We start from the raw sequence: 288,358 nt of genomic DNA on the forward strand, positions 1-288,358 counted from the left end.
TATGTCTCTAGGCACCTTCACATACCAACAATCCCCACTACCCATCACCACATGTAAGCCCACCCGAGCCTCAGCCACAACCCACCCACACCATGACTACTAGAGCCAAAAACAATATTCGCAAACCCATCACCAAAATGAATTTTCACACTCAATTAACCAAACGTGATCATCATGAACCAACCACCTTGACCCAAGCTCTCAAAGATCATAAATGGCGTCGAGCCATGTCTAAAGAGTATGATGCTTTAGTAAAGAATGGCACATGGGCTCTAGTTCCACAGGATAACAGTCAAAATTTGGTTGGCTATAAATGGATTTTTAGAACTAAATGCAAACCTGATGGTTCTATTGATAGGTTCAAGGCTCGATTGGTTGCAAAAGGCTTCCACCAACGTCCTGGAATAGACTACCAAGACACATTCAGTCTTGTTGTAAAACCGAATACTGTGTGCATTGTTCTCACTATAGCAGTCAGTCGTGGCTGGTCCTTAAGGCAACTTGATGTAAATAATGCTTTTCTTTAAGGACATCTATCAAAGAATGTATATATGTCACAACCATCGGGATTTGTTGATAATGACAACCCCTCTTATGCCTGCAAACTCAATAAAGCAATATATGGCCTGAAACAAGCCTCTCGGGCGTGGTACCATGAACTCAAAAAATTCCTTCTACAGTTCGACTTTTAGAATTCATATGTTGATACATCACTCTTTGTCTTTTATGATGATGGCCACACTATGTAGCTCCTTGTTTATGTTGATGATTTAATTCTCACAGGAGACAATGATACCAAAGTTAATAACTTCATTACCATTCTTGCTCAGCGATTTTCCATCAAAGACCTTGGTTTACTAACTTACTTTCTAGGTGTGGAAGTACAAATAACAAGACCAGACATCACCTTTATTGTCAACAAATTGTCCCAATATATGCACTGCCCAACAAGTTTTCATTGGTCCTTTGTCAAACGGCTACTACGTTATCTTGTTGGCACTGTTGATGATGGTTTACAACTCTACAAAGACTCTAATCTCAATTTGCATGCGTTCTCAAACACTTCTCTCAGTTTACAAGCCTTTTCTAACGTTGATTGGGTAGGGGACAAGGACATTTTTTGCTCAACCAGTGCTTACGTTGTTTATCTTGGTAAAAATCCGATTTCTTGGAGTTCTAAAAATCAACAGACTATTACTAGATCCTCCATTGAGGCAGAGTATCGCTTAGTTGCAAATACAACTTTTGAACTTAATTTCATTTGTTATCTCTTGAATGATCTTGGTATATCGCTTCCTTACTGCCCTGTCATTTACTATGATAATATAGGAGCCACTCAACTTTGTTCCAATCCAATTTTTCATTCCCGTATCAAGCATGTTGCAATAGATTTTCATTTTATCAAGGATCAAGTTCAAAATAGAGCTCTTTGTGTAGCTCATGTCTCTTTTGAAGATCAGCTTGCACATGCTCTTACCAAGCCACTTCCACGACAACATTTTCTTCAACTTAAACACAAGATTGGACTTCTTTCTCGAGCTCCATCTTGAGGGGGCATAATAGAGATAATCAGTTGCTTGACTTAGTCTTACATATAAGCTTGTATTATTCAAATACATTTAATTGTATTTAGCTGTCATCCATAGATATACGATTCAATTGTAACCTTCTTAGTTTGTAGGATCTTCAACCATTCTCGGTTATGTATTTATACGTTGTTTAATTAATGAGAAGAATTTAGCTTTTGCAATCTATTACTAACAAAGACAGAGTTCCTGCTTTTATACTGCCTCTAGAAACCCCTATAAAACAAGTCGATGATCATTCCTCACGTGACCTCACTCCCTCCACCCAATGCCATCATCATGAAGCTCATAACTATTGCCCTATATTCTTAACCAAATAGGCCTTAGATGAAACTAACAATCCTGCCCTCTTACTATCTCAAAATTTAAAATACAAGCTCAAAAATATAGTAGTGGTGAAGTCTTTAGCCAAACTTCTAGTGACCAAGAAGAATGTGTTAAGGGTAATTGTAATTGCCGTCCCAAAACCATAAATGTCATAAGCCAAGACCAAGAACTTGTCCTAGATATTTTAAGGAAAATTGAAGATGACAAGACTAAGCAAGATCTTTATGAAGTGTTTAAAAAGTTTGTTGTTAAGCCGAAAGTTAAGAAGACTATAAATCCTTATAACCTTAATGAAATCTTAAACAGGCTTGATCAGCAGTCTCCCAAACAAATAAGCATTAAGGAACTCTATGATGAAGTAAGATAGTATAGGAAGGAAATTAAGGATTTAAGACAATTCACAAGTTTAGGTTTCTCAGACCTCCAAGGACAAATCAATAAGATTGTTAATAACCAGGAAAATCTTGTGGATGTTCCTGAATCCTCACAAGTTAATGATGATGAGACATATGCTTTTTTGAATACTGTTTGTAGGGTTATCTTCTAGAGGTGGGAAGTCTTCCTTACAATAGTAGTCAAGGATAAATTTGTCTTTGACATTGTTGCTTTGATTGATTCAGGTGCAACAGAGAATTGCCTTCAAGAAGGTCTTTTACTTATTCAATTATGTGAGGAGACTAGTTAGTCTCTATTTGGAGCCAATGGCAAAAGACTTGCCATTAAGTATAAATTAACAGATGTTCATATCCGTAACCATGACACCTGTATTAAGCAAACTTTCATTCTTATTAAGGACCTTAAGGAAAAAGCCCTCCTAGGTATCCACTTCTGAAGCTCTATCTATTCCATATGGATAGATAACCAATGTATAAGAACAAAACTCTTTGATAAGGAATTTCTTTTTGAATTTGCCAATCCACCTGTTATAAACAACACTCTTTGTGATCAATAAATTAATCTTGTTGGAATAAATGTTCCATTTAAGATAATAGATACCCAACTCATTCATAATCTCATTAAAAAGGATATTTTAATCATTTCTTTATGCATTTCAAAATTTTAAATTGATATTTTGAACCAAGGGTTTTTATTAAGAGTTGTTTCCACATTTGCAAAAACAATTAGGTATATAGCTTTTAAGCATGATTTAACTAATTGGCAGATTATTTTAAACCTTAATTTTCAAATTAAGTTTATTAAAGGAGAAAATTCCATTCCTAATTACTTAACTCGTGAAATTTGCAGGGTTCACGAGACCATGACCCTTAAAAAGAATACCCAAGCTCTTAACCCACAAAAATCCCAATCCAATCAAGCTTTTTCTCCCCAAAAAATGCTTTGGAGTCAACAAGTTGAACTTGAAGAAAAAGCAAGGCTTCATTCTTCTAACCTTATGCCCAACAAGATGATGACCTTGTACTATGATCCTTCGGATCCATCAATCTAGTCAAGGCTACCTAATACCCAACTATTTCAAGGTCTCAGACCTTTAAGCAGGTTACTAAAGCTAACCTCTCCCAAAATGAATTAGCATCAAGCTCTTCTTTTTCAAATAATCAAATTGTGGTGGCTGCCAACCCCACACCTATTTTAGTAAAATCAAGATATTGTCAAAAAGATTTAAATCAACCTCTTTTGGTTATTAAAAGAGAGTTTTTCGCTGAAAATCCTAGAGATATTGTAGCAAAAGCTTTTCATGAAAATTTTCATTATCCCTCTGGTGACATTTTAAAAACAAGAGATTTTTATGAGGCAATCCTTGTAGAAACTGGTTCTGTTAAAATTAAACATAACGTTAATAAATACAGCAATTTGGATTTGACATTTTCTACCTACCATATCCATAAGATTCTTACTATTAAGCAATTGGGGGGGAGGAAATCCCAATTTCTCAAGGGAATTCTCTGAACCTTCAAAACCAAGAATTTTCAAATATTGGGATTATCAGAGAGCATGGTTCAATGCTTTTCTGATCCAAAATAGGGACTTCCATCATTCATGGATGTTCTATTTTTCATCTAAGCATCAACTTTCTTCCTTCCCATTTTGGATCTACAATTGGTGGACTTATTTTGGTCCATCCATTAAGATTCTTCCTAAGACCATCTTGGATGGATTTGAGCTATTCGACAGTTCTTTTGTTATTCCCAGAGAACTTTCAGTTTTTCCCCTTTTATTATTCTTTTTCAGTAAATTTGGCCTTGCTTGGATAGTCCAGTAAGACTACATTATCATTGCGGATGAATCAGCAGCCTTTCCAACTATTGGAAGAACTTTTAAGACTAAGTGGTGGGATGCTTTGAAAAATGATGCATTCCTGGAAGCAGTTAAGCAATGTTTCCTCAAGCATCCCACATAAGTTTCAACTAGTGATGATATGTCACAGTATCTTTTCAAGAAACAACAACTCCAAGCCATGCTCGCAGCAGCAAAAACTTCTCAAGAATTCCAGAAAATCCTTGATGAAAGAAGTTCAAGCTTTTCCCAAGAAAACTCTTATGCAGAATCTGATGATTCAACAAGCTACCTTCCCGATAATGGTGATGACTGTGAAGGTATTCTTCCTCCGATAAGAAAATCAAAGTAATCTTTAGCTTCATGACTGCAAGATTATTCTTTCCAATAAGCTCATTTTAGCGCCAAAAGTAGTTTTGTCTTTAAGCATGTGCGTTTACAGCTCATGAAATGGCTTGCCAACTATTTTTCCTACCGAAAATAAGATTCCTTGCTGAAAAAGTCTAAAAGTGCTATAGTAAAATGTTATTGTTCACTTTTACTATTCATGCACATGTTAACTATTCACAACAGTTGGTCAAAAAGCAAATAGTGCTTTGTCTCCTGATTGGTACTGTTTATTTATTTATTTTTTTGGCTATTTAAAGAGGCTTGATCCTCATTTGTAAGCATTTCTCATTTTTTTCACTTCCAGCTTATGCTCTCCTTTTTCTCTTCTTTCTCTCTCATCATGTAAGCTTTCCAACCCAAAACTTTCTTCAAAGCTTTCCTACCTTCTCCCATTGTAAGATATTCATCTCCTTATATAAGTATGTTTTATGTTATACCTCCTATTATGGATGACTTTCAAGCTATGTAATTATACAAGTATGTTTTATGTTTTCATTATACCTCATATTATGGATGATTTTCAATTTATGTAATTAAAAGTTTGTGGTTCATTCTCTTTAAATTTCTTGTTAAATATCTTGTGTATTTTCTGATTTCTCTTCTTTGTTTTGAATTTTGGCATAATTCATGTTTTCATTGCATATAACCTTGTCCTGGGTGTCTATGGTATTAGAGCCACCGGAAGGGAAGTCGGGTTTGTTTTGGGTGTTTTGACCCTAAACTTGTGAATTGTCTTAAATCCTTAATTTTCTTCCTATACTGTCTTACTTCATCATAGAGTTCCTTAATGCTTATTTCTTTGGGAGACTACTGATCAAACCTGTTTAAGATTTCATTAAGGTTATAAGGATTTATAGTCTTCTTAACTTCCGGCTTAATAACAGACTTTTTAAACACTTCATAAAGATCTTGCTTAGTCTTTTCATCTTCAATTTTCCTTAAAATATCTAGGACAAGTTCTTGGCCTTTGCTTATGAAATTTATGGTTTTGGGACGGCAATTACAATTACCCTTAACACATTCTTCTTGGTTACTAGAAGTTTGGCTAGAGACTTCACCACTACTATCTAGTTGATTAATATCATCTTCATTATTTGAATCAGTCTTTGACTCATATTATGAGGTTTTTAACAAGACTTCGCATAGCATATTTTTTAAATCTTCTGAGACATTAAGATTATTAATCTTTTGTCTAACCTTACAATCTTTTTTATAGTGGCCAACCTTGCTACACTTAAAGCAAATAATTGGCTTGGAATCTAAAGGGGCTTCTACCTTTTTATGGGCTTCTTTGTTTATCCTTTTTTGAACGTGTCTTGAATGCTTGGTTTCATTCATCCTATAATTTCCATAAGTACCTCTCTTGCTATGGTAAAATTTATTTTTGCTAGGCTTCCTGTTTGTTCGTTGCTTAGAGGGAGGCTTAGTTTCTTTTTGGCTGAAACCAAATTGGCTACAAAATGACCCAAATTCATTCTTGTAGATCCTTTGTTCATTCTTCATTTGTTGCTTAAGCTTGAAGTCATTACACAACTTGATCCCTTCAGCTGTGGCAATGCTTATAATCTCACCATAGGTTAGCTTATCATAAGGGATTTGACCATTATAATGTTCCCTTATCTTAATCCTAATTCTTTCAGAGAAAAGTCTAGGTAGACCTAAGATGAATTTTTCTTTCTGAAAAGACTGGTTATAGTCTGATCTTAGCATGAATTTGGTTAGGAAGACTTCCTTATACCATCTAAATTCATGAAGCTTGGGACACTTAAGGTTGGTTAAGAGATTTGCAATCTTATCCTTAATTTTTGTAGGATCTCCAATGAAGTGCTTGGATATTGAATAGATTAGAGTAGCCACTGCATTCTCTATATCTTGACCATCTTCGTCCTTAACAACTTCATTATTTTCATTAATCAAATAGGCTTTTAGGATACTATTTCTGTCATCAAAAGTGAGATAGTTATCCCACCAACCCTTAAGTTGTCCTATAAACCCAACTACAATTGTCTGAGCAACAGCATGGTCGGGTAGTCTATTGTTTAACTCATAGGTTATACTAACCATGGTCATTTCTTGAAGCTTAGTGAGTATGTTATACTCGGTCATACCATCTATGTTCCATTCATAGATAGTACCACTAGCGTATGAAGCTTGAGTATACTGATTTCTTTCCTCAAATTGCATATTAGGAAAGGTAGGTCTAGGGTAGTAATTCTTAGTCTTAAAAGCTTCTAGATTGTTGATATTTTTTGAAACAGTTTGATTATGAGGTTCCTCAAACATCTTAATTAGTTCATCAACTTCTTCTTCTGAACTAATATCACCCTTAACCATATTGATTCTCATATGAGAAGGCTGAGTTGTCAAAGGGACCATAGGGTTATCCTTAATCTTTTGGTTAATCCTATCAACAAAATCTTGATTGATTTAAGGATTTTCCTAGAATTCCTTAGAGAATTCATATGGTTTAATTTCTTTCTTATCAGTGATGTCATTGGTAAACCATATCTTGGTGTTGTTAATACACTTACAAAGATAGTTTGGATATTCTTCTTGTTTGAAGAGTTCAAACCAGATCCAAAACTTAATGTTTTTCTTTTCTTGTCTTAAGTAAGCATAGAATTCTTCTTGGTAGAGGGTTCTAATGTCTTTAGGGATAGTGCTAAAGAACCAATCTTTTATTTCCTTATTGGCTTCAGAATAAAAGTCATTTCTTAAAAGATCTTTGTTGATCTCAAAATCCTTATCATCAAAGCTTATTGTGTTAATCATCTGGGAATACGTAGGAGACATAACAGGAGATTCATCCTGATTTGATCCTTGAGTAGACTCCTGATCCTCAGTGTAAAAGGGTCTGGCCACGTTGGTGTGACTTTTAACACTTGTTAACTTAATATTCTTAAGATTTGTTGAACCAAAACCTTCTTCTTCCTTAGTGGTTCTAACTGGGATAGAAGAGCTTGAAGCTCTAGAGGGCTCAAAATTTGAAATTCTAGGGCTACTAAAATGACGGAAAGAGTTAGAGAAAATCAGATTTCCTCCTTCATCAAGATATTGAACAATCTGTTCAATATTTTCAAATCTTTGTTCTATAGCTGGAACGACATTAGTAAAATGCCAATTTTCAGGAAACTCAACCTCATTCCACTTGATTTTCATGGGGACTATGAAATTAGACTTGTTTATCACATCTGAGTGGAAGAGAGTGGTCTCACCCTTGGGACTGGTGCACAGTGCTCCAGATCCAACGCTTGTGGTCATGCTCTTATAGGCAAACCTAGTTATGATGGAAACATGATTGTTTCCTTTCTTGAACTTAAAGCCATGGATCTTAACATGAAGGACAATCGAATCTAAGATATCGACTTCTCTTAGTCTAACTGTGAAGTTAGGGAAACACTGGAAATAGACAGGGCCATCATTCAGTCCAGCTTGGACTGCACCTATAATAGAATCTCGATAATCGAGATGTCTATTATCTCTTAGACACATGACAATAGAGGTGTTTAAACCTAATCTTGTCAAAGGCTTAGCTGCAACTTAAATCATACCAAAATGTATGAAGTTGTAGTGGTCTTTCTTATGTTTTTCAACTGACTTACTATCCAAGAGTCTTATGACTTGATTGTCTTGTTCTAAACTTACTGACATTTCAGAGGTTCTAATGTGTAGTCTGTGAAGAACTTAAAGGTTCATTTCTTATAAATTTCTTGATTAGATACCTTGGGTAACTTCCAATCATCTAAATCATTTTGGATCTTAGGATAATTGATCTCTTCACTATTTACAACAGTATCTTGAGAATTAGTGGATTTCCTAGACATGGTTCTGAAAATCAAACTCATTTTAGGGTTTTAATCTAGAGCCTAATAGCAGATTAACAGACTTAATGAGACATCTCCCCAGCCCCTTACAGCCCTAACAAACGCCTATCCACGGCTAACAATGGGCTCAACTCGATAGGGATCACACTCCTCGACACACTACTACTTATCCTAGGATAGCTTAAAACACCCAAAACAAACCCGACTTCCCTTCCCGTGGCTCTGATACCATAGACTTTTGTCCATTCCTCTTATTCTTCGTACCCTTCCCATTCTCTACTTCTTTGAATTTTTAAAATAATTTTGGGACTTCGCATGGTGATTCGTGCCCACTTGGTGTATCAGCTGATTCATGTTCAACTGGTGCTCCTTGATTGAGGGAGTAATCAACAAATTTTATAACCTATTACACCATGTACTAGAGTAGCAAAGACAAAAATACTATAGCATAGTGGCTCTAGGATCGTTCACTGAGATGGGTTTTCACTCCACAATTGATATTAATTCAAAGATGAATTGGTGCCTTTTCATTTCAAGGTTAGCTTTAAAAGAAAACATAAACTTTAGTTGAAAAGGTTGGTTTTAAGCTAACCAAAAATAGTAACTGATTTTAATTACAAAGAAAAATGTTTCTTGGAGTTTAGATCACTAGGCTTAGGTTCCTTGTACAAAAAGGAGAGTTCTGGTCACTTGTTTACTTTCCTTGCATTGGGGATTTAACATATAGTTATTTCCCGAACCGGTTTTGTACAGATGCTTCCCATTAATGGCTTCAAACACTAAATCCCTCTCACTGATGCATCTTGCAATCGCTCATACCTCTCACCTAGCACTTGCCATTCAAGGTGATCTTTAACCTTGGATTACCCGTCAAAAGCTCGCAAGAGATAACTAATGGATGTCTCCTTAGAGTCCAAAAGCTTACCAAGTGTTGGCTATTCTAGAAAATCCTACCTTCAAACCACCTCCCAAAGGCTCGCAAGAGATAAACTAGTGCATCTCAATGGATGGAGATCACTTGCCTTACCAAGTGTTGGCCCAGGTGATATAAAGACATTTTAAGTTAACTAAAAAGATAAAAACCATTAATGGGTCACACTTTCTCTTCATTAAAAACTAAAACAACAAAACTTCCAATTTATGCATTTGGAAACTTACCCGGTTTTCTTCATTCCAAGAGACGAAGAGCCTAGCCTCTCATCCTCTAAGGAAAAATCCTCAGAGTTTGATTGGCTAGAAAGAAAAATAACAAGAAAACAAAAATATATATGAAAAGCAGAGCAAGTGCTCTGTATTTTACTTCCTTCCCAAAACTGTACAAAGGATGCGTCTCTGAGAACAAGCTCCCGAGATTACATTCTGATATATGATCGATCTGTCATCGATATCTTCTGTAAAGGAAATTACAAACTATTTATAAGAGGTTATTCACCCTTTGTTTTTAGTTAAAGACTAAGGAATCCTATGATAGGTGGGTTACAAGGAGACTTTGGGGATTTAGACATCAAATATCTAAAGAAAATATCTCAAAATATCTAAAGAAAAATATCTCAAAATGTCGGTTGCACATATCGGGAAGCTTCCGGAGAAAACCGCGGCACTGTGTAAAATGGCTACGAAACTCTCCGAGTGAGCGCTATCAGAGGATCCAGATATGTCTGTCCGGGGAAGTTGAAACGCCCTCCTCTTCCATCCGGCGTCAGGCGCCGGATGTGAAATATCCGGAGAAGGTGGAACAAGAAAGTCAGCCGAACAGAATTCCGGATGTGGTATCCGGAGAAGATGGAACGTCGCAAGGGTGACCGTTTGCGTGTGCATGGTGTAAGGACCCATCCGGATTCCCCAAGAGGACACGCGACGCGCTCCCCTATCCGGACTCCCTTAAGGAGAAGCACCCGACACTTGCGATCATCACACCCGGACGATAGCATATCCTATCCGGATATGTTATCCGGATCATTGACTAAAGTGCACAAGCCTTGCTACATCATTCTGACAACTTGCCCATACTCCTTGCATTCCGGATTTGCTTATGGCATGGATTTCAAAGAACTCTCCTCAATTTCGGATTTGCTTTGGTGATAAAAAAGCTATCAAAACGCCAAAACTTAACACAATTTGATTAGAATTGATTGCAAGGGTCCTTAATATGTTAATTGGGTTAAAAGGTGATAACTACTACTCAAAAGTGTTTAAAAAAGTTAATTACAAGCTATCAAATAGCACTTTTTGAGTAGTAATCACATGACTTGGATATTGTTGAAATAGATTCATTACACTTAGTAGGTGTTCAATTGATGCCCTAAAAAATAAAACTCTAAAAATACTAAAAAATTAGAAAGAGTACGAAGAATGTGAGGAATCCTCACATTTTTCGTACCCTCCTCATTCTCCACTTCTTTGATGTTTTAAAAAATTTCTGGGACTTCATATGCCTTTGATATTATTTAAATAGGTTCATTACACTTAGTAGGTGTTCAGATGATGTCCGAATAAACCAAACTCCAAATATACTTAAAAATTATAAAATGTCTGAAGAATGTGAAGAATCCTCACATTCTTTGTACCCTTCCCATTCTCCACTTCTTTGATGCTTTAAAAATGTTTAGGGACTTCACATGGCTTAGATATTGTTTAAATAGGTTCATTATACTTAGTGGGTGTTCAAATGATGTCTGAAAAAAAAATCAAATTCCAAAAATACTTAAAAATTAGAAAAGGTACGAAGAATGTGAGAAATCCTCACATTCTTCATATCCTCCCCATTGTTCACTTCTTTGATGTTTTAAAAATTTTTTGGGACTTCATATGGCTTAGATATTGTTTAAATAGGTTCATTATACTTAGTGGGTGTTCAAATGATGCCTGGAAAAATCAAACTCCAAAATACTTAAAAATTAGAAAGGGTATGAAGAATGTGAGAAATCTTCACATTCTTCGTATCCTCCCCATTCTACACTTTTTTGAATTTTTAAAATAATTTTGAGAATTCGTATGGCTTGAATATTGTTTAAATAAGTTCATTACACTTAGTGGGTATTCAAATGATACACGAAAAAATAAAACTCCAAAAATAGTAAAAAATTAGAAATCCTCACATTCTTCGTACCCTCCCCATTTTCCACTTCTTTGATGTTTTAAATTTTTTTTTTTTTTTTTGTGATTTCATATGCCTTTGATATTATTTAAATAGGTTCATTACACTTAGTGGGTGTTCAAATGATGCAAATTAGAAAGGGTACGAAGAATGTGAGGAATTTTCACATTCTTCGTATCCTCCTCATTCTCCACTTCTTTGAATTTTCAAAATAATTTTAGGACTTTGTATGACTTGGATATTGTTTAAATAGGTTCATTACACTTAGTGGGTGTTCAAATGATGCAAATTAGAAATGGTACGAAGAATGTGCTAATTCCTCATATTCTTTGTGCCCTCCCCATTCTTCACTTCTTTGATGTTTTAAAAATGTTTAGGGACTTCATAAGGCTTAGATATTGTTTAAATAAGTTCATTACACTTAGTGGGTGTTCAAATGATGTTTGAAAAAATCAAACTCGAAAAATACTTAAAAATTAGAAAGGTTACAAAGAATGTGAGGAATATTCACATTCTTCGTACTCTCTTTATTCTCCACTTCTTTGAATTTTAAAATAATTTAGGGATTTTTTTATGGCTTGGATATTGTTTAAATAGGTTCATTAGACTTAGTAGGTGTTCAAACGATGTCCAAAAAAATCAAAATCCAAAAATACTAAAAAATTAGCAAGGGTACAAAAAATTAGCTTGGTTCATTATCCACTTATTTGAATTTAAAAAAAAATTGGGACTTCATATGGCTTAGATTTTGTTTAAATAAGTTCATTACGCTTAGTGGATTTTCAAATGATGTTCAAAAAAATCAAACTAGAAAAATATTTAAAAATTAGAAAGGGTACGAAGAATGTGAGGAATTTTTACATTCTTCGTACCCTCCCCATTCTTCACTTTTTTGAATTTTAAAAATAATTTTGGGACTTCGTATGACTTGAATATTGTTTAAATAGGTTCATTACACTTAATGTGTGTTCAAATTATGACAAAAAAAAAATATCAAAATCTAGAAATACTAAAATACTAGCGAGGGTACAAAGAATGTGAGGAATCCTCACATTCTTCATACATTCCCATTATCCACTGATTTGAATTTTTTTATTTAAAAAATGGAACTTTATATGACATTGATATTGTTTAAATAGGTTCGTTATACTTTGGCGGTGTTCAATTGATTTCCGAAAAAATAAAAATACAAAAATAGAAAAAAATTAGCAAGGCTCACATCCTTCGTGTCCTCCCTATTCCATGCTTATTTGATTTTTAAAAAATTTTTGTGACTTGATATGACTTGAATATTATTTAGATAAGTTTATTACATTTGGAGGGTGTTAAATGATCCCCTTCAAAATCGAAATTTACTAAAAAATAAAAAAGGAGTATGAATTTCCATATTATTACTAATTTACCTTTTTCGTATTTTCAATATTTCAACCAATTTTTTGTGTAATTCAATTTAAACATTAAGAAATAATTTATTTATATATTTCTCCATTAATAATTAGTACACAATTAATTTAATTTTAAATTAATATATTTTTTAAAATTTTATTTATGTTTTTTTCCCATTTTTTTTCACTTCATAAACCAATTATATTGCTTTTCACACTTCAAATATTCATCCAATTTTTTCAACAAATAATTTGAAGTTAAAATAAATTAAATTTACTTTACCTTAATTTATAAATTATATCACCAAATTAATTTTTTTTTTTAAAAATTAATTTATTTTAAATTTAATTTTCATCTTTATCACTTTATATTACAAAAATAAATAAATTGCAATTTCATTTTACAAAATTTTCTTTATTTTTCCGCTTCACAAAAAAAAATTCCAAAAGGAAATAATTGGTCATTGTAGTAGAAGTTAACAATATGAGCTGTATGGGATTAATTCCCATGGGAGGGTAACGTAAAAGAATTTGTTTTCTTTTATTTTGTATTTATCTTGCATGTCATGTCTTAATCTATTAGACTAAAAAGGTAGGTATGGTATGATTTGACACTAAGTTGATTATACTTAGTGGGTGTTCAAATGATGTCCGAAAAAATCAAACTTGAAAAATACTTAAAAATTAGAAAGGTTACAAAGAATGTAAGGAATGCTCACATTCTTCGTACTTTCTTTATTCTCCACTTCTTTAAAATTTTAAAATAATTTCGGGATTTTTTATGGATTGGATGTTGTTTAAATAGGTTCATTAGATTTAGTGGGTGTTCAAATGATGTAAAAAAAAAAATCAAAATCCAAAAATACTAAAAAATTAGCAAGGGTAAAAAAAAAAATTAGCTTGGTTCATTATCCACTTATTTGAATTAAAAAAAATAAAATTGGGACTTCATATAACTTAGATATTGTTTAAATAAATTCATTACGCTTAGTGGGTATTCAAATGATGTTCGAAAAAATCAAACTAGAAAAATACTTAAAAATTAGAAAGAGTATGAAGAATGTGAGGAATCTTCACATTCTTCGTACCCTCCCCATTCTCCATTTCTTTGAATTTTAAAAATAATTTTGGGACTTCGTATGACTTGAATATTGTTTAAATAGGTTCATTACATTTAGTGTATGTTCAAATTATGCCAAAAAAAATCAAAATCCAGAAATACTAAAATACTAGCTAGGGTACAAAGAATGTGAGAAATCCTCATGTTCTTCGTACATTCCCATTATCCACTTATTTGATTTTTTTAATAAAAAAAATGGAACTTCATATGGCCTTGATATTGTTTAAATAAGTTCGTTATACTTTGACGGTATTCAATTGATTCCCGAAAAAATAAAAATACAAAAATACAAAAAAATTAGCAAGGCTCACATTCTTCGTGTTCTTCGTATTCTCCGCTTCTTTGATTTTTAAAAAATTTTTGTGACTTGATATGACTTGAATATTGTTTAGATAAGTTTATTACATTTAAAGGGTGTTAAATGATCCCTGAAAAAAAATTCTAAATTGAAATTTACTAAAAAATCAACAAGGAGTATGGATTTCCATATTATTACTAATTTACCTTTTTCGTAATTTTAATATTTCAACCAATTTTTTTGTGTAATTCAATTTAAACGCTAAGAAATAATTTATTCATATATTTCTCCATTAATAATTAGTACACAATTAATTTAATTTTAAATTAATATATTTTTTAAAAATCTATTTCGGTTTTTTCCCATTTTTTTCACTTCATAAACCAATTATATTACTTTTCACACTTTAAATATTCATCTAATTTTTTCAACAGATAATTTGAAGTTAAAATAAATTAAATTTACTTTATCTTAATTTATAAATTATATCACCAAATTATTTTTTTTAAAAAAAATTAGTTTATTTTAAATTTAATTTTCATCTTTATCACTTTATATTAAAAAAATAAATAAATTGCAAATTCGTTTTCCAAAATTTTCTTCATAAAAAAAAATTCCAAAAGGAAATAATTGGTCATTGTAGTAGAAGTTAACAATATGAGCTGTATGGGATTAGTTCCCACGGAGGGTAACCAAAAAGAATTTGATTTCTTTTATTTTGTATTTATCTTGCATGTCATGTAATAAAAAGGTTGGTATGGTGTGATTATCCTATTAGCTTAAAAAGGTATGTATGGTATGATTTTGGTAACGTGGCATAACCCTTCTCTATGTCCATCTTCCATCTTCTGCGTTGGAATCAACGTGGCCCATTCAGGTAAGAACTCTCATCTCCTTCCGTGTTTACCGTTCCACACTACAACAGACGAATTGGGATCAGTTACGGCTCTCCCTTTGGGCGATACCCACCATCTCCTTCCGATCTTCTCTTTTTCTTTCTTTCTCATCGTTCCCTTCTCTTCTTCACTCCCAAACGGACACTATGCCTTCCTCTCTATCTTCATCTCCCTCTCCGGACCTTCATCTCCAAACCCTCTTGGCCTCCGCTCGTCCCTTCCTCCGGGGCGAGCTTGAAGCCGTCCACCCAAAGCTGCCTTCTCTCATCTCTGTTCTCCGATCAGTGGGCGCAGGCGAGTGCTGGCACAAGCATGGAAGTTTCCTTGAACATCTATTCGACATGTACAAGATTCTCAAGCTCTGGAAGGCCCAAGAATCGGTATGTCTCTGCGGCCTCTTCCACTCTGCATACTCCAATTCCTATGTCAACCTCGCCATCTTCGACCCCTCCACCGGCCGCGACACCGTCCGCGCCCACGTGGGCGATGCGGCCGAGGAGCTCATATATTTGTTTTGTGTCGTCCCGCGGCAGCCCCTCATCCACGATGATCTCCTCTTCCGGTATAGTGACGATGAGCTGGTGGAGCACCTCAAGGCTTCGGAGGTTTCGGTGAGGAATGCTAAGGAGGGCGGTGTGTTTAATGGAGATGAGGCTTGGAGGAAGAAGGTGAATTCCCTTGTTCCTCCTGGTGGGGTTACGGTGAAGCACATCAAGACTGGTGAAGATGTGTTGGTGTCGAGAAGGGTTGTGGCCATTTTCGTGATGATGACAATGGCTGATTTCAGTGACCAGCTTTACGGGTTTCAGGACGCCTTGTTTGACAATTCTAATGGCCAACTTGAGTTTTCTGGCAACAGCTTTGGAGCTTTGTGGCCTGGGGATGGCAAGCCTGGTCTGTGGTTGAATTCAATATCAAGAATGGGTGCGGTTTACTCATTGCTAGTGAGGGAGGAGGAGATTTTCATCGAAGAGAGGAAAAGAGTTGGTGGGGATCAAGTGGTGAAAGGCCGAGATGAGGAGTTAGAGCTTGTGATACCACCGGTTTTGGAGAACTGCACGAGGGTTTTGGGCGCAGAGGAGCAAATAGAAGCAACAGATCTGTATTGGGAAGCTGTTTGTGAAGGGTCAAAGAGAGGGTTGGATTGGGCTGAGAAGTTGTTGGGGAGGTGTGTCGAGAAGAACCCATTTGTGGGGGAGCCACATGTGGTGTTGGCTCAGATTTACTTGACAAATGGGAGGTTTGAGGAGGCCGAGAGAGAGGCTGAGAAGGGGCTGAAGCTCATGCTGGAGTGGGGGAATCCATGGGACAAGAGGATGACTTGGGAAGGATGGATTGCTTGGAACAGGGTTTTGCTGATGAAGGCTAAGGAGAGGTCATGGCCAAACACTTCTTGGGGCATCCTCAACTTAGGGCTTGTCAAGTAAATCATTGATGCATACAACACATTTAGAAGACCATCTTCCTCTTCCATCTGATTTATGAATCTACCGTGAATAAATGCTTTTAATTTTATTAAACTATGAATTGTGAAGCAATCAAAAGATGATGGTTGTGTTTGAGTGCAGGTCATTTTCTATGAATAAATTAATGGTTGTGTCAAGAATTAGGCATGTCTTCTACTAAAATATTGGAAGTGATGCACTATTTGCCCGTTTCCTAGTTTGGTTGCTTTGTGAATGGTGGGTGGGGAACCTCAATGGTAAATCCAAATGCAAGAAAGAACGGGACATGTATGGCCCATAGATCCTCAAAATCCGTCATTGTCTGCGTGTTAGTGCTCTTTTACAGCATGTGCAGTGTATGGTTGCCTCTCCATGGAAGTTATGACCCACTTTCCTTTCTATAAGCATTCCCTTCCAAAAACATCTAAGGATCTTGGTTTTTCTTCGCACAGAACAAAATAAAAAGAAAATCATATGAGATTGAAGATAAATGAAATAAAATAAAAGATTATGTAATTCACAAGTTAGTAAGGTAATCACATGCATATTTAAAGTTAAAACAATACACGCAATTTTCTAATAAATAAGTAAATAAATAAATAATTAAACAAAACAAATATAATTATTAAATGAGTAAATAAATAAATCAAAACAATTCAAACATTTTTTTATTAAGTCAATAAATAAATAAATAAAACAAAATAGATATAATTATTACACACATGCAATAGAAAAAACTAAATGTTAAAATGATGCGATAATCAAATATAAAAAATCAAACTCACATAATTAAATATTGAAAACTCACCTCAAGCAATCAAAATCAAGCCATATACTCACTCAAACCCGAAAACCAAGCAATCAAAATGAGAAATGAAACCTAAGTGAATTGAGCCTAGTGAAGTTTCTAAGTAATCCCATCCTAGAAAATGTAACCAAGTGCCCTTAGTGGAAAGTGTCTAAGTAATCTAAGTGGAAAATGTCTGAGTAAGCTAAGCTTGAAATTTAACCTAAGGTCCACCTAAGTGAGTTAAGTGGAAACACAACTAAGTGAAACTTAATGTAAGCTTGAAAGGCAGCCAAGGTCATGACAATGAGGGTTCAAATGAGCCCTTCAATGAAGGATTCCTAAAGATGGGCCAGAAAAAATAGGTCATATGAGTGTCAATATGTCACCAAGGGACGACTACAAGTTAAGAGAGAAGCAAAGGAAAGCACCTAGTATCACATGTGCTAAGATAACAAAATGGATGATCTATAACAATATTGTACCATTTTCCTTTTCAACTAGGGATGGTAATGTTGCCCAAACTATGTGCCAACATTTGGAGACAAAAAAAAAAAAAAAAAAAATCGCCTCCCAATGCATAAAGAATCCTTTAAAGACAAAATAATTTCGTCTTCTAATGAATTCTTACATCTCCAAATAATTAACCATCATTTTTTAATTCATTTCACGACAAAAGTTACGAATTTGCGTCACAAAAATTTTCGTTGAAAAATATATTTGGTTATAATTTTATTTTTTGTAACAAGATAAATAATTTTAGAGATGAAATAGTTTGTCTCTAAGAGTTCATTTCATATTTGGAATATGAATGAAAGTAAGAACATAAATAAAGGTGAATTACAATAATACATAAGAGAGGGAATTTTTTAAACATATTATCATAGCATTGGGGTATTTCCTACACTCAACATAAAAAATCTTTCATACCACAACATCTATCACTTTGGTCTTTTTTTTTTTTTTTTTTTTTTTTTTTTCATTTTTGAGAAATCAAAAGTTGTTTTTTAGACTCAATAAGAACTTATATGTTTGTTTGTCTAATAAACGATCATTAATACCACAAAACTTGACACTTCAGGCCTTACTTGGATTGACTTTTAAGAAGTAAAAAGCTTTATTTTAAGCTTAATAAGAACTTTTATATCTATTTGACTAATTTTATTTAAAGAGCTTATGACTTACAAAAAATATTAACATTAAAGTTAGCAAAATATTACTTTTTGTAAAAACTTTATTTTAACTTCTACAAGAAGTTTTTCATGTTTGATAAAACTTTTACACTACTAATATCACTGTTTAAAAATTATGACTTTGATTTTAGTTTTAGTTTTTTGTTAAAACCTAAAATAAAATAAAAAATTATGCCCTTTATCTTTATGTGGAGTAGGATTAAGTGTCTAGGAACTAAACTAGGCTTAGCACAATATAGTAAGCATAACCTACTTGTCATTAATGATAGAAGAAACAATAATACATATATTAAAGTTGTTTTATTGAAAAATTTTATTATATATACAAATTTTAAAACTCATTACTATTAAAAATGATGATACATCTGTTAGGATAGAACTCTTAAAAGCATGACATGATGTAATAAACTTTTGGTTTTTATTATTTATTTAATAAAATTCTAGTTCACCTTTATCTATCATATTTCCACGCCTTATATCTTGTAAGCATTCTAGTTTGTATCTTTTGCATTGTACATGACTTGGGTGCATTAGGAGTAGCACGGAAGATCTAAGTCATGGGTTCTTTGTAAATATATGACTTGTTCATAATCGGTTCATGGGTCTAGGTAACCCATTAGAAGATGTAGTGCATCACCTCCTAATTAGAGGGAGGACTGGTCTTGGCTATTGGGGTGAGTCTCTTATGGTAAGTGCACTGGTGTGTATGGTCGCACATTGGATAAGACCTATGGTGAGTTATGACTTAAGACTATCAAGTAGTTATGATATCACCAAGTTGCTTCATTGTGTTGTCTCTCAACCTTGAGAGAATATTGAGATTGTACTGAAGTTAGTAGTGACTTTGACTTACGGATAAGATCGTAAACTGATCATGTATTCCTTATGGATTAGGTCACTATTAATAGAAGTTGGTAGCAATAGATATTCTCAATAAATGCACTATGATATCTCTTGGGATTGAGACAATGTGACCCAATGGGTGATCTTAAGGAGATGTGTTCATGGAAACTATGGTAATAGTAGTTTCTTAAGTGAAACTTGACATAAGCTCTTTGAAAGCTAAAATATGTCAATTGAGCACACAATAGAAGGATTTGTAATTCAAGGATGGTAGAGGTAGTCTTGAAAGGCCGATAGTTTTCACCTTGTTAAACTACGAACACTAGTTCATAGGGAGACTGAACACAATGGATAGCATGTCACAAACCCGAGCACTTGGCGTCTCGTTGTTATTTACATAGAATACTAGAGTTCAGTTGATTCTATGTGGTGGGATGTTGAATCAACTTCAAAATTGGATTTTGAGGAAGTCGATATTACTATGAGCTCATATACCTTGTTGGCACGGGTTATGAAAGTTGAATTGACTCTACGTTCACTTTTGTGCATAAGGGCATTTTGATAATTATGCAAGGTTGCACAAGATTAAGTGAACAAGGTCTCTAGATTATGCTAATTGATTAATTAGTAGGTCTTGTCAAGTTAATTAATTAATTAGGAACCGTTTTGGGTTAGATTAAGTGACTCAAACCCTTAGTGGGCTCAAGTCACCTAAGCCCAATAAGAAGCCCTATAAATATCGCCTTAGGGGTTAGGGTTCTCATAACCTTTTCTAGAGAGTTGTCTTCCATTTCCAGAGAGAGAGAGAGGCATTGCCTCCACTCTCTTTTCCATCCTCACCAAAAGTGTGTCAAGATCAAGATTCGAGTCATCGAGCGAAAAACTTCAGGTTTACGAGACTTCTGCGATTTCATTCTTCATCTTCAACATGTGAATTTGATTCGGGAACACCTAAATTTGAGGTATGGTTTTCATTAATACTTTTCGAATCCCTTTAAAGTTTAAAAATTCTTTTTTGTTCGCTGAGCATAGGATTTAAAAAAAGCCTAGGATAATTATGCATGTTCTTGACCTAATTCGGGTTTGGGAAACTAAAATATCTGGGGTCTTCCCATCAATATTTAGTTTGAATATATTGGAGGAAAAAAAATAATGATATTTAGACAACTATTTTTTATATAAAAATATTAATAATTTTATTTATAAATTTATATTTTTCTTCTACTTAATTAGTATACAAAATATATGATAAGATAATTAAAATTAACTTTTTACTTTTATTGAATAAGGGTTCGTTTAATTTTTATTTATTTTACTTCTAACTCATTGAAAAGACAAAATTCAAAATAATTTTATTGGTAAAGGTGAAATTAACTTAATTACTTCTAGAGGTGGTATGCTCGACCTATTTTTAAATACAATTTTTAATTAGTATATTTATTTATGCAACATAAATTATTTTACTATTGGTTTCCAACACCATTAATAAAAAAAATGTCACCAATTAATTTTTAAAAAAAATACAAGAAAGGAAAAAAAATTACCATTAGGTTTTTGACCTATTTGAACATTCTTATCTACTAGTAAGAACATTTTGAAGGAAATAAAGAAAACATGAAGGCTCCAAGTACTTTAGAAAAATTCCAAGTTTCAAACAAAATAACACTATTATTGATATTTTTCTCTTAAAATCAAGAGATTGATGCTTTTATTTTTTATTCACTAATCTCTTTTTGATGATCATTTTCTTCACCAATGTCATAAGCACAATTTTTTTTATAACCAAATTAAGGTTTATAATTTTTGTACATATCATACTCGTAACCATCATAAGGCATCACTCTCTACTTTCTTGCCAAACCAAAAGATACATATGAAAAATATGTAAATACTTTCCACTTTTTCTTTTACTAACTCGATGGTTGAAATGAAATCTAATAATTTGATACAATATATCTATGAGATACAAATTTATCAAAACCCATAAATATTGAGAAAACTCCATAAAATGATAGAAGAAACAACAATACATATATTGAAACTATTTTATCGAAAAGTTTACTATATATACAAATTTAAAAACACATCACTATTAAAAACGATAATATATTTGATTTGAATATATTGAAGAATAAAAAAAATTATGATATTTAAATAAGTATTTTTTATATGAAAATATTGATAGTTTTATTTATAAATTTATATTTTTTTGTATTTAATTAGTATAAAAAATATATAATAAGATAATTAAAATTAACATATTTATAGTAAGTTTATTTCAATTAATTAATAATATAATATATAAAAGATATTATAATGTACTACCGCAATGTCACATGGGCAAGCGGAAGAAAAATAAAGGGAGAATTACCCTTAAGGGTAGGCTGGGGAAAAAAATGACTGAAAAGGGTGGGTAAGTTTGATAATTCCTTTGAAGGCCTTATATTTTCATTAGACTAATTTACCCTTGCTCCATTTGGATCTGCCTCGATTTTTCCTTTCATTTCTTCCATTCTTTCCCAAACTTACACCCCCCCTTCTTTCCAAATCCTCAATTCGAAACAAACCCTAAATTCCTCGAAACAAGCATAGAAACACATAAAACCCAAAACACACAAAATTTCACCTCGAATCGACGGCCTCCGACTGCACAGTCTTCTCCACTTCATCCACAGCCGAATCAGCCCCTGCGTGATTCCTCCTCAACCACTGCTGCTGATTCTGCTGCTGAAACTGCTGGTAACTTTGCCCTACATTCCTTTGAAAATCGACGGCCTCCGACTGCACAGTCTTCTCCACTTCATCCACAGCCGAATCAGCCCCTGCGTGATTCCTCCTCAACCACTGCTGCTGATTCTGCTGCTGAAACTGCTGGTAACTCTGCCCTACATTCCTTTGAACGTATTGTTGCTGGTTAGGGTTCCGATATTGAAAATTAGGATTGGGGCCGCTAGGGTTTGCGGTCCCCATTCCGTACTGTTGATGGGAGGTTTTCTGTAAATTTTTTGGTGTTTTAATGTTCGTGTTTTTGCAAATATTAAATATTAAAATATTAATTTTAATATTAAAATAGCTTAGATTTTATTTTAATTTTTCTAGCATGACTTTGTATAATCTATTAGTCTATAATTTTAATTTCATTTCATTTTCTTAGTATATCTTTATTCTTTAATTTTTCAAAATTGTTGAGGAATGTGTTTTCTTAAACTTAGAAAAAATCAAATTAAAATAGAATACGAATAGTGAAAAGAAAAAAAGATCCCTGAGAAGAACTTGTGGAAAAAAGATTTAGGCAAGAAAATGAGAAAATTGGAGAAAGAAATGAACTTTCCCTTCAATTTTTTTTTACCTATATCAAATATCAAATTTGATAATCAATTCATATTAAAAATCATATGGTAACGGTGAAAGGTTATCGAAATTTTTTTCATACAATTAATTGATAAGGTTAATTTTATTGATCTTTTATGAGATTTTGATGAAATACATCTAACTTTCATTAATTTGAAATATCAATAAATATTTTTTTTAATTCAAAATAAGAAAGATATTTCTTAAATTTTCAAATTATTGAGAATCAATTGTATTTAATTAAAACATTCGAAGAAGAATGACAACGAAAATTAACCTTTTCAAGTATCACAATTTTACCTGAATACTATGAGGCAAAAGAAATCGGGCACTGTTGCTTGTGATCTTTGACACATTCCGTGTGATGAGGTGCGAGAGGCAATCTCCAAATAAAGCCTATTTCTATTTTCTACCCATTTGCTATTTCTACAAGGAATTTGGTGAAAAAGGAAAGTTGTTGTCAGCACCCCCACCACAATTATTAAAGGTTTTTATTATTTTTTTGGGTAAGCATTGAGCAACAATCACGAAATTATATTTAATACAAAGAAAATATTAAATATTAAAATAGCTTAGTTTTAGATTTTATTTTAATTTTTCTAGCATGACTTTGTATAATCTATTAGTCTATAATTTTAATTTCATTTCATTTTCTTAGTATATCTTTATTCTTTAATTTTTCAAAATTGTTGAGGAATGTGTTTTCTTAAACTTAGAAAAAATCAAATTAAAATAGAATACAAATTTGATGGGTTTGATGTGTCATTGTTTAACGTGAAATCATTATGTAATTATTTTTGGTTTTTTTTAATGGTTGGAATTTGGGGTTTGGCGTAGGTTTTCGATTATGCTGGGATTTTGAGATGGCATTTTCATGTTTGGGCTGAGATTAATTTTGGTTTTTGAAGTTATCAAATAGTGAGGTTTTGCTCAATATCCACTGGGGTGTTTTGATTTGAACACTTTTGGGCATGTGCATAATGGCTTAGAAAATGTTGGATTGAAACATTAGTCACTGAGTTTAATTTATTTCCTTTGATCTTTGGAGGAATATGTTTGTATTCCATAGATTTGGGAAACTTGTATTTTTGCATTTAATATATTAGAGAATTTTGAGGTGGTGTTGGTGCTTTTCTTGAAAATGGCATTGTAACCATCTACCCAATCTGAATAGAGTAGGACTAATTTTTGGTTTCACTACGGTTACTTTGATTTTTTTCATGGGCTGTTTGGGCATGTGTTTCTTGGTTTCAAAAGCTCAGTTTGAACTGAAGATGTGATAGGTATCAAACATTGGGAATTTGATGTTGACAATTTCAGTTGGTCCAAGGAATATGCTTTTGTTGAATAGATTGGTGGAATTGAGCTAATGTTGATTCTCTTGTTGAAAATGATGTTGACAATTTCAATGGCTCTGTGTGTTTTTAGTAGCATGTATGTAACTGTATTTGGGATCACTAATAGTAGTTAAACCAAAATAAATAATAGTACAATACAAATGCCCTACATTTACAATACAAGTGCACTAGAAGTACAATATATTACAACATTACTTGATTCATTATACATTTAATTATGACAATTGATTATTTGATATAAATTCCATAGTGCAGTGTGGAGTATAATACATGGATAAAAGGAAAAAAACAATACAATACAACCAGGTTTGAACATTATTTTAATTAGTATTCTTTTATTTTGACTATATTAATGTTTGACATTGTTGTTTAATTTGACCGTTTTAATTTTAATATTATATTATCATTTATTTACTTTTACAGGAGATCAAAATAAATAGTCGATGCTCCAGCAAAAAACTTAGACATCTACTTGATGAGCTAAGTGATGAAAAGAAGAGTATAATTCAACATATTGGCTTTGGTGGATTACTTCAGCTCTCTTCCACAGAGATAAGGCATAGCTTATGTAGATGGATAATAACTCATTTCAATATAGCCCACTGTAGGTTAGACATAGGACAAGAAAGACAATTTCCAATAACTTGTTCTGATGTAGGTGAAATTCTGGGTATTCCATATATTGGTAGGAGGCTCCTACTTTCACCTACCAATAGGAATAATAGGATGGAAAACCTATCAGATCTTAGAGAGAGGCTGATTTTAATGGAAGACATGGTCGAGTTCAAAAAATTGTTTATCTTCTTCTCATGTGCTACATTACTTGCTCCAACATCAAAGTTGGATGGTAGTCATGAGTTGTGGTGTACTTTGATGGCTGGAGACTTTGACATCAATGTTAATTGGGGTCAATTTGTACTTGACACACTGGTTGCTGGAATTAGACATTTTCGATTGGGTAAAGGCTCATGGTTTACAGGTTGCCTTATTTTTTTACAGGTAGATACCTTTTTTTATTAAATGCTGAAGGTTTCCATATCATTTTCTATGTTTTAACAAGTCTTTTCTAAATAACGTATTGATGTGTGGAATATTTGTGTTTCAGCTTTTTTATGTAAATAAATTTTACATTCCAACCATGTTGGTGCCACGTACCATCCCAATATGTGCAGCGTGGACTGATGACTTGATGAAGAAAAGGGTGCATGCCGAATTGCATGATTATGGTGATTATGGACTAGCTGATGTAAAAGACAATTTTCTTTCAACATTTTCGTTTATTTTCATATTTGAAAATTAAATTTATAAAAATTATATATTCTTCTTTTTATTATTGTAGGTTCAAGAAGATGAAAGGGAAGAAGATGCACATGAAGACCCTGGTAATCCAATAAATGAAGTTGAAGAAGAGACTACTGATGTGAGAACCTTCTACATCTATTCTTTTATTTAAAGAGAAAACCAAACATGTTATGCATAATAATATAAATCTTTGACACTTTGTACCATTTTGTAGGAAATTATAGCAGAATATAATGCAGCGGAGAGACAAATTCACCAATTGCTGCGAACAATGAGAGGAGCAATTGATAAACTAGCAAAGCGGCAGAATACAAATAAAACCCCATCATCTTCTCATCAAAGTAGAAGTCATAATCAACCTGATATCAATGATTCTTTCCCATCACCACCACATGGTAGTACGATTTTTATAGCACTCGTCATTATAATTTTGTATAACTTTTAATTTAATTGCAAATGTTGTATAATTTTTTTTTTGGGAAAATTAATTTTGGTTATTATGCATTCTGAAATTAGCTTATGGATCGCCACTGAATGATCGTTTTGCTGATGGTGAAGATAATGTAGGCCCATCAACCTCACAGCCAGCAGCGCAGCATAGCAGTATACTTTCTGCTTCTTTATGGTTTAATATCAAAATAATAACGAGTATATAATAATGGATAGTATTTCCTGTGCGTGTTATTTTCATTAATGAATTTTATTTTCCTTTATTTTCTATACATATAGTTGAGGATGAAGTTCAGATGAATGCTATTATTCCTTACGAGACTGGACATCCTCCAATACGTTCATATCGGCTACGTCGACATGCTACTGCCCTTCAATCACCATACGTGGTACAACCGTCAATCAAATTTTCAGCTTCTTCATCTGTAGCAAAGCAAGTTTTGGCATATGCATTGGACGATACACGTGATGAAAGGTAAGGTTGAACTTAATTTAGTATAAACAAATACAATTAAGATAGACAATTGAAATAATTAGTTTTAATTTCTAACATCATAATTATTTATGTGTAGCCAAATATTATGTTCCATGCACAATTTCTTCTTGACAAGGTTTGACTTGAAATGCTTGGGACCCGACAAATTGGTTGACAATAAGGTATTCATATTTAGTTATGTAAAGTTAGGATAAAATTACTCTAAAATTATATATCTAATTTTCATTAATTTACATGAAGGTTGTAACCATGCATTGTCGAATTTTGAATGGTATGGATAAAGAAAATAGGAAGCATTTCTTATCTCCAAACTTTGTGGTAAGATATGTTGTAAGAATTATAGATTGGTTTTCTTGTTTTACGTAGATTGTTTTAATCTAATGTATGGTTTATAATTTTTTTATTACAGTCTGATGTGGAAAAGAAGAGGGGTTTCTTATCTCCAAAATACATATGTGACAATTTATGGAAATATTTCAAAAATACTCGGTTGTGCACATATGAACAGGTTTTATTTAGTTTAATAAAAGTACTTTGTAGTTGGATATTTTTAAGTATTGTGCAGAAAATACATGAACACAACTAATTTGATAAAATCATTGTTTTTCTTTTTTTTTGTTCCTTGTAGTTGTTCATACCAATATGCAGGAAAAATCATTGGTATTTAATAATTTTGAATATTCATGCGAAAAGAATCGAGTTATTGGATTCATTAATATAGTTATAGTCCAATTACTTATGTGAATCGTTGTCATTATTTTTTAAAGATGTCCATATTTATAATTGTATATTGTGTTAAGGTGAACGTTTTGTCAACTGTCATTGGGATTCAAGAAAGAAGACCATCAGTGGACATGACAGAATTTGAATTTGTTGTTCCAGAATTTGTTGTTCCAGAAGTTGTCCAACAATTGAATCCGTAAGTTGCAAGATTTGTATTCCTCTTTAACTATGGAAAGCAAATCAGGTTATAAATTTACTAATTTGATACCCAATTGACTTAAAATTTCCTTAATTACTATTTGCAGAACGGATTGTGGCATATTTGTAATGAAGTTTATGCAATTATGGAGTAACGGTGGAATTTCTCGTGCAATTGCAAATGTATTATATTGTGGTGAATAATATATATATATATATATATATATATATATATTTATCGTTAATTTTTCTTAATATTATATTATATACTATTTTGTACAGGACAAGGTCATCAAGTACAGGGAAAAACTCCTAACACAACTGATAATGTCTCCAGAAAATGAAGTCAGGGAAAATGTCTACCAGGCTATGGATCAGTGATGTTGTAATTTTTTTGGTTTATAGTTGTTGATATTTTTTTGGTTTAAATATGATATCACTAATATTTAAATTATATTCCAGTTTAGGCATGTAATCTGTGAAACCCTTTTTGGGTTGACTAATGGAAACTATGGAGTACGTTCTTGCAGGTTATACAGGGCTAAGAAATTCCCTGTTATCCTGATAACACTGCATGGCAAGTGGAGAAGCCCCACTGCCAGTAATTATTGTATGGTATATGTGCTGCTGCAGTTTTAATCTGTATATAGAGTTACTAAAGGATGAACATAAGATGTTTTGTTATATGATCCAGCTTAAATAGATCCATTGTGTACTAACTGCCCTCATGAGATGGACAATATTCTTGTCAATATTATCTACATGCAAATGCATATTCTTATGTAGCTGATTTTTGCTTCAATTATTTCAATTTGTGAACAATATACTTTATTGTTTTATGAACAACTAATAATGTCTCCAGAAAATTTCTCTGAATTGCTGTAGGCATCATTCATCAACGCCATCACTCACTTACTCACTTGTTTTGATGGGTCTTTTAATTATCTTAGTAGAGGAAAAATAATTTAAGCTCAGTTTGGTTAATATTTTTTAAACTAATTTTTATTCTCTTGAAAATATATATATATCTGAAATTAAGATAATAGGAAAAAAATTAAAAGGAAAAAATAAAGTATTTTTAAAATTTATTTTTTAATTAATTTTTACTTACTCTTGTCATAATTGTTTTAAAAAATAATTATACAAATATAAAAAAAATCAAAAATAAAACATAACATATACAAATTATTTTTAAAATACATTCAAAAACAAAGAAACAAACAAATATTTGTTTTATAAAATAATAGATAATAGTTTTCAAAAAATTATTATAAAAAATTGTTTTTAAAAATTATTTTCAAAAATAAATATCAAATAAGGTCTTAAACTTTGTTTGATAACTATTTTAAAAAATAATTTTATGTTTTTTAAAAATATATTTCAAATAACTAAAAAAAGGTTTTTTTTTTTGTTCTTAAAAAGGAAAAATATATATTCTTGAAAAATAATGGTATAAATATAAAGAATAATTAAAAGTAAATCATTATATATAAAAGTTATTTTTAAAATCCATTTAAAAATATAGAAAATAAGTTTAAAATATTTTAAGTTTCAAAGTGATTTTTATTTTATAAAACATAATGATTTTTCAAAAATTACTTTTAAAAACTGTTTTATAAAATCAAAACAAAATCTTATCCCTTTTTTCGGAGATCTCTATATTTTCTTTCCCCAGCAGTCCCAAAATTATACCTATGCACCTGCATTTTTATACTATGCTTGTTCCCAAAAATTAAGCCCATAAATTAGTTCTAGCTATACCCATCAATGAAATGACAAATCAACAATAAAAATGGCTCCACGAGAGCTGGACAAAGTGGAGTTCACAGCAATACATTGATAACTGTAGGCATTGCACTGTCAACTCATCATTTCCCAAACTAATTTGAGGTTACAAAAAAAAAAAAAAATTATTGAACCATTATATATAAGAAATTGGTAATCAACCCAAGAAATTGGACTTTATTTAGTCAAAAGATTGCATTGTTAGTTTATGTTGTAATTTATCATACAGTTAGTGTTTTTTTATCGTAATGTTAGTGAATTTATGTTGTAAATGTAATTAAAAATGTAGGCAAAACTGTGAACTATTATAATTAAAAATCTAATACAAGTCCACATAATGGAGATAAATAACCTATTACAAATAACTCCAAATACAAATACATCAAAGTACAATACAATTAAGCATTACATATATAATCCAAAACTTAATAGACATGAAGTAAGTGTATGATTAAGCAATTTTCAAACATAGAACAAAAAATAAAAGTAGTCCTACTACAATTACTTTCTACATGAACTCAATTCTTGTTAAAATATGTTTAAAATCTTCATCCACGCCATACATTCTTCTTTGAACAACCTCTTCTGGTTCTTGGTAGGTGTTGTCATCACCATTTCCTTCCGGGAATGCCCATTTAAAGAAATGACAGTCATCTCTAGTATTTGCATATTGACAACAATAATATAACCTATTTGGGTTATCCTTTGATTCAGAGATTCTAACAGTCGCCCTCTGTCTGGGTGAACATTTACACATACAGTTATGATAAAGTAGATATTCACCATTTCTAGTATTACCTCTTATATTTCTAAATGAAGCACTTGAAGATGCCATGATGTAACCTGTATTTCAATGGAAAACAAGTTAAACAAATGTAATGAACATGTACAAAGTCAATAATGATCTTCAAAATAACATTAAAAACATGGTTATAAACCACCCTAAATAATGATAAGATCATAAGTCTAAAATAGTGACATATTTAATACAAACATCTTTGTCATGACAATCAAGTAAATAAGTAAGTTCCAAAACAAATTCTTACAGATTTTCATTTCATAAACCACACATATCATCACAATCAAAATAAGATAAAAAGTAGCATGTCACCAAACAAGCATAACATTAGAATCATGGAGCGGGTAATGGATTTTTGCATGAAGCTCGATTATGGCCTGCAACTTGACATCGTGAACAGAAGATAAGCCTTTTTGAACTAAATTGAGACTCTATTCGACGGTGTCGAGGCCTTCCAGGTGGTCGTTTTGAGCATGGAGGTTTAAGTGAAGGATATAAGCGACCTTGAGCATCACGAACACATCCATCAGCATCAACTATAGGCATGTTGTGATTTGGAATTGAATTGAAGTGTCCAGAATATATCAACTGTTGCACTGGAAGCTTGAAATATGAGTCAACATATTCATAAACATCTTGTTTCATCTGGCGTATTGCTGCACATGCATTCTCACAAGGTATTCCGGCCATTTGCCAAGCCTTACAAGTACATGTACGCTCTCTCAAATTCACGTCTACATATACTTTCATATTGAATACCTTAAACACACCACCAACATAGGGATATACAGGCAATGATCCACTCTTTATAATGTTTTCCAACAGCTTTTCCTCGGTCTTTGGGCCAATTGCAGCTTTCCAATTTTTTGTAGAACCCATATGATCACATGCTAGATGAGCAAACTTATCCATATGTGTCATTACTAAGTTGAAAATTGTGTAATGACGTTCCTCCTTCAGCCAAGCATTGAATGATTCAGCAAGATTAGTTGTCATCTTATCCCATCGTTTTTTGGCAAACTTTGACATTGCCCAATGTTGTGGATTGTTCTCTTCAACCCACTTCGCTAGGTCACTGTTATATGTCTTTAATTTTTCCATGGCTACAACATAATCATCATCCAACCTAGCATACGCAACATTATCAAGTAGCAACAATGCATCCATTTTACATTTTTTTCCTTTCATTCTATGTTTCGTCACATAGCTACTAAAATTCTCTTTCACATGATGATAACAATATGCATGATTTTCTACTCCAAAAAGTTGAGAAACACTATGAAGGATTGCTTGATGCCTATCTGATATTATGACTACCTCTTTATCTTGAAGTATGCCCTTCAATTTCTGCAAAAACCATAGCCAATCCTCATAGTTTTTTGAACTTACCACACCAAATGCAATTGGGAACATGCCATCATCAGCATCATAAGCTGTTGCAGAAAATAAAGAGCCCCTATACGGTCCACTCAAATGAGTTGAGTCAATTGCAATAACAGGTCGACAACCCATTAAAAACCCTTGAATTGAAAAAGAATGTGCAATGAACAATTGCCAAAAATGCCCATCTTGTCTGCTATATTCAGCAATCGTCCCTGGATTAATGTCTACCAATCTCTGACATAACCATGGCAACAACATATATGAGTTTTCTGGAAGACCATATATTCTCTCTTTTGCCATTTCTTTGTATGTCCAAGCTTGCTTTTAACTCAATGAAACACCATACCGACTCCTGAAGTCTTTGCAAATTTGACGGGGCAAATACTCAGGGGTTGGCCTTATTACTTGCTCTATGATACGAGCACCTCTCCTTCCCCGCATTGAAGGTTGGCTTGAACACTCAACATCTGCACAATGATTGTGTACATCAATGAAGATGTTAACCTTCAAAATTTTGGTAGTGCCTACTGAAATAGCAGTGATTTTCCAAGGGCACCCATTCACTAAACAGCACACAGATATTCGCTTTGGAGAGTTCTTTTTGAATTTGTATTGAAATCTACCAACTAATGACATCGTATATAATGCATTTCTAAATTCATCTGCATTAGGAAAACTATGCCCACTCCTAATAATAGGTTGAGGACAAAGACTTAAATCATGTGGCATAACTTCAGTTTCTGCACATCTGGACATGAAGCCTTGAGAAAGTCCTAAATTAGACTCATTGTTTGCTTGACATGATGCAACTGAATTGTGTGTTTCCTCCGTACTATTGTGACTGCATATTATAGCACACTTAGTTAATTAATATTAAAACCACTTTGCATTATGGAATTAATGACAACTAATACAAGATATATCACTTACCAATAATCATTTTGCACATTAACTATACCTCCTTCAACTTCTACTCTTCGAGTCCGTTTTAATACATAAATACGAGCATAATCATAACTATGGGATAACATCATATGCATGTCCTCATCATCATCCAACTGTTGAAGTGCAGATGGATCAAACTCAAGGGTGTAATGAAATGTATATCCATTTGAATTAATATCCAACCGTTCACATGCCTTTGAAACAAATTCAACATATGACATCCTTTGTCCAATGTACATGCCTTTTTGTTGTCCACCCTTGTATTGTATTTGTTTATCCTCCTTAGGTACAATCTCCCCTCTTTCATGAAGGTAGCCATAAATGGAATTTTCCAAGTCCATTTACCAATTCAGAAGTACGTCTTCTTTCACCGACAATCAAATCAATCTATTTCACAATATTACAATCAATGAAAATTGAACAACAAATACAAAATAAACAAATGAAAATTATAATCAATTGAGAGACATATTTTATATAATAAATAACAATATTTGTTGTATATTATACATGTTAGGGATATGCCAAAGAACCCATAATTGCCCAGTTTCATAAGAAATTTGACATTTTCAAAATTTTACCTTATCGTAATGTTATTGTATTTGTATTGTAATTGTACTGTATTTTTATTATACCTCTATATTTTTATATAAAAAAAATTAATTTTATAGATTTTTTTTTATCCATCATTGGATTATCATCAACAACTATTTCACAATATTACAATCAATGAAAATTGAACAACGGATACAAAATAAACAAATGAAAATTATAATAAATTGAGAGACATATTTTATATAATAAATAACAATATTTGTTGTATATTATACATGTTAGGGATATGCCAAAGAACCCATAATTGCCCAGTTTCATAAGAAATTTGACATTTTCAAAATTTTACCTTATCGTAATGTATCGTAATGTTATTGTATTTGTATTGTAATTGTACTGTATTTTTATTATACCTCTATATTTTTATATAAAAAAAATTAATTTTATAGATTTTTTTTTATCCATCATTGGATTATCATCAACAACTATTTCACAATATTACAATCAATGAAAATTGAACAACGAATACAAAATAAAAAAATGAAAATTATAATAAATTCATAATAAAAAACAAAGTGGTCTCGTACAAAGGGGATTTCGGTTTTCAATGACAATCCAAATATGTTTATAAATACACAAACAAAGTGGTCCCAAACAAGCATGAAACAACTGAGAACATTTTTTCTTCAATCATGTCAAAAAGTCTTAACAACAAAACTAAAGTGCAAACCTTTTCAATGGAAATCAATAATAATCATATCAAACAACCCACCAAGCAAATAAATTAAAAATAAAAACACATCTTCAATATGACCTAAATAATATAAAAAAATTCAAAATAATAAATTTAAATAACATTTAAAAAAAAATGTAATTTCTTTCTGAAAACCTCATTCAATATTTCAGATCTAATATCTTACAACTATATTGTTAAAATTATTAACTTTTCCTTCATTCAATTCGATTTTTAAATTATTTATTTATTTTTCCATAAACTGACATTTTTTTTATTAAAAAAAAAACTCACCTTTAATGGATTTCTTACTAGATTCACGAAAAAAAAAAAACAAGTTTTGTGTATCGGTTGCAGAGAATGACCTGAAGTGCGCACCTTTTTCCTTTCCCCTTTTTCTTCTACAACTCAGCTCCAGATAGGTTAAAGAAAGGGAGAATAAACTCTTTTCCAGATAGGTTAAAGAAAGGGAGAATAAACACTTTTTCACTTTCCGTTGTTTTTCACTTTCCTTGCTTTTCACTTAAGGGTAGTATTGGCATTAAAATAAAATAAGTCATTTGGAGGAATTATCATCATTTGACCTTACCCTTTACAAGACTTATCAAAGTTACCTACCCTCATTGGTCATTTATTCCCCCAGCCTACCCTTAAGGGTAATTCCCCCAATAAAGGGAGAATAAACTCAATTTAATAGTTGGTGGATGCTGTTTTTACGTCATGGAGAACGTGGTGGCACATGCTCTGTGAGTAAAAAGTCTGGCATTTGAAATATATAAAAAAGCAATCCCTATTCTCTATATCAGTGTATCCATCCATGTAAAAAAATATTTTGCGTTGTAATCAACGTGGCCTATTCAGACAAGGACCATATCTCATTTGGGATCAGTTGCGTCTCTCCTATAACGACCATCACCTTCCGCTCTTCTCTTTTTCTTTCTTTCTCTCTTCTCCTTCTCCTCCATCGTTCCCTTCTCTCCCTCACTCCCAAACGGACACTATGCCTTCCTCTCTATCTTCATCTCCCTCTCCGGACCTTCATCTCCAAACCCTCTTGGCCTCCGCTCGTCCCTTCCTTCGGGGCGAGCTTGAAGCCGTCCACCCAAAGCTGCCTTCTATCATCTCTGTTCTCCGATCGGTGGGCGCAGGCGAGTGTTGGCACAAGCATGGAAGTTTCCTTGAACATCTAGTCGACATGTACAAGATTCTCAAGCTCTGGAAGGCCCAAGAATCTAATTCATCTTAAAGACTCTGAAAAAGTATGGGAGGAATGTGGGCCTACAAATATTTATAGACCGCAATCAACGTAACCTAATTCATCAATCATCAATATTCCTCACACCTTAAAGAAAAAAAAAAAGAACCCTAATACAAACAAACACCTCCTATCATCATCTCCATGTTTTTTGAGAAGAATAAAAAGAACCACCACCACAGTTGGATTTCCACTATCATTTTCTTCCATTCCCCCCTTCGGTAGCGCGTAAAATTCAACAATTACTCAAAAACCCAAAAAAAGAAAATAAAATTCCATTTCCAATCATAATTTTGATTTTGACCATACTCAATGTGGCAACAACATATCATTACTCTTTTTTCATGCTATTCTATATCGACCCTTTTTAGGTCGGGTCATTTTCTCGTTTTCAAAAATATAGATAAAAAAATATATATGATTAATTAACAATAATTTTATAATAAAAATAAAATTTATGTAATTATACAAGTATGTTTTATGTTTTCATTATACCTCATATTATGGATGATTTTCAATTTATGTAATTAAAAGTTTGTGGTTCCTTCTCTTTAAATTTCTTGTTAAATATCTTGTGTATTTTCTGATTTCTCTTCTTTGTTTTGAATTTTGGCATAATTCATGTTTTCATTGCATATAACCTTGTCTTGGGTGTCTATGGTATTAGAGCCACGGGAAGGGAAGTCGGGTTTGTTTTGGGTGTTTTGACCCTAAACTTGTGAATTGTCTTAAATCCTTAATTTTCTTCCTATACTGTCTTACTTCATCATAGAGTTCCTTAATGCTTATTTCTTTGGGAGACTACTGATCAAACCTGTTTAAGATTTCATTAAGGTTATAAGGATTTATAGTCTTCTTAACTTCTGGCTTAATAACAAACTTTTTAAACACTTCATAAAGATCTTGCTTAGTCTTTTCATCTTCAATTTTCCTTAAAATATCTAGGACAAGTTCTTGGTCTTTGCTTATGACATTTATGGTTTTGGGACGACAATTACAATTACCCTTAACACATTCTTCTTGGTTACTAGAAGTTTGGCTAGAGACTTCACCACTACTGTCTAGTTGATTAATATCATCTTCATTATTTGAATCAATCTTTGACTCAGATTATGAGGTTTTTAACAAGACTTCGCAGAGCATATTTTTTAAATCTTCTGAGACATTAAGATTATTAATCTTTTGTCTAACCTTACAATCTTTTTTATAGTGGCCAACCTTGCTATACTTAAAGCAAATAATTGGCTTGGAATCTAAAGGGGCTTCTACCTTTTTATGGGCTTCTTTGTTTATCCTTTTTTGGACGTGTCTTGAATGCTTGGTTTCATTCATCCTATAATTTCCATAAGTATCTCTCTTGCTATGGTAAAATTTATTTTTGCTAGGCTTCCTAATTGTTTGTTGCTTAGAGGGAGGCTTAGTTTCTTTTTAGCTGAAACCAAATTGGCTACAAAATAACCCAAATTCATTCTTGTAGATCCTTTGTTCATTCTTCATTTGTTGCTTAAGCTTGAAGTCATTACACAACTTGATCCCTTTAGCTGTGGCAATGCTTATAATCTCACCATAGGTTAGCTTATCATAAGGGATTTGACCATTATAATGTTCCCTTATATTAATCCTAATTCTTTCAGAGAAAAGTCTAGGTAGACCTAAGATGAATTTTTCTTTCTGAAAAGATTGGTTACAGTCTGATCTTAGCATGACTTTGGTTGGGAAGACTTCCTTATACCATCTAAAGTCATGAAGCTTGGGACACTTAAGGTTGGTTAAGAGATCTGCAATCTTATCCTTAATTTTTGTAGGATCTCCAATGAAGTGCTTGGATATTGAATAGATTAGAGTAGCCACTACATCCTCTATATCTTGACCATCTTCGTCCTTAACAACTTCATTATTTTCATTAATCCTATAGGCTTTTAGGATACTATTTCTGTCATCAAAAGTGAGATAGTTATCCCACCAACCCTTAAGTTGTCCTATAAACCCAACTACAATTGTCTGAGCAACAGCATGGTCGGGTAGTCTATTGTTTAACTTATAGGTTGTACTAACCATGGTCATTTCTTGAAGCTTAGTGAGTATGTTATACTCGGTCATACCATCTATGTTCCATTCATAGATAGTACCATTAGTGTATGAAGCTTGAGTATACTGATTTCTTTCCTCAAATTGCATATTAGGAAAGGTAGGTCTAGGGTAGTAATTCTTAGTCTTAAAGGCTTCCAGATTGTTGATATTTTTTGAAACATTTTGATTAGAGGTTCCTCAAACATCTTAATTAGTTCATCAACTTCTTCTTCTGAACTAATATCACCCTTAACCATATTGATTCTCATATGAGAAGGCTGAGTTGTCAAAGGGACCACAGGGTTATCCTTAATCTTTTGGTTAATCCTATCAATAAAATCTTGATTGATTTAGGGATTTTCCTAGAATTCCTTAGAGAATTCATATGGTTTAATTTCTTTCTTATTAGTGATGTCACTAGTAAACCATATCTTGGTGTTGTTAATACACTTACAAGGATAGTCTGGATATTCCTCTTGTTTGAAGAGTTTAAACCAGATCCAAAACTTAATGTTTTTCTTTTCTTGTCTTAAGTAAGCATAGAATTCTTCTTAGTAGAGGGTTCTAATGTCTTTAGGGACAGTGCTAAAGAACCAATCTTTTATTTCCTTATTGGCTTCAGAATAAAAGTCCTTTCTTAAAAGATCTTTGTTGATCTCAAAATCCTTATCATCAAAGCTTATTGTGTTAATCATCTAGGAATACGTAGGAGACATAATAGGAGATTCATCCTGATTTGATCCTTGAGTAGACTCTTGATCCTCAGTGTAAAAGGGTCTGGCCATGTTGGTGTGACTTTTAACACCTGTTAACTTAATATTCTTAGGATTTGTTGAACCGGAACCTTCTTCTTCCTTAGTGGTTCTAACTGGGATAGAAGAGCTTGAAGCTCTAGAGGGCTCAAAATTTAAAATTCTAGGGCTACTAGAATGACGGAAAGAGTTAGAGAAAATCAGATCTCCTCCTCCATCAAGATATTGAACAATCTGTTCAATGCTTTCAAATCTCTGTTCTATAGCTGGAACGACATTAGTAAAATGCCAATTTTCAGGAAACTCAACCTCATTCCACTTGATTTTCATGGGGACTATGAAATTAGACTTGTTTATCACATCTGAGTGGAAGAGAGTGCTCTTACCCTTGGGATTGGTGCACAATGCTCCAAATCCAACACTTGTGGTCATGCTCTTATAGGCAAACCTGGTTATGATGGAAACATGATTGTTTCCTTTCTTGAACTTAAAGCCATGGGTCTTAACATGAAGGACAATCGAATCTAAGATATCGACATCTCTTAGTCTAACTGTGAAGTTAGGGAAACACTGGAAATAGACAGGGCCATCATTCAGTCCAGCTTGGACTGCACCTATAATAGAATCTCGATAATCGAGATGTCTATTATCTCTTAGACACATGACAATAGAGGTGTTTAAACCTAATCTTGTCAAAGGCTTAGCTGCAACTTAAATCATACCAAAGTGTATGAAGTTGTAGTGGTCTTTCTTATGTTTTTCAACTGACTTACTATCCAAGAGTCTTATGACTTGATCGTCTTGTTCTAAACTTACTGACATTTCAGAGGTTCTAATGTGTAGTCTGTGAAGAACTTAAAGGTTCATTTCTTATAAATTTCTTGATTAGATACCTTGGGTAACTTCCAATCATCTAAATCATTTTGGATCTTAGGATAATTGATCCCTTCACTGTTTACAACAGTATCTTGAGAATTAATGGATTTCCTAGACATGGTTCTGATAATCAAACTCATTTTAGGGTTTTAATCTAGAGCCTAATAGCATATTGACAGACTTAATGAGACATCTCCCTAGCCCCTTATAGCCCTAACAAACGCCTATCCACGGCTAACAATGGGCTCAACCAGATAGGGATCGCACTCCTCGGCACACTACTACTTATCCTAGGATAGCTTAAAACACCCAAAACAAACCCGACTTCCCTTCCCGTGGCTCTGATACCATAGAATTTTATCCATTCCTCTCATTCTTCGTACCCTTCCCATTCTCTACTTCTTTGAATTTTTAAAATAATTTTGGGACTTCGCATGGCTTGGATATTGTTGAAATAGATTCATTACACTTAGTAGGTGTTCAATTGATGCCCTAAAAAATAAAACTCCAAAAATACTAAAAAATTAGAAAGAGTAGGTGTTTTAAAAATCCATTCCTCCTTCTCCACTTCTTTGATGTTTTAAAAAATTTCTGAGACTTCATATGCCTTTGATATTATTTAAATAGGTTCATTACACTTAGTAGGTGTTCAAATGATGTCCGAATAAACCAAACTCCAAATATACTTAAAAATTAGAAAATGTATGAAGAATGTGAAGAATCCTCACATTCTTCGTACGCTCCCCATTCTCCACTTCTTTGATGCTTTAAAAATGTTTAGGGACTTCATATGGCTTAGATATTGTTTAAATAAGTTCATTATACTTAGTGGGTGTTCAAATGATGCCTGAAAAAAAAAATCAAATTCCAAAAATACTTAAAAATTAGAAAAGGTACGAAGAATGTGAGAAATCCTCACATTCTTCATATCCTCCCCATTGTTCACTTCTTTGATGTTTTAAAAATTTTTTGGGACTTCATATGGCTTAGGTATTGTTTAAATAGGTATACTTAGTGGGTGTTCAAATGATGCTTGGAAAAATCAAACTCCAAAATACTTAAAAATTAGAAAGGGTATGAAGAATGTGAGGATTCCTCACATTCTTTGTATCCTCCCCATTCTACACTTCTTTGAATTTTTAAAATAATTTTGAGAATTCGTATGACTTGAATATTGTTTAAATAAGTTCATTACACTTAGTGGGTATTCAAATGATACACGAAAAAATAAAACTCCAAAAATAGTAAAAAATTAGAAATCCTCACATTCTTCGTACCCTCCCCATTTTCCACTTCTTTGATGTTTTAAATTTTTTTTTTTTTTGTGATTTCATATGCCTTTGATATTATTTAAATAGGTTCATTACACTTAGTGGGTGTTCAAATGATGCAAATTAGAAAGGGTACGAAGAATGTGAGGATTCCTCACATTCTTCGTACCCTCATTCTCCACTTCTTTGAATTTTCAAAATAATTTTAGGACTTTGTATGACTTGGATATTGTTTAAATATGTTCATTACACTTAGTGGGTGTTCAAATGATGCAAATTAGAAATGGTACGAAGAATGTGCGGATTCCTCATATTCTTTGTACCCTCCCCATTCTTCACTTCTTTGATGTTTTAAAAATGTTTAGGGACTTCATAAGGCTTAGATATTGTTTAAATAAGTTCATTACACTTAGTGGGTGTTCAAATGATGTCCGAAAAAATCAAACTCGAAAAATTAGAAAGGTTATGAAGAATGTGAGGAATGTTCACATTCTTCATACTCTCTTTATTCTCCACTTCTTTGAATTTTAAAATAATTTAGGTATTTTTTTATGGCTTGGATATTGTTTAAATAGGTTCATTAGACTTAGTAGGTGTTCAAACGATGTCCAAAAAAAGCAAAATCCAAAAATACTAAAAAATTAGCAAGAGTACAAAAAATTAGCTTGGTTCATTATCCACTTATTTGAATTTTAAAAAAAAATTGGAACTTCATATGGCTTAGATTTTGTTTAAATAAGTTCATTACGCTTAGTGGATTTTCAAATGATGTTTGAAAAAATCAAACTAGAAAAATACTTAAAAATTAGAAAGGGTACGAAGAATATGAGGAATCTTCACATTCTACGTACCCTCCCCATTTTTCACTTCTTTGAATTTTAAAAATAATTTTGGGACTTCGTATGACTTGAATATTGTTTAAATAAGTTCATTACACTTAATGTGTGTTCAAATTATGCCAAAAAAAAATCAAAATCTTGAAATACAAAAATACTAGCTAGGGTACAAAGAATGTGAGGAATCCTCACATTCTTCATACATTCCCATTATCCACTGATTTGAATTTTTTTTATTTAAAAAATGGAACTTCATATGGCATTGATATTGTTTAAATAGGTTCGTTATACTTTGGCGGTGTTCAATTGATTTCCGAAAAAATAAAAATACAAAAAAAGAAAAAAATTAGCAAGGCTCACATTCTTTGTGTCCTCCCTATTCTATGTTTATTTGATTTTTAAAAAAAAATTTGTGACTTGATATGACTTGAATATTGTTTAGATAAGTTTATTACATTTGGAGGGTGTTAAATGATCCCTTCAAAATCGAAATTTACTAAAAAATCAACGAGGAGTATGAATTTCCATATTATTACTAATTTACCTTTTTCCTATTTTCAATATTTCAACCAATTTTTTGTGTAATTCAATTTAAACATTAAGAAATAATTTATTTATATATTTCTCCATTAATAATTAGTACACAATTAATTTAATTTTAAATTAATATATTTTTTAAAAATTTATTTCTGTTTTTTTCCCTTTTTTTTCACTTCATAAACCAATTATATTATTTTTCACACTTCAAATATTCATCCAATTTTTTCAATAAATAATTTGAAGTTAAAATAAATTAAATTTACTTTACCCTAATTTATAAATTATATCACCAAATTATTTTTTTTTTTAAAAATTAGTTTATTTTAAATTTAATTTTCATCTTTATCACTTTATATTACAAAAATAAATAAATTGCAATTTTGTTTTCCAAAATTTTCTTTATTTTTCTGCTTCATAAAAAAAAATTCCAAAAGGAAATAATTGGTCATTGTAGTAGAAGTTAACAATATGAGCTGTATGGGATTAGTTCCCATGGAGGGTAACCAAAAAGAATTTGTTTTCTTTTATTTTGTATTTATCTTGCATGTCATGTCTTAATCTATTAGACTAAAAAGATTGGTATGGTGTGATTATCCAATTAGCTTAAAAAGGTAGGTATGGTATGATTTTGGTAACGTGGCATAACCCTTCTCTATATCCATCTTCCATCTTCCATCTTCTGCGTTGGAATCAACGTGGCCTATTCAGATAAGGACTCTTATCTCCTTCCGTGTTTACCGTTCCACACTACAACAGACGAATTGGGATCGGTTACGTCTCTCCCTTTGGGCGATACCCACCATCTCCTTCCGATCTTCTCTTTTTCTTTCTTTCTCTCTTCCCCTTCTCTTCCTCACACCCAAACGGACACTATGCCTTCCTCTCTATCTTCATCTCCCTCTCCGGACCTTCATCTCCAAACCCTCTTGGCCTCCGCTCGTCCCTTCCTCCGGGGCGAGCTTGAAGCCGTCCACCCAAAGCTGCCTTCTCTCATCTCTGTTCTCCGATCAGTGGGCGCAGGCGAGTGCTGGCACAAGCATGGAAGTTTCCTTGAACATCTAGTCGACATGTACAAGATTCTCAAGCTGTGGAAGGCCCAAGAATCGGTATGTCTCTGCGGCCTCTTCCACTCTGCATACTCCAATTCCTATGTCAACCTCGCCATCTTCGAACCCTCCACCGGCCGCGACACCGTCCGCGCCCACGTGGGCGATGCGGCCGAGGAGCTCATATATTTGTTTTGTGTCGTCCCGCGGCAGCCCCTCATCCACGATGATCTCCTCTTCCGGTATAGTGACGATGAGCTGGTGGAGCACCTCAAGGCTTCGGAGGTTTCGGTGAGGAATGCCAAGGAGGGCGGTGTGTTTAATGGAGATGAGGCTTGGAGGAAGAAGGTGAATTCCCTTGTTCCTCCTGGTGGGGTTACGGTGAAGCACATCAAGACTGGTGAAGATGTGTTGGTATCGAGAAGGGTTGTGGCCATTTTCGTGATGATGACAATGGCTGATTTCAGTGACCAGCATTACGGGTTTCAGGACGCCTTGTTTGACAATTCTAATGGCCGCCTTGAGTTTTCTGGCAACAGCTATGGAGCTTTGTGGCCTGGGGATGGCAAGCCTGGGCTGTGGTTGAATTCAATATCAAGAATGGGTGCGGTTTACTCATTGCTAGTGAGGGAGGAGGAGATTTTCATCGAAGAGAGGAAAAGAGTTGGTGGGGATCAAGTGGTGAAAGGCCGAGATGAGGAGTTAGAGCTTGTGATACCACCGGTTTTGGAGAACTGCACGAGGGTTTTGGGCGCAGAGGAGCAAATAGAAGCAACAGATCTGTATTGGGAAGCTGTTTGTGAAGGGTCAAAGAGAGGGTTGGATTGGGCTGAGAAGTTGTTGGGGAGGTGTGTCGAGAAGAACCCATTTGTGGGGGAGCCACATGTGGTGTTGGCTCAGATTTACTTGACAAATGGGAGGTTTGAGGAGGCCGAGAGAGAGGCTGAGAAGGGGCTGAAGCTCATGCTGGAGTGGGGGAATCCATGGGACAAGAGGATGACTTGGGAAGGATGGATCGCCTGGAACAGGGTTTTGCTGATGAAGGCTAAGGAGAGGTCATGGCCAAACACTTCTTGGGGGATCCTCAACTTAGGGCTTGTCAAGTAAATCATTGATGCATACAACACATTTAGAAGACCATCTTCCTCTTCCATCTGATTTATGAATCTACTGTGAATAAATGCTTTTAATTTTATTAAACTATGAATTGTGAAGCAATCAAAAGATAATGGTTGTGTTTGAGTGCAGATCATTTTCTATGAATAAATTAATGGTTGTGTCAAGAACTAGGCATGTCTTCTACTGAAATTAATCTTGGAAGTGATGCACTATTTGCCCTTTTCCTAGTTTGGTTGCTTTGTGAATGGTGGGTGGGGAACCTCAATGGTAAATCCAAATGCAAGAAAGAACGGGACATGTATGGCCCATAAATCCTCAAAATTCGTCATTGTCTGCGTGTTAGTGCTCTTTTATAGCATGTGCATTGTATGGTTGCCTCTCTATGGAAGTTATGACCCACTTTCCTTTCTATAAGCATTCCCTTCCTAAAACATCTAAGGATCTTGGCTTTTCTTCACACAGAACAAAATAAATAAAAAAGAAAAAATTAAGTAAAAAAAATCATATGAGATTGAAGAAAAATGAAATAAAATAAAATAAAAGATTATGTAATTCACAAGTTAGTAAGGTAATCACATGCATATTTAAAGTCAAAATAATTCAAGCAATTTTCTAATAAATAAGCAAATAAATAAATAATTAAACAAAACAAATATAATTATTAAATGAGTAAATAAATAAATCACAACAATTCAAACATTTTTTTATTAAGTCAATAAATAAATAAATAAAACAAAATAGATATAATTATTACACACATGCAATAGAAAAAACTAAATGTTAAAATGATGCGATAATCAAATATAAAAAATCGAAACATCGAACTCACATAATTAAATATTGAAAACTCACCTCAAGCAATCAAAATCAAGCCATATACTCACTCAAACCCAAAAACCAAGCAATCAAAATGAGAAATCAAACCTAAGTGAATTGAGCCTAGTGAAGTGTCTAAGTAATCCCATCCTAGAAAATGTAACCAAGTGCCCTTAGTGGAAAGTGTCTAAGTAATCTAAGTGGAAAATGTTTGAGTAAGCTAAGCTTGAAATCTAACCTAAGGTCCACCTAAGTGAGTTAAGTGGAAACACAACTAAGTGAAACTTAACGTAAGCTTGAAAGGCAGCCAAGGTCATGACAATGAGGGTCCAAATGAGCCCTTCAATGAAGGATTCCTAAAGATGGGCCAGAAAAAATAGGTCATATGAGTGTCAATGAGTCACCAAGGGACGACTACGAGTTAAGAGAGAAGCAAAGGAAAGCACCTAGTATCACATGTGCTAAGATAACAAAATGGATGATCTATAACAATATTGTACCATTTTCCTTTTCAACTAGGGATGGTAATGTTGCCTAAACTATGTGCCAACATTTGGAGACAAAAAAAAAAAAAATCACCTCCCAATGCATAAAGAATCCTTTAAAGACAAAATAATTTCATCTTCTAATGAATTCTTACATCTCCAAATAATTAACCATGATTTTTTAATTCATTTCATGACGAAAGTTACGAATTTGCGTCACAAAAATTTTCTTTGAAAAATATATTTGGTTATAATTTTATTTTTTGTAACAAGGTAAATAATTTTAGAGATGAAATAGTTTGTCTCTAAGAGTTCATTTCATATTTGGAATATGAATGAAAGTAAGAACATAAATAAAGGTGAATTACAATAATGCATAAGAGAGGGAGTTTTTTAAGCATATTATCATAGCATTGGGGTATTTCCTACACTCAACATCAAAAATCTTTCATACCACAACATCTATCACTTTGGTCTTTTTTTTTTTTTTTTTCATTTTTGAGACATTAAAAGTTGTTTTTTAGACTCAATAAGAACTTATATGTTTGTTTGTCTAATTAACGATCATTAATACCACAAAACTTGACACTTCATGCCTTACTTGGATTGACTTTTAAGAAGTAAAAAGCTTTATTTCAAGCTTAATAAGAACTTTTATGTCTATTTGACTAATTTTATTTAAAGAGCTTATGACTTACAAAAAATATTAATATTAAAGTTAGCAAAATATTACTTTTTGTAAAAGCTTTATTTTAACTTCTACAAGAAGTTTTTCATGTTTGATAAAACTTTTACACTACTAATATAACTGTTTAAAAATTATGACTTTGATTTTAGTTTTAGTTTTTTGTTAAAACCTAAAATAAATAAAAAATTATGCCCTTTATCTTTATGTGGAGTAGGATTAAGTGTCTAGGAACTAAACCAGGCTTAGCACAATATAGTAAGCATAACCTACTTGTCATTAATGATAGAAGAAACAATAATACATATATTAAAGTTGTTTTATTGAAAAATTTTATTATATATACAAATTTTAAAACTCATTACTATTAAAAATGATGATACATATGTTAGGATAGAACCCTTAAAAGCATGACATTATGTAATAAACTTTTGGTTTTTATTATTTATTTAATAAAGTTCTAGTTCACTTTTATCTATCATATTTCCACGTCTTATATCTTGTAAGCATTCTAGTTTGCATCTTTTGCATTGTACATGACTTGGGTGCATTAGGAGTAACATGAAAGATCTAAGTCATGGGTTCTTTGTAAATAGATGACTTGTTCATAATCGGTTCATGGGTCTAGGTAACCCATTAGAAGATGTAGTGCATCACCTCCTAATTAGAGGGAGGACTGGTCTTGGCTATTGGGGTGAGTCTCTTATGGTAAGTGCACTGGTGTGTATGGTCGCACATTGGATAAGACCTATGGTGAGTTATGACTTCAGGCTATCAAGTAGTCATGACATCACCAAGTTGCTTCATTGTGTTGTCTCTCAACCTTGAGAGAATATTGAGATTGTACTGAAGTTAGTAGTGACTTTGACCTACGGATAAGATCGTAAACTGATCATGTATTCCTTATGGATTAGGTCACTATTAATGGAAGTTGGTAGCAATATATATTCTCAATAAAGGCACTATGATATCTCTTGGGATTGAGACAGTGTGACCCAATGGGTGATCCTAAGGAGATGTGTTCATGGAAACTATGGTAATAGTAGTTTCTTAAGTGAAACTTGACATAAGCTCTTTGAAAACTAAAATATGTTAATTGAACACACAATCGAAGGATTTGTAATTCAAGGATGGTAGAGGTAGTCTTGAAAGGGCGATAGTTTTCACCTTGTTAAACTACGAATACTAGTTCATGGGGAGACTGAACACAATGGATAGCATGTCACAAACCCGAGCACTTGGCATCTCGTTGTTATTTACATAGAATACTAGAGTTCAATTGATTCTATGTGGTGGGATGTTGAATCAACTTCAAAATTGGATTTTGAGGAAGTCGATATTACTATGAGTCCCAATGGTCCCCGCTCTGAGCTCATATACCTTGTTGGCATAGGTTATGAAAGTTGAATTGACTCTACGTTCACTTTTGTGCATAAGGGCGTTTTGATAATTATACAAGGTTGCACAAGATTAAGTGAACAAGGTCTCTAGATTATGCTAATTGATTAATTAGTAGGTCTTGTTAAGTTATTAATTAATTAGGAACCGTTTTGGGTTAGATTAAGTGACTCAAACCCTTAGTGGGCTCAAGTCACCTAAGCCCAATAAGAAGCCCTATAAATATCGCCTTAGGGGTTAGGGTTCTCATAACCTTTTCTAGAGAGTTGTCTTCCATTTCCAGAGAGAGAGAGAGCCATTGCCTCCACTCTCTTTTCCATCCTCACCAAAAGTGTGTCAAGATCAAGATTCGAGTCATCGAGCGAAAAACTTCAGGTTTACGAGACTTCTGCGATTTCATTCTTCATCTTCAACATGTGAATTTGATTCGGGAACACCTAAATCTGAGGTATGGTTTTCATTAATACTTTTCGAATCCCTTTAAAGTTTAAAAATTCTTTTTTGTTCGCTGAGCATAGGATTTAAAAAAAGCCTAGGATAATTATGCATGCTCCTGACCTAATTCGGGTTTGGGAAACTAAAATATCTGAGGTCTTCCCATCAATATTTAGTTTGAATATATTGGAGGAAAAAAAATGATACTTAGACAAATATTTTTTATATAAAAATATTAATAATTTTATTTATAAATTTATATTTTTCTTCTACTTAATTAGTATACAAAATATATGATAAGATAATTAAAATCAACTTTTTGCTTTTATTGAATAAGGGTTCGTTTAATTTTTATTTATTTTTCTTCTAACTCATTGAAAAGACAAAATTCAAAATAATTTTATTGGTAAAGGTGGAATTAACTTAATTACTTCTAGAGGTGGTATGCTCGACCTATTTTTAAATACAATTTTTAATTAGTATATTTATTTATGCAACATAAGTTATTTTACTATTGGTTTCCAGCACCATTAATAAAAAAAATGTCACCGATTAATTTTTAAAAAAAATCCAAGAAAGGGAAAAAAATTACCATTAGGTTTTTGACCTATTTTAACATTCTTAACTACTAGTAAGAACATGATTTTGAAGGAAACAAAGAAAACATGAAGGCTCCAAGTACTTTAGAAAAATTCCAAGTTGCAAACAAAAGAAGAACACTATTATTGATATTTTTCTCTTAAAATCAATAGATTGATGCTTTTATTTTTTATTCACTAATCTCTTTTTTATGATCATTTTCTTCACCAATGTCATAAGCACAATTTTTTTTTTTTACCAAATTAAGGTTTATAATTTTTGTACATATCATACTCGTAACCATCATAAGGCATAACTCTCTACTTTCTTGCCAAACCAAAAGATACACATGAAAAATATGTAAATATTTTCCACTTTTTCTTTTACTAACTCGATGGTTGAAATGAAATCTAATAATTTGATACAATATATCGATGAGATACAAATTTATCAAAACCCATAAATATTGAGAAAACTCCATAAAATGATAGAAGAAACAACAATACATATATTGAAACTATTTTATCGAAAAGTTTACTATATATACAAATTTAAAAACACATCACTATTAAAAACGATAATATATTTGATTTGAATATATTAAAGAATAAAAAAAATGATGATATTTAAATAAGTATTTTTTATATGAAAATATTGATAGTTTTATTTATAAATTTATATTTTCTTGTGTTTAATTAGTATAAAAAATATGTAATAAGATAATTAAAATTAACATATTTATAGTAATTTTATTTCAATTAATTAATAATATAATATATAAAAGATATTATAATGTACTACCGCAATGTCATATGGGCAAGTGGAAGAACAATAAACTCAATTTAATAGCTGGTGGGTGCTGTTTTTACGTCATGGAGAACGTGGTGGCACATGCTCTCTGAGCATTTGAAATATATAAAAAAGCAATCCCTATTCTCTATATCAGTGTATCCATCCATGTAAAAAAATATTTTGCGTTGTAATCAACGTGGCCTATTCAGACAAGGACCATATCTCCTTTGGGATCAGTTGCGTCTCTCCTATAACGACCATCACCTTCCGCTCTTCTCTTTTTCTTTCTTTCTCTCTTCTCCTTCTCCTCCATCGTTCCCTTCTCCCCCTCACTCCCAAACGGACACTATGCCTTCCTCTCTATCTTCATCTCCCTCTCCGGACCTTCATCTCCAAACCCTCTTGGCCTCCGCTCGTCCCTTCCTTCGGGGCGAGCTTGAAGCCGTCCACCCAAAGCTGCCTTCTATCATCTCTGTTCTCCGATCGGTGGGCGCAGGCGAGTGCTGGCACAAGCATGGAAGTTTCCTTGAACATCTAGTCGACATGTACAAGATTCTCAAGCTCTGGAAGGCCCAAGAATCGGTATGTCTCTGCGGCCTCTTCCACTCTGCATACTCCAATTCCTATGTCAACCTCGCCATCTTCGACCCCTCCACCGGCCGCGACACCGTCCGCGCCCACGTGGGCGATGCGGCCGAGAAGCTCATACATTTGTTTTGTGTCGTCCCGCGGCAGCCCCTCGTCCACGATGATCTCATCTTCCGGTGCAGTGACGATGAGCTGGTGGAGCACCTCAAGGCTTCGGAGGTTTCGGTGAGGAATGCCAAGGAGGGCGGTGTGGTTAATGGAGATGAGGCTTGGAGGAAGAAGGTGAATTCCCTTGTTCCTCCTGATGGGGTTACGGTGAAGCACATCAAGACTGGTGAAGATGTGTTGGTGTCGAGAAGGGTTGTGGCCATTTTCGTGATGATGACAATGGCTGATTCCAGTGACAAGCATTACGGGTTTCAGGACGCCTTGAGTTTTCTGGCAACAGCTATGGAGCTTTGTGGCCTGGGGATGGCAAGCCTGGGCTGTGGTTGAATTCAATATCAAGAATGGGTGCGGTTTACTCATTGCTAGTGAGGGAGGAGGAGATTTTCATCGAAGAGAGGAAAAGAATTGGTGGGGATCAAGTGGTGGAAGGCCGAGATGAGGAGTTAGAGCTTGTGATACCACCGGTTTTGGAGAACTGCACGAGGGTTTTGGGCGCAGAGGAGCAAATAGAAGCAACAGATCTGTATTGGGAAGCTGTTTGTGAAGGGTCAAAGAGAGGGTTGGATTGGGCTGAGGAGTTGTTGGGGAGGTGTGTCGAGAAGAACCCATTTGTGGGGGAGCCACATGTGGTGTTGGCTCAGATTTACTTGACAAATGGGAGGTTTGAGGAGGCCGAGAGAGAGGCTGAGAAGGGGCTGAAGCTCATGCTGGAGTGGGGGAGTCCATGGGACAAGAGGATGACTTGGGAAGGATGGATTGCTTGGAACAGGGTTTTGCTGATGAAGGCTAAGGAGAGGTCATGGCCAAACACTTCTTGGGGCATCATCAACTTAGGGCTTGTCAAGTAAATCATTGATGCATACAACACATTTAGAAGACCATCTTCCTCTTCCATCTGATTTATGAATCTACCGTGAATAAATGCTTTTAATTTTATTAAACTATGAATTGTATGGTTGTGTTTGAGTGCAGATCATTTTCTATGAATAAATTAATGGTTGTGTCAAGAATTAGGCATGTCTTCTACTATTGGAAGTGATGCACTATTTGCCCTTTTTCTAGTTTGATTGCTTTGTGAATGGTGGGTGGGGTATCATACTAAACCCAATGGTAAATCCAAATGCATGAAAGAACGGGACCATCTGTATGGCCCATGAATCCTCAAAATCCGTCAATGTATGCGTGTTAGTGAATTGAGCCATATACTCACTCAAACCCGAAAAGCAAGCAATCAAAACAAGAAATTAAACCTAAGTGAATTGAGCCTAGTGAAGTGTCTAAGTGATCCCACCCTAGAAAATGTAACCAAGTACCCTAAGTGGAAAGTGTCTAGCTAAGTGACCTAAGTGGAAAATATATGAGTAAACTAAGCCTGAAATCTAAGCTAAGGTACACCTAAGTGAGTTAAGTGAAAACACAACTAAGTGAAACTTAATATAAGCGAAAAATGTCTGAGTAAACTAAGTCTAAAATTTAACCTAAGGTGCACCTAAGTGAGTTGAGTGGAAACACAACTAAGTGAAATTTAACGTAAGCTCGAAAAAACAGGTCACAATGAGGGTCCAAATGAGCCCCTCAACGAAGGGTTCCTGAAGATGGGTCAGAAAAAATAGGTTATATAAGTGTCAATGTGCCACCAAGGGATGACTATGAGTTAAGAGAAAAGTAAAGGGAAACACCTAGTATCACATGTACTAAAAATACAAAATGGAGGATCTATAATAATATTGTACCATTTTCCTTTTCAACTAGGACCGGTAATGTTGCTCAAATTATGTGCCAACATTTGGAGACAAATATATATATATATATATATATATCGCCTCCTAATGTGTAAAGAATCCTTTAAAGACAAAATAATTTCGTCTTTTAATGTATTATTACATCTCCAAATAATCAACCACCATTTTCTAATTCATTTCACAATGAAAGTTATGAATTTGCATCAGAAAAATTTTCCTTGAAAAATATATTTGGTTATAATTTTATTTTTTGTCACAAGGTAAATAATTTTGGAGATGAAATAGTTAGTCCCTAAGAGTTCATTTCATATTTGGAATATGAATGAAAGTAAGAACATAAATAAAGGTGAATTACAATAATGCATAAGAGAGAGAGTTTTTTAAGCATATTATCATAGCACTGGGTATTTCCTACACTCAACATAAAAAATCCTTCATACCACAACATCTATCACTTTGGTCATTTTTTTATTGATTTTTGAGAAATCAAAAGTTGTTTTTTAGACTCAATAACAACTTATATGTTTGTTTGTCTAATTAACAATCATTAATACCACAAAACTTGACACTTTAGGTCTTATTTGGATTGACTTTTAAGAAGTCAAAAGTTTTATTTCAAGCTTAATAAGAACTTTTATATCTATTTGACTAATTTTTTTTAAAGAGCTTATGACTTACCAAAAATATTAATATTAAAGTTAGCAAAATATTACTTTTCGTAAAAGCTTTATTTTAACTTCTATAAGAAGTTTTTCATGTTTAATAAAACTTTTACACTACAAATATCACTGTTTAAAAATTATGACTTTGATTTTAGTTTAGTTTTTTGTTAAAACCTAAATAAAAAAAATTATGCCTTTTATCTTTATGTAGAGTAGGATTAAGTGTCTAGGAACTAAACTAGGCTAAGCATAACCTACTTGTCATTAATGATAAAAAGTGTCTAGGACAAAAATTGATCAAAACTGATAGATATTAAGAAAACTCCAAAAAATAATAGAAGAAATAATAATACATATATTAAAGTTGTTTTATTGAAAAATTTTATTATATATACAAATTTAAAACTCATTATTATTAAAAATGATGATACCTCTGTTAAGATAGAATCCTTGAAACCATAACATGATATAATAAACTCTTGGTTTTTATTATTTATTTAATAAAGTTTTAGTTTACTTTTATCTATCATTTTTCTACGCATTATATCTTGTAAGGTTAATACAATTATGAACAAACAAGGTTTAGAATAGTCTTATTACCAAAAGGCTTGATGCATACGGTTAACTTCGGATTAACTAATTGATTAGATGGCACTCACCCCAAGCTCGATAACTTGATTTTGGTTCACTTCAATCTCTTTTGCTATTGTCAAAAGCTTCAAAGGCCTTCTAAGAATGTACCCCTTATTAGGGTTTCCCTCTCTCAATAGCCCATGGGCCTCAGTGGTCTCATAACTACCCAAAAAACCAAAGTCAAAGCCCAAGTTGAAAAATGAGTTAACCCACTAATAAAGTTGAAAAAATGAGCCCCCGATTTCTAAAGGTGCTAGGGTGGTCAGAATTCACTCCTCAATCTACGCCTTGTGAGTGGGTTTGGTTGAATCCCACCTCAATCTCCTTTAGATTTGAAGATTTTCAACACAAATGACTTTTTATTCAATTTTCTTAATAAGCTAATGTAGTTTACATTCATTAGCACATTAATTATATTATTAATTGATTAATTATATGTCAAATTATGTTTTGAAAATAACAAAACCTTGTCTCACAATTTAAATATTTGTAAAAGTTATCCAAACAAGCCCATAATGCTTTCAATTGAGGTAAATAAAAAAAGGAAAAAAGAAAAAACAGTTACCACCTTTATAATAAAAAGAAAATAAATGTTATTTGAAGTGAATCAAATCTAAAAGTAGTTTGTCAATTCAAAGTAAAAGGTTATTCGATGTGCAAAAACCAACTAATGACTTCAGAGTTAAAAGCAAAAAAACCACCATGTAAAAAATCGAAGTAAATGTTATTCATAGATCAAGTATAAAGTATATATAGATATTGATAAGTATAAAGAAGTGACATAAGCATATACCAAATTGCTTTGTATGATCGATTAGAATGAATGCAGTTGTCTCCATGATTATACCACAAATCATCTATTCCACAAATACAAATCAAAATCATTGATTTATTTTTATTTCGTCTTTCAGTAAGTAGTTTAAATTTAATAAATTAGAATAATTCAAAACATAATTTATCATCGTCCAATTGTATTAATCTTGAAAATGATATTCGAATTCAAATTTTAGAATGTTGGTTCTCATACATTAATGTTTGGAGGAATAGAAATTAATTTCACCCCATAGGATCCAAATTCTCCATCAATCTACATGCACCCGAAGAAATCCAATGAGTGGAATAATCAAAAATTTAATTCACCCACCATATTAATCATCATTTCTTTATCTAGAAGCAAGGTACTAATTCCAACAAACCATGTGTGAAGTTTGTTATACTATGAATGGGGATACAAATTGACTAATGTTAACTTGCTCCTAATCACAAACCAAATATACTTACATAAGATATGAACAACCTTGATGAAGTGGGCACCAATCATTACCATTTAAAATGGTGAGGAACCATGCACACGAATGAGTGGAACCCCTAAAACCCTAGTAGCCTCCAAACTTGGAGTCCCATTTGGTGAGATCATAAGTATAGGGCAGCTAAGTCGGGGGGCCTATGGTTTATGGTACATTAAATAGAAGGGTATGCCCCAGTCATTTCCTCCAATGCCTTGGAATATGATTGGGTTGAAGTTTTGCCTTTTTGGTCTTCCTCCACAAGTTCCACCACATTTTACTATTTTACTATCATTGCTTAATCTTTTTGGTTTCCATCAAATTTGTCAATTCAAGCATGCTCTAAAGTTTTAATGGTATTTGGAAATCAATTTGGTATATAATATTTGGTGGTTGAAAGTGTTTTTGAAAAATATACATAAAACAAAAAAATAAAGAAAAGGGTAACATTAAAACATGTTTGGAATTAAAAAAAATAGAAAAAGGAAATTTATTTCAATTTCAATACATTATCATGTTTTCTTATCAAAATCAAAATCCACATACCAAACCTACCCTACCTTACCTGATTTCACTTTCCCTTTAATTATGTACCTTGCTTGAAGCTTTTATAAAACTAATTTATTAGCCTCTTTTTGTGACAACTCTATGAAACTAATTTATTCAATGGGACCATCTCACCATCTCTACTATTTCAGGCATAAATGTTGAAATTATCACAATTAATAAATAAATGAGTTATAATTTTATAATATTTATAGGATAATATAATATTCTTATTCTTACGAATTAAAAATATCATTTATACAACCAACTCATCAACCTTTTTATTGAAATTATTATAATAATAATTATTTTTTTAAATAAGAGTGCATTTAATAGCATTTTTATTCAAAGTGTTTTCAGTAAAAACATTTTCTCTAAAAATGTTTTTAGGATAATTATCTTTCTAATGTTTCTTCAAAAAAATATTATAAGTGATTTTTCAAAAATTTAAAAGTATTTTCTAATTTTATTTTTTTAGGTTAAAAACGTTTCTTTAAGTAATTGACAAATTTTAGAAAACACTTATGAAAATATGAAAAACCACTTATAATTTTGAAAAATCATTTATAATATTTTTTTAAAAAAAACACTCATTAAGTAATTCTCTTAAAAATACTTTCAAAGAAAACATATTCACTAAAAATACTTCAACTAAACTTTTTCCATTATATGATTTTTTACAAAAATAATAATAATAATTAATAACCTAGGTTTTAAATTATAACTATTAAAATTGATATTCAAATGTTTGACCTTCTAATTAATAAATAAAGGTTTTGATATCAAAATCTTAACTCAGTAATTAAGATTAATTTTTAAACATTAAATATAAATTTATTTACGTATATTACGAATCAAAATTTAAATATGGAATATGAATTTGTTTAAATATATAAAAGTTATGTTGATTTTCAAACATTGGATGGAAAGAGATGTTGTAATGAAATGTGGAGGGCATCCATGTGTTGATAATAAAAGATAATGGGACCCTCCAAATGGCTACTTTGTACAATAATGCACCCTTTACATACAAAATAGGGACCATGCCCCAAACTTCAACTTAAAGACTCTGTAAAAGTATGGGAGGAATGTGGGCCTACAAATATTTATAGACCGCAATCAACGTAACCTAATTCATCAATCATCAATATTCCTCACACCTTAAAGAAGAAAAAAGAACCCTAATACAAACAAACACCCCCTATCATCATCTCCATGTTTTTTGAGAAGAATAAAGAACCACCACCACAGTTGGATTTCCACTATCATTTTCTTCCATTCTTCCCTACACCCCTTTCCCCCCTTCGGTAGCGCGTTCAATTCAACCATTACTCAAAAACCCAAAAAAAGAAAATAAAATTCCATTTCCAATCATAATTTTGATTTTGACCACACTCAACGTGGCAACAACATATCATTACTCTTTTTTCATGCTATTCTATATCGACCCTTTTTAGGTCGGGTCATTTTCTCGTTTTAAAAAATATAGATATATATATATATATATATATATATATATATATATATATATATATATATATATGATCAATTAACAATAATTTTATAATAAAAATAATATCATTATAATAATTCAGACTCAATTATATAAATATTATTCTTTCTAAATTTAAAAGAGCTCTTATCACTTTAAAATATATCTACGAGATTAAAAAAAATTTATACATATATAACTTCAATAACTTTCTCATTTATCTGATATATGATATCACAAACACCTTATATATAAATACAACGTACTAATTGTATTTTACAAGATTATAAGGTCAAATAAGCATCCTTTTGCAGGGTCAAACAAACCTCTACATCGAAATTGAGATTAACTCCAATGTCATTTATAATGACACATATCTAATCATGTAAAAAAATAATTTCCTTCTCTTTAATAATATTTTTCTAAAGTGTTTAAATTTTATTTTTCTTCTCTTATTTTCATCTTCTTTGTGAAAAATAAGGGATTGTAAAGTGTAAATTTGTAAGTAGTTTTTATAATATTTAATTTTTTTATGATAAATCTAACAAGAGAAATTTGATTTGTTTTTGCTTCCAAATTTGGATTACTAAATATTTCAAAACCAATATCAACTATTAAAATTCAGCATAAAAAAAAAAATTGATTTTGAATATTTTATGATATAGAAAATGAAGTATGGAAAAAGACAAAGCTTAACTTTTTAATATTTGAGAGTTTTGGCTGCCACGCGCTTTAAGTGAGAGTGGGGATGGTGAGAAGAGACAGCTTTATGTTGACTGAGATAACTGTAAAGAGCCAGCTCACCACCCCCAAAAAAGCAAATCAGGACCGTTGAGAAATTGACCAATCATAATCCAAGCCCTTTAAAAGGTGGACCCACAGTACTTTGACCCCCATTGCTTAACGGTGAAATTTGGATACGTGATTAGACTATCTAACTTGTTATTAAGAAGTCATTAGCACTTTAACAAAATTGAAAAATTCTTACTCTCATATTCCATTCACTTCACCCACCAACAATATAATCTAACTTGTAAAATACCACAATCGTTTGCGCAATTTTCGAATCCACATATATATTCTCGTAATCTTCTTAATCAAGTGTTTACTTTGTATTTTTTGGGACTAGTTCATTTGGGACAAATTTGTTTGTTTAAATCTTTAGGTAGAAGCTAAAAATTAAAGGAAAAAATATAATTTCAAATGGGTAAAATTGATATTTGCTTTCTGTTTTACTAGATTTTATCAATTTTATGTTATTGTGATATTGTTTTTATATGTAATTGGGAATTGTCATTGAATTCTAAAGCTATTTGAAATCGATAAACTTATAATTAACATCTTCTTTAGGTAGTCGTATATCATGAGAAAAAGTTTTATGATAGAACTAGATTGAGGGAGAGAGCAATGTGGAACAAATAGCAAATGATATAGTTTCGTTGAACTTATGAGGCAAAAAAAAGAAATCCGCATTATTAATTGAGATAACGAAGTTGCAAACAAAAGAAGAAAAGATCGTAAGAAAGGTAGGAGAACAAGAAAGTTGCTTTCAAAGAAGATTAGTTGAATGAGATTATTGAAGTTACATTAAACATAAATATGTCAACAAAGAGTTTCCATCGTGCCAAAACCAATATATATATATATATAGATATATATGTAATAAAAAGAAAAAACGAATGTATGATTATAGAACATTTAAAAAATAAAATTCATAAATGATTTTTTACAACGGTTTTTTAAAATAGTTCTCTAATATTTTATATATAAAAATCTATTTAGAAACTTGGAAATTCTCAATCTAATTTTTAATATCTTTTAAAAACAACTTTTATTTGTAATAATTTATTTTCAATTATTTTTTATTTTGTTATAATTATGCTTTAAACAAATCCCAAAAAAAAATGAAAACAATCAAAATATGTTCTTAAAAACACATTTTTTTTAAAAATAAGTTATTAAAAAACTACTTTTTATCAAAAAGTTACTCACTATTTTGAACATGGGAAACAATTTTAAAAAAAAACAGCTTTCAAATAAGCTCAAAATTATTCTTTCTTTTTTATTAAACCTGTTTTAAAACCATTTTTTTTTTTTAAAATAAAATTACCCCAAATTAGTAAATAAATCATGGAAGTTAGTTTTAAAAAGTACATCAATTTTACCACAAAATAAGCCTAAACAAAACCTAAGTATACTTACCACATAATTAAACAATACCCATTTAGCTCATAGCATCTAACCACCCTAGTTCCACCATTCTCAAAGTAGTTGAAGTATATATTAAATTTATCATGCCATCAATTCAATCCAAAGAAAATGACAAATAGATTGACTTCTTATTCCAAATTATGCCCTCTCCGAATCTTCCATCTAAAATATATTTTAGAATTTGTTAGTCAATTATTTTAAAAAACATTTCTAATCTTTGTAATACTTGAAAATTTTCGTCATTCAAATATTAGAGAGTCCAAAAACATTTTCTAAAATAAATATCAAACACACTCTTAATGTGTTAATTGTTATATAAAAAAAAATGATCTATGTTGATAAAGGAATGTTTTGGACAAATTTGGGAATTGTTCCTAAAAATAGTTTTCTACTTTTAAAATTTATAAATAAATAAAAAAAATATTTTTACCCAAAAAATATGTTTTAAATTTTTTTTTATTGAGAATTGTTTTTAAGTATTTTCAAGTGTCTTTAACAATGATCGTAGGAAGTATCTCTAATATTTGTAACACTTAAAAATTTTAATCTTTTAAGTATCAGAAAAATCAAAAACACTTTTAAAATCACTGTTAAACATATTTTTCATATGGTTTATAAAGTATTTTAATAAATAACAAAAAATATAAATAATACATAATACCTTAAACTGCTTTTAATATTTGGGTTATTAAACATAATATTATTCTTTAAAATGTTTTAAAAATTATTCTCATAAATTATTTTTAAAAACGTTTTATAATCAAACACAACCTCAAAAATTTAAAACTAATTTAATATACTAATTAAATTAATATTTTTCCAAAATACAACAACTCTAGTTATGAAAAATTTGAAAAGAAAAATAAATAATATACCAAAAGAAAAGTGGAAATTAAAGAAAATACTAATTCTAGTATTTCCTAAAGAGATGGAATCTAACCACCCATAGGGCCAAGAATAGGCTTCTTTACCTTTTTAACCAAAAAGTGGGGCAAAGTTTATTTTAAGGATTATAATCTCTAAAAACATAAGATTGTTGATTATATAGAATATAGTACCAAAAAAGTGACTATTCTTTAACAAGTAAATGCAAAAAAAACAAAGCCCATTATAGCAATGGAGTATAGATCTTTATCAACTCCTAGAGAAGTCAATTTGGGTATTTGACAAAGCACATTTGCTTCCTTTCTTAGAAGGGTTTATGTTGTTACTCATTAGAATTACTTCACTTTATCACAAATTAGGTAATGGTAAAAATAAATAAAAGAATAAATTATTTTATTAAAAAATTTCAAAATTTATAACTCTATTACTTAAGATTTACTTTTAATTAGTTTTAAATTCAAATAACTTTACCTTTTTCTTTTTACTTATTTTTAAACTTTAAGATTATTGGAGTTGAGTGGATGTCCAAGTTAAGTTAACCCAATTCGGTCTAATCAAATAAAAAATTGAGGAATAATATAAATAAATAAATAAATAAAATATTTCTATCACACTATATATTTTTCTCTAGAAAAAGAAAGATCGAGGGAGCTCGAAAAAGGGTTTTGTGCTGTAAAACAAAGTGATTCTCAATTTTAATGTGATTTCATTTACAGCTTGGGACAAATAATTGAACAGTGTAACAATTATTCTTTTAAATTTTAGATATTTAAAAAAGATAATATGAAGTTTTCCCATAGAGATGGTTGTGGTATTAAAATTAAAATTTTATTTTAATAATATTTTTCTATTTTAATCATTTTATTAGGGTGTGATCAACATAAACTCACATGTAACAATGTCTTATCAACACATGAGTGATAGTATTAAATAAAGATTTCACATTTTTATTATTTATTATAAAATAAAATAAAAGGTAAAATTTTACTAAAAATGTTGGTCATGATAGGATTTAATGAGAGAGATTGGGGTGAAAAAATATGGGAGTAGTTGGGACTTGGCAGGTTGCAGAACAGAGGGGTGAGTGTAGTACAGCCCATCAATCCAAACCACAACTTTTCTCATCACTTTTCTCAACATTATCTCTTTCATTTCTTCCAAACATTAAAAAGCTAAATCAACATTTGTGGAGTTTCTATCCATTATCCTCTAATTTGATCTTCTTTCAATTATGGTAAACAATGTTTTTAAAAAAAAATTACATGATGTTTTAGAGAGCAAGGGAAGAAGGCTATCATTTGGGATAGTTTCGTATTTTTTTTATTTTAGCCCGAAGTTAAAAAATAAAAGTCAAATTCATAATTTTTAAAAAATAATATTAATATTATAAAAGTTTTGTTAAATATATAAAATAAAATAAAAACTTTTTAAAAAAATGACAATTTTGTAGTCTCATATTAAACTCTTTTTTAAAGTTATGATTTTTTAAATAAAATTGGTAAGTATAATAACTCTTATTGATATTTTAAAAAAAGTCTTTAGCTTTTAATAAATGGATTCGAATAGGTTGAAGTTGTCCAAAAAAAAAAATAGAAGTAGTTTAAATTATATTTAAAAAAAAGTTAGTATTAAAATTATGGATAATTTTAAAATTTTAAAAGTATTAATTAAATAAAAAATTATTTTTAGCACAATATTTGAGAAAAAACAATTTTTTTTTTATAATTAAAATAAATATTGCTGAAAGGGGAAAATCTTACATTTGATAGCTTGCATTTGACTCTTAAAGGTGGAGATATTTTTACTTTCCATAAACCATTTTGCTTTACAAGAAAAGTTATCTCGTATTTATTAAAGATGTTACATAACTTAATACTTATACCCTCACTATAAAATTTTCATAATTTTAATTAAAAATAAAAAGAAAAAGAAAAAGAAAATGACCTTTAAATAAAAATATTAAAATTATTAATTTGGCTCAAAAGCTTTTACTTGCATTTGTATCATTTGTTTCACACAAAATCTTTTCTTGTACCCATTAATGAATATAATTTCGTATTATGTTGAATGAGGAATTTAATCTAAAAATTTAAATACCTAAATATTTGAAAAACAAATAAGTTTGCTTAGGAAAAACAATGGCACATGGGAGGTTTACATTTCTCAGAGACCATGCAAAACACAGAAGATATGGACTATGATGAAAAAATGGGGGTTGATTTTGAAAAAAGGTTGGAGCTAGGAATTTGAATCTTGTGGCGCTCCAACGTTCAAATGGAATTCAGTTTCTCGTGATACATCAAACGGTCACAAATTTCCATGTGAATGAAATTAAACTGCCTCATGAGAGAAAATGTTTTCCCTAGAAAAGAAAAGAAAAGAAAAGAAAAGGGAAAACCCCTTTTTCTCACACTGTCCCTATAAATAAGAGACATTGTTGTTCAGAGTCTTCCAACCACATTATAGTTTCTGAGTCACAGACTTCTATTTTAAACTCTCTTTTTCATCATTAAACCTTCATGCCTACGTGAAGGAATAAACCAAAGCCCCATGCCTCTCTGCTTTTCAATCTTTGTTTCTTCATTAAAATAATAGGTATACATTGTCAGATCCCCAGTTTTCCTGGGAAAACCCCCTATGTTTTTCCAAACAGACCAACACCCACTTCCCAAAATGCAGAATCTGAGATGGGTTTGCAAGCATCTGCTGATTCTTTCACTCTGTCATATGGTCTCAGGAGGGCTAGCTCAGAGTCAGACCACCCCAATTTGCTATGAGGCTGATAGGGCTGCTCTTCTTGGGTTCAAGGCCAGAATTTTGAAGGACACCACTGAGGCTCTCTCTTCATGGACTGGTAGGGACTGCTGTGGTGGAGGTTGGGAGGGTGTTGAGTGTAATCCAGCTACAGGGAGGGTTGTTGGGTTGATGTTGCAGAGGCCTGCGGATAGGGACAGTGGGATCTACATGAAGGGCACTCTGTCTTCTTCTTTGGGGGCTTTACAGTTCTTGGAGGTGATGGTGATAAGTGGGATGAAGCACATCACAGGAAGTATTCCAGAGAGCTTTTCAAATCTAACCCACCTCAAACAGCTTGTCCTAGAGGACAATTCACTTGGAGGGGCCATTCCTTCAAGTCTGGGCCACTTGCCTTTACTCAAGGCCATCTCACTCAGTGGCAACCAATTGAGAGGTCAGATTCCTCCAAGCTTTGGCAATTTCAGAGGGCTTGAGCAGTTTAATTTGGGAAGGAACCTCCTCACAGGTCCCATCCCACCCACCTTCAAAAACCTCCATAGTTTGCAGTACTTTGATCTCAGCTCCAATCTCATATCTGGGCTCATTCCAGATTTTGTAGGGCAGTTTCACAATCTCACCTTTATAGACTTCTCCCACAACCAATTCTCCGGGCAGATACCCAACTCCATCTGCAGCTTGCCCAGCCTTTTGGACATCTCCTTGAGCCATAACAAGCTCACTGGAAGAATTCCAGACCAAATTGGGAGCCTAAAATCCCTTACCACTCTTTCACTGAGTAACAATCTGCTTACAGGTCAACTTCCAGAATCCATCGCAAGAATGCAGAACCTTTGGCAGCTCAATTTATCTAGAAATGGGCTCTCGGATCCTTTGCCCGGTGGCCTTCCCAAGGGTCTTCCTTCTCTATTGTCAATAGACCTCTCTTACAACAATTTCAATTTAGGCACCATTCCTCAGTGGATCACAGGCAGAGTACTTGCAGATGTCAATCTGGCCGGCTGTAAACTGAGGGGAACCCTCCCAATCTTTTCAAGACCTGATTCCTTGACCTCCATAGACCTCTCCAATAACTACTTCACTGCTGGGATTTCGAATTTCTTCAGAAACATGTCCAGTCTGCAGAAGGTTAACCTCTCACACAACCAATTGAAATCTGATATTTCAGTACTCAGATGGCCACAGGGGCTCTCTTCTCTGGACCTCCACTCGAATCAGCTTTATGGGTCTCTGTACACAATCTTAAATAACACAAGCAGCTTTCTGGAGGCTATAGATGTATCGGGCAATCAGATTTCAGGTGGAATTCCCGAGTTCAGTGAAGGTTCGAGTTTGAAATCTCTCAACATAGCAGCAAACAAGATTGCAGGACACATCCCAAATTCAATCTCAGACCTGATTGAACTGGAAAAATTAGACATCTCCAGGAACCAAATAACTGGCACCATCCCTACAAGTTTGGGGCTGCTGCTGAAAATCCAATGGCTTGATGTGTCCATCAATAGGCTCACAGGAAAAATCCCAGAAACTTTGCTGGGAATTGAAGGCCTGAGACATGCTAACTTCAGAGCAAACAGACTTTGTGGTGAGATCCCACAGGGAAGACCATTTAACATCTTCCCGGCGGTTGCTTATGCACACAATCTCTGCTTATGCGGCAAGCCAATGCCACCATGTAGGGGGAAGCAGCAATAGAGGATCATGCTCATGCCCACATGAGCACTGTCATGCTCATGCCCACATGAGCACTGTCATGTAGCAGAGACTAGCAAGTAGGTTTGGTTTTCTGCAACAGAAAAAATCCATTTTTCTTGTTACAGGAGAATAAATTTCTTTGTTCAATTTCATCACCCCACTTTCAATAGTGAAGAGACCTTGTTTCTATAAGTTGAAATACAATTTTACTCTTCTGTTTGAAGTTGTTCTTCGCACTCTACTTGATTTTCATTGAACATGTATCAGAAAATATCAAATCAATATTATAGAGAGTGAACAAGAGACTGTTGGAAGCAAATGTGAGAGCTCAATGGCTAACAAGAATATACTTCTTTCAGAACATTTTAGAAACTCCAAGCATCTATGAGCTAAATAGAATTCAAAATTTACAAGGGTTCAGAACCCAGTTCAGCAAAAATAGTACATTTTAGCTGAGAGCATCCCATCTTAAACTACTCATCATCTATTAATTCCAGATCAGCTTCCTTGCCTGAGCCTCCCTCTTCCTGAACAACCACACAAAACCCAATTAGTCTTTTCAATAAAAACACAAGGAAACCCAAACATCAATGGGGAACAAGACTGAGAATTCAAAAGACCTCTCCATTCTCAGCATTGTAAGTCTCCATTGCCTTGTCATACTCAGCCTTCAGCTCAGCAGCTTTATCCACGTAAGGCTTCTTCTCCTAAACACCAAATGAGATTCAGGGGTCAAAAATCATGTATTCAGAACTCTTTTAAGTGTATTCCAAAACATCTGATCAGAACTCACTTCATCAGTCATAGACTTCCATTTTTCACCACCTTCCTTTGCAACCTGGATTAGCCAAAAAACAAAAAAAGTGCTCTTAAATCAACCATGAATCAAAACACCATAAATAACAAAAAATAGAGGATATAAGTTCAATTTCAACTGTTGAAATGCTGGATTTATTTGAACAAAAAACAATACATTTTAAATTTACTGTACAAATACAATTAATTTTCAAACAAGCTTTCTTAAGAACCATGTCAAGGGCCTGATTCATACCACAGAAACATTCTTAGAGTCTGGATTTGATTCCTTATATTCCTTTCTGAAATCATCCCTGAAACATAAAATATGAATCAGTACAAAGTAAACCATGTTAATCAACAGAGAGACCACCAACACCACAAAAAGAGAGGCTCACATGAAGAGAAAGAAAGCTGTGGGAGGCCTCTTGGGCATGTTTGGATCCTTCACCTTCCTCAATCTCCTGGACTTCTTTGGCTTTGGTTCTGTTGTTGTGGCATTCTTTCTGTATCAAATAACAAACCAAATCATCAGCATTTCTTTGCACATCCAAGTGTTTTGACAATCGAGTATAGAACTATATATTACTTTTCTGCTGGCTTCTTTTTCACATCTGTGACCTTCTCCACAACCTGGGCCTCTGCAACAAGAAAAGAAGAATACACAAAATCAACGTCTCTTTCTCTGAGGAATTTTCAACCAAATCAGATAGGGGACTGACAAAAACACACCTAAATTTAACTTGATTTTAGCCTCAAGACTGCAACTGTGCATGTCTATAAGCACCACTGGGACATCCTTCTTGCATTCTTCACTGCACAATCAAAAAACATTCCCAAATTTTAAACTAAAATCGGTAGAGTGTCAGCATAAATCCCCACTTTTGTTTACAGGGAAAATGAAAATACACTATTTACGTAAATATAAGACCATAAAATTGCAATTTCCCATTATGGGACTCATCCTTCCCAGCAGCCAAGCAGAAGGGCACAAAAATCCCCTCAGCAAAAAGACCACACATAATGAAAAAAAAGGGAAACAGAAGGGCAATGGAAATCATCAACCTGGTTGCAGAGAAAACGAAAATGAAAAAGAAACTGAAAAATAAAAATAAATAACCACTGATTTCTCAGTTTTCTCCTAATCTTTCCCAGCAACCAAACAGATGAATGCACACCATCTATTTCGCAGCGTTTACACCATAGTAACAAGACTTCCACATTTCAAAATAGACCCAGTAAAGTATCAACAGAAAACCCCTGTCGGTTGCCCAAAAAGCTAAGAGAACTCTAAATTTTCTAATTATTTTCCTCATCTTCCCAGCAGCCAATCAGACGAATATACACCATTTGGCATCTTCTTGCAATTTTCACTCCACAATTTCCCACAGTTCATATCAAAATCAGTAATCAATCAACAAAAACCCTTCGCTTAGTTGCCCAGAGAAAAAAAAAACAAACAAACAAAGAGAGAGAGAGAACTCCAGCTTCCCGTTACCCCTATATTTCATGGCAACAGAACACAAGCGAATAACAACGACAAGGGTAAACAGAAAACGAAAAGAACTTCAAATCCCCAAAATCATACTCGACTTTCCCATGAAGAAACAGGGAGAAAACGCATACCATCTGATAAAAGCACTACCGTCTCTGGCGCGTTTGAGAGAACTGGTCTCAGCTTCAACCCTTTTCCTCTGCTTAGGTCCAGCCATCTTCAGAGCTCTAGAGAGAGGGTGGAAAAGAGATCGAGAAAGGAGATGGAGAGACAGGGAGATTGCTTTGATTTTTAATAAGACAACATTGGAGGGAAATTCAGAAATGCTTTTGTTTTCGATTTGCCGCCTGTCAGTCCCCGCCATTGTTTTTTTTATTTGACTCGGATTGATGACTTGGCTTCGTCATCTGCCGTTGGTTTTGGCTCTCATTACATGGACCGTTGTAATTGAATGTAGAGTCGAAGTGATTTTTGGGTTGAGGGTTGGGCTCCAACTCGGCGAATTGGGAAGGGTTGGCTCATATTGGGGCCCAACCCAAATTGAAACACTCATTCCCATCTTACTTACACACCCACGTGGGATTTAAGCACTGTACCAAAAATACCCATTTCCTCTTTTACCCTTCTGATTCTTCCAAACAATCAGACGGAATCAGTCCCCAGGCTCGAGCTATTTTTGTGGGTAAAATAAGTGCAGGCAATCCTTTTACAATGAAAATTGTGAAAAATAGCAATAATTTAGGGCTGTTTGGTAACTGTATTTTAAAATAATTATGAAAATATTTTTTAAAATAGATTTTAAAAATTGTTTTGTGATTTTTTGTAAAACAAAAATATATTTGAAAGCCTAAAATATTTATAATCTATTTTTAATATTTTTAAATATGTTTTAAAAATAATTTCTATATTTAATGTTTTATTTTTAATTATTTTACATATTTATATAATTATTTATTAAAATATTTCTTAAAAAATAAATAAAATAATAGAAAATAACTAAAAATGTTCTTTAAAAACATCATCTTTTTTGCTCTTTAAGAACGTAAAACAGTTTTTTATTATCAAATATGTTTTTTATATTTTTATTTTGAAAAACAAAAAAATGTTCTCAAAAACGATTTTCAAACAAACCCTTTTATTCTCAAAAACTTTATTAAAACAAAACATTATGCAGTTAACTAGTAAGTTAACAATATTAGGACAAATGAGAATCTATTAAATAAAAATTAATGAATTAATAATTTGTTTATTTATTGATTAATTAATAAATTATTAATTTATCATATTACTTCTTATTTTTTTCAAGAGATTATATCTAATATCATTTTATTTTAATTAAGTGGATTAAATGTTTCTTTCTACAAATTAACTATTTTCCATGCATTTTATTTAAACAAGTAAAATTCATGAATGGACTTATTTTTTCAAAAAGTTATTTAATTATTCAAAAAATAGAGCACTACATTGTTCAATATATCACATCATTTTATTTTATGAACATTTAATCAAGCAAAACTCTATTTAAGTAAACAAAAAACATAACACAACGCATCATACAATAATGGCTTCTATGGGAGCCTTCCTCCACGTGTTTTCCATGTGGCACACCCCTAGAGCTGCCTAGATAATTGCCAGAGTGCCCGAAGCCTTCTCTCCGGACCATTCAGACATGCAGCAAATGACACTGGACTCCTTAGGTGGGCGAAGTCTTCTAGCCAGCCTTCAAGTCCTCCTTACTATATGAAATGATTTTACATCCGACATAAGAATGACAAATGGGACCTTTTCCCATTTCCACGTCTACATCAGTGGATTGTCATACACTGTCTCATACCTTCAACAAGTTGAAACGATGCCCAGTTGCATCATGACGCACACCTATCAGCTGCCTTAAGCTACAATGATTGCTTTGTCACCTACAGGATAGTCATCATTGCAGTAAAAGTCAAAATGTCAGCTCAGCACTATAGTGTCCCCCCCCCTTCCTCCCTCCCTCCTGAGCACTATAAAAAGCCCTCCTAAAGCATAACCCAGGTACATATATCGAAGCTTTCATTCTCTTCCAAAAAAGGTTCCAACCCATTTATGCTTGACTTAAGCTTCAGAAGGGTGTGACCGAACAACTTGTTTGGACCTCCTTTGTGCAAGGAAGAAGCTTGCTCAACCTCTCAACGTTGGGTAGAGACTCTTAGTAGCACAACAAAGGGAGGATCTAACTCCAATTGACCTCGCATCAACATTGGCGCCATCTGTGAGAAAGCTTTAAGGATGTCAACGCCCTCAAGGAGCTGATCGTCAACCATGGGTAACGAAGGCTACTTTGACTGGCGTGAAAACATGGAGAGACACCAACAAGAGAGTGAACAACAAGTGCAAACCCTGCTTCGCGAGACAAGGAGACTTCAAGAAGAGAATGACGTGTTGCGTATCCAAGTATCTTCATCAAGCCCCTCTCGTAGTCGACAACCTAAAAGCCAGCGAACGAACTCCAAACAAAACGAAGAGGTGTCATTTCCTAGAAATGCAAAGTTCCCCTATGATAGTCAGGAGGTACAACTTGAAGAGAAGTTTCCACTAACTTGTCCAACGTTGTTAGATGAAAGCTCCGACTCCACTCGTATCTTAACGAAAATGAGACGCGATAGGAAGTCGCAACTATCTGATACAATGCGTGCACGGTTAGGGCCTCAAACACCTGACATGGAGGGAATACCACGTGTAGAAACGACCCAGAGGTCTGCCCTAATCCCTCGGCTGCAGCGGTCATGCCAGACTACCCTCCCCATCCACTAGCACAACCACATGTAGGGCCTCTGACTAAGTGAGATATGTTTGGCTCTGTCAGCAGACGGTTGGATGACATGCTCTCCACGCCTTTCAACCCTTACATCATCAACTATGAGCCCCCGAGAGGATTCATGGTGTCAAAATTAATGACATATGACAGAACAAGTGATCCGTTTGATCACATCATGTATTACAGGCAGGTCATGACCCTCGACATAGGGAATGACGCGCTGTTATGCAAGGTCTTTCCAGCCAGCCAGCACGATCAGGCACTATCATGGTTCCACTGCCTCCCAAAGAACTCCGTGAGTAATTTTCGGAATCTATCGAAAGCCTTCGTAGGACATTACCTATGTTCAACACAACATAAGTAGAGTACCCTGCAAAACATAAAAATACAGGAAAATGAATCATTGAGAGAATTCGTGAAACGGTTCGGACAATTTTTTATATATTTTGTGTATAAAAAATAAGAACATGGTATTAGACTATTTGTATTATACCTCTGATACTTGACATTTTCCCATTTTCCCTAAATTTTATACAAATAGGGAGACCTTGAATTTACTTGGTTTCTTCTCCCTCGATGTACGTGTTTTCATGACATGATCGAGAAGACCACATAGTGTTCGTAGTGGTTCCTAATATGGAAAATGTCATTAATATACATATATTTACTGTGTAATGGTTAAGTAGTTGTAACAAAAATAATTTTTTTTTATATTATATATACCTTTCCATAATCTTTTGTAATTCTTTTGATTCGAAGTGGTAAAATATCTACATTTTCATCGAGAATGATATGCACTTCAATTGATGTAGCACATGCATCTTCATTCTTTCCATTCATGTTCTCAATGCATAACTTGTCAATTGACAAAGTGTTAACATAATGTTCATTTCCTTTTTTATTGTCATTCTCTTCCAAACTTCTCTCGCATGAAAGAATGTCACTCTCCGTTTCATTCTCGTGTTCTCTTAAAGGTTTTTCTCTTGACCCAAGGAAGAGTCCTTTCAATGTTCTATATTTCTCCTCAAATTCAGTAAAAACTTTTTCACGACTACTACAACTTGCAACATGACACAAATCAATTACTTGTGTCTTTAATTGTTGAAATGTTTGGTCCATTTTCATTAAGCTCCCATCATCAACCTAGTGATATATAGGAGCTTAATTAATAACATCATAATACAAGGATTAACCATTGATATTTATACTCACGATGGTTATTGTAAAACTTACTCGTTTAATAACATCTTTGTGTGGATGGATTTTGAATTTCTCATCCTCCCCATTCTCCCCCTCCATTGTCATCTCATTTTGGTCAACTTGATCCCTTCTCTTGTTTTGTATCACCCATATTCACTTATAATATGTTCATCAATATATCACACATATCCTATTTAAAATCACTAAAAACAAAAACAAATATTAAACGAGTTTTGAAACTATAACTTACATTGTCATTTGCATATCCACCAAGTTTTTTCAATCTTCATTTCATCTCTAGTACTATCATCTTCTCAAGCACTAATCCAAGGAGAAGGTCGAGTACATAGTGGTGAAATTTTATGTTGGAATGATATACGCTCGTAGTAGAATAACTGCAATTATATTTTACATGGGTATATAGTTAGTTTACAAAATCTTTTATAGAGAATTCTAAATTCACTATGATGTAAATTATGTACAAGGACATTACCATAAAAAACAATAGGCAATTGTAAACCCCACTTTGTTGTTTCTTCTTAAACTCTTCGATCCAGTGCACAAGATAAAACAACATAAATTTAGCCCAATTCATTTTTTTTATTGAATCAATGTCTTCCATAAGATATAAGAAAGAACGTTTTATAAAAAGCTGCATTGTTAGACACAATAATGCACCTAACACAAATAATACAAAATGAACTTTGAAATCGTTTCCACCTTCTCTATCCTCCTTAATTTGATTTTTTAACACCACTAATGACAATCACCCCTAATGGCAATCACCCTTTTTATCACAATATTTTTTTTACATAAATCATTCTTATTACTAACATCTTTGTTCATGTCAATCTTCAACCCTTTTTCCCTCAATCCCATAATAAATTCAACATCAAATGAGGACAATTTGATACAAGTATTATATACCTCTAACATATAAGTGTTTGGATTGAAACTATTTAACAATCAAAGACATAACCCATGATCAATTTTCCTACATCAAAGTTACAATAGGCTACCAAATCCAATTTCTTCTATTGCTGTCTTTTGCTTTGGTTCTAATTTTTTAATAACTCTAACCACTCGCTCATGTGAGTATCAGGTTTGAAGATATAACTGAAAAGATACACAAACATTAAACATATTTACATTAATATAATTTGTAAAAAAAAATTTTAGTAATTAAAGCTTTTATTCATTACAAAAAATTTACCTTTGGACCCATACCCTTTTGAAATGAATATTATTTTGAACTTTCCTTTAACTTTGCCATGAAATCTTATTTTTCTACTTTTGAGACCGCATTCCACTTCTTGCTCAATTTTTTCCTCAACCGCATAAATTTACCACTCACTTCAAATTCAAATTTTAAAATTTAATTATATTAGCCACAAAAGTATTACTCCTTACATCATCATTTATCTTTACTTCTTTATCATTTTCTTTGATTATGGCCAATTGATCGTTACTACAAAAAAATTTCAAACAAATATGATTATAACAACCACAAAAAAACATATTCTTTTACATATTTCTATTTTGCCTTACTAGTAATGTATGCAATCTCTCATAGGTCTCTTTGGATTTCTAAAATCTTTAACACCATCGCGTTTGCTCCTACAAATTAAATTAAATCATTTAAGTCAATTTTTATAATATGATTTCAAATACAATAAATTAACTTCCTTTTCTATTCCCATTATTCTATACTAAAAATGTTAGAGGTTTCATCATTTTTTTTTTTAAATTACACATGATAACTTATTATCATTATTTCTTTCATATTGGTTGAATGTAAAAATGAAATCAAAACAATACATAATAAATGAAATATGCTTTCACCACCACACTATTTCAATTAAAGTTTATCTCACATTTCAATATATTTTATATCTATATCTTACAACAATAACAAATACCAAATAAATTGCAAACAAAATTAACCTTCCAAAATTTCCACAAAATTTATTTCACATTTCAAAAAAATTCATGTTAGTAACTTACAATAAAATGCCAAATAAAATACAAATATCATTACCACTCCAAAATCCTCTCAAAATCTCTCTACATTTTCAATGGTGGTAAAATTCCATTATATCATTTTTAATGTTCAATGATGGATATAAACACATTATTTTTCATTAATCTCCTAACAAAAAAACACAAAATACATACGTTATAATTGAGACAATTTTGTAAAACACATTTTCAATACTCACATTTTTTTCTTAATATAGAACTACTCAAATAATTATGACATAACCGCCTTTGGATTCACAAAAAATTCAGTCAATGTTAGCTTCTTTCTTTTTCCTACTTCGAGTCTTTTTTTTTTTTTTTTCCACCTTCGTCTTCAATTCAAGTCTTCAAACAAGAGGATTTCTTACCCAAAAATGTTGCCTTATAGCTTCTAAACTAAAGACGAAATATGGGGAACAAGGAATATGAAGAGGGGGACACTTGTGCAAGTTGGATAAGGAGAAATGGTACAATTTATTACCCAAAAACACCCACAAACACCCAAAATATAGATGAAATATGGACAACAGTGAGAGATATGGAGAAAAGAGGGGGATGATGGGAAGATGTTTCTCGTGTAAGTACAATTTCTCACCCAAAACAGGTATGATCTTCCACTCAAAAAGACTCGAAAATAGCCGAAAACATACGAAAACAATCGAAACCAATCGAAAACAAGCGAAATATACCTAAAAATAACTAAAAATTGCCAAAAACACAACACTCGAAGACTAGAGAAAACACCCGAAAACAACCGATCAAATATAAAGAAGAGAGGACGACTGAAATACACAGAGAAATATAGAGAAAAATATGGAGATTAGATATGGAGAAGAGGGGAGAAGAAAATGGGAAGATGGGAAAAGGGGGAAGGGGATGGCGTACTATAGGTAACCAGTTTGAGGTGGGGAATTTTTTTATTTTTTTTTACCACTTACCATTTGGACGACTTAGATTAAATCTCTTCCATTCAATGGTTGAAATTGAAAGAAGGCATGATACCTCCAACAACACCTTAGAATTTTCCTATAGTGAATAGGGAATGTATTTTTTATTTTTTAAATGCCAAAACTTTTTACTCACAAAGCATGGGCCTAGGTTGTCTAATCATCCCTCCAACCTCAACCGGGCCACGACGTTTTTCATCACACGAAAAGAACGTCCACCATCTATTAAATTGAGCTTGTTTTTCTTTCACTTGTCCTATGTGGCATTGCGGTATTGTCATTAACCCGCACTTTAAAAATGCTCAAACCTACCTTGTACATTATAATATCTTTTATCTATCTATCTATCTATCTATCTATATATATATTGTTAATTAATTAAAATAAAATTACTATAAATATGTTAATTTTAATTATCTTATTACATATTTTTTTATACTAATTAAATACAAGAAAATATAAATTTATAAATAAAATTATCAATATTTTCATATAAAAAATACTTATTTAAATATCATCATTTTCTTTATCCTTCGATATATTCAAATTAAATATATTATTGTTTTTAATAGGAACGTGTTTTTAAATTTGTATGCATAATAAACTTTTTTTATAAAACAGTTTCAATATATGTATTGTTGCTTTTTCTATCATTTTCTAGAGTTTTCTCAACATTAATGGGTTTTGATCAATTTGTGTCTCATCGATATATTTCATCAAATTTTTAGAATTTCATTTCAACCATCGAGTTAGTAAAAGAAAAAGTGGAAAGTATTTACATATTTTTTATATGTATCTTTCGGTTTGGCCAGAATGTAGAGAGTAATGCCTTATGATGGTTACGAGTATGGTATTTACAAAAATTATAAATCTTAATTTGGTAAAAAATTTGTGCTTATGACATTGATGAATAAAATGACCATCAAAACTAGATTAGTAAATAAAAAATAAAAGCATCAATCTCTTGGTTTTAAGAGAAAAATATCAATAATAGTGTTCTTCTTTTGTTTGGAACTTGGAATTTTTCTAAAGTACTTGAAACCTTCATGTTTTGTTTGTTTCCTTCAAATTTTTTTTACTAGTAGACAAGAATTTTCAAATAGGTCAAAAACCTAATGGTAATTTTTTTTTTCCCTTTTTGGATTTTTTTTAAAATTAATTGGTGACATTTTTTTATTAATGGTGTTGGAAACCAATAGGAAAATAATTTATGTTGCATAAATAAATATATTAATTAAAAATTGTATTTAAAAATAGTTGGAGTCTGCCACCTCTAGAATTAATTAAGTTAATTCCATCTTTACCTATATAATTATTTTGAATTTTGTCTTTTCAATGAGTTAGAAGAAAAATAAATAAAAATTAAACGAACCCTTATTCAATAAAAGTAAAAAGTTGATTTTAAGCTATAAAAATTTATAAATAAAATTATTAATATTTTTATATAAAAAATACTTATCTAAATATCATTATTTTTTCCCTCCAATATATTCAAACTAAATATATTATCATTTTTAATAGTCGTGAGTTTTTAAATTCGTATATATAATAAAAATTTTCAATAAAACAACTTCAAAATATTTATTATTGTTTTTTATATTTTTTTTTTTGGAGTTTTCTTAATATCTATAAGTTTTGATCAAATTTTGTCATATCAATATTTTTATCATTAAATATTCATAAAATACAACTACCGATATATTCATGAAAACCGATATTTTAATCATTAGTGGCAAGTAGGTTATGCTTACTATATTATGCTAAGCCTAGTTTAGTTCTTAGACAATTAATCCTACTCTACATAAAGATAAAAGTGCATCATTTTTGTTTTTAGGTTTTAACAAAAAACTAAAATGTAAATCAAAGTCATAATTTTTAAAGAGTGATATTAGTAATGTAAAAGTTTTATTAAACATGAAAAACTTCTTATACAAGTTAAAATAAAGCTTTTACAAAAAGTAATATTTTCCTAACTTTAATATTAATATTTTTTGTAAATCATAATCTCTTTAAATAAAATTAGTCAAATAGATATAGAAGTTCTTATTAAGCTTGAAATAAAGTTTTTGAATTCTTTAAAGTCAATCCAAATAAGGTGTAAAGTGTCAAGTTTAGTGGTATTAAGAATTTTTAATTAGACAAACAAATATATAAGTTCTTATTGAGTCTAAAAAACAACTTTTGATTTCTCAAAAATCAATAAAAAAAAAAAAAAACCAAAGTGATAGATGTTGTGGTATGAAGGATTTTTTATGTTGAGTGTGGAATATATCCAATGCTATGATAATATGCTTAAAAAACTCTCTCCCTTATGCCTTATTGTAAATCACCTTTATTTATGGTCTTACTTTCATTCATATTCCAAATATGAAATGAACTCTTCGAGACAAATTATTTCATCTCCAAAATTATTTATCTTGTGACAAAAAATAAAATTATAACCAAATATATCTTTCAACGAAAATTTTGTGATGCAAATCCATAACTTTCATTGTGAAATGAATTAGAAAATGATGGTTAGTTATTTAGGGATGCAAGAATTCATTAGAAGACGAAATTATTGTCTTTAAAGGATTCTTTATACATTGGGAGGCGAACTTTTTTTTTTTTTGTCTCCAAATGTTGGCACATAGTTTGGGCAACATTACCATCCTTAGTTGAAAAAGAAAATGGTTAAATATTATTATAGATCCTCCATTTGGTCCTCTTAGCACATGTGATACTAGGTGTTTTCCTTTGCTTTTCTCATAACTCTTGGTCATCCCTTGGTGGCACATTGACACTCATATGACCTATTTTTTCTTACCCATCTTTAGGAACCCTTCGTTGAGGGGCTCATTTGGACTCTCATTGTGACCTTGACTGCCTTTTGAGCTTAGGTTAAGTTTCACTTAGTTGTGTTTACACTTAACTCACTTATATGCACTTTAGGTTAGACTTTAGGCTCAATTTACTCAGACATTTTCCACTTAGGTCACTTAGACACTTTCCATTTAGGGCACTTGGTTACATTTTCTAGGATGAGATCACTTAGACACTTCACTAGGCTCAGTTCACTTAGGTTTGATTTCTTGTTTTGATTGCTTGCTTTTCAAATTTGAGTGAGTATATGATTTAATTTTGATTTTTGATTGCTTGAGGTGAATTTTCAATATTTAATTATGTGAGTTTGATGTTTCATTTTTTGATATTTGGTTATTGCATCAGTTTAATATTTAGTTTTTTCTATTGCATGTGTTTAATAATTATATCTATTTTATTTTACTAATTTATTTATTGACTTAATAGAAAATTGTTTGAATTGTTTTGATTTATTTATTTACTCATTTAATAATTATATTTATTTTTTTTAATTATTTATGTGTTTACTTAATTATTTATTTATTAGAAAATTGCTTGAATTGTTTTGACTTTAAATATACATGTAATTGCCTTACTTGTGAATTACATAATCTTGTTTTTATTTTATTTTATTTATCTTCAATCTCATGATTTTCTTTACTTACTTTTTTATTTATTTTGTTTTGCATGAGGAAAAACGGAGATCCGTAGATGTTTTTAGAAGGAGAGTGCTTACAGAAAGGAAAGTGGGTCTTAATTTCCATAGAGGGGCAACCATACAACTCACATTCTATAAAAGATCACTAACATGCACAGGTTGAGGGATATTGAGGATGCATGCATATGGAAATGAGGACATGCACAACAACCTGCTTTCCATTCTATGAAAAAACTAGTTTGCATTCTTTTGAAGAAAGGGAGGTTGCAAATTTAGAAGATGAATGTCATTAGTTATGGGTAGGGGCACCATGTAGAGAAAGATTAAAAAGGTTGCATCAAGGAGGGCACAAGGGGACCACAAGATTTTAAAGTAGCACACACCATGGAAGAATTGACCAGTACACACCATTGAAAAATCGGGTAACACACATCATTGAAAAATAGGAAAACACGCACCATGAGACTTGAAAAAACCACTAATTTGGAGACTCCATAGGACATGGTAGCAACACCACCAAAACTTGGTAGCAGTCAATACATATTTTTTTATGGACTTTCACCATGCCTAATGGATACTTCTTTTATTACTAGCATGTACTCCACTAATGGAACACACACTGTTGGTTTATGACCAACAATGTAAGTAGTTGGTTAGCCTCTACATGACATAGACAACAATTGCACCAACACAAAGGAATGTCCAGATGGGTTTTCTAGGCACACCCGTTTGAAGCATAAGTTAGGCGAGGAAGACTTGAGTAAGAGATCATTGGAAAAAATGACCGTGTACTTTCTTTTAGTGAATAGTCGTTATTTATCCTTGCTTAATGGTAACATCTTCTTTGTGCTTTTATTGCTCATTTGATTGCGCATTTATCATCAATGATTGTCGACTTGTAACAACTTTTGAGCCTTGAAGTCTGGTATTTACACTTAGAAATGGTTGTGACATTTAATGCGTTTAAGGTCTTCTGTTTTTAATGCTTGATAGACGATGATGAATGTTGCCTGGACAGTGTCTATTCGTTTACATCTTAAAGTGGATTGACATACAAGGATATTTGGTGGTAGACGGATGATGATGCATGACAAGAGTAGAGTCGAAGTCATGCTGGACAGAGGTGAGCATCCCACAATGCCCCTTAATTATTGCAGCCTGGTTTGGCTAGCTTTCAAACAGCTAGGTGGAAGAATTATGCTATCATTGCAATTTAAATTTTTGGCTCTAAAGGGACACATATCTACTGCACGTGCCATGAAGGATCACATCATTAGGGTGACTTGTTTGGAGACATGTCCTTTCGGACTCCTTGATGCACACACCTATTCCTTATATAGGGATGTTTTTTTTTTTGATTTTTCTCTCATTCTTTCTTGAAGGCTATTCAACTACTACACATTCTTTGTACTCCTTCGCTACTTCTTTGCACTTTGTCACTATCGTCAATGATATTGCCCTTGCCTTTGCTCTCTGCATCATCTTCAAAAGTTCTTCTAGGTTAGTCTCTCTTTTTGTCTCATTGTTTTGTTATAGTGTCACATTTGGTCTTTCTATGTGTTTCCATGTGTTGGATTGCTTCGTTTTTGGGGATTGTATTCTTATTGTATTTGTTGTGTTTGATTCTAAATGTGTCTGGTTATTACTGTGTATTTGTTTAGATTTCTGGTGTTGAAATCATCTTAGGATTTTGGAGAACATTGTCTTTGCTATGTTTAGACAGTACTAGATAGCTTGGCTTTAACCCATTTGGGTTTGTATCTTATTTCGTTTGGGGAACGCAAAACCTCTTGGCTAGCTTTGCCGGTTAGGGTTTCACCGTATTGACTAGTTTACGCTTCTTTAACACAAGGGTTTAGACGACTTTGTTCCATCTATCATGGATAGAAGAGGAGTCGCTTCCATAAATGGTAGGTCATAGTGAGGCGGAAAAAAGGCTTCTAGATCTGGGGGCTCTAGAATGGATCGCCCTGTGGATGAGCTATTTGAACAGGTGTTTCGGCTCGTTTTCACATCCCCGACTCTATCACCATCCAATTATTAGATGGAGAAGCTTTGTAGACAGATGGACTTCCTCAAGACTTAATTTACTTCATGAAAGGACAATTCATTGTAGGACATTGGTTCCCAATCCTATCTCTTCTCAAACAATTTCTACATTGCTCTAAAATTTGGTTTGCTTTCATTCACCCTAATGTCATTCGGATCTTAATGGGATGCAATGTTTTGGACGTGTTGTACCAATTAGATCTCTCTTTCCTAGAGATTCTCTTTGTGTGTATCATAAAAATGAGCCCTAAGGAGCGATTTAGCTTATCGACTCACAACCTGTCCCTTCAATTCATAACCAACCTTCTTGACTCAAACAAATGATGGGTTAAATGGCAAGTCTTGGTATTCGACCCATAGAGTGGTTCAATAGAGGGGCCAAATCAACTGTTCAAGTCGAAGTGCTCCCTTGAATTACCAAGTATAGTTTCCATTTGTGTAGCTTGCTTTGTTATTATTGCTATGAACGACTTCTTTGAACGATAGCTAATATTTTCTCTTTCTAGGCAAAGAGAAACGCGGTCACTTAGTTTAGTGGTTGGAGAAGTCTACATGGACATCTCAACAAATTGTTCAAGATTGATCTAGCTGAACAAAAAATCTTTGTACTATTGACAAAGAAGAATTTAAAAAGTCTGTTGGAACAACCTTACTTGTTTGTGATTCTAGTGTTTCTGCGACTTTCTCCTCCTACCTTAATTCTAGGCAAGCATTTTGTATTTAAAGACTTGCCATTCTATGAGGTTGCCTGACTTTCTAATGTTGAGGTAAGACAAACCCGTTTGGCACCATTCAACATCGCCTACCAAGCATTAAAAATGAAAGACATTAAACTCATTAAATGTCACAATTGTTACTAAGCATAAACGATAGACTTCAAGGCTCAAAAGTTGTTATGAGCCGACAATCATTGGCGATAAATACACAATCGAAGGTGTGCTAAAAGCGCAAAGAAGATGTTACCATTGAGTAAGGATAAATAACCATTAATCACCAGAAAGAAAGTACGTGGTCATTTTTTTCACTGATTTTATTCTTAAGTCTTCCTCACCTAACTTAAGCTTCGGTGGGGTGTGCTCGGAAAACCCATTTGGACATTCCTTTGTGCAGGTGCAATCGTTGTCTATGTGAAGGGAAGGCTAGCCAACTACTTACATTGTTTGTCGTGCACCAAAACACACTATGTGAAGGCATTAACACATGCATATATAAAGAAGTCTCCACACTACAACAAATACATGAAAGGCATCAGTTCACACACAAACTCCATAAAAGAAGAAAAAGATTTTTTTGGAGGCTTCAAAAGAGAAAACACACATCCCACATGCATTAGTTAATTGCGATACATATTAGATTGAAAAGGTTTGAGTTTGGTTGAATTTTGATTTCGATTTATACTAGATTGCAAAGATTGAGTTTGGTTTAATTTTTATTTTTGATTTATATTAAATTGCTGTTAAGTTATGTTTTAAAAATTCATTTGATGTTAGTTTGATTAAATTCTCATATAAGTTATGTTTTAAAAATTCATTAGATGTTGGTTGAATTCTCATGTTAGTTATGTTTTAAAAATTCATTGGATATTAGTTTGGTTAAATTCTCATGTTAGTTATATTTTAAAAATTCATTGAATGTATGTTTGGTTAAATTTCATTTTGGTTGTCTTTTAAAAACTCATTGGATGTATATTTGGTTAAATTTTCATGTTAGTTAGCTTTTAAAAAATTCAATGGATACTAGTTTAGTTAAATTCTCATGCTAGTTAGGTTTTAAAAATCCATTCAATGCATGTTTGGCTAAATTTTCATGATGGTTGTCATTTAGAAATTCATTAAATGTAATATTTAGTTAAACTTTCATGTTAGTTAGATTTTAACATTTCTAGATATTTGTTTGGTTAAATTTTTCATGTTGGTTCTCTTTATCTTGATACCTATTTTGTATGCACCTTGAGGAATTCTAGAGTTTGAACATTTTTTAGTAGAAAGTTTTTCTAATTGCCTTTTTTGGTTGAGTCAAAATGAATTTTTTCCATCATGGATATGGCTCATTGGTCATAAATGAAAGGTAGCCAAAAAGGAATCCAAGTTAGTGTCTCTTTTGACTTCGTTTTTTTTTTCTTTTGGTTGTCTCTTTAAGTTGGAAATCAAAAATCCTTTTTTTTTTTTTGTGTCAATTGTTTAGGATTGCTTAGCTTTCTTTTTTCCTTAGCTTATCTTAAAATCATCTTCAAAAGATTTTGAGTTTATTACACTTTACTCCCTTAACCTATTGCGTTTTTTGCACATTGCCCCATCAAGTTTAAAATTGAGCAATGTACTCTCCATAGTTTATAATTACATGTAACATACATTTTTGGAGTGGCCGTGTTACTTGTATTGGACGAAAGGCGCATGTGTTCTCCATGTGGCTTGTTTAAGCGAGGGTAAAAGAGTCATTTTTATTTCAAACCCTAAAACCCCTCCATCTCTCCTCTTCCCTATCGTTCGTTCCTCTTTACCCACAAAGATTTTCATTTTTGAAGAAATGACAACCTAATAAGCTAAATGGTGTTGAATCTCAGGTTTTAAATAATGAAAATTAAGTTCCAAAATGGCACTTCATTTTCTTTCACCATATTTTCTCGGCGACCAAACAAGTTTGACCAAACACATTTGCAATGTCTTTGAAAATAGACAAATTCACAAAAAAAAAACATAACTAAACTGTACATTCTCTTTTTGTGATAAATTCTAATACAACTTTAATCCAAAAGTTGTTTTACCTAGAAGTTAAAGCACCAAATCAAAACACCATCACGATCCAAAACAACCAAATTCAAATTTTCAAATAAAAAAATGATTGAAAAACAATATGAAAATCCAAATGACAACCTTGCCACTTCCAACAAAATACTTCAAAAACAAAATTCTGAAAATGGAAACTTTTCTTAAGAATTTCTAATCCTTTCTCTCATTTAAATTCCCACGATAAAAAAGAAAGGAAAATTTTTTGTAATTTAAAGAATAGGAAATTTGAGATATATTTTCTCTAGTATGAGATCTGATTTTTCAATGATGTACCTATTGCTTTGGACTAATTCTGGACGAATGACATGTTTATGTGTTTTAATTTTTTTTTTTTTTGCATGACTTCTATTTTTATTATTATTATTATTATTTATGAAAACTAGACATTTTGAAAGGCTTGTGTGTATTTTTGTGTGATTTTAGGAGTCCTATGGTTATTTTTTTAAAATTGGTTGATGCATGCCATTGCTTTCTAATTAGTTCTAGTCTTTTTGGAACTTTTATAATTTTGGAATTAATATGAGCCTTGAATGATTATTTGACCACTTGGATGATAAACTAGACACATAAAAGATGTTTCCTAAAAATTCTTGTAATTAAATCCACCTTCTAGATAATTTTTTTTTTTTTGGGATTTATTTTATGAACCCTTCTATTTTGACTATATGATGAAATTTTTGTGCAACGCTTACTCTATTATTTAATCTGGAGTTTTTGGGCATACTATGACTTGACTTTGACTTTATTTTGTAATGTAGACATATTGAGGATATTGTTTGATTTTTCTCATGATAAAATAATACTATGATTTCCCTTTCTACTACAACTGTTTTGTCCCTTACTACATAGTTTGACATAAAAGTTAACTTTAGTGTTTCTAGTTCTCTTGCACATTGGTTTAGCTTTAACAATGAATTGTATATATGTTCCTTGTGAATATGCAATATTTTCTTTAGACACTTGTTATTTCTTTTATATTATACATATGTCATGCATGTTAAAATTCGGTATCTTGTTATTTGTTATTGTAACTTAGTCTAACATCCTTAACATTATGGGAGTGCATTGTAATAAACATATGCTACTCATGTATGCCCCTTATTTTTACCTTCTAAGTCTACAGATCTAAATGCCTCATGTGCAAGCATCATCATGCTTGATATGTTTTTTTTGGTTGTTTGATTATTCTTTGTTTGACTTGTTATATTTGATCCATTGATCTAAATGATAATGCATATTGAAATAACTTTGATGTCTTGTGATAGCGCTTGATTTGTAGTCCAAGTATGCACCTTATCCCTCCTTTGTACTTGTGACTTGAAATAATTGTTTTACATGCTTAATATGTTGTTAGAATTTAGGTAATCACCTTTAGCTTTCCTTGATACCTTCAATTAATCAATTAATTGTCACACTTTCTTCAATTTAGTCAGTAAAGATCTTTTTAAGGTTTAGAGGGGTGTTCTGTTTAAAGTACTTTCTCAATAGATAACCTACCTGATGCTTAGACTTACACTCAAGTTTTTCAAAGACACGCTTTTTCAAAAGTTTAAAGAGTCATTTTTTTAGAGTTTTAGTTTCTTATTTTATTTTTCCTTAAAAAAAAAAAAAAGTGGTAACTCCATTTTTCATAAAAATGCAAATTTTCACCTAAAGAGCAAGTTACACCATCAAGTGGGGACACACGTGAAAAATGCAAGTCCACAATTATATAATATCAATAATTTATGAGGGATTTGTACCATAAAAATTCAAGTATAACAATATTTATGAAAATATTTCTATATTTCATAATAAAAGTTAAAATTGTAATAAAAAAACAAGTAAAAATAATAAATATGTAAAATTATATTTTCAAAATTATTTATTTAATATTACCATTTTATTATTGTATAAGGAGAAAGATTGGATTCTACTAATAAGTTATCCAAATTAGCTAACTCTGGGATGATATATAATACATAAACATTTTTAATTTTATCATAGAAAAATCATACAACAAAACTTATTCAAAAAAATTTGTGATAACTTCAATAAAGAGGTTGATGGATTAGTTGCATAAATGATATTTTTAATTATTTAAGAATTAGAATATTATATTTCCCTATTAATGTTATAAAAATTAACATATTTATTTATTAATTGGAATAATTTCAACATTTATCCCTAAAATAGTAAACAAGATGAGATGTACCCATTTAATAAATTAGTTTGATAGAGTAGGGTTCAAGCAAGTACATGCTTAATTAAAGGGAAATTGAAATCAGGTAGGGTAGGTTTGATATGTGGTGATAGATTATGTTTTGAATTATTCTAATTTAGTAAATTTAGACTACATAATGAAAATTGAAATAAAAATAAATTAATATGGCATTTCACCTTCTCTGATCTAACTTTGATACCACATAATTGGGTATTGATAATATTTTACTAAAATAAAAAATTTATTGTGTTCTCTTTTTCAATAAAATAACAAGTCTATTTATAATAAAGGGAGAATTATGTTTTGGGGGTAGATGGGTCTCCAAATTAACAAAAGGTCCATGTAACTCTTCAAATTGAGCCCAAGACCCAATGAAAGTATGAAAATTGAGTTGAAGGATATCATCCTTCAGTATTTCCAAAAATGCCCTTTGTTGATTTTGAGAAAAAAATTAATATTTTTGAAAAATACTTTTATTTAATTTAATATTTTTGATTTAATTTAATATTTAAAAAAAATACTTTTATGTAATTTAATATTTTTTGAAATACTTTTATTTAATTTAATATTTAAAAAAATATTTAATTTAATATTTTTTTTAAATACTTTAATTTAATTTAATATTTTTGAAAAAAAAATTATTTAATTTAATATTTTTGAAAATTACTTTTATTTAATTTAGTATTTTTGAAAAAAAAATTATTTAATTTAATATTTTTGAAAAAAAAATTATTTAACTTAATTTTATAAAATATTTTATATATGTTCTTAAAGGGTATATTTATCCGTTACTATTTCATATCCTTCAACTCAATTTGAAGAGTTATATGGACCTTTTGTTAATTTGGGGGTCCATCTACCCCCAAAAGATAATTCTCCCTATAATAAACTAATCATATTTATAATAGGACTCCAATTCCTATTAGACTAAAAATACTAATTAATATAGGAAACTTATATAAATAACAATTCCTAGTATTTGTCCAATTCCTAAACTTATTGTAATTTGACTTTAAGTGGGACCATAATTTCAACAAATGGACTCCTATTCACAATGATCTCCCACTAGGTCGTACCACAAATATGGCTAATATGGCTGTTGCATCGCCTGCCCTCCATTTCAACTTGACGTGTCCTAAACTATACGTAAACACCAATTAGGTTACAGTAAGAAACTTGTTATAGGGATGGGGTTGTATCTTGAGGGCATGAAGTGCAACGGGTAATATATACTTGCTTACCACGCTCTCCGTTTGATCTTTTATGCTTAATTTGTGTAGTACTAAACAGGAATGACATATATCTCAGGTGAGGCATCCACACCCTAGTGATGCTTCAAAACCTCATAGACAATACACCAATGTGGCGAGGATCAGAAGAGACTGCACCAGATAAATACGACTCGAGAAGATGTGTCCTTCATCGTCACCGAAGTTCAGCTTCATGTGAAGAAGCACACAACTCCAAGACTATTCTCCAAAGTTTGGAATTCTTTCATAGCCCGAAAAAATTGGATGCAAGGGGCATCAGAGCTTTTTCTCGGCCATAAGCCATGCCAGAAGTAGTATGTTATATTAATAGATCTTCCTTTTATAGAAAATTAGAAGAAGGTTTAGATTAATATTTGAATTAATCATTTACATTGAAAACCTTATGTTTAGTTCCCATATTCCAATAAATTATCACAAAAACCTTCTTATTTCATAATAATATTGATAATAATTTTAAAAGTATGTAGAATCACACATTTACATTCTTCCTTTTGTTTTGTGTAGACTTTGTGCTCTCTAGGGAACTTCACCTCAACCCTATTGGCCCATGCAATTCAATTTAAAAAGTTTTCAAAATTCAACATGAAAGGCTTTTGAGAGTTTAAAAACAATGACACCATAATAACTACTCATTTTTTCTCTTATGGAAAATGTTCATCCAACATTACATTATGAAAATAATTTGCTTTCTATCAACACAAAATCCTAGACAAAAGTCAATAGAAAATTTAACAACGTAAACGCATTCTCGAGGAACACTTTAAGTGATCCCTAGGGATGCTTGAGTGTTCCTTGAAAGCTTTTGAGCCCACCCACCCTCCTCTTAATGCGTCAACCTTTAACCAATATTTAAATTGTGTGGATATTTTAAAACAAAATTATTAACATAATTTAGCTCCACTAGCACATTAAAAATTATTATTATTATTATTCAATAAAATTATTGATATTAACCACAACATTTACTTTTAAAATATATAACTGTTTCTTGATTATTACTTTTTTAAGTCTTGTTTGGAATAACTTCTTAGATTTAGCTTATAAAAGTAAAAATTTAAATAAGACAAAAAATTTGGGTATAAATTTCTCCATAAGCTGAAAGAGAGATCACATTCTCCCTACTTCCCTATTAAGCTATTTATTTGACAAGCTTATTTTAACAAAACTATCTATGAAGCTATTTATTTTATCTGCACACATCCAATGGGCTTTTGGAGCTTGACCCTGCTGTGGTTGAACTTTAGGCTTTTGAGCTTGGCCTAAGTAGAGAGAGAGAGAATAAATAAGGGGAAATCATGTAACCATACACCAATTACAAAAAATATATGAGATTTTAGAACTTTACTTTTTCCTTTTTAATTTTAGTGTAAAATGGGGAAAATTATTATCTATTCATGCACTCCAATAATGCTTTTAAATTTGTTCCACAATTACCCTCAAAAGTAAAGGACAAAGTACACACCAATTTAATATCACCCGTTAACAAGTGCATGTGTCATTTATTTTTATTATTTCTCGCATATCAATGTACCTCCTTTACCACTTGCCACGTTTCCACTTTTTTTTTTCTTTTTTTTTCCTTTCTTGCCAGCATAATCCATTGTCACCTATTATAGTTTTTATTATTATTTTTCTTTTCTTTTTTTCCTTTATATTCTTTATAATATGCTCATGCATTTTCACATAAAACTTCTTTATTTTTTTTTTACTCTCTAATTTCTCCATATTTATTGATTTTAATTATTTTTTGACATATTAAACTTAAAATGATAATATATAATAAATAGTTAATATAAAAAATTAAATAAAAACAAAATATATAATGGACAAAAATGAAACTATTATCCCACAAATAATATATTCTATGATTTTAAATATTAATTATAATAATACATTTTATAAATTAAGGTTTAAATTTAAAAATTCCATTTTATTATTTAGAAGTTTATGATATAAGATTTTTTATATTAATACTAAATAAAAGATTTATTTATTTTGTAAATTATATCATATGTAATAGTAAAAATATCTTTGTAATACTATTTTATTATTTACATTATTTTTCTTTTAATTTTCATTCTAAATTTATCATATCAAAACCACAATAAGTGATAGTGCTTTTATCATTTTTCTTATGATTTTAACTTGATTGTGTATCTAACTTTTTTTTTTGTTAAAATCTTTAATTTTTAATTAAAATAAAATATATAAAAAATATATATTTTTCATAAAAAAAATGTATGTAATCTTTTATATTAATTTCATAAAAAAAATAGGTACATCCTTAAAAGAAATAGGTAAATTCATGCTTAGGGGAACCAGAAACACTATTATACTTATCATGGTGTATATATTCCTTTAGGACCCTCGAATAAAGAAATTAAAGGTCTTCGCCCACCCCAAAAGGAACTTTGGAACCCTAAGTATATCCATTCTTAGAGGAACCAAGACCCTTATCTCCATTCTCATCGTTCATGTATTCCTTTACCCTCGAGAAGGAATTAGAGGTTGTTCCCCACCTTGAAATGGACATTGAAACCCAAGGTACATTCTAAAGATAATTCGATACATCCTTTACAAAATTTGGCACATCCTTAAAACAATTTGGTACATCCAATCCATGAGCTACCGGGACCTCTATATTATTACCCAAGGTTTGTTAATTTCTTTAGCGATCTTCAGGAAGTAATTAGAGGTCGTTCCTTACTCTGAAATGAACTTTGGAACTAGAGGTACATCCTTAAGGAATTTTGGTACATCGTTAAGTAATTTTGGTACATCCAATCCTCAGGCTATCGAGACCCCTATCTATCTTCTCATGGTCCATATTATATTTTGAAGACCCTCAAGTAGTGATTGAAGGTCATTCTCCACCTCGAAATGAATTTTGGCACTCTTGGCACATCCTTTACAAAATTTGATACATCATTGGCAAAATTTGGTACGTCCTTCAGAAAATTTGGTACATCATTCAACAAATTTGGTACATCCTTAAAAATATTTGGTATATATAATCCTTGAACTATCGAAACCTCTATCTTATTACTCATGGTCCATTTATTCCATTAGGGATCTTTGGGAAGTGATTGGAGATCGTTCCCTACTCCGAAATGGACTTTGGAACCCTAGGTACATCATTGAGAGAATTTGATAAATCCAATCCTTGAGCTAATGGGACACTTATCTCCATTTCCATAGTCCATTTCTTTCTTTGGAAAGCCTCGGTAAGTTATTGAAGGTCGTTCCACACCTCATAACGAACTTTGGCAACATTGGTAAATCCTTTACAAAATTTGGTACATCTTTTACAAAATTTGGAACATTCTTAAAAAAAATTTGGTACATTATAAAAGGTGTACCAAATTTTGTGAAAGATGTACCAAGGGTTCCAAAATTTGGTACATCTGATCCTATTGTTTCTGGAACCCTCATTTGAACATAGATGGTCCATGATTTCATTTTAGAACCCATAAGGAAGTGATTTGGGGACCGATCCCCACCTCGGAACGCACATTGGAATGCTTGGTACATCCTTCACAAAATATGGTACATCCTTCACAAAATTTGGTACATCCTTTATTAAATTTGATACATCCGATTCTATTGTTTTCAGATCCCCCATCTGAACATGGATGGTTCATGATTTCATTTTGGAACCCATAAGGAAGTGATTGGGGGTCAATCCCCCCCTTGGAACGCACTTTGGAACACTTGGTACATCCTTCACAAAATATGGTACAACCTTTACAAAATTTGGTACATTTGATCCAATTGCTTCCGAGTCTCCCATCTAAACCTGGATGGTCCATGATTTCATTTTGGAACCCATAAGGAAGTGATTGGGGGTCGATTCCCACCTTGGAACACACTTTGGAACCCTTGGTACATCCTTCACAAAATTTGGTATATCATTCATTAAAGTTGGTACATCCAATTTTATTGCTTCCGAGTCCCCCATCTGAACATGGATGGTCCATGATTTCATTTTGAAACCTATAAGAAAGTGATTGGGGACCGATCCTCACCTCGGAACGCATTTGGAACCCTTGGTACATCCTTCATTAAATTTGGTACATATAATCCTATTGTTTCCGGGACCCCCATCTGAACATGGATGGTCCATGATTTCATTTTGGAACCCATAAGGAATTGATTGGGGGTTGATCCCCACCTCGGAACGCACTTTGGAATGCTTGGTACATCATTCACAAAATTTGGTACATCCTTCACAAAATTTTGTACATCCTTCATTAAATTTTGTACATCCGATCCTATTGTTTCCAGGTCCCCCATCTGAATATGGATGGTACATGATTTCATTTTGAAACCCATAAGGAAGTGATTGGGGGTCAATCCCCACATCGGAACGTACTTTGGAACCCTTGATACATCCTTCACAAAATTTGGTACATCCTTCATAATGTACCAAAATTTTTTGAAGGATGTTTCAAATTTTGTAAAGGATGTACTAAATTTTGTTAATGATTTACCAATGTTGCCAAAGTCTGTTATGAGATGGGAAACGACCTTCAATAACTTCCCATGGGTTTCCAAATGAAGAAATGGACTATGAAAATGAAGATAAGTGTCATGTTAGCTCAAGGATTGGATGTATCAAATTTTCTCAATGATGTACCTAAGGTTCCAAAGTCCATTTCGGAGTAGGGAATGATCTCCAATCACTTCCCAAAGATCCCTTAAGGAATAAATGGACCATGGGTAATAAGATAGAGGTTTCAATAGTTCAAGGATTATATGTACCAAATATTTTTAAGGATGTACCAAATTTTGTGAAGGATGTACCAAATTTTGTGAAGGATGTACCAAATTTTGCAAATGATGTATCAAATTTTGTAAAGGATGTGCCAATAGTGCCAAAGTTTGTTTCGAGGTGGAGAATGACCTTCAATCACTACCTGAGGGTCCTCAAAGTATAATATGGACCATGAGAAGATAAAGAGAGGTCTCAATAGCCCGAAGATTGGATGTACCAAAATTTCTTAACAATGTATCAAATTTCCTTAAGGATGTACCTCTGGTTCCAAAGTTCGTTTCGGAGTAGGGAACGACCTCTAATTACTTCCTAAAGATCCCTAAGGAAATAAACAAATCATTGGTAATGATATAGAGGTCCCGGTAGCTCATGGATTGGATATACCAAATTGTTTTAAGGATGTGCCAAATTTTATGAAATATATACCAAATTTTGTAAAGGATTTACCAGATTTTCTTTAGGATGTACCTTGGGTTCCAATGTCCATTCCAAGGTGGGGAACAACCTCTAATTCCTTCTCGAGGGTCCCCAAATGAATACATGAACCATGAGAATGAAGATAGGGGTCTTGGTTCCTCTAAGAATGGATATACTTGGGGTTCCAAAGTTCCTTTTAGGGTGGGCGAGGACCTCTAATTTCTTATCGAGGGTCCTAAAGGAATATATACACTATGATAAGTATGATGGTGTTTTTGGTTCCCATAAGCATGAATTTACCTATTTCTTTTAAGGATGTACCTATTTTTTATGAAATTAAATTAAAAGGTTACATACATTTTTTTTTATGAAAAATATATTTTATTATAATTAAAAATTAAAGATTTTAACAAAAAAAAAAAAAAGTTAGATCCACAACCAAGTTAAAATCATAAGAAAAATGATAAAAGCACCATCACTTATTGTGATTTTGATATGATAAATTTAAATTGAAAATTAAAAGAAAAATAATGTAAATAATGAAATAGTATTACAAAGATATTTTTACTTTTACATGTGATATAATTTATAAAATAAATAAATCTTTTGTTTAGTATTAATATAAAAAATCTTATATCATAAACTTTTAAATAATAAAATAGAATTTTTAAATTTAAACCTTAATTTATAAAATGTATTATTATAATTGATATTTAAAATCATAGAATATATTATTTGTGGGATAATATTTTCATTTTTGTCCATTATATATTTTGTTTTTATTTAATTTGTTATATGAACTATTTATTATATATTATCATTTTAAGTTTAATATCTCAAAAAAATAATTAAAATCAATAAATATGGAGAAATTAGAGAGTAAAAAAATTAAAATTAAAGAAGTTTTATGAGAAAATGTACAAGCATATTAAAAAGAATATATATAAAAAAGACAAATAATAATAAAAACTATAATAGGTGACAATGGATTATGGTGATAGGAAAGGAAAAAAAAAAGAAAAAGGAAAAAGTGGAAATATGACAAGTGGTAAGGGAGATACATTGGTGTGAGAGAAATAATAAAAATAAATGACACATGTACTTGTTAATAGATAGTATTAAATTGATGTGTAGTTTGTCATTTACTTTTGAAGGTAATTGTGGAACAAATTTAAAAGCACTATTAGAGTGCATGAATAGACAATAATTTTCCCTATTTTACACTAAAATTAAAAAGGAAAAAGTAAAATTCTAAAATCTAATATTTTTTATAGTTGGTGTATGGTTAGATGATTTTCCCAATAAATAAATACAAAGAAGATATTAAAATAAATAATATCCATGCTGGTATGAATAAAGATATGATGGGGAATATTCCTTGGATAAACAAATAATAGTGCCAAATTCTAATTATTTGCTAGTAATTTTATAGGCTTATCATCTTTAGAATTGAAAAATGCAACACAGAAGAAGCATCTTCAAGGAGTCCTCTTTGGAAGTAAGTTCCGACCCACTAAGCTTTAAAAAATATAAAAAATAAAAAATAATTTTTTAAAATAAAATTCTGGTCTCATTGTGATCCAGAGGGCCAATAAGCCCTGGGTCATGCTTAAAAGTCCTCATCTACTCTTAACTTTTTGAATACTTTAGAGTTCTTTAATCTATTATTGCAAGTAATGTTCTATTGCAAGTAACATTAATTTTTTTTAAAATTAATTTTATATTTGATAATTATATTTTAAAATTCTTCTATTAATTTTATTTTTTTTCCTGAGAAAATGGAAGAATCTTAATATCTTTTCAAAAAATTTGGAGGATCATGTTGGAAAGAATCCCACATTGTAGAAATAAATTAAAATTAATTATGATTGATTTTTTGGTAATTTAATTTATTATTGAATTATTGACAACTTAAATCAAGCAAAATAAGCCTGAGGTTGAGTGGGGAGGTCCAAGTGGTTTAGGCCACAACCCTTTTCTTACAAAGGAGTTGTCAATTAAAAAAGAAAAAGGAAAAAGAAAAAAACATGAAAATTAGTTTGAATTTTAAACTGGCCTGCACCTCCAAATTTATGATCACTTGATAGATAGTACATTGAATGATTTGGCATGCCCCACTCCCTCAGGCTATGCTTTTCACCTACTTTTGTGTTTTGAATTTCCCTCTCTATTACTACCATAAATTGTAATTTAGGCTAAGTTTGTTTTATTTACTTTTAAAAAATAACTTAATATATAAGCAAAATAATATTATTTCACAAGCTATTTCTTGGGACACGTCAGAAATTGTTTTAATAGTTGATGAAATTTTGACTTTCTTTCTTGGCTTCTAACTAAAACCAAAATAAAATTACATCACACATGGCTCTTGAGATAGACCTTTTTATCCTTTTTTTTTTTTTTTTGTGCAAAATTGATACTGAAAAGTAAATTTGAGTGATTGAATATAATCAATATTTTTTTCACCTTTTTCTCACTTCTTTTTATCTTTTATTTTTATTTATTTTTTTATCAAAATGATTGAAAAAAGAAAAAAGAAAAAAGTCAAGAGGAAGATAAAAATTCCACCATGTTGAATGGGTATCATACCAAATATGTAATTTTACTTTTTGGGTTATTTGACACTTGTAACAAAATCTCAACCATTAAATAAATATCCAATAAAATGTTATATCCTGAATTTATCCGATATTGATTGTTGCAGAGCAATCAACATTTCGACGTCTTGGTCCCACCCATGGAGAGTCTTATGAACTAGGCCATAAAAGGTTCCTGGTTATATAAAAAAAAAATGTATATATATAAGCTAAAATACAAAAACCAAAAGATATATTAGAGAAAATCATTTCAGAAATAAATAAGCTTAAAGGCGTAATGGATGAGACTTCATATGTATTACAAATGAATGAACAGATGCAAAACGTAAGTAGAACTTCCCATCAAGGGAAGGCAATGGCATCTCTAATGACTACTTTATCATAAATGGACCTTTCTTTTTTCTTGTTCTTTTTTCAGTGTTCAGACAAGATGAAAATTGTATCACAGAATTGGTAGGACAAAAGAAAGCAGAGGACGGTGTAGTCTGCATTCAATGAAGTTTGAATTTTGGAAATGGACGGAGTGCTTTTTGTAAAAGTTACTTTCAAATGTGAGTCGGGGGGGTCTGCTTTCTCCTCACGTTTCTTGGTTCCTGTGCTGTGACGCATGAGATTTGTCTACCTTTCAATCTGGTTCAAATAATAATGCAAAGATTTCCATAAAAGTTAAGCAAAAGACACCACACTTTTCTTGGCATGAGAAACCCAAATACCTGAACAGAAACGAACTGAACAGTATGTGCACTAACCGTTTTTGTTCTTATTCAAATTCTCTTTGTTCTCCTCCTTTTTCTAATTGGTGATGTGGTTCTGCACAGATTCAGAGATTTTGTGAGGGCTACCCGCCTTGGAGAACAAGGTGGGTGTGTGAAGATTGAATTGATGTGTTTAATTGTGAATGCTGGTTTCAGTGATTTGTTGGGAACCTAGAGTTGAGTCAAAAGGCCCAGAAAATGATTTGAGTTGATGCTCATCTTCTTTGCAGTTTTGGGGAGTTTTTGTATCTGTGTTTGCATTGGTTGCATCTTTTAAGGCCTGTTTACTTGTATGATTTGTTGGGAATTTAGGGTTAAATCACAAAACCCAGAAAATATTTTGGTTTGATTGTTCCATTTTCTTTTCATTTCTGGGGGGTTATTGGAACTGTCTTTGCATTGGTTTCTCTAGAACAATTGCCCCCTTCTGTGTTGTTTGGTATTGAACTAGCTCTATGGATTTTCTGCATTCATTGTGAGAGTTTCCATGAAAACTAGTATAGTTTATGGCATATAAACCTTTTAATTTGTGGCTGTATCGGCACTTTGGCAGAGATTCAATTTTGATGAGATGGGGTGCATGTTATCAACGCTTAATGATTCCAGGGAAAAAAGGAGGAGGTCAAGAAATGTTGGGGAGATTGTTGTGTTTGTTCCCGGATTGAGAACTCCTAAAGCTATGGACTTCTCTGGACAACTTGGTGATGGGTTGTCTAGGAGTTTGGTGGAGCGCCTATCGGCTCTTAGGACTAGAATTGTGGTGATGGCTGGCGAAGAAGGATTGGTGCCTGCAAAATCAAGAAGAGTAGCCACAAGACATGGTTTGTTTAGTTGTGGAGTTGCCTGTAGGTTGTTTTTGGCTATGGTTAATAAGTTTTTTCTTCCCTATTTTCATGGTTGGTTTGTTCTGCAGGAGGCTCGGCCATGGCTGATCTTCAGCAGGCTCTTGAAGATTACCTCCCAGTTCTGCTGGGACTAGCTCAAAACGGTATGTGAAAGGGCCTGTAAGTTTGAATTCTTCTACCTAAGCCACTTTAAGTTTGTTTTCTGTTGGGCAACAAGAAATTTGAGTGTCATCCTATTTCTTATATGAAAACACAAGTCAACTAAATGAGATGGTCAAATTTGGGTGGTTGAAAACGACGAAAAATCTTTTACGTAAGTGTGATTTATCTGAGTTCAAGCTCTACTATGAGCTAAACAGGTCCTATCACTCTATTTACTTTAAGTTATTCTACAAGTCTCTAAACAGAGGTATAGCTCTCTCTTTCTTTGATGTACACTTGACATGCCTGTGGTCTCCTTAGCAGCTACGGGCAAGATGCATATTTAATAAAGGCCACTATTCCTAACAGAAGGATTGCCCATGGTCATAGTTTATTTAGGCTGACTATGAATTTGGTTCTTTCAAAAGATTGGGTAGTGAGACTGGGAATTAAACAAAATGGAACAAAGAAGAAGATATAGTCTGCAAAATTATCATAATGAATTTTCGTAGGAAAAAAGCTCAGTTTTTTTTACAGGATCAGAGCTACATTACACTCGCACGATCTTTTTATTGGTATTAGAAGTCCTTTATTTGCATTGTTATGCCTGTTTTACACTATGGTTAGGCCACCAATGCTATTCCTAAACCCCATCCTTGCTGAGAGCCAAGTAGGTATCCCCCACTTTGAGGGGAGATTTCCAAGACTTCGATTTTTTTTGGGTGTTTACGCCTGTTTAAGATGAACTCTGATTGTTTCCTCAACCACATTATTCAGCACACCAGCTACAACATAAATTGCAATTTGATTGGATAAATCAGGAAGATGACACAGAGGTAAGACACCATCACACCAGCTGGACCCCTGACTTGATCCATGTGACTACTTAAATTTCCTTGTCTGAATCAGATTGCATTTTCAGGAGACGGCCATGTCAAATTGTTGGTATGAGGTACTCTCGGTTTTGCACTTGATGGCCATGCTATCCTTATTGCAGGCTAACTTATTGCTTCTTCCCAAAACACCTGCTGATGGTTACCAGTCAACAGTATCAGAAGGTGAGGATATATTGTGAATGGTGCTCCGGTTCCTCTCTAGTTTTTGTTAGTTTTGGTAATAATGAACTGAGGAAACACACATCCTAAAATGGTATCTTCCTAGGATGAGTTTGAACGTTTTAATGAACTTACAGAATTGTCTGTTCTTCACTGTTCTACTTCATTAGGTTCATTTTTGCCATCTTAATGGGTTTTCCATGCCATTAGTGTTCTCTTAAAAAGCTTAAATTGTAAGGATTCGACTCTTATTGTATATCATGCTCTTAACACCTCCTCATGTGCAGCTTAATTCCTTAACATGAGAGGCATCCCAAATAATTAGAGACCTTTTGTTAAGTAGAGCTCTGATACCATATTGAACCTAAGAGCTTAGAATGTTAGGATTTCGACCCAATGATGTATTTGGTGCTCTAGCAGAAACCAAAATCAGAAAATTCACACTCCTAGAGAGTATTAGTTGTAAAGTGTATGTATGATCTTTCATCTTTAATGCCTTTGTTTTATTAGAAGACCAATGCTGTTGCTTTTCTGATATACAAAGTCCATGATGCTTAGCTTCCTAAGGCTCCTAAAACCGAGCTCTTTGTGTTTGGGTTGGTCGAGCTGGGGGACTCTGTAGGCTGCTCGGCTGCTCTTTTGATGTCTTGTTCCATTTTCTGCTTTTGCACTTCGTATGAAATATCATTTTTATGTCCTGTATCAGAGAGCAGACGAGCTTCCATCGATATTTTTCTCAAGGCAGCAGGATATTTAGATTTTGCTATCCAACATGTTCTCCCTCAGTTCCCACCTGAACTCAGGTTTGCTGATAGACTTCTTACTGAAAACTTTACAAACTGAAATATTCTGGAGTCATGACGTAATTTTTCCAAAAATTTTCTTTGAAGGCTCTAATTAACTTTGGAATCACTTACTGTAGGAAAGATCTACCATTGGACCTGGCAGAAGGTGTGTTACGAGCTCTTTGCCTGCAAGCACTCAGTCAGGTTGAATTTTCATTCATTTCTATTATATCTTTCTTTATGTAGTTTTCGGGTTTGGCATCTGACTGTTGCCTTTGAAACATATGAACCTATGCCATCCTTTATGATCTTTTTTATTGCAAAACTGTAACATAACATAAATATATTGCAAGCACAACTCCTAACAACTCAAACCTGTAGAAAAATTGGTTGTCCGACAAGCAACTCAAACTTAGAAAAATTGGTTGTCCTACATATTATCAAAACCTCATTTAGCAGGAGGGCCCAAAGGAGGCTGTCCGTGATTTACTTGCTTACATACCTGTCTGTCCTCCACCTGTGGCGATGAGGCCACATACATATGGGAACTTTAGACATGTAGACCCTAGAGATATCAAATAAACCTAAGTCATTTATCTCAAAATAGAACCATGAATGCTTTGCGGAACAGAATGAGTGTGAGAGGAAGAATCATTCCTAGTAAAGGTTTCTAGTATCACTTACTTTCATATGACAAAATTTTGCATTATAAAAAAGCTTTTACTCCTTTAGCTTAATGTCTTTGCTATATATGATATAGGGTGTAGATATTCAACTTGGAATGGCAATTGATAGTGTTAAAGCTACAACAGCAGTAAAGCGAAGGCTCGCATGTGAGATGGTAACATATTGGCATCAGGTAAAAGTCTAAGCTCTGAACTAAACCTCATTCCCTGCCCTTAATATCAGACACCCAAACCCAGGGGTACCATACAAATCTTGTGGAGACCTTATGGACCCATCTGTATCACATCAATGGAGTCTCCAACCCATAACCAATAAGGGTGCATTTGGTATGTGGTAATAGGAATGGAAATAGGATGCAATCAATGAAGGTGAATCATACTACCATGTAGAAGAGAGGAATCAATATCTTAGTAAGAGTAAGATTTGATTTCCAACATAATAACAAAGAAATTTTTATTTCTATTCCCATTTTAAAAAACAATACAAACACATTAATGAAAGAGAATGGAATTAATTTTCCATTCCTATTCTCTATTCCAACATTCCAAACATGGCCCAACAGATCCTAAACATTTGTTCTCTTTTGAAGATGGAATGCGATCCCTTTCTTACAAGTGAACTTCTTTAAAAAAGCTTGGTTAAAATGGGAGTTTGGGATAAATTCCTACACATTCTTCTCAAAAGTTGGTTGTTAACTTCAGTTTAAGTACTCATACATCTTGTGGGTTCTCTTGGTTCTAACCCTAAATTGAGTGATTTGAGAATATAAGTCAATCAATTCAAGCTATTTTATGCAGGCTCAACAAACCATTACCAACTTTCCACTAGCAAATGAATGGGGGGAAAAGCATAAGCTTTTTGTCACCTGGAAGTATATTGAATCCAAGGTATATCATGCTTCATTTTTACAACATATTGATGGTTTATCTCACGATATTCTTGACCATGTTACCATCACTTAGACGCTATGCTATAAACCTTTTTGAACTGTAAGCTGATTATGCTTCCTTTGTTCTACTGTACTCGGTCCATGTTATTGATAATGAATCTACAAAGTAAAGATAGAAGGCTGTTTATTTTGGGAAATGGCATAAAGTAACAGAGTGGCATAGCTCAGGAATGAGGCGAATCTACCTAGACTTATTCATGCAGTAGTTGAATAGTAGGTGAGTGACAGCATGGCAACAAGGGTGACAGTACAACTTGAGTTCTTCGAGTAGATGACATAGGCTAAACCTTGCATGATCTTAGTATTATGGTAGTTGAATAATAAGCAACATGCTTAAGCTGATCTTTTATGAATTTGTCAGTACCAATATTATGATATTTTTATAAAACACCAATATGTGTTGAAGAGAGCTAATGGTATATGAAAATTGTTTCCCACCCGTTAATGTTATATTAAGTTGTTGGATTGCAGTCAATTAGTTGTTAAACCCAGATTTGCAGTACTAGTGTGATGCATCAAATAACTCCATTCATATGTCAGGTTGCTGCATACTATTATCATGGTTTAATCCTTGAAGAGGGGAACAGTGAAAGATCTCATGCAATGGCTGCAACCGCTCTACAAGCAGCAGATGAATTTCTCAGAGAAAGCAAGAAGGCCTGTGAGGCCTTCAATGAGGCACCTCCTTTATCAAGGTGGTCTCTATTGATCATTACATGAAGATTCTACTTTGTTTACCATATATACGTCACTGTATCACCTGACTGACTGTTATTTCACTACAAACACACTCCTACTTAATTTTGTCAAGAAAAAATGGGGACATTGGGTTTCCTTTTAATTAACTACTCTATTTCCTACAGAAATCCACCAGTTTGGGGGACAATTAAATACCTCCTAGAGAAGTTCCCCAAAGATGCTTCAAGCAAGGTAAAAGAGAAGCAAGATCCATACAGTCATGAAAGGTAAGTTGGTTAGTATTGATGGATTTTTTAGTCTCTCAACACCAAGGGCTTAGGCGATAATTGCTCTTCAAAATAGAAAACAGTTTTTTGACTACAAAAATCTGTTGGGAAAATAATTTTGATTGAAAATCTTAAAATAGGATGACCTTTTTAGAAACAAATTTCAGGTGTTTTTATTTATTTTTTTCCTTTTTGTCAAACATTTGAAAATACAAAAAATACACCCAAAACATTGCATTTTGCATAAGAGCACAATGCCTTCACATAGAATAGACATAAAAAAACTGCTTTCTAAGAACTAATATCAAAAACTGATTTTTAAGAACTGTTATAAAAAAAAAATGCTGCTGAGCAAACCCTACAATTCTCCATTGATATTGATTCAAGAAGTTGGTTTAAGCCTTAATTGTGCTTCACTGCTCAATCTTTTTACAGACATTAAATAGGATATGCTACTTATAATACATGCGTTTATGCTGAATGATTTTGTTTTCAGGATCATGCAGATGGCTCCAGCATTGCCAGAATTTGCATTGTCATTGAAACCTGATGAGTATCGGTTTCCTCCGGTGGACCCATCGTGGAACAATGAGTTACAGGGATCAAACTTGCCTTCAACCAGGTGACAAGGCATACAGCAACTCAGACACGTCAAGAGAAAAGCCTAGCTGGTTGCCTTCGGCGATCAGGAGCCATTTTTTCATCCTACCCTTATAGATAACTAGTCTGGGTATATCAGCAGACCGTATGAAAAATGCCTCCTAAAAGAAATCGTTAAATGTTCATTTTCTTGGGTCCCCAATTTCTACTAATTTTCCTAGTTATCAATTCTTCTTCACTTCAGTAACTTCAAACTGGTAAGGCTTAGGGAATGAGTTTGACAATAAGAGTAACTAGAAACATGAGATAAAGCCTATTTTTGCGGTTGGTTTTCACGTCACTTCTGAGTACTTTGCCAAGAAATCGGTCACGAAGATTTTATAACTACAATCCATTTTGTAGGAATGCAGATAAAGCATGGATCTGCCCTATAACCATCATCCCCCCTGTAAACAATGTGCCGTTTGCTTGAAACTGGTTTGAAGTTACACTTCATATCATGTAATATGCAGCATGGAAGACAACACAAGCACAAAGATTTTCACTTTCATCCTCAAGTAAACAAATAATGCTACAAATTGTGATTCAATCCTAATATAGAAAGTAAAACTTGACTAAGTTCCAGAACTAAATCAGTTGTTTCATAAATTAGGAAAACGGTATTCTAGTAGTTTCATACCCTAGAGTCAAGCAGGATGTGAAAAAAAAAAGGGGATCTGTTCTACCAGTGTAACAATAGTAGGATCATCTAGTCGATTATGAAATGAATAGTAGTAGTTGTGAGAATATGTGATTGCTAATCATCCACACAGCAATAGAAACTCAAAAATGTAAAACCAAAATTACCAATTTTCTTCACCCCCATAGAATAGAGAGACTGTTAAAAAAATAAATGAGAATAACATTTACCAATAAGTTGGAAATCACCTTCTGCGTTCCCATATCTTTTGACCTTAATAAACAACTCCAGCCTTTTATGGATGCTCTTGGTTTCAACTATGAAAAACACATCCTATGCATGACCATATATATGAATTATCAAGAGTTGATTCCAGCAACAATCAGGCCTAAGCTGATGTGGTCCTGCCAAAAGAAATCCCTTCAAGGTGTAATTCCATCTCTTCTCCAAAAGTTATTTCCATCTCAGATTATTCCTGATGTAATGCACACAACACTGTGTAAGATGTTGCTGACCGCGTTTGTCAAGAGAACATTATATAATCAGCAGCATGTTCTATGACCTGATCAGCTTTGCACACGGCCAAGGGTAGGAACCATGTTTAAAGCCTTGAGTATAAAAGTATCTACGAAGGCTTCTTCTTTGAGCTTCTCAAATCTGCACCCAACAAAATTGCTTAACAAAAAGAAAATATGCAGGAAATACTTGTACTACGAAGCTCAACATAAGAAAAATCAACCCTAGGCCTCTTTCTTGTCAAAGGCAACAATCAACAGACCAACACTAGAAAGCAGCTAAGGTGGGGGTCAAGGAGCCTGGCATAATTCCACTACTTAATAACACAATATGGAAGAAGATCCAAGAACTTCAGGAAAGGGGTAAATCAGCAGAATTACAAGCAGGAGACAATATGAGAATATTATGGACAGGATTCTAGGAAGGTTGATCAGCAGGTAGTAGGTAAGTGCATTAAAAAGAGGAGCATTCAGATCTAAATGCAACCCCAACAGGAGATAAATTTAATTTCATTAGAGGAGAGCTTTCTTCATCTACAATGAAGATCATTGACAGCATCAACACGGGGACAACAGTTCAAACCCAGTGTTTCAAAAAGAAATGGGCAGTCAAAAGGTTCATGGTAGCGAGGTAGGATAATAAGTAGCTTACATAAATGGAGAATACCACTAGATTGAATGCCAATTAAGAAGATTGGGAATAATGTAGATAGAAATTGTACTCACAAATTTTGAGAGTCTAGCAAAAGAAGTAATACTATAGGAAAAATATGCGAACAGAAATTTTGTATTAAAATAATTGTGAGGTACAATCTTTGTGATAATATTCTTTACAAACGAATATTTTTCCTCTGATTCATTCACTTTGATCACAATCCAAAGGACGATCACAATTGAGGGTGTAAAATGGTTTGTTACCGAATGAATTCGTTGAATGACGAATAACACATGTATTGTGCTTCTATGATTTCTCGCACTTGTAAGGATATTTTGTGAAGTCTCTTTTTCCATGTGAAGTTGTTTTTCCCAATCCTCTCCATTGAAGGAAGTCACCATTATTTATAGATGAAATTAGAAAGTTAAATTTAGAATCCTTAAGATTTGATTACTTAATTCACGGAATTTGGCTCCTTCATCATTGTAGTAACTTGTCTACTTCATTTAGAAAATTTGTCAATAAGAGAATATTTATTTTTAATTCTCTTTTGATTTCAATCGAAAGATTTATTTCCTTTATTTATGATTTTTTTTAATAGATAAGTGAGAGAATATATTAAAAAGTGCTAGCAAAAAGGCGCATCAAAGTACACACGAAGTATACAACATACGCGCAAAGGCTAGCTAGATGAAGAGGGAAGAGAAAATACCAACCACCCTGAAAACCACCAAACCATGGCCCCCTAAGAACAATTGAACATTCTCTGGTGGGAAGGACTAGGACAAAAACACCATCAACACCGCAAAAAGACTTGTAAAGCCTAGCACAAAACAAAAAACATGCCTGAGACCTTCTGAAACCAAAAACCTGCAAACAAACTATAATAATAAAAACTAAGATCCTGCTGCCCCCCTTCCTTTTCCTCTGACTAAGAGAGGAGAACAGTTGTAATTGATTGGCCATTCCAGTTTTCGCATCTCCCTCTCCAAATGAGCAGCCAAAAACGACTTCCTCTTCCCCCCTACAACCTTAATCCCACGACCTTTTCATGACTCCATTCTCCTCATAAGGGAGTTGATTTTCTTTTCAACCCCCGCCACTGGCAAACCCAAAAAGCTATTGAGCATGACTAAGTTAATCAGGAAGGCTAACTAGCCAATCTTCAAAACACGACAAGCCTCCATTGCTTTACTGGCCTCTCACTCCTCAGCCCTAGTCATCACATCCATACACGAGGAATCCTTCTCTACGCTTCTTGTGAGATCCACCAACCGCCCATCTTGGAGCAACGAACTTAACGACTAAAGGCCATGACCTGGAAACCCTAAGGGGGGCCCCACCCTACCCTAACACACTTACCCGACACCATGAGAGGGAGACCCGTTCGAAGAAGGAGGAAGGTAGCAGGAAAACCTACCTTCTAACCTTGCCGCTTCTATCATGAGGACTTCCTCGACTCCCGAAACCCACTCCATTTGCACCATGATGCTGACCCAGCATCATGACCATGCCTAAGTGAGGGGGTCGAAAGGAGACTCCAAGGATTTATCAATCACTCCAAAGACAAGGGGGCTTAAATGCCCTGTAGGGAAACTTAACCATAGGCCGCCCACTAATGGGCCTGCACTCTAAGTCCATAAGACAAGGCCCAAACTTAGGAGGCCTCGTTTGATTCCCTTCAGACATCTTAGAGGACTAGACCAGGGAGACAAGGCTCCCTACACCCCCAGCTAAGTTTTCTGAAGCCCTAAGCCCTATCAACACAGAAGACCCAGGAGCTTATTCTCTAAGCAGTTGACCAGGTTTGAAAAAGTCCTACTTGACTTATCTTGTGGGAGATGTCTCTCCCTCACATCAACAGAACTGCTAGCCTTCACTTGCATGCTTCCTTTTAGCCCCTTCCACTCTCCCTGCAGCGTGTGAGCTTCCCTCCTAGTCTTCCCTAACCTCAGATTTTCTAAGAAACTGCTTGGAAGCCACCCTTGACAACCATGGTGAAGCTTCCCACAACAGTTGTATAGCAAAAACAATTTCTCTTCCCACAACCATCAACTGTCTTAGCTTCTCTCTCACTGGAGCGAACAAGTCATCTAGCCCATTTCAGGTGCTGTCTCTCCTCAGTCTCCACGCTTACCATCACAAAACTCCCATAAGCATCACCCAACCTCTTAAAATTTAAAAAGTTATTTTCCCTACAGACAAGCTAGTAAACCTAGCACCCTCACCCTTCACCGTCGTAAACATCTTCTCTGAGGCAACCAACATTTGGCCTCTACCAGTCCAACTGCAGCCTCTTGCCCTCAAACCAAACCCCAAAAGCAAAACCTTTTTAGCCTCCGAAACATCTTCAAACTTAAATAAGATGAGAGTACCTCCCAACGAACACAACTACAAGTCTCCTTCCAAACTCCAAGAATATCGAGCCCAAAATTTCAACGAGTCCAAAACTATCACGCAGCTTGAATGACAGTCCCACCTCCCCACCGGACACTTCTTAAGGGACTCCAGGTTACATAAAAAACCTCCTGTCTCACTCTCTATCCAGAATGCATCGCCCAAAGGCCTCTTGCCTCTGTTCAGCACCTCTGCAAAGGACACAGGCTTTAGCAGATTGCCACCACCCTTTTCCTCCTGGAGCTTAAACTGCTCTTTAAATTCCTCCACAGGCCTAGACTCAGGGATAACCCCAATGCTCCTGAGTTTAGAGGCAAGGATCTTCCAACCCCCTTGGAAAAGATTACCCTCTGGGAAAACAAGAGAGAACCTTTTCTCCTCTATACACAGTTGAACAGAATCAGAATCTTCCAGCTTTGTTGCTGCGCAACTGTATGCAGCCCCTTCCACCCTCATTCCACACCCTTCTGAAAGGCTTCTTCACCTTCCCTATAGAACAGTCTTCCATGCCCTCCAAAAGCCTAGCAAGACTCTTTTCCCTAAATCTAATCCAAGAGGACAATCCCACCCCCTCTCTACAATCTTTCCCATCGTCTTACCATTTACAAACTCCAACAAAATCTCAAAAGATTTCGAATCTACTCTAAACCAACATCTTCCACCAAGAGAAGCGAAACCTTCTTCACCTTTGCTTCTTCCATCACCTTCCTTCTTCACCACTGCCCTCATCACCTTTGCTTGGACTACCTGTTTCATAGGTTAGGTTGGATTTGAGTTGGAAACATCAAACTAATATCAATCTAAGTTTAGCTAGAGCAAATTGTTTAGGAAATTTGTTAACAAGAGAATATTTAATTCTAATTTTCTTGTTTGATTTATTTCTGTTTACAAGACTTAATTTTGTAGCCTTCCAAATTTTGTCATGTGTCAACCTTTGAAATTGCATGTCATGTGTTCAATATGCATGATTCATCACTTGCTAAGCCCAAATTTTGTTGAGCTAAGGAGTTACAATCTTGAAGAACAATATAGTGTAATTTAATCCATTAAATATTTTTTATATCTACATAAATATCTAAAACAAATAAAAAAACTGCAAACTCAAACATTTGAGAGATTGGATAAGCTTATTTAATTATGCATATATTCATCCAAAAATCATGGATTTTGATGTCTAATTGGTAGTCTATCCATCAAGTTGTGGAACATGGACCATCCAATTGGCCATATTTAGAATCCTTCATGGGGAGATATCAAACTGATTTGATAATCCTTGACCAATCAAGATTTTAGCTAATCTAGACAATTTAAAAGATAAGAAAAAAGGTGTATATATGAGTTTTGATCGCCTTGGAAATTATTAGGGAGTTCAAAAGGTAGAGGACCATCACCAACCACCCTCTTAAATAATAGTTAACTAACATTTAAAATTATGATTCAAGAATTGCCCTAGAGACGATGTTAATCACTAAATATATAAGCTGATTTTTGGGAAAGAGAGACAAACTAGCTAACTAAGAATTGGTATTAGACCAAAAATAGATGCTTAGTTTATTGACTTCATTTTTATGTCATTTTATAATTCTAGAATTTGAATAGAGGAGAATTGCATTGAAATAAAAACTTACGTAAAGTACAGTTCCTACCATGATGGCAAGTGTGTGCCTCCACATAAAATATAAAATAATATTGTTGAAATAATGCCAAAGTTAGGACTTTAATTTAGGAATAAAAAAGGAGAGATCATTTAGGATATTTCCTTATGATTTAGTTTCCTAATTTTAGGAGAGAATTAAGCTAGATTGATTGTTTCTTATTCAGTCATTTGTGTATATATATGTGTATGGTGTGTACCGATTCATGATCAATAAAGGAGTTCAGAAATTCTTCATGGTATCAGAGCCAGTTTTCTGAAACCCTAATCCCTTCTGGCCACCTCTTATTCAGGCCATCACTCATTCCGGCCAAATCTTTCTGGCCATATCTCAATCCGATCATCTCTCTCTCTCTCTCTCTCTCATTCCGGCCATCAGTCCCTGTTCTCAGAGCCAAGGGAGAAAACACTTTCCAGTCAGTCGAATCGTCGTCAGAAAACACTCACCGCCGGCAACTTTTCCGGCGAATTTTTCCGGCGAACTTTCCGGCGACGGTTTTTTCTACACCGCAAGGAGCGCCTGGAGGAGATCTCCAATTTGTCCCAAAGCACCGGAACCATAAACCCATCCACGCGCCGCCCACGCGCGTTTTTCCGGCCGGCGACTGCATCTCACGCGCCGGCGAGTGAGGGCGCGTGAGCCACTTTCCGGCGACGCGCTTCCTCCTCTAGGCTCGCCTGACGCCGACCAGCCACCCTTCCTACCTGTTTGTGCAATCCGAGCCCTGCACGTGCCTCTTTTGGGGTTCTTTTGCTTCCGCGGGCCCTCTGATCAGATTTTCCGGCGTCCTTCGGCTATTTTTTCTCAACTCCAGTCCCTGCACGTGCCTTGAAAAGTGTTCTTCTACCTTTCCGGTCCATGACAAAATACGGAATGGCATCATCACAAGTATCCAGCGTCACGTCACCAGAATCAGGGGGCAGATCTGAAATTCCAAACCTTGGTGGCAATGATTCCTCTCCTATTCTCATCACAGGACACAAATTAAATGGCCATAACTATTTACAGTGGTCACAATCTGTGTTGCTGTTCATTTGCGGTAAAGGAAAGGATGAATACCTCACTGGAGAAGCAGTCATGCCAGAAACTACAGAACCGGGTTTCAGGAAGTGGAAGATTGAAAACAGCATGATCATGTCATGGCTTATCAATTCCATGAACAATGACATAGGCGAAAATTTCTTGCTGTTTGGGACTGCAAAGGACATATGGGATGCAGCCAAAGAAACTTACTCAAGTTCTGAAAATACTTCAGAACTGTTTCAGGTTGAATCAGCTCTACATGACTTCCGCCAAGGAGAGCAGTCAGTTACTCAGTATTACAACACACTCACAAGGTATTGGCAGCAACTTGACTTATTTGAGACTCACTCATGGAAATGTTCGGATGATGCAGCAACATACAGGCAAATTGTGGAACAAAAGAGACTGTTCAAGTTCTTCCTAGGACTAAACAGGGAATTGGATGATGTTAGAGGCCGAATCATGGGCATTAAACCCCTGCCAAGTCTCAGGGAGGCTTTTTCAGAGGTTAGACGTGAAGAAAGTAGAAAGAAAGTGATGATGGGATCAAAAGAGCAACCTGCCCCAACATTGGATGCCTCTGCCCTTGCGGCTCGGTCATTTAATAGTAGTGGTGGAGATCGTCAGAAACGGGATAGGCCTTGGTGTGATTATTGTAAGAAACCAGGCCATTATAAGGAGACTTGCTGGAAGCTTCATGGCAAACCTGCTGATTGGAAACCAAAGCCACGGTTTGACAGAGATGGCAGAGCACACGTGGCTGCCAACTCTGAGAGCACCTCTGTTCCCGAGCCGAGTCCATTCAACAAAGAGCAGATGGAGATGCTACAGAAATTATTAAGCCAAGTTGGCAGTGGCAGTACTACCGGTGTAGCCTTCACTGCTAATCGAGGAGGAATGAGGCCGTGGATAGTAGACACAGGTGCTTCTGATCACATGACAGGAGATGCTGCCATTCTTCAAAATTACAAGCCAAGTAATGGTCATTCATCCGTCCATATTGCTGATGGTTCAAAGTCAAAAATTGCCGGGACAGGTTCTATAAAACTTACTAAAGACTTATATCTTGACTCTGTCCTCCATGTTCCAAACTTGGATTGCAATCTTTTGTCCATTAGCAAATTGGCTCATGATCTCCAATGTGTTACTAAATTCTATCCAAACTTGTGTGTTTTTCAGGACTTGAAATCGGGGAAGATGATTGGCAGTGCTGAACTGTGTTCCGGGCTCTACCTCCTTTCATGTGGCCAATTCTCCAACCAAGTCTCTCAAGCAAGTTGCGTACAGTCTCAGAGTATGTCAGAGTCTTTCAATTCTGTGTCAAATTCTAAGGTCAATAAAGATAGTGAGATTATAATGTTACACTATCGCCTTGGTCATCCTAGCTTTGTTTACCTTGCAAAATTGTTTCCCAGATTATTTATCAATAAAAATCCAGCATCTTATCACTGTGAAATTTGTCAGTTTGCAAAGCATACTCGAACAGTATATCCTCAAATCCCATACAAACCTTCGACTGTTTTCTCTCTAGTACATAGTGATGTGTGGGGTCCCTCCCGGATAAAAAATATTTCTGGCACTCGATGGTTTGTGACATTCGTTGATGATCATACTCGGGTAACATGGGTTTTCCTTATGAAAGAAAAGTCAGAGGTCGGGCACATTTTTCAAACCTTCAATCGTATGGTTCAAAATCAATTCAATTCCAAAATACAAGTCCTCAAGTCAGATAATGCAAAGGAATACTTTACTAGTAGTCTCAGTACTTATCTTCAAAATCATGGCATTATCCACATAAGTTCTTGCGTTGACACCCCACAACAAAATGGGGTGGCCGAACGCAAGAATAGACATCTCTTGGAGGTTGCCCGGTGCCTTATGTTTTCCTCTAATGTTCCAAACTATTTCTGGGGGGAAGCTATTCTCACAGCTACCTATTTGATTAACCGTATGCCATCCAGAGTGCTTACCTTTCAATCCCCACGTCAACTTTTCTTAAAACAGTTTCCTCACACCCATGCCGCCTCTTCTGATTTACCACTCAAAGTATTTGGTTGTACGGCATTCGTTCATGTGTATCCTCAAAATCGTAGCAAATTTGCTCCTCGAGCAAATAAGTGCATTTTTCTAGGGTATTCTCCAACCCAAAAAGGATACAAATGCTATTCTCCAACCAACAAAAGATTTTACACCACCATGGACGTCTCTTTCTTTGAACATGTCTTCTTCTATCCCAAATCTCATGTTCAGGGGGAGAGCATGAATGAACATCAAGTTTGGGAGTGGGAGTCTTTTCTTGATGGTGTACCTTCTTTTCACTCAGAGTCACCAAATCCTTCCCAATTCGCGCCCACTGAGTTGTCCACACCCATGCCGCCATCAGTTCAGCCAGCCCAGCACACAAATGTTCCTTCTCCCGTGACCATCCAGTCTCCCATGCCTATTCAACCTATAGCCCCACAACTTGCTAATGAGAACTTACAAGTTTACATCAGGAGGAGGAAAAGACAGGAATTAGAGCACGGATCACAGTCAACATGTGGCCAATATATTGACTCCAATTCAAGTCTTCCTGAAGAGAACATAGGTGAGGATAGGGCTGGAGAGGTGTTAATTCCCAGCATTGATGATTCTACTTTGCCAATTGCATTGAGGAAGGGTGTTAGGAGATGTACAGATCATCCAATTGGGAATTATGTTACGTATGAAGGGTTATCACCATCTTACAGAGCATTTGCTACTTCTCTTGATGATACTCAGGTTCCCAACACAATACAAGAGGCATTAAAAATTTCAGAATGGAAGAAGGCAGTACAAGATGAGATTGATGCACTTGAGAAGAATGGGACGTGGACTATCACAGATTTGCCGGTTGGGAAGAGGCCTGTGGGGTGCAAGTGGATTTTCACCATAAAATACAAAGCAGATGGATCAGTCGAAAGATTCAAGGCTCGTTTGGTAGCTAGAGGGTTTACACAATCCTATGGGATAGACTATCAGGAGACTTTTGCTCCTGTTGCAAAACTGAACACTATCAGGATCCTTCTCTCATTGGCTGTCAATCAAGATTGGTGCTTGCAACAACTGGACATAAAAAATGCGTTTCTAAATGGGGACCTAGAAGAGGAAGTCTACATGGAAATACCACCTGGTTTCGAAGAAAGTATGGCAAAGAATCAGGTTTGCAAACTCCAAAAATCATTGTACGGCCTTAAACAATCTCCTCGAGCCTGGTTTGATAGATTCACAAAAGCAGTCCTGAAGCTGGGCTACAAACAAGGTCAGGCTGATCATACTCTATTTGTCAAGAAATCTCATGCCGGGAAATTGGCCATATTGATAGTCTATGTCGATGATATTATTCTATCTGGAAATGATATGGGGGAGTTACAGAATTTGAAGAAGTATTTGTCAGAAGAGTTTGAAGTTAAAGACCTTGGAAATTTGAAATATTTCCTTGGTATGGAAGTGGCTAGATCAAGGAAAGGAATCGTAGTCTCTCAAAGAAAATACATACTCGATCTTCTTAAGGAGACCGGTATGCTTGGATGCAAACCAATTGATACTCCTATGGATAGTCAGAAGAAACTTGGTATCGAGAAAGAAAGTACACCGGTAGACAGGGGGAGATATCAACGGCTTGTCGGACGCTTGATTTATCTCTCACACACTCGGCCAGATATTGGCTTTGCAGTGAGTGCTGTAAGTCAATTCATGCACAGCCCCACTGAGGAACACATGGAAGCAGTCTACAGGATTCTTAGATATTTAAAAATGACACCAGGGAAAGGCCTATTCTTCAGAAAGACAGAGAACCGTGACACTGAAGTATACTCAGATGCGGATTGGGCAGGAAACATCATTGACAGGCGGTCCACTTCCGGATATTGTTCTTTTGTCTGGGGAAATCTTGTTACCTGGAGGAGTAAGAAGCAATCAGTTGTAGCCAGAAGTAGTGCAGAAGCTGAGTACAGAGCTCTTGCACAGGGAATCTGTGAAGGGATTTGGGTAAAAAGGGTTCTTAGTGAACTGGGACAAACGAGTTCATCTCCAATTCTGATGATGTGTGATAATCAGGCAGCTATAAGCATAGCAAAGAACCCCGTGCATCATGACAGGACCAAGCATGTTGAGATTGACAGACACTTTATCACAGAGAAGGTGACTAGTGAGACGGTCAAATTAAACTATGTTCCTACCAAGCACCAAACCGCAGACATCCTCACCAAAGCTTTACCTAGGCCTAACTTCGAAGACTTAACTTGCAAGCTGGGATTATATGATATATATTCTCCAGCTTGAGGGGGAGTGTTGAAATAATGCCAAAGTTAGGACTTTAATTTAGGAATAAAAAAGGAGAGATCATTTAGGATATTTCCTTATGATTTAGTTTCCTAATTTTAGGAGAGAATTAAGCTAGATTGATTGTTTCTTATTCAGTCATTTGTGTATATATATGTGTATGGTGTGTACCGATTCATGATCAATAAAGGAGTTCAGAAATTCTTCAAATATCATGTCTGATTTTTTCCAATCTTCATTTGATAAATAATTTGGAATTATTACTCTTAAAGTGAACTATTTGAACATTTTGTCTTTCCTTTTCATACAGCTTAACCCTTTTATGAGCTGCCTTCATGCTATTCCTGTCTATATTTCTAGATTTTTGAAGCCATGCAAGATCTTACTTTTTATCTCTGTAACCAATGCATTCTTATCAAAACTCTTTGAACCCACTTTCAGAAATTAAATTTATAAATTAAAATTGAATAGCAAGTTATTAGAAACTACCTTCCTGACTTTGAGAAGTGTCCAGCACCAAGTTCACATTTAAACAACAGCACATTATCATCCATCTTCATATCCCTCAGCTTTGCCACAAACTTAGCAGGTTCCGAATACATGACCCGTGGATCTGTCAAAATATGTCATTTTTCAGATTAAATACAAAGAAAGGAATACTTACATTATATAACCAGAACTAGACATGCAATCCTCCCTTCATATTCCGTGTCCAAACCATATTAGTAAAATCATAAGATAACTTGCCAATTGCAGTAATGAAATAAAATGTGTTTGGAAGTATAAAAGACTGGTGTCCAAAGTAGCATGGAGGGGAATAAAGTACATAAAGTAAAAATACTTGTTTACCTTTAACAAGATAAAAGAATAAAGAGCAAAAAGTCTCATCCAATGTGTTACCACAAGGAGAACCAACATAAATGCAAACTTACACTACTTCTGTGCTACTACAAAAATGAAAAATATTAAATAAAATAAAATTTCCATGGATTGGTTTTCCTCTCATCAGCATAAAAAATTCCTTATCTGATGCATTGTTTGTTTAAGTCAGCCAAAATAATAAATGGTTGGACTAGGTACTATAAAGTTCCACCTTAAGGGCATGGTCATTGGTGGTCCCTTTAGAAATGGGTAGAAACATCAATATAAGGGGGCTTGTAAAAGAGTATAACTTCAGAAATAATACATAAAAAAATAAAAATAAAAAACAGAAACAATATATTAACAAAAGGACAAAATGAAAAAGAAGGATGAGATGTTATTTGATCAGCCCAGCAAAAACTAATGAACAACAAGAACCCATTTATCCACATACGATATCACATTGCTCAGAGAAGAATATATTTATAGATGTTCCAGGTGGGAGCCATTTGTTATGTATGTATATTCAAGCAGCATCATGTGAAACAAAGGCAACCACAGCATTTTTCCTCACTTCACTCTACTAGGCTTCTATACTGACAGAACTACCTGCACTGATAATGAAGAAACTGAAATTGCCAAACCAAAAGTATGACTCTTTTCAATCAATAAAATTTATTTTTCTTATAAAAACAAAGTGTTAATTATGCTTACCATTCAAACCGGCTGTCACAAGAATCTTTGGGTAATTTTGAGCTTTAATCTGTGCAAATAAAGATTACAGGTCAGAACAAGAACCTTAAGAATATAAGTTTTGCAACAATAATATACATGAATCATGGTGAAAGTTGGCTATTGTAGGGTGCCTGGTTTATCTGATAGACATCACAAAAAAAATAAAAAATAAAAATAAAAATAAAAAATAAAAAATAAAAGAAAAAGAAAAAAAAGCCATCAAGTTGAAGCTGCTCACGTTATCAACAGGGGAATATGACTTCATGTAGAAGTAAAACTCCTCCTTCCGAGGGTCACCCCATTCCTGCAGCAAACAAAAATAATCATCAAGACAACATCTGACTCTAACTGCATTTATCATCATAACACAGCCACACTTTACATGGAAGAAAATATCACAAGGCCTGTATGCAGCCTCTAAAAATTGGTTAAGATATTGAAGAAGAGGCTCAATTCAGATAGTTCAGGTTGATCAGGGACAATGTAAACATCCAGTTTGGTAGAGATATGAAAGTCCAATAAAAATATTCCAGTTCCTTGAAAGATTGTAAAATCAAACCCTAAAATTTTGCTTACCTAACCATATTGAGAGGAGTAAAAACTGAATGATAATATCAACCCACTACATCCTTTTTTTAACATAAAACTGAATGATAATATCAACCCACTACGTCCTTTTTTTAACATATAACACACACATTGATAAGTTTTATGATTGTAATTAACCATTGAGCTCATTTTTGGCCCTGAAGATCAAGTGAAAACATAATCTGATATCCAATAAGCCACTAATCCTCGAATAAAAATAGGATATACCCCAAGAACACAACCATACACGCATATGAATTACATTCTGGTCATGTATATACCACATCTTAACATACACGTGTACATCAGATATGTATAATTGTCCATGTTGAAATGAAAATTTGATTTATTCACATTCTATACATACAAGAATTCCTTATTAAACACATCCAATGCGTTGAAAGAGAGAGAAAGAAAACCTTAATTCTCATTCATATATTAACTTCTTACAATAGAGAAATATATATACAAGGTTAGGTTGAACTAATTACCATATATGTGACCTATATTAAGAAAGGAAAGAAAGATTGTACACTATAAATACATTATATTCAACACTCCCCCTCAAACTGGAGCATATATGTCATATGCACCAAGCTTGTTACAAATGTATTTAATCCTAGGACCTCTGAGAGATTTAGTGAAGATGTCTGCTAGTTGATCATTTGAATTAACAAAACTTGTAGCAACACACCCTGATGTGATCTTCTCTCTAATGAAGTGACAATCAACTTCAATATGCTTAGTCCTTTCATGAAAAACTGGATTGGATGCAATATGTAATGCGGCTTGATTGTCACAGACTAGCTTTATCTGTTCATCTTTTCCAAATCTCAATTCCTGAAGGAGTTGCCTCAACCATATGAGTTCACATGTTGCCAAAGTCATAACTCAATACTCAGCTTCGGCGTTTGATCTGGCCACTACATCTTGTTTCTTACTCTTCCAGGATATTAAGTTACTTCCAATAAAAACAAAATACCTTGAGGTGGAATGCCTATCTGAGGGTGAACCAGCCTAGTCTGCATTTGTGTTACCAACAATTTGGGTATGACCCCTGTTTTCATACAACATACCTTGGTCTAGTGTTCCTTTAATATATCGAAGAATGCGGATCACAACATCCCAATGGTTGTCACATGGTGACTGTAGAAATTGACTAACCACACTCACAGGAAAAGGGATGTCTGGTTGAGTGATGGTGAGGTAGTTCAGTTTGCCTACAAGTCGTCGATATCTCCTAGGATCTCTTAGAGGCTCCCCTTGTCCTGGTACAAGTTTGACATTTGGATCCACAGGAGTGTCAACAGGTTTACATTCTAACATACCTGTTTCTTCCAAGATGTCTAAGGCATACTTCCTTTGTAACATAACCACACCTGAACTGGATTGAGCTATTTCAAGTCCCAGAAAGTACTTGAGTTTGCCCAAGTCTTTAGTTTGAAAGTGATTGAAAAGGTGTTGCTTTAGTCTTTGAATACCCTCTTGATCACTGCCTGTAATGACAATGTCATCCACAAAAACTACCAAATAGATGCACTGACTTGAAGAATTATGATGATAGAAAATTGAATGATCTGCTTCACTCCGAAGCATTCCAAACTCTTAAACAACTGAACTAAAACGGCCAAACCATGCCCAAGGAGACTGTTTCAAGCCATATAGAGAGCGGCGTAACTTGCACACTAAACTAGACTCCCCTTGAGCAACAAAACCAGGTGGTTGCTCTATATACACTTCCTCGAGAAGTTCACTATGAAGGAAAACATTCTTAATATCCAACTGATAAAGAGGCCAATGACACATAGCTGCCATGGAGAGAAATAAGAGAACATAAGCAATCTTGGCAACAGGAGAGAATGTGTCACCATAGTCACAACCATAAATTTGAGTATAACCTTTAGCAACCAAGCGGGCCTTAAGGCAATCAACCTGACCATCAGGACCAACTTTAACAGTGTAGACCCAACGACATCCAATTGTAAATTGACTAGGAGGTAAAGAAACAAGATCCCATGTGCCATTGGAGTGCAGAGTAGCCATTTCATCAACCATTGCATGTCGCCACCCAGGATGAGAAAGTGCCTCATTAGTGCTCTTAGGAAGAGAAACAGAATATAAAGTAGAGACAAAGGCAGAATAGGATGAAGATAATCGATAGTAGCTCAAAAAATTATAAATAGGATGAGGATTACTAGTAGATCGATTACCTTTCCGAAGAGCAATAGGCAAATGGTGAATAGATAACAGGGTCAAGGTAGGAGAAATCGATGGGACAGGAGGTGAGTTCAGGTACCTCAGCTAAAGAGAGAGGAGGAGCAACAACATGATGTCGACGATGATAAACCTAAAGAGGACGAGAGAGCGCATCTGAAGGGGGGAATATATAGGGAAGTGGCAATACTTCAGAAATGGGAAGAGATTCAGAGGATGAGAAGAATGGAGAGTCCTCAATGAAGGTGACATCAGCAGAGAGAAAATAACGATGAGTGTCAGGGGAATAACAACGATAGCCCTTCTGAAGTCTAGAGTATCCCAAGAAGATGCATTTCGTAGCCTTGGTGGAGAGTTTGTCCTGTCCAGGTGTGAGAGTATGAACAAAACAAGTACAACCAAAGACACGAGGAGGAAAAAAATAAAGAGGTTGCGTAGGAAAAAGGAGGGAATGAGGGATTTGGTCATGTGATATAGATGAGGGCATACGATTAATCAAGTAACAGGCTGTAAGAACAGCATCCCCCCAAAAACGAAAAGGAGCATGACTATGGAGAAGGAGGGTACGAGCTATCTCAACAAGATGTCGATTTTTACGTTCAGCAACCCCATTTTGTTGAGAAGTATGAGCACAAGATGATTGATGGAAGATCCCATGTTGGGACATAAAAGAAGTAAAGGGTGTAGAAAAATATTCCCGAGCATTGTCACTACGTAACACTCGAATAGAAACATTGAATTGTGTTTGGATTTCAGCATAAAATTTCTGGAAAATAGAGAATAACTCAACTTGATTTTTCATTAAAAATAACCAAATACATCTTGAATAATCATCAATGAAAGTGACAAAATACTGAAATCCTAAAGTAGACGCGGTCCAATACGGACCCCAAATATCAGTGTGGACAAGTTCAAAAGGAAACTTTGCCCGATTATTCAAACGCTTTGGGAACGAGATACGAGTATGTTTCCCAAGATGACACGACTCACACGCAAGCGACGACAAAGTGGAAAAACGAGGGACCATCTTCTGGAACTTGGAGAGACTAGGATGACCCAGACGATTGTGAATGAGAAGAGGAGCATCAGTGGAAATGCAAGCTGCAGGAAATGAAGGTGATGTGAGGTGATAGAGGCCTTGAGACTCACGCTCTATGCCAATCGTCTTCCCCGTACTCCGGTCCTGCAAGATCACAGATTTATCAGAAAAAGTGATAGAACAGTTAAGAGCGCGAATTGTTTTACTGATGGAAATAAGATTAAAAGGACAATCAGGGGCATAAAGGACAAAATGGAGAGGTAGGGAAGGGAGAGGATGAGCCAAACCAATACATTTAGCCATAGTTTGGGAACCATTAGCTAAAGTAACGGTAGGTAAGACAGAGGTAGTAGTAATAGAGGAGAAAAGGTGTTTATTACTAGATATATGATCAGATGTTCCAGAATCTAGAATACATGGGCCAAGAGAAGGAGACTGAGTAAAGCAAACAGAGACATTATCGGTCTGAGCAACAGAAGTAACAGAAGTTGATGTGGCTGCCTGATATCAGAGATAGGCATCATAATCACTACCAGTAAGGGTGATACTTTGAGATGTGGAGCTCGTAGCGGAGTCAGGTCGAGATAGCAAAGGATCGGATGATTGAGCAATGTGGGCAGTGCAAGGAGGCCGTCCATGTAACTGATAGCAACGATCTCGTGACCAAGCTTATTACAATAGGTGCACTGAGGATGTTGTCCTCGACCCCGATTGCCACTATGTCCTCCTCGAAAGTTAGTCTGAGAGGCTAACACAGATGAATCTGACGAACCATCAGTCGACAAGGTTTGAGTAGAGGAGAGGCGTAAGAGATGAGCGAACACATCATCCAATGATGGTATTGATGGACTAGCAAGAATCTGATCTCGGACAGACTCAAAATCTGGATGAAGGCCAATGAGGGTTAACACCATAAAGAACTTGTCAGTTTGTATTTGTTGAACTTCAGCACCATTAGTGAAGGGCATCAAAGTTAAGAACTCCTCCTTAAGAGACGCAATCCGGCCAATATAAGTAGATAGATCCATGTCCTGTTGTCTCATATGAACAACATCAGAAACCACCTTATAAAATCGTTGAATATCATTCGTGTATAATCCTTTAGCTTAAGTCCAAAATTTAAAGCAGGTTTTGTAGGCACGAAGATGATGTAAAATTTTGGGATCAACAGATTGCCATAATACGCTGCATAATTGTGCATCGATTTTCTTCCATTGCACTTTGTCAACATCAGGTATAGCATCCTCAGGTGTAACAAGATGATCCTCATAACCTTGTCCCATAAACCAGAGTTCCACGGACGCTGACCAAGAGAGATAATTCTCACTACCAATCAATTTTTCCGATGTGAAAAGTTTTCTCCCTTGGCTTTGATACCATGTTGAAAGAGAGAGAGAGAAAACTTTAATTCTCATTCATATATTAACTTCTTACAATAGAGAAATATATATACAAGGCTAGATTGAACTAACTACCATATATGTGACCTATATTAAGAAAGGAAAGAAAGATTGTACACTATAAATATATTATATTCAACACAATGGACCCTAACTCCGCCTCAGACATCACATCTATTTGGTGGGGGGAAAAAATGTGGTATCCCTATCTGCATCCAATTCCTTTATACTACCAGTAGGCAATTGCAATTGCATAGGAAAATGTTGACTTCACGTTCAATCAGACAATCAATTTCTTCAAATCCAAGAATAAAGATCAATGGATTGCAAGGATTGAAAATAATGTGAACAACTTTTGGAATCAAAAGAGTGACGATGATAAGGGTACAGTCATACTTCTTGGTATAACATCACCCTTTTCTTCAACCATTTTGGGTCACAATTCAACATACAAACCATGTCACCATATTTTTTTACTAAGCAATTGTCCACCCAGGCAGTCAAAGTACTAGAATCAAATGTAGTGAATGAAAGAAAGTTAAATTAAAAATTCCAATCAAAAAGAAAGTTAAATTGAAATCAGCATGTCTGATAAGGACCTGCAGTATTTTGGAATGAAATTTTGTTTATGCAATCCTTTTAGGGTCCTTTAACAATGGCAGGCATTTGTCCAGAAATGTGCAGAATTTTCACTGAAAATAGATGAAGAGCCTATCAACACGCAAGAGAGCGCCTACTTCAAATACATTTGTCAATCAAAATAACTTTCTCAGCCCATGAGCCAAGTTTCTAAGAGCTAAGAGTTTAAATCAGAATCTAAGAGGTGAGAATTGACTTTAACTCTGGTGATAAATATAGACTCACTAAAGCAAATGAGCAACAAGCCCACACATGTGGCGATGTACTATGAAGGAGGAAAAGTTGGGCCATCCATGAAAGAGTGGTCTCAGAAAAAAGGTCTCCTAAACCAAAGCTTGAAAAGATTAGATAATGATCAATTGAGTTGCCAATGTTTCTCTTTTGGCTGTTAATATGGGAGACAATATAGACCAACTGTACTACCCTCCAATATATCAAAGTTGGGCATCAACCTCCCTGAATTGTCAATTAGTGATTCAATTCCTTGCCCAGGTACCAAAATCCAGATCTGAACTGTTATTAGAATTAATATGTAATTTAATAATTAAAAGAAATTACTAGGTTGAAAACTGACCTCCCATTCAGAAGTTGTAAGAGGGATGCTTGGATCCAGCATTGTTGTCACCACATCGACAAAAGGTACTCTAGTAACAGCAGCCTTGAATAAATCTGGCCGCATGTTAAGAACAGCACCGATAAGCAACCCTCCTGCACTTCCTCCCTGAATGCACAATTTTTCCTTTGAACAGAACTTCATCTCTATTAGATACTCAGCACAAGCAATAAAATCTGTAAATGTATTTCTCTTCTTCAACAACTTCCCATTCTCATACCACTGCCTCCCCATTTCACCACCACCACGAATGTGTGCTATTGCAAATATAAAACCCCGATCTAATAGAGAGAGCCTTGAAGCTTTGAAACTTGGATCTATGCAAATCTGTTGGCAACACAAGATTCTGCAGCTCTAACATACTTAAAATATAAATCATGAAATACAGGTGATAAACAACCAAAAAACCACACTTAATGCCACTACACCAATTTATAGACATGCTTAACAAGGGATATTAACATGAAACAATTATGGAAATGTTTTGTCCAATTATCGCATTTACTAGTTTATCAATATATTTTCTGACAACTGAAAACCCTTTCTGATATGGCAACAGTTGTATAAGAAAGGATGGACAAAAGTGCTCAAAGAATGTGACCAAGGAAGCTGAACCCTTTTAGGTTGTTGAAGCACCCGAATAGGAGACGCACAAGAGAATGGACAGAAGCAGAGATATATTATGCCAAAAATAAGTAAAGTATTCCTCAAAAATAATAATTTAGCCATAGGTATGAGAAACCAGGGTGGAATGGTTAATTCCTTCTCTAGATAAGAAATTGCAAAAATGTGACATGCTAATGCGTACATATATATATATATATAGAAATATATATATAATCTTAAAGCAGTAATTTTGATCTTTGGAAACACTAAAACACTTGAAAATTAAAGAAACATTAGTTTCGTTTTTATTATTATTTATTTATTTATTTATTTTCTCCAAAAAATGATTTATCTCGAGGAACAGGGTAGTAAATCCTCTTGGCACAAGTAGAAGCAAGTTAATTAATCCACAAAATTACAAGTTACCTCATATGAACCATAGCCATAAAGAAGTAATGGATCAGATCCATCAAGTTTCACAAGATCCTTTCGGTAAACAATTGATAGAGGAATTTGAGTGCCATCTGAAGCATTCGCCCATTTCCTTTCAGTTATATATTTTGATGCATCAAAATCCCCCAAAACCTGAGCAAAAGAGTGGAAAGAAAAACTGAGATGAGATATACATATTTTAGCTCACAGAAAAGAAAGAAAAAATAGAACAAATTCTTGGCTAGACAAATAAAGTTAATAGAGGATTTAGAGAAGTAACTGAAACAACTGAAAAATACACTTGATTATGAACACCAAGTGTTTTTTTTTTAGTTGTGCAAGTGGAAAGCAAGAATTTCAATTATTATTATTATATCAACCCATTATTTACATAGTCATTTCTAGCCTAGAAATAAATGAAGTAAATGCATTTTTGAGATGGACATGGTCCTGTTCAATTTAAATTGGTCATTTTGTTACAAAGAACAGCAGATTCCAAACTCATCTTGAAATTAATCCTTTTTCTCTTTCAAATAATTATCATTAAGAGCGCCAAACAGGTTCCAAGCTATGGTGGCAAGAGGTTCCTATAGAGTTATTCCAAGGTTGTATTTGCCCAAAGCATTTTCCCAAAGGATTGAGAATACCTACGCCATACAAAATGAAAACACAGGAAAATCTATATGCAGCCCAATGCCACATATCCTTGATTAGGTTACCTTGCAAATTTACTGACTTCCATGTACAACTACTCATACCAAACACAGATAAACTCCTCCAAGGCCCAGCACTTTCCAATCCAACAACCCACTGGATCTGGATCAAAAAAAGTAACATCATACAGAATAAGTTGAATACATCCAGGGGTTTCCCAAACTGAAAAAATCACTTGAAAGGCCTTTTCATGGAAAAACAAGGGTTCTTTGTGGAAAAATTCTCTGGGAATTAAAAATAGATGTTTAAATGCAGAGGTGAGGATTCTGATGAAAAAATATGATTTTACACTAACTAAAGAAACAAAGTGAATGGGCTTATCTAATAAAGACAGCTGAAATTTTGAAAACCTGGATCTCTTGGATCCAGACTTATCCAAACCGAACCAAGAATACTCTTCTTGTGGGTCTGGTGCAGTTTCGACAAAAAAAAATAAAAAATTGCATTTTATACTTAACAATTTCCTGAAAACCTATCCAATAAAAACTAAGGTCTTTAAAACAATTACTGTTGAGTTGTAAATAGAATAGGAGAATTATTTTCCTATTATGTTAGTTTCCTATTTCTATAAATAGATAGTTTTATTAGTTTCCTATTTCTGTAAATAGATAGTTTTATGATTTAGGAATAAGTTAGTTTCTTATTATGTCTCTTGTTTCCTATTTCTTTTCTTGTAATCTCCTATACAAACTGTGTGTATAGTCAATCTAATAGACAAAACTTATTATTATTATTACTATTATTTTTATTTTTTTATCAGAAACGAAGAAAATTATATTAATAAAAGAACAAATACAAGAGAGAAAAAAGAGACAATAGAAAGAGAAAAAAACCAAGGGAAGGATAAGAGGTCCTTCCTACACAAATACCAAGGAAAAACACCCAACAATAGAACTCTAAAAACAAAAGAAACCCCATCAATCTTCAAACTCTTGAGACGCAAACCCCAATCCAATTGAGTTGTAGAATGCTTAGAGGAACTCCTCTAAAAGCTTCAATACAAGAAGCCCATAGAGAAGAATAAAACCGGATCAAATCCCAAACCATCTCTTCCGTTCTCCCTTTATCCTCAAAGATCCTTTTGTTTCTTTCTTGCCACACCATCCAAATCAAAGTAAGGCAAGCAATTTGCCAAAGTGTCTTGCCTCTTAATGAGTTTCCCAAGCCTTTAAAAGAAATAACCAACATGTCCTCAAGGCTCCTTGGAGGGACCCAAATCAAACCTACTAGATTGAACAACCTGTGCCAAAGTCCAATGGTAATGGGACAATGAAGAAAAAGGTGGTCAATCGACTCTCCATTTCCTTTGCAAAGAATGCATCATTGAGGATAGAGGGCTTTGTAGGGTCTTCTCAATTGCAACTTGTCATTAGTGTTTATCTTCCCATGTGCTACTAACCAAGCGAGGGCCTTAACCTTTGAAGGGACTTTTGAGCTCCATAAAAACTTGGCTGGAAGGAACATTAAAGGATTTGAAACTTTTGACAAGGCATAGAAAAAAGATTTCACTGAAAACGAGCCTGACGAAGACAAAGACCACACTCTTGAGTCTGATGAAGAAGGGGAAAGAAGCACAAAATTAAGGGAGGACATTAATCTCTGAAGGAGATCAATTTTTGAATCTGTTAGATTACGGCGAAAGTTAAAATTCCAAGACAATGGTAAGGAATTGTCAAGGACATTTGAGACAGTGAGGTTTTTCACAGAAATAACTCTGTAGAGATCAGCAAATTGAGAACACAAAGTTTGGTTTCCCCACCAAAGATCTTCCCAAAACCGAATTCTCTCCCCATTGCCCACCACTAGGCGGACAAAAGGGGAGAACTCCTGGAAAACTTGAGCAATAGCCTTCCAAGGACATCTGTGAGACCATCTAACCACCATGTTGGCGTCCCATCCATTAGGATGTGTCCCATATATACTCGCAATAACCTTATGCCAAAGATCGCTCCTTTCTCTAGGGAACCTCCAGAGCCATTTCCCTAAGAGGGCAATATTTCTCATAGAAGTCTTCCCAAAGCCCAAACCTCCCATCTCCTTTGGTCTACTAACAACCTCTCATCTGATTAGGTGATCTTTCTTCCCTTCCCCGGCCCCAAACCAAAGAAAATCCCTTTGCATCTTCTCAATCTTTGAAGCTATAGATACAGGGATTTTGAAGAGGGAGAGGAAGTAGCTAGGGATGTGAGACAGACAAGACTGAATTAAAGTAATCCTCCCTCCCAAAGACAAATAGGCCTTTTTCCACCCATCCAGCCTCCTCGAAATTCTCTCAACCACTGGATCCCAAAAGCCTATTGTCTTTGGGTTCCCTCTCAAAGGAAGGCCTAAATAAGACAAAGGCCACTCTGACACTCTACACTCCACAACCAAAGCCAAACTAGACAACACCTCCTGCCCAGTGTTAATACCTGAAATGGTGCTTTTTTCTAAGTTGATTTTTAAACCAGATACTTGCCCAAAAACCAAAAGGATAATCTTAAGGTTTTGAAGAAGGTCCAAAGAGGCTTTAGAGAAAAATATGGTATCATCAGCAAACTGTAACAAGGACACTCTAGTCCTATCCCTCCCCACAAGGAAACCCTCAGTTATCCCAGTTTCCTCAGCTCTAATCATCAACCTACTTAGAACATCTGCTACTAGAGTAAAAAGGAAAGGAGAAAGAGGATCTCCCTGTCTCAAACCTCTAAAGGCCTTAACCCAACCCTTTGCATTCCCATTAACTAGGATTGCAAAACTAGAAGAAGATAAACAGCCCCTCATCCAAGATCTCCATTTCTGGCTGAACCCCTTCCTTTGAAGCACATGATCTAAAAAGCCCCAATCCACATGATCATAGGTCTTCTCAAAATCAATTTTGAAGACTACCCCTTCCTCCCTTGACCTTTTTTTCTCATCCACCACTTCATTGGCTATCAATACAGCATCCAAAATTTGTCTCCCTTCCACAAAGGCTCCTTGAGAGCCAAAGATTGTTTCATGTAGAACTTTGCGTAAACGCCCTGATAAGACCTTAGCAATTATCTTATATAAACTTGTAACCAAACTAATAGGTCTATAATCTGAGATTTTAAAAGTTTGGCTTTTCTTAGGCACCATAGCAATGAATGTCGCATTTGTACTTTGATTTATTACCCCCTTAGTGTGGAACTCAAAAAACACCCTCATTAGATCCTCTTTTATCACATCCCAACACTCTTGATAAACTGCTATAGTAAAGCCATCAGGGCTCAGGGCCTTTTCCTTATTCAATTGGAAAACTGCCATTCGAACCTCCTCTTCAGAAAACGGTCTATCCAACCAAATTGCACTCTTTTCAGAAATAAGGGCCCAATCAATCTCTTCAATCTTCCAAGAGTCACCTTCGGGTTTGGAATAGAGATTCCCAAAGAAATTTACAATCTCCTCAGAAATAATCTCAATGTTATTTAAAGTCTCCCCCCTCTCAGAAATCAGAGACTTTATGAACTTCCTGCTTCTTCTTCCAGTGGCCACTCTGTGAAAAAACTTAGAGTTGCAATCCCCTTCTTTAATCCACTTAACCCTAGATTTTTGTCTCCATTGCACCTCTTCCTTCAATAACAAATCCTCTAGCTCCTTCCTTCTTAGGGTCCTTTCCGAAACCAGATCAAGATTTAAATTCCCTTCTTGTTCAATTCGATCAATTCTGCCTAAGTCCGTAAGAATGCGCTTTTTCCTCTCTCTTAAATCTCCAAAGACCACTATATTCCACTCTTTCAACTTTGATTTAATAAACTTTAGTTTCCTCATAAACTTGTGACCTTCCCAACCTTCAACCGTACACTCTTGCCACCAATCTCTAAACTTCTCTTTAAACTCAGGATGGAGCAACCACATATTCTCAAACCTAAAAGGAGTCGGTCCCCATTTTAAAGGATTAGTTTCCAAACAAATTAGGCTATGGTCAGAGGTCCATCTAGGAAGGGCCTCTTGAATACTTTGAGAGAAAAAAGAATCCCACTCAGAAGAGAACAAAAACCTATCTAATCTCTTGCAAATAGGATCGACTTGCATGTTTGACCATGTAAAAGCCGCATTCCTAAGAGGGGGATCCAACAAACCACTTTCCTTTATAAACTCGTCAAAACACCTCATGTTGACTGTTAACCTAGAGTCACCCATCCTCTCAGACATCCTCTTGATCACATTAAAATCCCCTCCTACGCACCACCTTGGGGAAGTCAGACCATGCAGGTCTTGAAGCTCCATCCAAAAGTCCTTTCTCCACACTGCCTTATTCGGGCCATACACTGAGGTTAACCAAAAAAACCCTTCCTCATCAGAGTTCAATTTTACAGTAACAGAGAAAGATCCTAACACCTTCTCTGAACACTTGAACTTAATTGAATCCCACAAGATCACAATCCCCCCCGACGCCCCACAAGCAGGAAGAGCAACCCAATCCAGACTTTTACCTTTCCAAACACTACTCACAAACCTCCTATCCCAAATTTCACGCTTTGTTTCCTGAAGCATCACCACATCTGGGTTTTGAGTACTTAAAAACCTTCTCACAGTCCTCCTTTTCTTCCTAGATCCTAAACCTCTTGTATTCCAACTTAAGATCTTCATGAAAACAAAAACAACCCGACACAACCCACACCCAGAACTAATCCTCTCCTCAAGTTCTAGAGTCATTTTTCTTCTTTCTTTTGGAATAAACCTTGTCCGTAGAGAGAGCACTCTTGTTCTCTCCTTCCACACCTTTTCCGTTATCCCTGACAATTCTAACCCTCAAACTCTCCAGAACCGACTGAACCTTGACCATCTTCCGAGGCGTAAGCCCCTCAACCTAAAAACCTTCCAACGGGAGGGTGGAAGGTTCTAGCACTGGGAACGAAGCCTCACCTGAGACACCACGCACCTCAGGGTTACTGAGAGTTTCCCTAAGGAGAGGCCGGTCTTTAAATTTTCAGTTAGAGGTTTCTAGGGGAACCACCACACCTTCCAAACAGGACGCACCACCACGATGGTTGTTATTCACCACAGGAGAGATAAAAATGGAACCACGCTGAACGGCGTAGCTTGACTCCGACGGAATCGAAGAAAAAGATTGACGACGAGAAGGGTGAACCAAAGAAACTGAGGTTTCGGGAATAAAATTTGGCTCAAAAGCCCCAGACAGAGGAAGATCTTGCTCAGATACAACTGAGAAAGGAGTACGCACCTCATTGATCAATTTGCATTGCAGAATCCCCTCTTCTCCCTCTGTCTCGCCGGTAGAAACTTTGGATGTTTCAAAATCAGTGGAGAGATTGCTCTTCCTGGAGTGAGATTTGCCCCGAGAAGTGTCTCGATTTGTCTCCAGTGAGCCACCTCCTTCTAAGTTTCACTTCGGGGTAGAAGACGCCTTCTCAAATCTCGGCGGCCCACTTCTTGCTCTGCGCCTTACGGAGACTGAGGATCCTTTCGGCATTGACGACACTTGAAGATGATCTTTCGGCATTTTATTCTTTGCAGTGAACCCTGGTCTTAGGAGCTTTGAAGACGAAGATGCATCTGGGCCGCCATTATAGGATCCTTTATGGGCTAGACCCACTAGGGGCCCAAAATCTTTCGCCCCAAATTGGGCCCAATCAAAACGGGCTTCAAAGGCGTCTGGTGTTGGCCCGATGTTGCTTCCCGCCGTTGGGCCCAACATCCACCTTCCCTTTCCTTTCTCCCCCTTAGCCGATTTTGAATCTGAAGAACGAAAATGGGAACGATGACGAGGCATCCAGCTATGGCACTCAATGGTCCTGTCAATAGCTCGTAGCCCCTCAATGTTCTGTGGCTTCTGAAAGACGCAACCCCTGGCTGACCTCAGCTCGTCCTTGCTGCGATTCGACTCAGGCCTAATAGAGTCTTCTCTGTCATCTTCTCCGTCATCTTCTTTGGTGACTGTAACTGCAACCATGTATGTCCAATCTCCATCTTCTACCTCTAATAGCGTTGGAAGCACAACATTTGGAAACATCTCCACCCACAATGTTACCTTCGTCAAATCAACGAGCTTCAATGATTTCCTCGCCACCTTTGTTACCCTCCCCCACTGCTGCAAAATGTGTCTCAACTGCACCTCATCCCACAGGTGGAAAGGGAGACCTCTTAGTTCCAACCACCCCCGTCTAAATTTTCCATTAACGATTGAGTTCTCTTTTGGCGACCATTTCTTCAGAGCAATAACCTCTCCTCTCGCTGTGAAGCTCCCTTGATCTTGTATCCACTGAGCTTTCCTTGCAAATTCCACAAAAAAACACCCTTTGTAAGCAGAAATGGGTGTTACAGACACCATTCCTTTCATCCCCACCCTTCTCGCTATAGCTTTTCCAACCTCACACCAGTCTCGTATTTTTCCTTTGCTTTCACAAACTACAGCTCTTGCCCATTTTCCAACTGGCATCTCTGCACCATTCCTAGTTCCTTTCTCTGCCACCACATCAGCATAGGACCTCTCACCTCTGTACATTCCTTTGCTTTCTTGAGGCTTTTTTTGCTTCTCCTTCAAATCTCTTTCAGCTTGAACAGAGAACTCTTAGACTGAAACAATCACCTTCCTAAGATTTTCCCACCCACAGCCATTAACACCTCTTGGAACAACTAAAACCAAAGGTTTTCTCTTTGCAACGTATTCTGTGATTTTCATATATCTCCCTCTACTATTAAAACATATCTCCATCAGATGAGCCCTAGTCTTGCCCCTCATTTTTCGAATGAAACCCTTGGAAGCCTCCAAATCCACAGCTTTCTCTAACTGCTCCACTAACCAACCCGTCTCCTTCTCTCCAAAACCTAAAGAAACCACAAAACCTCGACTTCTCTCTATTATTGATATCCACGTTCCTCCATTGCAATCTTCAGACTTCACCTGGAAAACCTTTCTCTCCACTACAACCGACTAATTTCGAATCATCTTTTACAAAACTTATTATTTTTCATCCCATATTTCGTGTCATGGTATCAGAGCTGTAGGTTTTTAAGACCTAGGCATCATTCTGGCCTTCATTGCCATTTTTCTGGTCTTCATAGTTGGATTTTTTTTATTTATTCACGTGTTCTTTACAAACCTACTAGAACTTGTTCAATAGTGAAGAAACGGAGAAGTTGAGAAGCTTGTTAGGATCCCTTGACAAACCTATTGGAACTTGTTCTTTGGCTCTCTTAGGTACACTTTCACTCTCTTTTTGCATAAATGTCTCACATAGGGTTTATGATGACTCTTGAATAATAGACTCCAGTGCCACAAACCATATGACCTCCAAATCTCAACTTTTCCATACTTATACCCCAAGCCCAAGTAACAAGAAAATTACAGTGGTCAATGGCTCTTTAGCTACCGTTGTAGGTTTCGGAAACATATACATCACACCTACCCTTATTCTTAAAAATGTCCTCCATGTACCAAAATTGTCGACCAACCTTATTTCCATTCAAAAGCTTACCCATGATCTTAAATGTTATGCTATTTTTTTCCCTTCTTATTGTGTTTTTCAGGAACAAGGCTCGGGGAGGAGGATTGGACTTGCTAAGGAAAGGAGCGGTCTTTACCACCTTGAATCATCTCAGAAAACTAGTAATTATTTGTCGTTGTCTTTTCTCAGTTCCTCAAATAAAGATACCATTTGGTTGTATCACCTATGTCTAGGTCATCCATCTTTTAGGGTTTTAAAGGTCATGTTTCCTCATCTGTTTCAGATTAGATATTTCTAAGTTTCATTACGAAACTTGTGAATTGGCAAAACATACTAGTGTATCTTTTCCTATTAGCAATAAAAGAAGTTCTCATCCTTTTTATTTGATTCATAGTGACATATGGGGTCCTTCGACTATACCTAATGTTTGTGGGGCTCGTTGGTTTGTATCCTTAATTGATGACTGCACTCGGGTTACATGGATCTTTCTTCTTAAACAAAAATCTGATGTTAGCATTGTTATACCTAATTTCCACTTAATGGTTCAAAACCAATTTGGGGTTAAAATAAAGAGTTTTAGGACAGACAATGCTAGAGATTACTTCAACCAGATTTTGTCACCCTATTTTCAATCACAGGGCATTCTCCATGACTTATCATGTGTTAACACACCCCAACAAAATGGGGTAGCCGAGAGGAAAAATGGGCATTTACTCAACACAACCCGAGCCTTACTCTTTCAAGGGAATGTTCCTAAGTCCTATTGGGGGGAAGTTGTTCTTACTGCCACATACATGATAAATAGAATTCCCTCACGAGTGTTAGACAACAAAAGCCCCATAAAGATACTTAAGAGTTTCTATCCACACTTTAGAACCTCAAATGAGCTCACTCCTAGGGTATTTGGGTGCACTACATTTGTTCATGTCCATAGCCAACATAGAGACAAGCTAGACCCCCGAGCCATAAAATATGTCTTCCTTGGTTACTCATCCACTAAAAAAGGATACAACTGTTACAATCCCTCAACCATAAAATTTTACATCTCTGCAGATGTCACCTTCACAGAAAATAAACCTTTTTTCCCCAAGTCCTCTCTTCAGTGGGAGATTTCAATGATGGAAGATAGTCCTTGTGAGTCTTTTGAACCTCTTGATATTCCTCATGTCTCAACCCATGGTGATGAAGAACTTGAGTCATCCTAACTTGAGTCATCCGAGTCAATCACACTTGAGTCACCCAATTTTACCACTAAACCTGTGTCATCCCCTATTCCAGCCAGTGTCACTCACAATTTTCCACAATTTCCTAAGGTGTATTTAAGGGAAAAGGCCATTCTAGAACAAAAGCAAGTCCAAGAATCCAACTCAGACCCTAGGAATGAAATCACGGTAAGATCAGACCCACCTTTATATACACAACCTAGTGAAACTTCCATTGACTCAACAGATAACCTAGAACTAGACCTTCTCATTGCTGTTAGAAAAGGCACTAGAGAATGCACTAACCGACCACTCTATCCACTATCACATTATGTGTCTCTTAAGCACCTATCACCAGCCCACAAGAATTTTATTGTGAGTCTAAACACCACTATCATCCCTAACACTGTTACTGAGGCATTGACAAAAAAGGAATGGAAGGATGCTATGAGAGAGGAGATGAGTGCATTAGATTAGAATAAAACATGGGAGATTGTTGAAAGACCGAAAGGGAAAAACATTGTTGATTGCAAGTGGATTTTCACGCTGAAATATAAGGCCGACGGATCTCTTGAGAGATATAAAGCAAGATTGGTAGCCAAAGGGTACACTCAAACTTATGGAGTTGATTATTAGGAGACTTTTGCTCCAGTTGCAAAAATGAATACTATAAGAATCCTATTGTCACTAGCTACCCACTACAATTGGCAACTCCTACAATATGATGTTAAGAATGCATTTCTTCATGGTGATTTAGATGAAGGGATTTATATGAACATCCCACCAGGATTTGAGGGAAACACAGGTAACAAGGTGTGCAAGCTGAAAAAGGCCCTTTATGGGTTAAAACAATCTCCTAGGGCTTGGTTTGGGATATTTGCAAAAGTCATGAAAGAGTTTGGGTACAAACAAAGCCAAGGTGACTACACTCTCTTCATTAAGCACTCGGCTGCAGGGGGAGTAACTACTCTTCTAGTCTATGTTGACGACATCATAGTGACTTGAAATGATGAGAGAGAAAAGCATGAAGTGAAGCAGAGATTAACAACAGAATTTGAGATAAAGGAACTAGGGAAACTGAAGTACTTCCTCGATATTGAGGTGGCATATTCCACACAAGGGATCTTCATCTCTCAACAAAAGTATGTGACTGATTTATTAGCAGAAACAGAGAAGATTGGGTATAAACCAGTCTCTACCCCATTAGATCCAAACCATAAGTTGGGAGAAGCTAAAGAAGAACCAGTGGTGGATAAAAGAATGTACCAGAGGCTGGTTGGTAGGCTCATATACCTTGCTCAGAATCGGCCAGACATCGCCTACTCGGTGAGCGTGATCAATCAATTCATGCATGATCCAAGAGAACCTCATATTCAAGCTACTTACAGGGTGCTGCATTACTTGAAAAGCAACCCCGGGAAAGGAATTTTGTTCAAGAAGAACAATACTCTTGCTCTAAAAGCATACACCGACGCTAACTATAAAGGTTCCCTAGTGGATCGAAGATCAACTAAAGGGTATTGTACTTTTTTTGGAGGTAATCTGGTAACATGGAGAAATAAAAAGCAGAATGTGGTAGCAAGGTTGACTGCAAAATCAGAGTTTAGGGTCATTGCTCAAGGGTTGTGTGAACTACTTTGGCTGAAGATTATACTAGATGATTTGAGAATCAAGTGGGATGGTCCTATGAAGCTCTATTGTGACAACAAGTCAACTATCAATATTGTTCATAACCCTGTACAACACGATAGGACAAAACATATTGAGATTGATAGACATTTCATCAAAGAAAAATTAGAGGAAGGAGTAGTGTGTATGTCCTATGTTCCATCAGAACATCAATTAACTAATATCCTAACAAAAGGGCTGAACAGTTCAATGTTTCACAATCTTGTATTCAAGTTGGGAATGGAAGACATCTATTCCTTAACTTGAGGGGGAGTGTTGAGCTGTAAATAGAATAGGAGAATCATTTTCCTATTATGTTAGTTTCCTATTTCTGTAAATAGATAGTTTTATGATTTAGGAATAAGTTAGTTTCCTATTACGTCTCTTGTTTCCTATTTCTTCTCTTGTAATCTCCTATAGAAATTGTGTGTATAGTCAATCTAATAGAAAGAACTTATTATTTTTCATCTCATATTTTGTGTCAATTACCCATCCGAAAGCGGTATGGAAGTCCTGTCATGAAATATTTTATGTGCATCAAACTCGAAAAAGTCTTTAATCTCTAAGATGATCGGATCTGATGAGCTCATCATAATACTGACTCAATAAATTCCTTGTACAAACTATTTTGCTATCCAATTTTCTAACCCATTTTAACACAACCCAACAACTCTTATTTCTTTCAGCAGTCTTGTAACATAGCATAGATAACCATTTTGATTAAGATGGTCCCCCAAAATGAATCCTAGAATGGGCTCCTATCTAAGTTGCTGCTTCCCTTTAGCAAACAGTGCCAAATGCTCTGTCAGAGGTACCTACTCCAGCACCAACCAAAAAACCAGATCTTGCCCCTAGGTAGCTAGAACCCTGTAGGTCCCACACTCCAATACTATATAGGGCTAGGTTTCAATAACATTCACTGATAAGGCCCCACCAATGAATCTCTCTCCTTAAACAACCTGTATCATCCACACTTAATCAGCATTTGATAGATTATCCAACCCCAAGCAATCTTAGTTATTAGTTATTATGAATCAATTCTTACTCTTATTTATTTCATTCCATATTGTCCACACACTGGCAAGGCCACACCCCTTAACAGGGTCCTTATTTTCTTTGACAACACCCAGACAGGCCCATCACCATCAAAAGAGAGTACCAAAACTTAAAAGCTACATTAAAATGAAGCAAATGGTAATGGACTCTTCAAAGTGCTCACACATGCAGTTACCAGTTTGTGAGAAGCAAACACTAATACATCTAAAGTGCTATCTTGAGGTATAACATTGTTCTTGATTGACCAAGAAAAATTCCACAGGAACCTTCCATTCATGTCGGTATCATAGGAAAATTGGAAAGTCAACAAATCATGTGCTCTACACTGGCAAATGAGACATGGTGCTAAAGCAGGGCATGTGGTTTTGAAAATTGACTGCTGAATCGAGACATGAATCACCATGGAGTCAAACCTCATATGTAAGAACATCTGTCTTAATTACAGAATCCATAAATCAAAAAGGAGTAAAGTAACTCCAAACATTGGATCCGCAGAGCTGTGCATTTAAAATTCTGGTCTTCTTCAATCAAGTTCTCAAACCAATCATGGAACTTTCAAAGACTCAGAAAAAATCTCAAACTCTTTCCAGTGGAACATCCAGGCTTTTTGAGAAAAACTATGAAAATTTTTGTGATATTTTGGGAATATTTCAAAGAGGCAAAAACTCCCATAAAATTCCCATGGGGAAACTCTGTTCAGAGATGCTTCTCCTCTTTTTCCTAGGGAAGCCCTCTTGGACCTCCCTGGCAGACCATCCAGATCCTTGACATAGGATTTTACTGATAACTTGCCATCATTAGCCTGATTCAGTTGAATGCATTTGAACCCTCCTCTAACCCCATAGATGATCCTAAAGACCTCCACAGACTCCGGTTCCCAGTTTGGAAACCGTCTGACAGAGCAAGGATTAGAAAAAATCAGGCCCTATATGCCCTCCCTGTAATCTGGAAACCACAACTACACTCTAGACCTATTCTATGTGAAATCCAAAAAAGATTCAAAGAAAAAAAAAAAAAAAAGGATTTCTTATTATGAACACTCTTCAGAAAAAAAAAATACAACACCATTAGAGTTTAAATAGACTTAATAAAAGGCAATAAAGACTAACTTACCCTTACTCCTAAAAAGAAAGAGAATAATTCTAATATAATAACTAAATAAGAAAGAGAAATAGTAACTAAATAAATAACTCTTAACATTCTAGGCTATGGCATAAAGGTCTAGGAAACATTGTCTAAAGGCTCTGGCCCACATCATACATCCAACCAAAACAACATTTAGTCCTGTTCACCATCACAGGACACCATGACTACAGTTAATGTACCACAACAAAACCTATTAACATCTCTAATAAAATGTGAAATCAACTTGCAAAATTGTTTCTCTAGGTCAATCCAACTAGCAAGGGGAGTTTAAACCTTGTATGGACCATATTCCAACATTTCAAAAGCCATCATGTTTGCCAAAAACAAAGGAAAATGACTGTAATGTTTTCAACAATAATGCACTTGGAGAAAACAAAAGAAGGCATGCATTCTAACAACTGAGCACTTACTTGAATGCATATAAGAAGGAAAAAAAGATCCAAGGATAGCAAGAAGAGAATATTCTCATTAACAAGAGCCAACAAAACAATTAACAACAACCTAGATTTGTTATCTTAAAACACAATGAGCAATGTAAATTTTTCAAAAGTAACCATACATATAACTTACTGTTTCAATATTTTTCAAAACAGAAATGCCCGTTCTCATATCATAATCATATACAGAGCGAGGAGTCCTCAATGAGCTATAAGAAAACCGCAAAATGCTGGAAGAGAATTGTGATTCTGATGGATCCACTGTGTATACAGGATCAAGAAAATCAATAGTCTGACCACCTTGAAGACTTGTAAGTGGTTCTCCAACTGCTGGGAGGCGATACACAGTTACCTTGGGCAGACCGTTTTCACGCTCATGCACTACAAGATGATCACTGAAAAGTTGTATCTTCTGAATCTTTACACTGGAAAAAATCCAAAAACTTAATAAGGTTTTAGTCACTAAAACACATGCCACCACCAAAGATGTTGCATGTCTATGTAATATATTCTAGAATGTGTAATTCAATTACATCAAAAGTGGTTTGACAAATGGCCACCTTGCATGCTACACAGGAGCAATGATAAAAAAGTGCATCAGTGCAACAGCCTGTTGCACAAATTTTCCTTTTTTATGGAATGATTGGACCAACATTGTAAAAGGCGAAGGAGAACTTAAGGTAATAGGAGCTTCTATTGCCTAGGACAAAAGACAAGGTGGTGATTTTGAAAATAGAGAATGATCTCTGAATATACTTGTGTATTCACAGGATATATTTATGGACTATTTATAATATTTACAATGGGAAAAAGCAAAAAATGAAAATTACTCTATTTTAGGCCTAGAATTACTCCACTAAATCAACCACTAATTATAGGAAATAAATCAGCAACTAAATTAGTCCTAATTACAAAAATCAAGTCAACAGTACAAAAGGAGAAACAGGTTCAAATCATATCCTAACCTATATATGTTGTATAATCCTTCATTAAGGAGTTGTTGCTCTTTGAATGTTAACGGTTAATCTATGACCAACTTTGTGAGAAGTAAGAAAATTTACAACTTTTTTTTATATTTTTTTTATTATTTTTTATTTTATTTTTTTATGAGAAACAACAATGTAATATATTAAATTAGGATTTAAGAAGTACAATCAAAGGATGTGGAATCATCCCACGAACAAAAGCTAAACAAATGGAACCTCCAAGGTAGTAAGAAAACCTAAACACCTGTGGTGTACCATAAATCATATGATAAATACAAATAGCAATCTCTCCTTACTAACCCACACTCTTGGAACTACATACTGATAACCAATCAAGTTGAACCACATTAAGGGGAATGCCTTTAAAAGTTGTGGTGCTAGAGGCCTAAAAGAAAGCAAGGAAATGAATGGCATCCCAAAGAACCTCTGAAGTCCTTGCTTTGTCCTAAAAAATCCTAACATTTCTTTCCCGCCATACAACCCAAATCAAAGCAAGACAAGCAGTATGCCACAGTACTAGGCCTCTCTTAGAGCTTCCCAATCCCTTATATGAGATGGTCATCATTTCCCAAATACTCCTCAAAGGAGCCTAATCCATCTTGGCTAATCTAAATAATTTGTGCCACAACCCCAACGTCAAAGGACAAGGTAAAAAGAGCTGCTTTACTGATAGTAAGAGAATTTTACAATCACTGCACCAATACTCCCTCTTAAGCTGGTCACTAAATGTTCTCCATTCCCAACTTGTTTGTGATAGATTGAAATGGTTCACCTACAAATTCCTTAGTGAATATGTCAACCAACTATCTTTCTGAGGATGCATGAGGGGCATACCAACCCACTAGCCAGTTTCTCCTCGATAAAATGATGATAAACTTCAACTATTAGTCTCCTTGATTGACTTAGGAGCAATAGACCACATGGCAAATTCATCCCATTGATTCACTTCTAATATCCTTTGCGAGTTGTTATGATTAAAGATGATTCTTGAAGATATCAAAATTCAATGCGAAGGAACTATGAAACTCTATTGTGACAATAAATCAACAATCAATATTGCTCATAATCCAATTCAATATGATCATACGAAACATGTTAAGGTGGACCGACATTTCATCAAGGAGAAATTAGTCAGTGATCTCATCTATATCCCATACATCTCCACAGATAGGCACCTAGTTGACATTTTAACCAAGGGATTTGCTGGACATTCACTTTATGAGTTGACTAGCAAGTTGTTAATGGACAATAGAAGCAAGTCTAAGTGAGGATGCTTTGGTTCATAGGCATTCCTATTGGATGGCTTATATATTTTAACTTCTAGTTCTTTAGTTTTCTAAGTTTCCAAGGGATAACATTATAAAAAATGTATCCAACGCAATGATGTATATTGATTTTGAATATGAGGAGCTATCCGTAATAAGGCAACAATATCTATGAATAACTCCATCACCTAAGCTTTAAAGAGTGGCTTGCCCATTACCTAAGCACATTGTTTGAAGTCATTGCCTAGATGACACCTTGTTGATAACATTGAATTGGACATTTTCATATAATCAGGTGTGAAAATATGCATGGGCAGAGAGAAGATATCTGGACATGCTGTGATATGATTGTCCACTTTACCATACAACATGGACATTAACATTATATTTGCTTCAAGATCATAATTCATGAAAGTTTCACATACTTAAACCAACAACTGGATTTAGGACGAAGCTGACCTCTCCAGAATTACATGCAAAAGTTAATGCATTGTAAGAAAGAAAATATGCCCAAAGGAGACTATCACTGGGTGGATGACAAGAAAACAGAAAAAAGACAGACATATATATATATATATATATATATATCGGTTTAGAATTCGATTGAAATTGTTATTTATTGACAGTAGAGTATACATATTTATACAGGAGAAATAATCTAAGAAAAGGAAAAGCATAATCTTCTAAAAAATTAGTGCTACGAATATTTGTCAGCCTAATTACAAAGTTGACTAAATAAAATAACTTCCTAAAATGGTCTTGGACTAGTCAAAGATAGCTAATTAACCCCTGGAATTAAGGGTGAAACCAATGGAGGATTTCCATCAATCAAGGGTGAGCTCAATGGTTGATTTTCTTGAGATTAGTGGTTGATTTCCTTGAGATCAGTGGCTGATTTCCTTGAGATCAGTGACTGATTTCCAACAATTCCCCTCAAACTAATTAAAAAATATCCTTCATTCCCAGCTTGTTGATCATTGAGTTGAACCTTGAATTAAAAACTCCTTTAGTGAAGACATCTGCTAGTTACAACTTGAAAGAAATGAATGAAGTACAAATCATTCCACTAGCAATTTTCTCTTTGATGAAGTGTCTGTCTATCTCAATATGTTTTGTTCTATCAGGTTACACTAGGTTGTTTGCAATGCTTATGGCTGCCTTATTATCATAATATAGCTTCATAGGATCCTTTGATTCTATATGCAACTCCCTTAATAAGTTCTTTATCCATATCAACTCACACCAGCTTCTGCACTTGATCTGGCTACTACAAGTTGCTTTTTACTCCTCTAGGTTACTAAGTTACTTCTAACTAGTGTACAATAGCCAAAGGTGGATCTTCTATCAGTCATGGATCCACCTCAATCAACATCTATATATGCTTCCACATTCATATGACCATTTTGAGAAAATAACAATCTTTTTCCTAGAGAAGCTTTTAGGTACTGTAATATTCTCCTTGAGAAGATCTTGGACAGATTTCCTTTGCCATATATAAATTACTTCTTTTGACTTGGTCACTTTGATTCCCAAAAAATAACGCAAAGTACCTAGATCATTGATTTCGAATTCTTTAGCCAGTTTGACCTTCAGTTTCTAAATTTCCTCACCGTCATCACCCGTTATAATGATATTGTCTACATAGATGATTAGTATGGTCAACTTCCCTATGGATGATCTTCTAAAGAAAAGAGTACGACCTGCCTGACTTTGATGAAAACCAAACTTCAAGAACGATTGATCAAATCTTTCAAACATGCTATAGGTGATTGTTTCAGGCCGTTTAGGGATTTTTTTTTAGTTTGCATTTCCTTCCATTATTCTCTCCAAAACTCAATGGAAGGTTCATGTATCTTTTCCTCAAGATTTCCATGTAAGAAGGCGTTTTTTACATCAAATCGTTGTAGTGGCAAGTTGTAATTAGCCACAAGAAAGAGCAGAATTCTGATAGAGTTCATCTTTGCCACAAGGGCAAAGGTTTCTTAGTAATCTATACCATTGATTTGTGTGTAACCTTTTGCCACAAGTCACACCTTATATCTATCCACAGAACCATCCGCCTTGTGAAAAAACCCATTTGCATCCCATTGGCTGTTTTCCTTTGGGTAAATCAACAATATCCCAACACTCATTCTTCTTTAGAGCATTTATATCCTCATTTATAGCTTCCACTTCAAGTTAGCAAGGGCTTCTTCAACATTCCTTAGAATTAACTCTGAATTTATATGAGAGGTAAATGCCTTATAGGTTCCTATAATCATATGTTAAGACATAAAATTTGAGATCGGGTGTTTGGTGCAACTCCTAACACCCTTACGGATTGTTATAGGAATATCAAGATCAGTATCGAAGAGAGGAGTAGAAATTAAAGCAGTACTAAAAGGATTACTATTGGATTCAAGGGGTATAGAAACCATATCTTCATTTGAAGTTGATGATTGGTTTTGCTTTCAAAAATTAGGACCTTCAACCAACCTAGATTGATCCTGAGGTTTTCTAGCATACACTTGCATCTCCACTGTCCTATCATTGTACGTGGTCTCCAAGGAATTCTCCAAGTTCTCCCCATTTTCTTGAATACTCCAAACTGGTGTTGGTAATGAGATTAACCAGTTCTGCGACTGATGTTCTGGTCCCATTTGCTCCCCCTAAAGGTCAATCTTTGTATAGTATGGTTGTTATTAAAAAAAACTGAACTCTATAATCCCATAAAACTACCACGCCTCCAGCCGCACCCCTAGCATTCACTGCACCCCACTCTAGAAATCTCCCCACTCCTATGCTACACACCACCCCAAGAGACAATTCTTGCATTTTAGTCTCCTGCAAACACACCAAATCCACAATTTGAGACCTAATTAAAGCCTTGATTAATTTCCTCTTATTGACATCATTCACTCCTTGATTTGTATCTCTCTCCTTCGGTCCCAGATGCCAGATTATGGCCATTATCCTCTTCAGGGTTTTTTTCAGTCATCCTTTTTTCTAGCATTATCTCAATCTTCTGGTTCTCCTCAGAACTTTCCTTCAAAGTTCGTGTGGAATTCTCAAGTTCCTTTCAAAGTGAAGTCATTTGTCTAGTTAGTGGCACACAAGAAGGTGAATACTAATGATATGTTACAAGTGAAAAGACCCTACAAAGCCCTTAGTCCTGATATTTGTATCCTGTGCATGAAGCACGGGGAATCAACAGATCATCTTTTTCTTCATTGTTCCTTGATGATTAGGTTGTGGCACAGGTTATTTCAATTAGCTAAGATGGATTGGGTTCCCCTAAGGAGCATATATGACATGATGACCATCAAATTTAAAGGCTTCGGTAATTCTAAGAGAGGGATAGTTTTGTGGCAAGCTGCGAGCATAACTCTAATTCGGGTTGTGTGGTGGGAAAGAAACGCAAGGAATTCAGAGTTCCTTTAGGACTCTATTGTTTTCCTTGCTTCCCTTTGGGCTTTCTGCTCCAAGGCATTTAAGGGGATTCCCCTTAATGTGATTCAACTGGATTGGATAGCGGCGTGTACTCCATAGGGATTGGTCCTTAGTGGGAGTTCGTTTGTTTTATGTGTATTTTCCTGTAATTTAGTTGTCTTTGGTGGGAGGATTTCTCATCCTTCTTCTTGTACTTCTTTTTTATATTAATATATCTTTGTGGCGTTTCCAATAAATAAAAAACATCATTCACTCCTCTTACATTCTAGAACAAAATTTTCAACTTCATGTAAGGCACGACTCTTTGTCCCCTCCTCCTTTATACAGCCTGTTCCTTTTTTTTTCCTCCGTTATAATTGATCGAGCATTCAAGTTTCTTCAACTCCTGTTCAAACCTAGTAGACACAGGGCGGACTCTCTTTTTGCTCTTTTCTCTTCTGTTCTTTATCCTTTGGAGCATATTCAGAATTTCCTCTTCAAATCCTTTTGTCAGGAATCCAAGCAATTTGCTAAACTTCGCCAGACAGCTATCTTCCCAACCTCCTCCAGTCCCCCAACTTCCTGCGATAGCCCCTCCACCACCAGTCTTTCACTCCTTTCGCCCACTTCCATCAAGGACAAAATCTTCCTCTCTGGTCGTCCAATCCTGCGAGTCGCTCCTAGTCAACAAAAGCCTCAACGGAATCTGCACTCTCAGCGGTACCATACTCTCTTCTCTATCGACGTCTTCCACCCTTCCTAGGCCAAAAGACCCACCCTTCTCCAAGGCCCAGCTAAAACAAAAAGAAAGAGTAGAAGTAGAAGAAAAGCCCCGACACTCCTCGAGAAGAGGGCTTTGCCGGTGGCTGCCATCCTAAATACCTCCTCTAGAGTCATCGCCTCCACTGGTTCCCTCAAGGCCCCATTGAGGATACCATCTCTCAACTCCTCTCCTTCAATCCCCAACTCAGCTCTTTCTGGAGCCTTAGCTAAAAGAACCCCAACTGAAGACTTTGGGTCATTAAAAAAATCCCCCCCACCCCCCCCCTAAAGGCCCACTTCGATAGGCCCAAAATCCTTTCCACCTTCCCCCTCAAAGTCCATTGCAACGCCCTTCAAACAATAAGGCCCAAAATCCCCTTTCTCCCTACTCTCTTTCTTGAGTGAGTCTAGCCCAATCAACAGTTCGGTTTCCAAATAACCCAGCCCACCCGAGCCACTTCCCTCACCACCAACCCCGCTTCCCAAATCATTTGACCCACTTCCCAATACACCCATATTGCTTCGACAGACACGTTACTACCCTTAGTCAAACCGTTGCCCCATAAACTCCCCTCCTCACTAGCCTTCACAGTCCCCACAGCCCGCATCCTTGCAAAACAAGCAACAGCAAAAGCTACACCATCCTTCAGAAGATCACCCAGAGGCAACACGTCCTACACCTCGCACTATGCCTCCACCTGCACCGATCTTTCCTTTGACCTTCCACCGCAGGTAGCATGTGAACTTCCCTCACTTTCTTCCCTAGCCACAGTAACACAATTCACATGGTTCCCATGAGATGGCACCACCTTTACAAACCATGGCGGAAATTCCCACCACAAGAGAATAAAAAAACACATTGACCCCACCACAACCTGGGCTGAACTAGGCAAACTTCATCCAACTTCACCAAGATTCTGGCCCATTGTAGCTCAGCCATCTCTAAATCCTTTTTAACACCTCATGGCTCCACGGATGAAGAGGGAGACCCAATACCCTAACCCAAGCCTCATTAGCATGAAATTCCTTCCAAAAACACCCCACCTCCGGGCTCCACTTCTCCAAACACAAGAAATTCTCCTAAACCCACCTTCTTCCTCCAGCAAGGACTTGCTTAGCCTCCCACAATGTCTTGAACTCAAATAGCAGCAGCCCTCTACCTAACACTGCAATTCTCAGTCTCCTCTTTGGGAGCCACTAAAGATTCACCCAACTCCTAAGAAAATCCAAGTCTAGAATAGGAGGCAAGGAATTGCCCCACCAGCCCACCAAGCAATGATTCAGCTGTTGCAATCTTCCCTGCATCTCTTTTAGCCCCCCTTCCAATCACATTGAATCTCCTAACTTTGCAAACTCCAAAAACAACCCTGAAACCGCCCCCTTCTCCCTCTACTGAGCTTCTAGGGTGATTGGAGGCTTAGCCCCTCCATAAAGTTCCACTCCAAGACCTCTAAATTTCTCCACCAGGGTGTTCCAACCCCCCAACAGTCCCTTCCCTTCTGGAACAATAATTTCCAACCTCGTTTGAACGTCGTTCCAGCCTATATTTCCTTCCCCTCTCCTCCCAGGCAAGGGCCCACTTCCTATCTCCATTCTCCCTACAGCAGGCTTCGACTCCACCCAACAAACAACGTAAGCTTGCATCTCCAAACTTGATCTAGGATGTGACCCCTCTGCATCTCTCCCAAATGCAACCTCTCAACTTTCCTCCCTCTACCTCAGCCAGAAGCTCAAAAGATTTAGCCTCTGCTGCAAACCAACTTCACATAGAAGCTGCCACTAGGGTAAAAATATTTCATTGAGAAAGTTCAATTCAGTGCGCTACTTACAAAACCAAAGAATTTACCTAAAACCCACAATTTTCCCAACAAAGAATCAACTGCTTCAATCTCCTAATCATTCTGATTGTAAGGGAAAGTATATTCCATGAGACCTTCCCATTTCTTACACACAAATACCTCCATCATTTTAACCTCCTTCAGAGAATCAATAGTATAGAGATGTAAAAATTGCAATTCTTGTAGCATCATACTCAAATAGAATATTCCCCACTTAGATCTCCAGTATAGAGATCTAAACATGTAGTCTGGCTCTTGATGCTAGGATATGTAAACCACATGTTACATAAAACTAAACAAGAAAGGCTTCAGTATCTCACAAAAATGAAAGACTAAGTACAACCTAAGTGCTAAAATAATGTCATTGACAACTAGAAAAATATAGAAATTTGAGGGTACCTTTCCCTGTGTGGAATAAGAACCGTCATTGTGGATACATTATCCAGTGGACAAGCTAGTACTTCTGAATTAAAATACTCGTTGCTTCTGCGCTTAATGTAAAAATGGTTTCCACGGTGACTGGCTGATGTGTCAATGCCATCTAAACGAGGTGTCAAAACTGTAAGCCCACCTTCAGGTTTTGATACGTCAAGATAGAAAATGAATCCTGTATTTTTACTTCCAGATTCAACAAACAGAAATTGCTTGCTCTCAGAAGCTTGAAGACCAAGAGAAAACATATCGTCCTTTTCATGATAAAGGCAGGAGTCACTTGATTGATCTGTTCCCAACTTATGCAGCCAGACCTATTAAAAGCAAAAGCACACTGAATATAAGAAGCTATCCTGAAAGGTCTATTGGAGTTTTACTCATAACAGACAGCAGTACAAGAAAGAATGTGATCTTAAGTCCTTTTTATGAGCAAGATGGACTTGGATGCATGAACCTTTGCAGGCACAGAAATAAGTCAACCAAGAGGATAATAGATGAATGAAGATATATATATGCTCCTATTTGGAATAGCATATAACTAATCAATAAAAGAGATAATCATATTTTATCAATAAATGGATGTAAAAAGGGACACTGTTAATGGCAGTTGGTTTGGGGCTTGGGGGTCTAGAAAGCCTTGTATGGAACTTCCTTGTGTTCAGGGTGGTCAAATCCACTTTTTGCTATCTGGAGGGGCTCCTCTTTCTGGTGATACTCAAAGATTCATCAACATTTGTCTGGGGTTAGTATCTGGCCTGAGAAAGCTTTAGCTGATCTTCACCAATAAATAAAAGTATGAGTCCAAATATACTTATTCTAATGCTGCTAATTTAAAAGAAAGGAAAAGTAAGATTTTTGTCCATAAGCTCCGGCCAATGCCTTTATTCTATGATTTGCATTTTATTTTCATTGGCCATTGAGAAACATCTATGAGAATAAACATGATTAGCATTGACGCAAAAAGGCAATAGATGTTGGGGAGAATGGAGGATCATGGTTGTCTTTGCCTGAATGTAGTTGAGGAGCTTCATTCTCGGTGGGATTTGAGAAAGAAGAGATTGAATGGTTGCTCAACCATTTAAAGAAGGCTTCAAAGATGAATAGGTCACTAGGTTTTAACCATAAATACAAAGGATGAAGAAGAGCTCATCTTTTGGAGGTGTTAGTAATGGTAGATGCTTTCAAATTACTGAGTTCACGACAAGCCAAAAAACAACTTTTGTCGTCATTCCAAAAGGATATAAAAGCTAGGGTTGGATTGCAGTGTGAGAAGCCTTATCAGCTGTGATGTTATATCCTTCCCACTTTGTAGGCAATAGGAGATTTCACAAAGTAGCATTGGAGAAGGTTAAGCCAATTTCGAACCCCCCCCCCCCCCCCCCCCCAAAACGCAGTTTCACTAGTGTGGTGGTTGGGGAAGGGTAAAAAAACAAGGTTATGAACCTGTGGGAACGTGGCCCAGGGCAGTGGTCTATGAACCTTCAATAGCAGGTGTAAGCATAATAGCAATATGCAGAGCTTTAGCAAAAGATGTGGGAATTAAAGGGGTGAGTACCATTACTCCTATTTCCAAGAACCAAGGATTTTCTTTGTGGAGTCTACTGACCTAGCAATTTATTCACATGAGAAGAGGTTTATTATAGTGAGTGAAAAGATAGAAGTCAAGGTACATAGATGGAATCTGAACATAAATGCTACTATCTCGAGGATGTTCCAAAAGGGGTGGATTGAGGTAAGGGGATTTGCCTTTTCATCTGTGATTGGAGAAGTATCTATTTCACTTGGTAGAAGGTTGGGGAAAGGTTATCAAGATTGACAAACAAACTTTAAAGCTAGTATATTTGACGAAGATTCGACTTAAGGTTGAGGTAAAGGAAAATGTAGTGATCCCCGTGATTGTGAGAGTTTCAAACGGAGATCGACCTTTTCAAACAGGTAATGTTGAGTTGAATAGGGGTGGGTGTTCTATCTTTGATGGTTGTGTCAACTATGAGGGGTTGGAGAAGGATTGAAGGGCTGACAGGTTGCCACGCTTCAAGCCACATGGGGTTTGTTGGGAGAAAGTGGAGGATAGTTCCATTCCATGTCACGCCAGGCAGTTTTCAAATTTCAAATCTACTAACAGTTGTGAAAAGGATAGTGATTGTTCCTTGCATTGTAGTGGGCCTTTTAATCAAATGGGCCGGTCCAGTAAGCAGGTTGTATTAAAAGGGCAGCAAGCCCACTTGTTTGAAGGAAGCCCAAGATATAGGTTAGGCCACAATAACTTGGGGGACTAGGCTAACCTTTCCTCACTAAAAGGAAGACCAACCCAATCAAAAGAAATAAGCCTAAATTTCCTAGTGAGGACCATCTTCGACTAGTTGACGTTGCTTTTAAAGTTTGACCCTTCTGCTTCCTTACATCCAAAGATCCAGAGCTTAGTTTTCACTTCTCTGGCAAACCAAGCTTCACAATTCTTAAGGCTTCATGCAAGAAGTTTGCTTCCTTCTTTTAAAGGTCCATTCAATGGAAAAATTAATGATTTGAAGTTACAATGGGACTCAAGGAAGGATGAGTCTTTTGCAGCAGGTAGAGATGCAAACAAGGACCGTGCTTTCCTTTTAATTTTGTCTTAGCCTCTTTGCTGAAATGTCAGAAATTAACAGCCCCAAGATGTCCATAGTGGAGAATGGAATTGGTTCATCTGGAGACCAACAGAATATCCAAGCAGCATATTGAATGGAAAATTTTTTTTGAGGTGGTCACAATCTGTTTGCACTTTCCTTAAAGGAAAAGGGAAACTGAGCCATCTCCTTGGCACTGGTCCTTATTGAGTCAAATCACAAGCTTGGAGAAGCACTTGAAGACACTGTGGTGGATAAAAGAATGCATCAAAAGCTTGTTGGAAAATTAATTTATCTTTCACATACTCAGCTAGATATAGCTTATACAGTTGGAGTTGTTAGCCAATTCATGCACAATCCTAAGGAAGTTCATCTTCAAGCAGTGGTTTAAGTCCTACAATACCTCAAGAGGACACCAGGTAAAGGAATCTTGTTCAGAAAAGGAGAAAAAATGTCTTTAGAGGCCTACATGGACAACAGACTATGCAGGTTCAGTAGTGGACAGAAGGTCCACCTCGAGTTATTGCACATTTCTTGGAGGGATTCTAGTAACCTAGAGAAGTAAGAAATAATTTGTTGGAGGGAATTTAGAGACCTGACAACCACCTGTGCAGAGGCTAAATTTAGAGCAAAGGCATTGGGGGTTTGTGAATTCTTGTGGATTAAAATAATTTTGGACAATTTGGAGATTAAATGGGAGCAACTTATGAGTCTCTATTGTGACAATAAGTCAAAAAATAACATCGCTCACAATCCAATTCAGCATGATCATACCTAGCACAATGAAGTGGATAGGCACTTCATAAAAAAGAGCAGTTGGACAGTGGATTGATCTATACGCCATATATACCAACTTGAAATCAACTAGTAGATGTGTTGACTAAATGGCATGTCATTTCAAAGAATCATTAACAAGCTAGGAATAGATGATATCCACTGACTAGCTTGAGGGGGAGTGTGAAAACAAATTTCCTAATTATGGGAATTATATTCGAATAATAGGTGTGATCAGATAGGATATTAGCCTAGGAACTAGTTTCTTGATTTATAGGGGTTAGTTTCCTGATTTGTAAGGATTTTTTGCTTTCTGATTTTTATTCTTTCCTATTTTTCCTCCCACTTTGCTATGGCAAAGGTGTATATAATTTGTTGTAATATTGTATTATTGAGAGAAATTAATTACCCATTTTCATAGGTTGTAAAGTTTCAAACTGACCTTTATCTTATTTAGGTCTTCCTTTAGGAGAGAATCCGTTGACAAGCGGATTTTAGGATTTAGTGGTTGATAGAATTTCAAGGAAATTGGATGGTTGGAAAAAAGCTTTTTTGTCTTTAAGGGGAAGAGTAATTTGAAATTCAGTCCTGCTTGTCTCATATCCCTTGCTATTTCTTATTTCTTTTCAAGATTTCAGCATCAATAGCTTCAAAGATTGAGAAATTGCAAAGGGATTTTCTTTGTTCAAGGGCTAGGGAGGCTAAAAAAGATCATCTAATAAGTTGGGACATATAGTGTAGACCTAAGGAGTCTGGAGGTTTGGGGTTTGGGAAGACTATGATGCAAAATCATGCTCTATTACGAAAATGACTATAGAGGTTCCTTAAGGAAAGTTATGTCCTTTGGCATCAGGTTATTTCGAGTATTTATGGGACACATCCAAATGGATGGGATGTCAACATTGTGGTCAAATGGTCACATCGATGTCCTTGGACGGCCATGGCACAAGTTTTCTAAGATTTTTCTCCACATATCCATTTTGTTGCCAGTGATGGGAAAAGAACTCATTTGGGAAGATTTATGGTAGGAAATCAACCTTTCTATTCACAATTTACAAATCTTTATAGTGTTACCACTTTAAAAAAATCTCATCATCTCAGCAATCCTTGGGAAGAATCTTTGCAATGTCACCACTTTAAAAAATCCCATCATCTCAACAATCCTTGGGAATTCTTCTTCTTCTTCTTCTTCTTCTTTGTCTTGGAACTTAAACTTTCATTGCAACCTCATAGATTTAGAATTTGTCTTGGAACTTAAAGTTTCATTGCAACCTCACAAATTTAGAAATTAAAGGCGTTTAAAGCTAATGTCTTCACTCACCCAAGTGCACTTGTCTCCTTCTGTCCTAGATACAAGAGCTTGGTCTCTTTCCTCTTCAGATTTAGTCTCACTAAAATCTTACTTGTGAGCCTTGTCCAACTTATCAATTTCAAGCCTATTGTTTTTAGCCAGATTTGTATGGAAATAAGAAGTTCCATCTAAGGTTAAGGCTTTCGCATGGTTAGTGGCGCACAAGAAGGTGAACACTAACAATATGCTACAGTTGAGAAGACCTTACAAATCCCTTAACCCTAAAAGATGCATCTTATGTATTGGGGAGTGAAGAGTCAATTGATCATCTTTTTCTACATTGTCTGATAACTCTGGTATAATGGCACAAGTTATTCATTCTATTCAAGATAAATTGGGTTCCACCTAGGAGCATATTGGACATGATAGCCGTCTCTTTTAGAAGTTTGGGGAGTTTCGTTAGAGGCAAGGCCCTTTGACAAATCGTTTGCCTCACTTTATCTTGGATTGTGTGGGAAAAGAGAAATGTTAGGATCTTTGAGGGAAAGTGGAGGACGATGGAAACACTGTGGGATTTACTTCATTTCTATCCCTTCTTATGGACTTCTTGTAACATTGCATTTAAAGGCACTCCCCGCAATTTTTTATTTTTGATAGGGAAAAAAAAAATCCATTGGTGCAAAAACATTACAATGACGGAACTCAAAATCTCCCCAAGGGGAAGGTAATACGGACAAAGGTTGCTCATCAACCAATAATGAGACTAGGACCGACTTTAGAAGCCAAATATACATTTAAATAATATGACATTGAAAAAAGAAAAGACAGACTCCTTTCATTAGGCAATTAGAGGCAGATCTAGTCCCAAACAAAGAACTTCAACTAGAATAATCATACCTTGTCAGGACGAAGAACCTCATCCATTGTGATGTAAAGTAAAGCCTCATTACCAGCCCATTCAAGATCTGAAGTTATACGTACCAGAGGCTTCCCCACTGGTGTCCTAGTCTCCGCATCAATGATATAAACAGTATAAATCTCATCACCTTTGGTGTCTTCTGCATATGCAACCAACTTATTGTTTGGACTAACCTAGAAGATGAAGAAGAAGAAGAAACCTTAAAGAGGAGCACACTAAATAAGAGAAAACCGGACTATTAGAACTCCAAGTAAGCAAAATAAGATGTTCTTACCTTAAAAGCACCAATGCTATAATATGTATGTTCTTGAGCTTTAGTATTCTCATCCAAGATAACATGTTCTTGAGGAGCATCAGGTCCAGTTGGCATAGTATCATAAACAGAAGGTAAGGCCTCAACAGGTGATACAAGGCGCCTACAATGCTGCACATACTCCTTTCCTGCCAAAGTCCTCTTATAGTAGTAGTAAGCCCCTCTACGTACAGGTGCAGATATATCATCCTCCTTGATTCGTCCTCTCGTGTCAGCATAAATCTGGTCTTCTAAGTGTTTGGTACCTAAGAGAGTTCTCAGTCATATAAAATTGTCAGTTATAATCTCAATAAGAGGAACGGGTTATAAACCAACAAACTAAGATGCCTTTTTCGATTGGAAATAGACCATCCATTTCATAGAAAATGATTATAACAATACAAGAAGAATAAGTTTTCCTTTAGAAAGGAGAAAAATGTCATAAGAAACATGAACAAAGAGACACATCAAAGCAAAAGTGCATATCAAGGCCACAAAGCAACCCTATAAAGGATTTTAAGCTCCTTGCTTAGACGAACAATTTGTAGTGTGGTCAGCCATCTAAGGACTCCAAAAGAAGGACAACCCAATGCTCTAGTAATGTCCCTGGTTTTACACAGTATGGACTTGAATTTCCATGGAACTAACTTACCATGCTATCACCAACTTTAAGTTTCCCACCACCATAAGATTGTTGAAGCCTAACGTGCTTGCGATACCCAATCCAATGAGGTTGGCTCTCAGCCTCAATGGCTAACCCTTCCCTAGCATGTTTGGAGAAGGCCCTAACCACAAAACCACGATGATCTCTTAAAATACCATTGATCCCAAGTTATCTTCGATTGCTGAATGAACCTCCATCTAATTTGAGCTTGAGAATAATCAATAAGCATGAAGCAACAAAGGTATACAAGTGTTAAGATTATCGCCTACTAAAAAAAAATGAGTGATAAGATCATCAATTTCCTAGGCAGATAAGTTATCATGAAACTTAAAATTTCAAGGAGACGAAAAGGAATGATCTAGAATTCAAGATAAGTGAGAGCTGGAAAACTTCAAGACCAAATAGAGGTTAGGACAGAGAGCATAAAGCAATTGATCATTCCATAACAGGTCTTCCCAAAAATTAATGTTGGAATTATCCTAAACTGATAACCAAGTATACCAAGAGAAAAAAATCATAGAAACCTCAAGCAATTGCTTTCTATAGGCTTCAAAGCGACTCTGTATTAATACTATTAGCATCCTAGCTATTGCAAACTACAACGAGATACCTTGAGATTATTCTTACCCATCAAGAAAAATTCCTCCATCCTCAACCCTAGTCATCATTCTACATATGCTACTAGTGTGCAGAGAAAAAGGAGAAAACAGATCACCTTGTCAAAAACCCACTCGAGACCGTTATCCATTCTTCAACGTAAATGTTTCATCCATTATGGTTTAGGAATTTACATTTTCCTGTGAGTTACTTTCCATTGAAGACTCGAGTTGTTGCAGAATCAACCATGGTAATGACTCTTACAAGTAGCATAAAGTAGAATTAAGGGAATTAATAATTGATTGTTTAATTTTATTTGAAAAAAATAAAAAAGAATTTTAAGATTGCATGCGTTAGAGCTCATATCTTCCATTCAAGTGCCTAGAGCATGCAAGCACTAGCCAAAGCAACTTAAGCATTGGAACCATTCTAGAGAGCTTAATAGGATCTCAAGCATTCAAGGCTTGAATTGCCCAATTTCATAGTTTGCAATGTTTCTAATTTCCATCATATGGAAAATTTATTTTTTGCAAACTAGAGATTTCAACATGATATATATATATATATATATATATATATATATATATATATATATATATATATATAATTTATATTCTTAATGTGCAATTAGCCTAAAAGTTATTAAACACAAGGTCCTTACACTTTGCGTTTAATGCAAAACTCTTAAAACAAGTTCACTTTCATTCTTGAGTTTATGAGAGAATCGCATCCACCTCTGACGCCACATCTACCTAACAAATGGTTATTTCCAGCAACCATGACAACTCTAAGAGCTCTATTTAGCCCGTCACAGGTCACAAATTAAATGGGAAGACCTTTCTTCAATGGACACAATCGCTCATGATGTTTGTGAGTGGAAAAGGCAAGGATGATTACCTCACTAGGGCCATAACTGTATCCAAAGTTCAAAATATGGAGATCCAAGAATAAAATGATAATGTCATGACTAATCAACATAATGGAGAATAAGATTGGTCAGAACTTCATGTTCTAAGGTAAAATGGGTTAAGGATGGGGATTGTAACTCAAAGTTGTTTCACAAAGTGGCTAATGGGAAACGAAACAAGAACTTCATCAAATTCTTGGAGAATGAAAGAGGTTTGGTATTGGACAATTCCGAGAGCATCACAGAGGAGATATAGTAATATTTCAAAAAACTCTACTCGAGTCCTCCTGGTGAGTCATGGAGAGTAGAAGGTATTGATTGGTCCCCTATTTCAGAAGAGAGTGCTTCTAGGTTGGATTCCCCTTTCGCTGAAGTAAAGATCTTTAATGCCATCTTTCAGTTAGATAGGGATAAGGCGTCGGGGCCTGATGGTTTCACCATAGTAGTGTTTCAGGATTGTTGGGATGTGATCAAGGAAGACTTAGTGAGGGTGTTTGCAGAGTTTCACAATAGTGGGATTATTAATCAAAACACCAATGCTTCCTTCATAGTCCTTTTGCCTAAAAAGAGTCAGTCAAAGAAGATTTCGGATTTTAGACCTATTAGTCTGATCACTTGTCTATATAAGATAATAGCAAAAGTATTGTCAGGGCGTCTAAGAGGAGTTCTACATGAGACCATCCACTCCACTCAAGGTGTTTTTGTTCAAGAGAGACAAATTCTGGATGCAGTTCTTATAGCCAATAAGATTGTGGACGAGAAAAAGCGATCAAGGGAGGAGGGAGTTGTATTCAAGATAGACTTTGAAAAGGCTTATGACCATGTGAAATGGGATTTTTTAGATCACGTGTTGGAGAAGAAGGGTTTTAGTTCTAAATAGAGGAGTTGGATGAGAGGTTGTCTGTCGTCGGTCTCTTATGCTATTCTAGTGAACGGTAATGCTAAAGGGTGGGTCAAGGCATCTAGAGGTTTAAGACAAGGTGACCCTTTATCCCCTTTCCTATTCACTATTGTTGCAAATGTGTTGAGTAGAATGTTGTTGAAAGCTGAGGAAAGAAATTTGATGGAGGGCTTCAGGGTAAGGTAGAAATAGATGTAGGGTGTCACATCTGCAATTCGCAGATGATACTATCCTATTTGCTAACCCTAGAGAGGAAGAATTGCAAACTCTTAAGAGTTTATTGTTAGTGTTTGGTCAAATCTTTGGGCTTAAGGTCAATCTTGACAAGAGTAATCTTTTTGGCATCAACCTTGATCAGAATCATCTCTCTAGGTTAGCATTGATGCTTGACTGCAAGGCTTTAGATTGGCCCATTCTTTATCTGGGTCTTCCTTTGGGAGGGAATCCAACTGCTTGTGGATTTTGGGATCCAGTGATTGAGAGAATCTCTAGGATATTAGATGGATAGCAAAAGGCTTACTTATCTTTTGGTGGTAGGATAACTCTCCTACACTCTTGCCTTTCCCGTATCCCTAGCTACTTCCTTTCTTTGTTTAAGATTCCAGCTTCAGTGGCTGCAAAAGTCGAGAGGATGCAAAAGGACTTTCTATGGTCGGGGGTTAGGGAAGGCAAAAGAGATCATCTTGTTAGGCGGGAAGCAGTGTGCAAGCCGAGGGTTAAAGGGGGTTTGGGGATTGGGAAGATTCCTTTAAGGAATCGTGCTCTTCTAGGGAAATGGTTGTGGAGGTTCCCTAGGGAGAGTACATCTCTTTGGCATCAGGTCATTCTTAGCATATACGGGACACACTCAAATGGTTGGGATGCCAATACTATAGTCAAATGGTCACACCGCTGTCCTTGAAGACCATTGCACAAGGCTTTCAGGATTTTTCCAAGTATACTTGGTTTATCGTGGGAGATGGGGAAAGAATTCGCTTTTGGGAAGATTTGTGGTGGGGGGACCAAATTTTAAAAGATCAATATCCAAGACTATTTTGAGTAGTAATGGATAAAAATATTCCAATATCTTCAATTCTCGGTTCGTCCCGCCTTTTCTCATGGAACTTTAATTTCCGTCGTAATCTAACCGATTCTAAGATAGAAGATTTAGAACGCCTCATGCACTCTCTAGATTGTATGAACTTATCCACTTCTGCTTCAGACACGAGATCATGGTCCTTATTGTCTTCAGGTTTGTTCACAGTCAAGTCTTTCTTTACAGCCCTGTCCCAAATGCCTGATTTATCTCCATTTTTCCCCACTAAGTTTGTTTGGAAATCTCAAGTCCCTTTCAAAGTTAAGGCCTTTGTCTGGCTTGTGACACATAAGAAGGTAAATACCAATGACTTGCTACAATTGAGGAGACCCCACAAAGCTCTTAGCCCTGACATATGTAAGTTGTGTATGGAACAAGGAGAATCAGTAGATCATCTCTTCCTCCATTGTTCAGTGACGTTGGGGTTGTGGCACAGACTTTTTCAGCTAGCCAAGATGGATTGGGTACCTCCAAAAAGCATTTCAGACATGATGTTCATCAATTACAAAGGATTTGGCAAGTCCAAGAGAGGGGTAATTCTATGGCAAAAAGCGAGTATAGTGTTAATCTGGGTTGTGTAGCGGGAAAGAAATGTTAGGATATTTGAGGACAAAGCTAGGAATTCAGGGGATCTTTGGGATTCCATTCATTTCCTTGTGTCCTTTTAGGCGTTTTGTTCAGCGGGTTTTAAGGGCATCCCCCTTAACGTATTACAACTTGATTGGCTATCAGTGTGTAGATCCAATAGTTCCAATGGGACGGCCTAGTGTATTGTTATTTTTTCATGTTGTTTAGTTTTACTTTTGGCAGGAGGATTCCTCATCCTTCTTTTGTACTTTTTTTTCTATCAATATATTCTTGCGTGGTTTCCTATCAAAAGAACTTCATGTTCTACGCCACTAGTGATGATCATCTGAACTCTCAAACAACCCTCTTCAGCAAAGAACAATTGGACCTCCTCCAAAAGCTTCTCGAACAATCACAACCTTGTTCTATGCCACCCAAGCTTGGAATAGGAATAGTAGCATAGAAAGGTAAATTCTTTAGGTCTCTCAATGTCCAAACAAAGAAATCTAGCACTAGAATTATTGATTCAGTTACTTCTAATCACATGATTGGTAATGTCATCTTATTTCACCTCTATAATCCTTGTTCTAAGAATTATAAAGTTTGAATTCTTGATTAGTCCCTATCCACTATGGCGATTATAGGTTCAATGGTTATCTCTAACTATCTAACCTTGAAATCAATTCAGTTGGTCCCTAATCTTTCTTATAACTTGTTGTCCATCATAAAACTTACAAAGGAACTTAAATGTGTTATTTAATTTTTTCCCACTCACCGTGAATTTCAGGACTTAGGCTCAAGGAAGATAATTGGCACTACTAAGGAGTGTGCAGGACTCCATCATTTCAAAATCGATGACTCTCTTGAAGAGCAAACTCAACCTGCAAGTTTTGCTCCTACCTTAATTAGGAAATCCAATAGGATTTTTAAAGTCTTAGTTCCAATAATGATAATGCAATCATGTTATAGCACTATAGATTAGGTCATCTTAATTTCTTGTACTTAGCAAAATTGTTTCCCTCATTATTTCATTTTGATAGGGTTTCCCTCGTTATTTCATAATAAAAACCCTTCAATTTTCCAATGTGAGATTTGTCAATTTTCAAAGTATGTTTGAAATACTTACCCATCTCAACTATACAAATCATTGTATCCTTTCTCAGTAATTCATAGTGATATTTAGGGGCCCTCCAAAGTAAATAATGTTTCAAGACCTCGATGGTTTGTATCATTGGTTGGTGATCACACTAGAATCACATAGATATTCCTCATGAAAGAAAAATTAGAAACTAGTACAATATTAAATAAACTCCATTCCATGATCCAAACCTAGTTCCAAACAAAAATCCAAGTCCTTAGAATCGATAATGTTAGAGAACATTTCTAATCAATTTTGGGACATTATCTACCAAATAACGGCATAATCCATCAAAGTTCCTATGTAGACACACCTCAACAAATCCTCACACAAACCTATCCTCAAACTTGAACCATCTCTTCCTAACCCTTTAAAATTTTTGGATGTTCTGCATTTGTTCATATTTACCAAAAGCACTACAACAAACTTGACCCAAAAGCCATCAAGTACATCTTTCTTGGCTATTCCGCAAACCAAAAAGGTTACAAACGCTACTCTCCCACTACCTGAAAATTCTACAACTCCATGGATGTCACATACTTCGAAAACACACCATTCTACCTTAAAACTCATATTCAGGGGAAGAATTTAGCCATCACTCAAGAATATCGATTTTAGCCACTAAAAGATGTTGCCCCATCGAACACACCACCTTCTACTCCACTCGAAGATGCTACCCCATAGAACACACCACTTTCTCCTCCACAAAAAATCAAACTCATACTCACTTAAAATGTAGAGTATGAGTCTCATACTATCATACCCACTCTAAATATAGATTCAGATTCTCATCCCCCACACAACTTGTCAATCACAAAGAGTTAGGTGTTTATTCAAGGAGACAAGAAACTCAAAAGGAGAAAAAACCTTCTACACTTTCAAAACAAGACTATGAGTCCCATCTGAGCCAAGACAAGCCTAATTTTGTTCTAGGTAACTCAATACATGATCAGAATCCTAGTGATAATCTTGGTATTCTCATTGCATTGAGAAAAGGAGTTGGGACATGTACTCAACACCCAATTTCCAATTTCATATTTTATGAAAAAATATCTCCAATGTATTGTGCTTTTACCACTAATCTTTCTAGTATTGAAATTCTAAAAATATCCAGGAAGAACTAGAAACACCTGAATGGAGAGTAGCCATTGGAGATGAAATTTGTGCCCTTAAGAAAAATGGAACGTGGGAACTCTTAAAGCTACTTGAAGGAAAACAACTTGTGGGATGCAAATGGATTTTCATTGTCAAATACAAGATTGATGGCAGTACAGATCACTACAAAGCAAGACTAGTTGTTAAAGGATTTCCTCAAACCTATGGAATCGACTACCAAGAGACTTTTGCTCCAATGGCAAAACTAAATACCATATGTGTGCTACTATCCTTGGTAGCTAATTTAGATTGGCCTCTTCACTCATTAGATATCAAAAATGTTTTCCTTAATGGGGATTTAAAGGATGAGGTTTACATGGAGATTCCCCCAAGTCTGTAGGCCACGGAAGTCTCTATATAGTCTCAAACAATCACCATGAGTCTGGTTTGAAAGATTCACGAAAGCAATTAAGAAGCATGGATACTCTTAAGGACTCAATCAAATCACACTTTGTTCAAAAAGCACTCATATGATGGGAAAATTGCTATTCTCATTGTGTATCTAGATGACATTATCCTAACCAAGAATACACCAGGAAAAGGACTATTTTTTAAGAAGAACGAGCAACAAAGAGTTGAAGTATACACGAATGCAAACCGGGTTAGCTTAGTAATTGATAGGAAATCAACCTTAGGGTATTGCACATTTATCTAGGGAAATCTGGTTACTTGGAAGAGTAAAAAAAGAATGTGGTAGCTAGAAGTAGTGTTGAGGCATAATTAAGAGTGATGGCACATGGGTTTGTGAAGTGTTGTGACTTAAGCATATCCTAAGAAAGCTGAGACAGCCAACAATCTACCATTTGAAACTTTATTGTGATAATAAAACTGCAATTAGTATTGCACATAATTCAGTTCAACATAATAGGACTAAACATGTGGAGATAAATAGATATTTCATACAGGAAAAACTTGAAGTTGGTAATATATGCATACCATTTGTTCCAACTACCTAATAACTGGCTGACATCCTAACCAACAAACTTCATTAACCAATTTTTGAAACATCTAACAAACAAGTTGAGCATGATAGCTACTTATGCACCAACTTAAGGAGAGTTGAGAATCTGGCAATATTTTCTCTTTTTATAGGTAAATTTTTATCCCCATTCGGACTTGAACTTGGAACCTCCCACAAACCCTCCCCATCCCTTTACCACTTGAGCCAGGCCTCAAGAGCATCGAGAATATGGGAATATTGTTTATCCCTAATTTAAATATTAGTATTTATCTATTTATTATTAGTTTGAATTAAAATAGAATATAGAGTTTGAATTAGAGTAGAAGTCTACCATTTGTTTGAATTAGAGTAGGGAATAAGGTTTGAATTAGAGTAGAAGTCTACTATTAGTTTGAATTAGAGTAGGAGATAGAGTTTGAATTATTGTAGAACTCAAATGTATTTGTATGTAAATATTCATCATCATCAATGAGAATGAATAATATTTTCTCTATCTTCTTCTTTCTCAATAATGTGGAATTTGAACCCGTGAATGGAGATGTTTCCATGACTCACAAAGAAAAGGGAAGTGAGTTAGACAAAAAGAAAAGGAAAGTGAGTTTAGACAAAATGAAAAGGAAGTAGAACAAAAGGAAACAAAAACCACAAAACTGTAATTAGTTGGTTTGAAATGGAAAACTAGGAATGGGTATTCCATTTTCTCTCATATATATATATTGTGATAGGTAAATTTTGTCCGCATTGAGACTTGAACCTGGAACCTCCCACAAACCCTCTCCATCCCTTTACCACTTGAGTCAGGCCTCAAGGGCTTTTTTCTCTCATATGAACTTCAGAATGGATTTCTCAATTTTCTTCTTATGTTAGGATATTTTAAAAATCAAGGTGTGACAATGACTTTTTCTTCCTATTTCATTGTTTGACAATGACATGAGTAGAATTTAAAAACAAAAAAATTAATACCCAATTTTTAATATTTCCTCCACTTTTTGGACATCCAAACACAAAAAAAAAAAAAAAAAAAATACAAAACACAATATACGAAATAAAATTTGCTCTTGATTTCTCCACCTTTTAGGCAACCAAATAAAAAATTCACTACTTATAGCTATCAAACTAAAAACAAATCATACTAATTTCATTTCCATCAATTTCTCTACAACTAGATGGAAAACCACACATTCTTAACAACCAAAACGCACAAAAAGAAAAAGTAGGGAAAGGAAAAGAAACTTCATTTTGTTTCTTCTCATCATTTTCACAACTACCAATCAAAAATCTCCACTTTCAACAACTAAACAAGAGATGTCAGAATTCTTTGGAATCAAACTCTATAAAGAATGAATTTGTTAATATAATAAAGTAAAGCATTTTCTAATTGTTCTTCCACTTTCTCAACAATCAAATACAAACAAATTGAATTTTTTGAAAAGAAATGTGTCTGCTATTTTGTTTTCTTCCCTTTCTAGGCAATCAAAAAGAAAATTTCCAATATTTAGCCACCAAAATTATACCGAATGCAAAATTCTTTTAAAAAAATATATATCATATTTTTCTTAATTTTCTCAATAAAAAAAAAAATCCCACTCCTTCAGCAATCAAAAAGATTAAAAAATAAAAATAAAATTTAAATTTTCAAAAAATATTTTTGTAAAATTAAAAAAAAATAATGATTTTTTATTTTTTTTCCTATACTTCTTGGACAATCAAACAAAAAAATTCCACCATTTAGGAACCAAAAATATAAAATAAAAATAAATAAATAAAAGAACTCAAGATTCCTTTATAAAAAATAAAAAAATCACATTTCTCTTCATTACCTCCCCTTTCTTTTTTTTGATAGACAAAGAGAACCATTAGATTAAAAAAACGCCAGAAAATAGGGGGCGCTCCCTAAGTACATAGGCTGTATACAAAGAAGGCCCAAAACAAGGCAACAAGAAAAAAATAAAGTCTAATAAGGATTAGCTAAACAACAACCCTATCACCCAACAAATTCCGAAAAGAGAGATAGTCCAAGTCCAAGTCCACAAATTGTTGAGACCATTCAAGCAGGGACCGAAGAAAAAGTTTCCTCAAGCTCCTATTTGTCATCTCTTCCTCTAGGAAGGTTTTTCGATTTCGCTCTCCCCAAATACACCAAAATAGACAAATAGGCGCCATTTTCCAAACTACACTCCTTTTCTTCCCCATGCCTTTCATTTTCCACTCAAGAAACAAATTTCTCACAGAATCCGGGAGCACCCACACCATCCCAAACGAAGAAAACAATAAGTTCCAAAGATCCCTTGTCTTACCACAATGAATTAGGATGTGGTTCGCTGTTTCCTCATTTTCTTTGCACAGGTTGCATCTATTAGCCATAGACCAACCCCTCCTTATTAGCATATCTATAGTGGAAATTTTACCCCAAACTGCTTCCCAAGCAAAAAAACGAGTTCTTAAAGGGGCATACGAACCCCAAACCTCCTTTTCTGGAAATACAGGGCTATTGTCTTCCTTCAAAGACCTATAATAAGAATTTACCTTAAACGTTCCTTTTCTCTCAATTTTCCAAACCAGAAAATCCTCCCCTTCTTGCACCCTTACTGCAGAAATGTAACCCAAAAAGCGGTTCACCTCCTCTAACTCCCAATCTTGAAAGGGTCTTCTAAAGTGCACCTCCCAACCCCCACCTCCACCTTCTTGTCTTCCCCACAGATCAGCCACTATTGCAGAATTATTAGCTGCAATTCCAAACAGCAAAGGGAAGAGATCCTTTAGCTTAGAATCTCCTACCCACATGTCCCACCAAAATCTGGTTTGTCCCCCATTTCCAATATGAATCCTAGTTCTGAGAAAGAATTCCTCCCAACCCTTCCTAATGTCCTTCCAAAGGCCTGTCCCATAAGACTCTCTCACCTCTCTAGTGGTCCACCCACCTTGTACCTCCCCAAATTTACCAACAATGACTCTTCTCCAAAAACTCTCTCTTTCTATAGGAAATCTCCATAGCCATTTTCCGAGCAAAGCATGATTGAAATCCTTCAAGTACCTTAACCCCAACCCTCCATGCCTCTTATCTTTACAAATAACCTCCCATCTCACCAAGTGGATCTTCCTTCTTTCCTCCATATCTCCCCACAAGAACTCCCTTTGAATTTTTTCCAATCTGAGTCTCACTTTCCTTGGGATAACAAAAAGAGACATGAAGTAGATAGGGAGATTTGAGAGTGTGCTCTTTATGAGGGTAAGACGACCTCCCTTAGAGAGATATTGTTTTTTCCACATAGCTAACTTTCACTTGAATCTTTCTTCTACCCCATCCCAAACTCTACACGACTTGTGGGATGCTCCAAGAGGTAGGCCTAGATAATTCGTAGGGAGATTCCCCACTTTACACCCGAAAACTGCAGCAGCTCTATCCACCTCTTCCACTCCCCCAATTGGAATAATTTTGCTTTTCTGCAAATTAATTTTTAGACCTGAGACTACTTCAAAGCAGATAACAACTCACTTCCAAAAAATCAGCTGATCCCTATAATCCTCACAAAAAAGGAGAGTATCATCAGCAAACAATAGGTGGGAGACTGACACCCCTTCTCCTCGTCTTCCCGTTGCCTTGAAGCCCCTAATAAAACCATTCTCTTCAGCTCTTGAAATTAAACTACTGAGCGCTTCCATGATCAGCACAAACAAATAAGGTGAGAGTGGATCACCTTGCCTTAGGCCCCTAAACGTTGAGAAGAAATCTGTGGGAGTACCATTCACTAACACTGCCATTCTCACAGTCGATATGCAACAAAAAAATCCATTTACGCCATTTTGGACCAAAACCCATCTTCTCCAAGACTGACATGAGGAACCTCTAGTTTACGTGGTCATAAGCCTTCTCAATGTCCAATTTGCACACTAAGCCTGTCCCAACACTTCTCTTCCTTGAGTCTATCGCCTCATTAGCCACCAAAACAGCGTCTAAAATCTGCCTCCCTTCTACAAAAGCATTCTGACTATTCGAAACCAATTTTCCCATTACTCCTTTCAATCTATTTGCTAGAACTTTAGCAATAATTTTATAAAGACTCCCCACTAGACTGATTGGTCTATAATCCTGCACATCACTAGCCCCCTCTTTCTTCGGGATCAGCACTAAGAAGGTTGCATTATGGCTTCGAAAGATCACATTCTGCGAGTGGAGCTCCTCAAAGACTTGCATCACTTCCCCCCCAACAACAGGCCAGCAGGTCTTCCAGAAAGCCAGCATAAAGCCATCCGGCCCTGGCGCTTTGTCTCCCCCCGGATTAGAGAGAGCTCTGAGCACCTCCTCAATCGAGAATTGCCTCTCCAAAATATCATTATCCAAGGAATCAAGAGTATTAAATAGACCAGACTCCACTTCTGGTCTTCTCACTATGGGGTCCTCAAACATAGACTTAAAGTAAGACCCAATCCCTTCTTTAAGCTCCTCCTCTTTACTCAGCCTAATACCCCTAACTGTTAGGCTATTGATAAAGTTTCCCCTTCTCCTAGCATTAGCCATCCGATGGAAAAACTTGGTGTTGCTATCTCCCTCCTTCAGCCAAAGGGCCCTTGACTTCTGCCTTCAAGAGATTTCTTCGAGGATGGCACAATGATTAAATTCGTCTCTGGCTGCCCCTTGACTCCTCCTATCTTCCTCAGAGAGAGAGCCAAGACTTTCTAAATTGTCCCAATATTTTAACTTCTCCCAAGCTGCATTCTTCTTAACTGAAACATCATCAAGGGATTCTTTATTCCACAACTTCAGGTCGTGTTTCAAAGCCTGAAGCTTCTTCGCTATCACAAAGCTTGGACTCCCCCTAAAAATGTAAGACTACCACCATTCTTTAACTTTATCCATAAATCCTTCCACCCTTAGCCACATGTTCTCAAACCTAAACGGGCTTTTACCTTTTCTCACCCCACCACAGTCCAACAGAATTGGACAATGGTCAGAAACAGGTCTAGTCAGAAGACATTGTATTGCCCCGGTCACTCGTTCCTCCCAGTCTCCTGAGAACAGAAAACGATCTAATCGAGCCTTAAGGGCCCCTCCTTCCCCTCCTATCCAAGTGAAAGCTCCACCCCTCAGAGGTGGGTCAACTAGTTCAAACTCTTCGATAAAGCTTGAAAACTCTCTCATCGCAGTTGACATTTGCCTTCCATTGCTCGTTTCAGCTGGGAACCGCACTACATTAAAATCCCCTGCTATGCACCAGGGATCATTCCACAGCCCCTTGATTGCGGCTAACTCCTCCCACAACTCCCTCCTCTCCCTTCCTTTGCTCAGACCATATAACCCAGAGAAAACCCACACAAAGCCCTCTTCACAATTTCTAAAACGACAAGAGATAGAAAAAGACCCCACTTCGAACTCCAACCCTTCCAAAACTCTTTTATCCCACATTACTAGCACCCCTAGCATCTAAAGACACCCAACCTAAATTCCTCCCAATTCCCACACTCTTGACAACCCTATCAGACATTTCCTTCATCTTTGTCTCTTGAAGACAAACCAAATCTGGCTTGTGTTTTCTCACCATCGACTTGATGACCATCCTTTTATCTGGGTCATGCATGCCTCTAACATTCCAGGATAGTACTCTAAGCTTCATAAGGAACCACGGTCATTTGCCTTCCCAACTCCCCTTCCTCTGTCTCTCTTCCAGCCACTCCATCATAGTTAATGGTGCTGACGAGCTTCTTCAACTCTCTTTCCTTCCTTGAACCCGACAATGTGCCTCTTTTTTTCTCATTAGACTTCCTGATGAAGCATCTCCTATTCTCAATCTCCTTGAGAATTCTCAAAATATCCTCCTCAAAACCTTCAATCGAGACCCCCACCGAGTTGCAGAAGCCTAGGAATTTCTTATTTATCCAAGGGGATTTGTCGTTTTCCTTTTCTCCTACTCCAATAATCTGAAGATGTGGCGTCTGGACCTCACCTTCTCGAGACCGAAGGGATACCACCCCTATCCCTCCCTCTTGGCAACTGGCCCCTTTATTACCTGGCAGAGAGAAGGAACGTCCATCCTTGAGAACCATGCAAAGCGGCAGTTCGGTCTCCAGGGGGTCTTCAATCGTCTCCTCAAGCTGCCTTGACTGCGAGATCCCCATGGAATCCCCCATCCCGGGAAGAGAAGGAAAAGAAGAAGAAGGGCCAGACGATTCCCCTGAGACCCCCCCAAGAATAGTTGAGATGGGGTACATACCTGATGTATAGCTCTTCCACGGTGGGGCGTTTCGATCTTGACCCAGCGCCGGCGCCTCCTGCATCGAGAAATCCCTAGTACACCTTGGCGTCGGGAGCTCCTCCTTGTTCTCCCCAACAACAGAGGAAGGGAGCCCTAGGACTGATACATGGGCTAACCCCTTTATAACTTCTTTTGATCTATTGGGCCTAGTTGACCCAGCCCATCTCCCCTCCTTTTTAAAGCAGCCCATACCCATTCTCTTAAAAAGACTTTTGGCCCTGTGGGTGCTGGGCTCCCAAGAACTATTGGGCCTAAATGACCCAGCCCATCTCCCCTCCCTTTTAAGGCGGCCCAAAACCACTTTCTTAAAAGGACTTTTGGCCCTGTGGGAGCTGGGCATCCGAGAGCAGGCAGGCCCTCCCAGCTGGTTCTCCAATTCAGCCCGCTTGGAGCTTGGTCCATCCTTTCCAACCTTTCCAGCCTCAATACTTCTACTTTTTTCAAAAAGCTTCATTTTGTCCTTCCTAATCACTTCAGCCGCCCCACCTTTTGCTGCGTCAAGCGTCTCCTTCACCAACCCGGTCACCTCTTACAGGGAAACAAGACCTCCACCGTCTTTTTTCCCAGCTTTATCCTCGGGAATCCGGATCTCCCAGCCTGTCACTCTATCGCCAACACCTGCAGCGGGATTTCCTCCTCCATAGTGCATCTCTTTCACTCGCTCCTTAGAACGTGGGTCACACCCTCGTTCTCCCTGTTCGGATGAAGCGTTACTCGTCTTACTCACTTGTTCATCTGCAACCTGGAGTGCCGAGAACCACACCGAGTCCTCCCACCACAACGGAATAGAGAATGAGGCGAATCCAGCTATCACCTCTAATCTTCCAGGCACCTCCTTCCCATTGTTTTTAACTAAAATTCTAGCTCCCCTTCTGTAGCGAGACTTTTTGGTCTCCTCATCCACATCAACAAAACCCCCACAGGCATCCCCCACTCTTCTGAAGAACTCCATGCACCAAAACTGAAGAGGCAACCTTGGGATTCTCACCCAGGAAACATCCCTCTGAAACTCCACTCTTGAACACCCCATAGTTGGAGCCCACCAGTCTAGGGATAAGCGAACCCCCTTGAGCAGGCGACTCCCCTCCTGTAACACTCTTTGAGCATCACCCCTATTGGAAAATTCAAAAAGGAACAATGCATCTCTTAATGCAGCTACCCTCACTTTACCACAGAAGCTCCACTGGGTGTTAGCCCAAATCTCCACCACCCTTAAGTCGGCTCCCTTGTCATCCTCCGCATCCCATCTTCCCACCAAAAAACGACTGAGATCTTTCAGCTTCGAGGTGTAGGCCTCATTTCCAACTTCAATCCACACTTCTTCACTCCTGTTTCTTTCCCCTGTTGCCATTCTCTTAGTTGCACTCACATAGCTTAAATCAGGTCTAACAAGAGAAAGTCCATGCCCTCCATGCCCTCCTCCCAAAGGCCGAGAGGCCTCTGTTCCACTCTTAGAGACCTCACCAATTTTAGCTAACTCCTTCAACTTACATCTCATGAATTACCAACCCAAAAGGTCAAAACCCTCTGGAATAAAAATGAAGTACCTCCTATCATCCTCTGAAAGGACAGAGAGCATAAGGAAGCGACCAGCTTCATTTTGACGCATTTCTATCTTGTATCTCCTCCCTCGGTCGATCGCATCTTCCTTGAATGGCTTCTTCCCCCTCCAATTGCAGCATGCTTCCAACGCCTTCAGAATCCATGCCACTACCCCCCTCCTCGCTTTGATCCATCTCCGAAAGCCTTTGCCTTTCTCTACTATCTGAAACTCACCCCCATCCTTTGTCCAATCAATCCTCAACTCAAAGGACTTGGAATCAATGCGGAAGAAGCATAAACTATCCCCCATGGTCACCTGGATTTACTAATATCACTACTAGGTCAATGGTAGGATTACGAGCAGCAACAGCAAGTGCCAGGCATCCTCCATAGGTACCAGAGACAAAGAGTGCAATAGATGAGATACCTCCCCTTTCTCTAGAACTAAATAAGCAATCCTCACTTTCTCAACAATTAGACTATGAAAAAATAAAAAACTATACACAAAAAAAAAAAAAAAAAAAAAAAAAAAAAAAAATCTTTACCTCCACTTTTTGAAAGCCAAAATAGAAAATCCAAACTTCTTAAAAAATCCAAAATCTTTACCCACATCTTAGCCTATCATGTGCAAAGCCCTTATTGTGCCAACAACCCATTGTTTGGGTTCCCCCAATGCCAAGGTGTCCTTCATGTATCAAGCCCAGTGTCAACTTATGCTTCTTGTTGAGCCCACAAACATTTTTTTTTTTTTTTTGATAAATAAAGAGATTGTATTAAAAAAACCACCGAAGTAGTGGCTAAAAGTACAAGAAAGAGATTGTTGAGCCCACAAGCATCAAGCTCCTTCATGTCTAAGTAGCACTTGGTGCATCCAATTTGTTGTTTGTGTGTCTAGGCACCCCCATGCGCATCAAGCTCTCTCTTGGCCCACATGCTTACAATATCTTAAAGCTAAGCCTTCTTCTTAGTCCATGGTAAGTGTTGTTATGTTCAAGTGTGGTAGCAAAGTTACCTTAGCCTTCAAAAAACTCATTACTGAGAATCAAATCAATATCATCCAAAGGCACGCAATGTTGATTCATAATCCTTTTCCAACTACCCAACCAGATTAGCACATCCTTGGTCATGCCATTTGTCAAGCTTAGCCATGTGTCTAGACAACCCCTTGTGTGTCCAAGCAACCCATGTACGCCAAGCCCTCTCTTAGCCCACATGCTTGCAACATTTTGGTGTTAAACCCTCTTCTAAGCCCATGGTGTGTGTTGCTATGTTAACCCATATGTGTGCCAATCAAGTTGATCCTTCCAACCCAAGGCAACCATGCGTGTGTGCACCACAATCGCACCCCATGTGATTGGGGCCCACAAGTTGCATCACACCCTATGGCATTGCACCATGCATGTGTGATAACAAGGCTCACCATTGCACCTCACTTATCTTTGTCCTAGGTGTGGCATAGCTTTAGTGCCACCATCACCACCTTTGAGTCACCACCCCCTCTTTAAAATGCATTTTGAGCCATTTCCAAAATGCTAAGAGTACATATCATATGTGCTTAAGAAAACATAATGGATTTTCTAAAAAAATATAAATTCTAAAAAATAATTTAGAAAAAATATAAATTCCAAAAACTGATTTCTCCACTTGAAAACACCATCTTTAGGCGTCCCCATTAAAGGAAAGACAGTAGCCACCCAAAATCCCACACTTGAATTTTTCCTTTATTGAGCCACCCTACACCTGCTAGCCCACTTGTTGTGGTGTGTGCTGCCTGCATGCTAAGAACCATGCTGCACCCTCAAGCCTTGACATGATCCCTCCTAAGCCTCAGCCATCACATTGCCTTGGTCAACAGCGTGCCACTCATGCTGTAGGCATTCATGGGTGCCCATAAGGCTTTGGTGACGCATCATTGAGTCAAGGTGCTGACACTGTTCCTTCTCTCATTCTCTCAGTAACTAAAAGGAGACGTTTCAATTTCTTAGCATCCAAAATGTATATTTAATGGGATTTATGCGCATTGGTCTAGATTTAGGTTTAGAATATAATAACTTTTTTTGACTAATGAATTAATTAAATCCAAATTTTGTAAAGATGAATAAAAAGGATTATACGTAAGACTTCAAGAAAAAGAAAAAGGAAAGACAGAATTTCAGAATTCTAAACCATGTAAGAGAAAATGTCTATCGCTGTTCGTATACCAGACATGATGAAATCTGTGTAGGCGTTCTCTGCTTGAAGGTACGAAAGAACTTCAGGACTGGAGCGAGAATCATCCCGAAGCCAGTAGTAGTTGTCGATCCTGACGTCTCCGAACAACTCCATCTCATGCTTCACCTTTTTTGCCGCTGGCACGGGAGGGGGAGCCGGCGAATAGGACGACTCGATCGTCGCCGCCATTGACGATGACTATGACTATGACGATGACGATGGTGATGGATAAAACGCCGCCTTTTGAATTTGGAGCTTAGCGCTGAAAATGATTTTAGGGTTATTTGACTAAAAGGGATGTTAAAGGTGAAAACACTAATTTGGAAGTATTGATTTCATTTTGAAAACATTTAATATAATTTTTTTGGAAGAATCAGTTTCTTTTTTGAAACATGAAATTTCCTTTTTGTGTGTTTTTTTTTTTTTTGGGAAAAAGGAAATACCTGTTAATAATTTTTTTTTAATAAAATCAAACAAATTTTAAAAATAAATTGTGTATAATTTTTAATATGTTAGAATTATTTTTCTAAATACGAGAATTATTCTATCCTTTTAATTAAATATTTCATGATTTTATAAATCAAGAATTATAATCAAATCTGAATTTTGTTAGAAAAAAAATGCAAAATATATATAAAAAAAATGTAGGTATAAAGTTATGTCACAATTATGGATTATTGAAATTTTTTGGACAATAGAGTCATATTCGAATTCGATACGTGAAAGTGACTTTTCATAATATAGAATAACGTTGAAGAATCATAAGTTAGCTAGAATAAAATAAAGGGTCAAGCATATTCATTGAAAGAGAATAAAAGGTAAGATGCTTATCAAATATAATAAAATTTATATATTTTCATGTTTTTCAATTTCCCGATATGATAAGGTTATGTTTGGTCTTAAAAAGGATTAAGAAAATAAAAATTATATATTTTTTATTTAAAAAAAAAAAAGTTTGAAACATGTTATAAAAATAATTTATTTAGTTTTTATTTTTCTTCATATTTGACTTTCATAAAACTAGCCAAATCCTAACATACAAGGCAGGATTCAAAAGGCAAATAGATAAATTAAGTCTGCAGTGTATAACACAGCAATATAAACTCAAATACTGAACCCCAGAAGAATTGTAGAGATTCTTGATGAATGAAAATCATGTCACAGGAGAGATTGGTTGCCAACATGTTCAGGAATCAGATTCTGAGTTCTGGCGTCTTTTGACCTTATTGGGCTTATTCTTTTATTGCTTCCAAAGTGATAAGGACTCCTGCCACTTGGTATCCAGTGATGAAAACCGGGCATGAGCTGTTCTTTGTCTCTACCAAAACAAATCTTCATCCAGAAATGTTAAAAGTCCATCCCTCTGTCACAAGTTATTTCAATCTTAGAATTTCCTGAACACAATGTACTTGAAACAAACACGATGTAAGAGCCTGTTCAGCAAGAGTATTAGTACCATGTCCTACCGGACTGAATCAGTTTTGCCCAGAGCCAAGGGGAGGGGCCATGTCTAAAGACTTGATGATAAAAGTATAAGTGAAGGCATATTCTTGGAGCTTCTCAAATCTGCATCCGACAAAAAAAGATGTATATATTAGTTCATTTGAAAAGCAAAATATACAAGAAATAATTGTAGTTCTGACCTTAAAAGAAAATCATTCTATGCCTGTCTGTAATATATTTAAACCATGGCCAACCTTTAATAACCATCAGTTCTCAAATCTCAATGCCCTCAACTACCGGTTAAATAGAATATACAATAATTGTTGTTCTCTTTAATATCTTTCATCATTATCATAATATAAGAACAAAAGTTTATAAAGACTTCCCATCAGGCTGATTGATCTAAAGTACTTCACGTCACCTGCCACCTGCCCCTCCTTTCTTAGGGATGAGAACTAAAAAGATTGCATTAAGGCTACGAGCCCTCTCTATCCTTTTTAATTATTTTCCTCTTCTCATGTTTGGGAGAAGTGAACAGAAATCAAGTATATGAGAAAGAAAAAGAACTCTCTTCCACTAATAAAAGTCTCCAGGAATCTGAAACATGATTCAAACCCCATTGGTCACCAAGGAGTAGCCAAAATTCAATCTTCAGAAACTTTGTTAAAACTTAGGACAAATTTTGCCTCATCCAGCAGAATTGCAAGGGAAAATGTGACTGGCAGAGAGCATGTTGAGGTGGATATTGTTTAAAAAAGTTTCATTCTAATCTAAATGCAATTCCAACAGAAGAAACTAAGCATGTCATTTAAGTATACTAATTTACGATAAAGAACATTAACAGTGTCAATGAGGGCACAATAAATGAAATCAAGAGCTTCAAAGAGAATTAGGTAGTCACAAGGGTCAACGGGTCAACATAGTGAAAGAGAACATACAGTTGCCTGAAATAATGGAGAATAGCCCACTTGAATTCATAACCATCAGGCAGGACAAGGAGAACATAAACAGAAAACAAAAAAACATGTAAGAGATTAGATAAGCTTATTACAATATGCAGATCCAAGGACCATGTATTAGATGTGTAATTGGTAGTTGCAGGCTTGCAGCCAATCCAGACCATCAAACCATTGAGCCAAACTTATCCTTGGCAAAAAATTACATGGATTTGATAACAATGACTAGTCTAAGTTTTGGCTCATCCAGACAATAAAGAGTATAGCGCACATTATTTTTCTCCACCAAGGAATAATTAAGTGGACTGCACTGACCTGATATTTGAAATCATAACTTGAAGAATTTCCCTACAGTAATCGGTCAAGAACTGGCTAGCTTAAACTGGGTTGTATGAGACAGAATCATGACAAAATCATAAACGTTTTGTTTATCCACTTGTTTCTTTAACTATTTTATATGTTTAAGATTTGAAACCAGGAGAACATGGTCCAAATGAGGATATCAAATACCAGGAATTAGGGAATACCATTCCATCACCATAACAAGTGTATATGTTAATGAAAAGTAAAAAGGGGGAAAAACCATTCATCATGCTTACTTCTTTTTTACTTATATTAGTATCATTGTCATCTCTCATAAAAATAATAGTAGTTGCTAGTTAATCCTCTTAGGGAATATTTTTGTCCTCTTCATACAACTCCATCCTTTTATTCTAAAAGCCATCATGTTAGTCCTGCATAGATGTCCAGAATTTTGAAGCCTTGTGAGATGTTTCCTTCTACTCTATTAACACACTCTTATCAAACACTCCAAACCTGCCTTCAGAAATCAACTTCTACAAAACCAAAAGTTAATAGCTTTAGATTGAAGTATAACCAAAAGGAAAATGAACTTACCTCCCTGACTTTGAGGAATGCCCAGCAGCCATTTCACATTTAAATAGAAGTATATTATCATCTGTTTTTGTATCCCTCAGCTTTGCCACCAACTTAGCAGGTTCTGAGTACAAAACACGTGGATCTGCCACAGTATACCAGTGTACAGTTTAAAAACTAAGAGGAGTAACCAGATCTGAGAACATAACATGCTATCCTCCCTGCCTATTATGTAAGCAAGCCCATTGATGAGATCAGCAACTAGTGAGTTACATCAGGCGGTGCTTCAAAATGCTTCAGCAAGCAAAGATGCCTTGGCTTTTGTCAATTGGCATAGGTGACCCATCATTTTGAATATCTGATTTTTTTTTTTTTTTAATCAATTTCAATATTTAGTTGTACACCATTGTTTGATCACAGCATAACACATAAATTGTGGAACGTGTATCAAACACTAGCATATAGATTATTTTATTATTGTATTTTTTTTTTTAATCATAATAGTTGTATTATTTTTTTTTTCTATCAGAATTATGTTATAGTTGTATTCATTAGACAAATAGCTACTTGATATAATGAAATAAAAATGTGTGTGGAAGTGTAAAAGACAGACATCATAACTAGAATGGAGGGCAATGAAACACATAGGACAAGAAGAAAAATGGTTCATCTTTGCAAGATAGAGGGAGAAAGGGTACAAGGTTTCATTCATTTGTAACCACAGGGAAAGGAAATTACATAATTCATGGTTGTTGAGTTCTATGCTCTTCCAGTTAGTGATTTAACCCCATATTGGTTTCCCTTGGATAAAAGATGAAAAATTCCTCATCGCATACACTGTTCATTTATAAAGTCCTTAAAGCATATTTGGTTGCAGTAGATACTATCAAAACCCCAAGGCAAAGTCAGTCTTTAGTAGTCTCTTTAGAAATTACACAATCTACAATGGAAGAAAGAAAGAAAAGAATGGAGTTTTTCTGTTGATAGAGCTCGGTTTAAGAAGATGCTAAAGAAAGAAAAGAATATTTAAATTTCTTGCGGGTTTGAATAACGAATTGGATGAGGTATATGGGCGTGTACTTGGTAAAAAACCTCTTCCTTCTATAAGAGAAGTTTTCTCAGATGCTCAAAGGAAGAAAGTAAAAGAACTATGATGATGGCCAAGATAACTAAACCTATTATGGTTTCTAAAAATTTTGCTCTTAGTGTTTCTACTATGGAAGGTCTGTCACCTAAGTAGGAATAGCAATTATTGGCCAAAGGAAGAAGTTTGATGAAAAAGGATGATAGTGTGATTTATGGAACAAACTGAGGCATACTAAGGAAACCTGTTGGAAGCTGCATGGTAAAGCATCAAATTAGAAAGTGAAAAAACCTGTAGAAAGAACATGAGAAATGCAAGCACTGATAGAAACTCAAAGTACTATTAAATCATCACTCTTTAACAAAGAGAAACTTGAACACTTGTACAAGTTGATGAATCAATCTTCTCAAAATCCCTCATGTACTTTGGCCTATAAAGGTATTGTTCTTAGACCTCTAAGTTTTGTTTTTTTTATACACCTTGGATTATTGATTTGGGTGATTCAGATCATATGACTAGTGAATTACAACTTTTCTCATCCCATACTCCATGCCCTTGAGGCCTGGCTCAAGTGGTAAAAAGTTGGAGAGGCTTTGTGGCAGGTTCCAGGTTCAAGTCCCAATAGGGACAAAAAGTTTATCTATAAAAAAAGAAGGTAAATGGGTATTTACTATGAAATACAATGCAGATAGATCCATTGAAAGATACAAAGCAAGGCTGGCTGCGAAAGGCTTCACACAGACTTATGGGATTGACTACTAAGAGACATTTGCACCATTTTCAAAACCGAATAGAAAAATAGTTCTCTTGTCCCTTATAACCAACTTGAACTGGTCTTTATAGTAGTTAGATGTCAATAATGTTTTTCTAAACGGTGAATTAGAGGAAAAAGTTTATATGGCCTTGCCTCCAAGTTTTGAAAGAAGATTTGGAAGTGAAAAGTTGTGTAGGCTGAAAAAATCACTCTACGGATTGAAGTAGTCACCAAGAGCTTGGTTTGACAGATTATCTAAGTTAGAAGCCATAGGAACTCACAAAACCAAGCAGATCATACTCTCTTCTACAATCATTCTAGCAATGACAAGCTTGCTAGACTAATAGTGTACGTGGATGATATCATCTTTACTAGAGATAATCTAGCTAAATTGGAGAGATTGAAGAAATTTTTCGCTAAAGAGTTTGAGATCAAGGATCTGGGAACCTTAAAGTACTTAGGAATGGAGTTTGGTAGATCAAAGGAAGGTATTTTATGCCATAAAGTAAGTATACACAAGATTTGCTCAAAGAAATTGGATTGCTAGGGTGTCAACCAACCGAGACTCTAATTGATCTTACTTACAAATTAGGGTTACTAAAAGAGAGTAGGTGTGTTGACAAAGAACACCATCAGAAGCTTGTGGGAAATTGATATATCTCTTTCATACTTAACCAGATACAGCTTATTTAATGACTGTTGTGAGCCAATTCATGCACTCTCCAAATGAAGAACACCTTGAGGTAGCCTATCGAGTTCTTAAGTACCTAAAAGGGAGTCCAAGAAAAGGCTTAATGTTTAGAAGCAACAATAGCCTTTAGATTGAAGCCTACAACAATGCTGATTGGACTGGGAGCATAACAGATAGGAGATCTAATTCAGGTTATTATTCTTTTGTAGGAGGAAACCTAGTGACTTAGAGGGGCAAGAAGCAGCCTGTTGTTGCAAGAAGCAGTGTTGAAACTGAATTGAGAGCAGCTACTCATGGTATTTTTGAACTTCTTTGGTTGAAGAAACTGTTTGAAGACCTAAGAATTCTTAGTAGGAAGCCAATGAAGCTCTATTGTGATAACAACGCAACCATTAACATTGCTCATAATCTAGTTCAATATGATAGAACTAAGCAAGTTGAAGTGGACCATCACTTCATCAAGGAGAAGCTGGAAGCCAGACTGATTTGCATGCCTTATGTACCTACTGAAGAACAGTTAGCAGATGTTCTAACCAAGAGACTTCATAAAGGGATGCTTAATTGCTTAATTAATAAGTTGGAAATAATAGATTTTTTTTTTTTTTTGATAGGTAAACAAGTTGGAGATAATAAATATCTTTGAACTAGCTTGAGGGGGAGTATCGAAGATTTCAGAAGTTTATGAATTAGTTTTATTCTGCTTTAGTACAAAATAGTTACAATAGTTCAGTTTTATTTATTTGTATTTTAAAAAGTTTGGTCCTAGTTTATAGAAAGTTAGTCCTAGATTTTGTTAGTTCCTATTTTGTAGCTAGAATTCAACACATAGTTGTATATAAATGGGCATCTATATTCCTATTTTTCTTTATGAAAATAATAAGAATTTTTCATTCTTCTCTTAAATTACGTTCATACACAAACACAATTCTCCTTCAGAAATATCATGCTACACAACTTAGGAGGCTATGTATTCACCAATAACAATAATGTCAACAACATTTTATGGACCTTTCCTATACTAAGAACCACCTATGCTGATAAGGTAGAAACTGGAATCACCAACTCAAAAGTGAGAAACTTTTGTACTTACCATTCAAACCAGCTGTAACAAGAATGTTTGGATAATTCTGTGCCTTGATCTGTGTAAAGGAAGGTTAAAGGTCAGATGATAAGGACAACAGATTTGTGAATAAACTACATTAGTCAATTCTCATATACCATCAGTGAAAGTACCCCAAAACGCAGCTAAAGGCTCTAGCAACAGATTGAGGTACTTCTAGACTTATAGTGACAATGTAGTTCACCGCTAAAAGTCACTTTTCTTGTAGTTATGTTCGACTCATGCCTGTAGGTCATTGATTTGTAGGATACTGGTCAACAATATGAAGAAATTATTGAGTTAATTGCTGCTTACATTATCCACAGGGGAATATGACTTCATGTAGAAGTAAAACTCCTCCTTCCGAGGGTCACCCCATTCCTGCACCAACCGAAAGAAATCACCAAGAACTCATCTTTAATTGCAGCCGTCATCATACACAGCCACACTTAACTTGGAACAAGATATCACACAGGTTTATATGCAGCCTTAAAAGCTTGGTTTAGATAAAGGGGCCTAATTCAGTTGTGTGGGATTGACGTTTGAACAATGAAAAACTTAAACATCCAGTCTGGTAGAGGATATCAAAATCTCAATGAGGTCATTCCTGTACCTTGAAGCACATAAAAATGGAAACTAAAATTTGGCTAATCCTAATCATTTGGGTGATGTTAAAACTGAATAATGATATCAAACAACTAGCATTTTTTCTTCCATCCAATTTCTTAATCATAATTTATGATTAAGTCAATTTGGCCTGAGAGATAAAGTAATTTGCCCGCATTAAAAATCTACCAAACTATTTTTCACACATATGACATAAACTGCTGGGAGACAGGCCTGTCAAAGGATAGGATATCTGCTGAACTAAACACTAAATACAATTCAGGTAAAACACAATTTAACAAAACCACGGATACATGTGTAGTTGCACTTTTTCAGATTGAATTCACAACTACATGAAGACATATACACTGAATTTGTAGAATCGTCCATAGGCCACTTTACATTCAGATTTATCAAAATATTTTATATGTCAGATATCCTATAAAATTATGGCATACATGAAACTGCCCAGAGCTTATGTCCATCTGATGGTAAGCTGTTTATACAATCCTTTTAGAGTGTGGTTATTCTCAAATCAAAATAGTCTTTCACACTTATAAACTTTCTATTACTTTGTCCGATTCATTCCTTACTCAACTTTCCAAATGAAAAGCACAACTTTGGGAAGAACAGCAGCAAAAGGAATTCTGAGCCAACTCAAATGTAGCCTTTCCATTCAAGTGTTTCCATGTCAGGTAATTAATTGAGGAATATGGACTGTAAACTAAAGCAAATTAGAGATATTTCAATATATATGGTTCATCAGCTGTGCGGGATGATCTGTGATTCAATCCAAAAACATTTCCTAGGTGAAAAAGGAAAAAAACACTGACTAGATTAGATAATGATCTTTTGATGTATTAATTTTTTTTTTTTGCCATCAAATGTGGAAGAATGTTTTTTAATGGGAGAGTAATAGATTATATAAAAGGCACCTTGCAGAAAAGTGGGCACCACCCTAATCTTCAGAGATAAAACAAAGGAACATAAACAGAGGAACGAAAAGATAACATTTTCGAAACAGGCCTTAGCCCCTGCTTGTTTGTTCTGCCAACAAAATCTGAAGAAGACGGATTCCCTACCACCAAAGGATCCCTTAATCGACAAAATGGAGAGTTGAGATGAAACTCATTTAAAAAAAAAATACTCCAAATCATAAAAAATTCTTCCATTATTATGCTTTTATCAAACAAACCAAAACAAGCACAAATAGGATCATCCCTTTTTCTACCCTTACCAACAGAACTTTCATACTATTAAAGTGTCCTCAACGAAATGATGTAAAGGCAAAAAGAAAAATAAAATATGTTTGTAGGTGTTGAATATAATGTATTTATAGTGTACAATCTTTCTTTCCTTTCTTAATATAGGTCACATATATGGTATTTAGTTCAACCTAGCCTTGTATATATATTTCTCTATTGTAAGAAGTTAATCATATGAATGAGAATTAAGGTTTTTTTTTTCTCTCTCTCTCTCAACATGGTATCAGAGCCAAGGGAGAAAACTTTATTCTTTCTGGTTTACCCGTGTAATTAATTCCGGGAATCCGTCCAGTGACCGTATTTCATTCCGGTCACTTTTTCCATCTCCCAAAGCCTTCCAGTCAGCCATATCGTGGTCAGAAAACCCTCATCACCATCAACATTTTTCCGGCGATATTTTCCGGAAACTTTTTCGTCTTTTTTTTTCTTTTCGGCGATATTTTCCAACACCGACCACATCATCGGGTGCGTAAAGAGGAGATCAACAACTTTTCTCAAAGCATCGGAGCCAAAAACCGATCCACGCGATGTTTTTCTCCGGCAGCCTGAATCCCACGCGCCGACGCGTGAGGGCGCATGACCCACTTTCTGGTGCTGAGCTTCTACCAGCAGGCTCGTCCGGCGCAGTCTTGCACATCTAAGCCTCTGTCAGTCCTCTCCAAACCCTACTTCTAAATTTTTTTGGCACTTCAACCTCCGCGGGTCTTCTTTCAGCCTCCTCCGATCTCCGACGGCAGCTCCCTTCCTTGGCCAAGACTTGTGTGTGCCTTGGGAAGGCCTCTTCTTCATCTCCAGTCACTTTTCTCCTTTGTTTGGGTCCCGACATACCAGGTTCTTCTTCCACAGCTGTGATCCGACCTCCCTTTAGGGCTCTCTTTGATCCAAACGTGATTCAATCTCAGGTGAAGTGGATATGGCGACTAAAAATCCTATTTTTACATCCGCCATCTTTGGATCTCCTACTATCACATCGAAAAAATTGATTGGTAGTGAGAATTATCTCTCCTGGTCAGCGTCCGTGGAACTCTAGTTTATGGGACAAGGTTATGAGGATCATCTTGTTACACCTAAGGATGCTATACCTGATGTTGACAAAGTGCAATGGAAGAAAATTGATGCACAATTATGAAGCATATTATGGTAATCTGTTGATCCCAAAATTTTACATCATCTTCGTGCCTACAAAACCTGCTTTAAATTTTGGACTCAGGCTAAAGGATTATACACGAATGATATTCAACAATTTTATAAGGTGATTTCTGATATTGTTCATGTGAGACAGCAGGACATGGATTTGTCTACTTATATTGGCCGGATTGCGTCTATAAGGAGGAGTTCTTAACTTTGATGCCCTTCACTAATGGTGCTGAAGCTCAACAAATACAAACTGACAAGTTCTTTATGGTGTTAACCCTCATTGGCCTCCGTCTAGATCTTGAGTCTGTCCGAGATCAGATTCTTGCTAGTCCATCAGTACCATCATTGGATGATGTGTTCACTCGTCTCTTACGCCTCTCCTCTACTTAGACCTTGTCAACTGATGGTCCTTCAGATTCATCTGTGTTAGCCTCTCAGACTAACTCTCGAGGAGGACGTAGTGGCAATCGGGATCGAGGACAACGTCCTCAGTGCACCTATTGTAATAAGCTTGGTCACACTCGAGATCATTGTTATCAGTTACATGGACGACCTCCTCGCACTGCTATCATTGCTATCAGTTACATGGACTGCCCACATTGCTCAATCATCTAATCCTCTGCTATCTCGACCTGACTCCGCTACGAGCTCCACATCTCAGAGTATCACCCTTACTGGTAATGATTATGATGTCTATCTCTGATATCAGGCAGCCTCATCAGCTTCTGTTGCTTCTGTTGCCCAGACCGGTAATGTCTCTGTTTGCTTTACTCAATCTCCTTCTCTTGGCCCATGGATTTTAGATTCTGGAGCATCTGATCATATCTCTGGTAATAAACATCTTTTCTCCTCTATTACTACTATCTCTGCCTTACCTACTGTTACTTTAGCTAATGGTTCCCAAACTATAGCTAAAGGTATTGGTTTGGCTCATCCTCTCCCTTCCCTACCTCTCCATTCTGTCCTTTATGCCCTTGAGTGTCCTTGTAATCTTATTTCTATCAGCAAAATAACTCGCACTCTTAATTGTTCTATCACTTTTTCTGATAAATCTGTGATCATGTAGGACCGGAGTACGAGGAAGACGATTGGCATAGGGCATGAATCTCAAGGCCTCTATCACCTCACATCACCTTCATCTCCTATAGCTTGCATTTCCACCGATGCTCCTCTTCTCATTCATAGTCGTTTGGGTCATCCTAGTCTCTCCAAGTTCCAAAAGATGGTCCCTCGTTTTTCCACTTTGTCGTCGCTTGCGTGTGAGTCCTATCAGCTTGGGAAACATACTCGTGTCTCGTTCCCTAAGCGCTTGAATAATCGGGCAAAGTCTCATTTTAAACTTGTCCACACCGATGTTTGGGGTCCGTGTCGAACCGCGTCCACTTTAGAATTTCAGTATTTTGTCACTTTCATTGATGACTATTCAAGATGTACTTGGTCATTTTTAATGAAAAATCGAGCTGCGTTATTCTTTATTTTCTAGAAATTTTATGCTGAAATCCAAACACAATTCAATGTTTCTATTCGAGTGTTACGCAGTGACAATGCTCGGGAATATTTTTCTACACCCTTTACTTCTTTTATGTCCCAACATGGGATCCTCCATCAGTCATCTTGTGCTCATACTCCTCAATAAAATGGGGGGTTGAACGTAAAAATCGACATCTTGTTGAGACAGCTTGTACCCTCCTTCTCCATAGTCATGTTCCTTTTCGTTTTTGGGGGGATGCTGTTCTTACAACTTGTTACTTGATTAATCGTATGCCCTCATCTATATTACATGACCAAATCCCTCATTCCCTCTTTTTTCCTACCCAACCTCTTTATTTCCTTCCTCCTCGTGTCTTTGGTTGTACTTGTTTTGTTCATACTCTCACACCTGGACAGGACAAGCTCTTCGCCAAGGCTACAAAATGCATCTTCTTGGGATACTCTCGACTTCAGAAGGGCTATCGATGTTATTCCCTTGACACTCACCATTATTTTCTCTCCGCTGATGTCACCTTCTTTGAGAACTCTCCATTCTTCTCATCCTCTGAATCTCTTCCCATTTCTGAAGTATTGCCACTTCCCTATATATCCCTCCCTTTAGATGCGCTCTCTCATCCTCTTCAGGTTTATCATCGTTGACATCGTGCTATTGCTCCTCCTCTCTCTTTAATTGAGGTACCTGATGACTCACCTCCTATCCCACTGATTTCTCCTACCCCGGCCCTGTCATCTACTAACCATTTGCCTATTTCTCTTTGAAAAGGTAATCGATCTACTCGTAATCCTCATCCTATTTATAATTTTTTGAGCTACCATCGATTATCTTCACCATATTTTGTCTTTGTCTCTACTTTATCCTCTGTTTCTCTTCCTAAGAGCACTAGTGAGGCACTTTCTCATCCTGGGTGGCGACAGGCAATGGTTGATGAAATGACTACTCTGCACTCCAATGGCACATGGGATCTTGTTTCTTTACCTCTTGGTAAATCTACAGTTGGATGTCGTTGGGTCTACACTGTTAAAGTTGGTCTTGATGGTCAGGTTGATCACCTTAAGGCCCGCTTGGTTGCTAAAGGTTATGCTCAGATTTATGGTTGTGACTATGGTGACACCTTCTCTCCTGTTGCCAAAATTGCTTCTGTTCACTTATTTCTCTCCATGGCAACTATGTGTCATTGGCCTCTTTATCAGTTGGATATTAAGAATGTTTTCCTTCATGGTGAACTTCTCGAGGAAGTGTATATGGAGCAACCACCTGGTTTTGTTGCTTAGGGGGGGTCTGGTTTAGTGTGCAAGTTACGCCGCTCTCTATATGGCTTGAAACAGTCTCCTCTAGCATGGTTTGGGCATTTTAATTCAGTTGTTCAAGAGTTTGGAATGCTTCGGAGTGAAGCAGATCATTCAGTTTTCTATCATCATAACTCTTTGAGCCAATGCATCTATTTGGTAGTTTATGTGGATGACATTGTCATTACAGGCAGTGATCAGGAGGGTATCCAAATAATAAAGCAACATCTTTTCAACCACTTTCAAACCAAAGACTTGGGCAAACTCAAGTACTTTCTGGGACTTGAAATAGCTCAATCCAGTTCAGGTGTGGTTATGTCACAAAGGAAGTATGTCTTCGACATCTTGGAAGAAACAGGTATGTTAGAATGTAAACCTGTTGACACTCCTATGGATCCAAATGTCAAACTTGTACCAGGACAGGGGGAGCCTCTAAGAGATCCTGGGAGATATCGACGACTTGTAGGCAAATTGAACTACCTCACCATCACTTGACCAGACATCTCTTTTCCTGTGAGTGTGGTTAGTTAATTTCTACAGTCACCATGTGACAACCATTGGGATGCTGTGATCCGCATTCTTCGATATATCAACAGAACACCAGGCTAAGGTATGTTGTATGAAGATAGGGTTTATACCCAAATTGTTGGTTACACAGATGCAAGTTGGGCTGGTTCACCCTCAGATAGGCTTTCCACCTCAGGGCATTGTGTTTTTATTAGAGGTAACTTAATATCCTGGAAGAGTAAGAAACAAGATGTAGTGGCCAGATCAAGTACCGAAGCTGAGTATCGAGCTATGGCTTTGGCAACATGTGAACTCATATGGTTGAGGCAACTCCTTCAGGAATTGAGATTTGGAAAAGATAAACAGATAAAGCTAGTCTGTGACAATCAGGCCGCATTATATATTGCATCCAATCCAGTCTTTCATGAAAGGACCAAGCATATTGAAGTTGACTGTCACTTCATTAGAGAGAAGATCGCATCAGGTTGTGTTGCTACAAGTTTTGTTAATTCAAATGATCAACTAGCAGACATCTTCACTAAATCTGTTAGAGGTCCTAGGATTAAATACATTTGTAACAAGCTTGGTGCATATGACATATATGCTCCAGCTTGAGGGGGAGTGTTGAATATAATGTATTTATAGTATACAATCTTTCTTTCCTTTCTTAATATAGGTCACATATATGGTAGTTAGTTCAACTTAGCCTTGTATATATATTTCTCTATTGTAAGAAGTTAATCATATGAATGAGAATTAAGGTTTTCTCTCTCTCTTTCAACAGTAGGAGACAATATTGATCACTGGTACTACCATCAAATCTATATGGCATCAATCTCCAGGAAGACATCTAACAAAGATTATCCAATTCCCTTCCCAGGTAACCAAACCCCAATTCAAGCTTTTACTAAGATTAATGTATGAATGAAGAATTTAAAAAAATTACAGGAATAAAGATTACCTCCCACTCTGAAGTTGTAAGAGGGATAGTTGGATCCAGCATTGTAGTAAGCACATCTACAAAAGGTACTCCAGCAATAGCAGCCCTAAATAAATCAGGCCGCATATTAAGAACAGCACCAATAAGCAACCCTCCTGCACTTCTTCCTTCAATACACAGCTTTTCCTTTGAACAGTATTTTATCTCTATTAAATACTCGGCACAAACAATAAAATCAGTGAATGTATTTTTCTTCTTCAACAACTTTCCATTCTCATACCACTGCCTCCCCATTTCACCACCCCCACGGATGTGAGCTATTGCAAATATAAAACCTCGATCTAACAAGGACAGCCTTGACTCCTGGAAATGGGCCTCCACGCAGATCTGTTGATAACAGAAGACTCTGAAGCTTTAAAAAACTTCAAATGTTAATATTTAAGTACAGGTAAGAAACAAACAGAAGCTTTATCTTTATCTTGCAGACATGGACAGCATGACATTATCTGCAGAACAATTTGCATATTAACTTAACAGAATGGATTAAGTCCAACTGATGGATAATACAACTATGCAAAAAAGTTTGTTCAATTAAATAATATTCACTAAGTCAGCAGCTTATCTGCATAAAGCTTCAAATCATTCATGATTTGGCAACAAGACTCATAACACCAAAGGATTTAAGTGGGACAACCGAGGGAACTGGATGCCAAGTAGGTTGTAGAAGCACCTAAGGAGAAGATAAAAAATGGATGGATAAATCTAGAGTCTCAAATTTTTCTACATAATTCCTAAAAAAAAATAATAGTCTACAATAAAACATTCAAAAATTGAAGGAACATTAGTTTTTCCCCAACATAATTTTTTTTAAAAAAAAATTGACAGCATAGAAATTCCACATTGCATGAGTAGCAGTGAATCATCTTTAAAACCACAAATTACCTCATAGGAACCATAGCCATAAAGCAGTAATGGATCAGATCCATCAAGTTTCACTAGATCCTTCCGATAAACAATTGATATAGGAATTTGAGTGCCATCTTGAGCATTGGCCCATTTCCTTTCAGTTATATATTTCGATGCATCAAAATTCCCCAATACCTAAGTAAAATAGTGGAAAAAAAATATTGAATGAGACATACATAGTTAAGTATGCATAAATGAAAAAAAATTGGTTAAACCATTAAATTAACTGAACATCAGAGAAGGACTGCAATTATCAAAAAATAGGCCCAATTATACATGCATCAATTTCATTTTTTATTTGCTTGTGCAAATGGAAATAGGAACAACAGAAGAGTGCATTTTAGAAATAGAAATTAGTTCCACGATGAGATATCTTTAAGCCAAACATAAGGAAATGAAATGCCTAAAAGATAACTGTCCACAAAAAGTGTGACACCAACAAAAGCAACCATCAGAAGCCCTCATAGAAAAGGAGAAGGGTTGGGTTTGGGGTGTGGAAGGGGGAAGAATCTGCAACAAAATTCCTTGGATGAGGAAGCTCCCTGCTTGGCTAACCTGTTCACTACTTGGTTATTTGACCTAGTAATTAGAGGAGCATTTCATACCTCTAGAAAGGATAATAAGGTCATGAATTCAAGCATTCAATTTTCAAGCTCCCTCTTCTCCTTGAAGATACCACAAGAACAACAGCCAAATCCTTTCTCCACCTGCAAGTTACTAGCACCCAATAAGGATGCCTCAATCAAATATTCCAAGCTAAATCCAGCAGCTTGCTTGGAGAAAGCTCTAACCTCACTACCTAATGATCTTTAAACAGTCCACAATTCCCCATTTTCTCTAAGTTACCTAACGAACAACATGAAAATTCAGTTTAAGGCAACTAAAGGGGAGGTCATTCACTCAAGCCAAGCCCTAGCAAATTGTCGCTGCCTACCTTTTCCAATTTAGTGTAATTAATCTTCTTTGAATACACTCAATAAACTTTTTGTAAGAGTGAACAATCATGGAATTGTATTCCTTGCATTGATTGAGGATTTTACAATGAGTATATAGGATTTATAAGGCAAATAATAAAGGAAAATGATCCTACTAACAACCTAGAATGCATAGAATGTATACATTTCTAGACCAGGGTTTGATTAATTTCGGTTATGATGATAACAAAGTAAGGATTAAAGACACAAATAATTATGTTGACTAAGTGCATCATTCCATATGTCAAAATTCAAGGGTATCTCTCATATTCAAGAAACAAGAGAAAGTGCATTGAAGAAGGAGATGATTTGTAGCAAGAAGATTTCCTTTAAGTCATCAAGAAGAAGATACATCAAACTAAAAGGGAAATAAAGGAGGAGAAGGTTTATCAAGATCAATTTTTGGATTTCTATTGTGAGACTGTGGGTGCATTAATTTAGAATTGCATACATATCTTCATTAAAGCCCTAACACTCCAAATCTTATTGAAAATGGGCCAATTTATACTCCTTATATTGCTATAGAAGGTTAGCTATTCCAAAAAAGGGACTTCATACTCATTCCAAACTATCTTAAGCAAGCTGGACATGAGGAATATCTATTTCTGAGCTTAAGAGGAAGCGTTGAAAAATCTGTCAGCTTGTGGCAGATTACTGAAAATTCTTCTAGAATTAGGTTAGATTAGCTAGACTGCACGTTTGTTACTAAAATTTCTAACTTTATCAGATAGTTTTCTCCTATATCTTAATAACTATATCTCTTTCTTCTTATTTATTTTGTCCACCCACAGTTTCTTTTGCTTTGTTCTACTTAATCAGAGTCACAATTTTTTTCCTCTTCAGCAACTTTCAGTTCACTTCAATAATAAATCTTCCAACAATAAAAGATAACACCATCAAGACAATAAGTAGAACCCTTTAGATATATGTTAATACCATAATAAGGGTGCTATCAAGATCTTTATACAATCACGACTATTTTCAGTCAGTACATTGAAAAAAAAAGAGCAGATTAGAACATATTCTAAAAGTACAAGTAGAATTATTTTTTTTTTTATAAGAAAAGTATTGTATTACTAAGAGGCGCTAAAATAGAGACTCAAGATGTACAGAACAAAAAGGGAAATACTCACCCCCTTACAAGTGAAATAAAAAGTTGTCCACAAAGATATACAAAAAAAATAACCCCTCCATCAACGGGAACCCACCCAATCAATGAACTCAAAAAAGGTCTAAGGATCATCTTTTATAAACAAATTAGTCTCCGATCAAAGTAAGTTAAGAAAAGAAGTTTTCAACCTTTGGATGGACAATACCTCATCTTCAAAGGCGATTCTATTCCTAGTCTTCTAAATTGTCCAAAAAATGCAAAGAGGACCTGCTCTCCAAACTGTCTTGCGCTTTTTTCCCATAAAGAAGCCATTCCAACCAAAAAGGGACACTCCAAAAAGGGTGAAAAGCATCTCCCACAATACCCTTGTCTTTTCACAATGAAGAAGGAGATGGTCAATGGATTCCTCTTCCACTTGACAAAAATAACATCTATTTGCTAAGGCCCATCCCCTCTTTTTAACTTGGTCCAAGGTTAAAACTTTACCCCAAGATGCCTACCAGGCAAAGAAGCTTACTTTTGTCTGCACACTCGATTTCCAAATATTCTTCATTGGAAACAAAACTAAGGAGCCCGGCTCTAGGGCTTTGTCAAGAAGATTCCATCCTTCGTTTTTGTCCACTGCACCCTATCCTCCCCCTTCAAGATCAGTTTCTGACCATAAAGGCATAACAAAAGGTCCTCCACCTCTTCCATCTCCCAATCGTAAAAGGACCTAGTAAAGCAAGGACTCCAACTCCAACCCCCCCCCCCCCCCCCTTTGTCTCGGACCAAACATTCCTTCACCTCCAAATGTTCTTCATTGGAAACAAAACTAAGGAGCCCGGCTCTAAGGCTTTGTAAAGTAACTTTGTCAAGAAAATTCCATCCTTCGTTTCTGTCCACTGCACCCTATCCTCCTCCAAGATCAGTTTCTGACCATAAAGGCGTAACAGAAGGCCCTCCACCTCTTCCATCTCCCAATCGTAAAAGGACCTAGTAAAGCAAGGACTCCAACTCCACACCACCAACCCCCCACCCCGCCCCCTGCTGTCCCGGACCAAACATCCTTCACCCAAGTTTCTTTGGGATTAGTTAGAGCAATAAGGAAGGGAAGGAAGTACACAGAGGTGTATCCCCACACCAAGTATCCTTCCAAAAACTCACCCTTTGGCCATTACCCACTACAAAGGAGAGTCTACTACTAACAATGTGCCCGAGCTTCCTAATTGCTTTCCACAACCCTACACCATACCCCTTTCTTACATCTCGAGAATGCCACCCTCCTCGACCCTCCCCATATTTCCCCCTAATTACTTGGTTCCATAAAGCCCCTCTCTCATTCACAAAGCGCTAACTCCATTTGCAAAGGAGAGCCCTATTGAACGTAGAAAGACTCTTAACCCCCAGACCCTCTTTTCTCTTATCAAGACACACTATTACCCATCTTATTAAATGAGGTCTTCGTACTAGGGCCCCACCTCCCCGCAGAAAATCTCTCTAAATCTACTCCAACCTTATTCTGACCCCCCTTGGCCATTGTAGGATAGACATGAAGTAAATAGGCAAGCTTGACAATGTGCTCTTAATCAAGGTATTCTCCCTCCCTTAGAAATATATTGACGTTTCCACATAGTCAATCTCTTACATAATCTCTCCTACACTCCATCCCCCAAGCTGCCACAAACTTAAAGAGAGCCCCCAACAGCATCCTCAAGTAAGTGGAGGGTAAACTTCCCACCTTACAACCAAGCTCAGAAGCCAACTCCTCCACATACTCCACATTGCCCACTGGGATCAGTTCACTTTTATCCAAATTAACTTTCAGCCCAGATATAGCCTCGAACCACATAAGTAACCAACTCAAGAAGGTTCTATCATCAGCAAAAAGCAAATGGGAGATTTTAACCTCTTCAACCCTTTTACCCCTAACTTGGCAAGCTAATAAAAAAACTCCACTAACAGCTCTTTTTATAAGGCAGTTGAGTGCTTCCCTCACTACCACAAACAAATAAGGCGAAAGCGGGTCTCTCTGCCTTAGACCCCTAGAACTTTGAAAAAAGCCCGAAGGAGTGTCATTAACCAGAACTGAAAAACTAGTAGTGGACACACACCACTTTTTCCACCTTATCCACTTCTCCCCAAAACACAATTTTTCCATAACCGAAAACAAAAAAGGCCACTCCACATGATCATATGTCTTCTCAATATCCAGCTTGCAGAGAATTGCTCCACCCTTGCCCTTCAAAATCGAATCATCGGCTTCATTGGCAATAAATCCAGTAGCATGTTAAAGAATGTAAACTATAGACTTTAAAGAATGTATCGTTTCATGTAAACTTGCTCTTGGAAAACAAAAAATCCAGTAGCATGTTAAAGAAGGTACCGTTTCATAATATGTACAACTTTAGAAATATTGAATCAGAAGCTCAAACTTAAAAAAACCAGGACACCGAATTAACATTGCGACAAATAGATAAGAAGAAAAATTCATGGACAGCAAGAGGAAAACATGCTCATGAAAGGGGCCAATAAGAGTAAAAAATGAACTAAACAAGCATATTAAAACATAATTGATTACATAATCAATCAAATAACTTACTGTTTGAATCTTCTTCAAAACGGAAACACCTGTGTTCATATCATAATCATATACAGAGTCAGGAGTCCTCAATGAGCTATAAGAAAACCGTAAAATGCTGGAAGAAAATTGTGACTCTGATGGATCCACAGAGTATATAGGATCAAGAAAATCGACAGTCCGACCACCTTGAAGACTTCCAAGTGGTTCTCCAACTGCTGGAAGGCGATAAAAAGTAACTTTAGGCAGACCATTTTCACGCTCATATACAACAAGATGACCACTGAAAAGCTGTATGTCTTGAATTTTCACACTGGAAAAACAAAATCCAAAACTTAATCAAGTTTCTAAACACAGAAACACATTCCACCACAAAAGATACTTTGTTTCTAAGATCTTTTCAATACTACACTGTGCACAGCATGTAGTGTAAACTACCTTCTCCACAAAGAGATTGGACTTTTCTAAGGTGAGAAATGAAAATAAGAAAATATACAACATGGATAACATTTCAACAAATTTATTTATGTCAAGGCCATATATTCATGCAGATTACAGTCAAATACTTAAACCAGCAAATGGTTCAGGATGAAGCTTTGTTTCCAAGCATAAGAAAACAGAGTACATAAAACCATCCTAACTTGATTGTCCAGAATTACAACCCAAAATCCTTCATCCTAAAAGAGAATCACACGGAAAAAGAAATATGCAAGCTATAACACAACACAAGAAAAAAAAAAAGACTTATATACAAACCCCAAAAAAATTCATGAACTGTTTGTAGATCAATTATATCCCTCCTAAATCAAGATTGATAATCATCAAAATCTAGTAAGACAAGTGCTTTAACTTGTCTGCAATAACTTACATTATCTCATCTCTTTCAATTTAAACCCTCCTGTGTCATCTCCTTTCTTTATTATCTGATCTCTTTCAATGTAAACCCTCCTATGTCTTCTCTTTTATTATTTATTTATTTATTGAGGAGTAAGCATTTGTGCTAAATGAAAGGGACAAGGTCCAGGCATACCAGAAGTATACAAAGAAAAGAAACAAACATTTACACCTGGGATTTTTTTTTTTTTTTTTTTTGGGGGGGGGGGGAGGAGTGGGGGAGATAAAAAATCCTCCCATGACCATAGAATACAAACTCATTTTTCTGTTAATCAAAAACAAAATGTATTCATTTGTGTAAACTTGGAACTCAAAAATGTTTTATTCCATTAATTAGAGTACATGTCTACAAATACAGAGTTTCTGTTCCAAAAATGGAAATGCAAAAGGAAAGAATCAAAGAAAATGAAATTTCCATGATCTAATTCTAAATAATCAGGAAATTCAAAGTTTCCTAAAAAATACGAAGGCTACAGACAGAATCTTTAAATCCAGGAAATAAAATATCGAGGCTGAGAATCCTCAGCTGATTAATTAACCAAAAACCATCAACACTCCCCTCAAGCTGGTTGGAAGATGTCTTGCATTCCCAACTTGCTAACCATTGATGAAAAAGTCGCCAAAGGAACTACCTTAGTAAATATGTCAGCCAATTGAGACTTCAAGAATACAAATGGAGAACAAACAACTATATTTACCATCTTCTCCTTTATAAACTGTTTGTCCACCTCTATGTGTTTAGTTCCATCATTCTTTTTGTAGGTAAAATCAAAAGTGTATATAAAAAGAAAGGGGCACCAAAAGGGCGTCCTAAACCATACAGCAGACACCTAAAGGCAAAACCAGAAAAAAAGAGGGATACGAAAAACAACACCTGCTGTCACCTAGAGCCAACCAATTAAAGAAATTGATTAAAGATAATGGTCTGTCATGTATAAACAGCTTAATCCAAGACCAGAAATTTCAAAGAAAAGAGTTTTTGAGCCTTTGAATTGAAAGCTCCCCATTTTCAAAAGCAAGTCTGTTTTTTTCCTTCTAAACTGTCCACAAGCAGGTTTGCTTAGTCCTATAATGTTGTATAAAATTATGAGCTATGCTAATAGCTGCCTTGTTGTCACAATAGTCTCATAGGCTACTAAATCTTCACTTGTAACTCTTTCAAGAGGTTCTTCTGCCACATATCCCAAAGCCATGGCTCTAGACTCTGTTTTAAGACTCAATCCAGCAACTACAGGTTGCTTCTTACTCCTCTAGGTTACTAAATTATGAGCCACAAGTGTGTAGTATCCAAAAGTCAATTGGCCGCCTGAAAGTGAACCTGCCCAATCTACATTGGTGTAAGCTGTCACTTGCAAATGTCCATTTTTAGTGAACAAGAGTCTTTTGCTACGTGTAAGCTTTAAGTATCTTAGGAATCTTAGGATCCTCATGACTACCTCCATGTGACTTTCCAAAGGAGCTCACATGAAATGACTTACAACTCTAACAGCATAGAATGTCAAGTTGTGTGTAGGACAAGTAGATAAGCTTCCCCATGAGCCCATGATACCAACCTTTATCCACAAGAAAACCATCAGCAGCTCCTCCTAATTGATATTGAGCATCAATTGGTGTTGATTCAGGTTTACAACCAAGTATCCCAGCTTCACTCAATAGATCAAGAATATACTTCCTTTAAGACATTTATATTCTATCCTTTGACCAGGCCACTTCAATTCTTAGGAAGTTTTTCAAGTTCCCAAGGTCTTTGATTTCAAATTCCTTAGACAAGTTTCAGCTTCAAATTCTGCATTTTTTCTATATCATCCCCTGTATATCATCGATGCTGTTGAAGATTATTACAGCTGGTAAAAGATATATAGCTGTTGAGCTGTAAATAAAATAGGAGAATTTTTTTTCCTATTATATTAGTTTCTTATTTCTATAAATAAATAGTTTTATGATTTAGAAATAAGTTAGTTTAGGAATAAGTTAGTTTCCTATTATGTCTCTTGTTTCCTATTTCTTGTCTTGTAATTTCCTATATAAACCATGTGTATAGTCAATCTAATAGATAAAACTTATTATTTTTCATCCCATATTTCGTGTCATGGTATCAGAGCTATAGGTTTTTAAGACCTGGGCATCATTCTGGCCTTCATCGCCATTTTTCTAGCCTTCATAGCTGGATTTTTTTTTATTCACGTGTTCTTTTACCAACCTTCATTGCTACTGGTTTTTCTTTATTGCGATCTACCTTAATTCCCAAGAGATCATATTTTTTTGGATGATGTCGAAGGTTACAGAGATGACTACTACAACACATTCGGAGGAGATTGTTCGATCTCAACAATCAGGGGAATTGCAAAACATTCAGGCTACATATAGGTTAGATGAAAAAAATTACCTTAAATGGTCTCAACTTGTTCGCACTGTGCTGAAAGGGAAAGGGAAGATCAGCCATCTTATGGGTATAGGGCCGAAACCGGGAGATCCCCGTTTTGAAGCATGGGATGAAGAAGATTCTATGATTATGGCGTGGCTGTGGAATTCTATGACTCCTGAGATTAGCGACACATGTATGTTCTTGGCCACAGCTAAGGATATTTGGGACGCAATCCAACAGACGTATTCAAAAGCTAGAGATGCGGCTCGAGTATATGAGGTTAAGGTGAAGACGATTGCTGCAAAACAGGGAAGTAAAACAGTCACTGAATATGCCAATCAATTGAAAGCTTTGTGGCAAGAACTTGATCATTATAGGGTGATAAAAACCAAATGTCCTGAGGATGCCGCTATTCTAAAGGATTTCATTGAACAAGATAGAGTCTATGATTTTCTTGTTGGGCTTAACCCAGAATTTGATCAAGTGAGAATCCAGATTCTTGGCAAGCAGGAGGTTCCATGCTTTAATGAGGTGGTAGCATTGATTCGAGGCGAGGAAAGCCGAAGGAGTGTTATGCTTGAACCACAAACCTTGGATAGATCAACCCTAGTTGCAAAAACAGAATATTCAGAACAAGGAAAGATAAATCTGCCTAAACACTTAGGTAGAGACAATCAGTGGAAGGAGAACAAGGACAATCGCTGGTGCACCTTTTGCAAGAAACCAAGGCACACAAAAGAGAAGTGTTGGAAGCTGAATGGTAAACCACCAAGTCGTGAATGGGGAAACCGTGGAGGGCAGCAAAGGCCTCAAGCACACATGTCAGAGCAACCCAAAACTGAGGAAAATTCAGCAATAGGCGGGTTCAATAGTGAATAAATGGAAAAGCTGAGAAGCTTGTTGGGATCCCTTGACAAACCTACTGGAACTTGTTTTTTGGCTCTTTCAGGTACACCTTCACTCTCTTTTTGCATAAATGCCTTACATAGGGTTTATGATGACTCTTGGATAATAGACTCCGGTGCCACAGACCATATGACCTCCAAATCTCAACTTCTTCTACCCTTCCAGTAGTACCACATTTGTTTTTCTTTATTATTTGGTCTCTCACAGCAATGGATCCTCGGTTTTTTCTTCTTTCAGCCGCGATCTGAAGCCGTATTAGGGCTCTCTTCGATCCAAACATATTTCGTTCTCCAGATAAGTAGATATGGCTACTAAAAGTTCCACTTTTTCCTCTGTCATATCTGGATCTCCTATGATTACTTCGGAGAAATTGGTTAACAGTGAAAATTATTTGTCCTGGTCTGCCTCTGTGGAGCTTTGGTTTATGGGTCAAGGTTATGAGGATCACCTTGTTACGCAGGAGGCGGATATCCCTGAGGTTGACAGAGTACAATGGAGGAAGATAGATGCACAGTTATGTAGTGTGTTATGGCAATCAGTTGATCCTAAGATTCTGCTTCATCTTCGGGCCTACAAAACATGCTTTAAATTTTGGAATCAAGCCAAAAGGGCTATATACGAATGATAGCCAACGTCTTTATAAGGTGGCTTCTTCTATTATCAATGTCAGACAATAAGACATGGATTTATCTACTTATATTGGCCAGATTGCCTCTCTTAAGGAGGAATTCTTGACCATGATGCCTCTTACTACTGATGTTGGGGATCAACGAATACAGATTGACAAGTTCTTCATGGTTCTTACGCTTATTGGCCTCCGTCCAGATCTCGAGACCGTCCGCGATCAGATTCTTAGCAGTTCCTCCGTTCCATCCTTGGATGATGTGTTTGCTCGCCTCCTCCGTATCTCCTCCACTCAGATTTTGCCATCTGATAATACTTCAGATTCTTCTGTGTTAGTTTCTCAAACTAACTCTCGAGGAGGACACAGTGGTAACCGAGGTAGAGGCCAACATCTTCATTGCACCTATTGCAATAAGTTTGGTCACACTCATGATCGGTGTTATTAGTTACATGGGCGGCCTCCCCGCACTACTCACGTGGCTCAGTCATCTGATCCTCAGTCGCCTCAGCCTTCCAGTTCCTCCACATCTCAGGGTATTTCCCTCACTGACAGTGAGTATGACGACTATCTCCGCTATCAGGCCACCAAGTCAGCTTCTGTTGCTTCTGTTGCCCAAACTGGAAATGCTTCTGCTTGTCTTACCCACACATCTTCTCTTGGACCTTGGATTCTAGATTCTGGCGCTTCTGACCACATATCTGGTAATAAGGATCTTTTCTCTTCTATTACTACTACCTCTGCCTTACCTACTGTTACTTTAGCTAATGGTTCCCAAACTATGGCTAAAGGTTTTGGTTTCGCTCATCCTCTCCCTTCCTTACCTCTCCATTCTGTCCTTTATGCCCCTGAGTGTCCTTTTAATTTTATTTCCATCAGCAAAATAACTCGCACTCTTAACTGTTCTATCACTTTCTCTGATAAATTTGTGACCTTGCAGGACCGGAGTACGGGGAAGACGATTGGCATAGGACGTGAGTCTTAAGGCCTCTATCACCTCACCTCCCCTTCAACTCCTGCAGTTTTCATTTCCACTGATGCTCCCCTCCTCATCCACAGTCACCTGGGCCACCCTAGTCTATCCAAGTTCCAGAAAATGGTCCCTAGTTTTTCATCTTTGTCGTCGCTTGTGTGTGAGTCCTGTCAGCTTGGGAAACATACTCATGTCTCGTTCCCAAAGCGTTTGAATAATCAGGCAAAGTCTCCTTTTGAACTTGTCCACACTGATGTTTAGGGTCCTTGTCGGACCGCATCTACTTTAGGATTTCAGTATTTTGTCACTTTCATTGATGACTATTCTCGATGTACTTTGTTATTTTTAATGAAAAATCGAGCTGAGTTATTCTCTATTTTCCAAAAATTTTATGCTGAAATCCAAACCCAGTTCAATATTTCTATTCGTGTGTTACGCAGTGACAATGCCAGAGAATATTTTTCTACACCATTTACTTCATTTATGTCCCAACATGGGATCATTCATCAGTCTTCTTGTGCTCATACTCCTCAACAAAATGTGGTAGCTGAACGTAAGAATCGACATCTTGTTGAGACAACTCGTACTCTCTTTCTCCATAGTCATGTTCCTTTTCGTTTTTGGGGGGACGTTGTTCTTACAGCATGTTATTTGATTAATCGTATGCCCTCATCTGTATTACACGATCAAATTCCTCATTCCATTCTTTTCCCTGACCAACCACTTTATTTCCTTCCTCCTCGTGTTTTTTGTTGTACTTGCTTTGTTCATATTCTCACTCCTGGACAGGACAAACTTTCTGCCAGAGCCACGAAATGCATCTTCTTGGGATATTCCAGACTTCAAAAGGGTTATCATTGTTATTCCTCTGAGACTCATCGCTACTTTCTCTCCGCTGATGTCACTTTCTTTGAGGACTCACCGTTCTTCTCCACCTCTAAGTCTCTTCCTGTTTCTGAAGTCTTACCTCTTCCCATTATCTCCCCACTTGATGCAGTGCCTTCTCGCCCACTTTAGGTTTATCATCGCCGTCATCGTGTCGCTATTCCTCCTTCTTTGGCCGAGGTACCTGCTGACTCACTTCCTATCCCTTCAGCTTCTCCTGCCCCGGCTCTGCCTCCTTCTGCTGACTTACCCATTGCTCTTCGAAAAGGTAATCAATCTACTCGTAATCCTCATCCCATTTACAATTTTTTGAGTTACCATCGATTATCTCCACCCTATTCTGCATTTGTTTCTGCTATATCTTCTGTTTCTCTTCCCAAGAGCACCCCTGAGGCTCTTTCCCATCCAAGCTGACGACAGGCAATGGTAGATGAAATGGTTGTTTTACACTCCAATGGCATTTGGGATCTTGTTGTTTTACCCTCAGGTAAATCTACAGTTGGTTGTCGTTGGGTCTACACAGTTAAGGTTGGCCCTAATAGTCAGGTTGATCGCCTTAAGGCCCGCTTAGTTGCTAAAGGCTATACTCAAGTTTATGGTTCTGATTATGGTGACACTTTCTCTCCTGTTGCCAAGATAGCTTCTGTTCGTCTATTGCTCTCCATGGCTGCTATGCGTTTTTGGCCTCTTTATCAGTTAGATATCAAAAATGCTTTCCTTCATGGGGATCTTGCTGAGGAAGTTTATATGGAGCAACCACCTGGTTTTGTTGCTCAGGGGAAGTCTGGTTTAGTGTGTAGGTTACGCCGTTCTCTATATGGCTTGAAACAATCTCCTTGAGCATGGTTTAGCCGTTTTAGTTCTGTTGTTCAGGAGTTTGGCATGTTCCGCAGTACAGCAGACCATTCCGTTTTCTATCATCATAACTCTTCGGGGCAGTGTATTTATTTGGTAGTTTATGTGGACGACATCATCATTACAGGCAATGATCAGAATGGTATTCAAAAACTAAAGCAACACCTTTTCACCCATTTTCAGACTAAAGACTTGGGGAAACTCAATTATTTCTTAGGAATTGAGATAGCTCAATTCAGTTCCGGTGTGGTTCTTTCCCAAAGGAAATATGCTTTAGACATCTTGGAAGAAACCGGTATGTTAGACTGTAAACCGGTAGACACTCCTATGGATCCAAATGTCAAACTTATACCAGGACAGGGGGAGCCTTTAGGAGATCCTGGGAGATATCGGCGACGTGTAGGTAAACTGAACTACCTCACCATTACTCGTCCAGACATTTCTTTTCCTGTAAGTGTTGTTAATCAATTCCTACAGTCACCATGTGATAGCCATTGGGATGTTGTAATCCGCATTCTTCGATATATCAAAAGCACACCAGGCCAAGGTGTGTTGTACCAGAACAGAGGTCATGCCCAGGTTGTTGGCTACGCAGATGCAGATTAGGCTGGCTCACCCACAGATAGACGTTCCACTTCTGGGTATTGTGTTTTTATTGGAGGTAACCTAATATCCTGGAAGAGTAAGAAACAAGATGTAGTGGTCAGATCTAGTGCTGAAGCCAAGTATCGAGCTATGGCTCTGGCAACATGTGAACTCATATGGCTGAAACATCTTCTTCGGGAGTTGAAATTTGGAAAGGATGAACAGATGAAGCTCATCTGTGACAACTAAGGTGCTTTGCATATTGCATCCAATCCAGTCTTCCATGAAAGGACCGAACACATTGAAGTTTACTGTCACTTCATTAGAAAGAAGATCGCATCAGGATGTCTGGCGACTAGTTTTGTCAATTCAAATGATCAACTAGCAGATATTTTTACTAAATCTCTCAGAGGTCCTAGAATTAAATACATTTGTAACAAGCTTGGTGCATATAACATATATGCTCCAGCTTGAGGGGGAGTGTTAGATAGTGTACAGTTATTTAGGTTATTTACTTTTCCTTTTCCTTTTCTTTCCTTATTGTATTGTGGGTCCCACTAACATGTATATATATACCCAAGTCCAATGTGTATTCTTCACAGCTTTTCAATAACAATAATTAAGGATTCTCCCTTTTTCTCTCTCTTCACAACTAGTTTTTTCTCCTGATCAGTGACATGGAATCAAAGCCAACCGACTTCTAGTTGAGAAAAAAACGATGGTCAAAACAACCATGGCTGGAGCAAGCAGGGGTAGTGTCTCAGAGGAGCCGTCCGACACTTCTCAGACACCTCCTACAATTGCTCTCACCGTCTTAACCTCATAAAATGCTCCGCTAAAATTACAACGAAAAAATTGAAGGGAAATTTTTTTTTTGTAATGGTCAAGAGCAATGCTAATGGTGGTTCGAGGCCGTGGCAAGCTAGGGTACCTGAATGGCACCATTATTGAACCAGCAAAAACAGATCCAACTTACCTCATATGGGACACCGACAACTCGATTGTGATGTCTTGGTTGGTAAACTCCATGACTGACGAAGTACAGAGCAATTATTTTTGTTATCCTACTGCAAAAAAAAATCTGGGATTCTCTAAATCTTGCATATTCTGACTTAGAAAATTCAGCTCAGGTTTTTTGGTTATGGAATATGGCCAGAAATTTAAATCAGGGAGATTCAGATGCGTCTACGTACTTCACATCACTCAATAAAATATGGCAAGAGTTGGACTTAGCTGACGACTGCAATTGAAGCTGTACAGCAGATTGTGAAAGATTCAGAGCTCGGATTAATAAGGAAAGGATCTATGACTTCTTAGTGGGGCTCAACAGGAACTGGATGAGATTCGTGGTCGACTTCTTAGAATAAAGCCACTTCTAGCTATTGAAGAAATCTTCGCAGAGGTGAGGAGAGAGGAGACACACAAACGTGTAATGCTTGGTGGGGAAAAAACTCCTATTGTTGCTGGCCATACTACTGTTGATAACTCCGCTCTAGCAGCCCGTAAAAATGACTGTCCCCGTGAAGATACGAGCAACAACAGAAGAAACAGAAACCTTTGGTGTGATCACAATCAGAGATCCAATCACAGTCAGAGATCCAATCACAGTCATGAAAAATGCTGGAAGTTGAATGGCAAGCCACCAAATTTCAGAGATAACAGAGGAACTAGGAGGGAACCCAAGGGATATCAGACCACCTCGGATACTGAACAGCAGCTAGGAGAAAATTTTGTCAATATTTCCTTAAACAAGGAGCAGTTAGAGCAGCTCTACAAATTGTTAACGCCATCCTCAGCCTCAGTACCAGCACAATCAGGCACTAATACATCCCAGAACCTAATTAATTCATCATTCGTAGCCCAAAAAGGTACATTTCGGACTGCTTTGAGTGGAACAACAGAAAAATTCAACCCTTGGATCATAGATTCAGGGGCAACAGACCATATGACAGGTTTTGCAAGGTTTTTTTCTACTTATACTCCAGGTTGTGGGCACATTAAAGTCAAAATTGCAAATGGATCCCTTGCAACTGTTGTAGGGACTGGTGCTATAATTTTAAGGCCACATATAACCCTTTTCAATGTTCTTCATGTCCCAAAACTATCATGTAACTTGCTGTCTATTAGCAAACTTACCAAAGATTTGAATTGTGCTGCCTATTTCTTGCCTAATCATTGTGAATTTCAGGATATGTCTTCAAGGAAGAGGATTGGCAGTGCTGAGAAATATGGAGGGCTCTACTACTTCAAGGAAGACAATACCAAGGATGGACAAGCTCTAACAGCTGGTTGTGAATCTTCCTCTAGGACTAAGCAACAAAAAATAATGTTGTGGCACTTTAGGTTAGGCCATCCTAATTTTCAATATTTGAAACATTTGTTTCCTTCTCTTTTCAATAATAAAGATGTCTTTCAGTGTGATATTTGTCAATTTGCCAAACATCAACGCTCCAATTGTCCTTCTTGACTACAAAGCATCGAAACCCTTTGCAATGATACATAGTGACATATGGGGTCTCTCACGTCTATAAAGTCTAACTAGGATATCACGTTTATTGATGATCACATACGCACTACATGGCTATATCTCTTGAAAGAAAAAAATGAGGTAAAACCAACATTCAAAAATTTTTGTCAAATGATTCAAAACTAATTTGATGCTAAAATCCAAGTCTTAGGAACAGATAATGGGGATGATTATTTTAACACCATTCTAGGGAATTATTTGTTAGAAAAAGGGATTATGCATCAACATTCGTGTGTAGGTACACCTCAACAAAATGGAGTGGCCGAGCGAAAAAATAGACATTTATTGGAAGTAGCCTGATCCATTATGTTTACCACAAACGTACCAAAACAATTTTGAGGAGACTCTATTCTTACAGCCTATTATCTTATAAATCGTATGCCTACCTGAGTTCTCAATTACCAAACACCGTTAAACAACTTCCTTCAATTCTATCCACAAACTCGGTCCATTAGCCAACTTCCCCTTTAGGTTTTTGGCTGTAAAGACTTTGTTCATGTTCCTGATCAGAATCAAACCAAACTGGATCCTAGCGCATTAGGCTGTGTCTTCCTTGGTTACTCAACCACACAAAAAGGGTATCATTGTTACTCTCTTGAAAAACGAAAATACTTTGTCACTATGTATGTTATGTTTTTTGAGAACCAACCTTATTTCTCCCAAAATTCACTTCAAGGGGAGAATGTAGGCAAAGAGAATTTTTGGGAATTAACATTGCTGAGCCCATTGCCAAAACAGCCATCAAACTTGTTTCCTAACCCAGCTATCTCACCAGAACAGCTATTAAACCAGCCTTCTATGCCAAAACAACCACCAAACTTGCTGCCTAACCCAGTTGTGTCACCAAAACAGCTATTAAACCAAACCTTCTGACCCACCTGAACAGCCAGAACACCTCCTTAACAAGCCAGAGTTTGAAACTGACAAACCAGAACAACCTAACCCAGCTCAACCTGGGGTGTCAACAACAAAAACAGATTCAAGGCCAGGGGGAGATTCACTGCAACAACCAGAACTTCGTGTCTATTCAAGGAGGAGTAAGTCGAGAATAGTAGAGACCAAAATGGACCAACAGTGCTGTCAAGAATCAGAACCAATTGTCATTCCTAAGGTAAGCGACCTTGATTTGCCTATAGCCATGAGGAAAGGAGTTTGATCATGAACTCAACACCCAATATCCAATTTTGTGTCATATAATCATCTCTCACCTCGATTTCAAGCGTTTATTTCCAAACTTTCAGGAGAAGAAGTTCTGAAACATATTCATGAGGCTCTACAATCCTCAATGGAGAGAAGTTGTAATGGAGGAAATGAAAGCTCTGGAAAAAAACCGAACCTAGGATTTAGTGGACAAGCCCAAAGAAAAGATGCATGTTGGATGCAAATGGGTGTTAGCTGTAAAATATAAGTCAGACGGGTCCATTGAAAGGTACAAGGTGAGGCTAGTAGCTAAGGGATTCACTCAAACTTATGGTATTGATTATCAAGAAATGTTTGCCCTAGTTGCCAAACTTAATACCGTAAGAGTTCTTTTATCCCTTGCTACAAATCTAGATTGGCAACTTCAACAACTAAACATTAAAAATGCTTTTTTGAATGGAGATCTAGAAGAAGAAGTGTACATGGAATTACCTCCTGGATTCGATCATGGAAGGAAGGGAAAGTCTGCAAGCTTAGAAAATCTCTCTATGGGTTGAAACAATCGCCCCGTGCATGGTTCGAGAGATTTACCAAGACCATCGTGATGCATGGATATACACAGGCTCAATCCGATCATACCTTGTTTTATCGTCACAATGATGGTAAGGTCACTATTCTCATTGTCTATGAGGATGACATTATAGTGACTAGGAATGATCCAATGGAGATGGAACAATTAAAAGAAAAGTTGGCTGCTAAGTTTGAAACTAAAGATCTAGGACCTCTACGTTACTTTCTAGGTATGGAAGTGGCAAGGAACAAAAGTGGAATATCAGTTTCCCAAAGAAAAAATATTCTAGATCTTTTGAAAGAAACCGGAATGCTAGGATGTAAACCTGTGGACACTCCAATGGATCCAGTAAAAAAGATTGGAGAACAAAAAGAAAGCACACCTGTTGACACCAAAACATATCAACGCCCAATAGGGAAGCTAATTTATCTTTCCCACACTAGGTCGGACATCACTTTTGTAGTAAGCGTTGTGAGTCAATACATGCATGCTCCTTGTGAAGGGCATATGGAATCCATGTATAGAATTCTGAAGTATCTTAAAGGATCTACTGGGAAAGGATTATACTTCAGGAAAAATGAAACAAGAAGCATTGAAGGGTTCACGGACGCTGATTGGGCAGACTCCATAGATGACCGAAGATCAACTTCAGGCTATTGCACCTTTGTGTGGGGCAACTTGGAGACTTGGAGGAGTAAGAAGCAAATGATGGTAGCTAGAAATAACGCAGAGGCGGAATTTCATGCTATTGCTCATGGTATGTGTGAACTATTGTGGCTTAAACAACTTCTAGGAGAAATTGGTGTGAAGGAGGAGATGCCAATGAAGATGTATTGTGATAATAAGGCGGCCATCAACATATCACAAAACCCAGTTCATCATGATCAGACTAAACACGTAGAAGTTGACAAACACTTTATAAAAGAGAAGGTTGAAGACGGTACAATTTCCATGGTTTATGTACTAACAAATACACAAGTAGTAGATGTACTCACCAAAGCATTATCAAGAAGATCATTCGAGCACCTAATAGACAAGCTAGGTATGTTCAATTTGTACAACCCAACTTGAGGGGGAGTGTTGGTGGATAACTTGAATAAAATCAAATCATTCTAATTATGGACAGATTTTGTTTTAAATCAGTAGTCAAATAATCAGCAATTATTTGGCTGTTATTTGACTTTTTTTATTTTGACTTTTTTGATTAGGAGATATGATTTTATTATTCCTAGAATTAAGGCTTATTTCATGTCCTGCTATGTATAAATTATAGTTTGTAACTTTGTTTTATTTTCAATAAGAATTCGGTGAATGCTAGTTTTTTCTCTTGATCGGTCACAAGATATTCATTATAGTACTTCTTACCATCATCAAATCAAACAACCTTTACTTTTGCATCAACTGGTTTTTGATCTTTTGAAAAATGACATAGGAAAATTAGTTCCAAGAAAGTAGTCAAGTCAACTAGTATCAAAATACCATTTAAATTATCTAGGAGACTTGAGACTTGTAATACTTGGTTACTTGTGGCAGCTATTTATGTGAGTTTTCATTTTCTAAGTGTCAGAAGTTATGAAGACATTAAAGTATTATTGGGATAAATAGGAGGGACCGATGATGAAGAGAGATATTTTTCCTATTGTTCTAAATTTTCAGTCAATGGAAAACTTGAGAGTTTCTTTGGTGGATTCCAGACTGTCTTGGATTAGACGTGTTCTATCCTTTTTCTCTCTAACTTTTTTGCTATATCGCAAAATCGTTAGAAACCTCTAATGCATCATATTTTTGCTTAAGTAAATAAACACACATCACCTGCATGTAATCATCAATAAAACCAATAAACCACCTAGCTCCTAAAAGTGTTGCAACCTTAGAGGGTCCCCAAACATCAGTGTGAATAATAGGGAACACAATGACTTTTAGCCAATTCACAAGGTTTGCATCTAATAACAGAAACATCCAAATTTTTAAATAAATTTGGATACAAAACTCTCAAAGCAAAGAAACTTGGACGACCAATCTTTAATGACATAACCAAACCTCTTTCTCTTTGCTGGGACTGCCCCTAACTTGATGGGCTTGAGGTCTTTTCTCCTTTAGAATCTAAGAAGTACAGGCCCTCTTTCTCCTCAACACTGCCAATCGTCTTCCCTATGGTAAGATCCTAGAAGACGCAGTAATTTAGATAGAAGGTTACTAAACAATTTTGACACTTTGTCAACTTACTAATAGACAAAAGATTGTAGGACATATTTGGTACGTGCAAAACTGAATTAAGGGTGATATTTGAATTTACCCAAATAACCCCTTTACCATTAACCAGTATATGAGATCTGTTTGCTATTTGGGCCATTCGTTTTCCTGAACATGAAGAATATGAACATTGTATTTTCTAATGCCTTCTACTAGGTGCCTTCATTGCCTTCTACTAGGATTTAATAAAAAAGACTTCACCAATAATGTCCGATTCATTGTATTTTCCAAGCCAAAGAACTCCCCTTGGCCCCACCTTATATGAACCTCTCAACAAAGAATCAACTGCCTCTAACTCCCTGTTATTCAAATGCTAATCAAAATCATATTCCAAGGCAGCTCCCTATTGCTGCTAACACATACCTCCCTCATTTTAGCCTCCCTAGAGGAAATAATAGCATAAAAATCCTAGAGAAGAATGCTTGTACCAAGTATCATAGCTAAAGAGAATCTTCTATGCACTACGTTGATAATAAAACTTAGTGCATATATTGACAATTGGATAGATAAATTTCAACAAGAGAGGCTTCAGTCTCTAACAAAAATTAAAGACCACATGCAACCTAAGCATTTAAATAATGTCATAACCAAATAGCAGAAATGTCTAAAATTCATTATTACCTTTCTCTATGTGGAAGAAGAACTGTGGTTTCAGATATATTATTCAGTGGACAAGCGAGTACTTCCGAATTAAAAAACTCATCACTTCTGCGCTTAATAAAAAAATGATTCCCACGATGGCTGGCTGATGTGTCAATGCCATCTAAACGGGGTGTCAAAACCATGAGTCCTCCTTCTGGTTTTGAAACATCAAGATTGAAGATGAACCTTGTAGTTTTACTTTCAGATCCAACAAACACGAATTTCTTGCTTTCAGAAGCTTCAAGATCAACAGAAAACATATTATCCTTTTCATGATAAAGACAGGAATCACTTGACTGATCTGTTTCCAACTTGTGTAGCCACACCTATTAAAAAAAAAAAAAAAAGCACACCATTAGCACTGTAGGCTATCCAGAACAAACAGCAAAAGAATGAGATATTATTTTCCTTTTCTGTGAGTAAATGAACTTGGATGCATGACCTCTTGGGTGCATGGCAATAAGCCAACCAATGGGACAAAGGCTAAAGAAAAAAAATATATATTCTACTATTTGGAACTAACACATGGCTTTATTTATGACAGTAACCATATTTTTACAAGTAAATGCATCTCAAAAAATAACTCAACAAATAAAAAATAAAAAGGAGCAGGATGCAGGGTAAGACAACTTGCTAGATCAAGACAATTGGAAGATATATTCCCAATTTTTGTTATTTTCATTTTTAGTGAATTCCTTTATTCTTTTTTTTTTTTTAATATTGACAATAATCTTAAGGATTATGAGGATACTGCCCCCGTTGATTGCTATCTTTCTGGGAACATAAAGATTTAAGAGCAGAAGGTAAGATTTGCATATACAATATTGAGTATGGAATTAGCATTTATTGTTGCAGTTATCTTAATGAGGTAAAACCTAATGAGGTAAAACCTAGTTAAGTTCACGTACAAGCTGATGAAGGAATTAAAGATCTGAAATTTTTAGCATATGATCATAAACAAATTTTTTGCATAGAATCAAAATTTGATGAGGAATCCTGCTGATAAATTATGGTTTGAACAACCAAAAGAATAAAACAAGAAAATAGTGGATATGAAGCCAACTATTTGAAATAACTTAGATGTTAAAGAAGCTCCAAAAGATCAAGTTCAAGGAAAAAATGAGAATTACATCCACAAGATAGAGGAACTTACGACCAAGAAGATGATGACCATGATGAGGGTCAGATTCACATTGTCTACTCAAATTCAAATTTAAAAGCTGCAGAAAGGCCTATTCAAAAAGACAATGGAAAATTAAGAATCCAAAGCAAGGAGTGGTTAAGCAAGTTGTATACACGGAACCAAGAGCAAGAAAGAAAGAAAAATCGATAAAAGAAACGGACCTAAAACAAGAGTCCTTAGGCAAAAAGTATTTCGTATTTAACTCTTCCAGATTCATTCTTAAAAAAGATCCTTTGATTTTATTCCTTCCAAAAGCAACAAATCAAGCTCAAAGGGGGATTTCCAAACTTTCTTTTTCCACCTTCCTACAAAGGTAATTCTGTCATCTGAACAAAGATTGTTTAGCTAGACAATGGAGCATCCTTCAGTCACATGGAACTTTAACTTTCATAGTAATTTAACAGACACGGAGATTGATGAGCTTTCCATGCTTTTATCTTCCTCAATTCCAGTGTATCTATCTACCTCCTTTCCTGATGAGAGGAATTGGCTGTCAAACTCCACTGGAGATGTATTCAATTTATTCTTTTCACTATCATCTCTTTTGACTAGATCGTCACATTTTTTCCCCTTGGCCAAGTTCATCAAGAATGCCAAAGCCCCTCCAAATTTTAACATCAATGGTATGTTGCAGTTGAGGAGACTTGGTAAAGCCTTTTGTCCTGATCAGTTTGTTATGTGCCTAGATTGCAATGAGTCAATGTATCGTCTCATTCTTCACTATTCCATATATTTGTGCAATTCAATTCAATGAATTAATTTTTTTTGTTAAGTCAATCTGCAATTGGTATATGTGGGCGACACAATGAGCACAATTGAGATCTCAGACATCTCAATTCAATGAATTAATTGTTCCTAACAATAAACAAATTAAAAAATAATAATAAAAAGGAGCATGGTGCATAATGGAGGAGGATATCATTGGTCAAAACCTTATCTTAGCTACAAAACACCAAATGGATAAAGATCTTTCCTTGACTAATCAAGGGGTTTCCCAGACAGATTTTAAAGAGCCCCTAGGGGGGAAAAATAAACCTTGGATGGGGCAAAGGAATGCTAAACTTTCCATAACCTAGAGGGCAAGTGGCATAGATCTTTAGAAATCACATCAAGGTTCCTAGGCAACCACAACTAAGGTCTCCTAAGCAATCACACTTAGGTGAAAACAAAAGGGAAAAAAAATAGATCATTTGTAATCATACCTAGGTTCCTAAGTAATCACATGATTCACACTTAGGGAAGGCAATCGCACCTTTTACAAAGCACAGAGCTAATAAATTCTCAGTATTTCCTATTCATTAAAATTGAAAGACATTTATATAAACTCATGGAACTCCTTTTCCTAATAAGATTGAGATTCTATTTCCTAGTGTTAATATGATTCCTTTTTTCTAATCAAAACAAATAGAAATTTGACTAAGAGGTGAACTACTAAAACCGATTCTAGTAAAACAAAAAAAAAAAAAAAACTCCAACTAAAACAATGAAGTACTTTTTAATAAGTAATATGGTTTTTTGCCAAAAAAACAAAAATATCTTAAATAGTTATATAATGGACTATGAATAAACTTAATATTATATTAAATAACCCAATATTAAAAGTTATTTCAAATGGATTATATACAAGTTTATAATATGGTATTTTTCAAGTCATGTTCATTACTCTATTTAAAGATTATTTTAAATATACAAGTTTATAATATGACATTTTTCAAGTCATGTCTCTAACTCTAAAGACAAATTTGTAAAATAAACAGTTATTAGACCCAAGGTTTTTTTTCTTTTTGTTTTTAATCAAAGAATAAATTATTATATTAAATAACCCAATATTAAAAGTTATTTCAAATGGATTATATACAAGTTTATAATATGACATTTTTCAAGTCATGTTCATTACAAGTTTTTTTTTTGGCATAATGAGATGAGAGATTTATTAAAAAAAAAAAATCTCAGACTTGTTCGCGGGGCTTTAGAGTGGGGCTTTGGAAGAAAGTGATCGGGGTGAAGTATGGCCAAGAGAGCTTTGGTTAGCGGACTAATGGGGCGTTTGGACTGGGGGTGTGGAACGAGATTTTGAAGGAGGCAAATTGGTGTTGGGATAACATGATGTTTAAGGTGGGTAAGGGGACTAAGGTCAAGTTCTGGACTGATCACTGGTGTGGTAACGAGGCGCTGTCCTGAATTTTCCCTCAATTATGCCTTGGCGGTCCATAGGAATGCAACGGTCAATGAGGTGTGGGACTCTAGCCTTGGTCAAGGGGGTTGGAATCTCAGACTTGCTAGAGATTCTAATGATTGGGAGCTGGATCTAATAGGAGCTATGTTTAATATGCTGAGGGACTTCAAGATCTCCCAAGAAGAGGACTCAGTGTTATGGAAAGGTGGGGGTCAAGGCACTTTTGGAGTTAGAGATGCTTACAATTTGCTGGTTGCTCCCAATGCCCTCGCCTTCCCGGTTAAGTGCATTTGGGTGGACAAGGTCCCAACTAAAGCTGCTTTTTTTGTTTGGGAGGCTACGTGGGGGAAGATCCTCACCTTGGATAGGCTTAAAAAACGAGGGTGGCAGCTTCCTCATTGTTGTTTTTTGTGTGGCTGTGAAAAGGAAAATGTAAATCACATTCTTTTACACTGTATAGTGGTCAGGGTCCTTTGGGAAATTGTCCTTGCCTTGTTTGGGGTTCATTGGGTGTTCCCAGAGACAGTCAAAGAGGTGTTATTTCGTTGGAAGGGCCCTTTTGTGGGGAGAAAGAGGAAAAAAATCTGGTATTCCATCCCGTTGTGTATTTTTTGGACGGTATGGAAGGAAAGAAATAGATTAGCTTTTAGGGGGGGTTCTTTAGATATACAAAAACTCAAAAATTCTTTTGTTTGTAATTTGTGGAGTTGGGCTAGAGTGTACATGGGAGAGGAGTCCTCTTCACTTTTAGTCTTTTTGGAGTGGCTAGCGGCTACTTAAGGGCTGGTGAGGCTGCTTGTTCTTTTGTTTTTGGGTTAGGCTGCGTTGTATACTCCCTGTAAGCTTTGTGGCTTTTTGCCCTTTAATATATTTTGTGCTCATTTATCAAAAAAAAAAAAAAAGGAAAGAAAAGTAAAATAGATCCTTGGCAATCATATCTAAGGTTTTCTAAGCAACCGAACTTAAGTGAAAGAAAAGAAAATAAATAAATAAAACGTTGGCAATCACACTAAGGTTCCTAAGCAATCACACCTAAGGAAAGCAATAACACCTAAAACAAACTCCAACTAAAACTATGAATACTAAAATTACTAAATTATTTTTGTTGAATATTGGTCCCCATCAGTTAACTAGAAAATAGCCAGTCCCTTCTAAAAATCTTCAAAACTAAAACATCCTTCCATTATCTTTAACGATACACTTGTGGATGTAAAATGTGAAGCTCATCACCACCTCCTCTCCATCAAGAAAACTTTTAAGGAAACTTGGGTTTTATTTTTAGGTTCCAAATATGAGGGGAACATATTTGGAAATAATAAGATAAAAAATACTAATATATTCCAAGAGTGTCTATTTAAGCTATAGAGAAAGATTCCAATTCCCGAAAATCAGCTCAGGGACAAGTTTTCTTAAAATGGATGAGACTAATGTATGACAAGAATCTCCCTGTGTACCAGAGTGTGTGCCCCTTTTTTCACTAGCCATTGCTCTATGTATCCTCTACTTGCATATAAAAAAATGGAATTGCTTACTTTTGTTTTCTTTTTTAGTGCTTTTAAGGTTTTAAGCAGTCAATATTAGGTCCTTATAGATTGTTTATCAATCAGGTTGAGCCTACCAATTGGCAGAGTAGTGTAAAAGAAAATTTTTCATGCTTCTTGAATCAACTAAAATATCCAAAGGATTTTTTCTCTTTTCCTTGTGGATTCAAGGAACTCTTAGAGGATTCTATGATTTCGGGATGGAAAACAATGATCTTCCTTCCTTTATACTTCCACTAGATCAAGAAGATCCCAAGAACATGGGCTGTATATTGAAGGGAGAACTTAGGCCAAAGAACCACAAGGCACAAGTGAAAAATAAACTATAGCATGAAGAAAAGTACATAAAATAGCTTCATTCATAAACTTAGTGGGATGAATTCATTAAGGAAACAAGGCCAATGCTAACATCAATGCATGTAAAGATGGAAGGATGAGGGATCCTTCTGACATTGCAAAGCAAAGACGCAGAAAGAGAGAATATACATGTCTAAAAGGCAGAGGGGGTAACAATGCCCAACAACAATGAACAAGCCAAGCAAACTAAGATGACAATCAAGGAGGCATTATGTTTTTTGGCTTTCTTATTAGCACATCTAGATTTCTTATGGAATGCCTTTTCCCATGAGCTTAGAAGCCCCATAAAATAGAGCCTTTGAAACCTTCCAGTGAAGTTGGAAATTTTCATAGCCCATCCAAAACCAGCAGACTTCAAAAAGCCTTTTCCACCTCTATGGTCTCTAAAATCCATTTTTAGTTACCAAAGGAATCACAATTAGAGTTAAGTTTGAGGTCTCTGGAGAGAGGAAGGAACCCATACAACTGTTCGAACTGCAACCCTTCAAGAGGAAGGCAAATCAACCTCCAGATCCATATAATGTGGATGCAGTAACACCACACAAATGGAACCCAATATCTCCCCAAGGGGAAGGCAGCAGCGATAAAATCACACACCTCAACTGGAGGTCGCATCTTGACCAATTATGGGCATTAGGTGGAAAAGGAAGCAAGGGCCTACTTTATAAGCCAAACATACATTTGACAAACAACGAAAAAGGAGGGAGATGGTGAGTGAGGTTCCCTTATAAAGCAATTGGATTCAGCATAAATAAATAACACCAACTACAATAATCATACCTTGTCTGGCCGAAGAGTCTCATCCATTGTGATATAAAGTAAAGCTTCATCACCAACCCATTCAAGATATGGCGTTACACCTACTATAGGCTTCCCTACAGGAGCTCTAGTCTCAGCATCAATGACATAAACAGTATAGATCTCATCACCTTTAGTGTCTTCTGCATATGCTACCAACTTACTATTTGGACTGATCTGAAGACAAAATGAATATGTACATAAACATTAAGGAGGAGCACATTACCAGAAAGGAAAAACCAAAGGATTTGAACTCCAAAGAAGGAAAACTTTCTTACCTTAAAAGCGCCAATGCTATAATATGCATGCTCTTGAGCCTTGATATTCTCATCAAGGATAACATGCTCAGGAGGAGCACTAGGTCCGGTTGGCATGGTCTCATACACAGAAGGTGGAACCTCAACATTGGGCACAAGGCGCCTACAATATTGAACATACTCCTTCCCCTCTAAAGTCCTCTGATAGTAATAGTAAGGCCCCTTGCGTAAAGGCACAGATATATCATCCTCCTTGATTCGTCCTCTTATTTCAGCATAAATCTGATTTTCTAAGTGTTTGGTGCCTACAAAAGTTTTAACACATTTAAAAATTGTCAAGTTGCAAAGAACAACAAAGAGAAACAATATGGTTTCCTATAAAAGAAAAAAGGATAGATAACATTTTTATAACTCAATAATTATCATCAAGTCCTTTCAAGCATACTAAGAGGGTTTCTGGTAAATCAACTTAATAACTTAATTTAAGTCATTAAGTAGATTAAACATGTTTGGTAAACAAACTTAATATTAGAACTTAAATTTATTTTAACTTTAAGTATTGAGTCCAAATAATTAACTTATTCTTAATCTCAAATCATTTTTATCTCATTTTCCCATGCTAATGAGAGTATATTTTAGAATTATGATTCAACACCCATAACTTATTTTTAACAATAAATATTTTATGGTTATTCTATATATCAACAATATGTTAAATATGAATGTTAATAAATAAATTTATTGCTTAAAATTAGTGAAAATAAATATAAATCAATGAAATAAATATGTGTTAAAATTAATGAGGGTACATATTCAATTTGATGATTTAGGATAAATTTTATGTTAACTTTAACAACCTTAATACTTAAAGTAAAAGATAAGTAAGAAGTTTTAAGCTAATAACTTAAAAATAATTTAACATAAAGTCAACTCAAGTCATTAACTAATAAGTATTAAGTTTTATCAAACACCCACTAAGTGTCAACTATATTGCATTGAGACCTTGGAATTTAGTGAATTATTGTAACCAATCTAACAATCACACAATACCTTATGTAGAATGCAACAATATGACGGTTGTGGTGGCTCAGTATGCAGAATTGGCCTATTTTGTAAAAGCTTATCCTTTTAAGCAAACTAGTTGTCTAACATGCTAGCGGCGCTTTGTTTCCTAAAAAGCGCATGGGAATTTAAATTTTCAAATATTTGTATAATATGACAGTAGAAATGGTACCGGACATGAGGAGATCGGTGTAGGCGTTCTCATCCCGAAGGTAGGAAAGAACTTGGGGATCGGAACGAGAATCGTCGCGAAGCCAGTAGTAGTTGTCGATCCTGACGTCGCCGAACATCTCCATTTCGTGCTTCACCTTGTTGGCCACCGGAGGAGGAGGAAGAGGCTGAGCCTTGGCAGTGGCCATGGCGGGGGAGGAGGATGAAACGCTGCGTTTAGAGGAAGGAGCGGAGAGAGTAGTGGGAAGAAAGGGATGAGCGGAGAGGAGCAGTGCCAGTGGGAAGTAAACGGCGGGGCCCACACCATGATGCCGCGGCCTCAGACTCCTCAGGGCTTCTTCCATGTTCGTTGTTGATAATGATTGGAGAGTTGTCACCCAATAAATAGGTGGGATTTTCTGAGGTCTGACTCAGCACTTGGGATAAGGAGTTAAGGAGTTAACTTTTACATGTATTTTTAAGCAATTAAGTATTAAGACGTTGGATGATGATCATCGGTCCTCCAATGGTTAATTTCTAGCATGATTTTGGTTTGTCACCCCTTACTAGCTTTGCTTAATAATAAGACTTTATAAACACGAGAAATGCAATGACTATTCTACAAAATAATATAATATTTTCTTATCAACTCACAATACAATTGGATAAGAGAGAGTTCTCTTTTCCGCCATTTCCGGGAGTCGTTGTCCTTTGGAGGCATGCATGCATGCACCAAAATTGGACAAATCTTCACACTTTATAGATATGACAGACCAAATGCATTTTTCTTTGAAATGATAGTGCAATAATACCTTTTGCTTTCCCAAAGAAGCATTTCATTTCTTAAATAAGTTTGAAAGTTATCTGCAGAGTCAAAATATTCTTATCACATAAGTTTCAAAAGTTGGTGGAATAACATTATTAAATATGAAATGATGCTTTTTTTTTAAATAAAAAAAAAAAAAAAAAAAAAGACTATGACCAAACAGATACACTTCCTTCTTTTCGTTTTCAAAAAGAGAAAAAAATACATATTCTACATAAAAATATAATAGCCATCACTTCATGTCCCCCTTGAAGATTAACTTTTGCCTTTAAATACCTCAATTTTGTTGAAGTAGTTAATAAAAATCGTTATCTGAAGAAGACTTAATATATCCATGCGGATCTCTCGTTTCTATAGCTAAAAGGGCCTCTTTCATAAACCCATTCTCATACAAGTCAGCAGCGGTTGGTCTAGAAAAATAGTGATCCCTCCCAAAATTCCAGAGTCAAGGCCAGAAGAGGAAGAGGAAACTATTTTATAAATTTATAAAGCAACAAATAACAAGCACGATACAGGAAATACGCTGGACACCGAATGGTAAATTTCCAGCCAGCTGCCTCCCAAAAATAAGGTATCTTCTTCTACCTACAAACATCAAAGTTCTTTTGAGGCTCATTCCCCACCGAAAAAAACCAATCACTATTTCGTCTAAAATAATTTTACAAAGCAATGCAGGAAATAGCTCCCTTTTTTTCACTTATAAGAAATATGGGACTCCTGTCCTTGGCCCTCTCATCTGGTTGTTCTCCTCTGTTTCTGTGAAAAACTTCACCTCTCTTTCCTGAAGTGGAAAATATTGATAATGAATACCATACACCATTCCAACACAATAAAGGTATAACCCAATTAACACCAGCTAATTTATAGAATAATAATAAATAAATAAAAACCCTTAGTGAAAAAGCCACCTCACAGTCGTATTCACTTCCATAAGAGCCACAACGTAAACCAAAGCCGCAATACAGGATAGACTTTAGACAACTAAATCAACATGGAAGGACGAACACATAGGAATTTTTTCCAAGGTATAAGCAAATTTGGGACCACATTCTATCATCAAACAAAAAATGAAAACAGACTAGTCTTGAGAATGTTGAAAAGAGTGATTATAGCAGGATTTTTTTTTTATTTTATTTTTTTATTTTTTTGGTTTTCCGGATAGGCACCTAAAGAATGCAACTCTTTCCAGGAATTCAACACCAAGTGCTTAGAAACCTTTTGGTAATGGGACCCCAAAACTTAAGGTTCCTAGAGTTTCCAATAAATAATTGGGGGACAATTAACTCATAGCATCCTATGAACCCTATCCATGACCAAATTGATACTCCCCTCAAGAAAAAGAAAATGGGAACAATCTAGATTTTGCAAATCACACAATTTTTTCCCACTTCTGAAGTGACATGGGAAGACGATAGCAATAATATATAACAGGGAAAATGGTAGTGAGGGCACGATAATAGTAAATCTCATGATTTCCATAGACCATCCAAAAGTGATATAAGCACATGATTTGTAACATTTTACCATATTCTCATTGAAGCTCAATATGGAAGCCACATTCCCACAACGGTAACAGTAGTTTGGTGCAGACCAGACCTGAAAAAGTCAAGAATCAAACTATTAATATTGATGGTTAAAACTATCGATGACAAAACAACTGCAAAAATCTACAGAATCTTACGGTTACGAGTCCTTTATCCTGAAACATGTACTTTAGACCTTCTTGTACAAGCTGGTGGGCTCGACAAACCAGATCAAGATTGTTTATGTGGTTGAACTGTAAAGAAAGAAAAAAAATTCCTCAGCAAACATGAAGTCTGGAAAAGACGAAGCCGAGATTGTATCACTCTACCTCAGACGTGACCCTTGATCCAAAAAGCCAACCTGCTCCACGTGGACTGACTGCCCACGTCTCAATGTCTTCAGGATCACTCCACATAAGATCACAGAATGGCCCCTCATGAGGAATTTCACAATTTCGTTCAATGACCCTAATCTGCAAAAATGAGAGGCAGAAACAAAATTAAGATGCCAAAACTTAGGTTAATATCTTGCTCATGGTGGATTCTTGGGCACAGAAAACAACTGCTTAGACAAAGCTCTAAACATCATAGGGATCAATAGGATGTTTGAAACAGAAACGAACATGCCTTTGGATGCCTGTACAAATGAATTGCCTTAAATGTGTCCATAATTTCAAAAATAACTCTTTGACTTTGAAAACAGCCTAGATTTTAGAAGCAATGTGAAAATGGGATAACTAGTAATGAAATAAATGGGGATGGAGATTGGGGTGGGAGTGGTTCTCACCAATATTGCATTTGTTAAAGCAAATATTTTTTGACTTGGTACCAGCAAATTTAAGCACTCTTTTAAATATCATGAATCCGTTATTTGTAAGTGATAGCAAGTGTTAGCCTGATATACATTGTGGGCTCATATTAAACAGTTTAAGTTTTTAAAAAGTTGGTAACTTGGTAGCTTAACAGTTTATCAGAGTTATGCTTACTAAAAGTCTCCAGTTGAAGCCTCTCCTACAACTGTTCCCCCTTTCTATTTACTGTTAATTTGCCCCTCCTCTTGTAGGCATGGAGTCACACATGAGGCATGGTGTTATCCTGATATAGTAAGCTTTTAGAAAAGTTGATAGCTTAACAATGAGGACCAACCATATAGCACAATTACAATTAAATCCTTACAGTACCTGCAATATTTATGCCTTAACATTATTATTATTATTATATCAGACACAAAGAATTGTATTAATATCATATAAAATAATGCCTAACATTATTAAAATCCTCTTTAACCCAACTTCATAAATTTCCAACAATAGGATGCCTTCCAAAACCAGTAAAGCAGGTAAGCTGCTTACTGATATCAGGTTGATTACATTAGCAAACAAATTTTGTATTAACTTGCAACAGATTTTGTGTTAACTCATCAACAAAAGCTCACATATTGAATGACCCCAAATTAGTCAAAAATGATTATAATGAGTTACATCCCAAACGCATGGTGAGGTAAAGTCACACCCATTATAGCCCTTCATTTCAACAAAGGGAAACTTCAATTAAAATGCAGATTAGGAATATGCAAAAAAAATGCTTCCAATGAGATAAGAAGTAAAATCAAATGCAAATATAAGATATATCGGAATCTTGATATTGCTAAACATATAGAAATTTCAGTTGACGATCAGAGGGCAAAGAAACCTGATCAATTGTTCGAACGTCAGGTGAAAGACCACCATGGACACAAAGCACCTGGAATTCCAAAAACAATGAGACATATAACATTAACAGATAGACACTACAACTTAGATATATTAAAAACACACACACACACACACACACTGGTACAGATTAATGCAAGAGAGAGATAAAGTGAGAGGTTTACAGTTCCATCTATTATCGCAGAGAGGGTTAGGTAGTCAAAAACATCTGTGCAGTACCGCCATGCATTAGCATTTCCGTACTTCCTCTGGCACTCATCATAGAAACCATAGACCTGGAAAAGAAGAAAAGTATACACTAATAAATATCCTAAATATTGGTAAATCTCTTGTCACAGTTGTGCAATGTGTTTCATCCTATGTGGGGAAACAGTTCATGTGATATTCTTCCAGTAATCATGAGTTCTTGGGCTTCAAATCTTGAGATATTTCAGATTTTATTTATTTATTTATTTATGAGCAAATAAATATTTGTTAAGAGACAGCAAAAGGGAGATGTAACCCCATGGACAGGAAGTCTACAAACAGTACCGGAACAATGATGCTTCAGAAGAACAAAGAGAACCTTATAAGCCCAAACTATCAATGAAGTTTAAAAGATAAATTCCTTTCGCCAAAAAAATCATTAATTCAAATACATAGGGACTTGAGGGGGAAAAAATTAACCACTAGCATGATAACTCAACTCTCAAAGGTTTGTCAATTTGTTCCTTCAATAGGCACTAAAATAAACTCAAATGTGTCATTTTTCCACAACTGAACAATGTTTTTCCATTGTTTTAATATTAACTGGTTTCCACATTGCTAACTTCTTCACTTTTCATCCGTAATACCCCTTGGAACTTTGACTTAAACACAAATGTGAGAGACCAAGAAATTTAGTTGAGTTGAGATTAATACGGTGGACTAACAAATAAATTGAGCACATAAAATAATTGCAGGATTTCATATGGGTAAACACAAGTATGAAGCAGTCACTGCATATAGATCTTTGAATTGAGGCCTATATGGTGGAATATCTCATTATCCTGCATTAATACTTCCAAATCTATCTTCAACTATTCACTGCATCTGTTTCACATAATTGCATCTTTAAAAACACAAATAACATAAGTAACAGATGCCTAGAGTATTTTTATACACTCTTTATTAAAATTAATAGTTATAACTTATAACATACCTGAGTAAGTTGTCTACTCTCATGATTTCCACGCAAAAGAGTAATATTAGCCGGATATCTATGAGCAAGCACAAAAAAGAAAATGTCAGAATCTCCAGGTACATAATATAAAGATTTGAAGATGGTAAGCATAAGTAAATTCCATTGTAGAGCCATATGCAATTCATAATAGATGCCTATATGGTTGTCCTTCTCTATCTCAAATATTTCCTTTTTTTCCTGTTTTGATAATTAACCTCCTTTTGTTCCTGTTGGGACTCAAACTTGAAACCTCCCACATCCTTATAGCCCAAACCTTTGCTTGGCAGAAAATGAAGTTGAGTTTAAAAACTAGTTTAATGTAAATTTTTCATCAGGCAACTCCATGATAAATACATTGGGCAATTAACTGTAGGCTCATACAAAAGTTTCATAGAATTTAGACTAAAGCAGAGCACTAGAAGCTCTCAAGTTAAGAAGAGGATAGTATGATACAAAGATGACAAATTCTTAAATCAATCACATCTACCAACATAAATGAAGAATTTCTTTGAACCCAAGAATTTGTTCAATGGGTGTTAACATGACAATATAACTACTTTATTTGTCCTAACCAGCAACATTACATCACTTCTTTTATCAGAAACAAGAGATGAATATATTAATGTTAAAGAAAATGTGAGAAGGATGGGGAGTCCTCCATACAATTAAAAAAAAATTCAAAATATGACTGAATTCCTCTACTATACAAGGAGTTTATACAAAAGGTTTAGACTACTACACAATACACAAAGATGTAATCTCCTCAAGTTCTAACTAAGCTCTTCTCAATGATGTCCAAACCCTTTTGATTTACACACCAAATGCCAATTGAATTGAGAATGTCTTTAAAAGCCTCAGTGTATGAGGCCCAACAACATTGCATCATTACCAACTCCAATTGACTTTTTTGTGCATAAAAGCAACAGAATGCAAGGCCAAGGCTAGCGTATGCAGAAAATATTCACTGAACAGGGGAAAACAATGAAATTAAAGTTATAAGAAAGCTTAAGAACTGTACAAAGAAAGCCATTCCCAACATCCTCAACTTACCCCAAAGGCGAAAATCTCTTTGTTACAATTAGTGTTTACAAAAGCGTTTTTGAGGTGCACCCTAGAGCAAGGCATCCTGAAAACATCTTAAGGTGTTGTGAAAAAAAAAAAAAGACACAAAAGGCATATTTGTCTTTTGGCTTGAAGCATTGTTGAGATAAACTTCAAGTGTGCCTTTTACACGCCACCATTTGAGGCGTAAGCCTCTTGGTTGCAAAAATTGAAGAAGAACCAACGTGTAAGTCCAAAAATGACAAAATAGAGAAATAATTTGAAAAATAAAAACCTAACCCTAGCTCTTTAGACCTAATCTGGCTTGAAGGTTAGGCACTTCTCCGACAATCGCCTCACTCCAATGGAAGCTTGTGCTCCTCTTCATTCATTGTCTTAACAGGTACCACTTCCTCTTCTCTCTGTCATCTCAATAGGTATGCTTCCACTTCTGAGCTTCCCTTCACCATCTCATCAGTACTCTTCCTCTTCTCTCTTAGTCTCACCTCTCTCATTCTTTTCTTTTCTTTTTTTATTTTGTTTGTTTTTCTCACCTCATCACTTCCCTCATAGTTTACTCTCTACCACACAATTGTTAATTTTTTTTAAAAAAAAAAAAAGAAGAAAAATTCACTTTTCTCTGTTCCTATTTTCACCACCACAGTCATATTCACATCTCAAAGTTCACATTTTATTTCCATTTTTCATTTTTTATTTTTATTAATTTTCATTTTTTTTTCCTTAACAAAAATACACTAAGAGTCTAAAGACATTGCTAGAAAAAAAAAATTATTTTCTCCAATTTTGAAAATATTTTGTTTTTATTTTTTTTCTTGTCTTTTTAAGTGATAAATTGTGAAATAAAATAAAATTTATTAATTTGATTTTAATTGTTAATTGCATCTATAAAATTAATTAATCTTTTTTTCAAAACTTGATTGACTTTGTTATTTTATGACTTTTTTGTTTTTCTTTTTTTTAAGTGTGGAACTATTAATTTGGTTTCTTATAACTCCAATTGACTATTTATAATGCCTCAAAAGGCTTACGCCTTCACCTTTAAAAACTTCAATTATAATAGGCCTCAAGTTTCCCATGTGAAGCCCAGGATCCTCAAAACTTCCATTATGCCTCTTTTCAAACTCGCTCTAAATAAATGAATAAATAACAAATAGAAAAACAGCACATGCAACCAATTTATCCACTTCCGGCTTTTATCCACCAATGCCCTAAAAATTCTTTCTCCATCAGAGGCATTACCCAATTAATCCCAAGTAAGTTGGATATAGAAGCCTATAAAAATTACATTTCTTCAGGAAACAGTTCAACCCCACAGGAACAACCCACAAGGATACTGCAAAGATTTACTAGATTTATGATATTACCATTCCATGCTAAACAACAGTTTCACCCTTAAGTAAGAGTGAGGCTCATTATTCATAAAAATTCCCTTCAGAAAAAGGAAATACACAATTGCACATCTAAAAAGTCTGAAAATGCCAACATGTGTGTGTCTTCTCTTCTTTCACCCCTTATTTCTTTGTTAGATACAAATTGCTCCAGCTCCAAACATCTCCAAGCCACCTAGACTATGCTATACTACGCAAGCAACAGGCACCTATCATGCTTGGGAGTGAAAAAGTGAACAGCCAGTTCCATACAATCTAACAAACCAGAGGAAAGGAAACAGACTGCAGATATCAAGTAGATAGTAAACAAGCAACAATCCACCAAATGCAGGCACCAAGTGGCAAGCTAGTAAAACTTGCATGTAAAAGACATACCTGGCTTTCAGAAGCAAAAGGATTGTGAAGACTTCAAGGCTATTGTACCCTCGATCAACAAAATCACCCTACCAAGTATTAAGGAGGACAAGCTCATAGAAATTAAATGAATGATGAAATCTGAATCCCCAGAGAAGTCAAAAAGGCACCATAGTAATTCTCAAAACGGAATCATAAATCTTACCATAAAAATGTAATTAGTCTCTGGTACATGACCTCCTGTCTGGAAAAGTTTCATTAGATCATGGAACTGGCCATGAATATCACCACAAACAGTGACTGGACTATTGACAGGCTGAACATTAGACTCTTCAATGAGGATCTCTTTTACCTAAATATAGAACATATATCAGTCATCAGATAAGCATGGAGGCAGCTATAAAACTTATTCAGTGTTGTTTAAAACACCCAAATGTGTTTTTTGCCTAGAAAAACACAGCAACATCTGAATGTGCTCCTAACAAAACAAGAATGAAAAATAAAAAATGTCAACAACATTTGCACATGCTATGCATGTTCACCTTATCTCAAGCATCACAATAAATGCATTTTTGCTACATATCACACCAAAGCAAGACTTTTTTTAAAAATCAGAAACAAAGATATATTAGATATGGATAAAATGTACAAGAGAAGGATGAGGGGTCCTACCTACAAAATACAGGAATTTGATCAGAATATGACTGAAGCTCCTCCACTATACAAGCAAACCTATACAACAATTAGTCCATATATGGCTATATATATAGATTCCGAACAAAGCTCCTCTCATTGTTGTCCAACCCTTTTGATTTACAAATCAAACGCCAATTAAGTTGAATGATATTGAGAGGAGTGCCTTTAAAGGCAATAGTACAAGAGGCCCATAAGGAGAAATAAAAGTGAAGTAAATCTCACAACATCTCTACCATCCTCCACTTTTCTTCAAAGATCCTCACATCTCTCTGTCTACACGATTCAAGGCAAAGTAAGGCAAGCGATTTGCCAAAAGGTTTTGCCTCTAACAAAATTCCACAATCCTCTAAAAGAAATGGTCATCATGTTGCATATATTCTTAGGTGGAACCCAATCCATCCTAGCTAAACTAAGTAACTTGGGCCAAAGCCCCAAAGTTATCAGACAATGTAAAAGTTGATGGTCAACCGGTCAACCGATTCTCCACTCCCCTTATATAAGATGCACTAATCAGGACTAAGGGATTTCTAAGGTCTTCTCAACCATAGCATGTCATTAATGTTCACTTTCTTGTGCACCACTAACCAAGCAAAGGCCTTGACCTTAGATGAGACTTTAGATTTCCAAACAAATTTAGCTAGAAAGAAAGGATCTGAATTGATCATGATAAATTGGACAAGGCCAAAAAGATAGATTTTACCGAGTATAAACCTGAATAGGATGGAGACCAATCTCTTGTGTCTAAGACAAAAGGAGACAAATGCACTAAAGTGAGTGAAGACATAAATCTTTCAAGGTTCTCAATTTCCAAATCCATGTGGTTACGATGAAAGTTCAAGTTCTAAGAAAGAGAAGGAGAAGAAGAGTTACCAAGGATTGTTGAAATGATGAGATTTTTTAAAGTGATAACTAAGTATGGTTCCACAAATTGTGAACAAAATGTTGATTTCCCCACTATAAATCTTCCCAAAAACAAATTCTCTCCTCGTCGGCCACCACAAAACAAGTGTGTGGAGAAAAATCCTGAAAAACCTATGCAATGGCTTTCCAAGGACAATAGTGTGACCACCTAACCAAAATGTTGATGTCCCATTCATTGGGATGTGTCCCATAAATACTCAAAATAACTTGATGTCAAAGGGTAGAACTTTTCCTATGGAACCTCCATAGTCACTTCCCTAATAGAGCACAATTCCTCAAAGTAGTCTTCTGAAACCTCAAACCTTTAGACTCCTTTAGCCTACACATTATGTCCTAACTAATTAGATGATCTTTCTCACCGTCCCCAACCCTTGAACAAAGAAAATCTCTTTGCAATTTCTCAATCTTTGAAACTACAAATTTTGGAATCTTGAAGAGTTATAATAAATAAGGATGTGAGACAAGCAAGACCGAATTAGAGTTGTTCTTCCCCCAATAACAAAAAAGCTTTTTTCCACCTATCCTATCTCCTTGAGATTCTATCAACCACTAAATCTCAAAAGCCACTTGCCAGTGGATTCCCACCTAAAGGAAGACCCAAATAAGGTAAAGACTAGTCTGAAACTTTACAGTTAACCATTGAAGTCAAACTAGAGATCCACTCCACACTTGTATAAATACTAGAGATAGTGCTCTTGTCAAAATCAATCCTAAGCCCTAAAATTTGCCCAAAAAACCAATAGGATTAGCTTGAGATTTTGCAAGTCTTCTGTAGAGGCTCTAAAGAAAAAAATCAGGTCATTCGCAAATTGTAAAAGAGATACTTTAGTTCTATTCATGCCCACTATGAAGCTCTCTAGTAAACCCCTATTCTTTGCTTGGAGCATCATCCTTCTTAAGACATTAACTGCAATGGTGAAAAGGAAAGGGGAAAAAAGATCCACTTGTCTTTAAACCTTTGGTTGCCTTAACTCATCATTTGACATTTCGATTTAGTGGGATTGTAGAACTTGCTGAAGACAAGAAAACTCTCATCCAAGATCTCCATTTTTTGCTAGACCCTTTTCTCTCTAGTATGTGATCTTGAAAACCCCTGTTCACATGGTCATAAGTCTTTTCACAATCTATTTTAAAGACTACTCCTTCCTCCCTTGAATGCCTTTTCTCATCAGCCAATTCATTTGCAATCATAACAACATCTAAAATTTCTCTCCCCTCAACAAAGGCTCCTTAGGATATGTAGATGGTTTCATGGAGAACCCTTTGGATGCATCCTAATAAAACCTTAAGCTACGATTTTATAAAGACTTGTACCTAGGTTGACAAGTTTGAAATCCAAGATCTTGTTGGTTTGACTTTTTTTGGGCACAAGAGAGATGAAAGTAGCATTGGTGCTTTGATTGATTATCCCATTATCATGGAACTCTAAGTACACCCTCATATGATCCTCCTTTATCACATCCCAACACTCTTGATACACTATCATGGTGAAAACATCCACTTGGGGGCTTTTTCTTTATCTAACTAAAAAATGGCAAAGCATACCTCCTCTTCCAATAAGGGGCGATCCAACCAAACAACACTCTTTTGTAATATAGGAAACCAATCCAAACCTTCTATCCTCCAAAATTCGCCCGAGGGCTTGGAGTACCGCTTTTTAAAAAAATGCACAATCTCCTTTGAAATGTTTTTAATGTTGCCTAGAGTCACCCCCTCTTCAAACATCAATGATTTTATGAATTTCCTATTTCGTCCACCATTAGCCACTCTATGGAAGTACTTCAAATTGCAATCTCCTTCTTTTCATTTAACCTTAATTTTTCGCCTCCAATGAACCTCTTCTTTTAACAATAACTCCTCCAATTCCCCCTTCCTTAAGACCCTTAACATTGAAAGTTCAGGGGTTAAATTCCCTTCCTGCTCACCAATATCGATACTAACAATGTATGAAAGAATGTTCCATTTTCTCTTCTAAATCTCCAAAAGGCACCTTATTCCAGCCTTTAAATTTAGATTTGACAAAATGTAGCTTCCTCATAAATTTATGACCTTCCCAACCTTCAACTTGACACTCCCGCCACCAAGAACTAAATCTTTCCTTGAAATATGGGTGAAGTGACCACATGTTCTCAAACCTAAATGGAGCAAGACCCCACTTAAATGGATTGATATCTAGGACAATGGGGTAATGACCAAAGGTCAATCTAGGAAGAACTTCTTACAGACTTTGAGGGAAACTTTGGTCCCACTCATTTGAGTATAAGAATCTATCCAACCTTTGGAAAACGGAAACTTCTTGCATGTTTGATCAAATGAAAATGCATTTCTAAGTGCAGGGTCAACTAATTCACTTTCTCTTTTAAACTCATCAAAAACCCTCATGCTAGGGGTTAACCTAGAGCCACCTAACATTTCCAAAATTCTTCTTATGACATTGAAATCCCCCAAACACGCCATTTCAGAAAAGTTAGACCAAAAAGGTATTGAAGCTACATCCAAAAATCCTTCCTCAAGGTGGAATTATTAGGACCATAAACTAAGGTGAGCCAAAAATATCCTTCTTCCATTGAAAACAACTTAATTGTTACCAAAAAAGATCCTAACATCATCTCTGAATAACTAAACTTGTTCAAGTCCCAAATGATAATAAATCCCCATATACCCTACTTGTCGAAAGAACAACCAACTACTTATTTCTAACTTTCTATACACTACCCACGAACCTCCTATCACAAGCTGATCACACCAAATCAAGAATGACCAATAAACAATGTCAAGACAAAAATAACACAATACACAAAAAGGAGCACAACAATAGTAAAAATATTTTTTTTGATCAATAAATGATCTTGGAGTATGGATGCTTTATCTATACTTACTTTACAATTGGTGATCTAGCCAAAAAGCAATTCTAGGATTTTAATTTTAGATGAAGGCCCTATCAATCCATGTGGAATGTCACTTATTACCTTTCTTTTGTGTGGTGAGCCAAGGCTTGTTGATCCACATTGGTCCCACCACCCTAAGGGATGCAACTCAAACAAGTTGGTCAATTTCCAATAATCCAAGTTCAACTTAATGCATAAAACTTATTTACCCAAGCCTATTTTTCTAAACTTGGTCAAGTTGATCAAGTTGATGAGCATAACATAAACACAACATCCATTTCCCTAAATATTTTACTAATCAACCTATAATTAATAAATAAATTTTTTTTTTTTTTTTTTATTGGAAACGACACAAAGATTTATTGATAGATAAAAATAAGTACAAAAGAAGGATGAGGAATCCTCCTGCCAAAGAAAGCTAAACTATAGAAAAATACACTGAAAAACAAGCAAACACTCTAAAAAGACCCTCCTTATGGAGTACACACTGCTATCCAATCAAGTTGTAACACATTAAGGGGAGTCCCCTTAAAAACCTTGGAACAATAAGCCCAAAGAGAAGCAAGGAAAACAATAGAGTCCCAAAGAAACTTTGAATTCCTTGCTTTATCCTCAAAAATCCTCGCATTTCTTTCCCTCCACACAATCCGAATAAGAGCGATGTTTGCAGCTTGCCACAAGGCTATCCCCCTCTTAGACGAACCAAATCCATTAAATTTGATGTACATCATGTCAAGGATGCTCCTCGGGGGGACCCAATCCATCTTAGCTAACTGAAATAACCTGTGTCATAACCCAATTGTCAAGGAACAATGAAGAAAAATATGATCAGTTGATTCCCCATGCTTCATGCACAGAATACAAATATCCGGACTAAGGGTTTTGTAGGGTCTTCTCACTTGTAGCATGTCATTAGTATTCACCTTCTTGTGTGCCACTAACCAGATGAAGGACTGCACTTTGAAAGGAATTTGAGAATTCCAAACAAACTTAGAAGGAAAAACCTGAGGAGATCTAGAAAATTGGGATAAAGCTAGAAAGAAAGATTTAACTGAAAAAAGCCCTGAAAAAGATAAGGGTCACAATCTAACATCTGGAACCGAAGGAGATAAATGCAATCCATCGAGAGATCGCATGAGGCCTTTTAAGTCCTCTATCTCAGAATCTGACAGGTTACGACGGAAATTTAAATTCCAAGAGAAAGGACGAGTAGGACCGAGAACTGAAGAAATAGGTATGTTTTCATCCAAGACTACTCTAAATAGACTTGGATATTGGGATCCCAAAGGTTGGTCCCCCCACCACAAATCTTCCCAGAACCGAATTCTTTCCCCATTTCCTACCACAAACCGAGTAAACGAGGAAAACTCTTGAAAGACTTGAGTAATAGCCTTCCAAGGGCAGCGATGTGACCATTTGACTATTGTGTTGGCATCCCAACCATTGGAGTGTGAACCATAAATGCTTAGTATGACCTGATGCCATAGAGCTAAACCCTCTCTAGGGTACCTCCACAGCCATTTCCCTAAAAGAGCAAGATTCTTCAGAGAAATATTCCCAAAACCCAAACCCCCTATTTCCTTCGGTTTACACACGACATCCCACCTGACTAAATGATCCTTTTTGCCTTCCCCAATCCTTGACCATAAAAAATCCCTCTACAACCTCTCAATTTTTGCAGAGACTGAAGTGGGTAACTTAAATAAAGAAAGAAAGTAACAGGGCATATGGGTAAGGCAAGATTAAGTAATTGAATGTTATGAATTTACGTATTAACATATTGATGTGCAAAGGTTTGTTAAATGAATGTTACTATTTTTTTTTATTTTTTTTTAATAAATAAAAAAAAATAGTAACATTCATTTAACAAACCTTTGCACATCAATATGTTAATACGTAAATTCATAACATTCAATTACTTAATCAATCTGATAGCTACAACCCTATATTATAATCAATAATAAATCAAAACCTCTAAAATAAAAACTAAACAAAATAAAATAAAAGACCACTATATAAGATAAAGTTACATTTTCAAGTAATCTCTAGGTAAACAATCAAATTAAGAGTAAAAGTTATACTTCCTGCATACTTCATGATGAACTTCAATTATCAATCAACCATTCAAATAACCAATCACAATTAGGAGAAAGGGCAATTTCTTTAAGATGCTTCTTAAATAACTTTTAAGTTCACAACCAATCTTACACATAATAGCAAAAGTATGTGTAAAATTAAAACCAAGAAAAACAAATTAATTGTTCATGACACACTAATAACCAAATCTTTAACACCAATCCTCAACTCTATACCATTCCCTAACAATCAAAACAATAAACATATCTTAACATAAATGAAATGGCTATTAGTACACTACTATTAAATAATATATATTTGATAATCGAGGAACCTTCTAAGGACCCAAAACTTGGGGTATTGACTACGCCTACCACAACTGACACCGGGTGATTTAGCACATTCAACCGCCAGTAGAAATCAAACCTAGGATCGTGAGCCTCTAACACACATCCTGTAATTCGCCCTAAACAGCTAGGCACCTTATATAAATATAAGCTACCCTTAGGTTGCTCAAGCCCCAAAACCTATGCCCAACCCAAATTCATTAGGGCTGACATTTTTTTTAAACAAACCCAATCCAAATTGCAAGTTAAGTCATCAAATCCCGTTTAAAAAAAGGGTTTGGGTTGGGTTTGATTGACCCACCCAAGTTACAACCCTATAGATGGATAACAAAAGAATGTTCAGATACCTTGGGGGTAGTCATTAGAGTATTCTCCAAACCTGTTCAGTGCTGATAGTAGTGCTGGAAAGATCGACTCTAGCAAGCTCGGTGTCAGTAGCTAAACTTGTCAGCAAATATGTTGACCAAATGAGGTTCTTCTAGGGTAAAGACTCTTGAAAATGAATTTTAGCATCCTTGATAATAATTTGAATTTTTTTTTTTCTTTATGGGGTTGGGGAAGAGGGGGTGAGAATGATTCAAATTTCTACAAAATAATTCATTTATGACAAGAAAGCATAAGCTTCTCTCAATATCCAATATATTTCCCCCAAGAAATTCAATCTCGAACTTCCTCATACATCATGCATTCACCATATTTTCTTCATTGGTTTCTTGATTCAGATTGTTCCTCATTGGTCTCTCTACTTTAGCATCCATATCAGTTGGCCTTTAACAATGGCATGATAATACATAATTATCCTTAAGGTTAGTTCCACCATATCAGTGCCCCTCTTGGTGTAATTTATGAAATCTTATGTCCCAGATTCAACATCTAAGACTAATTCAGTCAGCTAACAACTGAGGCACAAAAGGAACTACCAGATATCACAACCAACTGGATGAGTGGAAAAAGGTGAAAGAAAACCGGTCAACCTCAATATGTGAGAATGCAAGAGAACTCATTTAACAAGGGCTAGGGACTTCTGCATTCAAAGGCTCCCACTTTCTGTTCACAAGATAACTTAGTGAGAAATATCTAGCATGCCCATATAAAACAAGCTTCTCCAACAATAATACACCCAAAAACAATATACAAGAAACTTAACCACAGTGTTGAGGAGACCAACTAAGAATAAAAATTTCACAGTTACTATTGTTCTGTAAGGAGTTGACATACAGGAAGAGTAGATGTTTTTCCAACTAAAAAAGCTAAATTTTACGATAGCTTAAGACTAATGGGATTCAGAGCTTATTGTAATATATATATATAGGAAGCAGATGGTCCACCTGACATGGAAATTTTCTACTAGGGAGGCAGAGGAAGAAGGTATAGAGGCCGGTTCCTTGAGCATGAAAAGAATGATAGAAGAATGTCCGGAGGCATGGAACTATTAGTTGGAAGCTCAAGCAAATTGTATTCCATTTTACACACCCTTTCTAGGTTTGGACTCCTGGTTCTAGCTTCTATTTAAGATACTGTAACTTGGACTTTTATTCAGATCTGGGTCTGAGTTGAGGAACAGGGTTCTGTCTGCGGCGTTTTTGCTGCTTTTCCAGTGGGCCGAATCTTGTAAAGTCCTGACATGCATCCAGGTTGGCCCCTTTGCTCTACCTCTCTCTATAAATCTTTTCCTCCCAGAAAAAAGGTAAAGAACAAAACCTAGTACCATGAATATACGGAATCCTGAGAAAGAACGATTGGAACATTTATGATGCACAAGCAGAACGCCTTTCACCAAAACACCTAAACCCAAATTTGCTCATTAATGAAGCCTCCAAATTCAGGGAATCCATCCTTTTTCCCACTAGATTGAAAGCAAAATGGACCAATTCCACTACTGTACCAAACGAGCCAATAAAAATACATCCATCCATACATCCAGTATGATACTAAACAGATGATACGAACAAATGCTAGCAAATGGATGTATACAGAAAGATCCAGATTACTGTTAAAAGAAAGGGGAGAGAGCCTTAATCCGAAGAAACGACATCAAAAACAAAACTCTAAAAACTTTTTTTTTTTCCTAAAGCTCGTCTCGCCAAACGGCTGCATTAAGTACGAAATTTAGTTTTTCCATCTCGTGCCCTAACTTAAAATAACTTTTAAAAAAAAAAAAAAAAAACCAGAGAAATAAATACATAATTATAAAAAAAAAATCAAGATTTGGGTAATTTTCGGAGGAAGCAAACAAGAAAAAGAACAAAAACCTAGAAAACGTACGTATTCGCAGAGAAGCTGGAGCTCGTCTTCCAGGAGATGCTGGCCTTCTTTGACCTTGGAAATCCACTGATCCAAATCCATTCCCAACAACAAAACCCTAAATCACCCAAAGCAGATTTTCATCACTTTTTCTTTTAGATTTTTGAGAAAAAAAAAACCAAAAAAGAAAAGGAAAAAATGATATTGGGAGGCACCTCCTCGTGCTTCTGCTGCTGCTTCTTCGTTTCAATCAAAGTAAAAGCAAATGCCTAATTTTGGAAATTAAATAGTGGGATGGTTGCTATTGCCAGGCCTCCTTTGCTGCTTCCAAGGCCTTTTATTTCACTTCTAACAATTGGGCGCTTTTCGAATGGTATAAAAGACTAATTAATAATATTATTACTCTAATTACTAATAATAATAATCTACAGATCTTAGGTTCAAATCTTTTAAATCTAGTTTGGTGTCATTTTTTATAGCTTTATCCCTTGTACTCGTACCACTATTCAACGGTTTAAATTTTATCATATATTTTCAACCATTTATATTATGCATAAATTTGATACCCTAAAATTTTTCAAAATAATTACATATTTATTGAAAAATCAATTTAAAGATTAAAATGACAAAGAGAAGAAAAATAAAAAGAGAAAAAAAATCAACTTCCAATAAACTTTATTAACCCGAATATTCTCATTATTGATTACAACTAATAAATTATATTAAATTATTCTACAAATAATCCGATTATTCAAATGGGTGATTGTGTGGTCATTCATAAGCTCCCAATATAATTTATAATACTTCCCCAAACCCCCATTATAATTTAAAATATATCCCCTTGAATGATTTAGCATAGAAAAAAACTTCTCATTAAAACTTTATTAGAAAATATCTCAATAAAAAATATATATATATTTTTTCAATATTCTTGGACTATTAGGACTATCTCGTTAAAATTTTTGTCTTGTAACATAAAACCTAGACAAAAAAAGGAAATAATACAATGTGGAATTCTTTGAATCCTTGCATTCCTATAGTATGAGGTTTTTGAATGTTCATGTAGGTACCACTTTCATGAATAAATATACTAGATTATTATTTGATTTTATTAGTTAAACATCAATCCCATCACTTTTTTAAGGTCATGTATATATAAAAATTTTGGTGAACCATACTTAGTTCAATTACCTTTAATATATCTTGCTTTGATTTATGTAATACATGCAATATTGTTTTCATGAAACATTATTGGCTCGTCTTTGATGGAGGGCAATTTGTAGGATTTTCAAGTTGTTAGATTCTAGATCTTAACTATGCACTTCACAACTTGTTTCATGAATTGTAAGAGTTTTTGCTTGGAGTGATCTTCATGAATATCACAAGTAAATATACATGTTTAAAATCGGACTTTATAGAAACCCAAAATGTATCTAACATTTCATATCCAAGCAACCTCGATTTTGATTCTTTTAAATAAAATAAGTTCATGTTAGTTATTTCACAAAGATATTACTATAGAACACAACTAGTTAAAATAAGCGAATTACCCAACATAAAGGGTGAATTGAGTTTTAAAATTTTTTTTAAAAGCACACTTCATTAAATCATTAAAAACACAACGAATGTAAAGATGTGCAAACTTGGTTTTTACAATGGTTCAATAATTCTCATTTACGTCTACTCTCCTCAAGCTCTTTCCAACTGAGGGTTATACTAGATTAAGGTTTTCAACTCAAGCCTTAAAGTCTTACACTTGTATTCAGTGGCTCCAACGGGCACATATAAGTTTTCTTCAAGTTGAATCCTAACCTCTATCACTCTATCCTTTGTTAGTGTCGCCTATGATAATTGATTGATGAATAAAAAACTTTCAATTGTACTTATTCTTTCAATTGGTATTTTTGTTTATCCTCGTATCTTGGAAAAATGGAAACTTAGGTAAGTGCTTTATAAACATATGTATAATAAAGAACATATTTCATTTAGCTCCTTCATGCCTACTATAACTAAGTTTCGACACTCAACCTTACTCAATTTAATGAAAGGTTTAACAACATTCAACCGAACATAATAAATGTTTGGATACAAAGAAGGATGAATATAAAAGGGTACACTATTGGTGATTTTGCAAGTGAATAATCAATGCATAAGGAGTTGAGGGCTTTGAATGAGAGAAAATGGCAGATAATGAATTCAATACAAGTGTTCTATTATCAATAAATGCATAGGAGCTCTCTATTTGTAGGTTTCTAACCTCGGAAACCCAAAATAAAGGAAACAAGCCTCAATTGATCAAGCTTTACTTTCATCAATTGACTAGTCGTTGGACAATAAATTTATAGTAAGTAACCATTTATCCTTTCTAAGGTTCAATCAAGCCTTGATTGAATCTTGATCAGGAAAGGGGTATCATAAATCAAGAATGTAAGCTCTCTAAAAGAGAGAGAGAAACTTTTGCACCCTAGACTAGACCTCAACTGGAAAAAGGTAATCAATTCCCAATCAGTTGAGCTAGTTCAAGTCTTCCTAGATTGGTTGGACCAAATAAGGCTGAAAACCTATATTTTTCAATCCAAAACCTTTTTAACACTTAGACAACACCTTTTACAAACTTTGTAAATGAATTTTTAAATCACTTTACCTAATGTTTTTGAAGTTTAGTTTAGTTTTAAATAAAAAACAATCTTTTAAGTGAGTTTTTAGAAAAAAAAAAAAAAACTGAGTATAAAACAATGCATGGAAAAAGTTTAAATCCTAAGTACAACCAAAGGATTCATCTTATATCGATTTCATAGATTTGATAAGTCTTTATGCATCCTTGACTTTGCTTTCCTTGGATTATTTCAAAGTACACTTGTTTTATTTTTTATTTTTTATTTCTCTAATTAATACCTAAAGCTTAACTTGATTTAAACCATTAGCTTACATAACCCTTTTTGTTATCATCAAAATACACTTAGGAGAACCTTTAGGCTAACAATTACAATATATATTTAACCTTGGTCCAATGCCTTCAACTTGGGATGGAACTATATATTGTTAACAACTTGACAAATAATATTATGTATAATCATGCATAATTTGCAAGATGCATCAAAGCATAAATCACACAAACCTATGGTACTTCTAAATAAAGTAATTCTCATTTTATTATTAATAGTTAGAATTATTGCAAATTCAATTTCAAATTCTTCTAATGAAAAAAAGTAGGTAAATTGAATTATTCACATATCCTTCTTTAATAGATACTTGCTGAGATGATTACACCATATGTGGTCAGATTGCTTTTGTCACGCCCCGAATTCTAAAGTTATGGTTTAATTATACTACAAAAGGTTAACCCATAATTTCAGAATTTGAAATATGGATTAAAGGGTAATAATATAATATTTGTAATATAGGATATTAATAATTTACTTTCATATTGAAAAATAATAACAATAACATATTACTTTATTTTGCAATTTCTAAATTTAAAATTTTAGTTCTTTTAAAAGTTTAGATAACATAGTTGTGACACCCCAAACCCCAAGGCTAAGGGCACCATGGTCATTAAATTAACTCTAAGTTCACTTTTATGTATAAGGGTATTTTGGTAATTATGTAATATTGCATAGGGGTAAGTGAACAAAGTCTCTAGATTGAGCTAATTAACTAATTAGTAGGCCTTATTAGGTTAATTAATTAATTAAGACCTAATCTCAGTTAGATTAAGTGACCCAACTCCATGTTGGCTTAAGTCACTTAAGCACAATTAAGAACCTTATAAATACCCCTTATGGGTTAAGGTTTCCATCACTTTTTATCTTCCACCATCTAGAGAGAAAGAAAGTCATAGTATTCACCTTCCTTTCCTCTCTACTAGAAGTGTGCCAAAATCAAGGAGAAACATTGGGTGGAAGATCATGGGTCTATGAGACTTTCGACAACATTGATTTGATTTTTCAACCCTTGGATTTAAGGTTTAGGAATATCCAAACCTAAAGGTTGGTACTTTAACCCTAAAAGATCAACTTTTGAAAGATTAGTATTGCTTAGATCTAAGATGCCAACAATCTATCTCAATCTCTTCTCACATGTAGCAAGACATAAGAAAAGTGTGGGTTTTGTTCTCCAGAGTGTGGCTAAGGTTTCTCTCTAGAGGCTCTCTTAAGAAGATCATAGGCAAAACTGAAACCTTAACCCTTAAGAGGGATATTTATAAGGCTCCTTGTAAGCTTAAGTGGCTTAAGCCCAAATTGATATTAGATTACCTAATCTAGCTCAATTGGGTTTTAATTAATTAGCTATAACAAGCTCCATTTAATGAATTAGCCCATACCAGAAAGACAATTCAGAAGATCTAGTGCAACCTTACATTTTTACCAAAACACCCTTATACACTTATGAACAAGAAACCTAAATCCCTCAAAACAAACGTGTCTCCGTGTAATAGGAGCTCAAGTGGGGACTAGTGGGACCCATAATAAAATACTAGCTCCCTCATAATCCAATTTTGAAGTTGATTCAACACTCCAAAAAAGAGAATCAACTACATTACAATATTTTATAAAATCACAACAAGCATAGCATGAGGTTTGTATCTTACTATCCATTGCATGTAAACTCTTCATGAACTAGTGACCAAAATCTAACAAGGTAGTGTTATCACCTATCAAGATTACTTCTTCAATCCTTGAGTTATAGATCCTTCTTATTATGTTATTAATTGACATACTCTAGCTTTAGGGAACATATGTCAAATTTCTACTAAAAGAAATGTTATAGTCATAGTCTTCTAGATCACATGTCCTTTGGATCACCTAAAAGGACACTATCTCAATACCATGAGATATTATGGTGCATCTATTGAAAATATTTGTCAACACCTCCATCAACAATGACTTAATCCATAGGGATATATGACCACATTAGGGTCTTACCCCATTAGTCAAAGTCTTCTATTGATTTTTGCACAAGCTTAATATTTTCTCAGTGTTAAGAGCCTGTGCAATATATTAGATTAGTGAATCATGGCAACTAATAGTCTTATGTCATTATTCACCATATGTCCTATTCAGTGTGTGTTACATACACTAGTACACTCACCATGTGAAAACCATTCCAATGACCAAGACAAGTCATCCTTCTAATTAGAAAGTGGTACGTTATAATTTCAAATGGATTGCCCTAATCCATGAATCGACTATGAACTACTCATCACTTTGCAAGGAACGCATGACTTGAATATTTTATTAACCTCCCAATGCACCTAAGTCATGTACAACGCAAGTGATGTAGGCATGTATGCTCAAATAACCAATTAATGCATATGAGATAATAAAAAAGAAACCAAGAAATATAGATAAATAATTTTATAAATGAATCTCAATATGTTACAACATTTCATGCTTCTCAGGCTTAATCCCAACAGGGGAATGGTCCTCATGTAAGAAAAAATATAAAGTATCCTAGGGTGAAAGACCCAAACCATTTCTTAGGAAGATTAATGTGTGGATTAATAGGAGACACAAACACATGCCCTTAGATGAGAACTCCGGAATTCATTTTAGTCAATATATAATTGTTATAGGTTATGTAAAGAGCTTGTTCGAGAAAGATATATGATGTGATATCTATTGTTGAATATAATATAATTGTGTATATGAGGTGAAAATATGTGATTTATGTAAACTGTTGTTCTGAATTGTGCAAAATATGTTGTACAAGTGTTTCATAAATTCTTTTGTGATAATTAAACCATTATATATTGAGTTGTGGTCCATCCCTTTTATAAAATGGTTTTTCACAGACCAAGCTACAAGGGAGCATGTTGAAGAAAGGAATTGGAAGTTGTGCTCTAGTGAAGGGCGAGAGAGGTTATGTTTTGATGTATAGAAGTTTGATGATGGAACAATTTTGTACTAATAATATAAGTAGAAAATATTGGGGTTTGTAATATGTAAAGATGTATCCAAACACTCAAATGTATGTACAGTGTTTAATGAAATGAATAAAAATGCAAGTTTTAGTATTTTTGGTCTTAAGATGTTTTTATTATTTTTGGGTATGTTCATTGGTTGATTTTTTGGATTTAATCCACTTATGGTACAACAAAAATCATTTAATGGTGTTAAAGGTTCTTTAATGGAGGAAAAACTAATAACATGTTTGGCTATATAACTTAAAAACAATTTTCTATTTTTAAAAATAGAAAATAGTTTTTTAAAACTTATAACCGTGTTTGGCCATTATTCTCCGAGCATAATTTTTAAAAACAAGATTATATAAAAAAAATCTCAGGAAACTTGAGGGTTGTTTTCTATTGCTTTTAAAAACAAAAGAAAACAAAAGACAAAATTGAAAACAAGTTTTTTTCTATTGCTTTTAAAACTAACATAAAACAAAAGACAAATTGAAGAGATTTCTCTCAAAGAGATGTGAGGTTGTTGGACATAGTCCACACTAAGAGAGAAGCAATAGGAATAGACGACATCTCTCATGTTGGGGTTTTTTCTTACATTGTTTTTTTTTTTTTGCCTTCTTCAAAGGGATTTCTCTATGTTTTTTAAGAATTTCTCTATTTGGGTTTAGTATTTTTTTCTTGGATTTGGAATACTAACCAATGAACATTTTATGCATTTCATATAGTAGAGCTTTCATCAAGTCAATGGACAAAGTGAGGGTATGTGATCATGACAACAGTCCTCTATTTTTTAATGAGTTTGACTCTTTTACAAATGATTTTGTTGTGTTGTTTAAGCTTTTTTTTTTTTTATTGAGAAATGCAAAAAGAAGATGAGATTAAGCTCTAAGAAAGGAAGGCAATCAAGAAAGTTATCGTCATTGTTTAAGTATGAGGGAAGGTAAACCAGTAATAGTAGGGGTAGAAAGAGAATTTTAGGGTTTTAAGGATGGGGTTCCCATGGTAAGTGCACTAATGTGTACAATTTCACATTGGACATGACCTATAATGAGTCATGATGTAAGACTATAAAGTAGTCATAACTTTATAAAGTTGTTATATTGTATTGTTTCTCAACCTTAAGAGAATACTGAGTTTGTGCAGAAGCTAGCGGTGGTTTTGACCTATTAGCGAGATTTTAAAGTGATCATCCATTCCTTATGGATTGGATCACTATTGATGAAAGTTGGTAGTAATAGGTTTTCTCAATAGATGCACCATGATATTTCATAATTTTTGAGACAGTGTGCCCCTTTGGTTGATCCTAAGAACATATGATTAGGAAATTTGTGGCCGCAATAAGTCATGAAGTGGAATTTGGCATGTACTCTTCTAAGTTAGGATATGTTAGTTGATCACATAATAAGATGATTTGTAACTCAAAGATGATAAAGGTAATCTTGAGAAATTGATAGTTTTCACCTTGTTAGATTATATACACTAGTTCATGAGAAAACCGTGTATAGTGAATAACAAGTCATAGGCCTAAGTTCTCATATCTTATTGTACTATACATAGGGTATTAGAGTGTAGTTGAATCTCTATAGTGGAATGTTGAGTTAATTTCAGAATTTGATTATGAGGGAGGTATTATTTTGTTGTGGGTCCTAGTAGTCTCTACTTGGGCTCATATTCCTTGATAGCATAGTTTATGAAGGTTGTATGATTTTTTAGTTCACTTGTGTGCATAAAGGCATTTTGGTATACATAAGGTTGTATAAGAGCTTGTGAACAGTCTTTTTGGACTAGGCTAATTAATTAATTAATCAGAGCTACTTTTGACTTATTAATCAATTAAGATTTTTTTAGGCTTAGATTAACTATGCCCAAGGTGGGCTCAAGTTACTTAGAGTCTAATTGGTAGTGATTATAGAAAACACTTTTAACCTAAAAAATGTTTTTGAAAAAATATCAAATGTTTGGAAAAATTTAGGAAACACTCTTAAAAATTTGAAGAATCGCTTATAATGTTTCAAAATCATTTATAGTGTTTTCTAAAAAAACACTTCATAGGCGATTCTCCTAAAAATACTTCTTAAGAAAACACTTTTACTAAAAACACTTCAAGCATAAAACACTCTTAAACACACTCTTTAACCAATGGGATACCTATAATTACCCATATTAGAGGTTAGGGAAGTATTACTTCATGTTCACTTAAAGAGAGAGAACTCTAATCTCCACCTTTTATGAGATCACCATCTCTCTATTTGGATTTAAGGAGAAGCCATCAAGTAGAGGATCTCTAGGTCTTCAAGTCATCTTCAACACTTGAAACTTAAGGTTTGGGAACATCCAAACTTAAAAGTTAGTATTTTAACCCTAAAAAATCAATTTTGAAAATCGACATCAATTTTGTTATGCATAAATCAAAGATGTCAATAGAAGCCTACCTACTGCTCTTCACTATCACTATTACATTCTTTATCTTAGCTTGAGTTCTTGAAGAGTAACCAAAATTGCCTATAAAGTAAATTGGTGTATTCAATGTGTTACACTACTCGTAGAAATTCTTTATTTAGAAATATTTTTAAGCTTATTAACTAATGTCTACCCTTGCAATTTTTTTGTTTGAGTTAGAGCTGTAACGTGTTCAGATACTTAGAATTGGAATTGATTTGGAATTGTAGTTGTGTTGAATTCTGAAATCTTGTTTTCATTTTGGAATCAGGCTCGTTCAAGAAGTACTGTTAGGCTTATGAACCATTGTCTCCCTTTAATTAGTTGGCATTAAGGGTTACGATCAAAATGGACTTGGATACATAGGTTGGCGTTTGATTTAGAATTATGTAATTTTGTTTTCATTGTTGCTTGATACAAAATTCCAATTTTGCACACAAAACAATCAACCCATGGATTAGAATTAGGACGTTAATTCCAATTCCAAGGCCAAATAAACTATGTTATTTTAGCCTCTTTTGTTAACCTTTTAGTTTGTATTGTGAGTTAGGGGGTGTTTAGTAAAACTTAATACTTATTATTTAATGACTTAAATTGACTTTAAATTATACTTAAGTTGTTAACTTATAACTTATTACTTATTTTTTTTTTACTTTAAGTATTAAGATTGTTCAATAAAATTAACTTAAAATATGTTTTAAATCATCAAATTGACATATTTGTTCTCATAAATTATAACTAGGGCAAAGGAAGTTGAGTAACAATAGAGATCATAGAGTAGCAAAGGAGATTGTAGAGATAATTTGGGCAAATAAAGGTAAAAAGGTAAAATGAAGATATAGACTTAAGAATAAATTAATCGTTTTTACTTATTACTTAAAGTTGTTTTTTTTACTTTAAGTTATACCATTAAATTATTTTACCAAACATGCTTAATTAACTTAATGAATTAAATTAAGTTATCATGTCACTTTAAGCTATTAAATTGGTTTACCAAACACCCACTTAGTGTTAGAATATTCTTGGGATTTGATGTGAAATTTTAGTTACTTTGAATTCCAAAATCTTGTTGTTGTAATGGAATTGGGCCTAAGGTGCATGAAACAATTGATTTTTTTTTTCTTACTTATTTTATTATTTATTTCATCCTTATAAAATGTAATAGTATACAGTTGGAAAATAAGACTTCCAATCAAAACAAGATTTTATTTTTCTAATCTGAAAAATTATAAAGTATTCATTTAGAACTCTTTTTATATAATTTATTTAATTTAAATTTTAAACATGATAAAAATAATTTTTTAAAAATAAAATATAAATTTGAATTTAAAAATAAAAAATGAAAATGATACTAATAAATGTATTAAATAAAAGTAAAAATAAATGATACAAAAAATTTATTCTTTGTCTCTAAACATAAAAAATAATTATGTTTTAAAAATTTTAATATCATACAATAGGTCCAAAACATATGAAAAATGTATAAGTAGATAAAAGTTTATAATATACATATGGATAAAAATACTCTCTTTATTTGATAGATGAGGTGGGTATATTAGAAAAAAGTTGAAATAAATATATTTTAAAAAAGATAAATATCATTTTGTAATAATACAAACATATACACTTAGATTTTATTTTGTAATAGTAAAAATGTATGAATAAATATTATTTTTTTATTCTTCTCCTTTATGCTACTAAAAAGTTAATACCAATTTTAGAGTTCACTTGACAAGAATTCTAGAAAACGCTTTTAGCCTAAAAAGTGTTTTTGAAAAAAAATTAGGTATTTGGCAAAATTTAGGAAACACCAATAAAAATATGAAAAATCACTTGTATTATTTTTTTGGAAAAATACTTGATAAATGATTCTACTAAAAACACTTTAAAAAAAAACATTTTTACTAAAAACACTTCAAATAAAAATATTGTCAAACACACTTTTAGGGGTAAATGAAAAACCCCACACATCATTCTTAGGGAGGTTATGACTTTCTTTATCAAAGTGTGGTTGATTTAGGAGAGAAAAGCCCCATTTAGAGACTCCATCTCAAGCAATCCCATCATTTGTTCACCTAGTTTTAATAAAATTTGATTCCATATATTTATGTTGGAGTATATTTATATGAAAATGTATAGATTATGAGATTTCTTTCAATAACACTAGTATAGAATAAATTCGTACTTGAGTCTCGTCAACCATGACCATGGGTATGGTAATGGTGGATTTCACTACTCAATGGGTGACAATCGGAGGAATTGGGTTTAAGGTTGGTAATGGATGTTGAGTGTTATGGTTATGTTATGATATTCTGGTTATGATTCACTTCTCATGTTTGGTGCTATCTTTCCAATTACTAAATTTGACATAATTATTAATCATCTTATTGTTTTTACACGGATTAAAAAAAAAAAATTGGAATCTAAACAAGGAAATACACTTTAGGAGTTATCCTATGTATAACTAGTAAGTTCAACTCATAAGTAATGTAGATATTTAGAAGCTCATTACGACCTTTAATTTGAGCTTTTCATAATTTAGAACTAAGTTGTCTCTCTTCTAGTTGTTTTCATCCTAATTAGTGCTCCATTATATATATTTTGATTGCACCAATGAAACAACGGGTTATCAAGTCATTTCTAAAACCCACAATATTATCTATTTGGGAACTCATTAACGTCTTTTATGCATTTCAAAAAATCATAAGAGGAACTCTTTTCTTTTGTATCCCCATTTCTCGTCACTTTGTATTTAGGTTTTGCATTGAGAGTGATGTTGTAGAACAATTTTAAAGATTACCAAATATTTTATCAATCCAAAACCAGAAATCTCATGTTAAATCATAAAGAAAACATGCTGATTAAATTAGAGAAAGTAGACAAACCTGAATCCATTGTTGATCTTGAAGAAATATGGTTCTTCTAAGGCAATAGAGGAGGAAACCACTTTTCTGTTTTCTCTCTTATGATGGGAGGCAGGAGAGGAAACGTTTTTTTTTTGTATTTTCAGAAAAGAAAACTAAAAGACACCAAACTTCAGTTTTCTTTTCCCTTTTATTAACTTTCTCTATGCCTTAGGGACCATACCCATTTGGCTGTTGGGCCACATGTGTCTTAGGCCCATCATGTAAGACATATGTGACTTGGGCTCTACACACAAGGTGTCCCATACTTAATAAATATAAATTGAATATATATATAGATAGCTTAATCATAAACAATTATTAATATATGTGAGTCTATAATTATTTTAACAAGTGAGACATAAAGGGGATCATTATTACTATTCAAAGTATGCAAACAAAGGTTACAGTAATGCTTATTTTTCAAATGCTTTAAAGATGAAATTAAAGTTCTTACATAGTGTGTGTGATGAATTGTACTTATATGCATCATTGGTTTTTTTTGTTGTGCAACATCTAATAGCTCACATCTAGTGAATTAATGAGTGTGGATGATGAAACTTTATGAAGTTTTACCATAGAATTTTTTTTATAAATATCATGGTAGGCGAAATAAACAAGGGAAACATGAGAGGTAGAATAGTAATTTACATTAAAAAATATGGACTAAAATTCATGAAGATATGAAAAACAAAAACAATTGAAACTACTCTATGAAACAAGTTAAACAAAAATTCAATAGGTTTCGCACTAAGTATCCCGAGTTTAGTGAGCTATTAAAACAAATAGGATTTGGTTGAGATACTAAAACAAACATTGTGAATGCTACAATGGAATTGTGACAAAATTGTTTTAGGGTAAATATTCTTAAACTTTAAAATACATATACACACATAATATACCTTGATTTATTATATCATGTATTCATATATATATTATTTTGTTATGAACATCCAAAGACATCATCATTATGAAAAATATGATGTGAATATTACAAGTTATTGAGACTTATATTTAATAAGTCTACTGTCACGTGAGTGCTTCACCATGCATCCGCTCAAGACCCACTTGACTTTGACAATGAGATAGAATTTGAGAATAAGTCTTTTCACTCAAATATTCATGTGGATTTTGATGCTAATAGCACAAGCTATATTAATCATATTCATAGCTTTGATAAATAAAAAAGTCAACATGGAAAACGAACTGTAGAAACAAGTGCAAAGTGTAAAAAAGAAAAAGAAAAAAAAGAATAGATCACAGTAGATAGGTGATATACCTCAAGCATGGGCTGAAGCAGCAAAGGCCAAAACAAAAGTCTCTTTAGCTAAAGTAGAAAAATATAAAAAAAGTTAAAAGATTGGAGGAAGACAATTTTATTGCCAATTTGGATTTTTCCCTTACTAGATGTGAGTACCTCTTTGAATAAATTGAATAAATTGATGATGATACTTATATGAAAGTAGTGGAAAATTTTAATGATCAAGATTGGAGAAATACTTTTGTTAATATGTTCATGGATACAAAGAAAGATTGATTGGCTAAACTTTAGTATTTCACATGTTTAACTATAATATGTCATATTTAGTATTTTTTTTTTATTTGTAGTTTTTTTATTTGGTTGGATTGAACATACTTGGACTTTATTTGGTTGTTTTGATACACTTGGATTGTAAGTGGTTGGATGAATTTACTTGATATGGCATATTTGATATTTTTATTGGTTGGATGCACATGGATTTTAATTTATTAGGTTTCATCTAGATAATTGATTATTATGTTGTTATTGATTCATTTAGTAAAAATATTTTATATGATAACATGTTTATATTATATGCAAGATAATAAAAGAATAATTTTACAAATGGAGGATAATTCACATTGTGTTATTAGTTCATCTTCATCAAGTAGTGATGACTTCGAAAATTTTATGATGTTGTTCCATATATGTGAATATAACGAGATATTTTTAGACATGATGTCTCGAAGGACATCTAGTTTGAGAGGTGAAGATTTCATGGTGGAGTCATTAAATGGTCATGAAAGAACACATTATGAATTATTTTGAATAGATAAAACCACATTTCTTCTCTTTTTCACTTATTTGAAAGAAGAGGTTTATTTAAAAAAACTAGAAAAGACATGATTGACGAAACACTTGTTATGTTTCTCTTAAGATTATGGATATACATTTCACTTTAACTTTAAGGCAACATGTAAACTTGCAAAGGATTTGATTTTTCATACTAATTCCCCATGCTCTCTCATGTTGTCAACAACTCAAGTATTATCAATGGTTTTAAGTAAGACTATGTATATAATGTAACTTTTAAATATTTTAATTACATTATATTGCACTTTTAAAACTAAGTTAGTATGGTCCGTTATTAATAGGAATGCACTGGTGCAATTAATAACACACATATAAGTACATCGATCCCTATTGAAAAACAAGTTGCCTATAAAGGAAGAAAGATCGTAGTAATCGTGTATGTAATTTTTATATGATGTTTACATATGTTTATGCGGGTTGGAAAGACATTACAAATGAGTCAAGTGTTTTTGTTGATGCAATTACAAGACCTGAAAATAAATTTCCATAGTCAAAAGAAGGTAAATGACAAACTCATTTAAATTATTATTTTATTACTTGCATAATTGTTTGATTATTATTTTGTTTTTGTTATGTTATATTAATAGGTGAATGTTATGTTGTCAATTTTAAATACCCTTGTACTATAAGTTTTCTTCATATTGAGGTGAAAGGTATGATTTATAAGATTAACATAATAGAGGTTAATCAACCAAAGACTTATAAAAAAATGTTCAATTATAGGCATTCCTCACTTATAAATATAATTGAGCATTGTTTTGGAATGTTGAAAGCACATTTTCCAATTTTAAAAATGATATCATCTTATAAATCAAGTAGACAACCATTAATAGTTATAACTTATACTTTTCATAATTTAATTTGTAAGTAGACTCAAAATGATATTATGTTTAGACAATGAGAATAAGAAGAGCTTGAATTTTAAGATAAGGATGATACAACAATTGAAACAAGTCATGCAATAAATTTATCAGATAAAGCAGTAACAACCATAACAACTTATCGAGATCATATTTCATAACAAATGTAGAACATTTATGTTAATAATTTATAAACATTGGTCATTAATTAGTTATGTTAATGTATGGAGCAAACACATGAAATATGGAAAAATTGGTTAACTATCATAACCGACTTGAAACACTTTGTATGTATCTGGTTTGCAATTATTTTTTCTAGGCACTTTTTATTTAATATATATATATATATATATATGTTTTGTTTTTTCTTAAAAAAAAATAATCAGTTAAACTTCTAATTTAACCTGCCTTAAAAAATGAATATTAAAATTATTTTTATTTTATAATCATTTTTGTTTCATTAGACTAAAAAAATTGTTTAATAATTAAAATAATTATTTATTTTTAATTATAAATAATTTTAAATTTATTTGTTTATTCGTAATAAGACTTAACTTGAATGTGATTTTATATTAATATAAATTAAATTTTAAATATTTTATAAAATAAAAGTATAATTTTTTTAGAAAAAAAAAATTAATTCTCTTTTATTTTGTTTTTTGTTTTCTATCCTAAAAACAAGTTTTTAAAAAACATGGTCAAACAAGTCCTAAGTTTTAGAATTGTAAAACATTAAGTTAAAAACAAGAAATAAATTATCATAGGTGAGCTTGGGCATGGATGCACAATCTAAAGGTGTGCAAAATTCTTTTGCTTTTGATATTGATCAAGGTATGCTATCTAAGTTGGATTGTGTTGGAGAGTTGCACAATATTATTTGGAGGTGTGTTTTGATTGATGTGTGAAATTTGAGATTTATTTAGAGGTATACAATTTGATTAGGAGGTGCGCTATTTAAGTTAAGTTGAAGATACGCTATTTAAGTTACAAGTGCATAGGAGAGATGCACTACTTTAATTTGGAGAGGAGTGTAATTGCAATTTAAGTGCATTAATGGAGATTGATGCACAACTTAAAGTCTCAATGTGCTATTGGTGATTTGGGTGTGCAGGTTGGTTAATTGTGCCATGTGGTGTGCATTGGAAGTGCGCTACACTAGAAGTATGTTAAGTGTGTTGAAAGTATATTAAAGGCTTTAAGCATGTTGGAGGTGTGTTAGAGGTGCTTTAAGTGTGCTGATGGTGCATTAAGAGCTATGTGGTGAGTTAAGTGTGGTGTGTGGTGTCATGTGATGTTAACATACTCTCTTTTATTTACTTTACTTTTTATTTACTCTACCTCATTTATTATTACTTTTTTTTTATAGCTCTATTTACCTTATGTTTACAATATAAATAACGAAATATCTCTCATTTGAATCTAATAAAAATACTTTGAGAATCTAACTTCATGTAAATCAAAATCTGAATTTTCAATTTTAGTTATAAATCAATTTTTATTGTTTTTTTAAATGTCCTAGTAAAATTACTAAAGATGAAAGTTTAGAAAAATTATATATTTTAAGTATCACCAGCATGAAAACAACAAAATATGTTACTTTTTATTTTAAAATTTGAAACTTTTATAAATGACTTGTTTTTTGTACTTTAGAGCACATTTGAAAACTCTCTACTATGTTATTTTAATACTCACAATCTTGAGTTAGGGAATAGTCATAATTTAATTAATTAAGAAAATAAAATTTTAGGCTAGTTAAATATGGTAGAACTTTAATCTTAGGCTTTGGACTTGAGTTGTAAAGACAGATTTTGGGTTTTTGGAAAATAGTAAATATAAATAAATAAATAAAATAGGATGAAATTGTATTTTTCCATTAGAAACCCCATATATATAGAAGTTAGATTGTAGAATTCGAAGATCATTCTTAAAATCAATTTGTATACCTTGACGTGAACACTTTTAACCTTGATCCAATAAATATTTTTTAAATCATTTAGTTTTTTTTTTTTAAATCTAGATGTAGTTTAGGCATTATTTGATTTTTTTTTTGAAAAAAAAGGAAGAAGAAATAATTAATAGAAAACTATGTAGATAAATAAATTGGTATTTAGACGAATATAAAATATAAATCTTAAACCTATAGTTATCTTGATGAGGATTTAAGAAAAAGAAATTAATCATAGGATGAAAGTTTGAATTTTTGAAAATATCTCATGGATCTCCATTTTTTATTTTTAAAGAATACAAAAAAAAAGTGTTAGTGATAAAATCAAATCCCACACTCATTGATATTTTATTATTGTGGGAAAATTCATAGGAATTGCATATGAAGATTATAGGGTTATTGGGGGGTGAAATTTTGATAATAGTACAATGTGATTATGAAGATTTTTGTAAGTATATTTTAGGGTTGAAAAATAATTAGAAGTTATTTGGAAATAATGAATATTTTTTTAAGCCTTGTAGGTTGCAGAAGTATCTTTGGTGTGGTTTTGAGGTATAGAAGAATTAATCTTAATAAAAAGTTAAATAAATTATTTGGATGATTAGATGTTAGAAAAACATTAGACTAAAATTCCTTAGGAAAGAAAGTTGAGTAATTGTTTAGGAAAATAAGTTAAATCAATCTAAGTAATGGAAATTGAATATTTACTCAAAGGAATATTAATTTACCTAATTTTTTTGTATAGGGTTAAATAATAAATAAACTATACTTACAGTATAATATTTATCAAAACTCAAGTTTAAAGAATTTCTTAAATCTCTCAAGTGATTTATATGAAATTTATGCAACTATATTCCTTTGGGTTTATCCAAATCAAGTAAGGTTAATAGGGTTATAAGTCAATTTGTAATTCTCTATCCGTTTTCTTCTATTTTTTGAAAGTATCAAAATGCTTGAATTCTTTAAAGTGGATCAAGTATTTATTTATTTTTAAATATATTCTAATTTGTTCCTTAATTTATTAAATAAATTGGGAATCTCATATGATTTGTTTATTGTTTTACGAGTGAATTTTATCATTTAATTTATTATAATGATTTTGGAGACTCAGGTTATCTGTGGCTTGGTCAATAGGGGATAAGTGGGAATAGTGACGTAGTGCAACTCTAACTAATAAGGTTGTTATTGACCTTTGGTATATTATTAATTGGAAACCATTTTGTCCACTAGTAAGAGGAATATTTTGAGGCTACCCACCTAGTGCAAGTCCCAATATTTGGGCACAATGTTAGTGGACTAGAGTAAAGTGTTTGTTTGTGAAATTATTTTGAATATGAATTGATTATGCAAAGTGTATTATTTGGTTCAATCTTTAAATTGAAAATATTGAACTTTTGAAAAAGTGATGTAAATTATTCAATTAAGTGAGCTTGCTTGCTTATTGATTTTTATAAAGATGCGATATTTCTCATGATTTAATCTTATACTATACTTTATTCTCTTTATTGAATTATTTTTTGTTATTGAGTTATCGAACTCACCTTTCTTTATTATTCCAATTTTTAGTATCAAGTGTATTGATGAGGAGTGATAGGAAGAGCATTTCAATTATAAATTGTTTTAAATTTTATTTTAATTAAGATTTTTAACTTAAGACTCTTTTCAGTTATGTTTGTTTTAGAATTCTTGTTTAAGTGTTTAGAAAATCAAGAAATTTATTGTTCAAATATTTTTAAATAGTTATAGTTTTGTTTTAATTAGGACCTAGAAGGGTATTGGCTCCCTCATAATCCAATTATGAAGTTGTTTCAACATCCCACCATATAAAATCAACTACACTCTAGTACCCAATGTAAATAACAACAAGACACTATGTGCTCAGATCTGTGAGAGCTATCAACTTTTTAAGACTACCTTTATTATCCTTGAGTTACAGATCCTCCTACTGTGTGTTCAACTGACATGTCCTAGCTTTTAAAGAGCCTATGTCAAGTTCCACTTAAGGAACAACTATGACCATAGTTTTCATGAATACACTCTAGGATCACCCAAAATGACACTTTGTCTTAATCCTATAAGATATCGTAGTGCCTTTATTGAAAATACCTATTGTTATCGTCTTCCATCAACGGTGACCCAATCCATAGGGAATATATGATTAGCTTACAATCTCACTTGTAGGTCAAAACCACTATTAATGTGCTTCATTATTTATAAGTCAAGACCACTGCTAATTAGAAGGATAACTTGTCTTGGTCATTGAGATGGTTTTTCCATGATGAGTGTACTAGTATGTAAGATTACACATTGGATAAGACCTATGATGAATCATGACATTAGTTATTAAGTAGTCATAATTCATTAAGCTACTATGTTGCATGGATTCTCAACCTTGTGAGGATATTGAAACTATATCAAAATTAATAGGAAACTTTGACCTATGGGTGAGACTTTAAGGTGGTGATAAATTCCCTACGAATTAGGTTAATATTGATGAAGGTTGGTAATAACAGGTATTCTCGATAGAGGTACCATGATATCTCATGAGATTAAGACAACATGTCCCCTTAGATGATCCTAAGGACATGTGGTAAGGAAAATTATGGTTGTAGTGATTTTTTAAATGGAATTTGGCGTATGCTCTTTGTGAGCTAGAGTATATCAGTTGATCACATAATAGAAGGATTTATAACTCAAGGATTAGAAAGTGATCTTGTGAGGTTGACATCATAGACCTTGTTAGATTATGACACTAGTTCATAAGGGGTCTACATGTAGTGGATAGTAGGTCATAATCCCAGGCTTTGCTTCATTGTAATGTTATAAGATACTAAAGTGCAGTTAACTTTCTTTAGTAGTGTTGAGTTAACTTTAGAATTGGATTATGAGAAAGTCAATATTTTCTTACGAGTCTCAGTGGTCCTCGTTCAAGCTTTTGATTCACGATGAAACTTTTATTTTAGGGATTTTTGGGTTTGTAATTCATAAGTGTGCATAAGGGCATTTAAATAAAATGTAAGGTTGGTATGGATCTTATGAATAGACTTTCTATATTAGACTTTCTAGATTAGACTAATGAATTAATAGGACCCAATAAGGTTAATTAATTAATTGGGACCTAAGTGGGCTAGATTAACTAACTTTAGTCCAAATCGGCTTAAGTCGTTTAAGCCCACAGGGAAGTTTATATAAAACCCCCTAAGGATTTAAGGGTTCAATTTTTCCTATTGTCTTCCATACTTCAAAGAGCAAACCCTAGCCTCCTTTCTAGAAAGAGAAGTTCACCCTTTTCTTGTGTCAAGATCCTTGAAAGAAGAAATTAGGCAGAAGATCATTGGGTTTCTGAGATCTACGATGCCTACAAACTATCTTCATTAGATTGTATTTGATCTAGGAACATCAAAATCATAAGTATGAGTTTATGTGTCTAGATCTATGTCATATTATGCTTTTTGTTATAATATGTTTATGCTATATTAGTCTAAAGAGCCTGAGATTAGATATGAATGCACCCTATGAGATATAGGGTTAGGGAACGAAGCAATTCAGGGTTACCAACAGTATATAGGTCATATTATTAGTACCTTAATCCCTAGGCCATATTTTTTATACCTTAATAATTAGATCATATTTTTCATACCTATGTCACTTTTTTGTACGTTAATACCTAGATAATTGCTTATAAATTAAATAAAGAAGAGAAAGATATGTAAACTCTATTTTTATAGTGCTTCAACATAACATGACCTATATCCACTCTCCTTAAGCTTCAATTGTATTGAAAGTTTCACTAACAAGGCTTCCAATCAAAGTTTTCAAGTTTTACACTTGGATTATTGTTCTAAGGGGCCCTTACAATGACAAGACTTTTAAAAACAAAGTCTTCAAACTATCTTCCTTAGATTATAGTTCTAATGAACATTCTTAAGAGATACCTCACTCTTGCACTTCATTAACTAATCCCACACTTAGCAATATTTTGCAAAAATTGTAGTTGATGTAGAATAAGATCTTAGTACAAGTTTAGGCTCAAGTGGATACAAGATAAAACTAAGATTGAGGTTTACTAAGATGAAGTGCATGTTTTAAAGCAAGGTGTACTCAAACACACTCACTTAAGGCTTAAATAATGTTCAAGAATGATTTTGAGTTATTTCTCATGTAATACAATGAGCATCGTGCCTATAAGTATGAGTTGGAAGCCAAAACTAGTTATTAAAAACTGTTAAGGCTCAACCCGTTAACCATCTAGTAAAATCGACAACTAGTTGTTGGGGAATAAATGCATTGATAGGTAACTATTAAGCCCTAAAAGCTCATATGATCAAGTAACCACTTTAACTAGTCCTTGGTCGATCAAGGTTTCCACTTTAGTTGGTTGAGATAGCCTTTTGTCAAATTGTTTTATTAAAATTCTCTTGAACCAATTGACTATTTGGGTCAATTGATCCATCACTTTAGTCAACCAATGGTCAAACATACAAAAAAAGAAAAAAAAGAAATTGATGTACAAGTGACCTTTAAAGGATCAAATGGGTTTAATTAGAAAGCTTGCATGTCAAAACATGAGTTTTAATCCTTAAAAGAATCAATCTTATTTTTTAAAAATCATTAAAAATGTATAAAAGAATTCTATAATTTATGAAACTTTTGTTAGAATAAAATTTCTTAGGGAAACTTGACTAGACAAACTCCTTAACATTTTAGAAACCTTTTAAACCATGAATGACATAATTAAAGGTATTTTTCATTTTAGAAAGATTCTTCATCCAATTTTAAAAAGAATAAGACTGATATAGGCACTTGAATGAATTAAGGCAATTTAATAAAATATGAAACATAATATGATCCTAGTGTGCCAACAATCTTACAAAGAGATCCTAAAACATTTAAAATACCATCTTTTTGAAGTGTTCTCCTTCGTTTTAATTTTCTTTTGAATTGATATCTTTTGGATTATTTCATTGAAAATCTTTCTTGCCTAAACACACTAGAATTATACTTGTTAGTTCCAAACCTTATTTTGTAATTATCAAATTCATGATGAACCAAACCTTGGTTTAATAGATTTTTGGAGACTTCATCCTTAAAATTTTTATTATGAGTCTTTTGAAATCATAATCTAAGTGTAAAGAATTTGAAGGCTTTAGTTTAAAAACATTGGATTAGTAAAAACCCTAATGTAGTTAGAACTTAAGAAGAGTAGATGTAGTTCAAGTTGCACTGAAAAATTATAAAAAATATTGAGTTTGCCCGTCTTTATCTCTTCTTTGTATAATTTATAAGCAATTATTTATTTATTTATTATTTTTGTTATATTATTACATATAATTGTCATGTGCATTCATAATTGTAAAATTTGTAAAAAGTAATCATTACCCAATTTAACCCCGAGTGATTACCTTAGGTTTATTGGCACATAAACCTAACACCAAGTTGGCATCAACTACCTCATGAGCTAAAAAAAAAAGGAAAAAAAAGGCTCAATTAAATAAAAGGGTTATAACTTATCTCCATCGTGCTATAGATAGAAATGAATACAAAAATATGTCAATATGAATTGACTAAGGATATATGAAGACTTTTAGAAATAACTTATGGGGGAACCAATTAAGTTAAAAAAATCAAGATAAACGTCTATGCATAACTATGAATTGTTTAATAGGAAAGATAATGAGATAATTGTTGAGGTGTTTACTAGGTGCACATGTGTTGTCAATGGTTTTCAAGCATTGGGAAAAATCTAAACTAAACAAAAATAAATGATAAAGATTTGAGGTCATTGCCTAAGCAATCGGAAACAAAGGTTACTATGATTCAAAAAGCCAAAGACCTCACAAATCTATCTTTGGAGTAGTCTATAGGATCTCTAATAATACATGAAATCACCATAAAAAAACTATTAAGAAGTGGAAAATAAAAAAAGAAAAGAATTTCATAGCGTTCATTGCCTGGGAATTTAAAAATTCATCAAACTTGAAAGTAGCAAAAAAAGAAGGCCCATGCTAAAGGGAAGCATCAAGTATGGAAAAGGAAAAGTAAACTATCATTTACTACAAGTGCAAGAAGCAAGGGTACATCAAATACAAATACCTCTTATATAAGAGTACGACAAAAAAGGAAAAGTAGAAGGCAACAGTGAAAACATAGTGTAATAGTGATATGATAAAGACTCCACCAAAAAAAAAATATGAAGATGAGATTGGCGATAGTGCTTCATGACCTTGAAAGATAAAAAAGATAAGGTAAATTCTTCCTTTAGTTATGAACCAAAATATTTTTGAGTGAAAATGGGCTAATACAACTTGTATTTTAAATTGAGTCCTATGAGACCTATCCTTAAGAAAACCCTTTATGAGTTTTGATATCACGTCCCAAGACCCACTCCAAGGGTGTGATGGTCATTTTACACCTCAATCCAAAAGGCTTAAAGTATAATCTGACCCAAACAATCATATTGTAACTGGATGTAACCAATTACTAAATACCTGTTCACAGTAGCGGAACAAAATTCTAAAATCTTCAAACTTAACTTTAGAACTAAGCATCCATCAACCAAAAATCCATTATCCAAATAGATTGCAACTCAACAAATCAAGTACTAACAAATTTTTATAATCTCCAAATCTCAACTTCAAACTATCATAAAAAAAAATATTTAAAAGCTCAATATCTAAATAGCTTTCAAAAACTAAATAATCCAAATGAATATAAACTTATAAGCTAACAATGTTCAAAAATAACATCCTAAGAAAAATCCTAATGATGACCATCTCCCGACCTAGCCATCACTCCTCGCCCGAACTAAGGGTACCTGAAAATTTTTCAACAATTGGGAATGAGCTCACAACCCAATAAGGAATATTAATGCAGTTCATGGATCAAATATTTTCATTTCAAATAGGAGATATCATTTTTTTTTTCATCAAATATCAGAGTTTCAAAAATACCAATATATTCAAAATTCAACCAACCATTTTCATATCAAATTCAAACGCTTTCACATAAGATTCAATCAAATCCATTCAATTTTCATTACTCTGGTTATCAAATATCAAATGCCCAGTTATGTGGGACTTTTCAAATGAGTGGCTAGCCTCAAATTGTTCTTGGTGGACGAAACAAAACACTACTAGTACTAGTAACCTCTAACCAAACCCCTAGAGGCCGGGGTCTAAATCAATTACATTCCCACCATGAAATGTAAAGGTCAACTATTATATCCCGTTGACAGGGCCAAATAGTCAACTATTATATTCCGTTGACAAGGGCCAAATAAACCAGAGTGATGTTTTTGTTCAAGTATTCAAATTTACACAACATAATATCTCCATATTTTGTGTCATAAATAAAACAAAATATTCCAACATAATATTTAGTGCAAAACAGTTTGATCCATGCATGGTAACAAAATATCATTTTCTTTTTAACAATTCAAAATAACATATAAAATAATTTAATTTTATAAATATTGCATTAACTTCCCTTACCTCAAAATATGCAAAGATCTTGAAGGAAAAATAACCCTGAAAAGTCTACTCCTCACCTAACACAATAAAAAGACAACTATTACTATTTACCTCAAAATATAAATATGATAATCCTAAAATTTTTAAGTGTTAAGATTAATATTTCTGATTAACAAAGTAATAATTTAATTACTCTATTCCTTATTTAATTATAATTTTTTTTTTCTAATTTAAGTCAAAGAACACCTCATAACTTAACTATTTACTATTTATTTTACTAATGAAATTTTATTCTATTTATTAGCTTAAGTTTACCAACTAATCTTGTACTTCACTTTATTTACATAAACCTGTATATATAAATATTATTATTATTGCACTTCCTAATTCTCTTATTTGCTACCTCATTTCTTAATAAAAAAAAATTTGGTTTATTATTACTTAACAATTATTAGCAAGAACCTATACTTCATCAAAAGTTCCAACACTTTGTTCCATATTATACTAGTCTTCATACTCAGCATTACTACCCATTCCTAACACCTGTACCTCACTTTTCTTTTTTCTTTTTTTCTTTTCTTTTCTACCCATTACTACTTTATTAATATAATATACATATGAAAAACATTCTTTTTACACTCTCTGCCACTCCAGCACACGAGAATTTATTTTTTATTAGTAAAATATTATTTTCTCACTCTCTCATTCCCATTGCACACGACATAACCAACAAGTCTTTTTTTATTTTATTTTATTTTATTTTTTTATTTTTTATTTTTTTATTAGTCTCTGGCTATCACCTGCCGCCACAACTCGCCCAGAAATTTCCTTCATTTTTTTTTTACTCGGATTTATTCTTCTAAATTTCAAAGTTTCTCATTTTCCAACAATAAACTGCCCCATGTTCATAATTTTATTTTATTTTATTTTCTAAACATTTAGAAAATTCCTAATTTCTAAAATTTCCAAATTTTTTTTACCAATGAAATAATTCATGTTCATGAATTTTCAATATTTTGATTTAAAAACTAAATAGACAAACCCTAATCTAGATTTGAATTTTTTTTTCTTCAAAAACATCTAATGATTTCAAACTAATTCGTTAATCTAAACTAATGATCCAAAAGTTAAAAACTTACTTGAAGAAAAAGGTCTGATCTTTCAATCCCTAAAGTCCAAAATCTCCAGCCCTCCGTTCTCTATGAAAAATAATATTTTTTTTTATTCAGAGAACAAAAGAAAGTCACTATTTATACTTAGGGCTTTCTAAAACACGAAAAGACCTATTTACTCTAATTAATTAATTAATTAACCTAGTTTTACTAATTTTCCCTCAAAAACAGCTGGGGTGTTATATCCTCTCCCCCTTAATAAAAGTTTAGTCCTCTAAACTTGACATACATGAATCTTGAAAAAGATGTGGATGTTTTTCTCTCATCTCCTCCTCTAATTCCCAAGTAGCTTCACGAACACTATGGTTGCTCCATTGAACCTTTATCAATTTGACAACAGCATGTCGTAGTACTTTATCCATTACATTTACAATTTGAACGGGCACTTCTTCATATGTCAAGTCCTCAGAAATTTGAATAGGCTCCAACTCCACAACATGAGAGGGGTCAAAAACATATTTCCTTAGAGTCGAAACATGAAACACATTATGAACCTTAGACAGGCTTGGGGGCAAGGCTACTTTATATGCCAAAGTGCCTACTCTTTCTAATATTTCAAATGGACCCAAAAAACGACGACTAAGGTTTCCTTTTCTCCCAAATCTCATCACAGACTTCATAGTTGAAACTTTCAAGAACACATGATCACCCACCTCAAACTCCAAATCTCACCTACGATTATCAGCATAACTCTTATGTCTACTTTGAGCTGCTTTTAATCTTTCTTTAATCAAAGCAACTTTTTCAACAGTCAACTGCACAAGTTCAGGCCCCAAAAGTTTCCTTTCTCCAACATCATTCCAACAAATAGGAGATCGACCTTTCCTACCATACAATGCCTTAAAAGGTGTCATCCCAATGCTAGCTTGAAAACTATTGTTATAGGCAAACTCTACTAAAGGTAAATGATCATCCCAATTACCTTGCAGGTCCAAAATACAAGCTCTCAACAAGTCTTCCAAAACCTGAATTATCCTTTCTAATTGGCCATCAGTTTGAAGATGGAAAGCAGTACTAAAACTCAACTTAGTGCCCAAAGCTTTTTGTAGATTGTGCCAGAATCTAGAAGTGAAATGAGGATCTCTGTCAGACACTATAGAAACTGGTACTCCATGCATTCTCACAATCTCCTTCACATAAAGAGAAGCTAAACGATCTAAAGAAAAGTTGACTTTCATAGGTAAAAAGTGAGCAGACTTTGTCAACCGATCAACAATCACCCAAATAACATTATTACCCCCTAAGGTTCTTGGCAATCCTATCACAAAATCCATGGTAATATGTTCCCACTTCCACTCAGGAATAGCAAGTGGCTGCAAAGACCCTGTTGGTCGTTGATGCTCAGCCTTCACCTGTTGACACACCAAACACTGAGCCACAAATTGTGCAATATCTCGCTTCATACCTGACCACCAATAATTCTGTCTCAAATCTTTGTACATCTTTGTCCCTCCTGGGTGGATTGCAAGCCTAGAACAATGAGCTTCCTCCAAAAGCTCCCTCCTTAAGTCTCCATCATTTGGGACACAAAGTCTAGTCATAAACCTCAAAATCCCATCATCTGATAGAACAAAGTCAGGCTTACTACCCTTTTTAACCTCTTCCATAAGTTGCACTAAATTCAAATCGTTCTTTTGTAGGGCCTTAATTCTCCCAACTAAGTCTGGTTGTACTCTGAAGTTAGCCACAAGAGCTCCCGAGTTCAAAACTCTCATATGGACTTGTAAACTCCTCAAATCTTCCAATAATTGCCTTTGACAACCTCTAATAGCTGCTAAGGAACCAACAAATTTCCTACTCAAGGCGTCAGCCACAACATTCGCCTTCCCTGGGTGATACTGAATAATGCAATCATAGTCTTTAAGTAGTTCAATCCACCTCCTTTGTCTCATGTTCAATTCCTTTTGGGAAAATAAATACTTCAAACTCTTATGATCTGTGAATATCTCACAAGTTTCACCAAAAAGAAAATGTCTCCAGATCTTAAGTGCAAAAACCACTGCAGCTAACTCCAAATCATGAGTAGGATAATTTCGTTCATAGGGCTTTATCTGTCTAGAAGCATAAGCTACAACTTTCCCATGTTGCATAAGAACACAACCTAAACCCTAATGAGAGGCATCACTATACACCACAAACCCTCCTGAGCCTGAAGGGATAGTCAAAATAGGAGCTATCACTAATCTGTTCTTTAACTCTTGGAAACTACGTTCACAATCATTAGACCACTCAAACTTAACCCCTTTCTGAGTCAACCTGGTCAAAGGTAGAGCGATCTTAGAGAACCCCTCAATAAATCGCCTATAATAACCAGCTAGTCTTAAGAAACTTCGAATCTCAGTCATAGTATTAGGTCTCCTCCAATTTGATACGACATCTACCTTTCCAGGGTCAACAGAGATGCCATCCTTGGTTACCACATGCCCAAGGAAAGAGACTTTATCTAACCAGAACTCACACTTCTTTAGTTTAGCATGTAATTGCTTATCTCTGAGAGTCTGCAATACAATACTCAAATGGCGCTCATGCTCCTTCCTACTCTTTGAGTACACCAAAATATCATTTATAAAAACCACCACAAACTGATCTAAATAGGGCTTGAATACCCTATTCATTAAGTCCATAAAAGCAACAGGTGCATTAGTCAAACCAAAAGGCATAACCAAAAACTCATAATGCCCGTATCTAGTTCGAAAAGCAGTCTTGGGTACATCTTCACTTCTAACTCTTAACTGATGATAACCAGACCAAAGATCAATCTTAGAGAACACACATGCACCTTGAAGTTGATCAAATAAATCATCAATTCGAGGAAGGGGATACTTGTTTCTCACCGTGACCTTATTCAACTCTCTATAATCAATGCAGAGTCTCATAAATCCATCATTTTTCTTTATAAATAAAACAGGGGCTCCCCAAGGTGAAACACTAGGCCTAATGAAGCCCTTATCTAACAACTCCTGAAGTTGAATCTTCAACTCCTTAAGCTCTAAAGGTGCCATCCTGTAAGGGGCCTAAGAGATAGAAGCTGTCCCTGGTGCCACATCAATGGTGAACTCCACCTCTCTCTCTGGTGGCAAGCCAGGTAGATCCTCTGGAAAGACATCAGGATAGTCTCTTACAATGGGCATGTCTTCCAACTTTAAATCATTTTCCTCATTCACAACATAAGCCAAAAAGCCTTGATAACATTTCTTGAGCAAAGAACTAGCTCGTAAGGCTGAGATCATACGCAATGGTTTGTCCACATGCTTCCCCTCAAAACTAAAATCAGGCTGACCAGGAATGCTAAACGTCACTCTTTTCCCAAAACAATCAACAGATGCATGGTATGAAGCTAACTAATCCATCCCCAAAATCACATCAAAATCTTGGAGGTCAAGAAGTACTAAGTCAACTGTCATCTCTCTATACCCAATCATCACACAACAGTCTCTAAGTATTTTATTAACCATAACAAAATCTCCCAAAGGAGTAGCAACAAACAAATCAAAGTTCATGTTATCAATTGACATACCCAACAAACCAGCAAAAGATGCGGAAACAAAAGAGTGCGTTGAACTAGGATCAATTAAGGCTTTAGCAAATAAGGTGTGGATTCGAAGAGTACCTGTCACTACATCAGAAGTAGCCTAAGCATCTCCATGAGTCATAGCAAATACCCGCCCTTGAGCCCTGGGCTTCTGTCTATCCTCTTTATTCTCCTCCTTAGGCTTCCCAAATACAAACTTCTTACTCTCTGGACAATCTCGAACCATATGTCCTTGCTTTCCACAACCAAATCAAGCTCCTGTCTCTCTATAACATGGCCTACCCCCATGCTTCTTGCCACAAGTAGGACAAATCCCATATAAATTTTGTGTTGCTTTTCCTTTATTCTGATTTCTACTTGGAGCAGACTTTTTCTGTGCTTGGTTACCATGAACACCCTCATTCCTATTCCTCTTCCTTTGTTGTTCCCTATACTGGTGAAGCTCTTTATTATCCTTGTCTGCAATAAGGGCTCTGTCTACCACCTCTGAATAAACACTAAGCTTCAGAATTGATATCTTATTCTTCAGATAAGGCTTCAGTCCATCCTGAAACTTTACTGCTTTTTCCTCCTCTGTAGCAATCAACTATGGGGCAAAACGTGATAGTTCGGTAAACTTAGCCTCATACTAGGCCACAGTCAAATTCCCCTGTTCCAAACAAACAAACTCTCCCACCTTTTGTCGCCGAACACTGTCAAGAAAGTACTTCTTATAAAAAGCCTCCCAAAACTGACTACAAACAATAAGCCTCTGATCCTCCAAAAGCCTTTTAGTCATGCGCCACCAATGGTCTGCTTCTTTGTCCAACATAAATGCTGCATAAGAGGCTTTTTGCTCCTCAGAACAATCAATGACATTAAAGAATTTCTCTATTTTCATAATCCAAGCCTCTGCCTCTGTTGGATCTGAAGTACCAGAAAAGTAAGGAGGACCCAATTTCTTGAAGTCATCAAAAGAGCTACCCTTAGAAGATGAAGACTGTCTCTGAACATTAGTCCCAACAGCTTGAGCTTGGCGTTCAACTAAACCAGCTAGTGTCCCAAGATACCTATAGATCATTTTTGCACTCACGGGAGGCAAACCCTCAATTGGAGGTACATCATCATTAGCTTGACTGTTTTGTGAAGAAGCTGCTCTTCTTGGTGGCATGATGTCCTAAAATAATACGGCATAACTAAATTAGTCACTAAGGAACCGATTAGAAAATTTACAAATAAAAAAAGAATTGGAATTTATACTAAATGAAACTAAAACTTAAACAAATGCATCACTCATCTATCCCCAATCTAAACCAATTCAAGTTCCCATCAAGATCAAAACCTAGTGCTTTGATACCACTCTGTCATGCCCCAAGACCCACTCCAAGGGCGTGACAGTCATTTTACACCTCAAACCCGAAGGCTTAAAGTATAATCTGACCCAAACAATCATATTGTAACTGGATGTAACCAATTATTAAATACCTGTTCAGAGTAGTGGAACAAAATTCTAAAATCTTTAAACTTAACTTTAGAACTAAGCATCTATCAACCAAAAATCCATTATCCAAATAGATTGCAACTCAACAAATCAAGTACTAACAAATTTTTATAATCTCCAAATCTCAACTTCAAACTATCATAAAAAAAAATATTTAAAAGCTCAATATCTAAATAGCTTCCAAAAACTAAATAATCCAAATGAATATAAACTTATAAGCTAACAATGTTCAAAAATAACATCCTAAGAAAAATCCTAATGATGACCATTTCCCGACCTAGCCATCACTCCTCGCCCGAACTAAGGGTACCTGAAAATTTTTCAACAATTGGGAATGAGCTCACAGCCCAATAAGGAATATTAATGCAGTTCATGGATCAAATATTTTCATTTCAAATAGGAGATATCAATTTTTTTTTCCATCAAATATCAGAGTTTCAAAAATACCAATATATTCAAAATTCAACCAACCATTTTCATATCAAATTCAAACGCTTTCACATAAGATTCAATCAAATCCATTCAATTTTCATTACTCTGATTATCAAATATCAAATACCCAGTTAGGTGGGACTTTTCAAATGAGTGGCTAACCTCAAATTGTTCCTGGTGGATGGAACCAAACACTACTAGTACTAGTAACCTCTAACCAAACCCCTAGAGGCTGGGGTCCAAATCAATTACATTCCCACCATGAAATGTAAAGGTCAACTATTATATCCCATTGACAGGGCCGAATAGTCAACTATTATATCCCGTTGACAAGGGCCAAATAAACCAGAGTGATGTTTTTGTTCAAGTATTCAAATTTACACAACATAATATCTCCATATTTTGTGTCATAAATAAAACAAAATATTCCAACATAATATTTAGTGCAAAACAGTTTGATCCATGCATGGTAACAAAATATCATTTTCTTTTCCACAATTCAAAATAACATATAAAATAATTTAATTTTATAAATATTGCATTAACTTCCCTTACCTCAAAATATGCACAGACCTTGAAGGAAAAATAACCCTGAAAAGTCTACTCCTCACCTAACACAATAAAAAGACAACTATTACTATTTACCTCAAAATATAAATTTGATAATCCTAAAATTTCTAAGTGTTATGATTAATATTTCTGATTAACAAAGTAATAATTTAATTACTCTATTCCTTATTTAATTATAATTTTTTTTTCTAATTTAAGTCAAAGAACACCTCATAACTTAACTATTTACTATTTATTTTACTAATTAAATTTTATTCTATTTATTAGCTTAATTTTACCAACTAATCTTGTACTACACTTTATTTACATAAACCTGTATATATAAATATTCTTATTATTGCACTTCCTAATTCTCTGATTTGCTACCTCATTTCTTAATAAAAAAAAATCTGGTTTATTATTACTTAACAATTACTAGCAAGAACCTGTACCTCATCAAAAGTTCCAACACCTTGTTCCATATTATACTAGTCTTCATACTCAGCATTACTACCCATTCCTAACATCTGTACCTCACTTTTTTTTTCTTTTCTTTTCTACCCATTACTACTTTATTAATATAATATACATATGAAAAACATTCTTTTTACACTCTCTACCACTCGAACACACGAGAATTTATTTTTTATTAGTAAAATATTATTTTCTCACTCTCTCATTCCCACTACACACGACATAACCAACAAGTTTTTTATTTATTATTTATTTATTTATTTATTTTTATTATTCTCTGGCTATCACCTGCCGCCACAACACGCCCAGAAATTTCCTTCATTATTGCAAAAACAGACTCTTGATTTTTCTTGTTTATCCCATTATGAAGCTCCTCCAAGTTGGAGAAAGTGTAGAAAAATTTATTGGTTGATGCTCATATTTCATTTCTTAAAAGAGATAAACTATACATACAAAGAAAAAAGTGGAGTGAAATGAGGAACATGATGATATACAAAACATAAAGACTTTGGAAGACACCAGTTGCAATAAAGAGAAAAGATGAAAGCAGTGTATTGAAAAGGAGACATGGTCCACCATATTTTCTTTCATTTTCTCATTTGGGAACTTAAACCCAAAAAATGAAGAAAGAAAAAGCTTTGCATGCTACACTCCAATGATTAATCAATCAATTAGATATATGTTTTTGTTTTTATTTTTATTTTTATGTGGTCTGAGGGAGGAAAATTAAGATGACAATACTGATGTGACTTTGCTCCACTCAAGAGTCAAGAGGACGAGTCTCCATTAAAAACTATGGATTTGAGGGCATAGCTCTAAAAAGAGGCAAAATGATAAGAAGAAAATTCATGGTTCCTATATCTGCAACTCACATGCTATCTACCATCTTTTTCTTCTTGTGTTCTGTCCTGTATTGCTCTGCTAGAGATACCATCACACCGGAGAACTGGCTTAGTAATGAAGGAGGAACTCTTGTTTCTGCAGGCAAAACTTTTGAACTTGGCTTCTTTAATCCAGATGGAAGCTCCAAGATTGGAAGATTCGTGGGCATATGGTATTACATGTCGAAACCACAAAGAGTTGTATGGGTGGCCAACCGAAAGAACCCCCTTCCCCTTTCTGACACCCCCTCTGGAGTTTTTGCCTGCCGCCACAACACGCCCAGAAATTTCCTTCATTTTTTTTTACTCAGATTTATTCTTCTAAATTTCAAAGTTTCTCAATTTCCAACAATAAACTGCCACATGTTCATAATTTAATTTATTTATTTTTTTCTAAACATTTAGAAAATTCCTAATTTCTAAAATTTCCAAATTTTTTTTACCAATGAAATAATTCATGTTCATGAATTTTTAATGTTTTGATTTAAAAACTAAATAGACAAACTCTAATCTAGATTTGAATTTTTTTTTCTTCAAAAATATCTAATGATTTCAAACTAATTCGTTAATCTAAACTAATGATCCAAAAGTTAAAAACTTACCTGAAAAAAAAGGTCTGATCTTTCAATCCGTAAAGTCCAAAATCTCCGACCCTTCGTTCTCTGTGAAAAATAATTCTTTTTTTTATTCAGAGAACAAAAGAAAGTCACTATTTATACTTAGGGCTTTATAAAACACGAAAAGACCAATTTACCCTCATTAATTAATTAACCTAGTTTTACTAATTTACCCTAAAAAAACAGCCGGGGTGTTACATTTGAAAAAATTATTTACAAAAATAATTTGTGACGTAGAAAATATGTTCCAAAGATTTATAACATGAAATAGTTTTTCAAAAACTTAATCCCAAAATAGATCATGTTTTAGAATAAATTTGAGATATTTTTAATTTTTTAGAGTATTTTAAGAAACAATTGAAAATGGAGGGATTTTTTGATAACTTTTATTGTAAATGAGTGTGTAGTGACTTGATAGTGAAGAAGCTAAAGAACAATTGTTTTTAATAATGGTCCTCAAAAATTATTTTTAAAAATATTTTGAAATAGGCCCTTGTACCTATTTAGCAATATTTTCAAAAACAGTAAATATATACTATTTTTTTTTTAAAACAAAATTTTATTTAAGAACTTAAATATGAACATATAGTTTTCTCTATAGACTAGCTTAGAATTAAAAAAAATTGAAAATATGCAAAATAATTCAAATTTGTTATGAAAAGTGACGTATTTTTTAAGAACAAAATATTTAGAAATTATTTTTAATTAAGATTTGTTACATGGGTTATTAAAGTTAAAACAAGGCCGGGTTGGCATCATCTTCGAGGAACAACCAACGTCGCGCGCGAGAAAAGAAAGAAACAGAAAAAAGTCGGAAGAAAGAGAAAATCAAGGAACACATGGGAGAAGACTCAGCTGCAGCAACAGCCTCCATCGACTCCTCTAATATTGGCTTCAAGGTTTTTGTTCAGGGTTTTTTTTTCATTTTTTTTCTTTTAATTTTTTTCATCTGGGTCTATTTGTTTCCGAGGAAAATAGTAGCTGATTCAAAGGTTTGGCCTGGAAAAAGCGACTGGTTATATGAGGTTATTCAATTGGTTCCAGGATGAAAATTTCTCTTGGGAGAATACTGTCCCTCGTAACAAATGGAGATTTTATTGTTAATAAATATTTATTTATCTATTTTTTTGAATTATTTATGGTATGGTATACTTCTAGGGTTTGGTCAAGTACTGAGGTGGGGTTTTTCTTTTTTCTTTTGCAGCTTCTGAAGAAGCACGGATGGAAAGAAGGGACGGGTCTTGGCGTTTCTGGACAGGTTTGTTCTTTGCATTCTTTAATTAGCTTGATTTTTTGTTGTAATTTATTTTAGGTTTGCTCTTTGTTCATCAACTAGTTTCATGAATCTGGGCTGGTGTGATTTCTAGGGTTTTTTTTTTCTTTTCGGAGGAGAGGAGAGGGAGGGAGGGGAGGGGGGGGGGGGGGGGGGGGGTGTTGTTTGTTTTAAATCAATTGACTGGTTAAATAGGAGTGTGGGAAGCAGGTACTTCTTGGTTTTGTTAAATTTTAGGTTTCAAATTCATTGAACCCTGGAGATTGTCTCAACCTTCCTAATGCTGATAATGTAGGTTGTAGTTTGTGTTGTTTGCATTGGTGCATGAAAATTGGCATTCGATTATATTTTTTTTTATTGTTGATAGGTAATATTCGATTATATAATGCAATCCTTTTCCTGGTCTAATGCTTAGGAACATTGTTTTTCTCATTCATTGATATCACATGCATAGTGATGCCAAAGGCTATGAAACAATTGATTCAGCTATAAATTATGACTATAATATAATGCATCTTGTGAATCAACACAAACTTGAGCGGGAACAATAAGTTTTGGTTGCTTATGTCTATTTTCTTTATTCTTCAAAGGAACAATACCTGTTTGCTCATGTGGATGGTGATGCCAAAAGAGTAAAACAGATGGGTTTATATGGTTTGTACAATTATTTGGTAAATTCCTTGGGCTGCTATGAAATTTCAGTATGAAAATACAGTTGGTTAAGTTGTTAGAAGCTGTTGTTTGATTCCTGGCTGGGAAAACATGGAATCTGTTTCTTGCTGCATGTTTTATATTTTAGCAATTTTCTCTTGAATTAGTTGTGTTGCAGTTTGTCTCTCTTTGATGCCACAGACTTTTTACCTAAATAGAAGCTAGTCTGTGGAAAATTTGGCTAATTAGTCTTTGGTGTAACCAGGGTAGGTTGGAGCCTGTGCAAGCATATTTAAAGAAGAATAAACGAGGCTTGGGGGCGGATAAAGTAAAGAAGACTGCTGTGGGATCTTATGAAAATTTGCCCTCTAATGGGAAAACTGACAAGGTGAGTTTAATTGGCTTTATGAGCAGACTCAAATTTCATTTATTCCTTTTGTTTTTTGGGAGAGAGATTTACTAAAGGCATATATAAATGAACTGCCTAGAAAGGAGAAAAATTGTTAGTGAAGGTGATTATTACAGAACTTCTGAAACTAAGGAGAAAAATTGTTAGTGAAGGTGATTGTTACAGAACTTCTGAAACTATGGAAGAAGAAATATACAAATAATCTTCTCTCAGTGGAGAAGAAGATTTGATGGAGGGATATGAGTGAAAAATTATTAAAATGCATGAGTTTCATGATGATGTAGCCAAGTAAGTAAGATATTTCTTGGGCTTGTGTAAACATGTATGATTGGTTGCTTGTTTGTGTGTAGGCATTTGATGTATCCAACTTCCAATCCTTACAGAGTTTTAAACTAAACATTGACAGGTGTTTGCTTTCAAGCCAAATGGGGATTAGGGTGATTACCTGAGGTCATGGTGGGGGATTCATTAGGGCTTTTCTTAGCCTATTGGTCCCGAGTTGCTTATAGAGATGTCAATATTAGCTTGGGTAGAAGATTCTTTTTTTTTTTTTGAGCAAAGGTTTTAGGCGATTAATAGCCTAAACTAAAGGTAAATTCAAATGTTGTTCTCTCTTGTTTTTTTCAAATGAAGAGGGCAACTCAAAGCTTGAAATCATGGATCTCTTAGGTGATGCGTTTTTTTGTTCTGATGGATCCCTTAATGTGCAAAACAGTTGGCTAGCTAAGAGCTTCTTTGTCAGAGGTTTTTGTTGGGGACAACTTGAGTGTGGGAAGTTTAGGCCCATTGTAGCTCTCTTTGTTCCTTTTCCTATTTTCTTCTTTTGGTTTGGCTTTTAGTATAGTTGCTCATCCTTTATGGCATCCTTTTACTTTTCTTTTTTTAGTAACTAAGGTGGGATATGCCTCTTGTTTTCTGTTATTCAAAACAAAAAATGACTGTAGCTTCTATAAAAAATTAAGGACTTTTTGGGACTCACCTTACAAAATAATGACTTTTAAAAACTCTTTTAAAAAATTGAGGTATTAAAAAATTTTTACTACCTCAAATTTTAAAAATTCTAAAGTTAATTTTTAAAGATATAAGATAAGTCCATACTTTTTATATAAGAGTTAATATATTTTATATATTAGTTACCATTATTTTCTATTTTAAAAAACAGAAAGCAGGAAGCGTATCCAAAGGAGCACTGTGTTCTTTTTTTTTTTTTTTTTTTTTGTGGGGTGGGGGTGTGTATATTTTACTTTGTAATAGGAACATTTAAAGAAAATAACCCAGGGAATTCGATCCTAGCATCTATCACGTATCAGATGAACCTGCAAAATGCATGTAGCCAATTTTCACAAGACATGGACATCTTATAAAGAACTTATTTGCATGGCAGATTTGATATGCCTTCCATGTGGTACTTTAGTTCAATTTGGGGCTTTTACTTATGCTGAGGATAAGCTACCTGATTTATTACATAACCCGAAGATTTGTGATGGACATAAATGATAAAACTGACCCAATTAAGCAAACCTAACATGCATAACTTTTTAAGCTTAATAAGAGCTTCTATGCTCATTTGTGTTTTTTTTTTCCACAAGATCTTAATATGAAATAGGGGTGCAACTCAGGTGAGTTCAACCCAACCTAACTTGAGCCCAACCTGATTTTGGGTGGGCTTGGGCCGCCCTTTTTGCAATTTGGGTTGGGTTAGGACAAAAAGAAAGCCAGCCTAAATTGAATTCGGGGTGAGACGTTGGGCAACCCAAACCGGAATTAAGTATTTAATAATTTTAATTAGATAACTATATTTTATTATCTATGTATATAATAAATAATTAAGTTTTGTATTATATTTAATTAACTAGTATTAATCAAATTCTTAAAGTTAATTATAAATATCACTAGTTAAATAATTTTTTTTTTTACTTATCAAAAAAATTATTATTTAACTAGTGATATTTATAATTAACTTTAAGAATTTAATTAATACTCACTTTATCTTGTGTAAAAATAGATAGATTAACTTCTTGTCTATTAAAATTAAACATTTTATCTTGTTCCACATTATTGCATTAAATTAATTGATCTAATGTTGATGAGATTAACTGATGTGGTTATTCGTGCACATAGTGAAATGTAAAACTTATATGGACAATATTCTTTGGGCTTGTTTGTATGCCATACATTTTTTTTTTTTTTTTGCATATGTTTTACTTTTTTTTTTTTTTTTTGTTTGCCATCTTTTTCCTTGGTGCAACTCAACCAACCCAACCTGATTCTAACCCATACATTTTTCTCTAACCCAAGCCTAATTCGATTTCAAACTGATCTTGGGAAAAAGGATCTTGGTTAAGCTTGGGTTCACCATGCATTCCTAATATGAAACTAGGAAAATGTTGTTTTTCCTAGAATTTTCATAATTAAACTTTTTCAATACCAATATTATCCTTTGAAAATTATAATTTTGACTTTTACTTCAGGTATAACAAAAAACAAAAAACAAAGAACAGGAAACTAATCTCAAATGGAGGCTAAGTAATCATGACCATTTGATGTGTGATAGTTGGATGGTGCAAGTGATTGGTCCATTGTTTAGCATGAGACAATTGTGTTCTGATTAGATGTCTTTATTATCTGTACAGTCCCTAACTACCTCATTTAGGCTAGGCCTTTTACTGAATAATTAATTAATTCCATCGCTGTTTATTTTTCCAGGAACATTTGCCTACAAGAAAGAAAGGGAAGACTGTATCTAAAAGGATGAAGAAGATGCTGGAGGAAGAAAAGCAGTTACAAGAGAAGGAATTTGAGCGGGCCTTTTTTAGGGAATTCTGGCCAGATAACGTTTGATGGCAAAATCCTAGATTGTTGTTCTTTCATTTTTGAAGGTTAGAATTAAGAATTCGTACTGGATGCTTTCCTTCCTTTCCAATTCTGGCAGTCAGCTTCTTATTTTGTAAATCCTTTCCCCATACCAAAAGAATAAGAACGTTGTTATGATCAAGGAAAAACTATAAATGTTATGTACATAAGAACCTGAATAGGATGATCTTGCAATGGAAAGATATCCAGTGTGTTGTTTACAATTTACAAATTCAGTGTTCTCAAAGCAGGTTTCATTTCTTCTTCTTCTTGGCATCAGTTTTGATAAGCTGAACAGGAGCTGCAGGAATCCTAATCCACCATTCTCGTGCCCGTCTCACCAACCTGTCACTGCTGTCTTTCCTCAGGGGCATCTGCCTTGTGAAAGCCTCGACGAATATTAGTGTGGTTAAGTATCTGATTGGCAAAAATGCAAGGACAGCAGCCATGAAAACCAGCAACAAAGCAATCCTATCTGAGGCCTGGAAGATGCACAGAAGATGAAATATCGGGCAATGAAGCATTTTCTGGGAGAATTGAACTTCAAAAGATCTTTAAAGGGATAATTTGCTCATATGAAGCATAGAATGCACAAAAAACAACAAAAAAGATGCTTCTTTACCATACAATGGATCCTGGTGGATTGATGTTTGCAAGTCGATATTCTTTTTCATTGAGTGTAAAAATGGTAAGAAAATTGGGAAGGAAATATGTCGTGAAAATTAATCTTGATACTTGAATTTCTAAACAAATTTTATTCCTGAAAAATAACTAAAATTGTTTTTAATAACTGGTATCACGGACTAATTTTGGAATGAGTTTGCCAAAAAGTCGCTAAAACTGTCCCTATAGCTTTGGCATTCATGGCATTTCAAATGGACTTCATCTGACTGCCGGGATTTGAGCCACAACTTGGATTAGTTTGAGGGCACTCCCCTAACAAATATATTGAAATCTGGAACATAAACACCGGACTTGTTTGGGCACAAAAATAACTGCTGGTATAATTGGGCAGAGTCTCTGAACAGAGTGCTTTTTGGCTCCCATCAGGAAAACAAGATGGTTAATACTCCCAACCAGTTTTTTTTTTCCTTCTAGTTTTGCCTTGGAATTGCACATGACTATATTTGCTTTTCTACCACAGTTTACGGTTTAGGGTTTAGAATTAGGACAAGTACCTGCGGAAGCATAGCAAATACGAGAGCCCTTATTTTGAGAAGAATGATATTCCCAGCTTGAATTATTCCTTCAATTTGAGAGACAAGTTCCTGCAATGCTAGCAACAGCTCAACTGCATTCCGATGAGGGGGAGGCATTACTCTGAAGGCTTCTAATGGTTTCCCTTTGTTAAAGTGTCGGCACCAGAGCATGAAAACTGCAAGAAATACAAAAATGGATGGCAATATATACCTGATCCACCCCCTGTACATCATCATTCATTTTTGCTTCAGATTCCTTTCTCTGTACAAGCAATGACTAAATTTTTGTTTTGTGCAAGAGGGAATCTAAAATGAGAAAAGGAGGATCACAATGACAGACCACCAGTGGTACATTGATGGTGTGCATGACAAAGAGACGATGTCAGTTAAACCAACCCAATTAAATTATTTCAGACATTGGATCCATCAAACTATTGAAGAAACTAAATAAAAAAACTCTATTCAATCAAGCCATTAAAGAAATAAGTTTAGATATCACAAACTGAAAGAAAAGGAAAGAAATGGCTGTTAAAGATCACTTGCATTGATGGAAAGAAGTCCAGAAAATATCATATTTGGCCTACTGCTACCAAAGTTCACTTTCTCAGGTGTTTTAATGGATTCCAAGTCTTCAACTAGTAAATCATATTATGTATTATTTTGTATTATAATTTTTTTTACATAATGACATCCAGATACAGGAACCACACATACACACACACACATATGTATATGTATAGACATTTATGTATGTATGTATGTATGTATACACACACACACATATATATATATGTATGTATAGGCATATATGCATGTATGTATGTATGTATTTGCATAATTAAGTATAGAGCAATATAAAACCAATTTCATGAAAGATATTAGGTTAAAAAGAGGTAAATATAGATATTTACCTCGGCAATAAATGAATTTTCATACAGTTACATCGTTTGTTATCTTGTTGATTAACAAACTCAACATCCACATTCCAACTACATCTATTACTTTGTTCTCTGTTTGTAGGGTCGAGATGGAATTTTGGGTGGGGGGGAACTCTCTCTTCTAGTGTTTTTAGATAAGACTAGTGAAAGGAGGGTTTTTTTTTTTTTTTCTTTTATTTCATTTCTTTGCATGATCCAGTACACTTCCTGTGTACTGCGTTGCACCCCCTTTTATTAGGTGTCTTTTTTTTTTTTTTTTGGATCAGAACCATTTATTAGGTGTCTCTTAATATATTATTTTTGCCTATAAAAGCATGTCCTTGTCTGCTAGAATAGTTTTCATCCTAAAATCGGGGAAACCTCAGAACATTATTGTATTGATATGCATGGATTCTTTCAGAAGAGACTGAGACTGATAAGGAATAGTAAAATTTCATTTTAAATGAACATGCAGTTTAGTTTAGTTGCCAGCAGAAAATACAGCAAACTCCAGTCAAAGGTGAGTTACCTATGAATCACATAGCAGGTCAACAAAAGAAACACTGTTGATTTTACAGGGTCTTCCCATGAGGCTAGCAGTAGGAGACGCTCAGCACATTTAATTACTGGGAAAAGTAACTCCTGCACGGAAGAAGGGAAAAAAAAAGCTCCATCTTTACAAGCAAAAGGATAAGTTCATCAATAAACTATTGAATTCCTAAGTTACTGAAAACTAACAATCAAAATCAAAGTGGGTTGTTAAAGAAATCTACACTATCAAGCAAAATAAACTTCTTATGCATGTATGTGCACAAGGTTGCATGCATTGGGGTTGTATTAACAAAAAAAAGCAAATGCTAGTCTACTCTTAGCCATCTGAAATCCAAATCATGAATCAAGAAAAATATAATGAGCTGCAGTAACTTAAAGGAACAAAATAAATAGATATATAGTCAAATAGATTCATGTGTTTGAACTGCAAGATCATTTCACAGCATTATTGCTTATTGGACCTATTGCAACGCTTTGCAAAGTTTGACTTTTTGGTTGGCTAATTTATTTCAAATTTTATCTTTCACGCTTTAAGTGAAACAAGTCTAATTTTTATTTTTATTTTTATTTTTTATTTTTTATTTATTTTTCATGGTGATAAAAGTTTCTGATATCACTAAATTTTTATCTACTCCCACACAAGTGCAATTAAATCTACAATTGAATATATTTAAACACTTCTTCCTAAAACTTATTGTTGCCTAGAAAATGTAATAAAAAGAGAAATCATTATTTACCTTCATTACTGCTATATTTGTATCAATTCCCTCCACTTTCACTTGATCTACAGTTGCCTGTGCAGCTTCAGCCCTTCCCTTGTCCCATATGGACTGTTTCACTGCAATTTCCAATGGATTTGTCTCACCAACCCAAACATCTCCAACTGGAAATATTGCTTCTCCACTCATAACTGCCTCTTTCTGTAAAATGAATCCATGTCTACTAAGTGTAAAAAGTGAAACCGGAAATATTTTCAAGTTCTGTCCTGCATATGAAGAGCCAAGAACATCATCTTGTGTAGCACTGGCATTCAGAAGTGCTAAACGACTATACAGAGCTTCAGATATCAAATCGCCCCCAGGAAGACTTTCAGCCAGGTTAAACACAAGTAAGCTTTTGTATTGGGATGAGAAAATGTGGAAAGCTTCTCTCACTGCACGGTAACGGAAGATGCCTAGAATTGCCCTTGCAAGTACTTCTGACTGCTGCATCTCTTTGAGGTTGTACTTCCTAATGAACTTGTGCACATGCAGGATCTCAATACAAATATCCAACCAATAGTCCCGGCGCGAATTGCTTTTAAATTCAGGGAACTCCAAATAAACAGGCTCTGATCTGTAAGAAATTAAAGTCAGAGGTAGAGTAAATTCAAGATCTATACTAAAAGTCGTGAATCATTAATGTCAACAGAAAACATACACAGATATTGATTTGTACATCACGGCTCTATCAAATAAACGAGCACCCAATGGTCCAGTTAATTCAGGCTTTATGACCTGCTTCATGTCCGTTGCCAGATCATATCTGGAAGCTTTGTCGTATAAACCAACTCCCAGGGACTCAAAGTACAGAGCATAATTGGTTAACGTCAACCGCCCTGGAAAAAAACAGAGGTTGGTTAAAAATGAACACTGTGAACGGACATCAAACTCTTCCAATTAATTTTAGGACTCAAAGCAGTCAGTAACTAGGCTGTACATATTCAAAAGCATGGTTGCTTCCAAATTTTATTCTTCTATCATAGAGAATAAAAGGTGCATCAAGTGTTTACTAGACTTGAACATTTAAAATTACTCAGATAAGCATCCTGGTTTGATCCAGCTCATTGCCAGTGGTCACCCAGATCCATGACACTTTGAACAGGATAAATTTGCCCACTTGAACAATGTTGCCAAGTATCAACAAAGAAACATGGCTGCATTGCTCCTAAAACAATATTATTTGAAGACCATCTGAGTCATAGTTCAGAGAAATATCCATCCGATTTGACCTTGGTTGACATCATCGAGTTATTATCTAATGGAAATACAAATTACATCTAGAGAAAGTAACTAGAACCAAACCAAATGAGGTCACACATGCACAATCAGAGTTATATCACTAGACAAATGGCTCTAAATTTACATGGACATCCAGATGCATAAATATCATATAACTTGCCCTACTTTCAGCAACATAAAGTAGCTCACCAGGCCAGGCAGAGATTCCAATATGTTGCAGAACTGGTTGAGTGGGAACTGTACCATCAATGTCTAAGATGATCTCTCCCTCAACAAGCTGAAGGTTGGAAAACAAAGTCGATCCTGATGCATTTTTTGCACTCTTGATCACCCTGCAGTAAGGAGCCATTGATTTAGATTAGTATTGAAAAACTTTTATATAGCTAGCACCCTGTAGTAAAGAGCAATTGACCTGGATAGGTATTGAGAAACTAATAATAATTTATAAAATCCAAAAGAAAGAAGTGTGGTGCTTCTAGCTTAGATAAGTATGGAAAACTAATAATTATTTATTGAGAAACTCTTTGGCTAAGTGGGGTACTTCTAGCTTAGAAGATTTTTAAGGGGGGTCTCATGGCCCTTTAATTTTTTCCCCTATGATCTTTGCTTTGGATTCCAATGCTACTTGTGGGAGTTTTCATCTGTTTTTTGTTTTGCTTTCCCCTGATGCTGCTTTGTTAGCCTTTTTTTGGGTTTGTTTTATGTTCAATCAGTGGACATGGTTTAATTCCATTAAGGAAAAAGGAACAAAACATACCCGTAAATGTTTTACATTTTTTGGTCTACATCCAGTGTTCCATGGTATTAATACAAAAATGTTTAAACCATCATACTCATCACACTGCAAAGTCTACAAGATGGTTCTTACCATTTGGAGTGGAATTGCACCAGCAATGCCACAGAGTGAGCATTCTAGAAGTTAAGGAGGTCAATTAATTTGGTGAATTCAAATAAATGGAAAACCACAGCATTACTACAAGAATTCAAGTCTTTCAAGTAGAAGGCATGAAAATAATTTTTCTGTTGTTTGATCAGGTTTTATCACCGATGTACAACTTGCATGTAGAAGGGGCAGTGAAAAAAGTAAACTGAAGCATGATAAGTACTGGAAGTGTTTCAGTAAAGAATTCTTTACTAGAAACTTAGAGATCACGCTCTTTTTCCAAAGCTTGCTTGCAATCTTGTGGAATAAGTTCACCACCATATTAGCTACATATTTCTCTTATTTGATTGGTTTTAGATGCAATTCTGAGTTATAGAGCTTAGATTGATCGCGAGCGACCAAGGTTCCCAAAACCCTAAGATCACCCTACTTAAAAAAACCTTGTTCTCTCTAGTTTCTATACCCAAGGTTTGATTGTGGAAACCCCTAAACTTGAAGCATTTGAATTAAAAATCAAAATTTGCATTGTTATTAATTTAGTTTCCTTGATTTAATTCCATCTCATAAAACTCAATTTGCATATTGTTTCTCACTTTAGGATTTAAATAAAAGCAACTCATTTGACCTAGTATTAACAATTTCCATAGGTCAGTCCTTGAGGATGATATCTGGAATACTTCAAAAGTCGTAATAACTCTTTCTTTGGTTTTTCTTGGGCAAAGCTACTACATATTTAGGCTTAAATATATTGGTACAACAAAGAAAACAGGTCACTTAACCAGAGTAGTGTTCACATGACAAAAATGCCAACTGAAGATCCAATGAAGGGGAGAAACAGCCAATTACCAGGGTTAGTTGACTAATATTTTCATGCAGCATTAAATTTCTATATGCTCTTTCATAGTTTTTTTTGAACTTCATTTTGTATCTAAATACATGTAATTTATGTTTCACATCATCTTTGAATCTCTTCTACAGTTTGAAAGGCCATTGTCTTTACAAAGTGTTTGCAGCACATTTCCAATTTGGGTCAACTAAAACTAGTCCACTAATGAAACTTTGAACCACAGATATAGAAACAACAACTCCACCACTAAGAAAGTAATTAAATATATATATATATATATATATATATATATATAGTATAAGATGAACGGAAATTTCTAACAATTAATGCATAGAGAGGAGCAAAATATTGAGTTCTTGTTCAAAATAGAAATGCAATAGTTTGAACTAGTAACCTTGATAAACATTTTGAGTTCATAGAACTTCTCCAATCAAAATTTTCTCTTCCTTCCATTTTATTGAACAAGTGGGTAAGTCAAAGATTAAGTTTATGGTCAGTAATGGAAATAATGATGCTTTGTCCAATCAACTCAAATACGTTATATATGCAGCTAAAATATGGGCTGTACATCCTAAACGATGGAGTCTGAGACATGCATCTTGCAGACTTAAAGTCACTTGATAATAGAACACCCTAGTTGAACAAAATTATGAGAAACGGAGGAAAGAAATAATTAGTCGGTATAAAGGTGCTAACATTTGGGATGACAAGCATCATAAAATGTTACAGTCAAATCATTAACTATCTTTTTAAGAAGTAAACTTTCAAATAAGTTGGCACAACAGTTCCACAACATAAAGACTAGAGTTTTCTCAAATTGTACACTTCAGGGAGCTAGATCATACTTGTCAAGGCTCCGGAGGTACTTGTCATATATCAGAAAATGAAGTCGATGGCATGAAGAACTTGTCAGTGCTTCAAAAAGATTGTGGACAGTAATTATATCTGCTATAGCAGCACAAGCAGGAGCTATTCGTGCAAAAGCTTCTGGTCCAACAGTTTTCTCTTCATCAACCTGATGGCAATAACAAAATGAAGTATAATTTATTTAATTTTAGTGCTAGTATAATGGGATGCTAGAAGATCATTACACAGTCTCCTATTTGCTCATATTATCATTAAAAGACAAAGAAAATGATAATGAAAAAATAAACCTGAACAGCCGTATTTGTGGAACTTGAATAAAATAGAGACCAGCCATCTTCATCCTCTGCTTGCTGATTACTGCAGGAAGTAGCTTCCTACATTGAATGCAAATTAAGATTTCCATTTCCAAACCCAAAACAGTAGATTTTTTTTTTTTTCAAGTTGAAAAATATAACTAGTAATGCTGGAAAAATAAAAAAAAAATAACAAAAATACTTTTCTTTCTATAAGTAACTGCCATATATCTTAAAGCTATCAATGGACAACAATTGATATGATGCCTCACTTTAGTTAGTGGTTCACTTTCAGCATCAGGGGCCTCCCATGCAAGCATCATGTCATACGACAAACGCCGGAACTCATTATTACTCAAATAATCTGGTCCTCTAGATGCCTGGAAGAGTGCTAGATATGAGCAGAACTCTAAAAAGTTCCTTGCATAACTCAGAGGTTGCTTAACACTCTCTGGTAGCTCTCTCTCAAAACGATGCTGTAATTCTTGAGTAGGGATTTGAAGGATTCTGCATTTACAGAAACCATTTGATAAGAGGGAAAAAAAATGCATTCCCGAAACCAAATACCACTCTGATTATAAACACTGCTTCAAATCAATGACCAAGTTCTCTTTTCACATATCAGGATTCAATGGTAGCGAAATAACATAGCTCCTATAAATGCTTGGAAAATATTAGCATACAGCATATGATAACTACTTTCAGCTTATTAATGCCATAAACAGTTTTGGGATCCAAAGTATGATGTATTATCAAAGCTTGTACCACATCATCACATATAAGTGTGATATGCACTAATGCATACCAACAATCTCAATTTAGATTCAATACTGACAATAAATTACCAATTCTATTTTGTTCACATTTTATTTTTCCACTTGGGTGGAATGCAGTACTATGCCCATTCCATATATGGTGATCTGTCTCAGGTTTATAAGAGTTGTTGTATATAATCATACGCATGTATTAGACTCAGCCAGTGTCTCAACTGAAGCAGCCACTCCAACTTCCTTACTGGTTATAAAATCCTCCTCACTTTTTGTTCAAAGTATCCAGCCAAAGTGGTTTGAAAATCTGTTTGTTTGTTACAAATTCGGGATCATATCACCTCAAAATCACATTGAATTTGTCTCTATCAATACGTGTATCCATCTGTAAGTTTCTGAATTCTAGGCTACTGTACTCGGGTTGCAACACCAATAGTCCATGACACAAAACGATCATGCAGGGCAAATAAAACAGAATCCGAAGTTCAATGTAATGGTAGGGTTCCTATATGTATAACCCTAGCATTCCATCAGAGATTGATGTAAAATCAATAAATACTGATTATTGAATGGATTGAGATGAAAATGATGATAAAATGGAATTACTTGGAACAGCGAGCGACAACGGAATTGGCGAAAGAGGAAAGGTTAGGAATGAGATGATTGGAGGTATCGTCATTCGGGGGATCGGCATCGGATGAATTTCTACTGGCGCGGCTCAATAGGGATTTCCATGTGCTGTGTTGGCTGCGAATGAAGCTCTCCAGCGTCCCAAACTTGTTCTTGTTCTCCGTTATTTCCGGCATTGCTGTCTTCAAATTCACAGATTTCCAGGTTTTTCTTCTTTCAGGTTGTGATATGTGGTTTTGTTGTTCCTCCGTTAGCGCCAGGTCTCAAGTTTCTTCACTCTGGGGCAACCGGGATTCGCGATTGCTTCGTGGATGGGGATTCCCTTCAGACGACGTCGTTTCACATGCTGATGGGCAGAAACGGAGAAATTGGAACGGCGTCGTTTTGGCACAAGAACAAGTAAGTTTTTTCAAAAGCATAAACATTTTTAAAAGACGGTCTCCAAATACAACATGAATGCCATAAAAACTAATTTAACTTTTATTTTTGCTTTTCAGAAAAATGAATTTTAAAAATACCTTATTAGAAACAGGGATAATTTCTTTTATATCTTATTTGAGTCTTGACTCTTGAGAAAACCCAAAGCCTACTTTTCAGAGCGTGATCCCGTGTTTGTTACTTTACCTTCCAATATAACTTCTTCCAAACGAGGCCTAACTTTGTCCACAGAAGGAATTTTAAGCCTTGAGAAACCCCTGCTGTGCATTGAAACACGGTCGTTTTACCAAACGGAGAAGCAAAACGACGTCGTCTGGCAGCCAAGATTAGGGTTTAGAGGGGTGGATTTTGCGGAGGACATCGCTAAAGCCCTACCTGAAGAACTGAAATGGGTCAAGTTGAAAGCAATCAAAGCTCCGCGCCAAACAATTCCCAATCTCGGCCCTCAGATTCCCTCGACGCTCTAATTGCAGGTGAATTTCTTCGAAATTCAATCACATATCTCACTGAAATTGATCTCTTATTTTTAATTTATTGTAAAACAAGTGTCATATAATCATCTTCTACATCTACAGAAGCTGCAGCATTTGGTGACGATGAGAATGAGGTTGGTCCAATTATTTTAGGGTTTAAATTCAAATATTTTCTTTTTATTCCCATTTTGAATGACTTGAATTATGCATTTTGCAGTCCCTTGACGCTAAAGCTCAGAAAGCCCTAGAATGCCCTTGCATAGCTCATCTACGGAGCGGTCCGTGTGGAACGCAATTTTCGGAGGCTTTCGTCTGCTTCCTCAAAAGCTCTGCAGAAGAGAAGGTAATTTAATTGAATGCAAGTGATATTAGAAACACTGCATGTAGCGATAAAAGAAGGTAATTTAATTGAGTGCAAGTGATATTAGAAACACTGCATGTAGCGATAAAAATGAAAATGGCAATGGATGATTATTGAACATTTCAAAGGTACATCAAGAGAAAATGGTATGAATCTAAGGCCTCTTTGGACATGTTTTCGGGATCAATGTTTAAAAAACAGTTTTTGGGAATTCTCGATAAAAAACAGTTTACTGACTTATTTTCTATGAAGGTACTACATTTATGTATAATGCAAAGGTTATAAAAGTATTATCATATTTTCAATTATTTTTCAGAATAGGGATAAATTCTTAAAAAGTTGTTTTTAGTAAAAGAAAATTGTCAAACTTGTTCTTTATTTTATAAAACTGTTAATTGTTCCAGAGAACAGAAAACCATTTTCAAAAATAGTTCCCAAATAGACTGAAAAGGTTGATGAATAGAAAAGAAAATTCAGGGTACTACTAAAAGAACTATGGTTGATTTCCTTTCTAACTTTTCCTTTGTCTTGTGTATTCTCAGCAGTCAAAGAGACGTTTATGGGATTTGGGGGCTACTAATATGCAGTTTTATAGTCTTTTTTTTTTTAACTGTTAACTGTTAGCCCATTGCCTAGTGGTCTAAGCTTTTGGTTATGTGCTATAATATGGTATGAGAGTTGTGGTTTTTGGAGAACCCAGATAGGAGAGAAAGTGGCAAGTGAGGTGGGGTGTAACTGTTCGTTGGCTTGATAAGTTTTGTTGGTTCATTATCTTTTAGCTTAAGCTTTTAGGTTAACTACTAGTTTAATATTTTTTGGTTTCATTTGTAACCGATGCTACATCTGTGCAAATGAATCTCTCCTCCTTTGGCAGAACCTTCTATCAAACCCCTGGTTGTGTTGGTACTCATTAGCAAGTTGAACTGGTATGATCTAATTAGCTCCAAAAGTAGCGTGAGTTTTGCAGGTAGTTTTTGCCCTGTGTTGCTGGAGTGGGCAATTGCTTTTCAGATGGAAGCAAACTGCTATCTTTATAATTTTTTCTTTATAATCTCTTAATTTTTTGAAGAGTTACTAATGTGTCGTCATTTTCCCTCTTTGTAGGGCTCGGATTGTGTGCATCCATTTGTGGCTTTGCAGAACTGTATCAAAGCTAACCCGAATGCATTTTCAAAGGACATTTTGGATGATGATGATGAAGTCAAGAAAGAGGAAGAACCAACCCAAGAATACAAAATCATCCCTCCCATCTGGGCTGCAGAAAAAGGTCCAAAACAGAAACTTTGAGACAGAGCTTTCTTCTTCTTATTCTGCCCTTTTTTTGATAGGTTATAGTTATATTTTGTAGAGAATGTTAGCCTTTCACATCGAAAGATGAAAGGAAGATTTATGAATATTGATTGGTCTAGGAGGAATAAAAAAAGAATATTTGTTGGATACATGTTCTGCAATGCAGCCTGAGATTTATGATTCGATTCATTCAAACACCCTTCCTCATATATATTCAACAATTAAAATTACAGTGTACAAATTTTTATGCAAATACACTAATGAAAAAGATTTTAAGAATCTCCATCTTTTCGTGCATTTTATGCCTACAAATGAAACTCATTCATGATGAAATATTCTATGCTCATTGCTTGCTTTGGAATTTAATGCACATTTTGGCGGGACCATGCATTTGCATTATTGGGATTTGCAGGATGTAGGACTGTGCTGGTGTTTGTCTAAGTAAAACATTAATGAAAAAAGGAAACAGATGTTTGGGAAATATGTTTTGCCAAACCAGCTTGCTATTGATACTTTTAAACACAGGGCTTGTGACACCTTTAGTAAAATATTTGTCAATTGCTCCTTAGTTGAAATGAATGATGTGCAAATCTGCTAAGAGTCGTCTTTTCCTTGATGAGATGCGATCAGCTTCTATGAGTGTGCTTTATTCAATCATCGTGTACAAGATTGTGAGCAATGTTGATGACAATCTTCTTGTCACAATATAGTCTCATATACTCTTTTATGTTCACTTGTAGTTCTTTAAGTAGAATCCTTAGCCACATAAGTTCACATATCCCTTAAGCCATGGATTTAAACTCAACTTCTACTCTGGACTTAGTCACCTTTGACTATATTTAGCTTCTTCAAGTCATCAAAGTACCTCCAACAGATGTATGACCAGATGTTGATCCATGATCAATCACTCATCCAACCCAATTTACATTAGTGAAGGTCTTAACTCTTAAATGATTATTTCTAGAAAATGTTAAACTATTACCAAGAGTGGCCTTTAGACACCTTAGAATCCTCTATATATCTTCCATGCAACATTTTAGCAGTGTGTGCATGAACTGGCTAACTACACTTACTACATAATCTATGTTTGGCTTTGTGTGTGACCAACAAATCAATTTCCCAACCAGCTGCTGGTATCATCCTTTCTTAATAAGAATTCCTTTAGATGTAGCTTCAAGTTTGTGGTTCTACTCAATGGGAGCATCAATTGGCTTGTGTCCCATCATTCCTGTCTCCTTAAGCAAGTTTGAACCATATTTTCTTCGTGAAATAAATATGCCCTCTTTTGCTCTTGCAACTTCAATTCCAAGGAAATATCTTAAACAACCTAAGTCCTTAATTTCAAACTCTCTGGCCTAAAGACTTTTTAATGTCTTCATTTCATCTAGATCATCATTAGTGACTATAATGTCATCTAGACTATGAGTGCGATGATCTTTTTCTAAGATAAGAACTTGATGAAGAGTGTATGATTTCCTTGGCTTTGGCAATTTCGGAATTTGAGTAGAGACTTGATGAACCTCTCAAATCAAGTCTTGGGCAATTGCTTGAACGATAATTATTATTTTTTGTTTCAATTTGCAAACCTTTCCTCTTTATTCTCTTTGAAACTAGGAGTAAGATCTATGTACACTTCTTCCAAATTGCCATGGAAAAATGCATTTTTCACATCAAACTATTGCAATGACCTGTCAAGTTTTGCTACCAGAGATGGAAGAACTCTTATTGTGTTCATCTTTGTAACTAATACAAAAGTTTTTTGGAAATCTAAACCACAAGTCTATGTGTAACCCTTACCCATAAGCCTCACCTTAAGCCTTTCAATAGAGGCATTTGAACTTGTATTTGATAGTAAACACCCACTTGCAGTCAACTATTTTCTTCCTGTCCAACAATTCCACTATTTCCCATGTGTTATTTCTGTAGGCGTCTCCTCTAGAATTGCTTGTTTCCTTTTAGGATCTGTCATAACCTTTTGTACATTCTTGACAATAGTTTCTGAGGACAAATTGGTAGTGAAAGATTTATAAGATTTAAATGGTGTAAGAAGATAATATAGAAATAGGGTGCCTAGTGCAAGCTCTTATGCCTTTTCTAATGGTGATAGTATATCAAGATCAGTATCAAGTTTTGGATTGGAAGGTAAAGATTGATACTCATCCAATTTTGGATTGGATGATTGATAGTATGTGTGTATGTGTTAGAGAGAGAGAGATATCGACTCTTCTTGAGTGCAACTGTTTGGAAAAAGAGGGGCACTAGTAGTGTTGTCAATTTCCCCATTTGATTCTCGTCACTCCTAAATTTTTAGCTTGAGTCTTAGCTTCACATGGAATGATAAGAACTAGAATCGTTGTTTGATCTTCTTTCTATTGCTCTTCTCCTAAAGATTAATATTAGAGAAATAGGTTTGATCTTCACAAAATAAAAATAAAAAAAGGAAAAAAGAAAAAAGAAAAAAAACCCACATCCAAACACACAAACTTCCTTTTTTGTAAGGGATGGTAACATTTGTATCTAGTTGGAAAATACAAATACCCTAGGAAATGACGCGAGCTTTAAGATCATGTTTAGACCTATCTCTTGAATGAATATGCACAAAAACAATGCATCCAAAGACATGAAGAGGAATAGATTTGAAGAGTGTATTGGAAGCCAAGACCTTTAAGGGCATTCAATTTATGAGGTATGCAACAATTAGAATTGAATCTCCCTAAAAGTGTTTTAGAACATTCCTAGAGAAGTTCAAGACACAAGCAACTTCCAACAAGTGTCCATTCTTCCTTTTTGGCACTTTATTTTGTTCAAGGCACAAGATGTTTGATGAATGATCACATGTTCAATGAAATATGGTCTAAAGACTTTATAAATGTATTCTCCCTCATTATGTGAGCAAAGAATTTGAAGGTTGAAACTAGTTGGATTTTGATCATTTGATGAAAAAGTTTGAAGGCAGCCATAACCTCAAATTTATCTTTAAGAAGATAAATCTAAGTGGCATAGGTATAATCATCAACAAATGTGACAAATCACTTGAACCCCACTAAGAAGTAAATAAAAAAGGACCCCATACATTACTATCAACAATAGAAAAAGGAAACTCAAGTTGTTTATTAGAAAAAGATTACACGATGAATTTTTAAAAGCTCACAACTCTCACACTTGAATTTATGCATGCCTAGAGTAAAACATAAATCAGGATATAAATTTTTTAGTGATAGGAAAGTGAGTTGACCATGTCCATGATGTTGCAGCCAAACTTCTTGTTTCCCATAGATTTTGCCAAGAAAGGCTTTAACATATTTTCTTCCTTTCAAATCTAGGAAGATTGTATATGATATTTCACATTGGATAATAAAAAAACAGTTTTTGACACTATATATGTATGAGTTCCTCTAAACCATAAAGATTTGTTTTAAAGTCATGAAGGTTTTTTGGGCCAAAAGTAGACAATATCTACATGGACATGAGTGAGTTATTGTAGAATGGTATAAGAGTTAATCTTTAACCTTGATGTGGGTGTTTATTTGTACAACCTTGCAAGGGTGTGTGTCTATTTGGCACCACAATCCTGTGGGGTACTAAAAGGACATTGTATTTGCATTGGAGGGGGTTGAATGTGGTATCATTCTACATGTAATGAATTTTTCTTAATTATGTAAATGTGTTTTAAGGTTTTGATGGGAGGGTCCATTGGGCTTAAAACGAAAAAATTTTAGATATAAAGGAATGATTCATTATAAAATGGCATCAAAGTTGGTCCTCGACATTAATGAGGGTTTTTGTCTATCTAACCTTGTAAGGAGTATATGTCTTTGTTGCCTTGTAATCTTGTGGGACATGACGAAGACATTGTGTTTGTATGAGGGGATGATTGTAATCCTACATCAAATATGGGAAAAAAATTCTAGACATTAGTGTGACACTTTATTGAAGGGTGTTTGTCTATCTATTTGTCTATGCAATCCTGTAAGACATAATGAAGATGTTATGTTTAAATGTGACAAACAAGCTTAAGAAGGTAATTGGAAAAGTGGTGTCTAACCACCAACATACTTTTGTGGAAGGTAGACAAATTTTGCAGATTGTCCTCATCATAAATAAAGCCATCAACTTGAGGATGAAGAGCGACATCAATGGTATAATGTGTAAAATGGATATAGAAAAGACATATGATCATGTTAATTGAGATTTTTTTACGACGATTTGGAGAAAATGAGATTCAAGTAGAGATGGATAAGATGAATTAGATGATGTATCTCCATTGCAAAATTCTCAATGCTTGTAAACGAGACTTTGATCAACTTCTTCCAAAGTTCCCAAGGGTTGTGGTAGGGTCTCTTTATTTGTTCATTTTGACCATGGAGATGCTTGATTGAATTTTATTGAGGGCAAAAGGAAAGGGTTTCATCTCAGGTTTTCTATGGCACTAGCCAAAGATCATTTGGAATATCTAAGCTGGTCATTCATGTTGTTTGAGGCAATTTGGGGTTTGAAAATTAATATGGAGAGGAGTGAGCTTGGTTCAGTTGGGAGTATGATAGGATGGAGATGTTAGTTGCTCTTATGGGTTGCAAGGTGGGGTAGCTCCTTTCTACTTACCTAGTTCCACTGTATATATCTACTTTCCTTAATTATACTTTTTAAAAATATCATTTTTTTTTGTTTTTAATAAAAATATTTTTAAAATATGGTTCTTAATATAAAATTCAATCGCATAATTGTGCTAGAAATTACTTTTGTTTCTTTTTCTTCTATTATTAGACGCAAAAGTTAAACACCGATCAATTTTTTTTAATTTTTAAATAGAAGTTAAATGCTATTCCAAACATGACTTGAGAAGTTGTATGCAAGTAAACATCAAACGGGCTTGTGAGATTTTCTTCCTAAAAATGCACAAATTTTAGAGTGAATTGACTTTGGAGCCAAGAATAAATTATCAAAAATTACAAAAACATCAATGATTGGATTTTACTAAATATTAAATGAAAATGTGGATAAAAAATAGGGAGAATTGTGTTTTTCACCCAAATGGGCTTGAAAATTGGCCCAAGATCCTTATATCTTTTATATTTAAGCCCAAGACCTAATGGAAGAATGAAAATTAAGTTAAAGGACATTACTTTTCAAAATTTCCTGAAATGCCCTTGGCTGTCAAAAATGAAAAAAAACAATGGGCTTCCACTTCTCTCTCATTCTCTCTTTCCCTTTCTTTCTCTCTTTATCCACTTTACCTTTCTCTCATATATTAATTGGTGGGACCATGTAAATTAATTCCTAGTTAAGGAAGTGTCACTATTTTCACCAATTATTTTTCTCTAAAAAAAAATTGGAAATTAATGGTTAAAAATGATTATTATTACATTTTTTTAAGTAAATATTTTTTAAACACCTCATAAAATAATTTTTTTTTCAAACTTACAAAATATATAATAAATATTTTTTAAACACCTTAAAAAAATAGTATTATTCTTTTTTTATCTAATATATATATAAGTTATTTTTTATATAAATATCTTTAAGGTTATAGACAATTATTTGAATATTTTCTCTATTTTATGGAGCAGATGTCAAATTTTCACTAAAGGAAATGTTATGACCATAGTCTTCTAGATCATATATCATTTGGATCACTTAAGGGGACATACTATCTCAATCCTAAGAGATATCATAGTGCCTTTATTGAGAATATCTATTGTCATCATCCTTTATCAATAATGACCTAATTTGGAGGGATATGTGGCCACCTTAGGGTCTCACCCATATGTTAAAGTCTTTTGTTGACTATGACACAAGTTCAATATCTTCTCAAGGTTGAGAGTCTATGCAATATAGTAGCTTGGTGAATCATGACTATTGATAACCTTATGTCATGATTCACTATAGTTCTTGTCCAGTGTGCATCACATACATTAGTGCACTTACCATGAGAAACCCATCCTGATGACCAAGACAAGTCATCTTTCCAATTAGGAGGTAGTATAATTACAGTCTTTACTAAATTGCCCAAATCCATAAACTGATTATGAATAACGTATCTACTTACAAGGAACCCATGACTTGTGGCTTCTATGCAACTCCTAATGCACATAAGTCATGTACAATGTAAGAGATATGAGTGAGTATGCTTAGATATCCAATTAATGCAAATGGGATAAAGGAAAACCAAGAAACATAAATGAATAAATACATTTTTAAATGTATCTCAATTTGTTATATAATGTCATGCGTTCAAGGGCTCAATCCCAACAGTTATAAGAAGTACAATTATGTTTAGAACTACAACAATGAGAACAATACATAGGCCTTTTGGCATTGAATTGGGATTTAATTTGACAACTCCATGGTCTCCTAAGAGGTAGTTTCGAATAAGGAAAAAGGATAACACTATACTCATAATTGGTTTTATCATGAATAAAACCATCTAGTAATACAACCAGTATATCACAATTGATTGAAGGATATATGGACCCATGGTACAATTACTCTTGCTTAAGGAATTTATTTCAAGCATCCACAAAATCTACAATCTCCAACCCCATGTAGTGAATAGTTGTAGATGCATATGGACATAGAATTACTGTCATTTGCCACTCCTTGCAAATATAAACATGGTATTTCAAGTCAACATCTAGGAATATCTTCCCAATTTAAACCTTCACAACTATAGCCATATAAACATAATCTGGGAGAGTTTCACTCTTATAAATGTTAGTCCTAAGGGTTTGTTTGATCATGTTTTTTTATTCTTGTTTTCAAGTTAACATCTAAGAATATCTTCCCAAAGTAAATCTTCACAACTATAGCCATATAAACGTAAACTGGGAGAGTTTCACTCTTAAAAATGTTAGTCCTAAGGGCTTGTTTGGCCATGTTTTTTATTCTTGTTTTTATTTATTTTTAGTTAAAAAAATAAAAATAGTTTTTGAGTATTTTAGACAAATAAGGATGCTTGGCAAGTTGTAGTTTTTTTTTTTTTTGTTTTTTTTTTTACAATAAAAAATAAAAAACTTGTTTGGATAGGTTAATTTTAATTTTTTTTATTTTATAAAAACATTGTAAATTCAATTTTTATAAATTTCAAATAAATTTAATTTTAGTCTTGTTAAAAATAAAATAGTTTTGTAATTACAAATAAATTAAAATATAAATAACTTTTAGTAAAACATGAATAATAATATTATAATAAAATCATAAATTATATATTTTTAATAAAAAAATATATATACTATTTTAGTATATGTTAGAAAAATATGGATATTAAGATCTTCGAAAAAAAGTGCAATTGATTTTTCTTTTGTTAAAAATGAATATAATAATTAAAAATAATAATTGTTAATAATATTTTATTTAAAATAAATAACAAAAAAAGTTTAACTTTTTTAACATGTAAATGAGTCAAATTTTTTATTACATGTTCTTGGAATGCTTTAATTTAATGTGCAATTAATTGGATTGATTTTTTGAATTTCAAATTTTATTAAAAATTAAAAGATTCATTAAAGAATTTAAATTGTTAATTATGTTTTACTTAATGTAGAATCTATTTACCCAGTGAAAAAAATTTAAAAATATAGTGGCGTGTATAGGGAAAACAATAAAGTTATGACTCATAAATTTTTTAAGCTCCAAATTATTTTGAAAAATTGTTAAAGATATTAATAAATTCAATACAAAATATCGTTTCATTTGAAATTTATTTATGTAATGAGAAAATTTATAAAAATATAATTAAGTGCAAAATAATAATAATAGAGTCATTGTAAGCCAATTTTAATCCATAAATTTATAGTATTAATGGGTTTTCTATTTGAGTTTTAAATTATTTTTAAATATATTAGACTTGTTAATGAATCCAATGTATTAAGTCTTGTTTAATTTGGAGTTTTTTTTTGTCTAGTGAAAAAAAAAAAAAAAAAATCAGAAAATAGGATTCTATATAGAACAGAAATAATAGAATCATTCTACACCAATATTTGTTTGTAAATTTATGATGTTAATTGGATCACTATTTGAGTTTTAAGTTATTTTTAAAAATTACTAGAATTGTTAGTAAATTCAATGCATTAAGTGTTGCTTAGTTTGAAGTTTATTTTCCTAGTGAAAAATTTGTAAAAATATGATATATGCATAAAGTAGAAACTAACCAAATCATTTAAAATAAATTTTGATCGATGACTTTCTAATGTTATTGATTTTCATGACTTTGTAATACTAATTAAATCAGTTTTTGATTTTCAAATTTTTTTTTGAAAATTAATAATTTCAATGTATCAAGTATAGTTTGATTGGAATTTATTTGCTTAAAGAAAATTTTTAGAGAAGTTAAAAGAAATTCATAAAAACACGGGTAATTTAAAGGAAAATTATATTTGAAGATTTTTTGTATCATTATTGGATCGTGGAGAGAGAAGAAGAATCTTACTTGCATTTTATGGTTTTTTTTTTTCCAAAATTTTCCATGTTTTTCTTTTGTTTTTGAAAATTGGTGAAAATCACTTCTACTAATTCTCTAAAAACTGTTCTCTATTTCACTTTGTTTTTATAATATGGAAACAAAGAACAATAACCAAACATTGTTATAAATTTTTTAAAAATAGTTTTCTATTTTTAAAAAGAAAAGACTATTTTTGAATCACACAATTAAAAATCTTTTCTATTATTGATTTTGTTTTGTGCCTATAAAAGGACCCAACAACCTTATTCATATGGTTAATCATGAAGTTGTCTATGATGTCATGACATTCTTCTCTAACCAAGCATTGAATGACTTCGACATATTTTCATCATTATGTCCCACTGTTTCTTTGGAAACATAGAAATTACCCAATGTTTCAAATTATTTTCTTCAACCCACTTCAATAACTTTGGATTATATACCCTAAACTCGACATTGCATGTTTACAATCAATATCTAATCTAGCATAAGAAAGAACATCAAGCAAATGAAGTGCATTTTCTTTCATTTTCCTCATCTTCATGTTCTTCTTTGTTACATAACTTCCAAAATTTTCTTTACATGGAAATAACAATATACATGGTTCTCAATGCCAAACACCTCAAATACACTATGAAGAATGGTTTGATGCCTATTTGATATGATTACAACCTCCCTATCATTGATAATCTCCTTCATATTTTACCAAAGGCAAAGCTAATCTTCATAATTCTCTAAGCCAAACATGCTACATGCCAATGGAAACATATTCAAATCAACATCGTAAGCTAGTGTAGTAAATAACATATCTTTGTATGGTCTACTCAAATTAGCAGAGTCAATTGATATAATTGGTCAACAACTAATTGAGAATCCTTGCACATAACATACATGAGCACTAACAAATGATTGAAATGATTATCAAATGAGAGAATCAATTTCACAATCAACCTTAGATTTTATTCAATTATCTGCTCATAACATGGAGGTTGTTGGTATCTTAGATTTATACATAATAGAAGCAATATTGATTTTCTATAAAAAAAAAAAAATGATCTTTTGGGTTAAAATACTAACTTTTAGGTTTAGATATTCCCAAACCTTAAGTTTCAAGTGTTGAAGATGACCTTGAAGGCCTAGAGATCTTCCACCCGATGACACATCTTTGAACCTTAGCATATAGATGGTGGAGATCTCTGAAAGTGGAGACTAGGGCTCTCTTTGGAACGTGAAGAGAATGGTCAAATACTGAACCTTAACCTCATAAGGGGTATTTACAATATACAAACTATAAAATGGATTTTTTAATAAGAAATAATTAATTGATGAAGGTATATATTTTGTAATAGAAATTAATGTCAATAATATGCAAAATTGGTGCATATACACAACATGTAAAATGTTGATAAAGAAAATAAATGTTTTTTTTTAAGAACGAAAAAAATCATTATAAAGATTAAAATAAAGTCATTTCTATTAAAAATTAATTTATTGTTTATTACAATTATTTTTATATTGACACCTATATTTTATATTATATGATGCAATTATATAATAGAAAAATTATATTTGGATAATTTTTATCAATTATTGACTTGAAAGTTATTTATGTAATATAAAAAATTATGTATTTGTAAATAAAAAATTGTATACCTATATTATGTCAAAAGTTATTACTTATTATATTAGTTGATAATAACGGAAGTATAACATATAATATTAGTAGTTATATTTTTATTAAAATATAAATTAATAAAAAAAGAAAACAATGCTAAATTCATTAATAAGAAACAACTAGTTGATGAAACTGGTATTGTATATTTTTTATATTGAATATAAAATCAAGTTTTTTTTTTCACATATTGAAACATTAATTAAAGCCTATAAGTTACAAGTTTATATATATTGAGTTTATTTTTATAAGATATTGGATTAGTTTTTTATAAACAAAAAAGAGAAAGACATTACACAGAAGAAATAAATTATAAGTAGTTGATTTATTTCAAAATTCATTTTAAATGCAATAAAATATTCTTTTTATTATTATTATTAGCATCTTTTTGATGTTTTATTTGTGAAATCATTAATTTTTTCTATATCTTTAAATGTGCTTAGACTTTAGAAGTTTTAAAAAAGAGAAATTAAAAAGAATAAATAAATCATACAAAATTAATTTAATTTTATTGTTTTATGAAATTTATTTTAAATATAATAAAATATTACATTTTGTTATAAAATGGTAATAAATCCAACACAAAGAAAAGTAGAGAAAAATATATATTACTCTTAATAATATATATATACAATGGGGATGAGGGAATAAAAAATAAAATAAAAAGAATTGAGAGAGAATTTCTTTTTGTTTATGATGGTGCTTATACAAGGTATGTAAAGCCTTTTATAGGATTCACCAAATGACCTTCCATTACTTATCTTTAAGATGAGTAAATGGAAGTTCATAAATGAAATTCAAAATCAATTTGGTCGCTCACCACTCATTTACAACACTCCCCCTTGGATGACTACCATATTAAAAGAATATGCCTCATTAAAACATTGATAGTAAAAAACCTTATTGGAAAAACCTAGTGATGGAAAAAAAGTACCATATTTTTTTTAATTATTTAGGTTGCTCTTAGTTTGTTAGGACTGTCTTGTTAAAAACCTTGCTAATAAAACCTAGTGGGACAAAATCTGGATGAAGGGAAAAATAGTACAATATACTAACACCCTTTTATAATCATACTCCCCCTTTCATGTCGATATCCTTGAGTGGACAAATTTCAATCTTTTGTATTAACTTCTTGAATATTGAGGCTGACAATGAATTTATAAATAAATATGTTAGATTATCATTTGAGTGTATTTATTGAACATCAATTACACCACTCTTCTAGAGTTCATGTGTATAAAATAATTTTAATGAAATATGTCTAGTGTTATCTCTTTTAATATAACCTCCTTTTATCTGTGCAATGCATGCAACATTATCTTCAAATAATATTGTTAGATTGCCTTTGATGGAGGAGAGCCCACATGATTCTAGAATATGTTGGATCATAGATCTTAGCCATATACATTCATGACTTGCTTCATGAATTGCAAGTATTATTGAGTGATTTGATGATGTGGTAATTGTTTTGGTGAAAAAAGTTACACTTATAGAATAATACCTTTGCTTTTATATTTCTTAGGATGGATAGGTGTCACGTCTTAGAAAGGTGTGCCATAATAGAAAATATTCTTTTTTGTTTTGTATTTCAACATGACCTTTCGTGCTCTTGTGAAAACGAATAGTTCATTTTCTCAAGGACACGAAAGGCTTGTTCGTTTTCTTAAGGATATAGGAATTTAGTGCTCGAAACCTATATCGATTATAGTCATCATTATTTGTTTGATAGATCTTTATGAAATAACAATATCATTACAATTAAACACATATCCTATTTGTGACATAGTTTTATATGGATCTAAAAGGTATTCTGCATCTACACATCCAAATAATTGTAGCTTTGATTCCCTTGAGTAAAATAAACCCACATCAGTAATTCCACGAAGGTAGCACAATATATGTTTGATATCATTCTAATGTCTTCGAGTTGGAGTAGAATAATATCTTGTTAATCAATTGATAGAAAAATAATATCTGGGCATATACAATTGGCGAATACATAAGTGGGCCAATAGCACTAAAATATGGTACTTTAGGACCAAATTCTTCACTTTTTTTGTAAGGATGAAATGGATCATTTTTCATGTCAAGTGATCGGACAACCATTGAAAACTTAAAGGATGTGTTTTATCCATATAAAAACACTTCAACATTTTCGTAATGGATGTTGATTGATATACTGAAACTTCATTTGAAAAATGTTTGAATAGCAGGCTGAGACAAAATTTTGTTTTTCCAATATCTTTCATCTCAAATTTCTTTTTTAAATAATTTGTTGTTTTTATCATCTCTTCAGTAGTTCCAATAAGATTTAATTCATTAACATACACTACAATAATTGCAAATCTGGTTTATGATTTCTTAATAAAAATGCATGGACATATAGGGTTATTCACATATCCTTCTTTTAACAAGTATTCAATAAGGCGGTTGTACCACTTGCATTCGGATTGCTTTAATCCATATAAGGATCATTGTAACTTGATTGAGTACATGCTACGAGGCCTTATACTATTTGTTTCAAGCAATGTAAATTCTTTAGATATTTTTGTATATATATATCATTATCTATGGATCCATATTAATATGTTGTAATAATATCCATAAGACGCATATCCAATCATTTTAAGACTACCAAGCTAATTAAAAAAGGAAATGTGATTGCATCTACTATGGAAGATTATGTTTCATCATAGTTAATACCAAGTCTCTACTAAAAACCTTATTCTACTAATTGTATTTTATATTTTATGATCTCATTATTCTCATTGTTTTTTTTGGTACAAAGACCCATTTGTATCCAACAGGCTTTACATCTTTAGGCATTTGGACTACAGGTCTAAAAACTTCACGTTTTGTTAATGAGCTTAACTCTACCTACATAGCTTTTTTCAATTTTGACTAATTATTTCTATGTCGACATTTTTCCATATTTTCAGATCTAATAATTTTTCAAGTACTTATACCTCTTTAGAGGCTACTTGTTCAATTCATACCTCTTCAGGGACTTTTTGTTCAATATTTACCTCTTAAGGGGCTCTTTGTTCAATATGTGCCTCTTCAGGAGCTATAAATTTATCATTTTTAGACTAATCAATCATTTTGATAACCTTTTCTAAAGTGCCAATTTTTCCTTGAGTTCTCATTTTTCGAGGAGTTATATTATTTAAGCTGACAAGTCTACCACGCTTTAGGTGTATCTTAGATTCAATTATTAACTATCCTGCAAGGACATCAATCTGTGTTGGAGTATTTGCAGTTAGGACATGTGACTTTATCACTTTCTTTGTATCAATGAATGCATCTAGTAATCGGTTTGCAAGATTTTGCAAATGAATGATCCTTTGAACTTGTAGTTTACATTGATTTGTACGAGGATCACGATGAGACATAATAGATACGTTCCAAGTAATTTCTCATCGTTATTTTGGAATCAACTTTTTTTCCCCTAATGGTGGGAAACCACTCTCATTAAAATGACAATCCACAAAATGGGTTGTAAAAATATCGATCTCCTATCAAGGGTTCAAGATATCTTATAATAGATGGAGAATCAAAACTTACATAAATCCCAAGTCTTCATTGGGGATCCATTTTAGTATATTTTGTAGGTGAAATTGGTACATATACTATACAACCAAAGATTAGTAAGTGATAAAATTTTGGTTGATTTCCAAGCACAAGTTGTGAAGGAGAGTATTCATAGTAAGTTGTAAGTTGTAAGTTGAACAGGAACTAAAGTTGCAACATGCATAATAGCATG

At 34.7% G+C, this 288,358-nt stretch overlaps 14 protein-coding genes, 2 long non-coding RNA genes and 1 other non-coding gene across 28 annotated transcripts; 10 read left to right on the forward strand and 7 right to left on the reverse strand.

Annotated features, from left to right (window-relative positions):
- The first annotated feature begins 14,964 nt into the window (after window positions 1–14,964).
- On the forward strand, window positions 14,965–16,764 carry LOC100257837 (uncharacterized). The gene has a single exon (XM_002268166.5). The coding sequence runs from the start codon at window positions 15,305–15,307 to the stop codon at window positions 16,583–16,585; it is 1,281 nt and encodes a 426-aa protein (XP_002268202.1). The 5' UTR covers window positions 14,965–15,304; the 3' UTR covers window positions 16,586–16,764.
- Window positions 16,765–21,886: 5,122 nt separating this feature from the next.
- On the forward strand, window positions 21,887–24,910 carry LOC132254409 (uncharacterized). The gene is made up of 3 exons (XR_009466693.1): window positions 21,887–22,300; window positions 24,386–24,441; window positions 24,559–24,910. It is a non-coding gene; the product is annotated as an uncharacterized LOC132254409 (long non-coding RNA).
- Window positions 24,911–27,104, forward strand: LOC132254578 (uncharacterized). The gene is made up of 10 exons (XM_059740470.1): window positions 24,911–25,134; window positions 25,241–25,381; window positions 25,475–25,555; window positions 25,652–25,832; window positions 25,954–26,040; window positions 26,167–26,362; window positions 26,460–26,544; window positions 26,624–26,701; window positions 26,793–26,891; window positions 27,012–27,104. The coding sequence occupies exons 1-10, from the start codon at window positions 25,009–25,011 to the stop codon at window positions 27,102–27,104; spliced, it is 1,167 nt and encodes a 388-aa protein (XP_059596453.1). The 5' UTR covers window positions 24,911–25,008.
- Window positions 27,105–27,264: 160 nt separating this feature from the next.
- LOC104880608 (uncharacterized) lies at window positions 27,265–27,713 on the forward strand. Its single transcript, XR_786814.2, has 3 exons — window positions 27,265–27,302; window positions 27,412–27,487; window positions 27,587–27,713. It is a non-coding gene; the product is annotated as an uncharacterized LOC104880608 (long non-coding RNA).
- Window positions 27,714–30,221: 2,508 nt separating this feature from the next.
- LOC104880614 (uncharacterized) lies at window positions 30,222–32,557 on the reverse strand. The gene is made up of 3 exons (XM_019222566.1): window positions 32,230–32,557; window positions 31,677–31,738; window positions 30,222–31,505 (listed from the first exon to the last, which is right to left on the reverse strand). Exons 1-3 carry the CDS (start codon window positions 32,555–32,557, stop codon window positions 30,222–30,224), a joined length of 1,674 nt encoding a protein of 557 aa, XP_019078111.1.
- Window positions 32,558–41,708: 9,151 nt separating this feature from the next.
- LOC100252690 (uncharacterized) lies at window positions 41,709–43,430 on the forward strand. The gene has a single exon (XM_002268424.5). The coding sequence runs from the start codon at window positions 41,974–41,976 to the stop codon at window positions 43,252–43,254; it is 1,281 nt and encodes a 426-aa protein (XP_002268460.1). The 5' UTR covers window positions 41,709–41,973; the 3' UTR covers window positions 43,255–43,430.
- A 5,330-nt stretch (window positions 43,431–48,760) lies between these two features.
- Window positions 48,761–50,156, forward strand: LOC100247588 (uncharacterized). Its single transcript, XR_009466694.1, has one exon. It is a non-coding gene; the product is annotated as an uncharacterized LOC100247588 (transcript).
- A 10,959-nt stretch (window positions 50,157–61,115) lies between these two features.
- Window positions 61,116–63,341, forward strand: LOC100252685 (probable leucine-rich repeat receptor-like protein kinase At1g35710). Its single transcript, XM_002267617.4, has one exon. It carries the CDS (start codon window positions 61,307–61,309, stop codon window positions 63,116–63,118), a length of 1,812 nt encoding a protein of 603 aa, XP_002267653.2. The 5' UTR covers window positions 61,116–61,306; the 3' UTR covers window positions 63,119–63,341.
- A 38-nt stretch (window positions 63,342–63,379) lies between these two features.
- On the reverse strand, window positions 63,380–65,807 carry LOC100247584 (high mobility group B protein 7). Its single transcript, XM_002267661.4, has 8 exons — window positions 65,540–65,807; window positions 64,646–64,728; window positions 64,503–64,554; window positions 64,312–64,419; window positions 64,170–64,227; window positions 63,912–63,956; window positions 63,739–63,825; window positions 63,380–63,645 (listed from the first exon to the last, which is right to left on the reverse strand). The coding sequence occupies exons 1-8, from the start codon at window positions 65,770–65,772 to the stop codon at window positions 63,592–63,594; spliced, it is 720 nt and encodes a 239-aa protein (XP_002267697.3). The 5' UTR covers window positions 65,773–65,807; the 3' UTR covers window positions 63,380–63,591.
- A 26,586-nt stretch (window positions 65,808–92,393) lies between these two features.
- LOC100242158 (uncharacterized) lies at window positions 92,394–98,949 on the forward strand. Of its 3 annotated transcripts, none has more exons than XM_010657677.3 (13): window positions 92,394–92,705; window positions 92,789–92,829; window positions 93,279–93,546; window positions 93,639–93,713; window positions 94,489–94,547; window positions 94,634–94,769; window positions 95,473–95,569; window positions 95,689–95,755; window positions 96,312–96,410; window positions 97,036–97,125; window positions 97,728–97,882; window positions 98,051–98,152; window positions 98,649–98,949. In XM_010657677.3, the coding sequence occupies exons 3-13, from the start codon at window positions 93,297–93,299 to the stop codon at window positions 98,776–98,778; spliced, it is 1,260 nt and encodes a 419-aa protein (XP_010655979.1). In that variant the 5' UTR covers window positions 92,394–92,705; window positions 92,789–92,829; window positions 93,279–93,296; the 3' UTR covers window positions 98,779–98,949. The 3 variants fall into 3 exon arrangements, with proteins under 3 accessions (XP_010655979.1, XP_059595879.1, XP_010655981.1); XM_059739896.1 differs by having other exon boundaries at window positions 92,459–92,705; window positions 92,789–93,164; XM_010657679.3 differs by having other exon boundaries at window positions 92,462–92,705; window positions 93,332–93,546.
- A 531-nt stretch (window positions 98,950–99,480) lies between these two features.
- On the reverse strand, window positions 99,481–165,634 carry LOC100254145 (uncharacterized). 3 transcript variants are annotated; one of them, XM_010657676.3, is made up of 12 exons: window positions 165,273–165,634; window positions 147,296–147,579; window positions 147,000–147,194; window positions 141,399–141,745; window positions 132,874–133,165; window positions 119,100–119,258; window positions 118,029–118,394; window positions 111,813–111,878; window positions 111,554–111,602; window positions 110,468–110,591; window positions 99,994–100,088; window positions 99,481–99,906 (listed from the first exon to the last, which is right to left on the reverse strand). In XM_010657676.3, the coding sequence occupies exons 1-11, from the start codon at window positions 165,469–165,471 to the stop codon at window positions 99,998–100,000; spliced, it is 2,172 nt and encodes a 723-aa protein (XP_010655978.1). In that variant the 5' UTR covers window positions 165,472–165,634; the 3' UTR covers window positions 99,481–99,906; window positions 99,994–99,997. The 3 variants fall into 3 exon arrangements, with proteins under 3 accessions (XP_010655978.1, XP_002267891.2, XP_010655976.1); XM_002267855.4 differs by having other exon boundaries at window positions 99,481–100,088; XM_010657674.3 differs by lacking the exons at window positions 99,481–99,906; window positions 99,994–100,088 and adding an exon at window positions 101,205–101,424.
- A 697-nt stretch (window positions 165,635–166,331) lies between these two features.
- LOC100852965 (uncharacterized) lies at window positions 166,332–208,394 on the reverse strand. 6 transcript variants are annotated; one of them, XR_786812.3, is made up of 13 exons: window positions 207,794–208,394; window positions 206,581–206,864; window positions 206,285–206,479; window positions 200,227–200,573; window positions 185,051–185,342; window positions 180,361–180,519; window positions 179,440–179,805; window positions 172,501–172,566; window positions 172,177–172,225; window positions 168,579–168,702; window positions 167,664–167,692; window positions 166,739–166,848; window positions 166,332–166,645 (listed from the first exon to the last, which is right to left on the reverse strand). XR_786812.3 is itself a non-coding variant. In XM_010657671.3 (13 exons), exons 1-12 carry the CDS (start codon window positions 208,134–208,136, stop codon window positions 166,793–166,795), a joined length of 2,310 nt encoding a protein of 769 aa, XP_010655973.1. In that variant the 5' UTR covers window positions 208,137–208,394; the 3' UTR covers window positions 166,332–166,645; window positions 166,749–166,792. The 6 variants fall into 6 exon arrangements, 4 of the variants coding, with proteins under 4 accessions (XP_010655973.1, XP_010655971.1, XP_010655969.1 ...); XM_010657671.3 differs by having other exon boundaries at window positions 166,749–166,848; XM_010657669.3 differs by lacking the exon at window positions 167,664–167,692 and having other exon boundaries at window positions 166,749–166,848.
- Window positions 208,395–209,051: 657 nt separating this feature from the next.
- On the reverse strand, window positions 209,052–225,352 carry LOC100852922 (phytochrome-associated serine/threonine-protein phosphatase). Its single transcript, XM_003633016.4, has 11 exons — window positions 225,225–225,352; window positions 225,031–225,127; window positions 216,043–216,189; window positions 215,859–215,926; window positions 213,013–213,070; window positions 211,997–212,107; window positions 211,813–211,863; window positions 210,450–210,593; window positions 210,279–210,374; window positions 210,122–210,193; window positions 209,052–209,378 (listed from the first exon to the last, which is right to left on the reverse strand). The coding sequence occupies exons 2-11, from the start codon at window positions 225,109–225,111 to the stop codon at window positions 209,295–209,297; spliced, it is 912 nt and encodes a 303-aa protein (XP_003633064.1). The 5' UTR covers window positions 225,112–225,127; window positions 225,225–225,352; the 3' UTR covers window positions 209,052–209,294.
- A 28,248-nt stretch (window positions 225,353–253,600) lies between these two features.
- On the reverse strand, window positions 253,601–254,500 carry LOC109123295 (uncharacterized). The gene is made up of 2 exons (XM_059740471.1): window positions 254,027–254,500; window positions 253,601–253,936 (listed from the first exon to the last, which is right to left on the reverse strand). Exons 1-2 carry the CDS (start codon window positions 254,498–254,500, stop codon window positions 253,601–253,603), a joined length of 810 nt encoding a protein of 269 aa, XP_059596454.1.
- A 3,921-nt stretch (window positions 254,501–258,421) lies between these two features.
- LOC100254152 (uncharacterized) lies at window positions 258,422–263,201 on the forward strand. 2 transcript variants are annotated; one of them, XM_059739898.1, is made up of 4 exons: window positions 258,422–258,808; window positions 258,988–259,041; window positions 259,973–260,095; window positions 262,823–263,201. In XM_059739898.1, the coding sequence occupies exons 1-4, from the start codon at window positions 258,623–258,625 to the stop codon at window positions 262,955–262,957; spliced, it is 498 nt and encodes a 165-aa protein (XP_059595881.1). In that variant the 5' UTR covers window positions 258,422–258,622; the 3' UTR covers window positions 262,958–263,201. The 2 variants fall into 2 exon arrangements, with proteins under 2 accessions (XP_059595881.1, XP_002269816.1); XM_002269780.4 differs by having other exon boundaries at window positions 258,475–258,682.
- Window positions 263,060–272,245, reverse strand: LOC100243889 (uncharacterized). The gene is made up of 10 exons (XM_002267935.5): window positions 271,901–272,245; window positions 270,800–271,034; window positions 270,522–270,608; window positions 270,213–270,382; window positions 267,827–267,969; window positions 267,057–267,234; window positions 266,375–266,972; window positions 265,615–265,727; window positions 264,148–264,391; window positions 263,060–263,451 (listed from the first exon to the last, which is right to left on the reverse strand). Exons 1-10 carry the CDS (start codon window positions 272,098–272,100, stop codon window positions 263,224–263,226), a joined length of 2,196 nt encoding a protein of 731 aa, XP_002267971.1. The 5' UTR covers window positions 272,101–272,245; the 3' UTR covers window positions 263,060–263,223.
- A 237-nt stretch (window positions 272,246–272,482) lies between these two features.
- On the forward strand, window positions 272,483–274,635 carry LOC100249047 (mitochondrial intermembrane space import and assembly protein 40-like). 2 transcript variants are annotated; one of them, XM_059739899.1, is made up of 4 exons: window positions 272,483–272,835; window positions 272,938–272,969; window positions 273,053–273,178; window positions 274,071–274,635. In XM_059739899.1, exons 1-4 carry the CDS (start codon window positions 272,751–272,753, stop codon window positions 274,116–274,118), a joined length of 291 nt encoding a protein of 96 aa, XP_059595882.1. In that variant the 5' UTR covers window positions 272,483–272,750; the 3' UTR covers window positions 274,119–274,635. The 2 variants fall into 2 exon arrangements, with proteins under 2 accessions (XP_059595882.1, XP_002269925.1); XM_002269889.5 differs by having other exon boundaries at window positions 274,301–274,635.
- The last annotated feature ends 13,723 nt before the right edge of the window (window positions 274,636–288,358 follow it).

The sequence above is a fragment of the Vitis vinifera genome, chromosome 10, assembly GCF_030704535.1.
Source record: "Vitis vinifera cultivar Pinot Noir 40024 chromosome 10, ASM3070453v1".
NCBI lineage: Eukaryota > Viridiplantae > Streptophyta > Magnoliopsida > Vitales > Vitaceae > Vitis > Vitis vinifera.

Excerpts from the sequence above, each read along its gene's own strand:
- LOC100243889 (XM_002267935.5), bottom strand. The coding sequence starts at position 272,100 with ATGCCGGAAATAACGGAGAACAAGAACAAGTTTGGGACGCTGGAGAGC. Across the intron at positions 267,235-267,826 it reads TGGAATCTCTGCCTGGCCTG|GGCGGTTGACGTTAACCAAT; the intron begins GTGAGCTACTTT and ends GTTTTTTTCCAG. Across the intron at positions 264,392-265,614 it reads ACCTGCTATGTGATTCATAG|GGGGTGGATCAGGTATATAT; the intron begins GTAACTCACCTT and ends GATGATGTACAG.
- LOC100257837 (XM_002268166.5), top strand. The coding sequence starts at position 15,305 with ATGCCTTCCTCTCTATCTTCATCTCCCTCTCCGGACCTTCATCTCCAA.
- LOC100249047 (XM_002269889.5), top strand. The coding sequence starts at position 272,751 with ATGGGTCAAGTTGAAAGCAATCAAAGCTCCGCGCCAAACAATTCCCAA. Across the intron at positions 272,970-273,052 it reads TTGGTGACGATGAGAATGAG|TCCCTTGACGCTAAAGCTCA; the intron begins GTTGGTCCAATT and ends TGCATTTTGCAG. Across the intron at positions 273,179-274,300 it reads AAAGCTCTGCAGAAGAGAAG|GGCTCGGATTGTGTGCATCC; the intron begins GTAATTTAATTG and ends CCCTCTTTGTAG.
- LOC100242158 (XM_010657677.3), top strand. The coding sequence starts at position 93,297 with ATGGGGTGCATGTTATCAACGCTTAATGATTCCAGGGAAAAAAGGAGG. Across the intron at positions 93,714-94,488 it reads GCTGGGACTAGCTCAAAACG|CACACCAGCTACAACATAAA; the intron begins GTATGTGAAAGG and ends CACATTATTCAG. Across the intron at positions 97,883-98,050 it reads GAGGCACCTCCTTTATCAAG|AAATCCACCAGTTTGGGGGA; the intron begins GTGGTCTCTATT and ends TATTTCCTACAG.
- LOC100252690 (XM_002268424.5), top strand. The coding sequence starts at position 41,974 with ATGCCTTCCTCTCTATCTTCATCTCCCTCTCCGGACCTTCATCTCCAA.
- LOC100852922 (XM_003633016.4), bottom strand. The coding sequence starts at position 225,111 with ATGGATTTGGATCAGTGGATTTCCAAGGTCAAAGAAGGCCAGCATCTC. Across the intron at positions 213,071-215,858 it reads CTTTTGCTTCTGAAAGCCAG|ATATCCGGCTAATATTACTC; the intron begins GTATGTCTTTTA and ends GCTTGCTCATAG. Across the intron at positions 212,108-213,012 it reads AGAGTAGACAACTTACTCAG|GTCTATGGTTTCTATGATGA; the intron begins GTATGTTATAAG and ends CTTCTTTTCCAG.
- LOC100254152 (XM_059739898.1), top strand. The coding sequence starts at position 258,623 with ATGGGAGAAGACTCAGCTGCAGCAACAGCCTCCATCGACTCCTCTAAT. Across the intron at positions 258,809-258,987 it reads AAAGCGACTGGTTATATGAG|CTTCTGAAGAAGCACGGATG; the intron begins GTTATTCAATTG and ends TTTCTTTTGCAG. Across the intron at positions 260,096-262,822 it reads CTAATGGGAAAACTGACAAG|GAACATTTGCCTACAAGAAA; the intron begins GTGAGTTTAATT and ends TTATTTTTCCAG.
- LOC100254145 (XM_010657674.3), bottom strand. The coding sequence starts at position 165,471 with ATGGCGGCGACGATCGAGTCGTCCTATTCGCCGGCTCCCCCTCCCGTG. Across the intron at positions 147,195-147,295 it reads ATAGCATTGGTGCTTTTAAG|GTTAGTCCAAACAATAAGTT; the intron begins GTAAGAACATCT and ends TTCATCTTCTAG. Across the intron at positions 111,879-118,028 it reads TTACAACTTCTGAATGGGAG|GAATGGGGTGACCCTCGGAA; the intron begins GTCAGTTTTCAA and ends TGTTTGCTGCAG.
- LOC100252685 (XM_002267617.4), top strand. The coding sequence starts at position 61,307 with ATGTTTTTCCAAACAGACCAACACCCACTTCCCAAAATGCAGAATCTG.
- LOC109123295 (XM_059740471.1), bottom strand. The coding sequence starts at position 254,500 with ATGCCACCAAGAAGAGCAGCTTCTTCACAAAACAGTCAAGCTAATGAT. Across the intron at positions 253,937-254,026 it reads ACAGTGTTCGGCGACAAAAG|TTGATTGCTACAGAGGAGGA; the intron begins GTGGGAGAGTTT and ends TTTGCCCCATAG.
- LOC100247584 (XM_002267661.4), bottom strand. The coding sequence starts at position 65,772 with ATGGCGGGGACTGACAGGCGGCAAATCGAAAACAAAAGCATTTCTGAA. Across the intron at positions 64,420-64,502 it reads AAAAAGAAGCCAGCAGAAAA|AAAGAATGCCACAACAACAG; the intron begins GTAATATATAGT and ends TATTTGATACAG. Across the intron at positions 63,826-63,911 it reads GGAAGTCTATGACTGATGAA|GAGAAGAAGCCTTACGTGGA; the intron begins GTGAGTTCTGAT and ends TTTGGTGTTTAG.
- LOC104880614 (XM_019222566.1), bottom strand. The coding sequence starts at position 32,557 with ATGGACTTGGAAAATTCCATTTATGGCTACCTTCATGAAAGAGGGGAG. Across the intron at positions 31,739-32,229 it reads AAGAGTAGAAGTTGAAGGAG|ATGTTGAGTGTTCAAGCCAA; the intron begins GTATAGTTAATG and ends ATCATTGTGCAG. Across the intron at positions 31,506-31,676 it reads GTGCTCGTATCATAGAGCAA|AGATTGGTAGACATTAATCC; the intron begins GTAATAAGGCCA and ends TGGTTATGTCAG.
- LOC100852965 (XM_010657669.3), bottom strand. The coding sequence starts at position 208,136 with ATGGAAGAAGCCCTGAGGAGTCTGAGGCCGCGGCATCATGGTGTGGGC. Across the intron at positions 206,865-207,793 it reads CACCGATCTCCTCATGTCCG|GCACCAAACACTTAGAAAAT; the intron begins GTACCATTTCTA and ends AAACTTTTGTAG. Across the intron at positions 172,567-179,439 it reads TTACAACTTCAGAGTGGGAG|GAATGGGGTGACCCTCGGAA; the intron begins GTAATCTTTATT and ends CGGTTGGTGCAG.
- LOC132254578 (XM_059740470.1), top strand. The coding sequence starts at position 25,009 with ATGGCTGGAGACTTTGACATCAATGTTAATTGGGGTCAATTTGTACTT. Across the intron at positions 25,135-25,240 it reads GTTGCCTTATTTTTTTACAG|CTTTTTTATGTAAATAAATT; the intron begins GTAGATACCTTT and ends TTTGTGTTTCAG. Across the intron at positions 25,556-25,651 it reads TTGAAGAAGAGACTACTGAT|GAAATTATAGCAGAATATAA; the intron begins GTGAGAACCTTC and ends ACCATTTTGTAG.